Raw genomic sequence first — 243,013 nt, forward strand, 5'->3', positions numbered from 1 at the left:
ATCATACAGACTGTTGTCCCTGCAACTACTGAAAAGGCTGCTGCCCCTTTTCAGGAACTACACGTTTGTCTGGCCTCTCAACAGATACCCCTCCGTTGTGGTTGCAGCTACAGTACGGCTGTCTGTATCGCTGAGGCACGCTAGCCTCCCCACCAATGGCAAGGTCCATGGTTCGTGGGCGGACCATTTCCTTTACATAGTTTATTTGTTTGTTGCCTAGTTATTTTCAAAATTGTCTTTGCTTTGTTCTTGGACTTTAGTATGTTTTGTACATCATGCAAGATTTTTGCTTTTTTGCCGATACAGTGAAAGGTTTTACAGTGTGGCTTATAGTGATTAGAGTTAGTCCTTTGGATTGAATGAAGCTGTCTCTTCCTAGTACAAGATATTGTGATCCCTTGTATTAGCCACACTTTCTGTTAGCTTGCACTAAATTGTACCTGAAACACTGTGTAGAACAGTATTCATATTGCTGAAGAAACATGTTTATTGAATAATTAAATTTCCCATTGTAATGGGACACCCTTTTATAACATAACCTCTTTTTTATAGAAATAATAAATACAAAGTAACTTGTATAGGTGAACATTATCTCAGCTGTTCAACTAAATGAATTTCATATGATTTTTGGGCATGCCTCTGATGGAAACGCGCACAGTTTTTTTAAATTTGTTCTACAACAGTGCAATTGATAGTTTTATGAAAAAGGAGAGTGTGAAGTCTGTGTGATATAGAAGAATGGGATAAAAGAAAAGAAAATCATAGCAATGGATGGTCCTTCAACAGTTATTTAGTCCTCTGTAACCCAGTAAGTCAAAATTTCAGGCTCAAGAATGTACCCCTAGACACAAGAATTGGAGACAACAAGAGAAAATCAAGATAAGTAAAAAGTTTTTCTTTTGTGTATCTTGTTGTTGTGCTCTTCAGTCCAGAGACTGGTTTGATGCAACTCTCCATGCTACTCTATCCTGTGCAAGGTTCTTCATCTCCCAGTACCTACTGCAACCTATATCCTTCTGAATCTGTCTAGTATATTCATCTCTTGGTCTCCCTGTACGATTTTTACCCTTCACGCTGCCCTCCAATACTACATTGGTGATCCCTTGATGCCTCAGAATATGCCCTACCAACTGATCCCTTCTTCTAGTCAAGCTGTGCTACAAATTTCTCTTCTCTCCAATATATTCAATACCTCCTCATTAGTTATATGATCTACCCATCTAATCTTCAGCATTCTTCTGTAGCACCACATTTTGAAAGCTTCTATTCTCTTCTTGTCTAAACTATTTATCGTCCATGTTTCACTTCCATACATGGCTACACTCCATACAAAAACTTTCAGAAATGACTTCCTGACACTTAAATCTATACTCGATGTCAACAAATTTCTCTTCTTCAGGAACGCTTTCTTTGCCATTGCCAGTCTACATTTTATATCCTTTCTACTTCGACCATCATCAGTAATTTTGCTCCCCAAATAGCAAAACTCATTTACTACTTTAAGCATCTCATTTCCTAATCTAATTCCCACAGCATCACCTGATTTAATTTGACTACATTCGATTACCCTCATTTTGCTTTTGTTGATGTTCATTTTATAGCCTCCATTTAAGACACTGTCCATTCCGTTCAGCTGCTCTCCCACGTCCTTTGCTGTCTCTGACAGAATTACAGTGTCATCTGTGAACCTCAAAGTTTTTATTTCTTCTCCATGGATTTTGATTCCTACTCTGAATTTTTCTTTTGCTTGCTCAATATACAGATTGAATAACATCGGGGATAGGCTACAACCCTGTCTCACTCCTTCCGAAGCATTGCTTCCCTTTCATGCCGCTCGACTCTTATAACTGCCATCTGGTTTCTGTACAAATTGTAAATAGCCTTTCGATCCCTGTATTTTACCCCTGCCACCTTCAGAATTTAAAAGAGAGTATTCCTGTCAACATTGTCAAAAGCTTTCTCTAAGTCTACAAAAGCTAGAAACGTAGGTTTGCCTTTCCTTAATCTATTTTCTAAGATAAGTCGTAGGGTCAGTATTGCCTCATGTGTTCCAACATTTCTACGGAATCCAAACTGATCTTCCCCGAGGTTGGCTTCTACCAGTTTTTCCATTCATCTGTAAAGAGTTTGTGTTAGTATTTTGCAGCCATGGATTATTAAACTGATTTTGTGTATCTTGTGCCTCATGAAGCTTTCAAAAACTTGTGCACACACACAGAATTTTAATAGTGATGTGTGTGAGGGTAAGATTACACCATCTACTGCATGTCCTTGATAACTTTCTCCATTGTTCATCCTGTTAATTCTCCCTCAATAGCGTGATTGACTCAGTATTTGTGATTCTGTGAAATTGTAATTTTGTATTTTAACTAATACAGAGTGTTTTTTAAAACATTATGCCGGATGTAATACTGGAACTGTATAGTATATAATAATGTGTATACTAGAACATAAATTATAATCTTGTCATCTGTCTCACTATTGACAACAAAGCTGATGGTATTTCTTTGAAAGCAAATGAGATGTGAATTGTTAATCATTATTGCAAGCACTGGTTTCCATAACTGGATCGGTTGCTTGGGTCATTTAAGTAAATATAGTAATAAAGTTGTAACTCTTCAGGCTTTCCCGGCGATCTAATGACATCTTGGGTTGTCGGGTGTTCTGCCGGATATCAGCGTCGTACTTGCACGATATTTCGGTTACGTAGCTCATGACCTTCATCAGGTGCGACCTGAGACCGACAACCCAAGATGTCAGTAATAAAGTTAATAACAACAGAGAACTGCATCAGAGAAAAGGTATATGAGAACCTTTTGATGATTATAAATAATTTATATGTTCTGTTGATCATAATTTGACTCAAGTATGTGACTAATATGGATGGTAGATTTGTCTTGAATCAAATTAAATGCGGCACCTATGAGTTTTGACTTGAAGTTTTCCGTGATATTTACAGAAGAGAGAGTTTGGGAAACAAGCTTCTTAAATTTGTTGTTGTAAACACGATGCTCTACATTATTAAAGGTCAAAACAGATTATTTAATTTTCTTGATTCCTAAATTACAATATACAATTAACTATATTGAAGTACTAGAGAATATTGAGGAATTAAATATATACAAATTTAGAAGTAGGCTACTCTTAAACAACATATTTTAGTATGTATTTGATGTATTTAAGAGTACGTAGAGAACATTATTATGATCATTAATAGCCCTCAGTTACATATCCTATCTTCCTACTGAACAATCAATGATAATACACAGTTATTCTTACAAAACTCTAATCAGGGTCAATCCAGTTACGCTCACTTAATCTTTTGCATCTATAATTCCACCTGACATTATTGCAAAAGTAGCTTCATTCTCAGGAAGTTCAGGACTGCAAAAGAGAAGCATTATCTTATAAAACAAAACATGTAAGACTGTGAGTATCTTAATTCTGTATATGTTATACAAATATATGAATGACAGCATATTGGCAGTTGCAAGTTACATCTTTCTTGCATTTGAGAATTCACTTGTGATAAGGAGGACTTATCAAACAGAAATACGTATTAATTCACAATAAAAAACACAACCATCTTAATTATTACACTGCTTTAAAGCTGCATCATGCACTCCTTTCTGAGAAACTGATACCATGAAGACAGCCAACCGATAAGGGGGAACCACAACAAGAAAATCAAAATTACTTTTAAAATCTACCCAATTAGTCTGCATAATAATTAAGAAATATGTTAATCTGGCAGGCAAAACTTCCAGTTATATTTCCAAGGAAGTCTTGATGCTGAAAAAGAGTGGACTCATATCCTAATTTCACACAGCATTCTTCCATAACAAAACTGTTCAGAAATGCAAATAAAGTGAGAAGGAAAAGGAAAGGGGTGGTGTGATATTTTGCATTTACTTTTCAAAGTTTTGAAATGCACCAGGAACATTAGTTTGGAGATGCCATGTCATACAACAATGCCACAGAGTATTTTCACTATTTAAAACATTTGTTACTCTCATCCGGGTCTCTGAATGGTCTGGCCTTAGCCGGCCTATCCCTCTATTCTTCCTGAGAGATGAACTGTCAACTTCAAAAGCTAGAAAGGGTACCACATTAATTTTGTCTGTGTTTATTGGTGGTACTACACATATTGCCTACTGAAGTTAAAAACGGGCCAACAATCCAGCCTTATAATTTTCTTGATTGAATTTTCCTTTGCTTCTACATTCAATATTTTCTAAATTCACTATTTTTCACTTTTGAGTTCACAAGAATGGCATTTCTGGACATTATGCAAAATAAAGGAAAGACAACCACTCATCTATTGCTGACTGATGAGTGGCACATAGAAATTTGCAAAAGGAAACAGTATTTCACTAGCTTTTGAGCTCTTGCTCTTTCTCTAGTAGAAGAACACACATTCACCCAGACAGCTGCACAGACATCCAAACTCACTTGCACACAGCCATAGTGAGACTGATTGCTAATTATTTATAACAGCTGCCTGGGCAAATGGAGATGGGGAGAGGGTAGGAAAGGATGCATGAGGTGAGGAGTGGGTTGTGGGATGGTATGAGGCAGGCCTTTTGACAAATGATTCAGTAGCTGCGCAACAATATAAAGGAAATCAGAGGTTAGAGCATATAAGTGGTAGAGTGAAGGAAAGGGGGGAAGGGTGAAAGGAGAGGGAGGGAGGGGAAAGGGGAAGGGAGGAAGGGAGAGTGAGGAAGAGAGGGGGACATAGAGAGAGAGAGAGAGAGAGAGAGAGAGAGAGAGAGAGAGAGAGAGAGGGAGAATGCCCACATGCTTGGGGGGTGCAGGGGTAGGAGGTTGGACGAGTGATGGGAGAAGGCAGTAAATGATCTGATAAGGGAAAGAGTAGTGTGGTCAGAGGAGAGAAGGGAAAAGATAAGTTGAGGCAGTAGGAAACAGGTTTGCAGAGGCTTAAGCCAGGGAGATTGTGAGAGTGTAGGACATGTTGGAGAGAGAATTCCCACCTGCATAGTTCTGAGAAAATAATGCTAGAAGGAAGTATCCAAATAGCTCACGTACTGAAGCAGCAGTTGAAGTCATTTGTTACGTCATGCACAGCATGTTTTTCCACTGAATGGTCAAGTCTAGAATTTGCCACAATTTGGCAGGGGCCATTCATGTGAGTAGACAGTTGATTACATGTCACACCCACGTAGAATGCTGTATAGTAGTTTCAGCTCAGTGATGTATAACATGCCTGCTTTCACATGTGGCACTACCTTTTATAGGGGAGGAAATGCCTCTGGCTGGAGCGCAGTAGGAGGTAGGTGTCTGTGTGATTGTGTGCAAGAATATGTGTACTTCTGCTACAGAAAGTGCAAGAGCTTGATAGTTAGTAAAATAGTGTTTCTGTTGCATGTCTCTGTCTCTATGCACCACACATCAGTCATCCATATCTGAGTGATAGCTTCTTTTTTATTTTACATATTATCCATCCAAGAATTTCCATCATTATTATATATTTCTGGATTTTATTTATTATTTCTGATTAATGAGGACATGACTAGGCAGACTCAGTACTTCGTTTAAACTGAGCATGTATGCCATCAGAACAGTTACAATTACTATGGAACTCTGGAGAACAGTGAACAGAAAGGCAGTTTTTAAATTATAACTGTTAAAGAAATTTTAATTTATCAAATTAAATTACTTCTACCATAAAGCATACCTGTCATAAATCTTGGCAATTCTGGTTTCACCCCTGCCTTTCCGTAGGGCCAGCCTAGTTGTTGAAGCATGGGCTAATATGTTTCCTCCTATGGGTTTCTTTGGATCTGCCTGTTGGAAATGTGCAGAAACAGCATTTCATCAGTTTTACAACTAGTATATTTAGATATTTCAGGTCACATCCTAGTCATGATCAACTAACAAATGGTGCAAAATCAGTCTACTCTTCACCAAAGAATTGTTGAAATGTATGTTTATGGCCAATTAAAAAGATCTGCTGAAAATTCCCATCCATCACATCTACCATATTACATGCACAGATAGCAACAACATGAGAACAGATAAAAGTTAATAGCTCATTCTTCCCATGCAATCACAAATCATTTTCTGTAGATTCCATCACAAAGGAAAGCCTTCAGAGATGCACATAAAGTTAAGTTGTACATGAATGGGAAGAAAAAGTCAATGTAGACAGTTTCTGTAAAGTACATTAACAATAACTTATAACTAGTGAAAATCTACTCACAAATTAGTTTAGTTTACTTTATATTTCAGGAGAAAAACAGATACTTTAAAAACAGTCATTACACCTCTTAAACTACTCAGCTTCTGTTTTTATTTAATACTTCAAACAAAGCATTTATGTAACCTCACACAGAACACTATCAGCTATCTATATACTGACAAAGACAAGAGCTATTTAACACAAACATTGTAATGGAATTGGTAACTGTAAGTCCAAATATTCTGATAAATTGTTGGGGATGTGTCTAATAAAATATTCTCTTTCTTTATTTTTTAATATTAAAGATTTTAAATATCCTACCTCATGTTTACCAGCATCCTGTTAGTCTTTTGAATTAGAATTTGAAACTCCATTCTAAACTCTAGACAGGAATGGAGAATCTATATGGAAATTATTTTTATTTTTAGTATTGTTGTGTATTGCACATTTTATTCCAAATTCATTCTTTTTATTAACCACAAATACCAATATATATTGGTGTCCGAGTGCAAGAATTCCTAGGTCAAATTTACAGAATAGTATTCCTACATGCTTCTGTGAAATGAATACTTTTTTTATGTTAGCTGCAGTTCCACAGATTCTGCTGCCATATAATATTGAGAGAAACTATGCAAATTGTACTAGCAATCCTGGCTGCAGGTTGAAGGAATGAGATATTTCTAAATGCATAGCATGCAGAACTGTACATTTTGGCTAACTTGTCCAGGTGCTGGTGCAACCTCTATTTATCATCTATCTGGATGCCTAAGAACTTCACACATGGAGCCTCATCTAGTGTGTGCCAACTGATCTTTACTTTTAGATAATTTTAATTTGTTTGGAATTACATAAAATGAGTCTTTGTCTTCAAGAGGTCAGATTCCAGTACTGCTGATAGACACATTAAAACAAAAGAAACTTCTTCTAATTTATGTAAGTAATAGGTTCCCTTTTCCGTTCTGTGCCTAGCAGTAGTTTTTCTACATTTAATGTGCCCTTTGACACTATTGGAATTTTGTCTCCTGAATGCCAGCCATCTTATTTTCTTGTAATTTTAATTTACTCAGGTGTATCCTCTTTGTGATATAATATGAGACTTTGTAAGATTGAGAGTTAAGCTGTTTGCCATGAACCAGCAAGTCTCCATTATTCTCATTGCTATAATTGGTAAGGACATGTTTGGGTCATTTATGGTTATGCTTGTGACAGCATAGTTCTTGAAAAAGCTTCCAGTGTCACTAGTAAATAATTCATGTAGGTCAAGAAGAGCACATATCCTTGCAGGACATAATATTTTAATTTTTTCCACTTTTATTCCTGTTGTATCAACCCTCTGGGTGTGACTCCATCCATGCAAGGGGAATGCTGTTAACATCATACCATTTTAGTTTTACTAACCGAGTTGGATGAATGAAGTTCACATGAATGCCAACAGGTCGTTTTTTTGTTTTACAAGAACTGACTTCATTAAATCTTATATTGCTTTTTCAGTAGAGAAGCCTTTATAGAAGCAAAACTCAGCTGTTATTAAAAGGTTATCCTCTGTTGTAAGCAGTTTCGTTGAGAGATTTTTTTTTTTTTTTTTTTTTTTTTGAAAGTTTTGCGAGTTTTCCACTGTAACAGCTTTCATAAGACGTTTGGTACTGCCCCTTTGGTAAGACAGTGGTTGAGCCTGGGCTGGCATAGTAACAGATGTTTTGCATAACACCCATGCTTCGTCCAAGTGAACACCATCTCACAGTAGTACTGCTGACTAGGGATGCTATGTTTGAGTACCACTGCCACCAATGGAAGGATTATGGAGCAGGCAGTTCCTATTGCAAGGATCATTTTATACAATAGAATAGTTCCTGAACTACAGTGTTTAACATTTCTTGTATTAAACTGGTCGGCTGTTTATAATTTTATTACGTGGAATCGTTGCTGTTGTGCAGCTATGTTTAAAATACTGAAATTTCTTGTATTGTAAATTGCAAATGTATGCCCAAATTTGTATTTGTAATACCGAATATTTTTATTGTAAACATATATTTTGCAATATTTATTTCTCTGTAACACTTATTATTTTGTAATCTTTATCTATCTCTAAAATGTATTTTTTGTAGTGGGACCTAAGTTACTGTTTTTGTTTTGTTTTATGTAGTACCATAAATTCTGGCCAAAAGCTTGTAAAATTGACATGTTCCAAAGTGTCACAACATGGACCACTGGAACAATAGTCACACGGTGAGCACCATATAGTTTGGTGAGAATGCGTCTGTGTTTGAAATGCTCTCTTGCCTGCCACCTTGGTCTATGACTGGCTGTATCCTTCCTTTGGCAGGAACTAGTTGAACTTAACTGTGACAGTCTTCTGTTGCTGTAGTGAGTTTAAATTTAGTGTATCCCCAAGGCGTAAGCTTTTGGAGAAATAAAATCTTCACTTCTGACTGGAATCAGTCTTTTCTTTCAAAGGTTTTCTCGAGACCCCACCAGACACACCACTTTCCCCTCATTTCCCATTCTGATCTGATGTGAAAATTGGTCAGCTGAAGTGGGATGAGCTCATGTCTACGCCTGGCTCACACATTTCCCTTGCAGATTGTTGCTGCTTTAATTTGATGGATACGAGTTGGCCTTGTTGTTATCCTGTAACCTGGATATTGTTATGAAACTTTGATACTTTGTTTGCACTTGAATGCACATATTGTGCACTTCCCATGTGCCAAGGTGTGCAGAGCATACCACCAATGTATTAGACAATAGATGTCCCCTTCATTGTGTGGGGATGCTCTCACGGGCTATGTCACGCTGTTGCTGCAGTCTTCAGTGTGAGTGCACACACTGCCGACCTATCACATCTTCTCATAGTGATGCCTTCTCATCACACTGCCGAGGGTTCATGCTGCTTCGTTACCACATGCAGATGCCACTGCCACTATCCCTCATCATTTTGATGCCTGACACTGCCATATCACTGGGTCCATCAATGCTGCCATCTTAGCCATGTCCTCTGTCAGCACAGATGTTAATATGTCAATGCAATGCTTCCTTACTTCTCTTCATTGTCTGTGCTGTGAGCTTGCACTGCAGGAACTCATCGCTGCTTAATCTACTATAGGTTGCTGTTAAGACCCCTCTTTTGTAAAGTTGTCAGTCTACAGAAATCTTGGCCCTAACACTGTAAACATACCTAATATGTGTCCACATACTTTGTCAGAGCAGCCAGAAATGGCTTTTACAGCCACTACTGCTTCAAATGATTAGATGGATTGTCTCATGCTCTTACAAATGCAGGTTAATCAAATGGCACTTGACAAAAAGCCCCTCCCCCCCCCACCCCACCCCACCCTCCTGTGAAACCTGGCAGGCATCAACACATACTGCTGCAAGCTCCTCCAGGGTGCCTGCAGTGGAGCCCATCGTGTATGTGCTTAATGTTGCCAGTAGTCTCCATGCAGTTACTTTTGTACCTTCATTTTATTGTAAACCAGGTAAAAATGCCACCATGTTCCTCCAAAGTGCCCATGATGTTGGGCAGACATGTTCTTGGTCTGACAGCTTTCTTTTAAACATAAAAAAAATTAAAACTTTCTGGCAAAGCACTCATGTATGCAGAGTCAGTTGATCTGCTGCATGATGCAGTTATTTTTGATGTCCAGGCAAAGGTGTTAAAAGAGCACTAGTCCAGCAAACAGAGTTTCAGTTATTACCAAGATTGATTATCGACACTCTGACAGAAGAACGGAGAGGTTTTCGAAGCATTCACTAATAGCATCAGAACTGTATCTTGCTACACTTATGCCTTAGGGAAGAATCAAATGTGTAATGATGTGCTGGTTGAGAAGACCAAAGCCAGAGCGATTTATATGGCAACAGAAGAATAAAGGGAGAGAAATTTAAATTGCGATTTACTTCAATGAACATTAAACTTGAAATGTTAAAGTTGGAATGAATGTTACTTGAATGTTAAGTGTTAATGTGCTTCACAAAGAAGTTTCCCCCCTTAATTAAGAGTGCCTTTAAATGAATCTAAACTTTCAGAACTGTTCAGATGTGCCTGTCTTTAATAAGTTTGCTTGTACAATGTAGGTTTGTACAGTTGCCGTAATGATCAAATGTTAGCAATAAGGAGCTATAGCCCACAAACTCTGCATCACTGCTGGTGCACTCTGCTCTCTTGAGAAGCTTATTTAAGTTTGTTTCTTATGTTAGACATTTGTGGCCACCTACACTTGTAGCACACTCTGGGACATATGAATGTAGTTATCTCAATTTTTGGGGGAGAAAATATTAGTAAATTACTGTTCTACTGCAAAGATGGCCAATTGCAATGGAACTGGACTGTGTGTAGGCTGGAACTAACACTCATAAAGCCACAGAGATGAATATCTAATCGTGCATATATGTCAACTTGAAGCACAAATTTCCAGAGGTTTTAAAATGATGAAATTGCTCACCTTTGAATAAATATTTATTTATACAATAGTTCTCTTTAACAAAACTACCACTTTCATATTTCTATTTACAGGACATTATGCTTCATCATTTAAATAAACTTAATTCTCTAATTAATTCTGTAATGGCAGCCGTGCAACAGTACAATTAGATCCACTCTGACAACACATCTTTCTATTCCAGTATCTCAAGGCATAGTGAAAAGTATTATTAATCCAGTGTCAAGGATGCAATATCAGCAAAGAGTACTAGCGCCTACACAGAGTTTATTCTCACAGTCACTTTCTTTCATCACTGTAAGCACATTAATTCTCAAGCGCACATAGCATAGAGTTTGTTGAACTACAGTCTGTGCCGTAAAACTGTCAATGCAAGTGATGTAGACAATCCCTCTCAAAATTAGCACATTTCTCATCTCTTAAGTTGATTTGTGTCATTACATCAGGGATTTAACCTGCAGATTGGGAGTGAGGTAAAAGTAGCCTCTCCATCTCTTTGCATAAGGCAGTTCGATTAGCACTAATAGGCAAAGAAGCAGGGTGGTTCATTTTGTCTCCTGTGCTCAGTAATGAACTGCACTGAGCTTTGTCAGTGATACTGAAGACAACAACAATAACAACCAACTGCCAGCAGTCTGATAAGTCAAATCACATTGCAGATCACTGTTGTACTCCTTTCTGCACAAAATGCCACATGATTGGGCTACCAAGCGGCAGATGTCCACAGCACAAAAGGCAAAGTATTCCACAAGGGGTTGCTCCACAAAAGGATAGCAGAAATGGGAGCTCCCAGTGTAACAATACACAATGGGGAAATGAGTGAGGGGCAGGCCCTACCACCACCCTCACCCCCAGCCAGAACTGTGAACTAGAAGGTAAGCTCAGAGGGAAGACTGTCCATATATTAGTAGATAACAGAACTCAGTTTAGTGTATTATTTGCATCACAACATGACAATCATGTGCTCAAGCCATTATGGTACAATATAAGTGTCTTAGGTGAGGAGCTAATAATATCAGCTGAAACTTGTTTTGTTGATCTGCAAAACAACATAAAAAAGTATGGGTTTGACATGGAAATAGTAAGGATACAGATGAGATTTCGATGCCATTTTAAGGTATAATTTCCTGTACTATTTTCGGGAGGTGATAGATTACAAGACGTGAACTGTTCAGTTTATTGAAACAACCCACAGTTGTGAGAAACTTGCGATATGAGGCCTCTTTAACAGGCCCTAATAGAACCATATGCATGGGATTTAAAAACTACCATTCCTGCCAGGATCAGAGGAGTTATGGGAAAAGTCCTCTGGATTGATGTGAAAACTTAAATACCACTGAGATCAGACTTTCTGGTCGATCCACTAGGCCAGAATGATGTCCTTGACCAGTTGCAAATCCATGTTAAGAGAAGCTTAAGTCAACCAGAAGTTTTAGGAAGTTTGTGTTGACAATTTTGGTCAATGAGTTATTGAGATTCCACTTGGAATGATTTTGGCGGGTGGAGAAGCGATTATGGAAACAGAAGTTCTATGTGGATAATGGTTTAAGCAAAGTAGAAAGAAGAATTTGCCAGTGAGAAAGGTTTGTGCAAAAGAAATCAGTTGTGAGAAAAGTTGGCACATTTGCCTAAGACAGCACAGAATCTTTTGTACCAAGTTCTGGATGACTATGCACGGTTGTTTGAGGAACGGCAATATTTGCCAGCAACTGACCTCGTACAGTACAAAATTTCCATGGGAGATGCTAGACTGATTGCTCAGAAACCATATAAAGTACCATTTCATTTACAATTGGTTGTTGAAGAAACTAGTTAGTAGCAGCTGGCTGCAGGGATAATTCAACCCTGTGCAAACCATAGTTGTCACCCATTGTTGTGGTCCTGAAAAAGTCATTAAATGGAGAAAAGTCCTACCATCTATGTATCAATATGAGAGCAGTAAACAGAATCACCAACGCTGACACTTACCCTCTGGCCAAAACATTGGACCAGTTAGGGAATTGTAATTATTTTACCATCCTTGACATGTGCTCTGGGTACCACCAATTTTTGATTGCACCATAAGATCGGCCCAAAACTTCTTTTGTGGTTCCTTCTAGATTTCTCCATATACCTTTCGGTGTAAGGAATTTGCCTCCCACTTTTCAAAGGTTTGCTGACTTACTGTTGAAAGATATGAAGCCTACTACATGTCTTGTGTATCTGAATGACACAATAATTTTTTCAAGAACAATTAAGGAGAACACAGAGAGATTAAGGAATGTGTTGTCTAGGCTGCAAAGTGCACACCTAAGTTGGAAGATAGAGAAGTGTTCTTCCTACGTCACAGGTCCCATACCTGGGCATATTATTAGTGCAGGTGGAGTTAAGCCAGACCCTGGGTTGACAGAAGCTGTAGGCAATTTTTCCATACCTACAAATGTTAAAAGGGTTGCTATCATTTGTGGACACAGCAAATTATTATCACTGTTTTGTGGAGGTTTATGCTGTGATGGTCAAGCCATTGATGAAATTGGTAAAAAAGGGTGTTCAATTTGAGTGGACAGAGGAATGTGATGAGAAAAATTAAGGACATCTTAATGAGGTCACCATTGTTAATCTACACAGATTTTGAAAATCATTTGTTCTGTCTGCGTATGCATCTGATTATGGTGCCACACAATTTTCTCAAGAATACATTTTTGTGGGAAGGTCTACAGGTTACAGCTCTAGACAGATGAATTCAACTGAGATTAATTACAGCACTACCGAGAAAGATTTTTCAGCCTTATGTTTAGAGTTAATTATTTTAAATGCTACCTATATGAATGCAAGTTCACTATGGTCACTGACCAGTCTGCACTTGTTTGGATGTTAAGTTTAAAGGATCTTAGTAGCCACTTAACTCAATGATCATTGAAGCTGGCAGAGTATGATTACACAGTACATCACAAGCGGGTCCATCTCCATCAAAATGCAGATGCAAGTCAGAATATTCTGACAGATGATGTTTCAATAGAGGAGGTAAAGGAAGCACAGGAGATAGATGTAGAATGTCACCAGTATGCATCTCACCGACAATTTGTCACTATATTGCAAGACACCCTTGGGTAACAGAGTGGTAATACCTAAAGAATTACAGCAGCACATTATGGCACAATGTCATTCCAGTTTACAGGCCTGCCATAATGGAAGACATGCCACAAATGCTAGGACAGCTTCTTGTTTTTAGTGGAAAGGCAGACAAAAAGATGTATGGAAATATATTCAAAACTGTTTACCTCATGCACAGAGAGTACCTCCTCCAAGGAACAATATCCCTTTACAGATCCTCCCAGAAGCTACAAAACCATTTCAAACTGTCATATTAGATGCTGTTGGCCAGTTTCCACATAGCACCCAAAACAATAAATACATCTTGTCTATTCTTTATCACTTTTCTCAGTTCTTAATTGTAGTACTACTCACAGAGAAGATCACTGAAACAGTCACTTGCACCTTTGTCGGTTACTTGGTTCTTCCTTTTTGGACACCTCAGTGCTATATTAACTGATGAAGGTTACAACTTCATGTCTGCCCTATTTGTACAAGTATGTAAACTGTTAAGAATGAAGGAATGGCGTATGACACCGCAGCCCAATAGCAGCCTCAAATGTGTCATTAGACAATCATTCAAATTCTGTCTTATCACATGCGGAAGGCTCACATAGACTGGGATATGTAAATCGCTTTGGAAGACCTATGTTACTACTGTGAACATGGAGGATGAACTGTGCTTTTCAGCACTGTTTGTAAACCCCATAGTGAAAAACTGATTTTTATTATACTGCTAGGACTATAATATACACTATGCTTGAACATGAACTAGATATTCATAAGTCAAGCCATTTTTATTTATTCACTTAAAGGCAGGCATGACATATATATTTCATACCAAGCCAGTCCAGGGCTATTTTAAGAAGACACATTACATATTATCATTATTATTACTGAGATCCCCTTATTTGTCACACTGATGTGCAATTTCTGATCTACATGGGTAAGTTTGTCACTGAAGAACTGTTGACGCAGCTCTATGTGAGTCATCAGTCCAGTGCCCAATTGTCATGGTTGCAGGTGAGTTGAACACAAATAATTATAATTGAATATATAATAATATGAATATAATAGAGGGAAACATTCCACATGGGAAAAATATATCTAAAAACAAAGATGATGTGACTTACCAAACGAAAGTGCTGGCACGTCGATAGACACACAAACAAACACAAACATACACACAAAATTCTAGCTTTCGCAACCAATGGTTGCTTCATCAGGAAAGAGGGAAGGAGAGGGAAAGACGAAAGGATGTGGGTTTGAAGGGAGAGGGTAAGGAGTCATTCCAATCCCGGGAGCGGAAAGACTTACCTTAGGGGGAAAAAAGGACGGGTATACACTCGCACACACACACATATCCATCCACACATATACAGACACAAGCAGACATATTCAAAGATTCTCATGAGTTGTCTCCAGGTGGGTCAGATACATGCATGTGGGCTGAGTCTGTAGCTCAGTTTCCAGGAGCTGATTGCATGCTGACAGCTCTTTCTTTGCCTTTGAATATGTCTGCTTGTGTCTGTATATGTGTGGATGGATATGTGTGTGTGTGTGTGCGAGTGTATACCCGTCCTTTTTTCCCCCTAAGGTAAGTCTTTCCGCTCCCGGGATTGGAATGACTCCTTACCCTCTCCCTTAAAACCCACATCCTTTCGTCTTTCCCTCTCCTTCCCTCTTTCCTGACGAAGCAACCGTTGGTTGCAAAAGCTAGAATTTTGTGTGTGTGATTGTGTTTGTTTGTGTGTCTATCGACGTGCCAGCGCTTTCGTTTGGTAAGTCACATCATCTTTGTTTTTTGGATATATAATAATAATAATAATAATAATAATTATTATTATTATTATAATAATTATTATTATAATTGAAGTGTGGAAATAAACAAGAATTCACATTCGAAATAGAGGCACCCTGTCTCAGCAACATTGACTATGACAAGAAATGATATAAGGGAGAATATGACAGAACTCTTAACAGTTCAAACAGATGTGAGGCAATATCTTTTTTTACTAACAAGACTCAAGAAGCAATGATAACATGAAATGTAATGATGCCAAGCATTACCCTCAGATATTTTCAAAATACCTTCACAAGTTTGAGAGTTTAAGAAATAAAATACACTAAAAAGTTACATCAGAATTAATAATGGGAAGAGTTGATAAAACCCACTGCTGCTCTAGGTACTAATAATGTTTATTGTGTTTAGCATAAGGTTATTGAGCTCTATCTTGCTATTTTTGCATTTGTGTGTGTTAAATTTTATGATTTTGTTCTGTAAAGAGTGACAGATTTCTCCCTCCCTCTGAGCTGGGCCATAGACTTAAGTGAATTTTGCATTATGTATCTACTGATAATGAAAGTGTTACAGCAAGAACAAACACGATTTGCGTAACATAGTACTTCATAGAGCCAATGTAAGATACAATGAAGTACAGGTTGCGCATGCCACTGGACACATTGACTGGACAACAGTATTACAGGCTATAGAATAGGCTGAGCACTCATTTGCAACTGCTTAAACAATACTGTTTCCTTGGCAGCTCACAAGAGAGCACACCCTGGGACTGACTCATGTGGCCTCTATAAGCAGACGTGTGAACTGTACGGATGCTTGATCTCTGAAATCTCTTGTGTCATCAGTGAAGATATATCACTTCTCCCTTCTAAGGAGTGAGAAAGCCAAATACATACACATAAAAACTAGGTACAGAAAAATACATGATACAGAAAAAAGCAAGGTACTGAAAAATAAATCACTGGTACCAAGAGTAACATTGGTACCAAAAAAAAAGCAATGGTACCATGAAAATAAGCACTGGATTCACAAGGCACTGAGCTAACTAGTCACAGAAAAGACCAGTGTCAGCACTGACAGCCATTTCATCATGTGATGAAGGTGGATGCTGCAACATGTGGCATGCAGGCCCTGGTGAGCAAGTGCACAAGTGATGGCGGGACGGTGTGGCACCCTGGCCCCTCTCTTGTGAGAGGCTGCAGAGCAGAACTGGGGGCAGCATCTCCACAGAGGCATCCTTGGTGAGGTCAGCAGTCAGTGCCAGAGCTGTCAGTGGGGGTGTTGGAGACGATGGCCACACAGGACCCAGCAATGGAGGTGGTGGCAGCTGTGTCGTCAGGTGCAGTGGCGGCTGCACCAGCGACAGCAGTCGAGGAGTGGGGCAGAGGTAGGGACACCAGGAAGTGACCTGCCAGACAGTGATCCCCACTGTGGTGCAAACCAGACTGTCTGTGACACAGGAACAGGCATTGGCAGTGGCAATGGCAGGGGTGGCAGTTGGCCCTCCGGAAAAGTCACCACCGTGTGTGTGTGTGTGTGTGTGTGTGTGTGTGTGTGTGTGTGGAAACAGTTGGTCAAAGTGACAGGACATCCACTCTTCAGAAGTGCAGATGACACACAGGCACCAGCCCAGATGACTCTCAAAGATGACAGGAACCCAGTTCAGTCAGCGGCTGAAACCATGTGCCCAGACAGGTGCACCTGGCCAGAACCGTCTCGGAGCTAGTGACACCAGCGGATGCAGTGTTGGATCCAGCAAGTGGAGGAGGATCTCAAATGCAGAAGGTGAAGGTGCTGACGGATGAGTGAAAAGCTATGAATACAGCAAATGGTATAAAATAACTTTAGGAGACCTGCTGGATACATGCCTCCATCCCTGAGTTTTAAATGTCCAAACCATGTGTTCAGCCTCACCATTAGATTAAGGAAGAAATGGGGGAGCTGTGAGACAATGAACACCGCTAACCTGACAAAAAGATGCAAAGTCTCGAGAAATGAACTGGTGGCTGTTTTCGGTAACCACAATACACAGAAAAAATTGCAAAAGCAGGGCCAAAATAGTGGCCACCATGAATGTGGACAGACAGCATACTATGTAGGGAAACTTGGAATAGGCATCCACTACAATGAGCCAATACTGATTTAGGTCAGGCCCAGCAAAGCTGACATGTGGACGCTTGCATGGAAGCTGCAGCATAAGCCAGGGGGAAGACACCCATGGGACCACCTGTTGCTGAACACAGCGAGTGCAAGTTGTGATAAGCTGTGTAATGTCCCCGTCTATGCCTGGCCAATACGCATGCCGCTGAGTGAAAGCTTTGGTGCGAGGTGTCCCCCAGTAACCGACATGGCGAAGCTACAACACATTACAGCATACGGAAGTGGGGGTCACAACCTGGGGAGCAGCTTCCTCAATAGCTAACAAAAGAACCCCATCAAACACAGAAAGGTGGTGCTGGAGGGAGAAGTAATTATGCAAGAGATCCAAGATACAGCCTGCAGGTTTTTCCAGCCACCTGTGCTGCACAAAAGAGACCTGACTGAGCACAGGATCCGATGCTATCGTGGCATTAGTGATAGGAAAAACATCAGCTGCATTCTGGTTCTCATTATCTAAATAGAAGCAAAGGAACTCATCGTGATTGAATGCCAGGTTGGCCTGATTGGAAGGTGAGTTAAGGCACTGGCGTTAGCGAGTTGTGCAGTTGGCCAGTAATTGATCTAATGATGATAATGGAAGAGAGAGAGAGAGAGAGACCACCACTGCAAACAATGCACTGCTTTGTCTGGCACTGAAGCCAAAGGTGTAAAGAGGGCAACCAACAGCTTGTGATCCACGAGTAAATGGAGAAGGCATGAAATTTCTTGAGGGCAAACACAGTTGCTAAAGCCTCCATGTTAGTCTGAGAATACTGCTGCTGAGTGGGAGATAAAGTCTCAGAAGCATAAGCAATGGGTCGTTCAGACCTGTCCGCATATTTGTTCACAACATCATGCAAAGACCATGCTGAGGGGCATTTGTAGCCAACACAAGATGCTGACCCAGCTGGCCAGACAAGGAGCAGATTGAAGGTTAGATTTAAGCAAAATAAAAACTCAGTCACTAGCTGGAGAACAGAAAAAGTCACATTTTTATGCAAAAGCACGTGCCGGGGCTGAGCAACAGTGAATGCATACAGTAGAAACTTATGGTAGTATGCAACTTTACCTAGAAACACCTTTAGTTCCTTAATGGCAGTTGGTGCAGCAAAGCTGCTATCGTATCAATATGGTGACACAGGCTTGACCCCTGTGTGAGAAACCTCAAAACCTAGGTACTCAATTGAGATTTGGCAAGATTACACTTGAGACTCACAGACTGCAAAACTCGACACAGAGGCTGTCAGCTGTACTAAAAAAAGCTGACAAATTGTGAGCAGGTTAATGACGCCAAAAGGCAAGCCTCAATACTGGTATAGCCAAAAAGGTGTATTGACAATGAGAAGGCACCTAGTGGCCTCATCCAAGGGGAGGTGGTGGTATGCTTCCGACAAATCAATCTTGAAAAAGTAGTGGCCACTTGATAATTTTGTGAGCCACTCAACAGTGTGGGGCATAGGGTATGTATCTGTTATGGACTGTGCATTAATTGTGGCACTGAAGTCACCACAGAGGTGAAGCTTATCCATCGGCTTCTTAACGATGACAAGTGGTATAGCCCATTCACTGAAGAAACAGGCCGAATAACACTTGAGCAACATCAAACTGTCTAATTTAGCCTTGACAGAGTCACGAAACATGACAGGCACCTGCCATGACCCCCCCTCCCCCCCCCCCCCCCCCCCCCCCAAAAAAGAGGGCATGTGCACTCTTCGATGGTAATGTGGCGTGAAAACCAGTAGTGCAACTGAGCCCAAGGGAAAAGAGCAATGAAAACTCAGTACGGTGAAACTCCAGTTGCTGATACTGAACCTGATCTGAAACTAAATTTACCTCATCAGCAATAGAGATACCAAAAGCATTCAATGCATCTATCTTGAACAGGTCTGCAATATGGGAATGATCAACAACAAGGAAGGTGAGAGGGTGAACAACAGATCTGCAAAAGATTGGCACGGACAACTGACCTAGGATCAGAATGTGCTATAACTAACCAACTTCTGTGAAACCTGTGTGAGGGGAAGGGAGATCAAGTCCTCTTACATTTGTGAGTTTACTAATATCACTCCAACTCCACTTCCACTTGCATTTTTAGCAGTTTATTAAACACACACAAGTCAATAAACAATTTGTTCAGGCAGCGAGTCATTGTAGAGATACAGTTTATGCCCGTTGGTACTAATGTGTTCACTATGTTTCAAGAGGAGTTACACACTGATGCAATGTGACCTTTCTTTCAACAGTTGTTGCAAATAGCCCAAAGCTTAGGACGTGCAGCATGCTCATGTTGGACAAAGCAGTATGGGCAAGATGGAAGGGGGGTACATGGCCACTGACGTGACATGGCCTGTTGCTGTTGTGGCCATAACCGATGCTGCCCCATGTGATGTGGAGTCGAAGGTTGTACTGCTGCAATGGCTTCCCTGCCATTCTAAACACTTGAACCGTGCCAAACAGGGGTTGTCTGAGCAACTTCAGATACCACTCCCCATGCAGCAATCTGATCGCAGGCAGCTCATGACATGTCAAAGGAGTGTGCTATATTCTCACATTGAAGTGCTTTTCCACAGACTACCCTATCTGGGACCAGATGAATAAAACATCACACATCTTGTGATCAGCATAGGATTTGTGATTGGTACTAGTGACAAATTTACAATGATGGCTCAACCTGCGTAATTCTGCAGCCCAGGCTTTGTAAGATTAGTTTCGACATTTCTAACAATGGTAAAATTCTACACATGTTGCAATGACATGAGTTCAGTCACAGTAATTGATGGAGAGAAGCTTGCACATTCCATCAAATGATAAGCTGGACGGTACTTGCAAAGGCACAAATTGGCATAACAACTGATACATGTGCAGCAAAAGCCAGGAAGGAAAGAAAGCCCTACACAGGTTTTTGTTGCCTATACAAAAACCCAGAAATGTTGGTGTAATCATTTCTCATAGGAGTCCCAGTCTTCAATCAATTCATCATATGCCGCAAAAGGTGGCGGTTGCACTGGTGAAAGAGGAACCTGCCGTGAATACGCAGATGCCACTAGATTTGAGAGCAGTGGTGAGAGCCTGCTGTTTTCTGCGAAAGCTTGCTGCTGGGCAATGATACGTGGGGGTATTTCTTCCAGTGAGGTGATGTCAGGTGACTTAGCACTGACAATAAGACACAGAGAAAACATAACCTCACTCATCACCAAGTTTGTTTTAGCAAGAACAAACACGATTTATGGAACATGAACGTAAGATACAATGATGTATAGTTGGCTCATAACACCAAACACATTGAATGGACAACAGTGTTACAGGTTATAGAATAGGCAAACCACTCATTTGCAATTGCTTAAATAATACTGTTTCTTTGGTGGCTCTCCAGAGACCTCCAGGGGGCCAACACAGGTGGCTTCTATAAACAGACCTGTGAACTGTATGGATACCTGATCTCTGAAACTGCTTGTGCCACAACTGAAGGTACATTGGAAAGGAACTGAACATGTGTTGGTAAAAGTAGGTAGAGTGTGCAATTATAATTCATTCATTTATAAATATTATTGTTAAGGAAAAGCTTCCCTGTGTTCCACAGTTGACAGAAACTGTGTTCAATGTAAACGTCCACACAGCACAGAGATCCAGCTCACACTTGCTTTTGCTTTGTCTCTTCCAACACCATTGGTGCTGCACCATTACCGAAAGTTGGCCTAATGGTAGAAACTATGCTCCCAGGTGAATACTGGTGCACCACCATCCATGAGGTTTTGAGGTACAGCTACCACTAAGACCGCCCCTTGGAGAGCAGAGCTCTGTAGCCATGAGATGCAAATGTGAACCATCTGTGGCCAGCATATGTTTGGGCTTCACATGCTCTGTGCTGACATCAGTGTGAATGCAATGGCAGTGGGACAGCAGTGATTGGGCGGCAGAGCATGACATCACTCTTGGCAGGCTGAGCGCTTGGTGGGTGTGGCCTCGCACAGACCACTAGGGACAGCAGTGACAGGCAGTACTGTTCAGGAGATGTCTGTGGTGATGTGTGGCTGGAAATGTTCAAAGGAGAGATCTTACCTTGGAGGACACTGACACACAAACAAAGTCTGGTTAAATGCAAATAAAAAGATATGAAACAAAATGATCATGCAAATGTCCTGTTCATAATGCACTGAGCTGAGTTTTGGCACATATCCAACTCAGAAACATAGCATGGCAGTCGATGTGGCCTCGATGCATGCAGCAGCAGGAGCACAGAGACTATGGAGAGTCTAGGATTACAGAAACATGGTGTCTTCAGGATTCAAACCTGGGTCCAGGAACTGCAACAGACAAGGTGATGTGGGATTGTGTCCAGGCCTCGACAGGAACATAATGCAGAAACCAGTGCAGGAGTTCATGCAGCCTCAGTGTCCAGTGCAGTGGAGGCAGACAGATGTGACAGTGGGTCCAGGAGCTGTGACAGACAAACAACCAGTGAGACGAGAGGTGACATCCAGAGCTCAACTGGAGACAAGATCACAGCTGGTGAGGTGACCTTAAAGAGACAGTGTCTCAACAGCAGGTAGAGACAGGGTGCATGCTGGCTGCATTGTGCAGTGTGACATCATTATGATGCATCACAGGCATTTGAAGCACACATGGTGGCTGGCTCATGTGACATAGTCTGCTGGCTGCTGTGGTAGGGATGGCTGGCACACCTGTGTGGAGTGTGACCTGGGAAGCTGCCTGGGTGGGGTGGGCATGGGCTGAGGCACATGTGGCTGTGCAGTGGCTGCTGTGGCATCTGTATGTCTCTGGAGGTATACTCCTCAGTAATTGAGCACAGTCTGCCTGAATGGTTACATGGGGAGCATTGTCAATTGACAGGTCCTCTGCCAGGTTAAAGAAATGAACAGCATCCAGGATGGTCAAGACATAGGCTGGCTTGACTTGGTCAATGGAGACTTTAGCCGGCTTCTCATCACATTCGATCTGTAGAGTTTTCTCATTGCGGCTGACCATGCGGTGTGGTCCCGAGTAGGGCAACTTATGTGGTGGCTGTACCACATCTATACATAACATAACATTTGTGCAATGCTGCAAGTTGACATGAACAAATACACTGTTGGTGCTGTACCATGTCTGTGTGTGCAGTTGGAGGCTGGCCATGTGACCTGCGCAGTGGTGGGGCCAAGGAATCATTTGGTGGTGGTACCACCTCCATGAATTCACCAGGGATGGCGAGCAACTGACCGTAGATGAGGCCTGCAAATGAAACTCACAGGACAAGGAGTAAGTGTGGTGTCACCACCAGACACCACACTTGCTAGGTGGTAGCCTTTAAATCGGCTGCGGTCCATTAGTATACGTCGGACCCGCGTGTCACCACTGTCAGTGATTGCAGACCGAGCGCCGCCACAAGGCAGGTCTAGAGAGACGTACTAGCACTCGCCCCAGTTGTACAGCCGACTTTGCTAGCGATGTTACACTGACAAATACGCTTTCATTTGCCGAGATGATAGCATAGCCTTCAGCTATGTCATTTGCTACGACCTAGCAAGGCGCCATTACCAGTTTATATTGAAATGGAACTTATGTACAGTCAAGAGAGATGTTCTACAATTATGGATTAAAGTTAAGTATTACATCAACTACGTACTTTATTTGCTACTAAAAAGTCCCTTAACTGTTCCAGACCTCACGCCAGCCTGCGTGAACTTAAACGCGTGTATTTCGGCCTCCTCTAGCAACACGGTGTTGGCTCTTCTGCCAACACTTCAGTAAGAGTGGAAGTGCTTTGACCCAGATGACTTTGTGACCTGTCTGGGATGCTTTTAGCATCCAGCAGAACCGTTTGGCCATGCCATTAGGTGCTGGGTGGTAGCTGGTCATTTGATGTAGCCATTCACCACACAGTCAGGAAACATGCGTAAACAGCACACTGTTGAACTGGCATTATGTGACTGTGGTAGCTGAAGTGTGCCACACTTGTGTCGACGAAGGCAGTGGCAATGGTCTCGGTGATGATATCCACTACTAGCATTGCCTCTGGGCAGCATGTGAAATGGTCCACAATTGTCGGTAGATACCAAGGCATGCCTTGTAACAGATGAAGTGGACCCACAATATTTAGGTGGACATGTGCAAAGCAGTATGTTGCATCAGGGAAGGTGCTGATTGGTGCATGGGTATGTCTCCTGACTTTGGCACACTGGCATGGTGTGCATGTGCATGCACATATGCACATTGGTGGCAGTCTTTCCAGAGTCCTGGCCAGATAATACTTGAGGGCACACATCATTCTTCTGTTTTTGTGTTACATCCTCAAAGTTCACGGGGGAGCTGATAGCAGCATGATCACAGCACAAGCAGTCAATGACAATGTTGTCCATCCCGGGAAAGTGTTGAATGTTGGTGGTGAACTACAACATGTACCCCAGCTGTTGTAGTTGGCGAGGTGAACAGTTGATGTTGTTCCTCTGAAATGTGTGAGTTATCAGCTTGTGGTCGGTTAAAATGATAAAAGGGCAGGCTTTTGCCGATGAATGGAAGTATTTGACTGCCTGATAGACAGCAAGCAATTTGTAGTCATACACACCCCACGAGCATTGTGACACTGATAATTTGTGTGAAAAGAAACTGAGTGGCTGCCAGCTGCTGCCAATGTGTTGTAGGTGCACTGCGCCCATAGCGGTCTGGCAGGCACCTGCAACTACAGGTAACTCCGTGCTGCAAGCAGTGTCACTAAGGCATGGCTATGTTTGGACTCAGCAAAGCTTTGTTATACTGCATTCATCCAGATAATGAAGAACTTTTCTTTGGCAGTGAGGCCACGTAGCACCACAGTCAGGGGTTCCAGCACTGTGGCAACATTATGCAGATGGTGCTGGTAAAAGTTGATCATACTGAGGTATGGTGGATGCCCACGGGCATGGTATGTGCAAGATTGTCTGCACCTTGTCTGGTAGTGGTGATCAGATGCCCTAAAAATTCGATCTCCATTATTCTGAATACCCATTTCAATGGGTTTATAATGCTGCCAAGTCTGGGCAGCATTCCAAAGACCGAATGTCATGTAAATACTCTCAAAAAGCTTAAAGGGAGGGAAATTGCTGTTTTTTTATGTCTTCTGGTGCCATGGAAATCTACATGTACACCTTCGTGCAGTCAATCTTGCTGAATATAGTCAAGTCCACCAAGGCATAACTGAAATCCAATAGGTATGGCACTGGGTATCTGTCTGGCACCGTCCTTGAATTCAGTGCGTAGTAATCCCCACATGAGCACCAAGAATTTTCGTTTTTTGGCACTAAACTTGAAGCAGAAGACCATGAATTGCTTGACAGTCACATGAGGCCTTGTCACAGCATGACCTCAAACTCAGTCTTTGCCACCACGAGCCTGTCTGGTGTGAGACAATGTGGGCATGAGGTGGGAGGGGAAGGCTTAGAAATGTGGTGGAGTGTCATATGTTTGACTTCCCTCAGCACTCCAGGATTTCTGTGTATGGTCCAGAGCATGTCACGGGTTTTATGTTGAAAAACACTGCCTTATGTCGCTGCCCCACTATCTTCAAACTCATTGTTCAGTCAATCAAGTGGGCATTTGTGATGTCACCATGCAGTTTGTTGTGGTTGAGGAAATCCACAACCAGGATTGGCTCATTGAGGTTGGCTACAGGGAACCTCCTCGTGAATGTGCAGTGCAGTCTGAGGTCCACATTCCAGTGATGAGTACGGTATGTTTTTATGGCGGAATTGTTTGCCGCTGCAAGATACAAAGTTTCTGCCTTCTTAACATCATCTTAGGGAAAACGGACAAATCCAAACCAGTGTCAACAAGGTACCTAATGCCCCCACACCATTCTGCTATGAACAGATGCTTTTAAACTGCTCTCCTGCCATTCAACTCTCCAGTCAATTCTTTTACGGCACAACAGTAGCCATGTTCTATGGTGTCATAGTCTCTTGCATAACTTCGGTAGAGTAAAGATGATATTAATCCTTATGCAAGCAGACAGTTTCCAATGGCCCCTGATGACACATCAGGTACATGTACATGTATGGTCACAGCTGGTGTTTGGGTGTGATGACGGTGAACAGCACTTGGTTGCTTCATTGCCAAAACTGGCGTGGTACCAACAGTAACCACTCAGAGGTGGTTCCAACGAGAGGGGGTACCATTAGAATGGCCGTTGCTGCACTGACGATTGTGAGAGCTGAGTTTCCTGTAGCCACATCTGCTATTGCTGTGATGCCTGCTGCCCTCTGGCCATGCCAACAAATTAATCTGTATGGTGAGTGCTGCCTCCAGGATGGACAAGTTCTGCACTATATAGTGTAGGTTGGCATCCAAAGCAGTGGATGCAGGAAGTGTGTGCAACTGCAGAGATGGGGTTGCTGCATCTCAGGTTGCCGCAGCTGTGGCACTGCTCCAGTGCATCATGTACCCGACTGATCAAGTTTGCAGTTGCATCCCGCTGAATATCTGTCTGCACGGCAATTACCACTTGCACTAATGCAGGGAGGTTGCGCAGCCATATAGCGTGCAATAGAGAGTCTAGGACCTTGTCAAACTGTGTGAGGTTCCCCACAGGTGGTGCAGGAACTGAGAAGGTCTCTGGTCACCACATTCCTCTAGGTGCAGCAATTGGTCAACCATTGTTCTTCAGATGATGAAACCTCTTGGATAAATTCCCCCTTCAGCCATTTACATGAGTACTGTGTCAGTGAGGTGGTGTTTATGTCCCTCCACTTTGGCTGCATACTTTTGATTGATCTGGCTCACTACATGTCCAGATTTGTAGAGCTCACAAGTGTAATGTTGTTACTTACAAAAACCACCTCCCATGGGCTAAACCACATGAATGGGTCATGGGGCCAAAAGGGGAGCAGCCTAACGAACATGAGTCCAACATTAGTCATCGACTCAGTGGTGTCAGGTGGGTGTGATGCTGTTTTGCATGTGCAGATCCTCATGAGTTGTCTCCAGGTGGGTCAGATCCATGCATGTGGGCTGAATCTGTAGCTCAGTTTCCAGGAGCTGATTGCATGCTGACAGCTCTTCCTTTGCCTTTTGGAGTTCCTCCATAGCTGTCATACTCCAATAGCTAAGTTCTCATGTACAAGGAAAGACATACACAGAGAAAACATGCACACAAAAAGGATAAACATTCAATGTTCAAACCATATGTGCATACTGCTGTGGCCAACACAGAAACGTTTGTTGGGGAGTCCACTTGTGGTTCCATGTCAATTCCACTGTTGAAGTGTGTCACCACGTGTTTGCCCACAGATCACATCAAGGTCACCAATGAATCAGGAAATGATTATTTCCCCCGCTTTCAAGTTTGTAGTGTAATGAGCCAGCTTCTACTGCTGCACCCAGTCCAGGGTGTAGGCTCAGGCGACGGTGATTGATTAAATGTGTGATTACATAACAATACATTTAGTGAGAAGGGGGGGGGGGGGGGGTACATGAGAAAATTGCAAAGTATTGTCTCAAACTTCCAAAGTACAGTCTAAAATATTCATATGCCACAGTAACATGACTGTGGTAAATAGCTCAGCCACTAATCCTGGAGGGTGCAGACTCCTCAGTGATTGAGTGTGTAGTATGATCTCATGGTCATGGAGAGGTGAAGGATGCGTGTCCAAACAAAAGTGCAAATTACACCTTGTCTCATGGGATGCCATATAATTTGTGGATGTGACAGGATGGAGTGAATGATCAGCACCTCTTCAAACTAGTCAGAGTGTTGGTGGGGAGCACAAGTTGTAATTGACCCATGTGGTCTGTGGCTGACAGAATCTGAGACCAATGTCAACATCCACATGACGTGGGGGTTCACTCACAATGGCTTTCATTTTGTCTCTTCTGCATCCGTGAGCACTGCACTGTTGCCAAAAGTTGGCTGAAAGATAAAATCTTCACTCATGGGTGAATACTGGAGTGCTGCCATACACACTATTCTGTGGTATGGCTGCCACATAACCAAAATATTCTTTCAATTTGAGGACAGTAAAACCTACAAGTGCCATACTAAACTGAAATATAACCCATTACCCTATCAAGTGTATGTTTATCTAAAACAGAACTTAGTTCTGAAACTCTTGGACTACCTGTCAGTTAACAGAAAAAAGTTGAGAAGCAAGTTGCTGATAGTTTTTCTCCCTAAACCCTTCTTTGCATCAGACAAGTTTTTCAATAGAGGTAAATAATCAATACAGTAGCTGCACCAGCCATAGACGTGGAACACACTGTTTGAAGAGATTTTGGAAGTCCGGTCGGTCATTGTAAACTTCATTCCATGATATTTCAACTGGACTTCTGCTGGTCACCTTCAGGTGAGCCATAGAAGACTGACAAAGATGTTCTCCACTCTGCCTTGTGTAGTACGCCCATAATATTGGTGACAGAAGGACCACACCACCCGGTGGCAGTGCCTTCACTTGTGGAACTGCAAGGATCAGCTGTTTTCGGTGTTGCCACTCTCCGCAGTTATTGCAGTATGTGGGAGATACAGTGTTCCACAACTACAGACCTTCTAGGTTGCAAAAGGCAAGTGCAACATTTATATCCTGTGCAACATTCTTCCACTATGCATGTTGTTTGTGCTACATAGGCCATACAACACTGGCAAGGTATGAAACTTCCTGGCAGATTAAAACTGTGTGCCGGACCGAGACTCGAAATTGGGACCTTTGCCTTTCGCGGGCAAGTGCTTTACCGACTGAGCTACCCAAGCACGACTCACGCCCCGTCCTCACAGCTTTACTTCTGCCAGTACCTCGTCTCCTACCTTCCAAACTTAACAGAAGCTCTCCTGCGAACCATGCAGAAGCTTCTGTTATGTTTGGAAGGTAGGAGACGAGGTACTGGCAGAAGTAAAGCTGTGAGGACGAGGCGTGAGTCGTGCTTGGGTAGCTCAGTCGGTAGAGCACTTGCCCGCGAAAGGCAAAGGTCCCGAGTTCAAGTCTCGGTCCGGCACACAGTTTTAATCTGCCAGGAAGTTTCATATCAGCGCACACTCCGCTGCAGAGTGAAAATCTCATACTGGCAAGGTATTTTGAAATTCCTGTCTTCTGCCATAACAAATTGTCTTCTGCTGCTCCCAGCAGAACCGAAATCTTGGATTGTGAGCCGAAAATCGCTTTCACCTGAAAATTATTAAATATTCTTGCTATTTTGAAAGAAATACTTCCCATGAAGGGAAGAAAGGCTTGGGACTTTACTGGCATGTTCTCTTTATCCACTTCCCTGTTCTTGATTGTAGCTGAGAATGCACTCTTAATTTGCCAGGTCAAGTATCCATTGTATCTGAACACTGCCCTTAAATGTGCAAACTTTTTACGTTAACCATCTGTATCTGACACTGTATGGGCCCTCTGTACAAGGGGTTTAGGCATACTCATGGTTTGGGATGGCTGATGGCAACTTGAGGAATGCAAGTACAAATCAGTGTGAGCGGGCTTACAGTAAACAGAATGTCCAAAAGAGCTGTCATTCTTCCACCTAGTCAAAACATCCAGGAATGGGAGACAACCATCTTTCTCTAATTCCATCATAAATCGAATGTTCTCATGAATGGAGTTAAGATGATGTAGAAACTCCATTACTTATCTTCTCTATGTGGCCACATTACGAAAGTATCATCCACGTATCTTGTAGTGTGGCCCCACAGAGAACATAAGTTAATGGAGTTTATACATCATCTTAACTCCATTCATGAGAATATTAAATTTACTATGGAACTGGAGAAAGGTGGTTGTCTCCCATTCCTGGATGTTTTGGTTAGACAGGAGAGTGACAGCTCTTTGGGACATTCTGTTTACTGTAAGCCCACTCACACTGGTTTGTACTTGCACTCCTCACAGTTGCCATCAGCCATCCCAAACACATGAGTATGCCTAAAACCCTTGTACACAGGGTCCATACAGTGTCAGATGCAGATGGTTTACCTAAAAAGCTTGCACATTTAAGGGCAGTGTTCAGAGACAATGGATACTCAACCTGCCAAATTAAGAGGGCATTCTCAGCTAAAATCAAGAACAGAGAAGTGGATAAAGAGAACATGCCAGCAAAGTCCCTAGCTTTTCTTCCCTTCATTGGAAGTATTTCCTTCAAAATAGCAAGAATCCTTAATAATTTTCAGGTGAAAGTGATTTTCGACCCACCATCCAAGATTTTGGACCTGTTGGGATCAGCAAAAGATGGTTTGTTATTGCAGAAGGTGGGAATTTACAAAATACCTTGCCAGTGTGGTATAGCCTATATAGGACAAACAACACACATAGTGGAAGAATGTTGCACAGAACATAAACATTGCACTCGCCTTTTGCAACCTAGCAAGTTTGCAGTTGTGGTACATTGTATCTCCAACGGACATACAACGGAGTATGGCAAAACATTAATTTTGGCCACAGCAATATCTTTTTGGGAGTCCATTATAAAAGAATCCATAGAAATATGCATCGTGGAAAATCCAATGAATGACAACAGTGGCTACCATCTGCATAATGCATGGAATCCCATCATCTCCGAGATTTGCTTCAGATGAACACACCAGAATACTGTGATAGCTGTAGCAAGTGGCAATGCTGAAGACAGCTATCCTTGCAGTTCCACCAGCGAGGACGCTGCCATTGGGCAGTGTGGTTCTCCTGTCCCCGTGAATCTGACATATGTGCCGCAATACTATCAGCGCGCTACATAATGCGAAGTGGAGAACATCTGTGCAGTCTTTGATGACTCACCTGAAGGTGATTGGCAGGTGTCCAGTTGAAATATTGTGGAATGAAGTTTATGACGACCAGCTGCAATTCTGATATTTCTTCAAACATTTAATTTGCCGGAAAAATTTTATATTTCACGACATGGAACATACATTGTCAATAAGTATGACTGACTAACCTCCCTCCTGAGTACATGAGACAGCTTGCATGAGACATGTATTGGCACCTGGTGGCCTCCTCACACTTCAGTAACAGTCATCAAACTTCAAACAAATCCCACACTTGTCTGTGAGGAGATCCTGACACCACTGATCCAGGTTCTGTTCCAAGTGTTCCCTTGCCCACCTCTTTTGCACTCTTTGGTGATGGTGGTTATTATAATGGGTACCTAGAGTACAAATTGATTGTTTGGTGATTGTTACATATTGTCTGGGCTGACACAACCCGCCCAGTTGCCTCCAAAAAGACTGTGAACTATTTTGTTGCATTCTCCTCAGGCTAGCTATAAGCTATAATTTGCAGCTAGAGGTAATGAGCTGGTGTTGTTGACCAAGGGTGGACACAAAAGTGTAGGTGTTCAATTTTGTGTACCTCATAATAGTGCTTGAATGACTTCACTGTAGCATGTGCCAGTCTGGTGTCAATTTTCGATACTGATGACCCTTCTTGCCATAAAGTGCCAATGTACACATGGTCTAAGCTTGAAATGATCTTTCGAAGTGTCTTGGCAGACTAAGCAGTATACACAACCTGCATGCTCCTGTTCATAGTTGGAGGCATGGCACTCTACTGAACTATGCTGAGAATGCAAGTTTACTTTTACTCCCACACACATTTTTCTTGAACATTTTATTTGTCAGATTTTCAACATAACATTTATTGGGGCCTATCACAACATTCAAATGAAGGTGCTTTATCTAGATTGCCTAGGAGACCCAATCCAGAGTTCGATAGCCAAGAAACCTTACACTTATGAATAGACCAATAAAATGTCCAAACTTCAGAAGACTTCCTCGTTACATCTTGAAGTGTAGAAACAGCTACAAGGTAAGATGATGTTCTCAGTGAAGCATTTATTTTATATGTAATAAGGATAAGCAATTATACTGTTAATGTCAGAATATCCTTTTGTGTGTCAATATTTTGCAAAATATCATCAACTGCTTCAAAGTATTGTGTCTCTTAACATTTGAAAAGGAAGGGTGCAGATTTAGTTTTCCATGCTCACTATGATACCACTCTTTGAATTTAATTCATTAATCACAGTGATGAAAAATCTTGCTGAGTAACGTTTTTACTGCCCAAAATTGATGAAAATATTATACATTTTATGCAGAATTGTCAGGGAAGCAGAACACATGAGACAACATCACTCTCTATTTTTTCTTCAGGATCGGAATCCACACATCAGTGGAAATATCTCCACACTAATTGCAGTGGGACTTATTTTTGGAAAGTATATGACTCTTTGTAATAGATCCACATCCTGTATCTGGTCAAGTTACAGTTTACCAGTAAGGCAACCACTATTATGGCTTTATTGAGGATCATCTCCAATATTAATTAAGGATCCACTAATAACTAAAACTTACAGCAGCTGCCTCTAAGTTGTTCTGCACCCATAACAGCATGAAACATATAGCCACACACACACACACACACACACACACACACACACACACACACACATTTCATTCTGTGTGTTCAATGGAAATGTGGAGAGATCTATGCATACGCTTAAAATCAAATGCTTAAAGAATTCATTTTGTTGAGTTCTGAAAGAGATTTAAATGGTTTTCTAGCAAAATGTGGAGCATTGCCCATCAAAGCCAACATTCTGGCTCAGTTGCTACGAAGACCACCCACATGACCCCCCTCTTCAGTTTTCTGTTTTTGGTGCTGGGACAAGAGGAGAACAATTCCACATTGTTCCATTTTGGCACTCCCGTGTGGTCACATGTATTTGGGTTCACACTAGTAGGGATTTGGAAATTGATTATGGCTCACCACAACCATCATTTTGTAATGGTTGTGACAGTCCAGGACCAACTGTGCCAACACTGGAGTTAGCAGTGCTTGCACCCACAACCACCTGTCCTGACATCCCACTCAAAGCCAAAATCCTCACCAATGGAAGTATATCAGACAGCATCACCAATAAACAGGACACCACACAGCCAGACATGACCAACACTCTACCAACAGAGAGGCACCAGCACTGCAACATGACACACCTGGAAATGCCCCCCTCCTTCGGCCTGGACATATTTGAAACTCTGTGCTGTTTGAGTAGGGAAAGGATTTAGTAGCCCAATCGGACACTGATATGAAAAGTACATTATTGATCTGCTATAACTGCCTGAAACCTAGTGACCCACTTGACATACAGTGTGGGGCTGTGTATCACATCATTCAGCCACCTGCCTTGATAAAAGACCAGATGTAGTCTGTTGTAAGACACTTCAGTGTATGCCAATGTGAGCATTCTGTAGTGGTCTCTGTGTGCCTTATATGATGAACTATGTGATTTCCTAGACTGTGTTTGCTTTTCTGCTCAATGATTCTTATCTGTTGCCACTGGGCTCTAATGTGGACTTGGGTAGACCTAGGTTTTAACCTGTGACGAATATCAGTTTTGAGGTTTAATGCGCAACATTTATTTCATTTGCTTGTTCAGTGCTGTATGAGGGAATAAATGTTGAGTGCTGTCTTGCTTGCTGCATCCATGCACCCCCTCCCCCCCCCCCCCCCACACACACACATGAGAGAAAGCACTGGTAGATAGACACAATAAAAAACACACAAATTTCAAGCTTTCGCAACCCAGGATTGCTTCATCAGGAAAGAGGGAAGGGGAGGGAAAGACGAAAGGATGTGGGTTTTAAGGGAGAGGGTAAGGAGTCATTCCAATTCCGGGAGCAGAAAGACTTACCTTAGGGGGAAAAAAGGACAGGTATACACTCACACACACACACACACACACACACACACATATCCATCCGCTCATATTAGCTAAAAATATATTTTCATGAAAAATGGGTAATATAGTTTCTACCCAACAACAAACCTGGAATGTAAGTGCAGCTCCTGGATCAGATGTCATTTGATTTGTAATGAAGACCGCAACATTGTATTCTTCTGAAATTTTTTGTAAACGAGAAAGCATTTGAGCCAACTTTTGTTGGCGATCAGCTAGTTCACCTCGTCCACTAAAATCTACTCGGAACAGTGCCATAATAGAGTCTACTACCTGTGCATAAACACTTGATATTAACAATACACACAACAAATAAAAATGGAAGATTACATATTGTTAAAATGTTGGCTGCTTCATCATATTTCATTGCTAAACTTATTTTACCTGCTAAAGGAGACAACCTTCACTAACAAGAAAATGAAAGCTGAGCAATAAGTTAGAAAGACATGACAAATAAAGATGTGGAATGTATCCTTAACAGCATCATTGAATCTCTAACACAAATAAATTAACAAGTACAGAGATGCAGCCTAATTTCATTTATTAATGTTTCATGGAATAACATTATGGTTTAACACATCTTAGATTTGGAAGATTTTTATTGCACAATAGTACACAGTTAGGTTAAATAGTACTGCATATTATCTGACAGATGCTTCTTAATGGTCTCAGGATCTGTTCAGGGAAACACAGCATGATGACTGTTATTAAATGCACAGTTTTTGGATTTATGAGAGATTTTCCCTTTTCATTTAAGTGAATGCCATGTCTTGTATAATGTTCTCTGGCAATATCATCTGTTACAGGGCAGCATTGTTGAGAAAGGACTGGTAGATTTTTCTGTGTACATTATATGCTTTCTTTATTTCTGTGAAGATTTAGTTGAATGCCCAGTTCATTAAAAATATTTGTCAGCTGATGTGAAGGGAGTGCTACACATTCTTATTACTCACTATTGTGCAGTAAAAATTTGCAAAGTAAAAAACGAAAAGTTTACTGCAATACTGCTTTGTTTCTTTCTTCATTTACACAGAAAATATGTAGTGCAATGAAATCTGATTTAAATAACACATTTAGTTCAAAGAGAATGATAATGTCTACAGTTATGATATTACATGAAAATATGGCCTTGATTGTTCTTCATTTGAAATGGGCAAATGACACTATCACAGAATCATACAAATGCCAGGGTTTAACAATATGAAGGGATATAAAATGGGGTGATCACATAGGCTTGGTTGTGACAAGTGGGAGACCTTTGTTCCTTGACAGGAAACTGGTAAAATTCAATCAGTTTACAAAGGAGACTGCATAGTTGAAGTACAGAAGACAATAATGGAATGACTTGTCAAAGTATATTGATGTTTTCATGTTATGCCGCTACTATAAGAACAAATTTGCAACATCATTAAGAATGATGCAAACAACTGCTATTGGTCCATGAAGCAATGAAAACTGTGCTACTGCGCATCCACATCGATATGTCCACCAATGACAGCACAGGAAATATACCCATATACGAGGGTGAGTTAAATGAAAATCTTAAATATTTTTTTAAATATTATTTATTGTGGAGAAGTGGTACAAAGCTGTATCACTTTTCAACATAAACTCCCCCATGCTCAATGCAAGTCCTCCAAGGCTTACAAAGTTCATAAATTCCTTTAGAAAGAAATTCTTTTGGTAGTCCGCGCAACCACGTGGCGTACCTCTTCAACAGAATGGAACTTCTTTCCCCCCATTGTGTCTTTGAGAGGTCCAAACATATGGAAATCACTTGGGGCAAAGTCTGGTGAGTATAGTGGATGAGGAAGACACTCAAAATGCAGGTCTGTGATTGTTGCAACTGTTGTATGGGCAGTGTGGGGCCTTTTATTGTCATGTTGCAAAAGGATACCTGCTGACAGCAATCCATGTCACTTTGATTTGATTGTAGGCTGCAGACGATTTTTTAGAAGATCTGTGTATGATGCACTGGTGACAGTGGTCCCTCTAGGCATGTAATGCTCCAAAATGACACCTTTTTCGTCCCAAAAGAGAGTTAGCATACCCTTCCCTGCTGATGGTTCTGTTTGAAACTTCTTTGGTTATGGTGATGAGGAATGGCGCCATTCCTTGCTCGCTGTCTTCATTTCTGGTTGGTGGAAGTGAACCCAGGTTTCGTCCCCAGTAACGATTCTTGCAAGGAAGCCATCAACTTCTTGTTCAAAGTGCCAAAGAAGTTCTTCACAAGCATCAAAACGTCGTTCTCTCATTTCAGGAGTCAGCTGCCGTGACACCCATCTTGCAGACACATTGTGAAACTGGAGCACATCATGCACAATGTAGTGTACTGACCCATGACTAATCTGTAAACAGGCTGCAATGTCATTCAGTGTCACTCAGTGGTTTTCCTTCACTATGGCTTCAACTACTAAAATGTTCTGTGGAATTACAATTCGTTGTGCCTGACCTGGACGAGGAGCATCTTCCACTCAAGTCACACCATCTGCAAACTTCCTACTCCATTCGTAGACTTGCTGCTGTGACAAACATGCATCACCATACTGAACCTTCTTTCATCGATGAATTTCAAAAGGTTTCACACCTTCACTACACAAAAACTGAATAGCAGAATGCTGTTCTTCCCTGGTGAAAGTCGCAAGTGGGGCAGCCATCTTTATACTGATACTGCGATGGTATGTGTGCATCTGCATTATGCTGCCACCTACAGGCCATTCTGTATGCTGTTTCTAGCATGCTCACCAACTTACAGGATAACGGTGTGAAATTTCGATTTGTTATTAAAAATTTAAGGTTTTCATTTTACTCACCCTTGTAGAAAATGAATCTGAAGTTTATTGCTACATACGTAGAGACTCTTCTCTGATGGGAGTTAGTTTGGTACATGATAATCGATAACAAGTCACTTCTTGAATGCTGATAGAACAATAATAATATCTGAAGACTGAAAATGACATAGTAACTTAAAAGTTCAAAAATCCAATGTCCATACACTAAGTGTGCTACAATCAAAGTCTGGAAGGGACATGCAAAAGTTGAAATTCCTGAGAGGAAGTTCAGTTCTGAAGAGACACACAAATGTTTGAGTCTGGCATATTGCTGATTCAAAACAAAGACAAAAATTACAAAGTCTGCCAGTGGCCACATCTTTTTGAAGTAGAGACCACAAATGGTGTAAGTCCTTAGCTGGCAGCTCCTGGAGGCAAAGATCAATGTGGTTGATGGCATCATAGTGGCAGCTCCAGAGTGAAATCATGATTGTGGGAATGCTTCTGCAATCAGTGCTTGGTCCAGGAAACTAATTCAGTGTGAACCCCCTGAGCATAGCGAGGATACCAGCCTAATTACTTCCCAGGTACCAGGATACTGCAGGTACTGCTTTCAGTCATGTGGCCCATGGTGGACAAACATCTGCGAGGCCAAAGGTACAGTGCAGCAATACCTTATCTGTCATCTGAAGAGATGTTCTCTGTGAGGTCCATGCCTGCATAACCCATCTGTGTTGTTGGTAACTGGCCGAGTAGGTGAAAGGTCTCGACAAAGCACACATAAGGCCTTTTTCTGTTTAACTTTGTTGAACCACTGGCTTCTGTCTGCAATATACTTCATGCATGTGTATTTTGTTGAAAATAGGCCATATTATTGAAAATATGTAGCTTCCTATCCTAGATGAAAATATCTTACACAATTATCTTACAAAATGTAATGTTGTTCTTTCTCTTGGAGCCAGATGCCTACAAAATGTCAGAACTTGCATAATCTCAGTACACTCCCCAATAGCATGTAATCTAATACATGATGATGTTCTATTATCCTTGTTCATCTAAACATTTTATCTCAAAAACGTTTCTAAATACAAATTTAATACTGCTGGTGATGATTTTGGATGCAGGGTGGTCGACATCATGATCATCAGGTCCTGAGAAAAAGTCAGCATGCCATTCTCGAGGGGGTAGGGGAGGAAGGGACATAAAGGATGGCACCACATGCAAAGTACTTAATAATCAAAATGAAAGAAAACAGAGTTGTTAAAATGTAATCTGGAGTACAAGTTTTCTTATATTGCGTCAAGCTTAAAATCATTTTGGGCCCTGAAGACACCAAGGTGGCAATTTGTTCCATCCTAGGCTGTGTATTTGGAGGTCTGATATATCCAGATCCATGAGACAGCCAGTTGCACATATCCTCAGTCACTTGGTCACATGGGGCCAGTTCCTAAACAGTTGCTCAAAGTTGGTATGGAGTGCTGTACTAAATGCCAATGTCTGATGCAAAGCTGAGATTTCTAGGGCCTGTTGAGCCACAAGGAGGTGCCACTGAATCCAGAGTGGTGGTTCACCAGCCTCTGCACACAGATTCTGAACTGGGCTGCTCCAAAAGGCTCCACTTAATATCCAACTGCCCTCGTGGTAAACAGCACCTAAGGTCTTGCGATAGGAAATATGAGCTGATCCATAAACCATAATGCAATAATCTAGCTGTGACGTGACAGATGCCCTATAAAACTGCAGGAGGCAGGACTTGACAGCTACCCACATCTTTCCCCTGAGACATTTCCAAATGTTCAACTTTTTGAAGCCCTTTGCTTTTCAGGTGCAGGAGCCAGGTTAATACTGAGTCAAACAGTAGGGCCAAAAAACACATATTGTCGTTCCAATGTAAAATATCATCCCCCATTGTGAGCTCTGGTTGGTTAAAACTTCGACGGGGATGATTAAATTTTGCACAGATAAGTCTTCTATGGTGAGAACCTAAAGCCAGTTTCATTGTCTCAAGCTACCAGCCTCCTAATGGTCAGCTGTAGTTTCCTCACCGTCATTGTAAGATTGAAGGAAGAGTAGAAGATTGTGAAGTCATCCACAAACAAAGAGCATTTAGCAGGTCTCCTGACTGCTGAGGAGATGCCATTGATAGTGATTGCAAACACTGTGGCACTGAGTGCACTGCCTTGGGGTCCCCATTCTCCTGAAAACAACAATCAGACAAGGCATAACAAAAATAATGTGATATTGAAGGCAGGGTCCTAGAGGAAGGACCGGACAAGAAGTGCCAGACAGCCAAGTAGTCTCCAGTCATGAAATTGGCAAAGGATGTTGGACCTCCAAAATGTGGTGTCATACTGATCTTTTAGGTCAAAAAATGCATCAGCCTAATGGTTTTGGCATAAGGAATTCTGTATCACTGTCTTCGGGAGAATTAAGTTATCATGGGCAGAATGATAGAGGCTAAAACTGCACTGGATGTGGCACAGGTGACCTCAGGATTCGAGGTGCCAGACAAGGTAACAGTTGACCATGCACTAGAGAGTATTATCTAAACAACTGGTAAAGGCTGGACTCCAGTAACTGTCGGCTTATTTGGTCCTTTCCTGCTTTCCATTATGGAATTAATATTTCCTACTGCCAAGTCATCCATCAAACCAGATATGACTGAAACAAGATGGAAGCTTGTCCTTGCTCCAGCGCACAGATGACAGAGCATGGCATAATGAATCTGGTTCAGTCCTAGAGCAGTGTTTCTGGCTTGGACAGAGCTCATTCCAGTCTCAACATAGAGAATGGAAAATTCTGATCTCATTAAATGAGAAAAAGTAGAGTCTCCTCATCTCCACAGTCCTATGGAGCACCTGGAGCACAGGAGTTTGTGAGGATGGTGCAGTGATGGTAAAAAAGTGTTCAGCTAAAAGCTGAACCATGTATTTAGGCATATCCACCAAGTCAGCATTTCTCAACATGACCATAAGAGGAGGTGTACAACTTGCTTGAATTTCTCTGCATTGAGTCCCAAACTTGTGCAGTGGAGTGGATCAATTCACAGAAGCCTCAAATTTCTTCCAGGAGTTCCTCTTCATTTGTTTTATCATTTGCCTTACTTATGCTCTTGCAGACCTGAAGGCACAGAGGTTTTCTGTAGTTGGATTGTGTTTGATGTTTCTCCAAAGTTGTGCACCTGGCTCTGATTGCCGAGTGACATTCGTCATTCCATAAGGGAACAGGTCATCTTCTGCAGTGGGTGCTAGATTGACAAATGGTATCTGCTGCAGCTCACTGGATCACACAGGTGATATGATTCATCATCTCCTGGGCCACTATCCTGTTGAACACAGATGGCCTGCCAACTATATCACATCTACTTTGCCCTCTGAATCAACCATCTTGGCTTTCTCTTGTCAACCACCATCTGAGTCAGCAGACGAATCCACACTGGAAAGTGGTCACTGGAATGCAGATGTGCTGCCACTTCCCACTGAACTGAGACTGCAAGATTTGGGGAGCAAAAACAAAGGTCAATGGCTGAAGATGACCCTGTAGCCACAGAAAAGTGTGTCATCTGATGACAGTATCAGTTGCCATCTGGCCAGACGCACTTTCCAATATGTGCACCACCACTTATACTGTCATGTTTCCTACAGCCATCACCGTGGCATGATGGTGCTGCCACAAATGATTATGCTGCTGCCATTGAGATGCAAGCATCCTCTCTTTGGAGCTCCAGCAAATGGGTGTACTTAAGTTCGAACACTCATGGACTCACCACATTTTGTGTGTTTGCTAGTTGAATAACATTTACAGACTTTCATGTCATATTTAGGGGTGAGACCAATGTCAGTTTTGATTGTTCCTGTACCCAAAAGCAGATGGCAACACATATCCGTAAGTTTTTACATTTGAGGGTTAGCCCGTTTTTCCGCATGTCTTCAAATCTACTTTAGCAACTGACACTGCAGTTCAGCAACAAAGTTATATATTACTTTTCCTATTTGATGTTAGATGTAGAAAAATTAATATCTGAATTCTCCATTCATGAATGGCATCTTTTCCCCTCTTCTGTATCCATTAAAGAACCACACAGCGTGGAAAGAAAGTCATGACACTGACCAGAGTTCAAAAGGCAGATATTCTCTGAATGAACAAGATGCTCAATAATTCAATCCCTGGAGCAAGTGGTAGCTGAGCTCCAAAGCACTTTTTGTACAATGAGGTCATCTACAAGAAAGAAAGGGTGGGAGAATGCCTGGAAGAGCTCTGTCAGTTCATCTGCATCCAACGGATCGTGAGGGGAAAGACATAAAGAACACACTGTGATTTTAACTGATGTGAGAACTTCCACTGCAACTGCTTGTATGGCCATGGTAGGAAGGACAGGAGAGTAGTGGCATCTATCATTGACTTAAACAGCCACTTCATCCTTAGCTTTATCTCCTGTAGGTGTGCTACCTCCTTAATACAGGTCTGTTGGTGACTTTAAAATAAGTTTCTTGTAAGCAGATGCAGAATGATCTATCTGGGCCAGGAGCCGTAATTCTTCTACATGCAGTTATCATCTGCTTAAGTTCCACTGCAATAGAGAAATGCCTGTGGGAGCCATTGATTAGCGATGGTTGTCCTTGTCCTTTTTCCTCTGTGATGGTGTTTTACCCAAGAGGTCAGGGGAACATGAGATGGTGCCCTGCTCTAAAGTTCTTCCATGTGGATATCTGTATCCTCAACCATAAACTCACCATTGGAAAGGGGAGTGCTAGCCAATTCAATGGTTTTGCCAGTGTTTTTTTTTTTTCAATTTTGAATTATTTTATGTATAACTTTTTCCTTTCTTATGTAGGAGTTGCTTCTACGGGCAGAGAGGATGGCTTAATTGGCTCCTCCTGATGGTGAATAGTGGTATGTGGCTGAGGTTCCAAGTCCATGGTTGATGGCTTCTGAATGACTTCATGTTCAAGTGAAGCTTTCACCCACTGATACATTGACAAGTGCATGTATTTGTACTTGAATCTGTGGTGTGGGTTTATGAGGAGGCATCACACTTGGCATCTGGATTCCTAAGGGCTGGGGCATAAAAAAGTAACACATATTGGAGGTTGCATAGCTTCAAAAGCTTTGTTAGCTCATCATAGGGTATGTGTTTCGTAACTCCATACTGGGTGATTCCCAAAGCAGTTTATACAATTTGGACAAAGTGTATAATATTCACCTGATTCGTGAGCTGATCCTCCAAAATTTCGACACATCACTCTCCTGTTACATACCAAAGTGGTGTGAATAAATCTTTGATACTTGATCCATCACATTGGGATGGGAAACTGTGGTCAAAACTTATGATGGATGTGGCCTGAAAGAATATGTTCAGGTAATTCCAGAGTGTTGAATGTTACAATAAATGTTGCAGCTTTTTCTAATGTACCATCGGTTCTCCTTATGTAGTTCTGCACTTCCATAACATCCATACTTTTCCATTCTTTCTGCAAATCCCCAATGTCCATCTCCATTATATCAGAGCAGGTAACCACGTCTTTACAGAAGTTAAGGATGTTATGCAGCTCAGCCACAACAAGGTAGTCACCTAAGGCCTCACATCCCAGAAGCTTAGATGCTTGGTTTGACACAGCAGTTTCAACTAGAAATGTTTCATTATGAAGTTGTTTAATACTTTTTAAGTATTCAGCAATACCCTCTAATATCTAATATCCCATGAATATATAGAGGGGAGACCTTGTCAAAGGTTCCTTCTGCACTGTTGATTATAATGTGTGTGTTATGGAATAATTACAATAATTATGCCACTACTGAAAATGAAAAAGATTTTTTCTGTATTCTCTGTTAGTCATGTATGCATGTGATTTTTAAACATTACAGATGTAACTAATAAGATTATCATTTTTAATATTTACATCTGAGCTGCTCGGGGGAACACAATGGTCAGCGCCATTGCCGTGTATTTTGCGATAGATGGCTAATGACACCACCTGTGGGATGCACAATGCAGTAAACTTACTAGTAGCTCCAAATTCACTCAACAGACGTCAGGGCCGAGCTTAATGGTAAGCGCCACTGTCCATATGTTGCGGAAACATAATGGTAAGGGACAGAGAGAATGGCGGCAAGTGAAAACATCTCCAAGATTATGGCAACAGTGAACATGGCAGAAGACGAGAAATATACTTCCAATGATACTAATATCTTCGAGAGGGATCCAGAATACATTCCTAACAATTCAGATGACTCAGAGGTATGTTATTTTGTAAATATACTGTCTTTAGTATGTTTCACGAACATAATGGTAAGTGCATGTACATACCATTATGTTCCTGAAGTACGTTAATTTTGAGGTTATTTTAGAATGGCTACATTTTTTTGGCTAAGTTAGTGTGTGAAAGCACATTTTTCATTTATATTGTTACATGTAATAATAATAATGGTAACGGTAATAGTAGTTTTCGTTGTTATACAGGTTAATAGCGAATCAGATCATATTGCCCAAAACAACAAACAGTGTATTGCTCCTGCAGAAACCATTCAGGAACAGACAAAGACGTCGTCTCGGAAAAGGTGCTGCTGTGGCCAAAATAAGAACTCGAACATGGTACTGTTTTGGAAATATCTAATTTCAACTGGTAGATTTCGTGTGATTGAACACCACTTCCCCATGAGCGGGCACACAATTTTGCCGTCCGATAGAGATTTCGCGGCAATTGAAAATTACATTCGCCGACAAGTACAAGATGTGTACAGTCCAGATCAGTGGTGCGAGATCATCAAGAAGTCGGCTAAGAAGAATCCATTGCTTGTATATAATATGAAAAGAGAGGATTTCTATCAAATACAATACTCTAAAGAAGCGTTTGTCTTCAGAAAGAAGACAGTTGATAGTCGAGATGTCAACCTAAGGAAAGCATGTAGGTGGAAGGTGACCTCCGAATATCCATCATCTTTATTCATCAGCGAGACATTTTGTCATGACATTTGGCATGAAATAAGCTTCCGGAAATGTGGAAGACAAGGATCAGTTCCTATGCTTCGACTTAAATACAATGGGCAAAGGCTTATTGAGAAGAAGAAAGTTGCTGACGTCCTGTCGCTCCTAAATTACATACCTCCTGTCCACCATGGATTTATCCTGTCACTAAAGCCAACAGTTTTGGATGAAAAAGACTTTAGTAATGAGAGTGATGAATGATTTTGCAGTTTCAGTAAAGTGTTGAAGACTTACTGTAAAATTTAATATGTAATGTTCTATCACTATGTGTTGTTAATGGTGTATGGTAATGTAATAATTTTTGTATATTTCATTTGTTTTGGTCATTTCAGAGTTTCATTTATGTATGTACAGTAGAAGATAGGTGTTAGAATCACTACAGAATAAAAGTACTGTTCAAAAAAAATTATTCAGATTTGCAGATCAATTGAAACTTTAGATGCAATGTATCCCGAAACTGTGATTTTGGCGCTTACCATTTTGTTCCCCTGCGCAGCTCATCTATCTTGGAAACATTAAGCAAATTAAAAGCTAATTGTCGAATAATTATAATGACATAAAGAGGAGGGATGAAAGATGTTTATTGGTAAATCATGGAAGTACCAAGAGCACACTAAAAAAAAGGTCTAAAAAGAAAGACTGGAATTTAATTTTCTGTTAATGATGGGGTCTTAAGAGAAGAACACAAGCTCTAACAGGAGAGGTATAGGGAAAGAAACTGCTCCAGTCCTGTTTTGAGGGTCCATCCTAGCATTTGCCTAATAGAAGAACCATTAAAACCTTAATTCTGGAAGGCTGGATAGGGGTTTAAACCCTGTTACTGACCAAGTCTCTGAGTAAAGACAAATCTCATAAATTGGTAAAACTGTATGGTTTAACAACATAATGATCCATACACAGTGCTTTGAGATGGTGTACTCTACAAGATTATTGTGAGAACATAAAAATATACACTCCTGGAAATTGAAATAAGAACACCGTGAATTCATTGTCCCAGGAAGGGGAAACTTTATTGACACATTTCTGGGGTCAGATACATCACATGATCACACTGACAGAACCACAGGCACATAGACACAGGCAACAGAGCATGCACAATGTCGGCACTAGTACAGTGTATATCCACCTTTCGCAGCAATGCAGGCTGCTATTCTCCCATGGAGACGATCGTAGAGATGCTGGATGTAGTCCTGTGGAACGGCTTGCCATGCCATTTCCACCTGGCGCCTCAGTTCGACCAGCGTTCGTGCTGGACGTGCAGACCGCGTGAGACGACGCTTCATCCAGTCCCAAACATGCTCAATGGGGCACAGATCCGGAGATCTTGCTGGCCAGGGTAGTTGACTTACACCTTCTAGAGCACGTTGGGTGGCACGGGATACATGCGGACGTGCATTGTCCTGTTGGAACAGCAAGTTCCCTTGCCGGTCTAGGGATGGTAGAATGATGGGTTCGATGACGGTTTGGATGTACCGTGCACTATTCAGTGTCCCCTCGACGATCACCAGTGGTGTACGGCCATTGTAGGAGATCGCTCCCCACACCATGATGCCGGGTGTTGGCCCTGTGTGCCTCGGTCGTATGCAGTCCTGATTGTGGCGCTCACCTGCACGGCGACAAACACGCATACGACCATCATTGGCACCAAGGCAGAAGCGACTCTCATCGCTGAAGATGACACGTCTCCATTCGTCCCTCCATTCACGCCTGTCGCGACACCACTGGAGGCGGGCTGCACGATGTTGGGGCGTGAGCGGAAGACGGCCTAACGGTGTGCGAGACCGTAGCCCAGCTTCATGGAGACGGTTGCGAATGGTCCTCGCCGATACCCCAGGAGCAACAGTGTCCCTAATTTGCTGGGAAGTGGCGGTGCGGTCCCCTACGGCACTGCGTAGGATCCTACGGTCTTGACGTGCATCCGTGCGTCGCTGCGGTCCGGTCCCAGGTCGACGGGCACGTGCACCTTCCGCCGACCACTGGCGACAACATCGATGTACTGTGGAGACCTCACGCCCCACGTGTTGAGCAATTCGGCGGTACGTCCACACGGCCTCCCGCATGCCCACTATACGCCCTCGCTCAAAGTCCGTCAACTGCACATACGGTTCATGTCCACGCTGTCGCGGCATGCTACCAGTGTTAAAGACTGCGATGGAGCTCCGTATGCCACGGCAAACTGGCTGACACTGACGGCGGCGGTGCACAAATGCTGCGCAGCTAGCGCCATTCGACGGCCAACACCGCGGTTCCTGGTGTGTCCGCTGTGCCGTGCGTGTGATCATTGCTTGTACAGCCCTCTCACAGTGTCCGGAGCAAGTATGGTGGGTCTGACACACCGGTGTCAATGTGTTCTTTTTTCCATTTCCAGGAGTGTATGTCATGCATCTGGTGAAACAGTCATGGTGTGGTGGTGGTTGTTGGTATGTTTAAGGGGGACTAAACAGCGAAGGTCATCAGTCCCCCATTCCAAAATCAGGCGAGCCGAAAATCTACGAAGCAGATAAAAACCAAAGGGGGAGGAGACGTCCCCCCAGGCGCTAAAAGCACACAAATTCAGCAACAAACACTACAGACAAGAACAGAACAGAGGAACACCAGACAGAAAGAAACAGAAGAAAGGAAGATGGCCGGAGACTGGTTGACTGACCACGAGATCAAAAATGGGAAAGAGTCAACCATCTCACGGCACACCAGAACAGCAACAGACACAAGGACAAAAGACACAGAAAGGGAAAGGCGCAGGACCTCCCTAAATCGAACCATAAAACGGACTACCACGGATAAAATTTAAAACGGTATCAGCCATGGAGGCATCGTCGGATAAAACCAAAGCCAAAGTGCCCGGGAGATTAAAAGATTGCCGGAGTGTGCGCAGTCGAGGACACTCCAGCAAAATGTGGCCGACCGTCAGCCGGGACCCACACTGACACAAGGGGGGATCCTCCTGACGTAACAGATGGCCGTGCGTCAGGTAGGTATGGCCGATGCGCAGCCGACACAGGGCTACCGAGTCCCTGCGAGAAGCCCGCAGGGAGGAACGCCACACATCGGTTGTCCCCTTGACAGCCCGTAGTTTATTCGGGGCTGTCATGCCACGCCACTCAGCAGCCCACATCCCAAGTACCTTACGGCGCAACACCAGCTGCTGGTCGCGAGCCGTAAGGCCGATCTCCAAAGCTGGGGCGTCTATCGCCCCTTTGGCCAGCCTGTCAACACGTTCGTTCCCCAGGATGCCAACGTGACCTGGCGTCCAAACAAAAACCACCGAACGACCAGAGTGGGTAATGGTGGAATCAGACTCCCGAATAGAGGACACCAGAGGAGAAGAGGGATAGCAGCGGTCGATGGCCTGGAGGCTGCTCAGGGAGTCACTGCAGATGACGACGGACGCATCTGAGCAGGAACGCATATGCTCAAGAGCTCGCAAGATGGCCACCAGCTCTGCAGTAAAAATACTGCTGCCAGCCGGCAAGGAGCGTTGCTCAACATGGGCAGCGTGAGCAAAAGCGTAGGCTGTGCGACCATCAACCAGGGAACCATCAGTGTAGACAGGCTCACAGCCCGGAAATGAGTCGAGGAGCGCAAGAAAACGGCGACGGAGGGCCACAGGCGGAACCGAGTCCTTAGGTCCCTGTGCCAAATCCAGATGGACGGACGGCCGGGACAAACACCAGGGAGGCGTAGGTGTACGGACCCGGAAGGGAGGCAGAAGAGGGAATGACCCCAGTTCTGACAGCAGGGACTGGACACGGACAGCTACGGAAAGCCCAGACCGAGGTCGCCGGTCGGGCAGGTGGTGGACCAAGGCAGGGAAAAGCAGGCGACGATTGGGATGGCCTGGCGAGCAATGTACGTGGACAGCATAGTCGGCGAGCAGATGATGGCGGCGAATCCGCAGCGGGGGAACCCCGGCCTCCACCAGTAGACTATCCACGGGGCTGGTGCGAAAAGCGCCAGTTGCAAGCCGAACCCCACAGTGATGTATGGGGTCTAACAACTGCAACACTGAGGGTGACGCAGACCCATAGGCCAGGCTCCCATAATCAAGCCGGGACTGCACAAGGGCTCTGTACAATTGCAGTAGCGTGCAGCGATCTGCACCCCAAGACGTGTGGCTAAGGCAGCGGAGGGCGTTGAGGTGCCGCCAGCATTTTTGCTTCAGCTGAGTAACATGAGGAACCCATGTGAGCCGGGCATCAAACACGAGTCCCAAGAAGCGGCAAGTGTCCACCACTTCAAGCAGGTGGCCGTCGAGGTAAAGGTCAGGATGAGGGTGGACTGTCCAACGCCGGCAGAAGTGCATAACCCGAGTCTTGGCAGCAGAGAACTGAAAACCATGAGCCAGAGCCCATGATGCTGCCTTGCGAACGGCGACTTGCAACCTGCGTTCGGCGACTCCCGTAGTTGTGGAGCTAAATGAGATGCAGAAGTCGTCGGCATACAAAGAAGGAGACACCGACGACCCCACTGCTGCAGCCAGACCATTAATGGCCACTAGAAATAACGAGACGCTCAACACCGAGCCCTGCGGGACCCCATTTTCCTGTATATAAGAGGAACTAGAGGTGGCACCGACTTGCACCCGGAAAGAGCGGCGCAATAAAAAGCTTTGAAGAAAAGCCGGGAGCCGACCACGAAGACCCCACCCATGCAACGTGGCGAGGATGTGATGCCTCCATGTGGTGTCATACGCCTTCCGCAGATCGAAAAATACAGCAACAAGGTGCTGACGTCGGGCAAAAGCCGTACGGACAGCAGATTCCAGCCGCACCAAATTGTCCACTGCAGACCGGCCCCGACGGAAGCCACCCTGGGATGGAGCGAGGAGACCGCGCGACTCAAGGACCCAACACAAACGCCGCCCCACCATACGTTTGAGCAATTTGCACAAAACGTTGGTGAGGGTAATGGGACGATAGCTGTCCACCGCCAGTGGGTCCGCACCGGGCTTCACGATGGGGACAATAAGACCCTCTCGCCATTGCGACGGGAACACGCCCTCGCTCCAAATGCGGTTAAAGATGGTGAGGATGTGTCTCTGGCAGTCCCTGGAGAGATGCTTCAGCATCTGCGCGTGGATGCAGTCCGGTCCTGGTGCTGTATCAGGGCAATCGGCGAGGGCAGCGAGGAGTTCCCTCTCGCTGAAAGGAGCATTGTATGTTTCATAATGACGCGTGTGGAATGAGAACGGCGTCCGCTCGGCTCGCTCCTTTAGAGAGCGAAAGGCGGGGGGATAGGATGCAGTCGCAGAGCTCTGAGCAAAGTGCGCGGCGAGCCGTTCAGCAATGGCGGCAGCGTCCGTGCAGACAGCGCCGTCCAAGGAGAGCCCAGGGACACCCACAGGGGTCTGGGAGCCATAAATCCGCCGGATCCGGGACCACACATGCGAGGACGAGACACGGGAGCCGAGGGAGGAGACGTACCTCTCCCAGCACTCCTGCTTACGCCGTGCAATAAGTCGACGGGCGAAGGCACGGAGCCTCTTAAAGGCGATGAGGGTCTCCAGAGACGGGTGCCGCCTATGACGCTGGAGAGCCCGCCTACGGTCGCGAATAGCCTCAGCAATCTCCGGCGACCACCAGGGGACAGCCTTCCGCCGAGGGAGGCCAGAGGAACAGGGGATGGTAGCCTCGGCCGCTGAAATGATGGACGTGGTTAAAACACGGACCACCTCGTCAATGTCACCCTGTGGGGGAGACGCTATGGTTACAGCGGAAGTAAAAGCTGGCCAGTCAGCCCTGTGGAAAGCCCAGCGGGGCAAGCGCCCAGAAGAATGACACTGTGGCAGTGACAAATAGATGGGAAAATGGTCACTACCACATAGGTCAGGATGCACCCTCCAGTGGAGGGATGGGACAAGTCCAGGGCTGCAAATAGAGAGATCGATGGCCGAGAACGAGCCATGGGCCACACTGAAATGCGTGGGAGCACCGGTGTTTAAGAGGCTAAGGTCGAGCTGAGCCAACACATGCTCCACGGCCCGACCACGATCATCGGAGACAGTCCCACCCCATAGAGGATTGTGGGCATTGAAATCGCCCAGCAGCAAAAAAGGTGGCGGCAGTTGTGCTATCAGAGCAGCCAGGACATGCTGCGCGACAGTACCATCAGGTGGAAGGTAAATACTGCAGATGGTAATGGCCCGGGGCGTCCACACCCGAACAGCGACAGCCTCTAAAGCTGTTTGTAGAGGCACAAACTCGCTGTGAAGAGAGTTCAGGACATATATGCAGACGCCACCAGACACCCTTGCATAAGCTGCCCGGTTCTTAAAATAACCCCGATAGCCACGGAGGGCGGGGGTGCGCATTGCTGGAAACCAAGTTTCCTGCAGAGCAATGCAAAGGAAAGGATGACGGCTGACAAGGTGGCGGAGCTCAGCGAGATGGTGGAAGAAACCGCTGCAGTTCCACTGCAGGATGTTATTAGCCATGGATGGGAAAGGCGTGAACGGGTTGGGAAGGCAGATTACGCCGCTGGGTCACCTGCTGCCTCCAAGTGAGCACCTGCGCCAGTGCTTTCCATGGCGCCGGAGGGACTGGCGAGATCGAGGTCCTCAGCGGACGCCAGGATCTCCACCTCGTCCTCAGATGCAGAGTTTGAGGGTGGCAGTGGGACAGGTGCCACCGCAATGTCAGGTTGCTTGGGAGCCTTTTTCTTCAACGGCTTCGCACGCTGTGCCTTGGGAGGGTCTGGCTGGGAGGGCCCCACTGGGTCAGTCTCAGGGACGGACGACGACCGTGAAGCCCTATGACCAGCGACCGGTTGTTGTTTCAAAACTTTTCATGGGTCCGCTTTGACACTGGGCAAAGCCTGGGAAGGGAGAGCCCCAAGGGACCCCTTCCTGGCTGGAGTGGCCGAAGAAGCCCTACGCTTCTCCGGCTGGGAAGGGGGGACGAATGTCCCCGATGGTTGGGGTGGTGTTGCTCCTGGAGTAGATGGAGCAACAGTGGGCGAAGTGCCCCCAACAACCAAGGGGGCCGGTGCATTGAGACATAGCGGAGAGGCAGCAGTACGTGACGACACGGGAGAGGATCGGACTGCTTGTGCAGCAGCGGCATAGGTGGATGTCATGGGCACGGGATGTAGCCGCTCATATTTCCGCCTTGCCTCGGTGTAGGTCAGGCGGTCCAGGGTCTTATATTCCATTATCTTCCTTTCCTTCTGGAAGATCCGACAGTCCGGTGAGCAGGGGGAATGGTGTTCTCCACAGTTAACACAAATGGGAGGCGGAGCACATGGAGTATCAGGATGCGAAGGACGTCCGCAATCCCGACACGTGATGCTGGAAGTACAGCGAGATGACATGTGCCCGAACTTCCAGCATTTAAAACACCGCATCGGAGGAGGGATATATGGTTTCACATCACAACGGTAAACCATCACCTTAACCTTTTCGGGTAAGACATCACCCTCAAAGGCCAAGATGAAGGCACCGGTGGCTACCTGATTATCCCTCGGACCCCGATGGACGCGCCGGACGAAGTGAACACCTCGTCGTTCGAGGTTGGCGCGTAATTCATCGTCGGACTGCAGAAGAAGATCCCTGTGGAATATAATACCCTGGACCATGTTGAGACTCTTATGCGGCGTGATGCTAACGGAAACATCCCCCAACTTGTCACAATTGAGCAACCTCCGTGACTGGGCAGAGGATGCCGTTTTGATGAGCACAGAACCAGAGCGCATCTTGGACAGGCCCTCCACCTCCCCGAACTTGTCCTCTAAATGCTCCACAAAAAACTGGGGCTTGGTCGACATGAAAGATTCTCCATCAACCCGCGTACACACGAGGTACCGGGGTGAATATTCTCCACTGCCTTCTTTAGCAAGTCGTTCCTCCCATGGAGTAGCTAGGGAGGGAAACGATCTCTGATCCAATTTCTTCACGTTGAGGTTAGACCTCGATCGCTTAGAGACTGCTGGTGGAGGCCCACCAGCGATAGATGATGTACCACGCTTCATTGCGGGTCATCCGCCCTGATGCCACCTACTCCGACCAAGGGCCCTCCCCACGGGCGCCACCCAGCCACAGCAAAGGCCACCTGGCAGGATGGCCATTGCCGGGAGTCCTGATGCCCCAGGGAGATGGGCATCTACTCCTTGGCATACGTGGGGAGTGAACGGCGCAGGCATCAGTAGAGCGATCCCTGTGTTGTCAGGGGGCTACAACCAAGAGGGTACATGGCGACCCCACCACAATGGACTGGCTACCGTGCTGGATCTTAGGTGCAAAAATGGCCAAGGTCGTCGTCACAGTTAAAAGAAACACTGCAGAGTGCAGCGTGGTAATCGCCCAAGAGATCGAAAACGAGCGGGACACCATTGCAACGACGAGAAAGACGGCTATAGGTCTAATTGCACGAAGGAAACAGTGCACCATGTAAGGTGCCCTTCCCCAATTGGCTCGCTCTTCGGAATAATTTAGATAGATGGAGGTCAAACCCGAGAGGGGACCATCACAGAAGGCCGAAACGTTTGAGACTCCTTTTAGTCGCCTCTTACGACAGGCAGGAATACCGCGGGCCTATTCTTACCCCCGAACCCGCAGGGGGAAGTCATGGTGTGATTGGTTGTTTGGCTTAAGGGGGTTGGGGGAAAGGGGGGTGGTGTGGTGTACTAAAAATTGCTTCCCTGAAGTGTAACCATCACTACTGACATTTATTGACAGTTCGATATTTACAAGGGTGTAATATTGGTCAAAGAGAGTAAAGCTAAACAAGGAATACATGGAATAACAATTTCAAATATATTGACAGTATATGTGAAGAATCTGTTCTACAGTCTCATCTCAGATTATGTGTATGTTATCCTCTCCTCTGTTCTATCTCCCTCTCCAAATCCACACCTCCACACCTTTGCGCACTGAGTAAGCTCACTGGTGTCAGAGCCCATGCCGTAGTTCTATCGCAAGCATCTGCTGCCTCCCTCCCCTGTATCCCTATCCAATACATCTGCCACCTCTCCTTCCCAGCTATTAGTCACCCTTACTCTACCCTCCTTCCTGGACCCTGTCTTCTTCCTCCTCCCTACCCCACCCTTTCCACATGATGCAGCCCCCCATCTTAGTTGAGATGTAGTACCAGCACGACGTAGTCAGCCACAACAATGTAATCATATAGGTGTGTGTGTGTGTGTGTGTGTGTGTGTGTGTGTGTGTGTGTGTGTGTGTGTGTGATCTATAGCTTAAGAAAGGATGCAGTTCTCTATCTTGTTCATGTGCTTTCTGATGACTCAAGTCCTCAATTGTTACCTGTACTTCTTAAATCATTTTCATCCCTATAAATGAATTTTATGTTACATTTGTGAATGAAAATTCTGTTGCTTTGCTTTTTCCTTGAAATTTGTAAAAATATTTCATTCACATTTTAGTGTACACTTGATGGAGCACAGCTGATTAATATAACACTAAATCATTAAACCTGCAAGGTCAAACTTAGCCATATAAAAATGCTGCAGTTAACAGCAGCTACTCCCAGTCATAAAAATAAAGACACAACTATACATGGCACAAGTTAAAAACACAAGTATACATTACATACAAGTAATTTGAAGACTCCAGGTTCTTCATGAAACTTTGCAGCAACATAATCCATTAGTTCATACTGATGTTCACTTGTATAAGCTCGAGCATATAAAATGTTATCAAGGACTGCATTTTGGTCCAAATTAAACCGATCAGCAATTGGTCGAAGACGATCAGGTCTACTGAGAACAAGAAGTCAAGGAAAAAAATCAGAAGTAATCCTAGAATGATTTTGATAACATTAACATCATATTTTATGGACTATAAGATGCACTTTTTTCTTCAAAAAATATCCTCCAAAATTCAGGTGTATCTTATACTTGAAATTAATATAAAAATATCCAGTATTTGATATAAAGTTCCCGCCAGTCTTAAAAATGGCCATATATTCAGTGCCATGGAAAACCTATCTCTGTCTGGTAATACTGGATTCAACTGGCCACAGCAATGCACTGATGCAGTGAACATGGGTTGTGGGGATTCACAAGCTTGCTAACACTGTCACCTTCCTACCCACCATTACAAACACAGAACACTGTCTAGCCTATGATGCATCATTGCAGTCTATGGTGCCAGTGAACTTGAATTGAAAGTGATTTGTGTTATCAATAGCAGTACAATAATGTTGTTGGAATCTAGTTTCGTAATGGAAAAAATAAAAGGTGATCATATGATGCAGGCTATAAATGAAAGTAATAGCATACACAGAAGAAAATAGAAACAGAGCAGATGAATGGCATTTCTGCCCTCCACCAACAGGAAAAACCATTTGTGATTGGTGGGCTAGTAAAGAAGAACTGAAAAAAAAAATAATCCAGAAGACTAAATTTGCAAATGGAAGACTGAATATAAAATGGCCAAAACTGGAATATGACGTATTCAAATGGATTCAAGGACACTGTCAAAATGGCACTGGAAGTAACACAAAAATGATTCAAATACACACTCATAACCTAGTGCTACACTGGAACTTAACAGATTTTAAGGGTGGTGTTGGTTGGTGCTACAGGTTTATGATGTCTCATGGACTTTGCATGTGAGACAAAACCAAAATATCTCAGAAAATGCCACAAGAGTGTGAAGAGAAAATGTTACCTTTCCATCACTTTATTATTCAACATAGAAAGGAAACCAGTGTTCAACTAAGCCAAATAGTGAATATGGATGAAACTCCTCTAACATTTGATGTGCCAAGTAACAGAACTGTTCCATGAGAGGTGCTAAAGCTATAACTACAAAGACAAGTGAACATGAAAAAATGCAATACACTGTTGTCCTTTCATGTTGTTCTGACAGTACTAAACTTGATCTAATGATCATTTTTAAGTGCAAAAAAATGCCAAAATCTTCTTATTAAATACTGGCAGGTATCGTCATTCACATACATGACAAGGGTTGGATGGATGAGGCTGACATGAAATTATGGATTAACAGAGTGTGGGAGAGACAGAAAGGTGCTTTATTGAAGAAGAGCTCTCTTCTTGTGCTAGATCAGTTTAGTAGTTATTTGAAAATGTCTGTGAAAGAGAAACTGAATCAAGGAAATACAGAGCTTGCTGTTATTCTGGGAGGACTTACTTCACAACTGCAGCCTCTTGAAGGTTTGATAAATAAACTATTTAAAGTGTATATGAGAGAGGAATGGAACAAATAGATGATGGCTGAAACCCAAGATGAATTCCTACTGAAGGGAGCTTTAAACTGGCCTATAATCAAACATGTGTGTCAGTGATAAAAAGTGGTCTAGAGTGAGAGAGGAGATTAGTGATAAATTTTTCGAGAAGTGTGGCATAAGTAATGCTCTTAGTGGTAGTGAAGGCCATATTATATGTCAAGATGACCACAATTATGACGACAAAGAGGAGGAGGAGGAAGAAGAAACAGAAGAAGAAGAAAGTTCAGACAACGATTTTCAAGGATTTTAAAGGTGAGTTCAGTTTTATAAACTAAGAATATTTTAAAGTCTGGCATTGCAATCTAATAATAAAAATGGTAAAAATGTTATTTTTTAAAAAATTGTTAAAAATCAAGGTACATTTTATAGTCCGTAGCATTTTTTAGTCTGTAAAATACGGTAATCACACTTCGCAGTGTCCTACAATCATAATGGAATGAAATTTTTCTTAAGTCTTGTCACTGAGACAATTTATAGTGATAGGGGAAAAAATACATAGAAATGTGACAAACATATGCACTTGACCAGAAACATGAATATCAAAATGGCAAGGGAGTGCTACTGATAGAAGTAATGATAATAATCGCTGAACTTATGTTAGAAAATTATTTCAATACCACATAGAATACTTGAGATTATTGCACAACTTTATTCAACATAATATTTTTGTAGTGCCTTAAGATTAGAAATCTATAATTTTTAATGTCAGAATGGCAGTATGCAGAAGACAGAAGCAACAGTCCATAATTATTGGGTTGCTGCTTACGCTCAACGCATTTTCCCCTAAGTTTAATAAACACAACAGATACACATAAAAGAGACTTTAGTGGTCAATAATATATTTGCCTTCACTATTTACAACAGTCAGCCAATGCTGGAGTAACTTCTCAATTCTGTGACTGTAGAAATTGGAAACCAAGAACTCATCAAGCCCTGTTTAGCGTAAATTTTCGTCCAAAAAGGTAGTTCCTTGATGGTTGTTTGATATAGAACAGAAAAGGTGAAAATCTGAGGGAGCAATATCATGTGTATAAAGTGGAATGACTTCCCAAGCCAACTCCTATACAGTGTTTTTTGTCAGTTTAGCAGAATGTGGGCGGTCATTAGCATGGAGTAGCATCACTTTGTGCAGCCTTCCTGGTCATTGTCCTGGACTGCACCTGTAAGACATCACAGTTGTTGACAATAAATGTCAGCAGTGATGGTTACACCTTGCGGAAGAGTCCATAGTACACCACACCATTGATGTTCCACCAGATGCATAACATCTTTTGTGGATGTGTGCAGGTCTTTGTATGGGAAGTTGCTGCTTTGTTTGGACTCAGCAATTCCTTTCTTTTCCTTACATTAGCATAAGGACACAATTTCTCATCACCAGTAATGATACAGCATATGAATGGTAAGTGTTGTTCATGAGCCCCTGTTGATGAGCAAGCAGAGATGCATATATGGCCATCCAATGATTTTTGTGATTTTGGCCTAGAGCATGCCACACACACACACACACACACACACACACACACACACACACACACAACCTCCCCCACTGCATGAATATGTTGCATAATGGTGGAATGATCACAGTTCATCACATTTGTCAGTTCTTGAGTACAATGAAGTGGATCATTGTGGATTAATGTGTTTAAATGTTCTTCAAAAAACCACGAAGGTCTTCCTGAACGTGGAGCCACTAATGTCAAAACGATCCTCCTTAAAATGAGAAAACCATTTTTTGGCATACTCTGGCCAATGGCATTATCCCCAGACATGGCGCAAATGTTTCTGGCTGCCTCTGCTGCTGTCATCCCATTCCTAAACTGAAACAGAGGCAGATATCGGAAATGTTCCGATATCTGCACTTAGCACACCATTTTATGTCATACACAGCTCTATTCATTATCTCCTAATGATAAAATGACAATATGTAAACTCAAATAGCAACAATAAACTATAAATAAAAAATGACAATCAATAAATAAACCCATAGCAGTTGGAATACCAATATGCTGTACCATTTTTAGATTGAGGTCAGCTGACAGGTATTCCTGCTTAAGGGAAGTCTCTCTAACAAAGAAACCACTTTGACAAAGGTTAGGTATCCGATTAATGAGGGAATTAGTATATTTCATCAAAACATACAAGGCATTAGAGATAAAGTTAGTGAACTGCTTATAGATGTTGACTCTGAAATTATTGGTATATCTGAACACTTCTTAAATAAGGAGATAATTCAGAGGCAAATTTATTTTTCATAATATTGTTATGTTGTCTGATGATAATACTTTAGTAGTGATTGTGTGTACCAGAATGCAATAAATTTGTACTTCATGTTAGTCACTATGTTCTATGTTATATTATAGAAAAGTAATAACCAATCCCACAGTGATAGTGGTGATTGTGGGCTGATTGGTTTTTGTGACACTACATACCTTTTTCTAGTGTGTTGTGATACAAACAATGGAAGGATCAACTGAACACCCAGTGAAAACATTACAGTGAAACAAGCAGAGCTTTCACCTTCACAGCTGGTTTTGCTTATAACCAAGTCTGTTCCTCTTTCTTTTCCTGAGACAAACAATAATCAGCATTTCCTAAGTTGCTCACCCAGGAATAGCAATGTAAAGCTTACTGCATTCTGGCACACATAATCAAATCTGTGGTTCACACAAGTGGAAGCTATCATTGTGACATTTGAAGACAAATGTCAACTATTCAACCAAAGCCGAATCACAAAATTTCACGAATCTGTATCATGAGATTCTGTGTTTAGGAACTACTTTATGCTTTTTCTAGAAGACATTCAAGTAGTCCATTCATCCATCAACAGTTACATTTGCCACCACAGAAAGTGCTGAAACCTAGAACTATTTTTTTGCATCTGTGAATCATTTCTGAGTTGCACATTAATATTCTGCATACAAGATTTATTTATTTTCACAGTGCCTGTCAGCCAGTTACCTTCAGTTCCACTTGTCCACAGTTATTGTTAAGTTCCCTACAGTAGTTCCCAGCAAGTTACCTACAGTTGCTCACCAGTTCTAGTCATCACACTGTTAACACCAAGTGTCAAAGATCAGCCCAAGTGAGAGCGAAAGTGCTTATCTATTGAGAAACTGAACTTAGGAACTTTCTAACTGCAGTCCACACTGGAGTTCAGTTTGATTAGTTAGTCTTGATCTACGGAGTAAGGCAAGATCAGGCTAAGAACTTTTACATCAGTGCCACACCTTAGCAACAAAGCTAAAGTTGAGTATTTTTTGATGTACTTTATTTTAATAAATGACTGTTCTTGTTTCTCATGCCTTGCCACAGTTATTATGTTTTAGATATATTGCCCTGTGATGTGATTATGGTAAGCATGCAAGTAGGGCCCTTACCTGCAGCCACAGAACTCAGTAGCTGGCTTTTGCTACCTTGTGCCTTTACGTTGGATATCTAAGTTATTGGCGAACAAAACATAAATTGGTGATGAGGAGCAGTCCTGCAACCTGACAATTGCATAAATTGGGGACAAGGAAATGTATTGCTAAATTTATATAAATTGGCAACAAGAAAAAGTACAGCCAATAACATAAACTGGCAACAAAAACAAGCTGCCATAACTGGCAATGTATTTTCAAACAGATTTATGAAAGGACTTCCACCAGTACAGTATAACTTCCAAACCAAATCTGAGTGAGCAATTGATACCTTTTTGAGGCAACACTTTAATTCAGAATGTTACCTATACATTGATTTCTAAGTGCGTAAATCTGCATGTGGACTCCTAATCCAGTTTCCTTTCAAGCAGGATTTAAGAGAACATTGTGTAGTATTCTGAGTTACATTTTTCAGACATGTCTCAACGAATGTGTTGTGGGGCGGCTGGTGCAATTATTGGGTTATATAATGTTTGGTTTGTAATGTAGAAAAGATGCATTTCCCAGCCGATTAACCATATGTGGGGCGGCGGGTGGAATTAATTCTTATATAAATAATCCTATTATTTATGCTGTCTTTTGCCGTTCTCAACACTGGCTCTCTAACTACAATATTGGCAACCAGAAAGTGATTAGCAAAATGTGAAGCCTGTAATTAGAATTCATAGTGCCCACTTCATCTGAGAAATACACTTATAGCTACAGCTTATAGCTCTGAGGAATTAGGAGATTGTCTGGGATTCATAATCAAAAACGATTCTCTAAAAATATTCACTATATTCTGAAAGTCACAGACCAAAAAGAATCCACACAATCCAACTAACAGAGCAGTTCAGAGTCTAATGCGCTGATACAACTATAACTGTTCAAATTAAATGTTTAAGTGAATGCTCGCCATAATTTGATGATAAAGTTCAACAAACGCCACGCTAAATAATGGTAGAATGTCTGTCCCGCGGCGGCACATGAAAATACGACATACGCAAAATGAAGTTAGATCATTAAAGTCATCCCAGAATTAACACTCCTCTCGAAAACGATTTCATGGTTACGCATATCCCGAGTAACTTATTACGGCATCCGAGGCTGTTTATAGCAATGATACCGACGCGACGCGACTCCCGACACAGATGGTGCGCTAATCAGCGTCTGGAGAGAACTGGGGCCTTACTTCCTCATGCAGCGTTCTTATATATAAAGCCGTGGTGCTGATGGTTAAGGGAACGCCTGATCAAATCGGTTCTCCCTACTAGCCGCTGCGCTAGTAATGCACCACTTCAAGTTATTGAATAAATCATCGCTTCCTTTGCTGATGGCTGATGAAGCTCTCAATTTAAATGTGCATTCAGCACACAGGTAAGTAATCGTAATAAAAGTCTGACGTGGCTAAGTCAATTATTTTGGGCGAGAGAATTAATTTAATTACACTACACGCAGTAGACGAGCTCTGAACTTGCCCTTTGGAGATATGCTATCGCTATAGTTTTATAGTTATTCAGTTGAAACTTCTCACATCTTTATGATTATAGTGGATCTCCATTCTACTTAAATTTAAACATCCTAGCTTTATTTATTCGCCTACTTAATCTATCTTGCTTCCTTAATTTCTAAGACAAAAACCAGAAAATTATGAATTTCAACTAAAATTTTAATTTGTGAGATCCAGAATACTGTTTCTACTAAATTATTATGAAAAAGGAATCTAAATATAAATTTTTAAGTTTCTAGCTCTTTTCTGTTGCGCCAATGATTTTTACAGAAAAACGTCCAAATTTCGAAAATGGTTAAAGTTATTGAACAGATATTCAACACATATTGATTTAGTATTACTCCTGACATGCTAGAACCATTTCAGGTTATATACTTGATTTTTAAAGTATTGCGCAACATTTATGACGTCAGAGCTAGTTGCAGCAGACTAGGCTGGCACACAATGGAAAGACTGATGTGAATTTTATACGGCGTGAGTAGGCTGCTCCCCTACATCACCCTCTACTTAAATTTTTTTTTTAATGTTAATGAACGAAGAAAAAAAAATTTAATTACAAAAAGGGAAGCAAGAGTACAGCTTAACTCCCTATGAAAAAATTAAAATTGAAATGTAAACATATAGAAATATTAAAAGAAAACTGATTACCTACTTCAATTATTTAAATTGCTGGCTTGTTCACTGCCTCTTAAGCAACATTATCACTCAAAATTTTAGCAAAATCAATGAAACACTTTGGCATACATATTGCCTTAGACAGACAAACACATAAAATATGTAAAATTATGAAAATCTTAAATCCTTTAAATACATTTTTACATACACAAATTCAAAGAAAATAACACAGTTATTCATGATACATAAACAGATAATTATATCTTAGCAGTCTTTTCTAAACCTGAAAGAAAATTTCACAAATCATGACAATTTAATTTTTACACACGTGGTTGTAGCCGCTTTGGCTGGCGTTCTACACTTCCATCCACAAGGGTATAGGAGGGGAAGTTGCTATGGTGTGCGTCCTTCACGTTCACTCTAAATTACATGGGGAAAGGGGATGGGTCACTGTGAGTTGTGTCCAAGTCACTCCACGCTTTCACCCAGCTACCAGGCTGCCATTATCTGGTTTGTCCTCTAGAACAAACAAAAAGAGTGCCTCAGACTCTGTTCACTTAATATCTAAGGGTGGGTCACAATGAAATGGGGATATATACATTTTACCTTTCAATATGTTACTGGAACAAAGTTAACAGAACTTTTTCAATTTTACTCTCGTGGTTACTTAACTGTCATAAAATCGGTAAACAAATGGCTCAAAACGCCGTTAGTCATGTACTAGAGAAAATTTATGCTCAAGGCATACAATCATAAATCCTATTTAATTTCAATTTATTATCTGGGCCGGAACACGAACCAATGCTCGGTACATTCCTGACAAATCTGTATTTTATTTACTTAGCTGACTCATCTTCAATTACCTTATTCTTAGAGATAGTATGAGTATATTTGATTTGTAGTTGTCTTCTCAGCTTCTTTGTACATGTGAGTAACTTGTGGTAATAGTACATTTCTGAGTGTTCAAAACACACTACGTTTAGTTGACTACTAAATCCACTTATTGGTCCTCTACTGCTGTGTCAGTTCCACATCTGCAATTATGTACGTACTTCATCAAAGTGTATTTATGCTGAGCTATAAATAATGTTTCTCGTCTGCCATTATGTTACTCAATTATGTTGCTAGTGTATGTACTTATTTAACTCTCACTCTATTAACATTTAACACATAGGGTAGCACATTTATTCCATATCTATAGTGTATTGCAGCTGATCAGTTTGCTCACGTGGCAATCTATTTCCACTCGATCGGACGCTGAAACCACAGGTAGTCTCTCTCCACCTACCACTCAAATGCATTAAGTAATTATGGATGAGGATAATGCTAAATTCCTTAAACCTATAGGACACCATGAGCTGCTCTGTCTCATCTAACATAAGGGTACCCATGGTCGCATTCACACCTCCAACTCATAACCTCAATACGTGTAGGTGTGTTCTGTCACACACTACACCAAATAACGGCCAGCTCCAACCTTATAAATACTTCAGGGATGTGTCCTTCACGTTTCAACTACAGACACTACTCAATTCTATTACACTGCCATTCCTTGCTACACAAGGTGAGTTTATTCTTACAACTTATCTGCCTATTTTTCATAACACTAAGCAATCTCTTTTACTATTAATTAGTTAGCTCTAATGCATACACTAGGTTTCACTGCCACTACAGATCCTGCTTGTACACAAATTCGTATATCTTTTTAAATTACTGATGGTGGACCATTTCAAATAAAACAACATTTTGTACTTACAATATTACCAGGGTTCTATTCATAATTGTTACTCAAATACATTTGTATCTTAATTATGTCATACTCCTCTGTTGTTTATGTCACTGTTAGGTTTGTCACATTAGATTTTTTTTTCACTAATCGGTGGATAGAATGGTTACAGAACTCATGGCATGATAGCCATGATGGAAAATTTTTGTATTGCAAAGAAGGAATCGAAACTTTGGTGGATAGGAAAGATGAAGAATGAGTGAGACCTGAAAAGGAAAGAAGATCTCACACAGCTGGGACTGCACAGCTGCCACACTGTGTAGAGGTCACAGAACAACCTCCTTCCTACAGAATTCATTAGTTTATTACTGGCTTGATAACCATAACGGAAGATTTTAGTATTTGAGAATAAGAGCCGATATTTTGGTGAATAGAAAAGATGAAGAATGAGTGAGATCTGAAATGGGAAAGAAGATCTCACACAGCTGGGACTGCACAGCTGCCACACTGTGTAGAGGTTACAGAACAACCTCCTCCCTTCAGAATTCATTAGTTTATTAAAATTTTCATATTGGAAACAAGGGGTCAACATTTTTGTAGACAGGAAAGATGAGGAATGAGTGAGACCTGAAATGGAAAAGAAGATCTCACACAGCTGGGACTGCGCAGCTGCCACACTGTGTAGAGGTTACAGAACAACCTCCTCCCTTCAGAATTCATTAGTTTCAGAAATTTTTCATATTGGAAAGAAGGGGTCGAAATTTTTGTAGATAGGAAAGATGACGAATGAGTGAGACCTGAAAAGGAAAGAAGATCTCACACAGCTGGGACTGCACAGCTGCCACACTGTGTAGAAGTTACAGAACAACCTCCTCCCTACAGAATTCAATCACTACCTATGAACTTCTTTAGGTCGATCACGTTCCTGAGACCTAATAGCTTTTTACTCTTAGGGTACTCTAGCCTATATGCATTGGCATGTGGTTTTCCTATGATCCTGAAAGGTCCTTGGTATACGAACATGAATTTCTTTGTTTCTGCATTTATTTTCTTTGATTTTTCCTTGGTTTTGACAAGGACTATCTGACCTATTTCAAAACTGGTGGGTACAGCTTTTTCGTCATGACGCTTCTTCCTTTACAATGCTCTTTTTCTTATATTTGCCCTAGCCTTTAACTTCTTCTCGTCTGTGGATATTTGCATTAGAATAGGGAATTCTACCATATCTAAAATCACATTGTGCAGTTCTTGGCCAAACATCAATTCGCACAGCACAAAACCAGTTGCATCATGCCTTAAGTTGTTAATTACATTCTCAAAATACTTCATGTGCTCTGCCCAACTTGAGTGCTTCCGAGCACAATAAGTCCTGCAAAGCCTATTCAATTCTCTCATAATATGTTCACTCATATTTCCTTGGGGGAAATATGCAGATATTTTCAGGTGTTTCACTCCGGCCTTATCTAGACATTCCTTAAATCTATCAGAAGTAAATTGAGGCCCATTGTCTGACAGCAGATTCTTCGGAATGCCAATGTTCACGAAGAAATCTTTTTCCAACTTTCCTACCAACGTTTTTGCATTTGCTCTTTTAATTGGGTATAGCTTAACATATTTACTAAATCCATCCACAACAACAAAAACATGGGTGCACCCACCTCTCGAAGCAGGAAGAGGGCCAAACAAATCACAAGCCAGTAATTCTAGCATTTCAGTTGGCTCTACTGAATGCATATCCCCTTGTATTCTGGTGTTAGCAGCGCGGACTTTCTGGCACACTACACAAGATGCTAGACGCTTGGCAACATGGCGGTACATGTTGTCAAACACAACCTTCTCTTTTAATTTTGCAATGCACTTCTTTGCACGGTAGTGCCCATACCTCAGGTGTACATAGTCGATAAGTAAGTCTACATGTTGTGAGGGAAAGCATAGCTTCCACTCAGAAACACCTACCTTTTTCCTCCTAAACAGAATACCTTTATGCAGACAGTAGTATTGTGAAACCTTATGATAGTTCGCATCTCCCAAATAGCTCTTTACTAATTTCAGCTGGTCATCTGCATTTTGCTCACGTCTCAAGTTCTTAATCACCCTCTTCAATGCACTTTCTTCCTTTACTTCGTGCAACGCAAACATTCGTACTTCATTTAGGTCTGTTGCTGTAATTCCTGCGTCATCACAGAGCTCCGCACTTCTAGATAACCCATCAGCTACCAGATTGTCTTTCCCTTGAATATATCTAACCTCAAGTTCAAACTGCTGGAGATACAATGACCATCTTACCAAACAAGCATTCCTCAACTTACAGGTCTTTAAAAAGGTCAACGCCTTATGGTCACTGTAAACAATTATCTTGTGACCTAATAGATACTGCTCAAACTTCTGTACTCCAAATACAATTGCCAATGCTTCCAGTTCTGAGATGCCATAATTTCTCTCTGCTGTCTGTAAAGATCGACTTGCGAAAGCTATAGTCTTGTGCACTTCTTGTTCGTTTTCTATTTCTACTTGGAATACCTCCACAGCTATACCATAGCCACTAGCATCAACAGACATACAGAATGGTTTTTCAAAATCAGGATGATGTAAAATAGGACTATTAATTAAAGATTGTTTAAGCACCTCGAACGCCTGTTGACATTCTGCTGTCCAAACCCAAGGGGTATTCTTTTTCAGCTGGAGGTGAAGACAGGGCGCATTAAAAGCCTGATCACTATCAAAACGCCTATAGAAGCCGAAAAGACCGAACATTGATCTCAACTGCTTCTTGTTTCTGGGAGCCTCCAATTTTTCAGTGACTGCTAGCTTGCCTGGGTCAGGCAGAATACCTTTCCCACTTATCATATATCCCAAGAAACCTATTTCCTCTTTAATGCACTCTGTCTTTTCAATCTTTAGTTTCATGCCACCTCTCTCAATAGCCTCTAACACTTCCTCTAGTAAAGCTATGTGTTCTTCCCAGGTAGGAGTTGCTATTAACAGATCATCTATGTAGACTGTTATTTTATTAATTAAGGCTGGTCCTAAAACATGGCACATCACATGTACGGAGGCACAAACAGAGATATTAAGTCCAAAAGGTACCACATGGTATTGGTGACAAACTCCTTCGTACGAGAAAGCTGTGTACTTCCTTGAACTTTCTGCCAGTGGCAAATTCCAATATCCACATGTGATGTCCATAGAAGTTAAGAATTTTAGTCCCCGGAACTTTTGCAATAACTCGTCCATGTTCTGCGGTCTATCACTTTCCCTAACCACTATTTCATTCAACCAACGAGCGTCCAAGACCAATCTGACACTCCCGTCTCTTTTTGGTACATCAACAAGAGGATTATTGTACTCACTGACCGCTTTTTCAATCACACCTCACTCTAGCACTCTCTGTATCTCCTTTCGAACCACCTCCTTCCTAGCTACATGTATTTGGTATGGCTTCCTGAAAAACACTTGACGAGGTTTCACCTTTAATTGACATTCATAACCTTTGACCACACCAGGTCGATTTGAAAATACCTTATGATGCCTTTTTAAAACCTGTCTCAGTTCTTCCTTCTGATTAGCTGAAATTTTATCGATTTCCTGCAATTTAGCTTCTATCTTGTCCAAAATAATGGCTTCTTCTTCTTCTTCTTCTTCTTCTTCTTCTGTGTTTAGCTTACTTTTACTAAGATTAACACCTTCGTCCCAATAGCTCCTATTTTTCAGAACTCGTATAGGCAGCTCCCAAGTTTCATCATTAGTTACTACATGTTTATCAATAAAAGGTACTGTAATTATTCCGGTTATCGGCAAGACCATTTTTAACTGGCTTCTTTCAAGGTCAACAACACTCTGATATTTTGACAAGAAATTTATGCCAATTAAAACCTCAATACTGAGATTATTTACAATTAAGCATGGATGATCAATTAAATTACCATTAATATTAAAGGGCAGTAAAGCTTCTTGCTTTACCATTTTTGACACCTTGCCAGTAGCACCAATTATTCTTAGTCCTGATACCCTCATTACTGTAAGCTTGTCTTTACCAGGTAATGCATGAAAGAAGGACTGAGATATCGCACTCACCTCACTTCCACTGTCTAAGAGACAATGTACATTGATACCCAACATATTCACTATTATTATAGGGTGGCTTATTCAAGTTTGTACAGGTGGTTCCTCAAACTCATCCAATAGTTCCTTTTGGATTTGTCTCCAACTAAAGTGATTGACATCTGTCTTCATTACATTTAGGTCAAAGTGTGTAGGGGTTTCCTGAATTACATTTTCAGCTGCCTTTTCCAGTTGGTCTACTAATTTCAAATCGAAACACCGCACGACTTCATTACATTTAGTTTGCTGAACATGACCCAAATTACTGTAGTCTGAGCGATTCTGCGCCTCCAGACCGGGCATAACAATAGTTACAGCTAAACCACTTTCACTATTATCATCGGGTTCCTTCTCAAGTGACAACTGGTCACAGCTACTGGGTTCATCGACCCCCAACAGGCTATCCTCTACATTCTCACTTACCTCCTTTCCTAAATCTATTAGTACAGTATCAACATCCTGCACATGCACTTTAGATAAGAGCATATCATCCTCATCGTAAATATAAGCATGAATTTCTTCTGCTTCTTCACCTGACAATTCAGTATTTTGTAGCTCTTCCCTACCGTTACACTGCTGCGCCTTCTCTTTCTCTTCCCACTTAGAAAGCGTCTCTAACATGGTATCTATCAAATACTGTGAGTGATCTAATATTTCTGCTGTATTCTTAGATGCTACCGACCCCTCATCCACATGTTCAGTCTGAGTATTCTGATCTGTCTTACCAATTACTGTAATTACTGACTTAGGAAAAGTAACTGCCTGGTGAGTGCCAGTGTCCTCATAGACGGGAACTAGTTTTCCTGCCTTGGCCTACTACTGTTTACTTTATTTCCATTATAGTTAACTGGCACAGCATTGCTTTCCGCACTGTTGTTTACCTGCATAATTTTGTTCGGAACAAAATTACTATCATTTGGATGCCATTGTTGGTTCTGATAATTATTTCTCCAATTCCTACCTCTCTTAGGATGGCGAACACCTACTGTTCTGATGTTTACACTGCCATTCTGCTCGTTCTTAAAATTACTACTAGTGTTATTAGCATTTCTGTTATTATGTGCTTGCTCCTCATTGACAGCCACACGCTCTACACGTTCCAAATATTCAATGAAACGATCCAGATTGTCTCTAGGGGCAGATATAATTCTGGTTTGCCAATACCATGGCAATTTGGCTCCAAGACCTAGTATTATCATTTCAGGTTTTAGCTTTTGTGACAAATGTGAGCTCCATGACCTAGCAAATTCTTTAATAGATTCCTTGCCTGCATTGAAGCATTTTCCATTCCAAAATTCTCTCAACACTTCATTTTGCTTATTGCTAGACCAACACTCATTAATGAAAGCTGTTTTAAATTCCGCTAGTGTTTTACACTTCAACATAACATCAGCTGACCAACGCATGGTGTCACCTGTTAAATGGCTCTGAGCACTATGGGACTTAACAGCTATGGTCATCAGTCCCCTGTGTCACCTGTTAAATGGCTTCTAATAAATGAGATTTTCTCTCATTCCAACCAAGTTGGTGGAATCACATCTTCAAAATCGTTCCAGAAATCTAGTGGGTGGATATTTTTATCTGGATCGAACCGCAAGAACTGCTGACACCTGATAAAAGCGGCGTTTGCAGCTACAACTTGTTGCATACTACCATTACCAGAAGTTACAGAAGCTACTTTACTCTCAATGTTAGCAATGTTACTACTAATATTTTCTTCTCTCATTTCAACATTATCTACTCTTTGCACAATATGAGTAGTATCAGTTTTGATTGCATCTACTTCTGCTTGACATATGTTTACTTTTATATTAACATCTTTAAACCTATCTGAGCACAGTTCAGATTCCGCCTCGATCTTTTCTGTTAACTTGTGCTCCAGCTTCGCATCTTCCATTTGGAAGTCTTTGCGAACCTCAGCAACTTCGGATTTTACTGTTTTATACATCTCAGATAACTGTTGAGCAACCTTTTTCTTAATATCCTCATGGTTGTAATAAATTTTATAATTCAAACTGTCCAGATCCTCTTTCAACTTACTGCAACCAGCCTTGAAGGTATTGTCCATTTCCTCCAATCGTTTATTAAAATTGGCTTGGCTGGCCATAATCTTGTTATTTACCTCAATTATATCAGATTTTAACTCAGCTGTTGTTCTAGCATTACTGGCTGACATTTTTGCATTACTGCTTTTGACCTCAGTTATTTCAGACTTTAATTCAGCTGTCATTCTAGCATTACTGGCTGACAATTTTGCATTACTGGCAGCTATTGTTTGTAATATAACATTTAAATCAATAGCCTCAGTATCTTTGGGTTGCTCACTAGCTGGCTTTTTATCACACTCAGGTGACGAAAAACTAGCTCCAATACCAGAATCATCAAAACGAAATGAAACTTCTGATTGATCAGTCATATCTAACTTATCCTTTTTAAACTCTACCACCTCTGATGACTGTTTCGTTTTTAACTCATCAGATAAACTATCATCCAATAAATTAACAATTTCTGATTTTTGCTTTACTACAGGGGTCTCTATTATTGAATCATTGCCCCTTTTCACACTACTACTGTTTTTGTTTTGAACGGCCAGTGTCGGTTGGTCGCAGTCAGTGTGCTCCTTGCCGCCGTTGGATAAGCAGCTGAGCAGCAAGTCGTATACTCCTAGCTCACTCATTTGTTACATAGTTTAATTGTTAATTTCTTTGCGTGTTTTTGGTACTTGCATTGTTTAATTCATAAATTTCGGGCGTATTATAGTATTTGAGAGTTGTAGCATCGTGTTTTAGTACCTGAATAGTGTAATTTCGCTTAGTCTCCTTCCGCCGCCGAGCAGTGTCAGCAGTGCGCAAGTAGCAGCATTACTGCATTTACTAGGCAATCTTGTATTTTAATAACCGTTTAAATTTTGTCAATTTGTTTGCGCTCTCTGTAGATTAGTTCAGACGTTCTTTGCAAAACAGTTTTTAGCATGGATAGGGACTGCAACTGCTGTGTTCGGATGCAGGCTGAGTTGGCATCCCTTCGCTCCCAGCTTCAGGCAGTGTTGGCTTCGGTCACACAGCTTGAGGCTGTTGCCAATGGGCATCACTGTGGGGGTCCGGATGGGGGTTTGTCGGGGACGGCCAGCTCGTCCCACGCATCCCCTGATCGGACTAAGACTGTGGTTGCCCGGGATACTGCCCGCATTGAGGCTGATCCCTCACCTGTGGTAGAGTGGGAGGTCGTTTCAAGGTGTGGCAGGGGGCAAAAGACATTCCGGAGGGCTGAACGGAAAGCCTCTCCAGTTTGTCTGACGAACCGGTTTCAGGCTCTGTCTCAGGCTGATACTGATCTTCGCCCTGACATGGCTGCTTGTCCTGTTCCAGAGGTTGCCCCTCAGTCTCCAAGATCCGGGAAGTCGCAGAGGGTGGGCTTACTGGTAGTTGGGAGCTCCAACGTCAGGCGCGTAATGGGGTCCCTTAGGGAAATGGCAGCAAGAGAGGGGAAGAAAACCAATGTGCACTCCGTGTGCATACCGGGGGGAGTCATTCCAGATGTGGAAAGGGTCCTTCCGGATGCCATGGAGGGTACAGGGTGCACCCATCTACAGGTGGTCGCTCATGTCAGCACCAATGATGTGTGTCGCTATGGATCGGAGGAAATCCTCTCTGGCTTCCGGCGGCTATCTGATTTGGTGAAGACTGCCAGTCTCGCTAGCGGGATGAAAGCAGAGCTCACCATCTGCAGCATCGTCGACAGGACTGACTGCGGACCTTTGGTACAGAGCCGAGTGGAGGGTCTGAATCAGAGGCTGAGACGGTTCTGCGACCGTGTGGGCTGCAGATTCCTCGACTTGCGCCATAGGGTGGTGGGGTTTCGGGTTCCGCTGGATAGGTCAGGAGTCCACTACACGCAACAAGCGGCTACACGGGTAGCAGGGGTTGTGTGGCGTGGGCTGGGCGGTTTTTTAGGTTAGATGGCCTTGGGCAAGTACAGAAAGGGCAACAGCCTCAACGGGTGTGGGGCAAAGTCAGGACATGCGGGGACCAAGCAGCAATCGGTATTGTAATTGTCAACTGTCGAAGCTGCGTTGGTAAAGTACCGGAACTTCAAGCGCTGATAGAAAGCACCGAAGCTGAAATCGTTATAGGTACAGAAAGCTGGCTTAAGCCAGAGATAAATTCTGCCGAAATTTCTACAAAGGTACAGACGGTGTTTAGAAAGGATAGATTGCATGCAACCAGTGGTGGAGTGTTCGTCGCTGTTAGTAGTAGTTTATCCTGTAGTGAAGTAGAAGTGGATAGTTCCTGTGAATTATTATGGGTGGAGGTTACACTAAACAACCGAACTAGGTTAATAATTGGCTCCTTTTACCGACCTCCCGACTCAGCAGCATTAGTGGCAGAACAACTGAGAGAAAATTTGGAATACATTTCACATAAATTTTCTCAGCATGTTATAGTCTTAGGTGGAGATTTCAATTTACCAGATATAGACTGGGACACTCAGATGTTTAGGACGGGTGGTAGGGACAGAGCATCGAGTGACATTATACTGAGTGCACTATCCAAAAATTACCTCGAGCAATTAAACAGAGAACCGACTCGTGGAGATAACATCTTGGACCTACTGATAACAAACAGACCCAAACTTTTCGACTCTGTATGTACAGAACAGGGAATCAGTGATCATAAGGCCGTTGCAGCATCCCTGAATATGGAAGTTAATAGGAATATAAAAAAAGGGAGGAAGGTTTATCTGTTTAGCAAGAGTAATAGAAGGCAGATTTCAGACTACCTAACAGATCAAAACGAAAATTTCTGTTCCGACACTGACAATGTTGAGTGTTTATGGAAAAAGTTCAAGGCAATCGTAAAATGCGTTTTAGACAGGTACGTGCCGAGTAAAACTGTGAGGGACGGGAAAAACCCACCGTGGTACAACAACAAAGTTAGGAAACTACTGCGAAAGCAAAGAGAGCTCCACTCAAAGTTTAAACGCAGCCAAAACCTCTCAGACAAACAGAAGCTAAACGATGTCAAAGTTAGCGTAAGGAGGGCTATGCGTGAAGCGTTCATTGAATTCGAAAGTAAAATTCTATGTACCGACTTGACAGAAAATCCTAGGAAGTTCTGGTCTTACGTTAAATCAGTAAGTGGCTCGAAACAGCATATCCAGACACTACGGGATGATGATGGCATTGAAACAGAGGATGACACGCGTAAAGCTGAAATACTAAACACCTTTTTCCAAAGCTGTTTCACAGAGGAAGACCGCACTGCAGTTCCTTCTCTAAATCCTCGCACAAACGAAAAAATGGCTGACATCGAAATAAGTGTCCAAGGAATAGAAAAGCAACTGGAATCACTCAATAGAGGAAAGTCCACTGGACCTGACAGGATACCAATTCGATTCTACACAGAGTACGCGAAAGAACTTGCCCCCCTTCTAACAGCCGTGTACCGCAAGTCTCTAGAGGAACGGAGGGTTCCAAATGATTGGAAAAGAGCACAGATAGTCCCAGTCTTCAAGAAGGGTCGTCGAGCAGATGCGCAAAACTATAGACCTATATCTCTTACGTCGATCTCTTGTAGAATTTTAGAACATGTTTTTTGCTCGCGTATCATGTCATTTCTGGAAACCCAGAATCTACTATGTAGGAATCAACATGGATTCCGGAAACAGCGATCGTGTGAGACCCAACTCGCCTTATTTGTTCATGAGACCCAGAAAATATTAGATACAGGCTCCCAGGTAGATGCTATTTTTCTTGACTTCCGGAAGGCGTTCGATACAGTTCCGCACTGTCGCCTGATAAACAAAGTAAGAGCCTACGGAATATCAGACCAGCTGTGTGGCTGGATTGAAGAGTTTTTAGCAAACAGAACACAGCATGTTGTTATCAATGGAGAGACGTCTACAGACGTTAAAGTAACCTCTGGCGTGCCACAGGGGAGTGTTATGGGACCATTGCTTTTCACAATATATATAAATGACTTAGTAGATAGTGTCGGAAGTTCCATGCGGCTTTTCGCAGATGATGCTGTAGTATACAGAGAAGTTGCTGCATTAGAAAATTGTAGCGAAATACAGGAAGATCTGCAGCGGATAGGCACTTGGTGCAGGGAGTGGCAACTGACCCTTAACATAAACAAATGTATTGTATTGCGAATACATAGAAAGAAGGATCCTTTATTGTATGATTATATGATAGCGGAACAAACACTGGTAGCAGTTACTTCTGTAAAATATCTGGGAGTATGCGTACGGAACGATTTGAAGTGGAATGATCATATAAAATTAATTGTGGGTAAGGCGGGTACCAGGTTGAGATTCATTGGGAGAGTGCTTAGAAAATGTAGTCCATCAACAAAGGAGGTGGCTTACAAAACACTCGTTCGACCTATACTTGAGTATTGCTCATCAGTGTGGGATCCGTACCAGGTCGGGTTGACGGAGGAGATAGAAAAGATCCAAAGAAGAGCGGCACGTTTCGTCACCGGGTTATTTGGTAACCGTGATAGCGTTACGGAGATGTTTAATAAACTCAAGTGGCAGACTCTGCAAGAGAGGCGCTCTGCATCGCGGTGTAGCTTGCTGTCCAGGTTTCGAGAGGGTGCGTTTCTGGATGAGGTATCGAATATATTGCTTCCCCCTACTTATACCTCCCGAGGAGATCACGAATGTAAAATTAGAGAGATTAGAGCGCGCACGGAGGCTTTCGGACAGTCGTTCTTCCCGCGAACCATACGCGACTGGAACAGGAAAGGGAGGTAATGACAGTGGCACGTAAAGTGCCCTCCGCCACACACCGTTGGGTGGCTTGCGGAGTATCAATGTAGATGTAGATGTAGATGTAGATGTACTGTCAGGAGACAATACTTCATATTTCACTTTAACATTACTATTTTCATGCATATTTAGACTTGAACCGTTGTCTGGATTTACAGTTCCCTAAACAGACATAGGTTCTGATTTAAGTTTAACGTCAGTTTCTTCTGGCGGTTCCATTGCCGACAGTCTTTTAGTGCAGGTTAGTAAAAATTTTAACAGCTTTTCACTTAACTTAGTTCCTTCTGCACAATGTATGGCGTTGCCGGCACGGCGTACCAGGATTACTGATGTGACGCGGCGCGTTGAACCGGAGACGGCACTTCAACGGCTGCTGTGTGTTTGCGTGGCCCGCAACTGCAGGCACGGCTCCAGTTGCTCCGGCGGACAACTGCGGTGAGGCGAAACTGGCTTCTCGCGGAGCTGGCAGCGCCGCTAGACTCAGTGCCAGCTCCGTCAATCCAGGTGCGTTGTTAATCCAATGGCGTCGTCCACATGCACACGTAACACTGTCTATCACTGTTCCCTTGCTCAGTTGTGTGTCGCATTTCACTTCCGAATCTGAATATTTAAAAATCACTTTCACTTTTACTCAGTTTGTTTCCCGGCCGAAGCACCAATTGTGGGGCGGCTGGTGGATTAATTGTTGTTACATATATTGTTTGGTTTGTAATGTAGAAAAGATGCATTTCCCGGCCGATGCACCAACTGTGGGGTGGCTGGTGGAATTAATTGTTATATATAAAATGTTTTGTTTTTCCCGCCCGATTAGCAACATTTGTGGGGCGGCTGGTGGAAATTGTAGTTATTTATTTGTAGAATGTTTTGTAATGTAGAAAAGATGCATTTCCCAGCCGATTAACCATATGTGGGGCAGCACATGGAATTAATTGTTATATAAATGTTCCTATTATTTATGCTGTCTTTTGCCGTTCTCAACACTGGCTCTCTAACTACAATATTGGCAACCAGAAAGTGATTAGCAAAATGTGAAGCCTGTAATTAGAATTCATAGTGCCCACTTCATCTGAGAAATACACTTATAGCTACAGCTTATAGCTCTGAGGAATTAGGAGATTGTCTGGGATTCATAATCAAAAACGATTCTCTAAAAATGTTCACTATATTCTGAAAGTCACAGACCAAAATGAATCCACACAATCCAACTAACAGAGCAGCTCAGAGTCTAATGCGCTGATACAACTATAACTGTTCAAATTAAATGTTTAAGTGAATGCTCGCCATAATTTGATGATAAAGTTCAACAAACGCCACGCTAAATAATGGTAGAATGTCTGTCCCGCGGCGGCACATGAAAATACGACATACGCAAACTGAAGTTAGATCATTAAAGTCATCCCAGAATTAACACTCCTCTCGAAAACGATTTCATGGTTACGTGTATCCCGAGTAACTTATTACGGCATCCGAGGCTGTTTATAGCAATGATACCGACGCGACGCGACTCCCGACACAGATGGTGCGCTAATCAGCGTCTGGAGAGAACTGGGGCCTTACTTCCTCACGCAGCATTCTTATATATAAAGCCGTGGTGCTGATGGTTAAGGGAACGCCTGATCAAATCGGTTCTCCCTACTAGCCGCTGCGCTAGTAATGCACCACTCCAAGTTATTGAATAAATCATCGCTTCCTTTGCTGATGGCCGATGAAGCTCTCAATTTAAATGTGCATTCAGCACACAGGTAAGTAATCATAATAAAAGTCTGACGTGGCTAAGTCAATTATTTTGGGCGAGAGAATTAATTTAATTACACTACACGCAGTAGACGAGCTCTGAACTTGCCCTTTGGAGATATGCTATCGCTATAGTTTTATAGTTATTCAGTTGAAACTTCTCACATCTTTATGATTATAGTGGATCTCCATTCTACTTAAATTTAAACATCCTAGCTTTATTTATTCGCCTACTTAATCTATCTTGCTTCCTTAATCTCTAAGACAAAAACCAGAAAATTATGAATGTCAACTAAAATTTTAATTTGTGAGATCCAGAATACTGTTTCTACTAAATTATTATGAAAAAGGAATCTAAATATAAATTTTTAAGTTTCTAGCTCTTTTCTGTTGCGCCAATGATTTTTACAGAAAAACGTCCAAATTTTGAAAATGGTTAGTTATTGAACAGATATTCAACTCATATTGATTGTATTACTCCTGACATGCTAGAACCATTTCAGGTTATATACTTGATTTCAAAATATTGCGCAACATTTATGACGTCAGAGCTAGTTACAGCAGACTAGGCTGGCACACAATGGAAAGACTGATGTGAATTTTATACAGCGTGAGTAGGCTTCTTCCCTACAGTGTCTACTGCATATGCTGCAGAAAATTTCCAATACACAAGAGCTGCCTGTGGTGCACAAAATAGGAGCTAAGAAGCAACAGGGCCAGGAAAATGTTATGATACCACCACCACCATTCCCAGTATTTGACTGAAAACATGAAGTCTGGCAGAATTATATCTCCTCACAGGAACAATGTTTCATCACACATCAAGTATCAGGTGATAATAAGCACAAAGCTTTCCTTATTAATAATACTGATCACTATATGTTCATATCAGTTCAAAAAATTATGTCCAGAAGACGACCCAGTGACTCTGTCAGATTCAGAAATTGAAGATAAATTAGAATCATATTCTGAGGCTTAAATACATTTTGCATAATTTTTCACAATTATGGGGCTTAACGAGAGAGTGTAAATTTCAGTGTGGGTGGAAATGAAAAGTAAAAGAAATCATATGCAGGTTCTCTCATTCAAAATATACTGATATGCATTTGCAAATTAAAGAAAGTCTGTCTTAGCTTAACTAATACATCTTTGCAAGACTGTCTGGCATTCATTTGAGCACTTAAGCTAATGCAAGTATCTGTTGATGTGCTCCAGGACACAGATGATACTGTGTTTATGCTGCTGAGCCAACCAGTGCCACCACACAACTTGTCTGGCCATATACACAAGTCACAGGATGGAATCAACATTACATGAAAAGATTCTTTCATGCTAAATTACAGTCTTGTGCATGCTATGGAGTTAATGACAAGCAAGAAAATTGCCCAGATCAAAAGTTTGTAACACTAAACAAGTGAGTCAATGAAATAAGACACTCAGACATACAAAAGAGATTCAAAATAAAAATTCAAATGATTTTCAGAATGAATATGAATAAAACAATAAATTTTCATGTATGAAACATAACAAAAATGTGATCTTTTCAGTGAATGATAACTTCATGTTAACACAGTAGCATTTCAATTCTAAACTGACACAGGCTCATCAAATTTTTTAATTAATCTACAAGTTCAGAATTTGTCAGTTTGTTACAGAGGCCATCAGACTCCAGTTAATGGTCCATTTATTATGGACGAGCAACCCATCCCAGCTTCGCATAGGTAGCACAAAGTATCTACAGCCAGACCACTTGCCTGGCCCAGTGGTAACTTTTTTACAGAGCACTCCATGGAGCTATGATAAAAAAAATGAGAGAACAATGTTTGGTAGCTGAATATCTTCACATACACACATTCTCCGCAACCCACTGTATGGTGTATGGTGTATGGTATCATATATCACTACTAGTTATTTGCTTTTTCTGTTCCACTGAGGGAATAGCAACTCTCTATATGAACCCTAATTTTTAGTATCTTATCTTCATGGTTCTTATGCGAAATGTGTGTGGGTGGTAGTAGGATTGTAGTCAGTATGATATCACCACTTTTGTATAAATTAGATGAGCTAAGCCTGAAATGATTTAGAAAAACTTAAATCAGAATGCCCAGATAGAGCAAACGTGGACCTCCCAAATCTGAGGTCTGTGTCACTGTACACACTATAGACACCTGCAGGTGACTCCTAGACCATGACGTACTGCCATGTATTTTGCTTTCCCTAAAGGTTGTTCAGAAAACTAATTCCAGACCTGTAAGCATATTATTATGCCCCATACATGTCTTCATGTCCTCTCTTCAGTATGTCTGAAAAACTGGATCAGCATTCTTTCATAATGAGTGAGACTTTGAGCTCAAGAGATGAAGAGACATTACTATCATGCACAATGGAGCTTGGGACATGATTTTCTGGTAAGAGCAGTGCTCAGTAATCATGTTTTGTACTGTGACAGGGATTTTTCGCTGTCTGCTTCTGTTATGAACCATTACCCCAAGTCCTTTAAGTAATTATTAATGGTGGATTAAGCACTACTTATAAAGTAAGTTTTAAACGAGTGTATTGTAGTAATCTTTTCATCTCCTTGGGTGATTTATTATAACATTTTGTTCCCTGATAGAAAATATTGCTTTTTCTTTCCCTTTGGTAAATTGAAGCCCAAACTGGCTCTTGTTCCATGTTATATGTAGAACTATTAGTGAAATACTTAATAATGTTTTCCCTGATATGCACAACTGATTGAAACATGTACTCACACGGTGCAATAAGAATACTCAGTTTTTTAAATTGTTTTTTATGGTGGCTTGATTATTACTTTTAGTTATTATTCATGCAGCCCCTTTCTGCAGCTTGGAAACTGTCTGCCTGTTTTGTGCCTTTGATCCCGAGAAAAGTATCCCATAACTAAGACACACTTAGAACAGAACCCTAAGATCATAACATGCTGGTGATATCCTTTCTTCCAGTATCTTTGTATGTTCATTCCATATTGACTTACAATCAATATTTATTCCTAAAAACTCTGTGTTTGTTACATGATCTGTCAACTTATCATATGTGCTTAATATGACAGAGTTGTTTTCTTCTCCTTATGCGAAGTGCAAGCTGCTTGTTTTCTTTATGTTCAGTGTTAATTTGCTACATACTGCTCCACTGTAAACATCCTTGGCCATTTCATTTGCTTTCTTTAATAGTTCTTGCTTTTTATCAGACTATGATGTAACTGTTGCTGTCATCAGCAAAGAGAACTTTGTCTTCATGTCTTGTACTCTCTGGAATGGGGTTTGTATGCTGTCTATGCACACCATTGGAATAGGCTGGAACCAAAGCCGTGTATCCTGACATCCTGGTTTTGATTCTTTAATTTCTTCTTAACTTCAAGCTCTTTTGGGGGAAATATCATAATTGTACTCACTGTGTAATTTGTTGTGAATGCTACAAATGGTTTAAGAAGATTTTATTGCAACTTCTCTGCAGTATCAGAGAAATAGTCATTTATAAAATTTGTCAATTCCTGATGATTTTATATTACTCTAATCCCATCTTTGATTTATGTATTATGATTAATTACCATGTTAGAAATTTACACTGTAATTACCTTCACTTTTATTCAGTATAGATGGTCATATTCCATGTCCTTTCTTATGTTTGATGCATGTGATACTTCCATTTTTCACAAAATAAATGTAGATTTTCCATTTAATCAGCATGATGATAAAAATGATAACAATAAAGATAAAAATAATTTATTAAGTAATAATGTGTAGCTTCTGTGTTATAGATTAGCAATATACGAAAAAGGATACAAGGTATGCTCTGTATCAATGAAAATCACTTTGCCACCACAATACCCATTTGCTCCTGGCATTTGTGCAGACACACATAATGTGTGGCATAACTGTGTTTTACCAGTTCGAAATTCTCCAAATGCTTCTGTAATTGCCATGGATTCTACACCTCCGCCTAAAAGTTTACTGAAAAATAGAAACATATGTGCCTCTTATTCTCAGCAGCAATAAAAATGATCAACAAAATAATTTCTGTGACTTTAAGATTGGCCTCTAAGAATTAAGCGCAGTTGGTATCTTACATATTTACTCACTCTAATTCCTGGCTTCCTGTGCTTACTCGAAAAACATATTTTCGCCTATCACTAACTTCTAGTGCTGTCAGAAACCCCATCCCTGTGCCAATCTTACAACATGCTTCTTTGATTTTGTCAACTTTAGCCTCTGAGAAACCTTTAATGCCACATAATTTTTTGCGAGTGCACATTTGAATCCCCTTTATTGTGCATATTCCAGAAGATTTAAGCTTCTTTATGTCTGCTACATTCTAAAAACAGAAGAAAAGAACAGTGTTTATTGATGTAATGTAGAATGTGACTGGCTTTGCACAATTATTCAATTACTAATACACATACTGTTTCACAACTGAATCCACACATAACATAATCACTGTTAAAATACTACTAAAACTCATTCCACATTTTGAGATCATTGACTTACGTTTTCTAGTTAATGTTGACAAATCATTAGGTGCTACTACATTAGCTCCACACAGTTTGTATGACTGCCACTGAGAGTTAGAATTAACACAAGTTTTGACTTGGTGTAGGGAGGTGATCTAAATTAAAGCTGGCTGCTGCTACAGTTAAAAGCTACTTCTGTCAGGTAGATACATTAAATTATGAAGGAAATGCAGTACAGGATAGAGTGTACCCACATGCAGTACAATGAGCACCAAACAAATAAACTTCATAGGTTTCTGGCCAGGTGACTTGGCAAAAATCATGTGATAATACGATGAGTGTAGCTCCCATCATCTTCAGACTTGGAAAAGTGTATGTGCAGTCTTGTACTTGTCTTTGTATTACTTGTCCCTTGATAAGGAACTTTCAACAGGTACATGGGAGTTGTTAGATACCACTTCAGACATTGACAGGGGGCTGCATAAACAAAGACATAATACAAGACAATGAGGCAAATGTCAACTGGGGTGAAGTGGGGCACTAAAGGTGAAGTGCAACAGCTTGAATTTTCTGCCTTTTTTGTGTTGCATGGATTTGATTTCAAGTTTATTTTGATGCTCATCTGTCCCCATAAATTATTAAATGAGGTTATGTACAGACACACATGCAGCATAATCAACTATTTTGTTCGTCAAGTGGTTAAAACAACGATACTATTAAGTGCTTTGTAAAGTTCTGTTCAAACCTACTTCACTGTGTAAAAGTAAAAAGCATTATAAATATTAGTACAATTGCATATATAGTGCTGTAACTTGTAAGGTGATTTGCTACAGCATTACAATAGTCTATTGTCAATAGCTGTTCTCACATAGTAATTTTTTCAGAAATTGTAAGTTCATGGGGTGAAATGGACCTTCATGCAAATCCACAAAAAATGTCATGAAGAGAACGAAATTAACGCTGTTTCAGAATTTAAAAGAACAGACAAAAGTGTAAGGTATATTGCTGAAAAATATCAAGTATCAAAATGACTCTGCACACAGACTGTTTAAGGAAACATTACACAGAAATTCGGTCATCAGATAATATTGACTGAAGAAGATGAGCAAATGAATTTTGATGAGATTTTACTATGGGGTGATTGGGGATTCCCATTCCAAACAAATGATGTCAGCGATTCAGTGCAGGAGGATTTGAACAGGCAAGGCCATGTGGTGAAAAAATTCATACAACAGGGCTGGAATTTGTTGGATCAGAAATCTCTTCAATCAATATGAAGTGCTTAGCACATGTCTGTGTGAGAATGAAAAGAGCATCTGAGCAGAACCAGCAGCCCTGTCATAAGCAAAAGCAGGAAACCTTTGCTGTCTCCAGGAAACAGCATCACCCCCAAAAGCAGAGTGCAAATTCAGACTTATTGGATGGCTAAAGAAAGAATAGCAAGAAGCTACTATCAGTCAGCAAAATTCCTTCAGAATTGCTGCAAAAGCCTGAAATAAATGACAGTGCTGTCCATAATGAAGTCATCTCACATGAACCATTGGAAGAATGAGACAATGATTTTGTAATTGTGGTGTTCATCACACAGAAAGGCATGAGAGAGCAGTTTTATGTTGGTGATGTATTTTTGCAACATCCAATTGCAGTGAAGGTTTTCAGGAAAAAGGAAGGCAAGAAGGCAGTCTTCTTTCACTTCCTTGATGTTGTGGACCGTGTTGATGTGCAATACAGGGATATTGTGGTAAGACAAATAAAGCACGTAGAAAAGAGGTGTCCTTACAACTTTCCACCTTTAAAGGAACATACTGATTTCATATAAGTTTGGCAGAGAACAGAAATTGTCTAAACCTACAAACCAAAATAAGTGTTTCCTCCTCTAATGAATTGTTTCCTCCTCTGCTGCCTATGTATTTTGTGCCTTTTTGGTTCGTTAAACTTATTGTTTTCTTTAAACAATATTCTAGTTTATTTTCTGCTTCTGTATTAAACAAAAAATACTTAGGGACTAAACAGTAGAGCCTCTGACTTTCCTCATAAACTTAGCTAGGGAAGAAGGAATATTACCAACATGTTTAAAAAAAGAGTAAAGTAATCCCTGCTTTCAAAGGAGGCAGCAAGGAAGACCAGGGAATTAATGACCAATAACTGTTACAGGCGTCTTACTAGGAAGTCTAATGACAGACATAATACAAATTTTATAGAAAAATGCAGTACTTTGAATGATGCCCGGCATGGGTGTAGGAAGGGTAGATCCACTAATAAAAGCTGAATTTGTAGCATGTGTAACTAAGGCACCAGACCACAAAAGAAAGTTTGTGGTATGTTCCTTGACCTTTCAAAAGCTTTTCATTATGTATGCCACAACATATTATTAAAAAAGTGTAAGTGCTATGGTAACAGGGGAGAGCAGCCGATATCATAAAATAATTCATGGAAAAGAAAACATTGTGTAGAAAAAAAATAAAATGTGAATAATACTATTAAAAATGTCTACTCAAATCCTGAATTTGTTAAATATGGAGGTGCCTCAAAGATCAGTGCTTGGCCCACTACGTTTTTTTTATTTTGTATGTAAATGATATGCCCAAAACAGTAGGGCAAATGCTGCCATGTTTGCAGATGGCACTTAATTTATTGTAAGAATTTGTTTCATCAGAGGACTTACAAAAGCAAGCTTCTCTAAATATGGCAGACTGATACAATCATTTCAGAGGAAATAATCTTTTTATAAATGTGAAGAAAATCACATACATGCAGGTACATGCAAACAAAACATTTAACTTGAACAATATTACTGTCAAGCTTGGGGACTTTGATCTAAAACAGACAGAAACTTATGAATTCCTGGGTGTGACAGTGGTAGGTACTTGACATGGGAGAAGCACATAACAAACATTTGTGACAATGTGGGTTCAAGTATATTTCTAATGACAAGAATGTCAAGGACAATAAACACACAAACATTGCTAACAATGTACTATGTGCTGGTTAGTAGGATAAATTTATTGGAGTCCTCTAACTTACTGTAGTACTCTGCTCTGTCCAAGACAAAATGAAATTCAGTATGGAAGTTGAATAAGGTGGCTACCTCCTATTTCTTGACTTTTGTTCAAGATGCAAGATTGCACATTAGGTAACTTTGTACACTGGAAACTGACACCTGTGGATCTGTATTTGCATGCATCTAAATTCAGTCACCCAGCCAAATGTAACACTGTTTTGAACACTTCTTTCCAAAACACTTGGGCCATACATGATCACAAACAGTTACCTATACCTCAGAGGGATTTTCCAAAGGAATGGTTACAGTCATACACAAATTAAGAAGACAATGCAAACAATGTGTGATACATTAATAATGCAAAAAGAGACCATGCTACTTGTGTTTCTCTCATGTGTGGCCCCATCAACAGCAAACATTGCAAAGCTTCTGAAGAAACAAAATATTTTTACAACCACTGCAGAAGAATACAGATTTAGCTTATCAATAATGTAGGAAAAGATAGATCATTACTTACGGTAAAGATGACACATTGAGTTTCAGACAGTTACAAGTAAAAGATACTTACACTTAAGCTTTCAGCCACAGCCTTCATCAGAAGAAGAAAGAGATGCACATACCATTCATTCACACAAGCAAGCACACCTCACACACACGACAGGTAACTCTGTCAGCTGGGACCAGAATGCAACTGTCACATGGAAAGCAATCTGAAGATGGTGGGGAAGGGTAAAGGGGAGCAGTGTATGGGTGGGGAGAGAGAGGAGTGCTGTCTGCCAGCATGTGGAGGGACTAGCTGCCAACAGGCACAGTGTCCGGAGGTTGTGTGGCAAGGAGGTAGGGAAAATGAAGCAAGAAAGGATAGAAGTGAAGAAAGATGGCCAGGTGTATTGTTAGAAGGTGGATAATAGTTGGGAGATGGAGTTAGTACAGAGGGGTAGAAATTATTGGGTGGGTGCTTTGGGGACAGTATGTTACACCAGGCTGAAACCAGAATAATTACAGGAGTGGAGAATATGTTGTAAGGATAACGCCTATCTGCGCAGTTCAGAGAAGCTGGAAGTGGAGGGGAGGATACATATAACTTGGGTAGTGAAGTAGCCATTGAAATCAAGCATGCTATGTTCAGCTGCCTGTTGTGCCACAAGGTGGTCTACTTTGTCCTTGGCCACAGTTTGGCAGTGGCCGTTCATCCTGGTGGACAGATGCTTGGTAGTCATACCAGTATAAAAAGCTGTGCAGTGATTGCAGCAGAGCCGATATATGACATGGCTGCTTTCAGAGGTGGCCCAGCCTTTGATGGGGTAGGATGAGTCTGTGACAGGATGAGAATAGGAAATGCTGGGTGAATGGATTGGGCAAAACTTGCACCTGGGTCTTCCACAGGGATATGATCCTTGTGGCAAGTGGCTGGAATTGGGAATGGCATGGGGATGGACTAGGATGTTGTGGAGGTTGGCTAGGTGAGAGAACATCACTTCAGGAGGGGTGGGAAGTATATCGTGTAGGATGACCCTCATTTCAGGGCATGATGAGAGATGATCAAAGCCCTGGCAAAGGATGTGGTTCAGCTGTTTCAGTCTGCAGTGGTTTTGAGTGATGAAGGGGGCGCTCATTTGTGGCTCATTCTTGGGGTGGTGAGAGGATTGGTGTGTGAGGGGAAATGGCATGGGAGATCTGTTTGCGAACCAGGTCTGGTGCATAGTGCGTGTCTGAGGGATCCAGTAAGTTTGCATTCACCTGGTGTCTACAGAATTCAGTGAGTGAGTGGGCTGATTTACACTGAGTGTACACAACCCTGTTTTGCAGCACAGGTATGTTTGCCTTGGCCAGAAAGGTAAATCAGTAATTGCTGAACAGAGCATGAATAAAAGCTGTATGTTTGATTTTGAGTGGATTGGAGTGCTATGCGTGGCCATTTGAGTTTGGAACATTGTAATAGAGAAAAACATCAAAATTAGGACCTATGATGGCCTCAAAAACAGCGCTGAGACTACCAATTGTGCTCTGTTTGTAACCAGTTACTGATGGCAGTATGCTGCAAGCAATCCCAGTCAAAAAACATCAAGATGGCACGACTGACCAATCATGCTGGCTTAAGTGCAGCAACATTATTCTTTGGCACTGGGAGGGGATGATGGTGAATTGAGAATGATCTGGGAATATTGTAGGATCTCGTAAGGGCTCTAAAGAAACTAGATTATCAAGGCAAAACAGCCAAAAATCTTGAACAGCACATAGTTTAATAGAGGCGTGGCTTTGGTATAGATCTAAATTCACATATTCCAGCACATGGTAGCACTGATTCATTTATTCATTCATGCATTAACTCATCTGTCTCATGCCATGCAGCCCATCATGAATCAGTCAAGGAATAAATTTAATCATTAATCAGCTAGCAACAATAGTAATTATAAAACACTATAGTTAAACTGTTAAAAACTGTTTCTGCTGAATTTAAGCTACATTTAACAACATGAAAGTAACAAAAATAACAATAACTTGAAAAAGAAGCTACTGCTTCCTCAGCTATATTAAATACAAGGTGTTCCATGTATCTGATGACAGCACATACAGGGTCGTGTCTGCCGGCCTCTGGTGCCACACAGGCTGGTCAAATGGGATACCACGTATCCCTGTTAATGCCATACTACTTGTCTTTTGGACAGTGTCATTTGAGCAGTGGAACAAACACTGTGAGTGTAGCAGTGAAGTCTGCTAACACAACAATGCAAGACCAAAGTATTCCATTCTACAGCGAGTGTCCATTTACAATTTGTATATGCATACAAAGTCCGCTCACAGTGTCTGGAGATTGTTTGAACAGAAGTTTACAGGTATTTGAGTTGTGATGCAATCCATAAATTAGTGAATAAATATTATGAAACAGGAAATGTTCATGACACAAAGCATAAATGATAATGTATAGTGCTCACAGAAGCTTGCATCGATGACGCTGCATGCTGCCTCAAAAATTCCCCTAAAATGTCTCTTAAATGTCTTTCACAGCAAATGCAAATTTCTTGCACATCTGTTAAAAGAGCTACTAGGGCTAAGGCCCTATAAAGTAGCTGTAGTGCAAGAACTTAAACCTGCTGATCCTGCACAAAGAGTTAGGTTTTGCAAATGGGTATTTAGACAAGTGCGTGATGGTGGAACAGATCCTTACCTCCTTCTGTTTTCAGATGAGGCCTGGCTCCATTTACATGGATATGTCAATTCCTAAAACTGTTGACATTGGAGTGCTTAAAGATCATTCTGTTCCATGAGGAACCCCTTCATCATCAGAAAATATGAGTGTGGTGTGAAGTTAGTGGTGACAGAGTAATAGGCCCAATTTTTTTGACGACACAGTTAACAGCGAAAGATATGTGCAAAACATTTTGCAACCATTTTTCAATGAACTGAGTGAAAGAGAATGAAGCTTCACATTTTTGAACAGGATTTGGCATGGGCTCACACAGCCAATGTTTCTTTGCATGCAATTCACAATGTGTTCCATGGTAGAATCATTAGTAACAATATGTTGGCCACTCAAACTCCCAATTTAACCATGTGTGATTTCTATTTGTGGGAAGCAATAAAGGATAAAGTGTGCACAACAAATTGGTACACATTACAGGAACTCAAAGATAATGTCCACAAGTCAACTGATTCAATTTCTCAAAGAGAATTACATTGTGGGAGAATAATTTCTCGAGTAAATGTCAGAAATGCACAGAAAACAATGGCAGGCAGTTACAGCATTTCCTTACATGATTGGGTGAGTACAAAATTTAGTACTCCAGTAGCAGGTGGGCGACATAGCATCTGATTTACCAGACAATGGAGCACTCACTGCCCACCATCTACCGTGCTGTGGGAGCAGCCATCAGATAATTGGAACACTCTGTAGTTACTAATTATCTGCTATTGCTAGCTTAATATCTGTGTGACCACATTGACATTTAACACAGAACAACAATTATCTATGTGAAACTGTTTTTATTATTAATAATATAATAATAATGCAGTGGAAAATTAGTGTAAAAATTCAATGCTCTTTGAAGAGGCCTGTGTGCACTATGGATGCAAAGTAAGTGTTCCTACTGCTTGCTTTTGGTGAACAAATACTTTCTTTATTTTAGTTACACAGCTCAGAGGGTATGAAAGTATGAAAAATGTGACAGCTCTCTGGTATTCTATCTAACACAATGGTACAAAGTACCCTTTGCACTGCTCTGTTTACTGTCTTTCAGACTATTATGTAGATGTAGATAATGCCAGGTCTAAAACATAGCTTCTTAATTATTTTATCTGTGTATTGACCCAGTTACAGATTTTTATCCGTATAAACACCAAGGAATTTTACATACATTTTCTTTTTAGTGTATTGTTGGCTATTTCTGGCACCATCAGGTTTTTGATATTTGTTTCAAACTGTGTAATATTAGTCTTTGTGATATTAATCTTAAATCTTGATGCCTCAGTTTTTCTGTTATTATTTATGATGACGTCTGGATCTTGCTGTCCAAGGAACACAATATTTTAGCATCTGAGATGTTGTCATCATCAGGTGTGTTTATGAACTGACTGCTCATGGCCAGAGCTGCACTTCTATATCCATGAGCTCCCACCACCCTCACCTTTGCCTCCCTCTCCTTCACAACTGTCTGTAACACCATTTTAAGTTTGCAGCCAGGGATGTATTCAATGCACAATGTGCTTGATGGTACTCTGCTCTGCGTGCATCAGAAGCCAGTCTGTTGTTGTTGTTGTTGGCAGAAATCTCTTTTAACCTCTTAACCTACATGGAGGTATGGGTATAGTAACAACAGATGTGTCACAGACCTATGTTGGTAGTGATTAACATGTACATATAAAATGAAGGTGGACATAAAACCCCTCTGCTCACACATCAGCAGCTGGTTCATCAGCACACCTGATAATGGCAACATGGTTGTTTGTCAAAATAATGTGTCTTTTGGACATCAGGATCTAGTATTACACCCATGAACTATTCTCTCATCATCAACAGCATGAAAAAATCATGTACATCTACAGAGAGGGGATTTATAACTATGTAAAGAAAATAGTTCTGTGAAGTTATGTGGTGTCTGCTGTCAGTCGCTCCTTGTCATGATATTTCTTTGGAGAGTCTTCTAGCCATATACCAAGCTCCTCTATTGAAAACATTGCAGGCTCATGCATGATATTCCAGTAACATTACTTGATTCCATGAGCCACTGCTGCAAGTCTGTGCATTATTCTGAGAGCTCTCTGTGATGGAAGTTTTCTTTATTGATATTGGATCGATTGTCTTCATTCTGTAAAACCACAAGAGAATGCTGATAACACAGAGCACAGAGTTTTCCAATCATAGAGTCCATGCACTGTCCAGATGATAACCTCCATCCTGATTGGTAAAGTTCTCAGGACACTTAGTTCAACTGATCCTTCAATGATGCAGTCCCAGAATTAGCAATAGTGGTTTGCTGGTTTAGAGAAGATGAGTATCTCACTGGTGTTCCACAATGCACTCCTAAATGGCACGTGTGGTTTGCTCTATATAAAATTTTCCACTTACACAGAATTCTGTAAACACCTGTCAGATCAAGCTCCAAGTCCTCTTTGATCAATTCCAGAATCTGAAATATGACTGTCTAAGGACCTTATTAATAAGGCAGAAGTTTCCAGGACATCACAAGGAATTCTGAAACTGGGAATATTCAGTTCCACATAGCTGATGTTCTGTTGCAATTTTATAGAACAAAGATGATAGGTCTGATATCAGCCTGCACTGTGGAGAGCATTCAGAGAAATGCACACACTTGCAGCAGATGTATATGTGCTCAAATAATACATGCACACTGTCTCCTCTTAAATATAGGAGTGTGGTCTACCTTCAGAAGTCTACAGCTGAAAAATTACCCTATTATAAGATGGAGTTCTTATCCAAATTCATAATTCTAAAAATACAGGGTCATCTTATATTTGCAGTTTGCTGCCAATTTCAGCATTTTTATGTTCTGTAATGGATTAATGTAGGCATTGTCATATATTTACAGATCAAGTTTTGGTGGTTGAGGTCATGTGCAGATTTATTTTGAAGAATGGAGAAAGGGCTGGAGTGTGAACAGTGACACCACCCTGACTGAGAACTACCAGAGATCTCGAAAAGGTAACTTTGCTGCTAAGAGCACATTTCTCTAGTCTCACAACGATTCAACAACAGTACATTTCATTATTTGCTATTACATAATTCATTTAATCTAGTGCCTACATTTATTACTGCTAGATGTTTTATGTGGTCAACACTGTTCTGTATGTACTCCGAATTCTGAAATTTCTTCCGTGACAATCACAGTTAGACTCATCAGATATATTATTCTATGTGTGCGCATGCAGACACACACACACACACACACACACACACACACACACACACACACATATGTGCATGCACATTGAAAGGGACACCCTCCTCTGACATTACTTTTCATCAACAGAAGTAGTTGATACTAGAAATATCTTTGATTTAGAATAGGTAAATTTTATCTCAGCCATTTTCCTAAAAGAATTTCGTATGATTTTGTACACGATCTATTACATTTCAGGCTAAAATCTGTAAAACAAAATTAGTTTATTTTCTTTGTTACAATTGATACGTACTGGTTCTGAATGTACAGTTGAAATTATTTTCTTTTATAAACATTTGAAATTACAAAATATTTGGCACATTTAAAATTTCTGTTATTAATTATGCAATTTAGTACTGTTTACTATGCTTATGTCTGGATTCATTTATAAAAGAGAATTTGTAAACCCTTTAGAATATTGTTAGTACTGCAGAGTGAAGTAATAGTGGGCATGCCTCCAATGTGATCAGACATGTTTTTGTTTTTCGGAAGAACAATGTAAATTTCGGCTTTGTTAATGTGAAAATTCAAAAAACAATGTGAAACAGAAAAATGTGAGAGAATAAATTATCATGAAGAAAATAAAAAATTTGTACAGGATTACTTCAAAATTATTTATGTCAATTGGAACCATGAGATCCTAAAATATCAAAATTTCAGCTTCAAGAATCAGCCCCTAGATGTGAAGAATTGGAGTCAACTATGAGAAAAGAAGATTGTAAATCTTACTCCTCTCAAAGTTTATTAAAAGAGTTAACCATAAAGACAGTGACAATCAAAAAATGATGTTAGGGAGGGGCAGATTACAACACGCACATGCATGCCTCTGCATCTAGATGCTGCTGACTGGATACATGATCCTGCATTTTGGCAGGTGCTCTAGATTGTAATAGGGGTTATGTCAGGCGGTGTGGGTAGAGGGAGAGAGAAGTGGGAGGCAGGGGGAGGGATTGGAAGTGCTTGGCTAATGGCTATACGGAAGGCAGTCAGTTTACTGGCTATGAATGCGAGAGGGAGGGGTGATAGGTGCATGGGCTAGGCATGTGATGCACAGTTTTTGGAGACAGTGAGAAGTGGCAAATGTGAAGGGACATTTGGTCCTGAATATGGGAGGGAGTGACAGGGTGGAGAAAGGAGAAACTGTTGGGTGAAGGGTGTGGGGACAGTGGATTACTGGAGATTAAGGCCAGGACAATTTTGGGAGCAGAGGATATGTTGCAAGGATAACTCCCACTTCCAAAGTTCAAAGAAGCTGGTGCTGTAGGGAAGGATCAAGATGGCCTAGGTTGTGAAGCAGCCATTGAAACTGAGCTTGTTCATTCAGCTGCATCTTTATGTTCCTCGAATTTTAATGGAAAATCTCTGATGATGGTGTAGCCAAATGGTGTAATAAATAAAGACAATTTTAATATTTATCTAGATTGTTCTATTCACAATGAATGCAGACTTGTACAAGAAATTCAAGTCCTTTGTTGATAGAGGTTTTAGAAAATAGAGTGGCCACTAGTTATGCCACCTACCATAGCAAATTGGATTATATGTGGTGCAGTACTGTGTTTATGCATATCACAGGCTGCAGTCTGCACTGATCACCTTCCGATACAGCCAACTAACACAATAAACATGTTCATGTTCACAGAATGAAGAAGAACCTCAGGCATTGCACACCTGTTGGAGCACATCACCATAAATATTAATGTAAGTATATGGAAAAATTCATTCTTTTTGTTTAAGATTCTCATCAGGTTCTTTTCTTTTGGCAGTATAAGTTTCCAGTTCTTCAAGCACATCAAGATACTGTCCATTGTTTGCTCTTTGCAAAATCTCCATGTTCTTATGATTTGTTCATAAATGTGCCCCTAATGCAGTTTTACTTTGTGGAAGTGTATTTTCATTGAAGTGAGTTTCAAATGTTCAACCCATCTGCCCAATATAGTTTTGGATGTCATCATAAGTTATCGGAAGTTATCATAAGTTATCTGATAAACACTGGAATGTAAGTACTTACTCTTTCTCTTTCAGATGTTCTGCTGAATCTTGGTCCCATCCAGTTTCTTATTTTAAGTTACTTTTACTTAAGGACATTTCAATACCATCAAAAGTTGTGCCACAGTATGTTATGCTGATAAGTGTGAAAGGTCGCTACATATGTCTAACATAAAAGTAACATCAAGGATCAGAAATATGTTGGAGCTAAGGGTTTGTCATAAAATTTCACAGGGAAAGAATAGGTATTTATAGTATCAAAATCCAGGATGGAATGTAACAATACTAGAGAAGAAAATTTGCTACTCACCATATAGCAGAGATGCTGAGTCACGATAGGCACAATAAAAAGATTCACACAATTAAAGCTTTCGGCCATTAAGGCCTTTGTCAGCAGTAGACACACACACACACACACACACACTCACAGCTCTCTGAGATTGCAGATGTGTGTGCATGTATGTATGTGTGTCTACTGCTGACAAAGGCCTTAATGGCTGAAAGCTTTAATTGTGTGAATCTTTTTATTGTGCCTATCGCGACTCAGCATCTCTGCTATGTGGTGAGTAGCAACTTTCCTTCTGTGGTATTATTTATAGTATCATGCTTATAAGATAACATGTGACACGTGATGAATACCAAAAGAACTGTATAGGACAGATGAACAGAATATTTAAAACTTGCTACAATGGGCATATACTGACGAAAAGTAAAACTGCATTAGGTTCACATAAATCAACAAATAACCATCAAATCACTAGTACTGACAATAACATGGAGATTTTGCACAGAACAAACATGAGACTGTATCTTGACATGCTTGAAGAATTAGAAATTGGTACTATCAAAAGAAAAGAACCTGACAAGAATCTTAATAAACAGGATGAATTTTCCCATGATGTTTATGTGGTATCTGTTCTTTCAGGACATGTCTGAAAGAACAGACACTATTTTGATCCTGCAGCCATTGATTTCAATCAATTCCCACTTGCAGCCAAATGTCTGTAACTCCTTTGTGTCTTTCCCATAATGCTTACTTAAATATCTATGATTATGTGCTCCAGTAGGTGTGTGATGCCTGATGTTCTTCCTCATTCCAGAAACATTAATGTGTTTATCTCATGTTAGCTGGCCATGCTGGAAGGTGGCTGGAGCAAGTTGCAGCATATGACTTACATAAACACACTACTACATCTCTTGCCACTCAACAAGTTATGGTAGGTGGTGTACTCTAGAGGTCACACTGTTTTCTTAAACTATCATAACTTAACATCTTTGTTAATTTGTAGTAATTGTTTCCTAAAGGTTATAGTTATTTTTGTAACTATATTCCTTTCTTCCTTTAGCAGTAAGAATTCTCAGAGCATTTTTAATTTTATTTTTTAAAATGAAGGCAAATTCCTAAAGTTTACTTTCATGGATGGAGGATTTGAGATATGCAAATTAGGTATGTTTGTTAATTTTGCACTGTCTTTTAAAATATACAAACAAGAACAAAAATGTATGATGCAGAGTGTAATGTGAGGTTATTTACTTCATTTGTTGTTTTCTGTAATGCACTCGTTTGTGTTGAAATGTATTACATTAACATATCATTTAAACCTTAATATTTATTAATTATTTTCATATTACTTTGTAATGAGGGAATCTTTTTTAAAATGCTTCAATGTATGCACACATAATGTGACTATATGGAATTTTTTCCCATGACATCATTGTATTCCATATTAGCTTTACACAACAGTTGTGTACTACAGTTACTGCCAACAAAATGCAGTTGGCAGTAGGTACATGTGGATTCATAATATTCTGTTATTATTTGTAAAACCTTATACATCACAAACATACACACATCTGCCCAAACTCTTTGCCTTTACAAATGTCTGCTTGTGTCTGTGTATGTGCGGATGGATATGTGTGTGTGTGCGAGTGTATACCTGTCCTTTTTTCCCCCTAAGGTATGTCTTTCCGCTCCCAGGATTGGAATGACTTCTTACCCTCTCCCTTAAAACCCACATCCTTTCGTCTTTCCCTCTCCTTCCCTCTTTCTTGATGAAGCAACCATTGGTTGCGAAAGCTTGAATTTTGTGTGTATGTTTGTGTTTGTTTGTGTGTCTATCGACCTGCCAGTGCTTTAGTTTGGTAAGTCACATCATCTTATACATAGTCTTTGTAATACACTCTTTTAATTTTTATTGTTGCCTTTTTTCTTGTTCCAATGTAGATCTGAAGAGGGTCTGCAGAACAGACTGAAAACAGTAGTTGGTAGTAAAAAGTTGTGAAGCAGGCGGCGTCTGTTTATTAATTATTCCATCAAGAAAGTTGTTCACCCTCTCACAGCAGACACAGCAAGGTACAAGAACTGCACCACAGAAAAATAACGTTTTGCCTTTCAAGAGTGCAGCCCTCTGTTAGATGTGAGTATTCTAGTGCTCAAAGTATATAAAAGTAATGGTACATTGCTCATGCCACAGAAGGGCTACATAAATAAGGTTAATATCTTATAATATGACTCAGTGTATAACAGGATTGACAAGGATCTCACTAACCTTGTAATGAAGAAAATTTTTGGTACTTTTGATTACCAGTTCTCTGTCTGACGGGAGATTACCACGTGACAGAGACCACATAGATCAGTTCCACCTATGTTGAATGGGCTTCAGAGAGTCACAAATGAGGCATGCCTTTACAACAGACTGTGAGCAATATTAGAGCATCTCCTGATAGCAGGGCTGGCAGGAAATCTGCATACTTTCTGGTCACAGTGTCCACACTTAGCATATGTGTAAATAGGGAAATGGTACTGTCACTGCTCATTTAGCATATGTCTCTAAGCACAGATGTCACTGCTTCACTTTACCCAGTAGGTCAGATACACTGTACCTGGGGCACTCTCATCTCTTTTCAAAATGTGTAATGCAATCGTGGGAAGATATCATGTTATTCCACCGTGCTATCAACAAATGTCGCAGTTCTAAAACATAACGTAAAAACAAATTTGCATAAATATGCCAGATTGGTTTTGCTGCCCCCATCAGGTACCCAAATACCCTTCATGGCAAGGGTATCAAAAATGTCTCTCAATGATTAAATGATAATTTTTAAGCATGTAAGTGTACCTTGAACAACCAGTTTAATATCAAATTTTTCAAATAACAATGTTTGCGATGTTATATGGAGCAGGATGAGGCACAGTTAGTAAATAACAATTTTCCTCTCTGTGGGACACCACCTTGATGAAGCACTGTCCGTGCGGGTGGAGAGGCTTGTGTATCTGCATGAAGCTGAGGGCTATGCCGAAAGTAGAGGACCTACTGCCGGAAAGGCCTCAGCCAATGGATTAGACTAAGAGTGTCCCACAATGTCTCATCTTCCCTATCCACTCCTAGTCCTGCCCAATTTCCTTTCCCAACCCAAGGTGTGACACAATCCGTGCCAAGGGGTGCATGGCACATGGGAAGATGTCGCAAATGGAGCCTCAGGGATACTGGGCGACCTCCCTGAGTAAGTAGCCTTACACCACATGGGGTATTCATGGTGTGGACCGTGTAGATCCCCAGATCTTGTGGGACCAATATGGACATGGTTAAAGAAAATAAAGAAAAACAAACTGAGGGACAAACTGAGACATCAAAGACACCCAAACATCGGGTTCAGGGTCGATGGAAGGTATTCCCACTACTGAATCAGGGTCTAGACGTGAGCCAGAAGTGGGAACAGTAACCGAGGAGTTGGATCAGATCAAGATTAAAGCCTTGTCTGGGGCCCAGAGGAGGAAACTACTCAGGGAACAGAGGAGAAAGGAAGGGAAAGAATGGCTTCCTAAAGACAAGTGGAGAGAATTAAAGGGACTTGAACCTAAGACCCCCAAGAAAAAATTGTCTCAGGTTGAAGGGGATACGCAGACCCCACAATGTCAAAGACAGGCAGCAAGAGGATAAGGGAGGAATCTAACACTCCCTCCTCACTGAATAAGTGAGCCCAGAAAAAACCAAGGCAAGAAATAGGGAAACAGACCTATAGTACTGCAGTCTCAGTTCTTAAGATGGCAGTTATCCAGGAAGGCTATCCATTGGTGGCCATCACCTCACAGTAGGAGGAATCTGTACAGATGGCCCTCTTTGGAAAGATTGGGGGATGCGGGAGGGGGGAGGGGGGAGGGGCACGCTGGTCCAGGACCCAACTTCAGGAGAGTCTATCTAGATCATGGTGCCCTCCTTTTTGTCTGTGAGGGGGTGCACATGGTGGAATGGTTTAAGGACAAGGTGCCCATGATATCCCCGTGAGAAGATGTGAAGCTGCTAGTCAAGACAGCAGCGGAACGCCTTAAGAGTGCAAAGGTATCAATATGGGTACCAAAGATCCTTAAGGATGTCTCTACTAAGACTCTGTTTGAGGAAATAGGGGCTCAGAACCCAAAAGTCTTGACAGAAGACAGAGAGTGATCAACCAGAAGGTTGTACTGGAAGGACGAACCCTGGCAGTGGAGGTCAGAGAGAAGTCCCTGAAGGTGATGCGAGAGCAGGACCTTAAATTGTTTTTAGGGTTCTCGCAGGTCACCGTCAGGGTTCTCAAAGACAGTGATGGCAGCAAGACAGAAACTGGTGGTGCTGCAGATTAATCTGCAGCACAGTAAAGGGGCCTCTGCTGCCCTGAGCCTCTGCCTGGGGAGGCAGGAAATAGATGTGGCCCTGATACAAGAACCCTACTTATATAAAGGGGGCGTATCAGGCCTTGGTGGCACTGGAGGTAAGCTGATTTATGCCAGAAATCTAAGAAACTTCTGAACATGCATCTGTGTTAGAAATGGAATTTCTTTCATGCCAATGATGGATTTCTGCTCCAGGGATCTAGTGACCATTAAAATGCAGCAATGTGAGGAAGGTATCCTGAGGGAAATTATTTTGGCCTCAGCATATCTTCCTTATGAAGACAGCTCTCCTCCTCCTTTGGAGATGAGGGGACTGGTAGAGGCTTGCCATTGGAAAGGTAATCAACTGCTGGTGGGATGCAACACCAATGCCCACAACCTAGTGTGGGGCAGGAAGGACACCAACAGTAGAGGTGAGTACCTTCTTGAATTTCTTTTAGCTAACAACTTGGAGGTCCTGAACAGGGGCAATGAAAGTACATTCAGGAATAGCAGAAGGGAACTTTTGGTTCCATGATGATGGGCAGCTATGTCAGACAATGGCACGTGGTGTTAGAGCCAACCTCATCGGACCACATGTATATTAAATTCAAGATTGAAATGGGAATCAGACTGACCATGATCTATAGGAATCCCAGTAAAACAGACTGGGAGACATATAGAAGGGATCTTGACTTAGGCTTATTGGAAATTAAAACCTCAATAAGGAATCCAGCAGAGTCTGAGGAAGTAGCAGAGGCTGTTACCTCTGCCATAGTGGCCTCATATCAGGACAACTGCACAAATAGGAGTGTGCCTTGGTGCAATAACAACTTGGAAATTCAAAGAAAACAGGTACAAAGACTGTTTAACATTGTGAGAAGTAAAGGACAATGGGCTAAATATCGTTAGGCCCTTGTTAACTACAACATTGCAATCAGACAAGCAAAGAAAACATCCTGGAAGGCATTCTGTGAGGAAGTGGAGAAAATGGTTACTCAAGTCAGACTTCACGGAATCCTCACTAGAGTACCAATCAATCCAGGAGGTACGCTGAGGAAGGAAGATGGGGAATATACAAAGACAGCACATGGGATGCTGAAACTGCTCCTCAAAACTCACTTTCCTCAATATGCTCTGCCAGACAACACAGACCATAATGTGATCCCGGAGAGACAATGGTTCTCAGGCACTCAAAGAGAGGACTGGGAATCAGCCAAGGAGCATGTAGATTTTAATAAAATCCAGTGGGTGGTGGGAACATTCCCACTGTTCAAGTCACCTGCCCATATGGAATTTTCCCAGCTCTCCTGCAACAGGCAGGAGAGACTCTCATAAAAGTCCTATGCAGGTTATTCAGGGTTAGCCTAGCAGTAGGGATCATTCCCAATGCTTGGGGGGCAGTGAAGGTTGTCTTCATTCCAAAGCCAGGGAGAACTGATCATACCAAGGCCAAGGATATGAGACCAATCAGTCTGTCCTCCTTCATTCTGAAAACATTGGAAAAACTGGTAAATGTATATGTTGGGGAGAGGAGGCTAATTAAGGCCCCTCTACATTCAGACCAACATGCATATCAACCAAGTAAATCATGTGAGACAGCTCTCCACCAACTTGTTGGGAGGCTGGAGGAAGCACTTCACTTCCAAGAAATAGCCCTCTGCATCTTCCTGGATATTGTGGGTGTCTTCAGTAACATGACCTACAATTCCATGGTAAGGGCAGCATGACCTAGAGACCACTATATGTAGGTGGACCAGGGCTATGCTTAGTGGAAGGAAAGTAGAGGCTACCATGATGAATGAAAAGATGGTAATTAACACCACTAGAGGCTGCCCACAAGGAGGAGTTCTGTCCCCTTTATTGTGGAATCTAGTGGTGAACGAACACATCGAGGAACTAAATTCCAGACAGTGCTTCTGCCAAGGATATGCTGATGATCTTGTCATAGTAATACTTGGCAAATTTACTGATACAGTTTGAAATATGGCACAAGGAGGATTGGACATTGTGCAAAATTGGTGCATTAAACAGGATCTGAGGGTTAATCATAAGAAGACTGTCGTGGTGCCATTTACAAAGAGGCATTCCAATGCTCAAATTGGAATCTAAAGCTCTTCAATGAAACTCTACCCGTGAAGGGGATAGTGAAATATCTAGAGGTAACCTTAGATGAGAAACTAATGTGGACCCCTCACATTAAGAGTATCTGCTCTGAGGCAAAAAGTGCTCTAATGAGTACTAGAAGGGCTTGTGGTAAAAACTGGCGCCTAAGCCCCCGAGGTATGCACTGGATATACAGCACTGTGGGTAGACCTAGGATTTCCTACAGGGCCGTAGTGGGGTGGAAGAAGGCAGAACAGCGAGTTGCAGCTAAGGTGCTAGCTAAGGTTCAGAGACTGGCCTGCTTGGCCAAAACAGGTGGAATTAGCAGCACACCAACTGCTGAGATGGAAGCCATGCTGGACATGTGTCCACTAAACCTTTGAGTCAAGATGAAGGCAGCAGCTGGGGGATACAGACTTAAAACTGGCAAAAACTGGATCTCATTGGGATATCCAGAATCACATACTAAAATAGTGAGTGAGGTAAACATAGTAATAGCTGGGGAAATGCCTGCCAACTATATAATAACTCCCAACTGCTTCAACAAGCCTTACATTATAGTAATTGGAAGCAGGGAGCAGTGGGAAAAAACAGTTCGACACTGTATGGGGGATATTGTTTGGTTCACTGATGGGTTGAAATCAGACCAAGGCAATGGGGCAGGGGTATTCGGGGTTCAGCCAAGACTGGAGGGCATCATCTCTCTAGGGAAACTGGCCTCTGTATTCCAAGCTGAAATTACTGCAATCAGGGCATGTGTGAAGGAGAATATGCATAGGTGCTACAATGACTGTAGCATCTACATCTATTCAGACAGCCAGGCAGCCCTGAAATCACTGGCAGCTCCTGCAACAAGATCTAAGCTTATTGCAGAATGCCACAGGGCTCTGGTGGAGCTAGGGGGAAGCAATAGGGGAAACCTAGTGTGGGTCCCTGGCTACTCAGGTATCTGTGGAAATGAATAAGCCAACAGAGTAGCCAGGATGGGGGCAACAACTCCATTTATTGGACAGGAACCTGTCCTGACAATCACCAAGGCAATGATAAAACTAGAACTATGGAACTGGCTCAAGAAATAGCACATAGAATATTGGACCAAGGTCCATAAACAAAAACATGGTAAGGTAATGATACCCAAATCATGTTTTAGAAGAAGCTCTGTAATCCTGATATTGAACAGGAAAGAGATCAAACTCATGACTGGACTGATGACTGGCCATGGGAATTTCAAAAAACACCTACACACAATGGCATAATGGACGAAGACCCTAAATGAAGGATCCGTCATGAGGGTGAAGAAATCTTTGAATGCATGGCATTGGAGAGCAAAAGATACAGAATCTTCAGGACAACTAGACCTGAAGAAATTGTGTCTACCAAAAAATGGGTAAAGGGACTCCTTGCACTATTTAAGGGCATTGGTTGGCTTTACTAGATATAAACGGAGCAATACCGCACAATAAACTCGGTTTCATTGTGGGCAGTGGCAGGTTAGACCTAAGCTGTTTTAGCTTCCTGTCAAAATCAAATCAAATAAAATAACAATTAGAAAAAGAAAGAAATTTGAAACCTGTTTATCATTAGTGATGAGAAATAATAAAGTTAATGTTGGGCACCAAAGCATGGCACATTGATAAACACAAGTAATTGCAAAGATTTTCATCACTAATACTCGATCGAATCCTTGATTTATTCATTTTCATTATGGAGAAACATCTCTCACACACAAGTAGATCTGAACATGTACATAGCTCTCGCAGCTTCACGATGCAGGTGTGGAAATTATTGATGTGGAAGTTTTCATAGAATTCTTTTGTACTTTGTACTACAAAGAACTGGTCTTTCAGCCATGTACTGCACCGAAGGTTAATCAGTTCTATCTGTAGATGATTTGGAGCATCTTCAACTAATACTGAAATTGGCTGTGCAAAGCTATGAATGATAGGAGACACACCCGTAACATCTACAAATCATGCTTAAAATTGTTTCTTAATTTTTACAATTATTGACATGTATTCTTGAAATCTAGCACTTTTGTGGACCAAACCAATGGTAGGGAAATGTGCAGTGTTTTCAGAAAACAGTTGGCTCTCCAAAAGATCAAGCTTCCTTTCAAAAGTATTTACTTTTCCCGTCATGTCAGTAATTAAATTATTTTCACCTTGCAAAGTGACATTCATGCTCGACATAAAAGTTTTCTGGGTTTGGTACCGCGACATTCATGTTGTTCATGTGAGACATAATGTCCATGAGAAATGCTGGGTCTGATATCCAGCAAGGATTTTCTAATTTTGGTTCACTCTTGCTCTTCTTATGCAAAAAACATACTAAGGCTAAATGTAGGTCAAAAAATCTTTTCAACATTTTACCTCAACTGAGCCAGTGTACTTCAGTACAATAAGGTACGTCCCATACTCCTCTCCTAATTCCTCCAAGAACTGCTGAAACTGGTGATGCATAAGCCCATGTGTTATCAGCATGCACAATAATTTACATGACATTTTCCAACATTACTGATTTTGCACAAATCATCTCTTAATGTAGAATGCAGTGAGTTCCATATAACATCTCTTCTGTGTGTGCCAGCTTTTTGCACATCAGCTATGAGTCCTTTCTGATGGCCTTGCACTGTCAGTGCTCCAGCCATGGTCACTGAGATTAACCACTTCCAGTCTGTATTAAAACCATCAAATGCTTGCTCCACAGCTTAGAGTAAGTCTACACCTGTTGTAGTCCCCTTCAAAGGCACTAAGTCTAAAATGTAATCTGCTACAGGCTGTTACACACAGACTGTTATCGACACCTCATATGTATATCACTGCCTGAGCTGTATCTGTAAGATCTGGTGCTTCATCCAGCACAACAGAGAAAGCAACAAAGTCCTTAGACTTATTTATTAACTGCCTGTGTACATCACTGACCATAACACTTAAATGTTGTGGTACTGTTTGCTTGGAGAGGCCAATTTCTTGAAACCTGCTAATGTTCATGGGACATAAAAGTTCTGCAGCATCAATGTGCAGTCTTTTACACTCTCCTCTTTGGAAAACACTTACCCAGATCTTGCTATTCTGAAGGCAATTTTGAAACTTGCTCACAGTGCACATGTACTGTGATTTTCATTCTGGAAGACTGAAAATAGTAAATTGTACTCTAAAACAGATATAAATGTAACATGAGAAGTAGAAGCATTCAAGATGAAACAATTCTTATGACTCATTAAAAACTGTTGATGTGCCTCATCCATTTTCTTGAGTGCACTTAATTTGGCTTGCCATTCTTCACTGTTCAGTAGACTTCATTCTTCTTTATGAAATGAGTTGTAGTGTCTTTCAGTCATGAACCTGCACAGTCACCTATTATTTGGTGTCATAGCAAACACTGAGTTTCCACTTACTGCTGTAAAGAAGAATTGCCATTCTCACTCTTGTTTAAATGACTGAGAACACAGATCTCCTGGTCCTTGCGTTTTTTTGCAATACTTGCCGTTTATCAGCATGTGTCATGTAAGGAATGGTCACCAGAGGCAAGCAAGACTGGGCGTGCTTTGATACTCCTGGTACAGCAAAAATAAGGAAGTGGAACTGTCGCCGCTAACTTGATATACATGTCTAATCACAGATGTCGCTGCTCCACTTTGCCTGCTGGCTCAGATGTGAGTACCTGTGCCATACTTCCACACTTTTGCACAGTGTGCAGCGTTTGGCCAGCCCTGCCCTATGGTTTGGCTAGATACTGGGCATCTTTACTCAGCAACATTGTTGGCAAGTGTCCATGTCACTGATAAGTCTACTTATTTTATCTGTGGAATTAGGTCACTTGAACAACACAGACTTATTAGTCAGTTTTGATTGTCTCTCTCTCTCTCTCTCTCTTTTTTTTTTCAAAAGTGCCTTTGATGGACTTGATGCATTTCATCAGCAACAGGTTTGAGAATAACATAACAGCACTGTTAGAGTACACATTCTCATCAATATATATTTTTTTTTCAGAAAGAAAAAGAACTTTTAGATAATTTGGTAGTTTTGTGATGGGGATTCCCTTGTCTCTGGTACCGTGCACCACGGAATTTGAATCCCCGCCTGACATCATTGACGTCGAAGACCCCCAAAGGTCTGTGCACCATCGCGCCATAAGCTGTGGCGGTGTGCGCCTCCTGGCCCGCATTTAGAGTGAGGGTGCCACAGTGGAACACGTGGTTGCAGCAGCCAATAGCAGCATCCCCAATAGCGTACTTAAGTGCCTGCCTCTAGCTCAGCCTGCCTGTCTAACCTTGCATGCGTATCAGGACATATCGCCTCGCCTTAGACAGCGTATTTACGTTCGTGTTTTGTTTACGAGTGGACGTGGTTGTCTAGTTAGGTTTTCTTGACTCTGTTGTTTCATTCTTGTTGTTGTCGTAAGGTCCTTCGTTGGTCGTGTCCATCCTCTCCTGTTGTGTTGTTGTTCGCAGGCTGCTCCACAGGTCCTGCCGCATTTTCCGTCTCTTCAACCCTGCAACTGTTCCAGTCGCCATTACAACATTCTGGTGATGAGGTAAACGGTGGTCGTTGTTGGTATGGAGGCAAAGTTGGTCTGTCTGCTGGAGCAACAGCAGCAGCTCATGCAGCAGCATCAGCTCCAGTTAGACATCTTACAAAAGTCACTGCAGTTGCTAACGGACAAAGTCGATGCCCGGGACGCATTACCACAACAGCTTCAGAGTTCTCGGGTGGCCAATGCTTTCCCACGTCCACCATCGTTTCCACCCTTTAATGACACTAACAAGGATGGGGAAACCTACTTACATTAGCTGAAACAACATTTCACAGCTTTTCAAGTCATGGACGACTCGTTGCAGCGGTCATTGTTTTTGTCTTGGGCCTACCCGGAAACGTTCTTTCTTCTCCGCAAGTTGGCACCATTGTCCGATCCTGTGGCTCTCTCTTTCCAGAAGATCTGCCTTTTGCTGACAAACTATTATTCCCAACGCTAGCACCTGGTCGCCTCTCAGCTGGAGTTCCACCAGTACTATAAACATCCTGGTTAATCGTATTGTTCCTGGGTCACGGACGCAGGGTCTCAGCTGTCGATGCGATTTTACATGCACCAATCAGCATTGTAAGGCTTCTTATGCAGACTCCCAGATCTAGGATGTGGTGGTTCAGCTGGCTCCCGCGTTTGAGGTCTGTACTGCGACATTGAAATTCAACAACCCCTCCTTGTAGGAGATTTTCCGCATTGCCCACTCCTTTGAAATTGCTCAAGCGGCTAACAAGCATCTTATGGCGTGACCACAGGTGGCGGCAATCACGGCGTCATGGCGGGTTCCGCCCTCATGATGTCGATGTGGCCCAGCTGACAGAGGCCAGTGCCGTCAGGACCCCTCATTGTCTGACGTCTCTATGGCATAGGCGCCTTCGGTCGCCCCTCATCACCGGTCGTGCGGCCCACTTCCATCTTGCCCACAGTGCTTTACTGCACATTCACAGGCTGAGTGTCCCCACTGCTGTAAAACGTGCATGCTGTGCAACAAAGAGGGCCACATCTGATCGGTTTGTTGTAGTCGCTCGACTCACTCCAGTCCTGCCCCGCCTGGGCCTCAAGATACAGTCCATGCTCTGCAATCGGTCATCTGACAGGATGACCCATCAGTGTGGAAGCTTTTCCTCATGCTCTACATTTTCACTGAGGATGTCATTTTTCATGTCGACACTGGGGACACCGTCTCCCTGATTAATATGGCAGACATACACCCGGCTGGGCTCTCCTGAGTTTTCACCTCCCTCTCTCTGTTTGGTCACCTACGGAGACGGTTCCATTCCCCTTTGATGGCCGTTCATCATCCAGGCGGCATACAAGTGTGTTCCCCGGCTCCTTACCGTCTTTGTTGTTGACCATCCATCGGCTTCGAATATTTTTGGCTTGGATGCGTTTCAACTTTTTGGCTTTTCAGTTTCTGATGAAGTTAAGGTCGTTTCCATGGCTGTTCCCTTTCAGGACTTGAACGATCTGTGCTCCGCTTTTGGGTCATTGTTTACACCAGATCTTGGATGTGCTTCCAGCTTTCAGGCACACATCACCCTATGGCCGGATGCACAGCCTTGCTTTTTCGAGGCCTGGCCCCTCCCGGTGGCCTTATGGGCAGCGGTCAGGCAGGAACTTGATCAGCTCCAGACCGCCGGCATGCTGGAGCCTGTAACTTACAGAGCATGGGCGACACCACTGATGGTCATATGGAAACCCCAGTTGGTCCCTTCAGCTGTGTGGGGACTTTGGTACTACAGTCAATGCTCAGTCCTTCACTGAAACCTACCCCATTCCCCGACAGGAAGACCTTCTTGCCAAGCCTGCCGGGGGAGAGTATTTTTCCAAGATCGACCTGGCTGAGGCATACCACCAGTTGCCCTTGGATGCCGAAACAGAGAACATCATGGTTATCAACACGCCTTTCGGATTGCATAAATACAAGCTCCTACTCTTTGGTGTCACTTCATCACTGGCCATTTTCCAGCAATTCCTGGAGCAGCTTACACAGCCTATTCCTGCCTGCGTGAATTATCTGGATGACATTTTGGTCACAGGGCATTCCCGCCAGGAACATCTGCAAAACCTCAGCACCTTATTTCACGTTCTGCAGTCTGCTGGTTTACACTGTCAGCTGGACAAGTGTTGTTTTTTTTTCAACTGGAAGTGGAATACTTAGGCCACTGGCTTAGCAAAGATGGCATTAATGTCCGGCCAGTGAGGCCCTTCCTCGTCCCAAGGACTTATCTGAACTCCAGGTGTTTTTGGGCAGGTTACTTATTAGCTTAAAGTTCTTGCCCCAGGCTGCCTCCATTGCTCAACCCCTCAATCACTTGCGTCGCAAAGGGGTACCTTTTGATTGGACTCTGCCTGTGTTCAGGATTTTCTCCATTTAAAGGCGATGCTGAAGTCCTCCCCTTGCCTTACTCCCTTTTCTCTGGACCGCCCCTTGGTTGTGGCGGCAGAGCATCAGCATGTGGCATTGGGGCCATCCTTGCGCACTGGGATGCCGATGGCTCCGAACAGCCCATTGCTAATGCCTCTAAGACGTTGACCCCAGCACAACGGAACTACTCCCAGATTGAAAAGGGGGCTCTGGCGATCGTCTCCGTCATCCAAATATTTCACACCTATCTCTTTGGGGTAAAGTTCACCCTCCTGATGGACCATAAACCCTTGGTTACACTTTTCGGACCCCACTCTCACCTTCCAGAGTGGACAGCTCAACATCTCCAGTGCTGGGCTTTCTTTTTACATAATTACACTTACACCATCTGGTATAAGCCCAGCGCCCACCATGCTAACGTAGATACTTTGTCACATCTCCCAGCTGGACCCGATCTTGCCTTTGACCAACAGGAGGTCCTCTGCTTTCACATTGTTTCTGCCTGCCAGGATGCCCTGGATGGTCTGCCTCTTATGGCTGCTCACATTGCTGCGACTACCCGCCCCAACCCTGTCTTGCGGTAGGTTCTCAACTACATGGTTCACGGGTGGCCATCCTACATTACTCGTTGGATATAGTCCGATTTGAGCCCCTGGTGCCACCTGTCCCACAGGCTCTACATGGTCAATGATGTCCTTCTGTTGGCCACAGAGTTGGATGGCCATCGGGTGGTCATCCCTCTGGAATTGCGGCTTCGGGTGCTCGGTTTGTTACACCGCTGGCACTGGGGTATGTCCCGTATGAAAGTTTTGGCTCACCAGCATGTGTATTGGCCTGGCATCGATGGCGATATTGAGCGCCTGGTATGTGGGTGCACTGTCTGTGCGCATCACCAGGCGGGTCCCCCTCAGTCAGTTGCACCCTGGCCTGTGCCTCGCCAGCCCTGGGATCACATCCATATCAATTTTGCAGGCCTGTTTTCAGGGTCCATGTGGTTATTTATCGTTGATGCCTAAACCAAATACCCATATTTTGTCCGAATGGCATCCACCACCACGGAGGTTACACTCATGGCCCTGGCCCAGGTTCTTGTCATTGTGGGCCTGCCACACATGTTGGTCTCCGATAATCGCCCCCAATTCATGGCGTCCTCCTTCCATGATTTCTAATCACCCCCACCATGGAATGCACAACATGATGGAGCAGCCGTTGCAACTCTGGGTGCCCCAAGAGGGTGTATGTATCTCATAACTAACTGATGGTCCATTAACTGACATGGACAGTTGCCAAATGACATACCCACTGGCATAACCTATTTGTGGCCTTCACATGTGGATAGTAATGATGAACATGCAACTAATGACAATCAGGGCAGGACCACAGGCTTACCCAACAAGCAGAAGGAGCATGATGCCAAGGGCTGGAAAAGCACTGCTGGTGGAAATTACACTGATATGAGCAGTGCAGACCTGCCGAACTTGCCATGGGTTTGATGTCCAAAATGTTACATAAGCAACTTACAAAGCCCATCAAAGGTAAGTTCCTCAGGCTCAGTGTTGGGCTTCAAATTTTGTATGAACCTGCACTGCTGATCAACAACAAGGCAGCCTTATCAAGTGGATTTATGATACAACTTATGTGACAGCACATCAAGAACTGGCTGAGGTAATTCTGCCACCTTTCCATAAATTCATTAAAGCCAGCAAATGGTGTCAGGGCTGGTGGAGACAGTGCAGAAAATGAAACAATGGTCATCTACTCCTCCTCCCCTGCCCCCAACCTGCAAGGCAGTGGTGCAAAGCAAGTCTGCATTCTGTGTTATGAGCACCTGCATCTGCTCCTGTTGCTGCTCATTCTGTACATGTGACTGTTCCTGCCAGCACAGCAGGAATGTTGGATCCATGGTATCCCAAGTGAACACTAGGAACAGGGGAAAGAAAATATAGGGGTATCACATGTGTAAGAATGCCCTTCTTTGCTTCTTTGCCACTTCAGTATCTTCACAGGCATAACAATGCCACTTCACTATGCTGTCAGCACAGATTCATGGGCCAACATTGGTTTGGTAATGGCCAGGGAACAGAATCCTGCAGGAGGGAAACAAACTTGCTTTGCGAGTCAATCTACAGGAAGCAGAGAGTCCAAAACCATGAAGATACAAGCTCAGGAAGAACTAAGCAAACAACTGGTTTGGATGGGTAATGGCTAAGCACTTGGCACAACACATGACTACAATATGTTAAGTGAGGTCCATGGTGGATGAACTCCGAGTAAGCACTGGCCCACCTAGGGTACTGCCAAACACTTCTTCCGGTAGGTCTGCCCATCCTGTGTCATATGCGTGGCAGGTTTCTGCACTATCCTGCTGCACTACCCATGCCAGCTTTTCTGCCCCCAGTGTGATGAAATGTGCTATCTTTGTTTAGTCTGACATAATTTTGGCTAGATAATATCTCTGAAGTGCTGGAGGAGAACAGACATAGGATGCCAAGTCTGTGATTTATTTCCATGTTAGATAATGTGAAATTTGTCTTGTGAGCAGACTACACTCAAATACACCTTTATCAAGAATATAATATTTATTATACATTAGTATGAGAATGAATATAAAACCAGTCAATCTTATAAGCAGTGTTTAATGTGAAAGTAATTCTTTCTAACCAGTGTCATTTATAATGTAAATTAAGAGAATCATATTATTGGCAGAATTGAGTCGAAGAATATACTACAATAATGCACTGATAACAAGTCAATGTTTCCTTGTAAACTTGGTAAGACAAGGGCCTCTGAAGGAATCATACTCCAAATTTTACTGGATGATAAATTGAGCCAACAATGAAAAATCAAGGTGAGTATATTTATTGACTGTTAATTACTGCCACAATCAACTTGGGAACAGGCTGTCTACAATTCTGTTTTCCTACTTAAAACATTATTTTATAAAAATGCTAACAGAAATGTCAAAACTTCAATTATTAATATTTTATTATCTTCATAATTACTGAGCAGGGGGAATGGAGTAGATTGAAGATGGAGAAAGGTACTTAGGAAAGTTCAAGTTAAAGTGGTATGTGCTGCAAAAGATAGGTTTTTGTGGGATGAGAGAGCAGCAAATATTAAACAGGGCAAATCATTCAGAAGCATACTGTGGAGTACCAGTATATTCATCTCCTCCAAGCCTGCAAATCCCCTTTTGTCAATCGATGTATTACTACTGGTCATTTGATGGTCCATAAGTCAATAAGGGCAAAAGTTTTCAGCTGGACTTTACATGGAATCTATGGTTGGAAACTGTGCTCTGTACAGCTGTTGTTCTGCTGGGATTTTACAGAACAGAGGAAATAGCTGTGAGGTCAATGAAGCAAATTTCCACCACTGAGGGTGCTTGGAGCAACATGCAGACTTGCAGCAGAGATACATACACTAAAGGAATCTGTATGCTGTGACTTATGAATACACCACACCTATGCCTATAAGGTCCTAAATACAGGAGCTCATTATACCTTTGCCATTACACACCTGAAAATGTTCAGAAGACTCTGGGCAGGAAGTTACTGTGTGTGATAGTTCTTTCATAATTTCATGGAGCTTTCTCTATGCTGGGAAAAGTTTAAATAACGTATAAAAGAAAAACGGGAAATCAAAAAGTAGGTCAGACTGCATAAAATTTTGAAATTTAAGCATTTCTCTGAGTACCTACCATCAAATTCTCCCTTCAGGGTGTAACAGGACATGCTCCTCTAGCATTACTTTTCCTCAACAGTAGTTGTTGATGCCAGTATTTTTTTTTCAAATTTTGAACAGATCAGTATTATCTCAGTTGCTTTTCTGTAAACTTTCATATAATTTTACACACAGTAAATAATATTTCAAGCTAAGGCTTATGAAAAGGAAATACTTTATAAAATATTTTAGTTTCGATGTTATAATCGGTAAGTACTAATTCTGAATGTACTGTTAAAATTATTTTTTAGAAACATTTGAAATTATGAATTATTTGCACACTTAAAATTTCTATTATTAATTATAGACTCCTGTATTGTTTACTATGTTCATTTTTGTATTCATTTATGAAAAAATAATCAAAATTGATAATGTGATGAAATCTAGTAGAAATTTATTTGTTAATAAAAATTTGACACCGTTCGGAATATTGTTTTATAATAATAGGAATAATGGAAATAACCATGGGCATTTTAATAGAAGAAAAAATCACAGAAGTAACTACTCAGGAAATGGCAGTTCACCTCACTGAAGGTACCAAGTTTTGGGGCGAGGAAGCATAACAAGTACAGGACATCTAAGTTACACTTGCAATTAGACAGTAATGATAGTAGCCTATTAATGATATGGCACATGTATCTGAAATTGAATATAAGAAATATCAGATTTCTCATTTATGTTTTGATCAAAAGTCTTGGGAACTATGTTTAATTATCGTGATTAAGTGCAAATCATATACCATAATGTGAGAGTAGTGAGAATTTTGGTGTAATATGTACTAATGATTTCTTCTCTTGGGTGGAAAACAGTGAGGTTGATGTATATAAGTCAGGAGATGACTGTATTGAATCTGAACTACATGGTATTTTTAAGTATATGTGAATGAGAGCTGTGAAGTAACTGACATTGGTATGTCTGAGACTGGAGGCTTATTGCAAATGAATGAAGGAGAGATATGTAACTTTGATAGAGATGAGATTTGTATTGTCAGTGATGATGTTGATGAACTAATTTTGGAGAAATATGATCATGATGAGTATCAGGTATTTGCGGAGTTTAAAAATAATGAAGTTTCAGAGTTATTTGTAAATGATGTTGACAACACAGGTAAGGTAAGTGATATATGTGATGTTTTAATTGAGGGTCATGGAATACCAGTCCAGTCAAAAAAGTTTTTCATTAATGTCGTGCAGGGTATTTATTTATTTATTTATTATTTATGATCCAAACAGTGGAGGTGAGGTACCTGTGAGCCTGGAGAATAAAGGTGAAAATTTTTTGAAGTTTGTTTGGGACCAGATTGATGATAACTTAAATAAAGATGGATTCTGGAATAAGTTAGCTGTGGTCAGTCAGAATTTGTATCCCAATTGTTGGAATGAAGTGAAAGAGGTTCTAAGCAGGAAGTGTAACTTTGACAGTAATGTGTTTTGTGTTTCTTCTGTAACACGTAATGTTGATTGTGCTATGGAATCTATTCGTTGTGTTCAATCTTTACCTGACAACATGAGTAAGCAAAGTAATGTTATGATACCTGTAAAGTTAATAAAACCTTGTGAAGACAGTGTGGATGGAGCATTTGATGAAATTGAAAGTGATCTTTCGCATGAAATTTCTGACTACAGAGAAGATGATTTTGAGTGTCCTTAGATTAAAATTAAGACTGATCAGTGGAAAGGCAACTGTACGACTGATACAGGTAGCCCAATTTGTGATATATCTGAACAATTTAGAGACAAGTTCAAGTATAGTAAGAATTTTGTGGAAATGCCCATTGTAGGTTTAAAGATAAGAGGACTACAGGTACACAAAGCAAATTGATAAAATCCCACGTACTTATAACTTTTAGTATAGAAGACAAGACCTTTGAACATGGATGGTTAGTGGTCCCTAGTCTGGAGGAAAATATAATTTTCAGTATGAGTTGGATAGTGAAAGTAGCGGCTTGTTTGGATGGAGTGCTAAAGAATTGTTTATTTAGGAACCTAAAAGTAATGCTTACGTGAAAACTAATTTCTGTATTTTAAATTGTGGGAAAAGTTGCAACTATCTGAAAAACATTATGAAACAAGATGAGTACCAGATGTTTTATGATGATATAAATTTTGATGAGACTGAAGATGAGGATTTTGAAAGTGTAGTAAATTCTAAAGTGAGGTTCCGCCTGGTTAGCTGGGTGGTAACGTGCTTGCCTCCCATACAAGTGGGCCCAAGTTCGATTCCCAGCTGGGTTGGAGATTTTCTCCACTTGGGGACTGGATGTTGTGTTGTCCTCATCATCATTTCATCTTAATCACCGGTGTGCAAGTCACCCAATGTGGGGTCGAATGAAATAAGACTTGCACTTGGCGGTCAAACTTCGCCGAATAGGGGCCTCCCAGCCATCAATGCCATACGCTCATTTCATTTTTTTCTAAAGTGAGGGAAGCTAAAACTCATTATGACCAACAAATTAGGAATTTGTTATTGGAGTTCAGAAATGTGTTCAGTGAAAGACCAGGAAAAGTGAAAGGCTGTCAGTGCATGCTTTACCTTAGAGATCATCAGCATTTCTTTCTCAAGCCATATAGTATTCCATTTTTAAAAGAGAAAGATGCAGAGAAAGAAATTCAGAAAATGGAAACATGGGGAGTAATTGAGAGAAGTAGGAGTGCTTACAATAATCCTTTGGTTGTGGCAAGTAAGAGAATGGTGGTGTGGGAATTGTTTTGGACTCTAGATATCTTAATAAGTTTCTTATTTGAGAGAATGATCATCCTGAGAACATGCCCGAGCTGTTACACAAATTTGATTATGTAAAATTCATGAGTAGTTTGGATTTTACCTCTGGATTTCACCTGATCCCACTTCAAATAAATTCTAGAAAGTATACTGTGTTTTTGTATGGAGGTAAGTGTTTTCAGTACTGTGTGGTGCCGTTTGGGCTAAATATATCTGTAGCTGAATTCATAAGAGCTCTGGATTCTGTCTTGGGAAGTGAAGAGAGTTCAAAATTAATTGTGTATGTCGATGACATTTTGGTCACTGAAAAGACTTGGAAACAATATTTGGATCTGTTAAGAGATGTGTTTCTGTTGTAACCTATAGTAACCATGACCGGAACAGTCGCGGGGTGACCAGGAAAGCATGGCGGGACCAAACGGAGAGCAGCCCATGAACAAACAAATGAACAGAAAGGATGGACACAAAACAACGATGCACGATGGAGAGAGACCATACGACGACAACACACAAGAAGCAACGGAGTGACAGAGACAACGAAACGAATCCAAGACATCCACTAGAAATGAAAACAAAGAACGGAAAACACGCTGTCTGTTGTCGAGGCAATATGTCAAGACTCAAGCAACAATTAGACTCGCTGGCTGAGCAAGAGTCAGGCGCTTAAATACTCTATCGGGGATGCCACTATTGGCCGCTGGAACCACATGTTCCACTGTAGCGCCCTCACACTAAATGCAGGCCAGGAGGCGCGTGCCGCCACAGCTTATGGCACGATGGTGCAGAGACCTCTAGGGGTCTTTGAGCTCCATGACATCTCGTGATGATTCAAATTCTGTGGTTCAGGTTCCAGATCCTTCCCCCCTGAAACTTGCGCATAAGGGCAGAAACGCCCTGAATGGTGCCGAGGTGGGCGGCAGTGGGAAGAGGAGTCAGGCCTATCAACCGCTATTGGCGGGGAGGAAGGGATGACAGAGGTATCCATGACAGCCAATCCAGAGTACAGGGTGGGGGAGGGAGCCAACGATCCATCCGGGGGCAGAGACAGCTGGCAGCAGGCCCTCGGGGAGATGGCAACTGGGGGGCAAGGACAGTGACTCGAGGACCAAGTGTGGAAAGTGGAAAGGGGGCAACAGATATGTTTGATACTGTCGGCCTGACAGAAATCATGGAAGGAGGGGGCCATTATCGGAGACCAACGTGTGTGGCAGGCCCTCACTGATGAGAACCTGGGCCAGGGCCATGAGTGTAACCTCCGTGGTGGTGGATGCCATGCGGACAACATATGGGTATTTGGAGTAGGTATCAACGATGAATAACCACAGGGACCCCACAAACAGGCCCGCAAAATCAATATGGATGCAATCCCAGGGCCAGCGGGGCACAGGCCAGGGTGCAACTGACTGAGGGGGACCCGCCTGGTGATGCGCACAGACAGTGCACCCACATACAAGGCACTCAATATCGCCATCGATGCCAGGCCATTACACATGCTGGTGAGCCAAAACTTTCATACGGGACATACCCCAGAGCCAGCGGTGTAACAAACCGAGCACCCGCAGCCACAATTCCGGAGGGATGACCACCCGATGGCCATCCAACACTGTGCCCAACAGAAGGACATCATTGACCATGGAGAGCCTGTGGGACAGGTGGCACCAGGGGCACAAATCGGACTGTATCCAACGAGTAATGTAGGATGGCCACCCGTGAACCATGTAGTTGAGAACCTACCGCAAGACAGGGTTGCAGCAATGTGAGCAGCCATAAGAGGCAGACCATCCAGGGCATCTCGGCAGGCAGAAACAATGTGAAAGCAGAGGACCTCCTGTTGGTCAAAGGCAAGATCGGGTCCAGCTGGGAGATGTGACAAAGCATCTACGTTAGAATGGTGGGCGCTGGGCTTATACCAGATGGTGTAAGTGTAATTACGTAAAAACAAAGCCCAGCGCTGGAGATGTTGAGCTGTCCACTCTGGAAGGTGAGAGTGGGGTCCGAAAAGTGTAACCAAGGGTTTATGGTCCATCAGGAGGGTGAACTTTACCCCAAAGAGATAGGTGTGAAATATTTGGACGGCAGACACGATCGCCAGAGCCTCCTTTTCAATCTGCGAGTAGTTCCGTTATGCTGGGGTCAACGTCTTAGAGGCATTAGCAATGGGCTGTTTGGAGCCATTGGCATCCCAGTGCACAAGGACGGATCCAATGCCACATGCCGATGCTCTGCCGCCACAACCAAGGGGCAGTCCAGAGAAAAGGGAGTAAGTCATGGGGCGGACATCAGCATCGCCTTTAGATGGAGAAAATCCTGGACACAGGCAGGAGTCCAATGAAAAGGTACCCCTTTGCGACGCAAGTGATTGAGGGGTTGAGCAACGGAGGCAGCCTGGGGCAAGAACTTTAAGTAATAAGTAACTTTGCCCAAAAACACCTGCAGTTCAGATAAATCCTTGGGATGAGGAAGGGCCTCAATGGCCGCGACATTATGACCTGAAGGGCGAATGCCACCTTTGCTATACCAGTGGCCTAAGTATTCCACTTCTGGTTGAAGAAATCAACACTTGTCCAACTGACAGCGTAAACCAGCAGATTGAAAAGCGTGAAATAAGGCACTGAGGATTTGCAAATGTTCCTGGCGGGAACGACTGGTGACCAAGATGTCATCCAAATAATTCACACAGGTGGGGATAGGCTGTGTAAGCTGCTCCAGGAATTGCTGGAAAATGGCCGGCGACGAAGAGACACCAAAGGGTAGGCGCTTGTACTTCAACAATCCGAAAGGCGTGTTGATAACCCTGATGTTCTGAGATTTGGCATCCAAGGGCAACTAGTGGTATGCCTCAGCCAGGGTGATCTTTGAAAAATACTCTCCCCCGGCAAACTTGACGAGAAGGTCTTCCTGTCAGGGAGTGGAGTAAGGGTCAATGAGGGACTGAGCATTAACTGTAGCACTGAAGTCCCCACACTGCCGAAGGGACCCATTGAGTTTCCGTATGACCACCAATGGCATTGCTCAGGCACTGTAAGTTACAGGCTCCAGAATGCCAGGGGCCTGGAGCCAAAGTACCTGCTTGATTGCCGGCCGTAAGGCCCCGAGAAGGGGCCGGACCCAGAAAAAACGAGGCTGTGCATCCGGCCATAGGGTGATGTACACCTGAAAACAGGAAGCACATCCAGGATCCATTGAAAACAATGATGCAAAAGCGGAGCACAGATCGTCCAAATACTGAAAAGAAACAGCTGTGGAAACGACTTTAACTTCATCAGAAATTTAAAAGCCAAAAAGTTGAAATGCATGCAGGCCGAAAATATTAGAAGCCAACAGATGGTCGATGACAAAGAGGGTAAGCAGCCGGGGAACATGCTTGTACATCGCCTGGACGACTAACTGCCCACGAAGGGGAATGGAACAGTCTCAGTAGGCGACCAAACAGAGAGAGGGAGGTGAAAACTCAGGAGAGCCCAGCCGGGTATATGTCGCCATATTAATCGGGGAGACGGTATCCCCAGTGTCGACCTGAAAACTGACATCCTCAGTGAAAATGCGGAGTGTGAGGAGAAGCTTCCGCACTGACGGGTCATCGTGTGGGATGACCGATTGCAGAGCATGGACTGTATCTTGAGGCCCAGGAGGGGCAGGACCGGAGTGAGTCGAGTGACTATGACAAACCGATCAGGTGTGGCCCCCCTTGTTACACAGCAATCACGTTTGCCAGCAGTGGGGACAATCAGCTCGCAAATGTACATTAAAGCACTGTGGGCAAGATGGAATTGGGCCACGCAACTGGTGATGAGGGACAACCGAAGGTGCCGATGCCATAGAGACGTTGGCCTGGCCACATTGACGTAGCGAGGGCAGAAACTGCCGCGACACCGTGATCGCTGTCACCTGCAGTTGCCCCATTAGACGCTTGTTAGCTGCTTGAGCAATTTCAAAGGAGTGGGCAATACAGAGAATCTCTTCCAAGGAGGGGTTGTCAAGTTTCAACACCGCAGTACGGACCTGAGGATCAGGAGCCAGCTGAACCACCACATCCCGGATCAGGAGGTCCGCATACGAAGCCTTACACTACTGATTGGTGCACGTAAAATCGCATCGATGGCAGAGACCCTGCAAGTCCGTGATCCAGGAATGATACGATTGACCAGGCTTTTACTGGTGTAATTCCAGCTGAGAGGCAACCACATGGTAGCATTGGGAATAATAGTTTGTCAGTAAAAGGCATATATCCTGGAAAGAGAGAGCCACAGGATCGGACAACAGTGCCAGAAGAAAGAACGTGTCTGGGGAGGACCAAGACAAATACAATGAGTGCTGCAAGGAGTCGTCCGTGACTTGAAAAGCCGTGAAATGTTGTTTCAGCCAATGGAGGTTTCCCAGTCCTCTTTAGCGTCATTAAAGGGTGGAAACGACGGCGGACGTGGGAAAGCATCGGACACCCGAGGACTCGGAAGCTGTTGTGGTAAAACGTCCTGGGCATTGACTTTGTCCATTAGCAAATGCAGGAACTGTTGTAAGATGTCTAACTGGAGCTTCTGCTGCTACATGAGCTGCTGCTGTTGCTCCAGAAGACAGGCCAACTTTGCCTCCATGCTAGCAACTACCACAATTTACCTCATCACCAAAGATTTTGTAACCTGTTGTAATTGTGACTGTTCTGGTCACGGGCTGGCTGAGAAATCTCAGCGGGACCAAACAGATAGCGCCCCGTGAACAAACAAACGAACAGAAAGGACAGACATGAAACAATGACGGATGATGGAGAGAGAACTTATGACAACAACACACAAGAAGCAACGGAGTGACAGAGACAACCAAATCAATCCAAGACGTCCACTAGTAATGAAAACAAAGAACAGTAAACACGCTGTTTGCTGTCAAGGTGATATTTCAAAGACTCACCAACGATTAGACTCACTGGCTGAGCGAGAGGCAGGTGCTTAAATACTCTATCAGGGGTGTCTCTATTGGCCGCTGGAACCACGTGTTCCACTGTGGCGCCCTCACCACTAAATGCGGGCCAGGAGGCGTGCGCTGCCACAGCTTATGGCCCGCTGGTGCAGAGACCTCTAGGGGTCTTTGACATCCATGACGTCTGGCGGGGATTCAAATTCCACGGTGCACAGTACCCGAGATTTCAAAATTGTAATCAGGAGGTATGATTTGAAAATAGGTAAGTGTAAATTTGGCATGGAAGAAGTTAAATTTTTAGGACATGTTATATCTGAGAAAGGAATTGCATCTGACAAAGAGAAACTTGATGTTATTGCTAAGTTTCCTACTCCTTGCAACAAAAAACAGCTTAAATAATTTTTTTGGTTAACTGGATTCTATAGAAAATATTGTAGCTGCCAAGTTTTGAATGCTCCATGCCTGTGTGAACTATTGAAGAAGAATATTGTTTGGGATTGGGTTCACGAATGTCAGGATGCTTTCAATGAGATCAAAGGACAGATGTGTCAAAGTTAGATATTGTTCAGACAGGATTTGTCTCTTCCTGTTTGTATTATGACAGACAGTAGTGATGTTGGTTTGGGTGCTCATTTATTTGAGGAGATTGAAGTCGAAGGTGTTATTGAACATAGATCACTTGCATTTGCTAGTAGAGTATTGTAGAAGCATGAAAAGACATGCACTGTAACTGAGAAAGAACTTATGGCTGTACATTGGGCATTCGACAAGTTTAAAAATTATTTACTAAGTCACGAAATCATCATCTATACTGATCACAAAGCATTATGTTACCTCCAGGAGTGTAAGCTGTACCATAACAAAATTACTCATTGGGCCTTGTTTTTACAGCAGTTCAGTTATGAAATCAGATACATTTAGGGCACGGGCAATGTAGTTGCTGATGCTTTGTCTAGGCTACCTTTAGGGAGTGACTCATCCAACAACTTCGGAGAAGGAGAGAAAGAGTTTAAAATTGTGTACCTGAGAGGTATGGAAGAGGAAAATTTGCAAAGACATCTGCAGATATCAAAATCATGATCAAAACTGGAAATTGGTTAAGAGCATGTTGGGTAAGAAAGGAAGAGAAAAGACTGAACAATATTATAAGACACACAAAAGTATTTTACTCAGGAGACATAAGACTGACTCAAATGATTAGAAACTATGTTGCCAGAACAATGTGTTGATACTTTAATTACCCATACAATGGGAGTTCTGGTCATTGTGGATTAACCAATGTACACAAAAGATCCAGGAAAACATCTATTTTTATAACCTAGGAAGGAGAGTCAAGAAGAATGCCAGCTATGACAGATGTCAAAGAGGGAAGGCAAGTAACTAAACAAGTAGAGGTCAAATGCAAAACATACTGCCTTATAGTAATCTAGACCTCGGATCTGTGGACATCTATGGACCTTTGCATAAGTCTAAGATTGTATTTTGTTATTTTTTGTAGTGGTTGATGTATTTTCGAAGTTCACAAGGCTGTTTCCTCTTAGGAAAGCTATCAATAAGCAAGTCATTTCTAAGTCTGAAAACAGATGTTTTCATCAGGTGTGTATTTCTAAAATGATTTTATCTGCCAATGGTTCTCAATTGACATCACAAGCATGGAATGACTTTGTTGACCATACAAAAATAAGGCATATTCTAACCTCTGTGTACCATTCGTCAAGTAATCCTGCAAGAGGATATAAGAGAGAAATTGGATGACTGTTTAGAACACATTGCAGTAAGAATCGTACCAACTGGATAGACAATGTAAGTGATTTTGAGGATATTATGAACAGCTTACAACATTCTTCAACAGGCTTTTCACCATTTGAAATCATGTCTGATCGCTAACCAGCTAACTTTATTTCTGAGAATGTTGAGTTTCCACCACATAAAATTCTGTTACTGCAAGAGAGAGAAGAGTGTGTCAGGAAGATGGTGGAAAACCAGTGAGATAGGAGAAAGCAGAGACATGATGGTAAAGGCAGATTTCCCAAGTTTGAGATAGGAGATCTTGTGTTGGCGAAAGCCAAAAATAAGTCTAAAGTGTTGACATCTGAGATAAAGAAATTCTTTGCTATTTATATAGAACTAGTTGAAATTCTTGAAAATCCACATCCTAATGCATAGACTTGTGTATCATAAATCTAAGAAGTTGCTTGGATTACGCAGTATCACTGAATTGGAAGCTTATAGTCATGATCCATGAGTATCTAAATTTTTTCTTTCTCCTTAGTCAGGAATGTAGTAAATGATGTTATTTCTAAAGTTCTGTCTTATCTATTGATTGAGTAGGTCCATACAACTATATAATTCAGTTATGTAATAGATTTGTGCTTTAGATTTTGATACATGTTTGCCATGTGACTAAATGGATAGATCCTTTTACAATTTTGAAATGTGACAATGCCAATAAATACCTAGTGACAGATTTCTGATTTTAGAATGTTATTAGTGTTAAATATCATTATTATTAGTCTTGTGTACTCTGCAGAAAGTAGTTTAATTTAATTGTCAGGAATCCTTTTGGGTAAAGTCATGGGCGTTGTGGTAAATTGAGTGAAGACTCATTTTATTTGTGTGTACCATAAATATTAGGAATAGTATCTTGAAATTTTATATGTGCAAACCAAACACATGTTAAACACAGAATTCTTATGTCAGTACATCGTGGAATATGGTCCATACCTCATTTTGTAGGCATTTGTCAGATGCTGCATCAGTTTAGTCCAACTTGTCTTGCTTGTGTACATAATTTCTTTTAATGTGATAATTACCAAGCAAATGTTACTTTGAGACATCTTTAGCGTATATGTGTATATTACTTTACTAGTTCCTTTTTCATGCATTTAGCTCTATTTATTAATGTAGCATATGTGTGAACACTTTTAATCCAATCTGATGCAAACCCTGAATACTTATTTTTTGTCGATATAGATAGGCAAAAAATATGTCATGTGATGTGAGGGAGGTATTGAACAGCATACTTAGTACATAAAACAATGTTTCAGGATTTGATGTGAAAGCGATAGAGGAGGTTACCTGGTGGTGAGAAATCTATGGAGGAAACAGAAAGATATGGGTGGATCCTTGTTGGTCTAGTTTACTTTCAAGAGGTCATAGGTGCTGGGTAATGTACTCAAGCATCTGTCAACTACATCAGCCTTGTGACTGAAATTTGTAAATTGTTAGCCAAGTAATTATCCTACATGCAAATTTTTTGTATTTTAATAAATTTCAAGGAACTATTTGTGCAGAAAGAAGTCAGTGTGTGGACAGTGTTATTCCACATAAATCCCAGTTTTTTTTCTAGTAGGGGGATTAACTTCTCAATACATTATGTAACCTTAAATCTTGTTTGACTTGGGTATAATGCTGTGAAAGGTTGATGTTCTATGACTGATGATTTGTTATGTTCAACACAGAAATGTGAAAACTGGGATCATTGTAATTATGTTCTGTAACACATTAATTTAAACCTATATTGCACAAAAATTGTACTTGTCTCTTAAGCTGCTGATTTGAAACAGTGTTTCTGGCATAACTTCATTCTTAATTAACAGCCTGTTACTCACACTAATAGAGGTCATACAGTCTTAAGTATACTGGTTAATGAGACCTATAAACTGGTGTAATCAATATTCTTGTAGTTAATATATTTTGTATCAGATACTTCTTTACATCTGAATTCTTCTTTGTGATGGTTAAAATGCTTACACTACTGGCATTTACTATGTTTGTAGCAACAATGTTTCACTTTTGTATTATGTTCATTTACACCAGGTTATTATGGTAACATTTCTATAATATTTTATTATTCATTCTTATGTAACATTAACAGACACTTAAACCTCATTCATTGCAGTGCTGAAAGAAACTTAAAGATTACACTAAATTAGGCCATTCTGTGTGAAGCTAGATATGTTAGAGTAATTTCACGTGAGCGTTTTCCATAATTTTGGAAATTGTCGCTCTATGTTAATTTTGCCATTTCACTACTCAGGTTTCACACTTATTTGGACTATAGGCAAACTGTTTGTTGTAATCAGAAATTTGTCAGATGCTGTGTATTTTCTTTTATACCTTTTGCAGTTTTTTGTAGACTAACCTATACTTATGTTCATAGGGAAGTGATGATCATACAACCTAAAATTTTCTCGTAATTTTGGAATTTAACTTTGACAATCTGTATTCTGTCTTTTGGAATCATTTTGGCAACATTTGGCAAACCTTATACTAGATCACAAAATATTGTAAACACATTGTTTCCATATTATGTGAGGGGATGTTGTAATGGGACATACTCCTCTACCTTTACTATTCCTCAACAGTAGTTGTCGACTCCAGTATTATTTTTTGAATTTTGGATAGGTCAATATTATCTGTTGCTTTTCTGAAAACTTTCATATAATTTTATACACAGTGTGTTATATTTCAAGCTAAAATTTATGAAAACGAATTACTTTATAAAATATTGTAGTTTCGATGTGATAATTGATAAGTACTAGTTCTGAATGTACAGTTAAAATTTTATTTAGAAACATCTGAAACTGTGAATTGTTTGCAACTTTGAAAGTTCTGTTATTAATTACACAATCCACCACTGTTTATTATGTTTATTTCTGGATTCATTTATGAAATAGTAATTGAAATAAATAATGTACCGAAAAGTAGTAGGAATGTTGTTGTTTCCACAGAGTGTGAGAGTCATAAGCTTGCCTAAGATGTGATCAGATGTATTTTCGTATAATAGGTGCAAACAATGTAATTTTTGCTTTGTTAGTGTCAAAATACCGTATGATATACGAAAATGTGAGAAAATCAGTGGAAAATATATTTACGTAAAAATTTCTGCAACAACACTCTTCCAATTTATTTAGTTCAAACCAGCAGTGAGGACATGATGTTAGATTTTCAGGTTCAAGAATCAGGCCCCTAAACAAGAAGAACTGGAGCCATCTCAGCATGACAAGCTAAGTAAACTTGAAGGTTTATTGTAATATTTTCTCCTCTCAAATCTTCATAAAAGAATTTGCTTATTAATTACTTTGACTGGGCATTATTTAATGTGGACAACAGATGAAAGAAGGAAGGAAAGGGACGGGAGAGGGGGGGGGGGGGGGGGGGGAGAGATTACAATGGCAATCATGACTCTCACAACCATACAACTTCATGATGTTGCTGTGTAACTCCTGAAGAAATGGTGCAACTTTGCACCCATCCAAGACCTACACCAGTCATGGATTTAATTGGCACTGAAGAACAGTTAGCTGCACAACTTTCATCTGAAGCAACTGAAGAAGTACACTGCAACAGGCTTTCCTCACCATATTGTTATCACTATTTTTGAGCTAAGCATCTTTGGCTCTGGAGTGAAGATCTCAATAATAAAAATAATGTTATTATGATTATGATTTCACTATGGAACTAGAAGTGACATCTGAAATTACCATGGTAAAGGTATTTAAACTAATGTGAATTGATTTGATTTGGTTTGGTGTTTCATAGGTCCAATTGTGTTGGGTTCACAAGGATGTGGAATGAGTGTTTTTTACAAATACAATATGATAATCTTATAGCATATACAGACTTTTGAGTACGTAATTATATAAAAATATATCTAAAAACAAAGATGATGTGACTTACCGAACGAAAGCGCTGGTAGGTCGATAGACACACAAACAAACACAAACATACACACAAAATTCTAGCTTTTGCAACCGTTTATTGCAAAAGCTAGAATTTCCCTCAATAATTATATAAAAAATTATACAATAAATTCTTTGAGCAGCAATACAGAAAAATGATGATACATATTTTCTTAGAATCATTAAAGCACTACAGAAAAACTGATACAGAGTTCAAGTTAAATAATATTCTTAGTGGCATTATGTCAACTTGTATTATATAATATTAAAATTTTACAGTTTATTTATTTAAAAATTCATCTAGACTGTAAAAAGCTTTTTCTAGCAGAAATATTTTTAGTGCTTTCTTAAACTTACTCTTGTTATGAATCTCTGTCTTTATTTTGGGAGTTTTGTTCCAGTGTAGTGGACACCCTTTTGTGCCAAGCTCAAATTTCTATGCTCGCTGTGTATGTCATTCTTCCTCCATGTCTTATGCCCATGATAATTACTATTTGGTTGAAATATCTCTATATTTTTACAGACAAAACACATGAGAGAAAAACTATATTGGCATGTAGTTGTGTATATTTTAAGTTTTCTAAAGCTATTTCTACACGAGTCTCTTGGGCGCAATCCACATATAACTCTTAAAGCTCACTTCTGAGCAATGAACACTTTCCTTGCTAATGGCTGGTTGCCCCAAAAAATAATGCTGTATTCAACGAGTGAGTGAAAATAGCCATAGCATGCCAGTTCTGCAGTGTTAGGTTCAACACATGTAGTGACAACCCATAAAGCATACATAGCAGAGCTAAGCCTCTTACAGAGATCTATAATATGCAAAGGCCAGATAATTTTCTTGTCAATGTGCATGCCAAGAAATTTAGTTGTTTCCATTCTTTCTATTGACTGATTACCACATGACACGTTTATCTCTCTCTCTCTTTTTCTGTTTTTGTACAGAACCAAATAAAGCTGGTCTTACTGGAATTTAATGAGAGACCATTCACCTTGAACCAATTTACCACATCTGAAAGTATGTGATTAATGGATTCCTCAAGATTACTATCTGTTCTACTGCTCATAAAAATTGTGGTATCATCAGCAAATAACTTAAATTTACATGATAGGCTTGTACATGTTGGTAGATCATTTACAAAAATCAGCAATAATAATGGCCCAAGAATTGAGCTCTGAGGCACTCCACATGTAATGGAACTCCATTCAGAATGTGAAGAAACATCACATACTCCACCTGAGCTATTCGAGACAACTTTTTGTTTTCTGTCTTGGAGATACGACTGTAGCCAATTCCCTGCAACACCACTTATTTCTACTAATTTTGCTTTTTGCAAGAGAATCTGGTGATCAACACAGTCAAATGCTTTACACAAATAACAGAAGACACCAAGTGCTAGCATTTTTGCATTAAGGGTTTCTAGGACTTCATTTGCAAGTGCATAGATTGCATCTTCTGTTGAACGACCCTTTTGAAAGCCAAATTGGTTCTTGCTGAGAACTCCATTCTTCATGAGATGATCAGTAATTCTTACATGTATTAGCTGTTTTAGAATTTTAGAGAAAGCTGTCAGCAAAGAGACAGGTTGATAGTTAGTTCAGTTTTATCTCCCTTTTTGTACAGGGGCTTCACAATGACATACTTAAGCCTACTCGGAACAACACCTTTCTGAAGGGAAACGTTGAAAATATGACAGAGAATGTCCCTTCTCCACACACAAGAATATTTCAATAAATTACTAGAAATATTATCAACTGCTTCAGAGTTCTTACTTTTTAGTGACATGATGATATTTTGAATTTCATCTACAGTGACAGGATTAAGGCGCATTTCTGAAATTGTGTTTGAATATACAGTTTGATAAAGAGTTACAGCTTCATCAACATTGGGCTTGCAACCAATCTGTTGGGTTACTGATAGGAAGTGTTTATTAAAAATCTCAGCCACACTTTTTGGGGTATCTACTAGGGTACCTTCATATCTGATTTTATTTACATCTTCTTTGCTTGTCGTATCTCTTCCTGTTTCTTTTTTAACAATGCTCCAAATTGTTTTTATTTTATTATTAGAATTATCTATTTTCTTTTCATTATAAAGGGCATTTGATTTCTGTATTACATTCTTTACAGTATAATCTATAGTGTTCCCATTTTTGTACATCTTTAGATAATCTTATTGCAGCCTAAGTTTCCCTTTTGGTTTTACATGACTGTTTTATACCTTTTGCAATCCAAGGCCTACTTACAGAATTGGAAGCAATGTTTCTGACCCATTTCTTTGGAACTAGTTCTTCAAGAGAGAACAGAATTCATTTATAAAAGAGTTAAATTTAGTATAAACATTATCAAGGCTACATACTAAAGACCAATCCATTTGCTGCAACCTATGGTTGAAAGTTTCTTTTGCCTCTTTCTTCATTACTCTTATGAATTTCCATCGAGGAAATTGTTTTTTGAACAGATTAACATCATAAAGAGTGAGAATTTGTCCATCATGATCTGAAAGCCCACTTATAACCTGCCTGACAGTACAATTCTGGTGTTTTTATTTTCATCTAATAAAATGCTATCTATCATAATCTGGGACTCAGATATAATTATTGTTGGGAAGTTTATTACTGATATCAGATTACATAAGCTCATCACAATCTCAAAGTCAATTTTATTCTTATTTTCTGTCATAAAGTTTATATTGACATCACCTGAAACTACAATATCCTTTGCTTTTGCAAGCAACTCTGATAGCAGGAGTTCCATTATATGTAGAAAAGTTTTATGTCACCTGAAGGTGCCCTGTAGACAGCCAACACTATTATTGGGTAGAATTTAGTTATTATTTCTGTTGCACATGCCTCAAATTGTTGTTCCATACAATATTTCTTAATATTTATAGCTTTGTATGCTATACTATCCTTAACATAAATTGCTACTCCACCCTTGTATTTACTTTCCCTACAGTAGTATGTTACTAAACTATAGCTTACTATAGATGGCAAGGCACATTTATCAGTAACATGGTGCTCAGTTAAGCACACAATCTGAGCATTATTTATACAATCCTTTTCATTAATGTTAGTTAGAAGTTGATCTGTTTTGTTTAAGAAGCATCTTATATTTTGATGAAAGAAAGAGATGCCTTCTTCGTGCTTTTTTATTCTATTAGTGCCGTTGTTACCTGACTGAGAATCCACTGGAGTCTGTGTTGAGACAGGAGGGAGGAGACACTTGACACTACCTACCATTGTCCCTTCTCTTTCTTCGGGCCCACACATAAAAAATCGTTGAGATGTGAAGGAGGCTCAGCATTTCTTCTGTCCAACAATCTTTTATTTGGATTGCTTGATGAAGATTTCTTCCCATTTGTTGCGTGTGGAATTTCTGTTTTTCCTGTAGATGTAACATCTTTTTCTTCTTCAGATGACGTTAATCTTGTAGGTGAGATCACAACTTCAGCATAGAAGAGCATTTTGGATGGATCTTGCGTTTCGATTTGTACACCAACTGACAAGTTATTTTTCTCCTTTACATTTTCAGCACCTGGATATCCTGGCATTCCCATTTCTAGGGCAGTCTGTGACTTGTTTCCCTTAGTGATGTTACTACTATGTTCTCTAATTTGGTGACACATAAATCGCTTTCCCTTGTTGTTTAAGTGCATGCCATGTCTAGTATAATGATCCCTTTCATGGGAATGACATTCAGGAAAAGATGCATTAGGAAATGCTTTAGCAATTTTCTGTAGTTTCCTATTGGTGTTTTCGATTTCTATGTTGACACATGATGTAGGAATTAAGTCATACCTTGTTGGTATGCTCGAGAGGATCAAGTTTACATTTCGTAAATTGTTTAAGGCTTTCACTGTTTCTCTGACAGCCTGTTTAGCATTATTATGGTACACATCATTAGAATGTCCTATTAAGACAATAACATCATTTTTTGTGAATGTCTCCAATAGTTTACTGCAGTCTTTTGTTACTTCATACATAGGTGCATCTGGTTTTGCGAAAGATGTTACATTAATGTTCATTCCACTAAGTGTCTTAGAAATATTTTAAGCATGGCTATCAGCTAGAACTAACACTTTTCTGTGTTTATAACTTATGTCATGGCACTTCATGTTGCCACAGGGAAACGTGCTATCCTCGTTATTCAATTTCGTATAATTTCTGTGTACTTGCAGCACTTTCATGGGAATATTCACAGTATCTAAAGAATAACTCGGTTTTCACAATGTTTGAATTATCGTACAGGTACATTTATCATCTGAAATCACTTCAGAGCTATTTTTGGTAAACACAGCCATTGTAAACACTTGCTGGTATTGTTTCACATGTGAAGGCACTTTCGGCACAATGCAACAGTTCTTATTTTCACTACTGGTACCGTCACTAGATATTTTCACTGTGAGAGATTTTATGAATGTCTCCAAATTGTGAACAAATCTTTTTGCTGCAGTAAGTTCCTGATGATGTGCATCAGCAGTATTTTCTTCTACTCCAAGCGATCATGTTGTGTTTAATCTGTATACAAGTGCTGAGAGGACATGTAAATACAGTGCTTGGGGAATTTGCAAGTTGGAGAAATACAGTATTACAGATTTTTGTGGCTCATTCTGAGAAAGTGAATATTTCTATGGTAGATGTAATGTTAGTCCGTGAAGGATTCTTATATCACTGACCAAATAATGACTGAAATGCATAAAGTTTGAATGTCGGTTGGAGTTTTTATCAACTGTCCATCAGCATTCCTGCTTATGACGGATCAGTCCGATTTCAAAATACTGTTCATGCCAGCCACCGTGATCTGGCTTTTCGCCTTATAGGTGAAAAGTGTACACATTATTTATTTACCACAATTTACTTCCCTTTAAAAGGGTACAACAGCTAGACAGTAATACAAAGAAGATATAAAAGATATAACACACAATATAATGCTCAACTTCTTGGTTGTTGGGTATTGCACTTGCCACAACCTGATAATCTCTATATGTAAAAGGCAATCTCCTGACTGACTGACTGATCATCACCAAGTCCAAACTGCTAAGAACAGAAACTTGAAATTTGGAGATCTGGATCTTATACTGTAGGTGTCATTTAAGGATGGAGTTTTCGAAATTTCAACCCTAAGGAGGTGAAACAGGAGATGCAGGCTTTCTAGACCCCCCTCCCCCCCCCCCCCCCTCAAATTTTAGAGAGCTATGCTCAAACAAATGAGACACTGTCATATTGGAACCTGGAGTGTCACATACCTTAGGGTAGACGCATCCGATATATCTGCGAGAACATATCTCAGGCACTGGAGGAGGAGTGATATCTGCCATGAGAGGCTGAGGAGGATTGGCTAGGGGTCCACATGCCATGAGGGTTGGGGGGAGACGTGGTAACTCAGTTAACACTGGTTTCGGGTCGTCAACTGAGACTGTGCATGTTTTCCATTTTTATCAATTATGAAGGTCTTGATGCCACAGAAAATCACAGTGAATGGTCCTAAATAAATAGGAGTCAATGGGGGCCTGACTATGTCATCCCTAATCCATACCTGAGGGCAAGTGAAGAGGTGTTTTTGGAAAATAATGGTCAAGGATTACAATGCAACAGGGGAGGAGGGTGTTGAAAGTGCACTGCAACCTGCAGCTGATGCAGAAATTGACTATACTGACCTGTTCCCCAGATACTGAAAGGGGATGAAGCAAAAAATTCATCTGGCATCTTCAAAGCTTCGCCATAGACCAACTGCACTGAAGAATGCCTGATATCCTCCTTTAGCGTGGTATAAAGTCCCAACAAAACTATAGGCAAGGCAACTGTCCATGCCCCTCTGTGGCATCCCAAGGCACCCTTCAGAATGCAGTCCATACATTCTACCACCTCATTGCTACAGGGATGGTAGCTTGTAGTTTGCAGGTGTTTGCAACCTTTCTTACATAGCAATTCATTAAATAATTGGGAATCAAATTGATGGTGCCTGTCAGATGTAATTGCTGTAAGAATACTGGACTGACCAAACCATGTGGAGATGATAGCTCAGTCAATGGCACAAGCAGAAATGTCGGACACTGGGCACACCTCTGTCCACCTCGTAAACCTGTCAATCGAGGTGCAATATAACAAAACCCCTCCAAGTAAGTGTGGTGGTCTACTGCCTCAATGTGAATGTGGGCAAAACAACCTGTATGGGTGGGGATTGCATCTATGGGAGAAGAAGTGTGACAACTGATTTTGTTTTTCTGACATGGTGCCCAGTACCAGCAATCTTTCTGCATTCCCAGCAACATCCCTTTGGAGGCCACAAACATAGCAGAAGCATTGATGCTAGGATGTGACAATAGGTGCAGAACATTACAGATGGTGTGCGATCACTGTAATGGAATAAATGGGTGCAAAACATTCCAAGAAGTATCGCACCATGGATGAGACTGGGAACCCTGTACTGGAACACATTCAGGTTTCACTAATGGATGCAAGATTGAGCTGACATTGTTATAAAAATGCATAAGAATCTTGATGTTTTGCAATAGATGCGCAATCAATATATGTCAAAGTAGCACAACTGTATGATAAGGAATGCACAACAGTGTTATCAGATCCACAGATGTTGCCGATATCAGCAGGGTATTGGCCAATAAATTCCACATAACAGATCTGACGTTGGGAGTTCAGTTGAGACACCTGCTGAAAAAGTGAAGTTAAGAGTTCATTGTCTGCGTAAATTTTGAATTCCACATCTTTCAGAAACTGTCAAAAATTATTGATAGATATATAGCAAGGAGCTCTCTGTCAAAAGCACTCCAGTTTTTTTGCTGTGTAGATAGATTTTTGAAAAGAAAGCCAGTGGCTGCCACACACCTGATACCACTTACTGGAGTACTGCCCCCCACTGCCGACTGGCTCAAATCAACATTGGAAATGGGGTGGATCAATAAGACAACCTTCGCTAAAGACAATTCACAGACCTGAAAGCCTCCTAGGCCAGACCCATCCAAGGGACTTTTCTGACGCTGAAAGTGTGTTTGTCTTTTAGCAGGTCATTGATAGGTTCTTCAATTTCTGAAAACTTTGGCAGGTGTTGCCAGTAATAATTGACCCTACCTACAAACCCACATAGCTCTTTGAATGTGATGGAAAGAGGTACCTGCAAAATACCTGAGGCCTTCTGAAGAGTAGGGGAAATACCATCTCTCAATAAAAGGTAAACCAACAATTTTAGCAAATACACACTTGTCCTTGTTAATTTTGGTGGTGTATGTGTTAAAACAAATGAAAACCATGTTCAGATGAGAGCTATGGTTACTCATGTTATCAGCAAAAACCTACACATTGTCCGCATAACAAAAAATGTGGCTTAAACTATGTAGAATCTCGTCCATAAAATGCTGCCATATCTGAGCAGTATTACAAAGACTGAAAGGCACCACGTGCTGAAATAGCCTGAAAGGCATTATGATGGTGGTTTTGTGCTTGTCTGTCTCTGCCATCGCACACTGTGCAAAAGCCTTAGTGTAGTCTATTTTGCTGAACACAAAGACACCTAAACTGTTTGTGAAATTGAACATGTTTGGTATCAGTTACCGGTCTGGCACAATGTGGGACTTGAGTCCCCTATAGACACTGCAAAAACGCCAAGACTCATCCTTTCTGAGAACCATTTGTATTGGGGTGGCCGACATACGTTTAGAGTGAGACACTGTTACATCTGTTAGCATTGCTTCAAAAGTGGCTTTAGCTGCCCCTAGCTTCACCACAGGTAATCGGTGTGGGTGGAAAGTGCCAGGCTGTCCCGGCATTGTGTGAATGTGATGGATGGTGGAATGTTGCCACTCTCTCAGTGCCAATACCAGATCCGTGCCACAGGAAATTTGGCAATATCAATGGGTGTCATCATTAAACCTCGTAATTCTGCTGGAGCCTCATACAGAGCCTTTTCCATGTTGGCAGCCTGCTGCTTGAGTATACCATTGCTGTCAATTAGGCCTCTTACAGATACTTCTTCTTTGAAGAAAAGTTCATTGAGATGACTAATCTCCTGCTGTAGTGAAGTGCATTGCTGTTGAAGAGAAGCACACTCCATATGGTCATGTGGAAGATGTAACACAGTCTTCTTGCATGACACACAGTTGTGTGCTCTGCAGCAAGGCATGCACACAACGGGCAGAAATTGTCATGACGCGGAAGATGTGGAAATCTTCATGTCTTCTGATCTGGCGGGATCACATCTGTTGTCAGACATGGAAGGGAGAGTGGCTGCAACTGGAGACTGCACAAGAAGATGACTATGGAGGCCCATAAATAATGAAAAAAATTTAAGAAAATTGGCATCCAATATGGGGTAGACATGTTGGCCACTAAGAAACACCATGAAGGTGAGAAACCATCCAGGAGATCCAATGTCATATGACTCCAGCCATATGTCTGAATTGAAGATTGATTTCCAGCTGTTAGTGGAGGGATGCCAGAAAACTGAGGCTTGTCCTTTGCGTCCTGTGGAATAACACTTATCTCTTAATCTGTGGTGACCAAAAATTCAATTCCAAACATCTTATTCAAGATGAATAATCATGAAGATTCACATTTAGCAGAAACTGTGGCATTGTGCATTTCAGGCAGGTGCCTACTGGCTGTAGTACGGACACATGCAGATGTACACATCTGTTGTTGCCATTTGAGAACCCACACATTAGTGAACATTGTCTAGCATTGCACCCAAAGTGTCTATGGAACCAGCAACATTCAAATTGGCATGGAAGCCGCTCATCAGTGCACCATATGCTCCTTGGGCTGCCATCTACCAGCTTGGCATTGAGTCTTGCCAGTTCAGTGAGGGTTTGCTCCGTAGATGGCTATAGTGGTTGCACAGCCAACTGCCCAGCACGTGAAACATAACTTGGCATGCTGGATGTACACAGTTCCGGATCAGGGTCCATAATCTCATCAATTGCTGCACATGAATTAACCATTTATCACATGCAAGTGCCACAGCATCTGCCTTTAAAGCATATTCAACCGCTGTCACATCATTAAATGTGGACAAAACTCTGTGAACAGCCCACAGGAGACAACATAACCATCAACTGTTCTGAAAGGAGTCCTGGACTCACCAAAGCACAAAGTAAGTGCAGTAGCTGGGAAGGGGATTCACCAGCACCAAAATTACTGTCCACAGTCTTTTGTAAACAATATTTTGGGGACACAAGGAAATGCTGCAAAATAGTTTCTCTTAACGCTGCAAAAGAATGATGAGACAGAATATCCTCCACTTGCTCAATAATATTTGAGCCCATCTGTGAAATGACAATGGCAAATTGGTCCACATCTGAAGTAATGTTGCGCAATTGAAAAATGGTATCCACTTGTGCCAGCTATAATTGCGGGCTTGTAGGCCAACAAGCAGTAGATTTACATTATCCCTTGAAGTGTCGCTGGAAGAAGCAGTATGTAATTTAGGAACTGTAGGAGGCTGTAGGAAAGAACCAGTTGCTGGCAATCCTTGATCTTCTGTCTTGATGGTGGCAGGTGGCATCATCATAATGTTGGAGCATAATTATAGCTCAGAATGAAAAAGAAATTCCACAATGGATCACACTGGGGTCTCTACTATAGGCGACAAGTGTACGTGGTATGCACTTTACTGAATATTTCTTTATTTACCACAAATTACTTCCCATCAAAAGAGCACTACACAGCCACATTTTTGCAGCTAGACAGTAGTACAAATAAGATACAAAACATAATAAAACAAAAGGTATAACACACAATGTTTGACTTCTTGGTTGTTGGGAATTGCACTTCCCACAACCTGATAATCTCTTTATACAAAAGGCTGTGTCCTGATTGACTAGCTGACCATCACCCAGCCCAAACTGCTTAGGACAGAAACTTGAAATTTTGGGAAGATGTGGATCTTATGCTATAGGCGTCATTTAAGAAGGGATTTTTTGAAATTTCAACCCTAAGGAGGTGAAATAGGGGATGAAGTTCTTTTTTTTAATGTCACTATTAAGGCAATTTTGAAGCTAGGGTTCAAAAATTGGTATTTGGTTTATTGGTCACAAATAAAGAAATACGTGTTACAGCAGTTTTGGAAATTTAATTCTGTGAGGGTGAAACTGAGGGTGAAACCATTTTTTGAAAATGTATCAGTATCAAAGAATTATTAATGTTTTTTAGAGCTACATCTATGAACTTTAGTATTTGACTCCTTGGTTACAGATTTAAAAAAAAATATGTGTTTTAGTGTTTTTGGAAATTGAACCTCTAAGGGGGTAAAATAGGAATGAGATTGTTTGCGAAAATATTTTATTATAAAAGCAGTTTTAAAGCTATATCTATGAAAATATAAATTTAGCTTCTCATTAATGATATGAATATAATAGAAAGAAACATTCCACATGGGAAAAATATATTAAAAATGCTGTGACTTACCAAGCGAGAAAGCGCTGGTAGATAGACACAATAAAAAACACACAAATTTCAAGCTTTTGCAACCCACGGTTGCTTCATCAGGAAAGAGGGAAGGAGAGGGAAAGATGAAAGGATGTGGGTTTTAAGGGAGAGGGTAAGGAGTCATTCCAATCCCGGAAGCAGAGAGACTTACCTTAGGGAGAAAAAGGGACAGGTATACACTCGCACACACACACATATCCATCCGCACATATACAGACACATATATCTAAAAAGAAAGATGATGAAACTTACCAAACAAAAGCACTGGCAGGTCGATAGACACACAAACAAACACAAACATACACACAAAATTCTAGCTTTCGCAACAAATGGTTGCCTCGTCAGGAAAGAGGGAAGGAGAAGGAAAGACAAAAGGATATGGGTTTTAAGGGAGAGGGTAAGGAGTCATTCCAATCCCGGGAGCGGAAAGACTTACCTTAGGGGGAAAAAAGGACAGGTATACACTCGCACACACACACATATCCATCCACACATACACAGACACAAGCAGACATTTGTAAAGGCAAAGAGTTTGGGAATTTTTTGGGCAGAGATGTCAGTCGGGGCGGATGTACAGAGGCAAAGCCCCTGCTGAAAATTCTGGGAAATTCTAGGACTACTATGGTTCAAATCAGCAGAACAGTATAAAACACTCACTCACACACACACACACACACACACACACACACACACACACACACAGAGAGAGAGAGAGAGAGGGAGAGAGAGAGAGAGAGTCCATTTCTCTTTCATGTACTTACAATTCCATGCTCCTGCAGAACATCAACATCCTGAAAGAAACTCTCTTCTTCATCCACATCAGAGTATTCTGATGCTACTACTTGATCTCCCTTGTCCATTTCTGTAGATATGACATAAAATAAATATTTTGATATATGAACATTAGCAATTTAAACAATTGTAATATGAAATTAAACTTGCTGTTTGTTATATTATTTTAACCATTATAGTATGACCTCATGAAACTGGTGTTAGAATGGTAAAGTTATACGTATGCAACACTTACATTCACTGTAATAAGAATACTAAAAAATGAAATTTTAATCACAGAAGTAGGAAACATGTTATTTATCACTAGGCAGCCACAGAACAGGAGAAAAATTTTTAGAATATAGATTTTTGAGATTAACAATAACAGTGCCCTGTTTTGGTGTTTGTCTTCAATCCATATTGATTAATATTTTATATTGGAAGCAAGCATGAAGTTTTAACCCAGATCTTCAGAGGCCTGTTTTTCCCAGTTTAACAACACACCCTGCCGCCAGAATTACCTTTTCAGAATGAGGAGTAGGTTCACTAGGAATTCTCACATCATGTAAATAAAATTAATGTTATGCCACTTAAAATTTTGCTATTACATTGATTATTCTATAAAATTTCAGGAAATCTGCCAAATATGCATAACTTCTGCCTTGATAATTCATTTCAGATCTTACTGACCATTATCAGGTGTTGATGATGTTGGTTTTAGGATGCTTTACAGCATGTTTATTTAAGCTCTTAAAAATATGACTGTATGCAGTAAGTGAACTGATCAAAGAAGTCTTTCCGTAAAATGTTACTGTGATAATGTTCTATAGAAATATCTTAGCAGCTTCTTTCAGAATGTGAACACAATTGTAGAGCTTGATGGACCACCCATGTGGATCAAACATGTGAGAAGAGCTGATCTCTGCAGCTTCTTCCCACTTCCTGGAACAATGTTGCTTCACGTTTAAATTATATCGGACAGATTCACAATAATACATAAAATACTACTTTTAGTAGTTAAAATTATGATTTTAAAAATAGGTATACTAAAACAAAGAATACAAATATATATGATTTTGTGTGTGTGTGTGTGTGTGTGTGTGTGTGTGTGTGAGAGAGAGAGAGAGAGAGAGAGAGAGAGAGAGAGAGAGAGAGAGAGAGAGAGAGAGAGAGAGTGAGAGAGAGAGAGAGAGAGAGAGAGAGATCACACATGCTCAAGAAGCTCAAGAACATATCCTCACAGTTAAATAAAATTTTGGTAGTCATGACATAAAATACACTCCTGGAAATTGAAATAAGAACACCGTGAATTCATTGTCCCAGGAAGGGGAAACTTTATTGACACATTCCTGGGGTCAGATACATCACATGATCACACTGACAGAACCACAGGCACATAGACACACAACAGAGCATGCACAATGTTGGCACTAGTACAGTGTATATCCACCTTTCGCAGCAATGCAGGGTACTATTCTCCCATGGAGACGATCGTAGAGATGCTGGATGTAGTCCTGTGGAACGGCTTGCCATGCCATTTCCACCTGGCGCCTCAGTTGGACCAGCGTTCGTGCTGGACGTGCAGACCGTGTGAGACGACGCTTCATCCAGTCCCAAACATGCTCAATGGGGGACAGATCCGGAGATCTTGCTGGCCAGGGTAGTTGACTTACACCTTCTAGAGCACGTTGGGTGGCACGGGATACATGCGGACGTGCATTGTCCTGTTGGAACAGCAAGTTCCCTTGCCGGTCTAGGGATGGTAGAACGATGGGTTCGATGACGGTTTGGATGTACCGTGCACTATTCAGTGTCCCCTCGACGATCACCAGTGGTGTACGGCCAGTGTAGGAGATCGCTCCCCACACCATGATGCCGGGTGTTGGCCCTGTGTGCCTCGGTCGTATGCAGTCCTGATTGTGGCGCTCACCTGCACGGCGCCACACACGCATACGACCATCATTGGCACCAAGGCAGAAGCGACTCTCATCGCTGAAGACGACACGTCTCCATTCGTCCCTCCATTCACGCCTGTCGCGACACCACTGGAGGCGGGCTGCACGATGTTGGGGCGTGAGCGGAAGACGGCCTAACGGTGTGCGGGACCGTAGCCCAGCTTCATGGAGACGGTTGCGAATGGTCCTCGCCGATACCCCAGGAGCAACAGTGTCCCTAATTTGCTGGGAAGTGGCGGTGCGGTCCCCTACGGCACTGCGTAGGATCCTACGGTCTTGGCGTGCATCCGTGCGCCGCTGCGGTCCGGTCCCAGGTCGACGGGCACGTGCACCTTCCGCCGACCACTGGCGACAACATCGATGTACTGTGAAGACCTCACGCCCCACGTGTTGAGCAATTCGGCGGTACGTCCACACGGCCTCCCGCATGCCCACTATACGCCCTCGCTCAAAGTCCGTCAACTGCACATACGGTTCACGTCCACGCTGTCGCGGCATGCTACCAGTGTTAAAGACTGCGATGGAGCTCCGTATGCCACGGCAAACTGGCTGACACTGACGGCGGCGGTGCACAAATGCTGCGCAGCTAGCGCCATTCGACGGCCAACACCGCGGTTCCTGGTGTGTCCGCTGTGCCGTGCGTGTGATCATTGCTTGTACGGCCCTCTCGCAGTGTCCGGAGCAAGTATGGTGGGTCTGACACACTGGTGTCAATGTGTTCTTTTTTCCATTTCCAGGAGTGTACTACCTTCTGAATTGAAGACTTGCTGGATATAAGATACAAAAATGTTTACCCAGATACACATAGCTGCCTGTTCTATAATATAAAATTTAAGGTTGCATCCTAATTCCTCATAAAATTTTAAAACTCATACCAAACTTGTCCAGTTATTGCTTAAAACAGAGGGCACATCTCTAGGAGGGCATATCTCTGGTAAAACATTTAATGTACTCTTACCGGCAAACAAATACCATTCAATTCAAATACGACACATTTCTATAATGACGCTACATGCGCTGCAATCTGGAGGGTCATCATGATGAAAGAGGAAGCCTGGACTGAAGGCCAGTGCTCTACAGGAAGGTGAGCTATAATGATTTTGTCTCATCTGAGAGGCTGGATGAAAGTTGTAGGGGATACCTCTCTGGAACTTTTGGAGCCAAGTGCATCTTTTCCAGCTGGGGGATTGTCCTGCTGTTACATTCAGTAATGGCCAACCACTACCAGTCAAGTGCCAAAATGTGAAGAGGGAGATACTGTTCAGGTTCCACATGGAACTTTCATGTGTAGGTAAGTCACACCAAAATATTATTTGAACAGTTTGCTAATGTAATGAAATATGGGAGGTTTTCCTTTAATTTATAGGACAACAGTGATTAATTATTCAATTTATTCAAAGAGGATGTGGGTAATTACAAACGAAATCTGTGGTCAAAACAGTATCATCATTCTTAGTAACATCTGCTGGTAGAACATATTATTATATGAACAGACGTAAAGGCTGCTGTGGACATATGTAATACAATAGATTAAATTGAGTAAGCAATACAGCAATGGCAAACTTCACTGTGAAAGTGGAACTAAAATTTAACTGAATGAGATTTTCACTCTGCAGCAGTGTGTGCACTGATATGAAACTTTCTGGAAGATTAAAACTGTGTGCCCGACCAAGACTCGAACTTGGGACCTTTGCCTTTTGTGGCCAAGTGCTCTACCAATGATATATTTAAATGTTAAAATGAACACAGTTGGGTCTAGGCATTGTTAGGAAGTGGGTTACTTATGAATTAATAAACAAAGTAAAAATGGTATGCTTGAAAGAGCTTCATTTTCCAACTACATTTGAAGAACTTTAGCACTTGTAAAGTAAAGAAATACATTTTCACTTTAGGCAACACGATCAGTTTCGCAATGAAGTATGTTCTCTCTGTTAACCATTTCTTACTCATGTCTGATCACGGCAAACGAAACTGTTGATAAGGGAAGGGGGATTACAAAGCATGCCATGATTTGGTAGTTACTTTCACTGTCCAAGTATTATTTTCTCATTTCTATTCACTCTCTTTTCCATGTACCAATAACTGTCCTCGTCTTTTACATAATTAACTGCAGACTGACCTTGCGTAACGTCACATCAGTAGCCTGCTTGTGTGCTGTATCATTGATCTCATTACCACAAATTCAGATGCCCACCAGTACCCATCAAAACGACATCTCCTTATCCTTCTTCTGTATGGAAATGGGGTAGCTTGGATGTCCTGGACTGAATCTTCTGCTAGGTACAGGCTCTGGATAGTCTTCAAGGCAAATTGGGGGAGGCAGCAGGTAAGGGAAATCTTTGTATAGGCACAAATAATCTGTATGAAAGTCATCAGCATTATATAACTCAAGACTGGAAATGCTGAATTCTGCTGGGAGAAGAATCTTAAGGATGTTGTCTGGGAAAACAGTGTAACTACCAACTAAGTCCCCTTGCTTGGAGTCATCTGCATAAACCATTGTTTCATTTCAGTGCTTGTTTAAAATATAGAGTTATGTATTCTGATATATATAATCTGCTATATTCAACTTGTACACAAATACTTTCACATTTATCCTAGGTCTCTTTATGAACCAGGATGGACACTTACTCCAATACTCTGGGATAAACTTAATATCTATGTATCACTCTCTACTGTAAGTTGTTTTGGCAACATCCGTTATGGTTTTATCATGCATGGGCAGTTTAGGAACAGTTCGGCATAGATGCTAGTGGTGGATCTTGTTCTGAAAGCCGTTGGTGCCAGCTGGGCACACAATCCACCCAGCACAATTAGGGGCAGAAGTGTGCGCATGTGTGTATGTGTGTGTGTATTTGTTCTCCAGCTCAACAAAGGATTTATTCCAAAAGATACCAAGTTTTCTTTCTCTTCTGTGTACAGCTGTCAATGACTCAATGCTTATGCTAGTTGGTGAGTGATCTCCTTTACTCCTAAATTATTTATAAAACACATAGTGTAGTATTTTTCACACTCAAGTGAGTGTGCCTGTGTATAAATTGCACCAACCACAAATAACATTGTCTTGTGCCGTTCCACTGTTGTTTTACAGTGATGAACCCGTACCTATTCCTTCATTATTCCTTCAGCTAACTCAGAGGTAAGCTGTGTTGTCATATTCCAAGGGAGCAGCCGTAACATAATATAAACAACACACTATGTGAGAAAAAATTACAGTCCTTGCAAGAAAATGGCACAGGTTACAAACTAGCAACACACTCTCTTAATGAGGTAGTTGTCTATGAGATAATTAGTAATTGAACATGCAGTTGGGTGGGATCTGACACAGCTGCACTCTTTACAGCTTCAAGAAGGTCATTACTGTGGGGTAACACTTGTATGCAGCAACAGAGAGATATAATGAATGTTTATTTTATTATTTTTTAATTTAATAGTGATTTAGCTCATATAATGTAAATTTATTATAACATTGTTGAATCAAACTAAGATTAAACTGTGATTTTGCTCATACATGTTTACCTTGGTAACATAAAGACATATATTCTTTACATGTGTACAAAGTGTGCTGCGAGCCAACTTGTGTCACAAAAAAGGACTCAACCACTCGAGGATTAAAGGACTTTTGAGCTGCAGAATAAGAGGAGAGTAAATTTCCCTGTTATGCCTCTGGAAAGTGATGCGGATCAGTTGAGCATAGTCCATACAGATAATTTCAAAACCTGAAAACCTTTTGAAAAAATTTCCAGAGAAAATTTTGACCTGAATAAAGTCCACAGTAAACTAGAATCATGGAGTCCAATATATACAGTAAAAGCAGAGGACATCATAAGCTGTCCCAAAGAAAGGTAAATGTTTAGATTCAGCTATTAATGAAATGCACGTGACATGTATTTTTCAACTTGATACCAATGTTGATACAGGGAAAGAACATTGGTAGGGAATGGAGAAAAGCTAATGCATCCTTAGATCATTTGCAGCAGACATATCTATTACAAAATAAGAAATTTCCTGTTAGCTTATGAATGAGGAAAATTGTCACAAGCAAAATTTCTGGGAGGGAATTACAAAATAAATATAGTCACTATTGTCATGTAGATGAACCTCAATTTAAAGATTGGGCAAGGAGGGAAGACACAGGCATATATGGGATCTGTACCAACAACAGGAGTAGATGGGATGTTTCCAATATTGAAAAACAGGAAGAGTATGAGCAGTAAATTGGCATTATTACAGAAAAGTGGCAACTCCACAAAAGGTGACTGACAGTCAACTGATATCATGGACAATGAGCTCAGAGAATTATTACAGGAGGAGCATTGTTGGGAGAGGAATTATGTAAAAGGGCAGTAATTAAAGTGGTAGTAGAAATGGAGGATTTAGGATTCATTTTGGATTCAGGGAGCAAAATTGTTCAGAAGGGTATTATGGGGTAGAGGACTAGAAGAAGCAGAGAGTCCCAATTTTCTAGATCAAAGGAATAGGGCATTGTACACATGTTATTGAATACACTACACATGAACTCCCCAATAATCTTAGTGTTAGACCGACTAACAAAAAATAGTGCTGTCATTGACTTTAAAATTCATGTTCTTAATACAGGCAAGTGAAGTGAGAGGTTAGTGTACCTCTATGTAAAGCTAGTTTTGTGGCAAATAACTTTTAAAGGGAAATGGAGTTAGGGAGAAATACAGAATTAACAAAGGCATGAAATTAAAAAGAAGCTGCTGGTCAAAATTCATGTATTGCTGAAAAAACTCTTCGTTGAGGTCAATTAATTGCAAGCTGCTGTCTTGGAGTGTAACAATGGCAGAGAAATGTATGTTGCAAGTGACACCTCAGGAATTGCTTGTTTTTCTCAAGGGCTCTGCAGCTGAGGCACGATATAAGGTACCCAACATGGAGTAGCCACACTCAGTGCAGAGTGAGTGGCAGGTTGTAACAAGTTCAGTCACTCAAGCTGGAGAGTCAATGCAGGGACTGGCCATATGGCCCCAGCCATACAACCTGTGAGTGGATAGGTGACCACTCCTTCAACAGAGCATGAGCAGGCACAGGCACAGGGGAAAATGTTTGCTAGTTATCAGGAGCTACAATGGTAGGCAAGTTCTGGAGCCCCTTAGGGCAGGATAAAAGTCCAGGGTGTGTTTGGTACATGTGCCAAGCGGCCTCATCTGAAATGTGGATGAGGCCCTGCCTGTGGTTATCAAGGGTGCAGAGTGCAGTAGTCTGCAAGTTGTTGCTCAAATCGGCACCAATGACATCTGTTGCTTGGGTTCTGAGGCCAGCTTCAGTTTGTACAGGCAGCTGGTAGAAGAGGTAAAGGCTGCTGGCCTCAGTCATGGGGGTGCAAACAGAGCTCACAACTAGCAGCATTGCTTGCAGAGTTGATCACAGTCCTTTATTTTGAAGCCGAGCAGAGGATCTCAACCAAATGCTCCATTGATTCTTTGACATTCTTTGCTGCAGATTTATGGACCTGTTTGTGAGGTGGAGAACTGTAGGACTGTCCTTGATACATCAGCAGTGCACTACACAGTGAAAGTAGCTACTTGGATAGCAGAGTATTTGTGTAGTGCATATGGGGCTTTTTAGGCTAGGTGATAGTTTGTGATCCTCTGATGAATGCTCATCAGTTGGTCCACAAAGAGTGAAATCAGACTGCATGAAAAGTAAAGACACTTTGAAAGTCTAAATTTTAACAGTAAATTTCCAAAGCATATGTAATGAAGTTCCTGCACTAAATTCCTTTGAGGGGAAACTGTGTTACACTCAAATTTTACTCAGAACATAGATCTCGATGAAACCCGAACAAAAAAGCTCTGATTTAGAGAGGCATAAAAAATATATTGAAAAGGCAGATTAGATGCCACAGAAGGGGTAGTGTAAAAAAAAAAAAAGTGTCTATAGAGGTCGAAATTGATGTTGACTCCAAAGTTGTCTGAAAGCGAGTAATTGCCCTAGGTGGACTCAACTTAATCATCAGATGTATTTACCAGCCGCTCAATTCTGCTGTAAGAGTGATAGAATCATTCAAAGAAAATCTATGCTCACTGGTGTGGAAATACCCTGATCATGCAGTATTAGTTGAAGGCATCTTTAACTAGCTGTGTATAGTCTGGGACATCTATGGATTCATTGCAGGTGGTACAGACAGACAGTCTTGTAAAGTAGTTCTGAACACATTTTCCAAAAATTGCCTTGAGCAGCTAGTTTGACAGCTCACAAGCAATGGAAATATTTTAGACCTGGTAGCTACAAACAGGCCTGATCTTATCAATATTGTCAGTATAGAGACAAGGATTAGTGATCGCGATGTCATCATAGTGACAGTGGTTATGAAAGTTAATAAAACCATCCAAAAGGCTAGACAAGTTTTATGTTGTGAAGAGCAGACAAGCAGTTGTTACTTAATGAATGGATATCATTTTATTCCAATATGATGGACATTGGGGAATTATGGGCAAAGTTTAAACCAATTGTAAATCATCCTCTGGAGAAGTATGTGCTGAGTAAGTTGATTAAGGATGGAAAAGACCCACTGTTGTTTAATAACAAAATTCAGAAAATGCTGAGAAGCAAAGGTTGTTGCACTTTTAGTTAAAAAAAGAACATGGAAATGTCAACAGGCAAATGTTAGTAGAAATTCAGGTGTATATAAAAAAATTGGTGCACAAAACTTACAACAACTTCCACCATCATATCTCAGCAGAAGATTTTGCCAAGAACCCAAGAAAATTCTAATCCTACAGAAAATCAGTATGTGGGTCAAATGCTTCTATCCAGTCACTTAACCAGTCTACATTTGCAGTAGGCGAAAGCAAAAGGAAAAATGAAGTTTTAAATTTCAGATTTAAAAGAGTCATTTATGCAAAAAGATCACAAATATATACCATTACTTCACTGTCACACAGATTCCAATACAGAGAGAATAGAAATAGCCATTCCCAACATTGAGAAGCAACTGAAAGAGTTGAAAACAAAAAAGTCACCAGGTGTGGACAGAATCCCAGTTTAGTTTTACAGAGTGTTCTTTGATACCGGCCCTTATTTAGCTTGCAGTTATTGTGACTCTCTCACACAGGGCTTAGTCCCAAGTGACCAGGAAAAAGAGCAGATACACCTGTGTAAGAAGGGTAAAATAATGGACTTCCAAAATTACAGACCAGTCCCTTAACATTCCCTAATAACTGTTGACTCCATCATTATCCTCCCAGTGGACAAGGGATCTACCACTGTGCTCCTTGACCAACAGGAGCAGCTAAGTGAGAGTCTACACCAGCTGTCTGGTACCTCTACATTCGGCATCTGCCAAGTGATACAAACTGACCTTAATTGCTCCTTGAAACCTCAGACCCCTCAACGGACTAACACTTCAATTCACAGAACTTCTTACACCACTCAGACAACGTGGAGTTCACCTGCTTTATTATCTTGTTGATAGTCTTCGGTGTTGACATACTGCGTTGTGGTACTGGCTGAAAAATGGGGGGGGGGGGGGGGGGTGGAAGTACAACGCTGATTACTGTAAATAATGTAGCCAACAGGTGCACAGCTGCATTTCACAGTTCTTTACTTTCACTGTTCACAACCCCTCCTCCCCTAATAATACACAGTTATATGGCCAGTTAACTACTAGCAGATTTTGATAAGCATCATTAATAGGTTGCAGGCAAACATCAGTATATTGCTACAATAGTTTACTGTTGAATATCTATGAGCAGTAAAAACCAAACCACATAGTTCACAGTTCTTTCGGAATAATATGGTATGTATTGAACAGACACTGTCATTGTCTTAACACATGGCCTATTTGTGTTACACTTATTTCACAGTTGCATTGTTGTTGATCTAACCAAGATGGGTTCCTCATCTGACACTCCGCCATGTACTGACTGACTCAAGACCAAAATTCGGGCCTTTATATATATCCTCACAATAATCGGTACTGGAACTATACATAGTTTGATGTTTAAATTACAGAAATTACAATTAAAATATAACTCATTCAATTAACTGAGTATATAGAAAAATTTCTTCTTTTTGACAGTTTCTTCTACCACGAGGGTTAAGCCGAATTATTTGTTTAAATGATGAAATTAACAGATATGCAAACAATACTTTTGACAAACCCCATAATTACTTTAGAATTAATTAATGGCTGGCTTTGCCAACATGTTTCTGAACAGCGCCAAATAAATACTTAAAGAATGCTGTTAGTTGTTCCTTCAAATGTTTATAATTATTACAGAATTTATATTTGTTTATAGGTCAACAACAGAATTTAAGTTATCAAACAATTACTGATTTCACCCTACAACAAAAGTATTAACTAGGAATAGGCAAAATAAATTAGAAAATTGATGACATACATAAAACTAAGCACAAAATGAGATCTGGTGGTATATTCTTTAATACTGAGGGCCAACTTTTCTCTTTTATGGAATTGCAGATTATACTCACGTATGTTAACAGTAATTAGTCAAAAATGAAAAAATGAATTTTAAGGAGGCCGATGGCAAAACAAGAGAGGAAGTAAAAAGATCCCAGCTTGCTTTGTCACAAACTTCTTCCTAAATTCAACAAACCCAATCACTCTGGCCATCTCATCTCATAGTTGCTGGCTTCAAAGCACACACTGAATGTATATCTGGCTTAGTTGATCAACACCTGTGTCCTTCTGCAGAAAGACTTCCCTCCTATATTAAAGACACAAACAATTTCTTAGATCATCTAAAAGCCGTGCCTGTCCCACTCCCATCACGTACCTTGCTTGTCACCATTGATACCACCTCCGTCTATACCAACATCCCCCATTAAATGGTCTATCTGCTGATGAACATTATCTCAACCAGTGCCCACCTTTTTCCACTCACCTTAACTGACTTTATACTTACCAACAACAACTTTACCTTTGATGGGCAGACATACAAACAGATCAGGGGCACGGACATGGGATCCAGGATGGCTCCTTCCTGTGCCAATATTTTTGTAGATTTCTTGAAGGGGATTTTCCTGGGATCCATAAGCCTTCAGTTCCTGGTTTGGTTTAGATATATTGATAACACCTTTGCCCTAGAGACTCATGGTGAGGTCCTCCTGCCAAATTTTTTGGAATCTCTAAATACATTTGCCCAGTCAAATTGCACATAATCCTAATCCAAATCCCATGCCACTTTTATTGATGTTGACCTCATCCTCACCGACGGTTGGCTAAACACTTCTGTTCAGATTAAAGCTACTAATAAACAATGGTACTTACACTTTGACAGCTGCCATTGTTTCCATGTCAAACGCTCCCTCCCATACAGCCTTGGCATTTGAAGCAAACACATTTGTTCAGATGCAGAATCTTTACAGCAATACATCACCATTCTCACATCAGCATTCACTGGAGATAATTACCCCACCACCCTAGTTCAAAAGCAGGCCATCATATCCACTCCTGGTACTGCTGATCCCTCAAAAAAAAAAACAGCTTAGGAGTATACCTCTTGTCACTCAGTACTATCATGGTCTTGAATGTATTAATCAGCTAATTTGACAAGGCTATGGTTTTCTAAAATCATGTCTTGAAATGAGGTCCATTTTGTCTGACATTTTTCTCACCACACCTGGAATAGCTTCTCATTAACCCCCCACCACCACAGCAAATATCCGCAATATTCTTGTCAGATCCTCTGCTCTTTCTGCACCCATTTCCCTACCCTACCCTATTGCTCCTGCCCTGTGACCATACCCACTGTATGACTTGCCTCACGCACCCTCTCTCACCACCTATACCAGCCCTGTAACTGGCAAAACATGTGAGGTGTGATTAAAAACTACAGTGAATGAATTCTTTTAGCACTAGCTGCTGATGCTAGAACCACTTGATGTAATTTGTCCAATAGCGTAATCCATTGAAATAGGGAATGGTAAATTAGAACACATTCTGACATTAGAGTGAGGCTGTGGTTACTGTGTCTGTCACACATTATGGATGTCAAACAATGCGTGAACATTTAGTTCCATTTTAAGTTGCCAAAAAAGTATTAGAGAAACTTGTGAAATGTTGAAACTGGTATTTGACAAATAATTCTGTAGCTCTGAAGAGTGTTAACAAGTGTTGTGAGTGACCTAAAAGTGGAAATGAATTGGTAGAAGATGAGTATGCCCAGAATGTTTATGAACATCGAAAACAGAAGAAAAGATGTAAAAAATGGCAAAAATTGTTCATTCCAACAAGCATATAATTATTCAAGAGCTTACCAAAGGATTTAGCACCTTGTATGAGTCCATGCAAATAATTTTAATTGATAATTTTCAAGTGAGATGAGTGAGTGCAAAATTTGTTCCCAGACTTTTGAGTAATGAACAGAAGGAAAATTGTGTGTAGTTCACATAGAGATGAAGGATCATCTTCATTCAGATCCAGATTTCATGTGCAAAATTGTGACTGGATATGAAACTTGAGTCTCTGGATATGACCCTGAGATGAAAATTCTGAGTTCCCAATGAAAAACCAATGAATCTCCTTGCTTTAAAAAGGCATGGCAGTCAAAACAAAATGTCAAAGTCATGTTCATTGTTTTTTCCCCCTATGTTGAGGTTATAGTGTGATCGGAGTTAATTCCATGCAGAACAACTGTAAATCTCAAGTTTTACAAAGGTGTACTCCAATGTTTGTGAAACTATATACGAAGAAAGAGACCAGAAAAATGAGCCATTGGCTCCGTTCTTCATCATGACAATGCACTGTACCATACCTCACTTATGCTTCATGAGTATACCTGTCCATCCACATCCATCTTACTCACCAAATTACAAGGTGAACAACTTTGCTTCTGCCATTTGCCGATAGCTGGCGACAATGGTAAGTAGTGGTTGAAAGAAACAGATCGCAGAAGTCAGGCAGTTGGCTTGGACCTCGGTCAACATAACCTCATTCAAACATTAGTTGATTTGTGTCTGCACCATAAAGTTGTTCTTGATTGAAAATGTCAGTTTACGAGCCTAATTCTCATCATTTGCGGAAGGTGCTACTGTTTTGTTTCAGTATGAAGAAAACAGTGGCTGAGTCTCATCACATGCTCTCAGGTACGTATGGTAAGGGTGCTATTAGTGGAAGAACATGTCAGAGAATGTTTTCAAAGATGCAGAATTGGAGACATTGCTGAGTGAAGACTCACGTCAAACTCAAGAAGAATTGGCACAATTAGTGGGAGTGACACAGCAAGCCATTTCAAAACACCCCATGGCTACGGGAATGATTCAGGAAGAAGGAACTTGGGTCCTGTGTGCGCTGAAACCAAGAGATGTTCAACGGTGTTTGTGAACAGTTGCTTCAGAGGCAAAAATGGAAGGGATTTCTGCATCACATTGTGACCAAGGATGAAAAATGGGTTCATTATGATAACCCTAAATGCAAAAAATCATGGGGATATCCTGGCCATGCTTCCATGTTGATGGCCAAACCGAATATTCATGGCTCCAAGATCATGCTCTGCATTAGGTGGGACCAGCTCGGTGTCGTGTACTATGAGGTGTTAAAACCAAGTGAAATAATCACAGGTGCTCATTATCGAACACAGTTAATGTGCTAATGTGTTTGAGCAGAGCATTAAAAGACAAATGGCCACAACACAGCAAGAGGCATGATAAAGTGATTTTGCAGCACAACAACGCTTGACACCACGTTGCAAAAGAGGTCAAAACATATTTGGAAATATTAAAATGGGAAGTCCTACCTCACTCGCCATATTCTACAGACATTGCTCCCTCTATCACCTGTTTAGATCAATGGCACATGGCCTGGTTGATCAACACTTCTGATCTCATGAAGAAGTCACAAATTGGATCAATTCATGGATCACTTCAAAAGGTGAACAATTTTTTTAACGTGGGATTCATACACTGCCCGAAAGATGGGAGAAAGTAGTAGCCAGTTATGGAAGATGCTTCAAATGATACATGTGTAATCAATTTGTTTCACTAAAGCCTCAAATGTTTGGGAAAAAACAGTGGAAGCAAAGTTTGTACACCTTATCACACCATACCATTTCTCTCTATTCCCAGAAATAAAGCCTGTGCTTAAAGGAAAAGATTTTGACACCATTCTTGACTTTGAGAGGGCCATAAGATAGCGGCTGAATTCAGCATTGGGATAAGTGCATTGCTATCCAAGGACAGTACTTTGAAGAAGATTAAATCAAATTTCATGTAAGCTTATAATTTTCATTATAATAAAATTATCCACCATATTTTTTATCACACCTCATACACTATGAAAGGGAGAGCCACTCATGAAACAACCCATGTTGTGTATCAGCTGTTATGTAAACACTATTTAACCTTTTACATTGGTATGACTACTGCCAAGTTATCAGTTAGGATGAATGGCCATAGACAAAGACTGTATACTGGCAAAACACACTGTTGCAGAGCATGTTCTATAACATGACAGTCATGACCTCAGTTCATGTTTCACCCCAAGTGCCATTTGGATTCTTCCCTCAGACACCAGTTTCTTAGAACTCTGCAGTTGGAAACTGGCATTACACATGTGCTTGGGTCTGAATTTAATTTACATTAATTTCTTCAGTCTCAGCATTTCTTCTCATTAACTATTCCTTCCTTCAATCCACTTTATTTTCTATATCTTTTATCTTCTGACCTGTTTATTCTCTCCCCCCCACCCCGCCCCCCCCCCCCCCCCCCCCCCCCCCCCTACCACATACAACACGGTTGCATGATGTTTTGTCAGCAATCTCTGTCTTGCTTATATCCTATCTTCTGCCTTTAGGTTCTCACATTTTAAAATCTGATCTGGTCCAGTCTCCAATGCTCAGTCTTCCCTTCTTGTCCTGTCCAGTAGTTTCCCCTGACCACGGGGTTCTGGGCAACTGACATAATCCATTCTTGAATGTCTTCTTCATCACATTCATGGTAATTTAGTTCTTTTAGCATACTGAGCATTTTGGATATATCATTCTGTTTGTCTTTTCAAGCAGACTTCGTGAACTTTCTGTCATTCCCAAAATTTTATTCCAAGCTTGTTTCAAACTCTGTTCATTTTTGCTATCCCATGCTGCTCTGAACATGTAGGACACAACTTTCAAATCAATATGTTTGTGATTTCTTGACAGACTTTCTTGTCCCTCCTCTTGTCTTTCTAACAATAATTTATGTAATAGTTCATTACTGCAATACCATTTGAAAGTCTCAATAATGTCTTGATCCACAGGCTGTAATAAGGAGGTTACATTAGTTGGAAGAAACATCACATTTATAGATTCGTCCTTTTCATATAAAATCACTTGATGGATGAGCTGGTGCATTGTCATGGAAAAGTAACATTTACTCCCTTTTGGCATTCTTTTAACTAGTGAGCTTTTACAAAGGGTACAAAAATGTCCATAAACATTCAATCAAAATCATGCTATCCATTCAGGTACTCTTTTGTGCTGCATAAACAACAGGTATCACAGGCATATTAACATGTTGGAAACAATAGTTTCTTGCTTTTATCAGTGATCAGCATAGGCTGGCAGTGGCTACTGGTAGAATTAGCACAAGCTAAAGCAGTCATATGATCCTCACTTGCTTTAGGATGAAGTGCTGCTGATTCATGACATAAAGCAAGAGATTTATTGGTAAAGTTTTCCAATTGCACCCAGTTTCATCAGCATTGTAAATGTTTTTGAGAGCATAATTCTCTTCCTTCAATATATCCCTCAGTTTGATTTTGAATGACTCGATTGCTGAAGAATCAGCAGACAATTTTTCTTCTTGTATTTGAAGCTCACAAATGTCATATCTTGTCTTACAGCATTTTAATCAGCCCACACTAGCTTTAAAATTTGATGTCCCACCAAACTTTCCTTTACATCAAATTGCCTTTTCTTTCTATATTTTTTGAGTAAGTATATTCATGCCTTGATCAAATGGTATGTCACATCGTAGGTACTTGAAATGGGCTACTTGTTCTATCAGTTTATTATTGAGGACTATTTTTGTTCATACTGGGTGAATACCATAACAGGCCATGGTTTTAGTTTTATTTATAGACATAGTCAGATTGTAGCTTGCACTTATCTCATTTAGTTCATGCAGTACTTTTTATATTCATAATTTTTGACTTACCAATCTTATACTTATTAGATAACTTGGTTGCAGATTCACCTTTCTCTAACATTTTATTGATCTTGTATTTATTTCTCAAAGAAAGGGCAACACTTTTACGTTTAAGCATTTTATACACAAGTTTACTTTAGGTGGCAAAGTTGACACACTTGTGATTGTAACAGTGCACAAACAGTTACTATTGTCAATAACTTGGCATTTCTGTGATTTGGGGGGGGGGGGGGGGGAGGGGAGGGTGGAGGAGAAGGGGGGGGGGGGGTAAGACCCGGAGGAGGGAAGTGTGTGCATGCAAGTAACAGTTAGGTCAAGCTATCATTCTGTTGGCCAATGTCTAGATAATCAACAGTCTACTTTAGTTCCATTCTTTATGAGACTTCATATGGAAGTTATCACTCCAGTGATGTGTGATGTACATGATCACAATGCCAAGACAAATTATAGCTATTCTTGGAAAAGGACAATATTAAAATGACAGACTGAAGGCCAGAGATTAATGGTTTGAGTTGAGTTAACAAACTACCAAACTCTCTAATAACATGTAAGGTGAATGATTTTAATGTTACATTATTTCTGGTAGAAAAGTGTTTTATTTATTTTTTATTTATTTATTTATTCGGTCCTGTTGATTACATATTGTACAGCTAGTGTACAAGTAATATAGGACAAGTCGATTGATGCAATCACAGTAGTACATTAACAGTTATATATCACATTGCACAGACATTGGTTTATTTTACAAGAACAATTACTTGCATGCAGTATTAAAGCCTGCATTATGCCAAAAACAGTTTAAGTGATTGTTTAAAATAGTAGAATAAGTGACAGTGCATATTTTTATGCCACTGACATATATAAGGAAGTAAATTTTCTTCATGGTCATGGTTTGAATGAATACAAGTTTTAACTGCATTCCTTAAGAAGAGGCTTAAGTGAATGCTCAAGAGAGTGGGATACATGGGAGTTCACATTTTCTCATAATGAAACAGATAAATTTACATTTTATCACCACAATTTCAGTTAAACTACAAGTAACAGCAACTTGTACATCATAACTCTAAGTACTCATTCATTTTATAAAAAGTTTGTTCGATGAGAAATAATTTTAGTTTGCTTTTGAAAACCTGTGCATTATTTATTTCCTTTTTATATTGATGGGGAGCTTATTGAAGACCTTTATACCTGACTCAGTAACTCCCCTATGTACTTTAGTGAGAGATGCAGAGCCTTGATGAAAATTTTTCACCTGTCTTGTGTCATGGTTGTGCATGTCACAATTTTTCTGAATCAGTTCCCTGTTGGCTACAAATAACATCAGTGAGTATATATACTGACCTGTGATGGTAAGTATCCTGAGAGATTTGAAGAGACCTCTGCAAGATGTCCCATTAGGGACCCCACATATTAGCCTCACTGCTCATTTAGGTATTCTGAAGACTTTTTCAACACCTGCAGCATTTCCCCAGAAGATTATGCCGTAGGAGAGAACAGAATGGAAATATGCAAAGTATGACAACAACATTATTTCTCTGTCTACTAACTGATGGAGAGCTCTTAGTGAAAAGCACGATGAGCTAAGTTTCTTGACCAGCTGATCAATTTGTTCTTTCCATCTTAGGTGACTGTCTATCTGGATACCTAGGAATTTTGTATGTGTGGTTTCATTAATTTTGTAATTGTTAAATTGTATTTCAGGAGCTTTAATTTTTTTTATTTTTTGTCAGAAACCGTATCATATTGGTTTTTGAAATATTTAAGTTTAGGCTATTCGCAGTGAACCATTTGTGTACTTGAGTAGAGACTGTCATGGCTGTATTCTGCATTGTTGAGTTTGGTCCTTTTACGAGGACACTTGTATCATCAGCAAACATTACTATTTTTGCTCTGATGTTAATTGTGATTGGTAGATCATTAATGTAGATCAGGAAAATTAATGGCCAAGAATTGAGCCCTGTGGGACTCCATACTTTATATTTCCCCAGTCTGATGTTAACGCTGTTCCTGTCCCCCTTAAGACAACCCTTTGCTTCCTATTCTGTAAGTATGATTCTAACCAAGTCAAAGATTTGTCTTTAATGTCATAATGTGGAAGCTTTTTTAAGAGTGTGTTGTAATCTATACAATCAAATGCCTTGGCAAGGTCACAAAATATCCCCACTGGATACCTTTTGTAATTTAGTTCACCCAAAATTTCATGTGTTAGGTTAAATATAGCTCTGTCTGTGGAGGAGCCCTTACGAAAGCCAAATTGTGTAGGAGCCAGTAAGCCATTTTGTGTAGTGTGACTATAAACCCTATCATACACTATTCTCTCAAATACCTTTGAGAATACTGGCAGCAGGGAGATGGGCCGATAGTTGGATATTTCATCCCTTGCTCCACTTTTGTGGATTGGCATCACTACTGCATGTTTTAATCTGTCTGGGAACACACCAGTTTCCATAGATTGGTTACACAAATAGCACAATATATAACTGATTAAGTCTGCGCATGATTTTAGAATCCTACTTGATATGCCATTGTATCCACAGAAATCTGAGTTTTTGAGTGTTTATAATAATAATAATAATAATAATAATAATAACTTTATTCAACATCAAATGGTACACTGCACATGCACAAAGAAACAGTAACGATTAAAGTTATTTATACAATACATAAGACACATTCTTCTGAATACATCATTAATTTACAACAAAATTACAGTAAGATGTTTACTGATTTCTATTCACATAATTTCACAAAGCATTTGTTGTTCTTCATATAAGTATGGTACTCTTCTAATGTGTAGAAAGGGTGCTTTACTAAAAATTTCTTAGGCTGATGTTTCAGATTAATTGTAGGAAGAGCCATGACTGCACTAGGGAGTGCATTAGCTAATTTTGTACCTGTGTACTGAGGCCCATTTTCGTAAAGTGCTGTTCTGTGGCTGCCAATGTAAAATATTTCTTTAGATTTATTCAATGAATTTCAAGATCCCACAAGATTCCGTCTTAGGCTCCTTACTTTTTCTTGTGTGTAATAATGGCCTTTCATAAGTAATACAGTATTATCAAGTGCCAAGCTTGTGTTGTAGGCAGATGATGCAAATTTTTGCATTAAATAACCAAACATAATAACAGAAAGAGCAGTTTATGAAATTTTCAGGACAATAATAAGTTGTTACTAGCCAAGTTTCCTCATTAAACTTTAAAAAGACACACTGTATGCAATTCAGAACATGAAAGAGATATCCTCTCAATGTATATCTAAAATATGACAACTAGCAGACAGAAGAAGTAGTCAGTGTTAAATTCTTGGGATTATAATTTGGACTGATGACTGCTTTACCTAACAATATCAGTTGGGAGAAGTGTAATCATTTGGGTGGAGCAATCACAAAACTGCTGAAACACCTGAAGAAATCTTTATTTGTGATGTGTAAGATGTCAGACATAAAGTGACACAATATGTAAAAAAAAAGGTAGCATACTGTTACTTACATTTCTCCCATAATGTCAAATAGGATCATTTTCTGAAGTGACTCATCAAGCAAAGCAGTTCAAAAGTATGTGACACAATTTATTTGTGGTGTAAACTCAAGAATATCATACAGGGGCCTCTCCAAGGAACTGAGCACACTAACGCTGCTTCTTAATATACAGGGTGTTCCATTTATCTGATGACTGCCTGCCCAGAGTATAGCAGGCTCGCCACAGAAGACGCACTGCGGGTCGAATGGGTCCCTGCGCACAGGGCTAAGTTTTGCGAATGGGTTTTAAAACAAGTGCACTATGGTGAAATGGATACTTGCTTCATTTCGTTTTTACGTGAGGCTTGGTTCCATCTACACAGGTATGTTAATTTCCAAAACTGTTGACACTGGAGTGCAGACAGACCTATTGTGTTTCATGAGGAACCCCTTCACGATCAGAAAATTGGGTTGTGGTGTGCCGTTAGTGGTGACAAAATAATAGGCCCATTTTTTTTTTTAATGACACAGTCACAAGTGAAAGATATTGCAAAACATTTAGTGACTATTTTTTAATGAAATGAGTGAAAGAAAATGAAGTTTCACATTTTTTCAACAGGATTCAGAAAGGGATCACACAGCCAATATTTCTTTGCATGCAATTCACAATGTGTTCGATTAAAGAGTGATTAGTAACAACATCTTGCCTGCTAGAAGTCCTGATTTAACTCTGTGTGAATTTTTTTTGTGGAGTGTGCTGAGGAACAAAATATATACAACATATCCTCACACAATAGAGGAACTCAAGGATAATATCTGTGAATCAATTAATTCACTATGTCAGAGAGAATTACATTGTGTGATTAATAATTTCTTGAGTAGATGTCAGAAATGCATGGAAAATAATGGCAGGCAGTTCAAACATGGGCACAAAATTTATTTGCTTATGTTTTAAACGTAGTCACATCAGACCGCAGCAGTAGACGGGTGACATGGCATCTGATTGCTGGGTAACTGAGCGCTCGCTGCCTGGCACTAGTGCACCGCACAGGTGGTCATCAGATAAATTGAACACCCTGTATTTACTCCTTAATGAAATTTGTCATAGATAACACCAACACCTCAGTTAATGGAATCAGCACTAGAAAAAAGAATAACCTGTACAAATATTTAAAGTCACTTGCTTTGGTCCAGAAAGATATCCATTACGTAGAAACACATGTCTTCAAAAACTTGCCAGCAACCACAGAAAATTTAACTTTTTAAAGTTCAGCTTCAGAGGAACCTAATGAACTTGTTGTTGGTGGCCAACTCCTTCTACTCTGTTAATGAATTTCTTAGTAGATTTAATTGACTGTATATTAATAATATCGAATAATGTGAGTGCAAAACTCACTTCTGTACATCTTCAGTTCAGTAATGTGATCAATGTAAATAAGTGTTGTAAACTGCTTTCTATTTGGTCATGTGTATTCATTTACACATTTGTGACAAGGTTGGTATTACTTCTTACATGAATATATGTTTCAGGCTTTATGTTTACCCCATATCCATGGGATCATTGCACTTAAGGTCATGGGAGCAGCATATCTCTCTCTTTTTTTTATATGTATTATGCATTCTTCTTTTATAATATGTTCTACATATTTGTTGATTTCCTCACATCTACATCTACATCCATACTCCGCAAGCCACCTGATGGTGTGTGGCGGAGGGTACCCTGAGTACCTCTATCGGTTCCCCCTTCTATTCCAGTCTCGTATTGTTCGAGGAAAGAAGGATTGTCGGTATGCTTCTGTTTGGGCTCTAATATCTCTGATTTTATCCTCATGGTCTCTTTGCGAGATACACATAGGAGGGAACAATATACTGCTTGACTCTTCGGTGAAGGTATGTTCTCGAAACTTCAACAAAAGCCTGTACCAAGCTACTGAGCGTCTCTCCTGCAGAGTCTTCCTCTGGAGTTTATCTATCATCTCCGTAATGCTTTCGCGATTACTAAATGATCCTGTAACGAAGTGCGCTGCACTCCGTTGGATCTTCTCTATCTCTTCTATCAACCCTATCTGGTACGGATCCCACACTGCTGAGCAGTATTCAAGCAGTGGGCGAACAAGCATACTGTAACCTACTTCCTTTGTTTTCAGATTGCATTTCCTTAGGATTCTTCCAATGAATCTCAGTCTGGCATCTGCTTTACCGACGATCAACTTTATATGATCATTCCATTTTAAATCATTCCTAATGCCTACTCCCAGATAATTTATGGAATTAACTGCTTCCAGTTGCTGACCTGCTATTTCGTAGCTGAATGATAATGGATCTATCTTTTTATGTATTTGCAGCACATTACACTTGTCTACATTGAGATTTAATTGTCATTCCCTGCACCATGCGTCAATTCGCTGCAGATCCTCCTGCATTTCAGTACAATTTTCCATTGTTACAACCTCTCGATACACCACAGCATCATCTGCAAAAAGCCTCAGTGAACTTCCGATGCCATCCACAAGTTCATTTATGTATATTGTGAATAGCAACGGTCCTATGACACTCCCCTGCGGCACACCTGAAATCTTTCTTACTTCGGAAGACTTCTCTCCATTGAGAATGACATGCTGCATTCTGTTGTCTAGGAACTCTTCAATCCAATCACACAATTGCTCTGATAGTCCATATGCTCTTACTTTGTTCATTAAACGACTGTGGGGAACTGTATCGAATGCCTTGCGGAAGTCAAGAAACACGGCATCTACCTGTGAACCCGTGTCTATGGCCCTCTGAGTCTCGCGGACAAATAGCGCGAGCTGGGTTTCACACGACCGTCTTTTTCGAAACCCATGCTGATTCCTACAGAGTAGATTTCTAGTCTCCAGAAAAGTCATTATACTCGAACATAAAACGTGTTCCAAAATTCTACAACTGATCGACGTTAGATACTATGGATTCATGGAAGGAAAAGTATATCTTATCCAATCTAATCAGTGTTTGGCAACATTACAAATGTCCATACAAATATAGTACCAAATCTACAAGAAGGGGGTACCAGGTGCAGCATTATTGGTGGACTGTCCTTAAGACAATCTCACTGCATCAATTTAAGGAACTTAATGTGTTGACAGTAGCCTCAAATACCAACATCAAAGACTAATTCTTGTAAAAGGAAACTGTAATTCATTAAGAAATACAGATGTGCATGATCTAAATACAAAGAGAAGAAATAAGTATCTAAGTTGTTAGCAAACAGAAAATAATTTGTTTAAGGATGGCGGATCAGGACAATTGTCAGTTATTATACCAATTTCACTGTCAGGTCCAATTTCAAACTTATACAGCAGACGTGAACCCTTTGTAGAATCTTCTGTATTCTTGATTAGGTAAAATTCACAACTAGAGTAGCCAATTGCTCACAAACAGCCATTGATAATATCTTTATAGAAAAGTCCAATGAAAGAAATTTTATTACAAAACCAATAGTCAAAGGCCTCTCAGACCATGACATGCAGTTCCTTCTGTTAAGTGTTAGTAGTGAACATGATATAAAATCTGTTAAATCTGAACTCAAGAGAGTAAACAAAAACCCAAAAATTGATTATTTTAGGACTTTCCTCAGAAACATTCACTGGAGTGATGTTTACAGTGCTCATGTCATGAATGAAAAATATAACACTTTAGCTAATAAAGTGCTTACCTTATTTGTTTTCCCCCAAAATGAACCAAGGTTAGAGCAAAGTCTGCAAAGAAGCCATGGATTACTCAAGGAATAGAGGTATCTTGTAAAACAAAAAGAAAATTTATCTCTCAATCCAAAACAGTTATGATGCTGATGCAATAGCACATTACTAGAAATACTGAAAAATATTAAAGACTGTAATATGGACATCAAAGCAAATATATTACAAGGAAAAAATAGTCATATCAGATAACAAAATAAAGACAATATGGGACACAGTGAAGGAGGAGACATGTAGAACCAGATATGAAGAGGGGCAAATAGCATCAAGAGTAAATGATACATTTGTGACAGATGTCTATAGTGTCACAAAACTTTTTAACAAACATTTTATAACTTTTACTGAAAAGATGGGCTTGTCAGGTTCTGTAGATGCTGCCATGGGATACCTCAGACGAGACATTTCTGTAATTTCCATAATATGAAGTTGACTCTCACTACCCAAGCCGAAGTAATGTCCATCATAAAATCTTTAAAATCAAAAACATCTAGTGGGTATGATGAAATATCAACAAAAAAGTTAATTAAAGAATGTGATTCTGAGTTAAGTAACATAATAGGCTATCTGTGTAACCCGTCATTTATCAGTGGAATATTTCCTGAATGGCTGAAATATGCTGAAGTTAAGCCACTGTTTAAGAAGGGTGATAAAGAAATAGCATCAAATTTCTGTCCAATTTCACTTTTGCCAGCGTTCTCAAAAATTTTAGAAGAGGTAATGTACAATCGGCTTTGTAACCATCTTATCACAAATAACCTACTGTCAAAGTTGCAGTTCGGATTTCTTAAGGGTTCTGATATTGAGAAGGATATCTACACTTACAGTGAAAAATACTTAATTCATTAGACAAAGTGTTGCAGGCAACTGGTATATTTTATCATCCATCAAAGGCATTTGACTGTGTAAATCACAATATCCTTTTAAGTAAATTAGAATATTATGGCATAACAGGAAATGCTGCAGAATGGTTAAAATCTTATATCTCTGGCAGAAAACAAAGGGTGTTATTAGGAAAGAGACATGTATTAAGCTATCAGGCATCATCCAACTGGGAACTAATTACATGTGGGATTCCACAAGGTTCCATCTTAGGGCCGTTACTTTTTCTTGTGTATATCAATGACCTTTCATCAGTAACATAACCAGATGCCATGCTTATTTTGTTTTCCAATGATACAAACATTGCAATAAATAGCAAATCAAGGGTAGTCTCAGAAAGATTGGCTAGTGAAATATTTGTGTACATTAAATATGTCTGTTTATACATTAGAAGAGTTTTATGATGCAAAAAGGGAAATAGCATTTAGATAGAATTATCCATCTTGTTAACAAAGAAATGTGCTTGCAATTTTTCTCCAAATTAAAACATGAAATTTTGTATTAACACTCAAAGAAATCTGCTGTTATATGTAAAATATCTGTTTTTCCTCTAAACTTTGTATTAACTATATGCAGTTATGTAGAACATTTTTTATATATTTAATGAAGACTGTTTTGCATCTTTTTGTATGTTTGACTCGTTCCACATCTCATGTGACGTGCTCACAATACGAGATCTACGGAACATGAAATAAATAAATAAATAAATCACTGGTTCCTAGCCAATTCTTTGTCACTAAACTTTGAAAAAACACACTACATGCAGCTCAGATCTTGTAAGGGGTGTCCCACAAGTATATGCCTAACATATGATGACAAGCAGTTAGAAGAAGTGGACAGTGTTAAATTCTTGGGATTACAGCTTAATAATAAATTCAACTGGGAGGAGCACATCATTGAGCTGCTGAAGCGTCCAAACAAATCTCTAATTGCAGTGCAAATTCTGTCAGACATGGGGGATGTAAAGATGAAAAAGCTGGCATACTATGCTTACTTTCACTCCATAATATCATATAGGATTATGTTTTGGGGTAACCCATCCAGCCAAGCTAAAGTTTCTTGGGCACAAAAACGTGCTATAAGAGTTATATGTGGTGTGAACTCAAGAACATATATATTTATTCTTTAATGAAATTTGCCCTTAAAAATATATCACTTTTTCAAACCAACAGCTCAGATCATGGAATCAATACTAGAAATAAGAATAATCTTCACAAGGATTTGAAGTCACTTACTCTTTTACAAAAAGGTGTGTGTTATTCAGGAACACACATTTTCTATAACTTGCCAGCAGCCATAAAAAGCTTAACAGTCCACAAAATTCAGTTTAAGTGAAGCCTAAAGGGTTTATTGGTGGCCAACTCCTACTCCATTGAGCACCATTTCAGTGCAGTAATATGTTCATTGTAAATAAACAAAAAACATTTTTTTTTAATTTTAAATTCAGTGCATTAATGTGATCTAGTAAATGAGTGTTGTAAAATGATCCTTTCATATAGTACACATTAAGAAAAAAAAGGCGATCATTCCACTTGAGATCTGTGGAAGGCACATTAGCCTATTTGTTTTAGTTGTAAATATTTGATATGTATCATTATTTTTCTGACATGTTCTACATTCTAGAGGACCTCCTCACCACAGATCAATGGGAACAAAAGTAAATAGAATATAATTTGTTTAAATTAGTCATATAGTGTTGAAGTATCAGCAGTTTACATTCAAGAGTCCACAGCATGCTACAAATTTTCAACATCTGCTGTATAAGTTCAGAATTGGGACTGAAAATAAAATTGTATAGTAATAATACAAGAAAATTCATTAGATGATGTTTAAGTCTTGTTCAGTAAGCTCCAGCACTGAGAAGGTTCTGTAAGGAGTATATGAAAAGAATATGAAACTGAGAATACATTAAAATAATTCTCATATGTACTTAGTCCATGCAGCATTCTGGAATAATGGTACATCCAATATGAAAGCTGAATACTACCTAATAATATTACAAGGAAAGAAACACACAAAATTCTACAATGAACTGCACTGTCTGCTGTACCTCTCATATGACATTGCTTATGAACTGATACTGTTTTCTGAACGTTGTCTTTGTTTCTGGTACTACTGGAAACACAAGAATCCACAAACATAAGTGATACATAATGGGATAGTGAAACATTCATCTACAATTACACTACAAATCACTGTGAAGTGGATGACAAAGGGTAGTAGCATGGTACCAATATCAGGGTTTCTTTGCATTCCAATTGTGTACAGATTGCTGGGAATGACTGATTTAATGTCTCTTTGTGTGCTATAATTAGTCTAAGCTTGTCTTCAAGGTCCTTACAGGAGCAATGCATAGAACAGTGAAGAATATCTGTAGTTTCTTTACTTAATATTGTTTCTCAATAGTTTTTACGTAGGCTTTTGTAGGATAATTGGCATTTATCTTTAATCTTCTGCCAATTCAGAAATCTCAACATTTCCAAGAGACTGCCCCAAGAGTCAAACAAACCTGTGACCATTCATGTTGTCCTTCTTTGTATACCTTCAGTACCCATTGGTAATCCTACTTTATATGAGTCACACACTTCTTGAACAATATTCTAACATGGGATGCAGAAGCACTCTGTAGTCGATCTCTCTTGCAGGCTGACTGTATTTTCCCAGTATCCTGCCAATGAGTTAAGATCTACCACCTACATCAGCTATGGTTGGTCTTATGTGATCGTCACATTTCATATCCCTACAAATGATTGCAGACAGGTATTTGTACAATTTGAGTGACTCCAATAGTCAAGCATTGATGTTGAGGTCAAAGAATATTTATTTTCTGGATTTTTTAAGTGCACCACTTTACATTTCTGAGATTTAAAACAAGTTCTCAGATTCTGCATATGCTGAAATGTTATTGAGCTCTGATTCAGTTTCAGCATATTCTGAAATCTTATTGGGATATGATTGGATATTTGAGCAGTTTTTTTTCAAATGGAGCATTGAATGAAGACCAGAATGAGATGCAGTGTGAATGGAGATGTATAGTAATTTATTTGTCCAGGATAATACTGTATGTAGTGCTATAAGATTAATACATGAATTAGCATGGAGAATGAGAAAGAAATTATATATAGGGGTACATTCGATATTTGTGTTCTTTGCTGTACTTCATTGTATCCCAAATGTATGTTTCTGGATGAGCAAAAATATTTTATATATGCAGTGTGCTTCATTGTATCCCAAATGTATGTTTCTGGATGAGCAAAAATATTTTATATAAATTACACATTCTTATGGTTTACAAATATGCAGTGTGCATGAGCAAATATGATTTTAAAAATGCATTTATTGTACATGTATTTTAACGATGTTCATACAGTTTATGGTTCAATATTATACAACGATGTATATATTGTTTTTACATGACATTATTATTATTATTATTATTATTTTTCATTTCGTCTATTCATAACAAATCAAATAAAGAACACTATCAATAAATAAAAATACCGCAATCACATGGATGATGAACAAAAAAATTATTAATTTTGCGCTAATAGATAAGAGTTTTTATAAAATAAGAAACTGGGGCAGAAATATTCCCATTAAATATGTTTTCAAAAATTTGTAGGAAACACATCACGTAATGTGAAATATAACGTATACGCGCACACTTGCTTTGTAAACCTGACACTCTCATATTCTCTCCATCAAAGCAACAATTTTTTCAGCTGCAAAATCACCCATAGACTACGTATTATATCTATAACGAACATTATCTGAAAACTGAAATCTAATCAGAATGGAAAAGAAAAGTCGAGTGTTTAACTTGGTATAGGAAAAGTACGACAACACAGCGACATAAAAGAATTATGAATTGCTCCAATAAAAAACGAAATTTTATATACCTCAGAAATGCAAAAATTGCGTTGGAGGAAAAACTGATACACAAAATAAAAGACTTACAACGCATCCGTCTTCTGCGATGAACGATTATATTCCGGCTTATGTTTGAAATTACCGCTTTTACTACAGTCTGCGCTTTTACGTCACATCAGTCGGCGTCGCCAACGTACATGCTTCTTCTTCCAACAGTGCCGGTATCCTGTAATGCATTTTAGGGAATGTATATCTACAAATTAATGCAAACCAAAAAATTCTGCATTTATATATATTACTCTGCGTTCATTTCCATACTTATTACGTTATGGCAGTAATTTATGAAACTCTGTGCTACTTGTAAACTTCTTACCACAGTCTAACTTGGGATATTTATATTTCGAATACAAATACTCTCGATATATAGAACATAAGTTTCTGAATACTTTTTGTTCATTAATATAATCGAGTCTTTCGGTTTATTGCCCCTGAAGAAACTTGGAAGCATAAATTAAGTTTACAGTATGAACCTTGAACGAGGGGCAAAGTGTTATGACCAAGATAGAAAAGTTCAAATAGCGTCTGTCTTATGCCTCTCGTCAATAGCAAGAAGACACGAAATAGTGGATTTGATAGTTGATTCTCACTAGGAATACGTGTACACGATCGTCTCATTGTCCTATCTCATAGTTTGTGAGACGCAGAACTTCGCTAACAGGTACGCTTTGCGCATATCACCAACTTAAAAGACCCTTATAATACGCCATTCTATCATATTTACCATAAAGACTGAAAGCTGTGGTGCCGTTACAATTCATAAATTAAAACACTTGTTCAAATACCCATAATTTTAAATAGTTGTACCGGCGATTAAGCTACGTGATCAAAGGTACCGGTATCAAAAACAAATATATTTCAGTTTCTCACGTGTTTTCTTATATAGTATGGGCAATACGTTGCAATATGAAAATAAACATTGTCTGGATGGTCATTCCTAAAAGTATGTTTTTCATATTCTAGCAATGAAAATGGTTTCTCCGCGAAGTCTATTGCAGCTACGCAGCTTTTGTCGTTCCCAAAGTTCCGGCAAATTTCTGGCAGCAGCCGAAACTGTTTCAATTGGCAGAAGAGAATACTCATCGAAAGAAAGTTTAGTTTCCGTTGCTGTCAACGACAAAACGGGTGAGGGAACAATTCTAGTTATAAGTGAAAAGTTTATATATGCTGCAATATAAGCTGCCATTGCCATCTTGATGCCAAAATAGTGCTTTGCATGACAGTAAAGAACATGTTACTATGACTCAGCGCCAGATCACACTTTCTTATTCTATTGTTTCTCAAACCATCTCTCTGTATTATCCCCAAAATCTTTTTGAGTAGCTATACCTAGGCACAGAGTTTGCCGTTTATGCAATAATAAGTATCTTATTTTTGTAAGGTATCCATATTAGTTAATACTAATGTTAAGTGTAAACAACACGAGATTCTTTGGCAGTGATTAGTCATCACGGATGGATTAGTAAATTGTTGTGAGGTTGGTCACAGATAAACTGATGAAGAATAAAGGAAATAGTTCCATGCAAACTCACTTTCTCTCAACTGATAATTTGAGTAAAATTTTAGGTCACTTATGTGGTAAATGCGGTAATCCACCTATGAAAAATTCCAGATATAAGTTGTGTTATTTTGATTATTTAAAATTTAATCCACACACAGTTCATGAGTCCGTTATTTGCCTATCTTAGTAGACTTTTTCATATTTAGTTTCTTGACTGCCTATGTCTCTCCAATATTTTGCTGATTTAGAGATTGAGAACAAAAGCCTTCAAAAAATACAGAGAACATAAAGATACCTACTGAATTTACTGCATACATATATCCTAATGATAAAAATAAATGAGCATCATAGTAACTGAGTGTAGTGAAATTACTATTGATCTCATACTAATAAATATATGTTTATGCTACTCTGACACCCAGATAATAAACTCCAGACTAGATCATTTTTCAGTCATGATAGTAACAAAAGACTGAGGGAACTGTACAGAAAACATGAGAGCACAAAAGACAAGGTAAATCACAAAATTTCATTCTATTAAAAAATATATCTGTGATGGAGAAGAGGGAAGCAATGTACACAGATCAGCCAGAACTTTATGACTACCGACCTAGGCAGACCGGTGAAACAGGACAGGCAGCGAACAGTGGTAGAAATAACATCAGACTTTAATAAGTATTAAAGTCAGTACTGGGGAGAATATAAGTGTTTCTAAATACACAGTGCACCGAAGATTCCTAACGATGGGCCTCTGAAACCAACTACCCATGCATGTGCCATTGTTAACATGACGGCATCATTAACTATGACTGAAATGGGTACATGTCTATCGTCACTGGACGTTGATGCAGTGGCATAGCATTGCATGGTCTGATGAATCCTGGTACCTTCACCATGCTGATGGGAGGGTGCGAAACTGTCATCTTCCAGGGGAACAGCACCTTGACACTTGTACTGTGGGATGGGGACAAGCTGGCAGCAGCCCCGTAATGCTCTGGGGAACATTCACATGAGCATCCATGAGTCCAGTGGAGTTTGTGCGCTTGTGCAAGGCACCATTGTGGCCAAGGAGTATCATGCACTGGTTGCAGACAACGTAAACCTCTTCATGACAGTCGTGTTCCCTGACAACAGTTGCATTTGCAGCAAGATAGTGTACCATGTCACAAGGCCAGAAGTGTGTTGGAGTGGTTTGAGGAAACAGTGTTGAATTCCAGTTGATCTGCTGGTCCTCCAACTTGCCAGAACTGAACCCAATCAAACACATCCATCCCCCCTCCCACAGGGTGACGTGTGTGCACATGTGGTGTCAGCTCCCTCCGGCAACCTTCCGAGGTGTCATTGCTTCCACCCCATGCCACGGCTCCACTATTGTTCATGCCAAGAGTGGACATCCCAGCTATTAGGGAGGTGATCATAATATTCTGGCTGATCAGCATATGTGGAGAGTGGTACAAATACCAAATGTGACCAGCTTTTCGCTCTTTATTTAATTATCATCATATTGTTACATAGCCTGTAAAATAGTACCAAAAAAGTAAATCTGGATGTCTGGAGAGGTAACCCACCCAAAAAATAAATTAAAATTGTATTATGACTTGAAAGAAAGAAAAAAACTTAGGCACATAATACTCTATACAAAATCCAAAAGAAAGACTACTGCTGTTTGATCAGAGAAATAAGCCTTCTGCAGTAAGACAGCTACTGAGAAAAGGGAAAATTATTCAAAAGACATATCACCCTTCATAAATGGAGTGACAAAGTGGAGGGAGAGAGAGAGATAGCGAGAGTGAGCATTGCCCACTGCAAGACGATAAAAGTGATGTGGATTCTCTAGAAATGGCAAACACCTTCAGTAGATTTTTTGTAACTGTAGCAGATGAATTGGTGAAGCAAACCCATAAACAAATCATACCATTGCATTCATCCCTACAACTGGGACTGAAGTTTTGAACCTAATAAAGTAATTTAAAGTCAAACATTAATCTTTTAATGGATTGAAAGGAAAGTCTATTAGAACAAACTTATAACCTTCTTCCTGGTCACCATGACCAACTATAACCTAGCCCACAATCATTTTTCCTTTGAAGGCATCACCTACAAACAAATTCCACAGCACAGTCATCTGCACCCAAGTGGTACCATCCTATGCCAACCTACTCATGGTCCCTCTAAAGGAATCCTTTCTCCCCACCCACAATCCAAAACCCCTCACATGGTTCATATTTATTGATAAGATCTTCATAATCTGGACAGAGGATGAGTACCAGCCACTGACAACAACTCCACTTCTATGGCTGACACCAGTTCCACACCAAGAAGTACCTTCAGTATAGCCTTGCCGCCTATGGCCATCACATCTGTTGTGGTAACAAGTAGTCCCTCTTCAAAAAAGCCGAGGGTTTTACTGATGCCTTCTCAAACCAAAATTACCTTCCTCACTATGTTCAGAAACAGATTATCACATAACTCGTACCTCTGCAGTACATCTAGATGCAAGATCTACCCTACACATCCTCCCATATCATTTAATCTAGTCCTGTCACTGTCACTGTCCTGGAATGTCTGTGAAAGCAGCCATGTGATCTAATGACTTAGCTACAACTGGTGTGTGGCATTCTCTGAGGCCCATCCAAAAAGTAAGGAACATTTATACTTACAGTCAATGCATCTGTCTTGGGGCAGGCACTCATCGGTTTCTGGTGGTTGGTGTGACGCGGACAGTTGCTGTGTGTAGTTATAAGTCGGACCTTGTCCTGTGGCAAGTCCAGAGAGAGCTGTGACCATGGCTGAGCCAATTGTGAATCCCGCCGACTGTGAGGCGTAAGATGGTGTTTGTTTACTGCAGGTGGAAAATGTTAGACCTTGCGGCATTCACCGCAGACTTGTTACCATTTATGGTGAAGGTATAATGAATGCAGCCAGTGACTGAAAGTGGTGCTTTATGTTTAAGAATAGGAGAAAGATGTTCGTGAGGAAGAGAGATCAGGGCTGCCTCAAAAATCACAGGTGCACTGAAACAAAAGGTGGGTCACATCATTTTAGGGAATTGACAGTTCACGATTAGTGATGTGGGAACATCAGGAAGTGTTTTGTTCAATTGGCACAAAGTTGTTACTCAGCACTTAAGGTACTACAAAAATCTGAACACGGTGGGCCCCATGCACACTCATGGGTGACCAGAAAGCTATGAGAATGGGTGCTGCATTAGCATTCTTTGAGCATTATGGCCACACCTTTATTGACTAGACTGTTTGAGAGGGTGAAGCATGGGTTTCTCATAACACACATACAATGAAGTGACAGTCTGTGGAGTGGTGTCATCCTCAGTTGTAACAGAAGCCACACAAATTCAAACAAACTGCATCAACTCAAAAACTGGTGGCTTGTATTTTCTGGGACAGTGAAGGGATCCTACTTGTTGATTCCATGCCCTGCAATACAACAATCAGTAGTAATACATACTGTGCTACCCTCGAATGTCTTTGTTGGGCTATCCAGTACCAGAATTGTTGTGTTGCATGGCAGTCAACCTCCACATACTGTTTGGCAGACACAAGCATTGTTACATGAGGATTTTCGGTGGGACAGCTTAAAGCATCCTCCCTACAGTCTGGTCCTGGATTGGTCAGACTTTTCCTGCTTCCAAAACTGAAGGAGCATTTTGCTCATAAACGCTCAGATTTGTTGAAAACCTGAAGGGCGCTGTCATGATCTGGTCGAATAGGGTAAACGTGAACTAGTTCCAAGGTACAACAAGTGTGTTAATGTCAAAGCGATTCTGTGGAAGAGTAGAGAAAGTATATGCCAACACATGTATATTCAGTTTCTGTATTAGTGTTAAAGAATATCTCAGTATGATGAAACATTCCATGGCCCACGTACATGGGTGTGACCACTAACAGGCTATCTGTACACATGTACAACCACCCTGTTGCTGAGCATACTACTCAACACGATGTGCCTTACTTCAACAATTGAGTCACAGCCTGTGCCATCTGGATTCTTCCCACAAATACCCACTTCTATGAATTGCACAGGTGAGAACTATCTCTGCAACATATTCTGTGTTCCCCTAATCTGTCCTCATTTCTTCTCTCCTTCTCTCTTCTCCTTTGTCTACAACTCATCAAAGCCCCCTGAAGCTGCACCTAGGAGCACACTGTCCTGTCTTTGCTGCTTACTTCTACAGACAGCCCACTCTTTCCCTGTTATCCCTCCCCATCCCACACCTCTTCTGTATCCGCACTAACCACACCAACCAAGCTCATCTGTTTGGTGAGCAGCAACCTATCCCAGATTTTCCATTGGTCAAAGTTAATAAAGAATTGATGCATCATATGTGAGCAATAAAAATATTGTGTGAAATGCATAGCTGCACTTTCTACTGATGCTACCATAAGTTTCTTGCAGCTCTTGCACTCATTTCTCAGTGCATCTACTCCTAAAAGGAGTGCAAGAAATCACACTGTTATAATAATGAAGTGGAACAGCCACACCTTCACATCTTCACCAATCATTCTGTTGTATTGCTCATATCTGAAAGAAGATAGCAAATCTGGAATGTTTTTAAATAATGCCACTATTAGAACAGAGGTGCTTAAGTTATTGTTGTGCAGTAGAATAGCTTTAACCTTGTACTTGAAGAGTTAATAAAGAGGTACAATTCTGTAGAATTATATGTGATACTCTAAGCTTCAATAAGAGAAGTGGCATTGTGGTAATAAAGCAAGGAAGTGTTAGCAGTCTTTTGTGAAATATTGTCTGAGCTGCTCTTCACAATTTTGTTACCACTGGAGCGTTATTTCTGGAGATAACAATCAAGGCTGTTGATCTGACTTGTTTTTGAAGTGTTTTCTTATATCTCACTGAAGTCACTGCCTTGTTTGCTCATCATCAGTTACTGTAGTTATGTGGTTTTTGAAAATTTAAGATTCCTAGTTTATGAGCCGCTGGCTTCATTTCACATGGCATATCTATATACTTGATATGAGGACCCTTTTTTAAGTTTGTACCTGACAAATGTACATTACTTTAAAATTTAAGAGAGAAAAGAGATCTTGTATTTTAATTCGGTTAAGAAAAGGAGCATCATAACTGATAATGACTACTTTTCAAAGTAACTTATCATTTCAGCTTGCCATCAACAGATTAGTCAGTAATACAGTCCCTATCTTTCCTCCAAACTATAAGTGCACCAAAATCCAACTACATTTACTTTGTTTTTCTTTTTGTCCAGCATTACAAACTTTCAGTGCTGTTTTGCAGTGTGTGTGTGTGTGTGTGTGTGTGTGTGTGTGTGTGTGTGAGGTGCAAGCATAACTTGCAAGTATGGGAGATATGTTATAATGAATATGGCTATTTTTTATTTATGATGATGTAACTTTACCACAAATGTAGCAAAAATGTCAGATTGGTTCTTGCATTTTCTGTTTTGTAAGATATTAAACTCGGCCAAAACTAGCTGCAACTGAGCTAACAGCATCACTGTCAGTCCCAGGTCTCTTCTGACATGTTACTTATAAACAAGGACATTCCCGTTACACATCTCTGGGGCTAACAGTGAAGTTAATGTAATTTTTCTAAATGTTATAGACACAAAGTATGTAGTCACTTCCTACTCCATTGGGTAACACCCTCACTGCCCAAAGTAGAAAGAGTAGAAAATGACAAAAAACTTTTTTATAAATTTTAACAGATCTGATTATGGCGTTCTCCTGAAACGTGTCATCAAATGATAAAGAAACAGATTTATTTTGGTGACCAGGACAAGTGTATAACCATTATTTTGGTGACAAAGACAAGTGTACTACCCCTTATATTGCCAAGGACCGACAAAGATAAGTGTACTAACCCTTATATTGCCAAGGATAATTGCATATCTCTGGAGAGTCTTTTTGTCTAAAGTGATAACTTCCGTAGATAGTTTTCTCAACAAACTCGTTCTGTAATCTTATGTTAAATTTGTTGCTGTTAATGTCTGATTAGTAACATACATTGGGGGGGGGGGGGGGGGGGGGGGACCTGTGAATAACTCGTATACTGAAAACCTGCTGAAATACTTTACAGGTATCAGCAACTCTGATAATCTTGTACTGGTATATTATCTTGTATTGTCAAACTGTGGAATTTAATTCTGAATAGGGTTTTACAGAACTAAATGACTAATTTTAAGTCTTAAGATTCTCTGTTAGCTTCTCCAGAAATGATTTGAGGAGCAAATCCATGATTTTTTTGGTATATGATATTTTCCAAAATTGTCAAAAAGCTCATCACACGTTTTTTACCTCTATATTACAGATTTTCACACAGTAGAGAACAGCTTGTTGTGTTGCATTTTTCCTTTTTTTATTAAGTGATCTGGTTATCCCATCAAATTGGTACAGTGAACTGAATTTGTTGTGAAGTACTGTTGTGTGGAATTGCAGAGAGAGGAGATGAGCAGTGTCACATGATGTACGACCGTAGAGTTCCTGAAAATGTTATTATTTTCTGGTTTTAATCTGTTTGTCAGTTTTAATGCATATTTTCTTGAAATGACATTGTATTATAAGGACTAAAATATTTTGTGTTTTTTCCTTCCGTTGAAATTCAATACTATATTATATGAAGATTGGGGCAATCTGAAAAGGAAATGTAAGAAGATACCTGCAGAACATAGAGTTTGCAGAAGTAGATTATTATTACATAACTGTTACAGGTGTTGCCACTGTCACAATGGGGAGGCCTCCAGTGAATGGCATGAATTTAGAACTGATCCAAGAACTGACTAGCACTTTAGAGTCTCTAGAGAAAAATAAATCGAGAGGCATGATTCTCACTTCAGTAAGTTTCAGCAGTTTTCTGCTGATTGGACACAGTTATATTTTGTTTATAGTACAGATGAGCCATTTTGCATGCATGTAGAAATTTTTAATGTTGCAAGTAATATTTACCTTAATATAAACTTTCCTGAAACTTGAATGTCATTGTGATGTAGAAGAGTGTAGTTGTGTAGCATGACTAATATTTTATTAGCTTCAGGTGCACTGCCTATAAATGTTAACATTTTGAGGCCAAATGCCTCTTAAAAGGTGTTAAAAGTTTGCTTTTCACTGTGTCATTTTCATCCTCTCCATGAAGCTTCAATTACACGAGTATTATCTGGTTTTAAATGATTATGTACTGTGACTCAGCAATTCTGAAAACTATTAGTAATCCCTCCCCCCTTCCCTGTTATTTAAAGAACTGAACTTCCATTATAAAGCAAACTTCAAGTGTCATATACTAAACAACAGAGTTAATGTGTTAAATATATATGTTAAGCCCATAAAACGTTAATGACTGAAGACACAAAACCGTAATTATGTTGGTTTTGTTAGATTTGGATTATTCACACACCGATTTATGAAAATCTGAAAATCAGAAATAGTAAACTAAAAAAGTGATGATCCCTTTGGGTAATCCCTTGTCAACTCACCTAGGCCTCCCTGCTTGACCGTCTCAGATTTCTTTCAAATTGTATGTGAACATTTGCACATGTCCCCAATGAATATTGGTGAAGTTTAACATTTGTCAAAGCAATACTGGCAGAGATATAGTCATTTGTTGGACTCCATGGATGACTGTGCAAAGTGAATATGAATTTGTGATGAATATGAGCTGTTATATCTCAGGCATTAACACAAAATTTTGAAATATAAATTTTTATTTATGTACCACTTTCCAATACTAAATAAATTAAGTGCAAATTTGAAGACTTTGTAAAAAGGTGAAATATGTGGTATTTTTGACATGATTTTGCCGAGAAGTGTTCTATGATTCTCTCCAATTTGGGCTCGTCAGAAAGACCAGGGTTTGAACTGAAAAACAAAGTGTATTTGATTATCCAGTGTGGGTTAACAATGCTAGATAATTTGAATCAAAATTTGGTGCAGAAGTCATGGCAAGAGAAAAATGTGAACTTTGGATTCTTATATCTCATGGAGTACATAACGCATGCCAAAATGAAATTTAGAACACAATAGCTTAAGTAGCACAAGGATGTGCAATACAAAATTTCATTCATCTACTATTGTCCAATAACTTACAAATTCTTCGAAAATATGATTTTCGTGAAATAGTGAAAATAGAATATATGTGACATGTCTTTTACAAATAGCATTTTCTATTAAAGTATGAAAACCAGTGTCATTCAAAACATTTTAAGTGCCCCCCCCCCCCCCTCCAACCCCTCCTCCCGTCCCACAACAGTGGGTATAATTTCCAACATGAGCTAGCAGTCTACATAAATTGAGACAAAGTATCCAGAAAAATCACACTGTGAATAAGTTTTAACTTTGGCTTCTTATACCTTGTTGATTAAAGGCTTGATAAACATGAAATGTGGACACATCAACAAAGCAACATAAGGTTTCCCAATAGAGAATATCATTCACATATTGCTTTCCAAAGTCTTACAAAAGCAGTTCAAAATTGATTTCCATAAAAATCACAGAAATGAGCACATTCAATTTGCTTTTAGAGCATCTGTTTTCCATGATTGATTTCAAGCTAATCACAGTTGGAAGAGTATGTTTTCAAGCATCCGAAAAATCACATTTGATTCTCCAGTGTGCGCTAACAATACCTGTGAAACTGATGGACACATTTGAGGGAATGTACCACAGCAACAGGCTACATTGCAGCAACCTGTGGTCTGTGTTTCATTGCATGTGATTTCTATCGTTAAATTGATAGACAATATCTCATTTTATTGTGTTGGTCCATGGTTTAAGATGATGAGGCAACAACCCTATGCAATACCAGCCATGAGTGGTTTTCTTCAGCCAGGTTCCCAAATATGTAATTTGGTTTCTTAATTTACATTCCAAAGCCTTGCTGTGGTACCTGTCTGCTTATAAAGCCATTTGTTCAGTACCTTATCTCTGACACCCAAATATGTAGCAGTACCTCCCATAGGTGGCAAGCAAAAAGTAATGTCAGTTTTTATTTATAACTTCTCAACACTGCAGTTTACATTTCTCAGTATTTTTGAGCCACTTTCTGCTGTTCATTTTCTGAAACTTCATACTGTTAGCCAGGTGATGATATTGAAGGAAAAGAGTTTGGAAATGAGGTGTTGCTATGGTACCCAACAAGTATCCTCTCTTTCGGGGGCAATAAAATGAATGAGCCAGGCCTTGAGGACACACAGATTTTATCAGTGTATCATTTTGTTCTTGAAGTGCATAACAACGTTGCAGATCAACCATCCATTATCGTACATACCGATGTTGTAATTGCCAGGTAACAACTCTGTGAATGTCAGACATGAGCACGGTTGCACTAGATGCTCATGCAACATAGTACAGTGTTGTGATTCTTGAGTTTCTCCCGGCGTATTTGATAGTCAAAATATCCACGGGTGTGCTGCCGGTCTAAAGTGTCCAACGGGCACAATATTTCGGCGATCATACATGTCGCCATCATCAGGTGAACTGACGGACTGAGCTCCTGTGAACGTGCCGGCACGGAGATCCGTACGCTATGGCTGCTCAGAGGGAACTGGGTTCGGTCGCGGCGGCGGCTGATTTAAATACCCTCCGCCCGCGGCGCGCTCCCTCCGCCGTCCGCGCCCCGCGCCATGGTCGCGCGGTGGAACAGATTGCGACGGCGTCTGAGATGACGTCGGAGTGATGGCTCTGTTCGCCGTGGTCGTCACAACTATACGTTTGCTCGATTTACTCTTGATTAACCCGATCGCTGGTTCCCAAGCCTTGCTAAGATTATAGCCACAGTCACGGTTTATGAGGTCGTCATTGGTGCGAATTTCGATGGCCTCTCTAACAACGCTGTCCCAATATCTCGACGTCTGTACCAGAATCCTCGTGCGGTCATATTCCATGGCGTGATTTTCCGACAAACAATGTTCAGCGACCGCCGACTTGCTCGGATACATCAGACGAGTGTGCCTCTGGTGTTCACGGCATCGATCCTCGACGGTACGCATCGTCTGACCAATATACGACTTGCCACATTGACACGGCATCTGGTACACGCCGGCCTTCCTCAAACCGAGGTCATCTTTGGCGCTCCCCACTAGTGCACGAGTTTTATTTGGAGGACAAAACACAGTTCCGACCCAGTGTTTCTTCAGAATGCGAGCGATTTTCCCCGAGAGTGCACCTGTGTATGGAATAAATGCAGTGCCTACCTCCTCCCTCGTGACTTCATCCATCTCAAGGGGTTGTGCTGCAATGGTTGGGCGGAGAGCACGTTGAATCTGCCACTCTGAGTACCCATTTTTTCGAAATACAGTTCTCAGATGTTCCAATTCCTGGGGTAGACTCTCTGCGTCAGAGATAGTGCGCGCCCTATGTACTAGAGTTTTAAGTACCCCATTCCTCTGTGAAGGGTGGTGGCAGCTGTCTGCATGCAAATACAGATCAGTGTGCGTAGTCTTCCGATACACCCCATGACCTAGGGTGCCGTCAGCCCTTCTCTTGACCAAGACGTCAAGGAAAGGTAATTTACCCTCCGTTTCAGTCTCCATAGTGAATTTGATGTTGGGGTGTATGGAGTTTAGATGTGTAAGGAAGTCACGGAGTTTATCCATACCATGTGGCCAGATGACGAACGTGTCGTCCACGTAACGGAAAAAGCAAGTAGGTTTCCATATGGATGACGACAGGGCTTCCTCCTCGAAGTTCTCCATGTACAAATTCGCTACCACAGGTGAGAGTGGGCTACCCATGGCGACTCCCTCCGTTTGTTCGTAGTATTCTCCATTAAAAAGAAAATACGTGGAAGTCAAGACATGCCTAAAAAGTTCAGTGGTCTTTTCGTCAAACTTCTGACTAATCAATTCTAGTGACTCTCGCAGGGGTACCCTCGTAAACAAGGAAACGACGTCAAAACTCACCATGATATCTGACTCATCCAACCTGAAGCTGTCAAGGCGTTTAACAAAATCCACGGAATTACGGATGTGATGAGGGCATTTACCCACATAAGGACTTAATATTCCCGTCAGGTATTTGGCCAACAAATATGTAGGTGCCCTGATGTTGCTGACAATGGGGCGTAATGGTATCCCCTCTTTGTGAACCTTCGGTTGTCCATATAGTCTAGGCGGTACCGGACCTTGGGGTAACAATTTCTTAGCGTCACCCTCCGGTAAATCTGCGTCGTTGAGAAGCGCCCTCGTCTTGTTCTCCACCTTCTTTGTAGGGTCAACGCTGATCTTCCGGTAGGAATCGTCATTTAGCAGGCTCTGCATCTTATCAGTGTAGTCCTTATGGGAGACAACAACTGTAGCATTGCCTTTGTCAGCCGGTAAGACAACAATTTCAGAGCGCTCCCTCAGATCGCGAATGGCCACCCTCTCTTTACTGCTGATATTTGACTTCATCGGCTTGGATTTCGTCAACGCACGACAAGTTTCACGACGTATTTCCTCGGCTGATTCTGGCGGAAGTCGAGCTGCAACCTGTTCAACAGCACTAACAATTTCTGCGACCGGAGTGAACTTGGGGGTGGGAGCGAAGCTGAGACCTTTCTGCAAAACCGAGACTGCATCATCACTCAACACCATGCCACTCAAATTGATGACAGTCTTGCACGGAACCTGTAGAGATGGTTTGTCAAGGAGACGTGAGAACTTAGCTGTTTGACGTCCCGTAGTCTTCTTATGGGTGGAATCAGCTGACACCCAGGTGACACCATCAATCCAATCCCAGGAACAAGAAGTAAACTTACTAGCCAGTTGCAAATGTAGTTTGAGTAATTCCTGTGAGATAAACTCAAGGCTCCGGCGGGTGAATTGCACTCTCTCACGTACCAATGCGAGGCTGGCTCGTTTCTTGATTCTCTTAGCTGCTGCAGAATCGATGTGATGCATAACCCTTTACGGGGAGGAGATGTATCGCAGCATGAAGAAATTTGAAAAGTTGCGCCACCGTAGATGTCGTTTGCTAAGTACTCTTGCCTTTCTAAAGAGATGTCCTTCCGAGAATGTTGTTCCAAATTTTGCTAGGGTTATGCATCACATCGATTCTGCAGCAGCTAAGAGAATCAAGAAACGAGCCAGCCTCGCATTGGTACGTGAGAGAGTGCAATTCACCCGCCGGAGCCTTGAGTTTATCTCACAGGAATTACTCAAACTACATTTGCAACTGGCTAGTAAGTTTACTTCTTGTTCCTGGGATTGGATTGATGGTGTCACCTGGGTGTCAGCTGATTCCACCCATAAGAAGGCTACGGGACGTCAAACAGCTAAGTTCTCACGTCTCCTTGACAAACCATCTCTACAGGTTCCGTGCAAGACTGTCATCAATTTGAGTGGCATGGTGTTGAGTGATGATGCAGTCTCGGTTTTGCAGAAAGGTCTCAACTTCGCTCCCACCCCCAAGTTCACTCCGGTCGCAGAAATTGTTAGTGCTGTTGAACAGGTTGCAGCTCGACTTCCGCCAGAATCAGCCGAGGAAATACGTCGTGAAACTTGTCGTGCGTTGACGAAATCCAAGCCGATGAAGTCAAATATCAGCAGTAAAGAGAGGGTGGCCATTCGCGATCTGAGGGAGCGCTCTGAAATCGTTATCTTACCGGCTGACAAAGGCAATGCTACAGTTGTTGTCTCCCATAAGGACTACACTGATAAGATGCAGAGCCTGCTAAATGACGATTCCTACCGGAAGATCAGCGTTGACCCTACAAAGAAGGTGGAGAACAAGACGAGGGCACTTCTCAACGACGCAGATTTACCGGAGGGTGACGCTAAGAAATTGTTACCCCAAGGTCCGGTACCGCCTAGACTATATGGACTCCCGAAGGTTCACAAAGAGGGGATACCATTACGCCCCATTGTCAGCAACATCAGGGCACCTACATATTTGTTGGCCAAATACCTGACGGGAATATTAAGTCCTTATGTGGGTAAATGCCCTCATCACATCCGTAATTCCGTGGATTTTGTTAAACGCCTTGACAGCTTCAGGTTGGATGAGTCAGATATCATGGTGAGTTTTGACGTCGTTTCCTTGTTTACGAGGGTACCCCTGCGAGAGTCACTAGAATTGATTAGTCAGAAGTTTGACGAAAAGACCACTGAACTTTTTAGGCATGTCTTGACTTCCACGTATTTTCTTTTTAATGGAGAATACTACGAACAAACGGAGGGAGTCGCCATGGGTAGCCCACTCTCACCTGTGGTAGCGAATTTGTACATGGAGAACTTCGAGGAGGAAGCCCTGTCGTCATCCATATGGAAACCTACTTGCTTTTTCCGTTACGTGGACGACACATTCGTCATCTGGCCACATGGTATGGATAAACTCCGTGACTTCCTTACACATCTAAACTCCATACACCCCAACATCAAATTCACTATGGAGACTGAAACGGAGGGTAAATTACCTTTCCTTGACGTCTTGGTCAAGAGAAGGGCTGACGGCACCCTAGGTCATGGGGTGTATCGGAAGACTACGCACACTGATCTGTATTTGCATGCAGACAGCTGCCACCACCCTTCACAGAGGAATGGGGTACTTAAAACTCTAGTACATAGGGCGCGCACTATCTCTGACGCAGAGAGTCTACCCCAGGAATTGGAACATCTGAGAACTGTATTTCGAAAAAATGGGTACTCAGAGTGGCAGATTCAACGTGCTCTCCGCCCAACCATTGCAGCACAACCCCTTGAGATGGATGAAGTCACGAGGGAGGAGGTAGGCACTGCATTTATTCCATACACAGGCGCACTCTCGGGGAAAATTGCTCGCATTCTGAAGAAACACCGGGTCGGAACTGTGTTTTGTCCTCCAAATAAAACTCGTGCACTAGTGGGGAGTGCCAAAGATGACCTCGGTTTGAGGAAGGCCGGCGTGTACCAGATTCCGTGTCAATGTGGCAAGCCGTATATTGGTCAGACGATGCGTACCGTCGAGGATCGATGCCGTGAACACCAGAGGCACACTCGTCTGATGTATCCGAGCAAGTCGGCGGTCGCTGAACATTGTTTGTCGGAAAATCACGCCATGGAATATGACCGCACAAGGATTCTGGTACAGACGTCGAGATATTGGGACAGCGTTGTTAGAGAGGCCATCGAAATTCGCACCAATGACGACCTCATAAACCGTGACTGTGGCTATAATCTTAGCAAGGCTTGGGAACCAGCGATCGGGTTAATCAAGAGTAAATCGAGCAAACGTATAGTTGTGACGACCACGGCGAACAGAGCCATCACTCCGACGTCATCTCAGACGCCGTCGCAATCTGTTCCACCGCGCGACCATGGCGCGGGGCGCGGACGGCGGAGGGAGCGCGCCGCGGGCGGAGGGTATTTAAATCAGCCGCCGCCGCGACCGAACCCAGTTCCCTCTGAGCAGCCATAGCGTACGGATCTCCGTGCCGGCACGTTCACAGGAGCTCAGTCCGTCAGTTCACCTGATGATGGCGACATGTATGATCGCCGAAATATTGTGCCCGTTGGACACTTTAGACCGGCAGCACACCCGTGGATATTTTGAATAGTACAGTGTTGTTATACACTGTGCTGATGCGTTCCGAACTTAAGTGATTTTCTGTGGCTAGTGTCAAAAATGTTCTATTCCATATCAATTTTGAAGTCATTTTTGTGGCTACACAGATTGACAAAATTCTTATAATTTTTATATTGTGCAGCTGAGGCATCAGTGTAGTAATAGATTTTAGTGAGCTTTGTTTGAGTCAACAAAAAGTCAATGTATGTTCAAATACACATATTGCAAGTGATCTGAAATAATGCAACAACAAACAGTTTACAACATACCCCCCATTATCATAATAAGCTATGAAAGCTTGCAAATTTTCCCAGCGAAACACCTGAGCAGCATCTTGAACAACAAATTAATAATTTCATAGTTCTTTGGAACCTAAAATGGGAAACCAAATTACAGGCTTGGCAACTGGGATGAAGAAACCCACCCATGGCTGGTATTGCATGAACCCTGTGGTGTTGGGGTTCCCACTTCATGTTCTTGAATGGGTAGTGACAATCTCACCATGACCAACATAATATAGTGAGATATTACTAGTCAATTTAAAAATAGAAATTACATGCAATGAAATATGGACAACTGGTTGCAGCAATGTAGCCTGTTGCCATGGTACATTCCCTCAAATTTGTCAGTCATTTTCAAGTATTGTTAGTGCACATTACGAACTCAAACATGATTTTCTGTGCGCTTGAAAACATGTTCTTCCAACTGTGATTAGTTTTGAAATCAGTTGTTGGAAACAAATTTTCTGGCAGCAAATTGAATTCCATTTACAGAAAATATTTTTGAACTGTACTGTGGCACATCCACTATGGAATGCCAATGGCCAGATTCTGTTGGCCACAAAATTCAAACACCCTCAGCTCCACTCGAAGTTGGGCAGGGCCAAGAGGTTAGCAAGTAGACCATCAGGGGGCAACACCGGTGGCTGCACCAAAATCTAAGTCCGCAACCCAGCCAGTCACTAAGGTGTAGTACTCTAGACATCGAGGGTTTAAGCTTTCCTGGGGGCAATGACATCACCAGCCTGGAACCAATTATCTTCACCAGATCTGCCGCCGTTGTCACTGCCCAGATCACCGTCAACCGCCGCTCTTCAGCCACACCGTCATGCCCCTGCGGACTGGACTCTGCTAGCTTGGTGCATCTAAGCTTTGTCATCATTTTGGGATTGTAGCCAGGAACAACTACTTTTTCACTACTCGCGCTAGACACGGACTTGGCGTTCACAATGAATGTGTTCCATAGTCGGAACATTAACTTTTGTTGTACCAGTAATCTCATCCAGCAAGGGCTTGATTATTTGTGTTCCAATTATTGACATTTTGTAAGACTGTGTTGTCTAGTATAGTGTTCAAGAATAGCTGTTGTTGCCACAGTAAATTTTCTGAAGAAGTATTTAATATCTGTAATGTTAATTGATTCATTTTGGAAGATACTTTGAGAAGTATTTTTTGTGTTGTTGTTAATATTTAGCTGAAGACTCAAAACTGGGCACATTCAACACAGTTCTATCAAAAAAGATGTTTCCAGTTTAAATTCCGTGTATCGGTTATGATGGATATAATAAACTGATTTTGTAGGAATTTGGAAAGCAGTATGTGAATGACAATGTTTTGTGTTGGAAAACCTTATGTTGCTTGGTTGTTGTATCCAAAGTTTCATGTTTAACATGCCTTTATTTAATGAGCTGTAAGAGCCAAAGTCAAAACTTTATTCACAGTACGATTTCTCCAGCTACTTTGTCTCAATTTATGTAGCATTGATAGCACATGTAAGAAATTAAACCCACTGTTCTGAGGGGAGTCAGGGAGCTTCAAACACATTGTCTTGCACAAAACTTGTTTTGGAGCTTTAATAGAAAATGGTATTTGTAAAAGAGGAGTCACATTTTCACTGTTTGAAAAAGTCATCATCTTTTTGACAGATTTGTAAATTATTAGAAAATAGCAGGTGAATGAAATTTTATATTCCACATCCTTCTGCCATGAGCTAGTGCATATTAAGTTTCATGTTCTACATTCGTTAACTCTACAAGATGTAAGCATTTTAAGTTCACATTTTTTTGTTCTGTGATTTTTGTTTGAAACTTCGATTCAATTTATGTAGCATTGTTAGACCATATTGGATAATAAACTACACTTTGCTTTGTGGTTCAAAACTACGGCCTTCCTAATGAGCCCAGTTTGGAGAGTTTTATAGAACACTTTTTTTTTTTGCAGACTCATTTGAAAATACCACCTTTTAGACCATTTTTGCAAAATCTTCAACTTTGCACTTGATTTATTAACTGTTGGAAAGTGGTACAAAAATGAACATTTATATTTGAAAATCTTGTTTTTGTCAAATTACTACATTCCAAGTTCACCGTCATCATGTCTTTAGTCTTTGAGATATATGAAGACAAACTTTGATATTTTTTGGGTGATTTTTGCCTAAAATTTCTCATTGAACATCACTCATAAAATTCTTTTCACTTTATTCTTAAAACAATGCATAAAGTTGTACAATATGGCCAAATTTCATTTCCTTCAACAAACTATTGCCCAAGATTAAAAAGCTGTCACCGGAAAGTCACGCCTGCTCTGCACAATTTATGCGCAGAGTTAAACAAATGACTATATCTCGGCCAGTATTGCTCCTAAAAATGTTAAACTTCCCCAGTGTTCATTGCAGATGCGTGAATGTTCACATCAAATTTCACTGAAATCCATGACCATCAAGCAGGAAAAAGCTCTGAAATTAGAGAATTTGACATGGAATGACCTCTTTGTATGTTCTTGTAAGTCCTTTTTGGTAAACAGTGCATAGTGTCCAATTGTTTATTTTAGACACGATTGTAGCAAAAGTAAATTATAAAAGCAGTGTCTTAAATTACAGTTTAATGATATAATCTCTTGAAAAGAGTTTGGGTAATTTGCCCTCCTTTTTTAAGAAAAGCTAGTTTTTCACGCATCTCATTGTTTATGATATCAAATCTTCAGAACTACATGTCATATGACAATATACTTTTACAGGTACACTCAGTGGTACATGTGTATACTGTCAGCAAATTGTGTTGTGAATTAAGTCAGTAATAAAGAGGTCATAAATTAAAATTTTGTGATTGTTGCTGAAGTTTTACCGCATGAACGAAGAATATATAGGAAGCGATAAACTATTTTGTATGATTATTTTGTGTTTAATACTTTACTTATTGTGGTGAACCTTTAACACAAGATTGTACCTCTTAATGAGTAAATTATGAAAATATTTTAAATTTTTAAATTCAGTCACTGATTACATGCAACTCAGAAAATCACTTTCTTGCAGCCTGCAACTGGATTTGAAGACAGTTTTGATGGTTCAGTAATATAGATGGCAGTTTATGTACATGCATATCATTAGGACCATCTGGTAATTCAGGTTATTAGTTTCCTTCATGGACAGTTCTACTTACACCTCTCCTTTTCAAGATTTTAATGCTCATAATACATGTATTTTTAAGAGCACTTTTGGTCCCTTCACTGCTGGTATGTAGTTTTGTTCATCACTACTGTTCTGTGGAAAGCAGCCAAACATCCTCATTCCAGCAATTTCTTTCCAGAAAGTGTTTAGTTTCAAGAGCTCTTGATGAAAGGATGCTAAATTAAATCCTAAAAAAGCTCATTGGATGCTATACATAATCTTGTTAGCAATCTTCAAACTAAAGGACAGTGTCTAGGATGTGACTGATCGCAATCAAGTCTATCCATTCCATTTCTCTCGGGCAAAATTGGAAGCTAAGAGTGCCAGAATTTAAAAACCGGTGACAATCGCTTCAACATTTGATGATCACACAATGAACTTTGTAGTGAATAATGCTTTATTATTGAAGGTAGCACAAGAAAATTGAAGCTGTAGTTCAAGAATTCAGAATGACAAATAACAAGTCCCTCAAACATATTGAAGTCATTACCAGGATTTATATAAAAATGGTGATCGACCATAGCTGCTCTGCAGCAAAACATAGACAGTGCCATGTGTCTGTAGAACATTACACTGATAGTACTGCTACTTTCAGTTTTCCTCTAATGTCATATTGACATAGAGGCATTTGGAAGTTTAACTCCAAAAATAATATGTTATATAATTACCCTTTGTTGATTTGAGAATTGGAATAACTTCCACTGAAATTGATGATGCTCTGCACCAGGCCACAACCAAGTCTTGTTCATTATTTTGCATAAAAATCTACTTTTTAGTTTGCAGAAAAATTAAGGCTCAAGGAAAGTTAGTTAGGTCTCCACTAACAAAATTATAGCTACCCATTACCACAATATCACTGTACTTTATATAAAGATCAGCTTGTAGGAGGAGGTCAGAACATTACAAATAAGGAAATTCCTTTGTTGCATTCCACATGGGTTCAAGAGGGATATCAATTCACTGTCTATAACTTGACCACAATCGAGCCAACTATGCTCTTCAGAGCATTCTGGAAGCATTTTACTTTTTCCAGATTACATAATCATGTGCTTGGAGTGACAGCACTTTGACAACTCTACCAGTGCATTTGTTGATGCCTTTGAATCTTGATGCAATCCTTCCTCATGAAATAATAATGTATTTATTTCGTAAATTGTACCTTATGTTGTTTCAATTGACATGAATGCTCTATTGCTTTTAATCCAATGTGAGATACTCATTTCAATGACAGTGAATGATACACAATCACATTGTTCATCAACTGCTGTGTATAGGGGCCCCTCTTCTCACTTTGTGACACCAGCTAGCTGCCTGGTTGCTTTATAATTTAGTCATATCAGTTTGTCTTCTGAGATAATACAAAGTGAATTCAGAAAGTTTTGCACAGTCGTCTCTAATTTTTTTTTTTTTTTTTTTTCAGGAGGAGAATGAAATTTTTTGTGAATATGCTTGGAACATTTAGCTACACATTGAGCCTACTCAGTGTAGCCTCCATCAGCTGTTACGCATCTGGCCCAACATTCTTTCCATGATGTAAATGCACTTTGGTAAAATTCTGGGGATTGACTTTTATACCATTGCTTGACACAGGAAATAAGGTCTTTCTCACTATCAAATGTTTTACCACGCAGGTGGGCCTTCAGATGACCAAAGAAGTAAAAATCAGACGGAACCAAGTCTAGACTGTAGGGAGGATAAAGAACAATTTTCCAACCCATTTCCCTGATTTTCTCCTGTGTCATAACGGCTGTATGGGTTTTGGCATTGTCATGGTGTAGCCTGATGAGCTGACCCTGAAGCTGTGGTCTGTGGGTCTTAATGGCCTGTTGCAGCTTGTCCAATGACAAACAGTAATGGTCCCAGTTAATTGTGGAGCCAGGTTCCAAAATGTCAATGAAAATGACACCACACTGATCCCAGAAGAAGGAGGCTATCACCTTTCGGCCTGCTGTTCGTGGAAGTCTTGGTCCCTTCTTCTGAGGGGAACCCGTATGACGCCACTCCATGGATTGGGTTTTGCTCTTAGGTTCGGTCAAAAACAACCATATTTTCATCCAGCGTAATGACGCCGTCAAAACACTGTTTCCTTTCTTCAGTAAAGGTCTTCATGAGACTGTCGCACACATTTTTCCTCATTGTTTTCATTTCTCTTGTCAATAATCTAGGCACCCAATGTGCACAGGTTTTTCTGTACCAGTGATACCAAAATTACCCAATGACAAACAAGTCATTTCAGCAAGCTGTCATGTTGTCTCACATCTGTCAGTTTGGATGATTTGATCAATGGTCTCCTTATTCACATCACTCACTACCGTCGATAGTCTATGACATTGTGGATTGTCCAGTACAGTGAAATCCTCTTCTTTAAACCTTTGCAACCACTGCTGGATACTGCTGCGATCCACAGTGTCCTTCCTCTAAGCAGGGAGCAACTTCCTGTGAATCGATGTGGCAGAGTCATCGCCGGTCTTGAAGAGGAACTCAATCACCGACCGTTGTCACAACCTGACATCTACTTTTATATACCAACTTATAGCTAAATGTTCCAAGTGTGTTCAGAAAAACTTTCATTCTCCTCCTGCAAAAAATAAAAAAAAATTAGAGACAACTGTGCAAAACATTTTGAACTCCCTCTGTACTTTCACAAATTCTTTTGTTCTACTTGAGGACATTGTTTTACACATTACATTTTAATTTAAATGTAAATGTCCAAATTACATTTTGCAAATGAAATAAATTGTGTAAAGAAGGCTGTTGTTTACAATGATTGTTTTGTACTAGAGTGGTTAATGAATGGAGTGTTTTGTACTAGAGTGATTAATGTATGGAGTAACTAATATAACATATTAAATAAATAAAATATCATAAATGCAGAAGACCATTATTTGTCATGACATATCCATTGACCGTGAAAAATATTACAATCACATTTACAGACAAACTGATGCAGAGCTGCCATTTTCTTAGGGTAGGAAGCAACTTGAAAAGTAGATTTTCTACTAACAGGACATTCAAAACTAGCAGTTTGTTGTATTACTTGTGGTTTGGAATAGCAGGCTGATCACAAGTTCCATGGTGGCTATTAATGTTTTTGGAATGTATTACATTATTTACATCCATTGAGTGTGCTAAAAGATAATGTTTACAAATGGGAAGATATCTGTTGCACTGTATCTGAGAATTGTATAAAATTTTCTGTTAGACACTACTCTGTACTGAGAAACATTCCTTTATGCTTTTATCTTATGATTTCCCATAACTGAAACAGTTGTTTGTCCTATTACTATGCAAGTGTTAGAAGACTGTAGTCATTAATATTTATGCAAGTGTGTACTGAATTATGACATCATCTACCATGTCATAAACATCCAAATGTTGCTAGAGAACAGAGCAAAATCAGGAATTACTTATACACTCATGCATTCTGAGTAGTTCTTATCATAGCTTTAATTTTGTACCTGTAGCAACTTACTTGTCTTTGTTCATAAAGTACTTGTATATGTTATGTACAAATAAAATTTTAAGGCTTTAATCTGTGTTGGTTTTTAGGCTTTCCCCACAGTTTTCAGTGCTGGTTTGGATATTATGGAAATGTACAGGCCAAAAGCAGATAGAGTGAGAGCATTCTGGACGGCACTGCAAGACATGTGGCTGAAACTTTATAGTACTCCGTACCCAACTGTTGCTGCTATAAATGTTAGTATGATATACTACTGTTTTTCATAACCCAACACATTTTTTTCCCATTCTGTTAAAACCAAACAACTATGTAATTTTATTTTGTTCAAAATTATCATGATAATAGTACAGCCTTTTCTGTTCTAAATTTTTACTTCTTGTTGGAGCTGTGATTACAGTGTTTTTTTTTTTTTTTTAAATATAAAAACCCAGGCTTACATGTACATATTGCTATTTCTCTTATACACACAGGAAGATAGTGTGATTTGATTGATAGAAGTAACCTAAAAGAGATGAGATGTCTATCTGCAACAATTTGTAAAAGTACCTTTTCAAGTGTTTTCCTCAGTCTTGTGGAAAGTTGCTTATCAATATCCCAACTCATATATTGCAGTCACAAATTCATACAATGAAATATGAATTCAAACTAGTTAAAATGTTACTGGACAGGCTCCAGTACTACTTCACATTTGATGAAATCTCTCTCTGTTTATCCAACTAGTCTTCATCCAGACAACTGAAAAGCAATGAACAGGTAACAATAAAGAAAGAGTAACAAAGAATGATAATGAGATGTGGTATTAGTGAAAAGTGTGTGGAAGGAGGAACAAAAGTTGAATTATATTATAAAGCATAAGATATCTCTATTCATTTTTAGTGTAATCTCCATCACTCATTATGCACTTTGGCAATGTCTATAAAGCTTCTAGAAGCTGTTAGTGAAGACCTCTTTTGGACACAATTGAAATATTGTTTAGCATTGACATCTACAGGCATACTTCTCAGGGTACCATACATTGCATGATGGGATTACCTTGTGTCACTATTACCCTTTCCGGTTCCACTTCCAATAGAAAGAAGGAAAAACAACTGTTTAGATGATTCCATTCAGACCATAATTTATCTTATTTTCATGGTCCTTATGCATTATGTATATTGAGTGCAGTAGAATCATTCTGCAGTCTGTGGCAAATACCAGTTCTCTAAACTTTGTTAATAATCTTTCACAAAAAAAAAATTCTTCTTCCCTCCAGGTATTCCTAGTTGAGTTCATGGAGCATTTCTGTAATATTCGCACATTGATCTAATTCACTGACAACAAACCTAGCAGCATCTCTGAGTTTCTTCAATGTCCTCTTTTAAGCTGACCAGCTGGGGATCCAAAACACTCTAACAGTACTTAAGGATGGTCACAAAAATGCTCTTTATGTGTTCTAGATTATAAATGGAGCTATACTTTCCCACAATTCTCTCAATAACCTAAAGTCACCCATTTGCCTTCATTACAACCAACCTTGTGCACTTGTTCAATTTAATGTTGCTTTCCAACATTACGCCTATATATTTAATTGACCTAACCGTGTTAAGCAGCACAATTACAGGTTTGTTTTCCTACTCATGTGCATTAACTTAAATTTTCTCTTATTTAGAGCTAACTTCCATTCATCACAATGTACAGAAATTCTGTCCATCATCCTGTACCCTCCGACAGTCACTTGGCAATGATACTTTGCTGTACACTACAGTGTTGTTAACAGGCAGTTGCAGGGTGAAGCTCACTCTTTATGTTGTATCGTTTTTGTACTTAAGAGAACAAGACAGTTCCATCATAGTTCGGTAGGGCTTTTATGATGGTACCTTTGTCTCTGATGAACCCTTGTCATTCAGGGAGACACAGTCCAACTACTTAAAAAGTATGAGTTATATATCTGAAAGTCTATTCAGTATGTGTGCAGTGTGGCACTGTCAAACAGATTTCTAGAGATCTACATCTACATCTACATGATTACTCTGCAATTCACATTTAAGTGCTTGGCAGAGGGTTCATCGAACCACAATCATACAATCTCTGTATCATTCCACTCCCGAACAGCATGCAGGAAAAACGAACACCTAAACCTTTCTGTTCGAGCTCTGATTTCTCTTATTTTATTTTGATGATCATTCCTACGTATGTAGGTTGGGCACAAAAAAATATTTTTGCATTCGGAAGAGAAAGTTGGTGACTGAAATTTTGTAAATAGATCTCACTGCGACGAAAAATGTCTTTGCTTTAATGACTTCCATCCCAACTCGCGTATCATATCTGCCACACTTTCTCCCCTATTACGTGATAATACAAAACGAGCTGCTCTTTTTTGCACCCTTTCGATGTCCTCCGTCAACCCCACCTGGTAAGGATCCCACACCGCGCAGCAATATTCTAACAGAGGATGAAAGAGTGTAGTGTAAGCTGTCTCTTTAGTGGACTTGTTGCATCTTCTAAGTGTCCTGCCAATGAAACGCAACCTTTGGCTCGCCTTCCCCACAATATTATCTATATGGTCTTTCCAGCTGAAGTTCTTCGTAATTTCAACACCCAGGTACTTAGTTGAATTGACAGCCTTGAGAATTGTACTATTTATCGAGTAATCGAATTCCAATGGATTTCTTTTGGAACTCATATGGATCACCTCACACTTTTCGTTATTTAGCGTCAACTGCCACGTGCCACACCATACAGCAATCTTTTCTAAATCACTTTGCAACTGATATTGGTCTTCGGATGACCTTACTAGACGGTAAATTACAGTATCATCTGCGAACAACCTAATAGAACTGCTCAGATTGTCACCCAGATCATTTATATAGATCAGGAACAGCAGAGGTCCCAGGACGCTTGTCTGGGGAACACCTGATATCACTTCAGTTTTACTTGATGATTTGCCGTCTATTAACTACAAACTGCGACCTTCCTGACAGGAAATCACGAATCCAGTTGCACAACTGAGACGATACCCCATAGGCCCGCAGCTTGATTAGAAGTTGTTTGTGAGGAATGGTGTCAAAAGCTTTCTGGAAATCCAGATACACGGAATCAAGCTGAGATCCCCTGTCGATAGCGGCCATTACTTCATGCGAATAAAGAGCTAGCTACGTTGCACAAGAACGACGTTATCTGAAACCATGCTGATTACGTATCAATAGATCGTTCCCTTTGAGGTGATTCATAATGTTTGAATACAGCATATGCTCCAAAACCCTGCTGCAAACTGACATCAATGATATAGGTCTGTAGTTCGATGGATTACTCCTACTACCCTTCTTAAACACTGGTGCGACCTGTGCAATTTTCCAATCTGTAGGTACAGATCTAACGGCGAGCGAGCGGTTGTATATGATTGCTAAGTAGGGAGGTATCGTATCAGTGTAATCTGAAAGGAACCTAATCGGTATACAATCTGGACCTGAGGACTTGCCCGTATCAAGCGATTTGAGTTGCTTCGCAACCCCTAAGGTATCTACTTCTAGAAACTCATGCTAGCAGCTGTTCGTGTTTCAAATTCTGGAATATTCCATTCGGCAGTTCCATCTCTTACCAATTTATGAGGTATGAATCTCTCAATTGCTGTTGCTGCTATATCTTTGAATTTGAGCCACATCTCGTCTACATTTGCATAGTCAGTTCGGAAGGAATGGAGATTGTCTCTTAGGAAGGCTTCTAGTGACACTTTATCCGCTTTTTTAAATAAAATTATTTTGCGTTTCTTTCTGGTGGATTTGGAAGAAACGCTATTGAGCCTAGCTACAACGACCTTGTGATCACTGATCCCTGTATGAGTCATGATGCTCTCTATTAGCTCTGGATTGTTTGTGGCTAAGAGGTCAAGTGTATTTTCACAACCATTTACAATTCGCGTGGGCTCGTGGACTAACTGCTCGAAATAATTTTTGGAGAAAGCATTTAGGACAATCTCGGAAGATGTTTTCTGCCTGCCACCGGTTTTGAACAAGTATTTTTGCCAACATATTGAGGGAAGGTTGAAGTCCCCACCAACTATAACTGTATGAGTGGGGTATTTATTTGTTACGAGACTCAAATTTTCTCTGAACTGTTCAGCAACTATATCATCAGAGTATGGGGGTCGGCTGTTAGGTATAACTTCCATCCATACCAATTCGCACGGAGTATCTACTTCGACTTCACTACAAGATAAACCACTACTGACAGACACAAACACTCCACCACCAATTCCGCCTAATCTATCTTTCCTGAACACCGTCCGAGACTTCATAAAAATTTCTGCAGAACTTATTTCAGGCTTTAGCCAGCTTTCTCTACCTATAACGATTTCAGCTTCTGTGCTTTCTATTAGCGCTTGAAGCTCAGGGACTTTCCCAGCACAACTACAACAATTTACAACTACAATTCCGACTGTTCCTTGATCCAAACACGTCCTGTATTTGCCATGCATCCTTTGAGATTGCAGCCCACCCCTTACTTTCCCGAGGCCTTCTAACCTAAAAAACCGCACAGTCCACACCACACAGCCTCCGCTACCCGTGTAGCCGCCAGCTGAATGTAGTGAACTCCTGACCTATTCAGTGGAACCCGAAACCCCACCACCCTATGGTGCAAGTCAAGGAATCTGCAGCCAACACATTCGCAAAACCGTCTGAGCCTCTGATTCAGACCCTCCACCCGACTCTTCACCAAAGGTCCGCAGTCGGTTCTGTCAACGATGCTGCAGATGGTGAGCTCTGCCTTCATCTCATAAGCAAGACCAGCAGCCTTCACCAAATCAGATAGCCGCTGGAATCCAGAGAGAATTTCCTCAGATCCAAAGCGACACACGTCATTAGTACCGACATGTGCCACCACCTGCAGCTGGCTGCACCCTGTGCTCTTGAATGCATCTGGAAGGACCCTTTCCACATCAGGAATGACTCCACCCAGAGTGCACACTGGATTTCTTCCCCTCCTTAGCCGCCATATCCCTAAAGGGCTCCATTACGCGCCTAACATTGGAGCTCCCAACTACCAATAAACCCACCCTCTGTGATTGCCCGGACCTTGAAGGCAGAGAAACATCTTCTGAAACAGGGCAGGCAGCTGCATCTGGCTCAGCCAGAGACAGTACCTGAAACCTGTTTGTCAGACGCACCGGGGAGGCTTTCTGATCAGCCTCTGGGGACGTCTTTCGCTGCCTGCCACGCCTTGGAACGACCTCCCAATCAACCACAGGCGAGGTCTCAGCCCCACTGCGGGCAGCAACCGGGGCAACCACAGCGGCAGACCGATCTGGGGACAGACGGGACAAGGTTGACATCCCCGTGATACCCAAGTCCGGCTCCCCACAGTGGTGCCCATTGGCAACAGCGTCAAGCTGGGCGATCGAAGTCAGTGCCACCTGCAGCTGTGAGCAAAGGGATGCCAACTCCGCCCTCATCTGAACACAGCAATCACAGTCCCTGTCCATTCTAATCGATGTTGAACTATAGTTACTGAAACAAGAGTCCATGCCTAGATAACACAAGGGAAAAAAGAATGTATGAACTAACCTGTGCAAATGCCTAACGACTGCGCTACAATCTGCCTGAATCTACGATTACAGTAACTTAAACTCGAAATTATACCTCCTATATGGAACTTACACACAATGTAAGTAAGAATCTACTAAGTAAACACAGAAAAGAAGCTGTATACGTATCCTTCTGCACTGTCAATGTGCACCAATTGGGAGCTCAGGCCACATCTGGCAAGATGGAATCTCCAGAATGAGATTTTCACTCTGCAGCGGAGTGTGCGCTGATATGAAACTTCCTGGCAGATTAAAACTGTGTGCCAGACCGAGACTTGTACTCGGGACCTTTGCCTTTCATGGGCAAGTGCTCTAAAAGTATGGTAGACCAATTGCCTGCGAAAGGCAAAGGTCCCAAGTTCGAGTCTCAGTCCTGCACACAGTTTTAATCTGCGTGGAAGTTTCAATATGGAATCTGGCTGTCCTTCATCTGTGGTTTGCAGTATATCATGCGACCAAGGGGCAGGATGAGTTTCATGTGAAGACGCCTTCTAAATCTGTGTTGATTTGTGGAAACTAGCTTTTTCTCTCTCAAGGAAATTCATTATATTTGAACTTCGGATATGCTCAAGAACTCTGCAGCAAACTGAAATTAAGGATGTTGGTCTGTAATTTGTGTGTCTCTTTTTTTTTACGTTTAGAATATATGGGAGTCGCCTGCACTTTTATTGAGACACTAAGGACTTTGCACTGCGAGAGAGCTTTGTAATAAATGCAAGTTGAGTAAGGGACCAGTGCCAAAGAGCTACTCTCTGTAAAACCAAATTAGGTTTCCAAACCAAATTAGGATTTATTTGTCTTCAACTCTTTCAGTTGCTTTTCAACAGCAGGGGTGCCTATTTATATCTTCTCTACATGAGAGTTTGTGCAACAGTCAGACAGTGGTATATCTATATGTCCTCGTGAGTGAATGATTTTTAAACACAAAATTAAAAACTTCAGATTGGTGTAACATGCTTTTTTGATGTCATTTGAAATATATAATATAGGCATATAGGCATTTTCCATATCAATTCAGGCAGGCTAGGAAAAAATCTTACCTTCATAGTCTCGGATGTTATTGAATTTAGCATATGTTAAAATAAAGGACTTAGTACGAAACACACATTTTTTTGTTTTCTCCAAAGAAATTTCTGCTCAGACGTACAGCCTTCAAAAGATGACACTGCGAATACCATTTTGAAGATGCGAATTTTGGAAAAAATTTTAAAATGCTGTATCTCTGGAACAGTTCTAGATATTTTGGTAGTTTTTTATTTGAGTGATAATTGCTTTATGATTACAAAGAAATCCTCCATTTGGACTTGTCTGTCAAAGTTATTTTACTACAGCATTCTGAACTTTTTTTATAATTTATGGATTTTTTTTTTTTTTTCCAAATGCCAATTGATAAAATTTTGATCCTTTTTTGTTGATTAGTACCATATAGCTTTACATTCCCTGAAAAGGAGAGCTTCCACTTTTAGGTTGAACAGGTTTTATAAACAGTTGAAATTTTTACCATATGTAAAACCTGTTTTATTAACACAGAACAGGCTCATAAAAATCAAAACCTAGCTGTATTTAACATAATTTTAGTTTTGAAAGATGAGTAAGAGACTCATTTTCCAAGCATTTTAAACAGTTCCAAAATGTATGTATGTGACAGGTCCAAAGACTTAAAGGTTTCAATTTATACAACTTCTGTGCACTCTGTTTCGTGCTGAAGTTAGCCAGTCAGTGAACAAAAAATGTGTTACACTGATTCAGTATCTTTCTTTGATACAGTGATGCATTCCTGTTGAACTAGTAGGTACTGGAGCACTTAGTCTTCAAAACATTGTGAACAGGAAGTGAGCACTGATGGTGTTGTTGCTGTCCTTCAGCTGCAAGCCTATATCCAGCAGCTGGTCCATGTGGTATCATAAAGTTCACTGCATATTCTCTGCAATCCACCAGTCACACACACACACACACACACACACACACACACACACACACACACACACACACACACACCGAATGAATGAAATTTCTTCTTTCTTGCTCTTTAAAGTGCATGCAATATGAGTTCGCCCCTCACTTTGAGTCCAAAAATGTTCCTTTCATAGGAGTACTTTGTTTGGACCTTTTTTTCTGCTCACAGAATTCTTCAATTTCCTCTTTGGACAGAAGAATGAGGGCTGTGGATGTGTAAGATTTCACAACTCTCATAAAACCCTCAGCATTCTGAATTGCAGCTGTATTTGGTCTGGAAAGATTATGTTTCGTAGCATAGTGCTTCAGGCCAGTAGCACTGTATACTCAGTCAGTTAGCACAAGTGACTTACCCAATTCAAACAGCTGGTAACAATTTTTAAAATGACTAGGAGCACCATCAGAAATAATGAACTTCTCTGCTCCTGTTTGCAGTTGAAGAATAACTGCAACACTTGTGGTCGTGGTCTTGCTTTGAAACTATGTCGCTTCTGTAAAAATTGAAACCTGATCCTTACTCCAATTATACCCTTGTACTTCTTGTTAGAAAATTGCAGACCAGTTTTCAACAAAATCACAATGAAGCACTAAACATAGTTCTTCAACCTGTACACACCCTTTCACTTCTGCAATGTGTAATTTCTTCAGATGCTGGTATGTTACTGCTTTCACTTTTACAAAGTTCATCAATGAAACTGTAAAAGGAAACAGTTTTCTTAATTAGTTTATTTTCCTCCCATGTTGCATATGTAATTTCTGCAGAGTTATCTGCTACGTCTTCCAGGCCAAGTGTCTGTAAAGATAGTCCTGCCTTTCCAGGGCAGTCATCACATTCTTAAAACAAACAAGTCTCTCGCTTTATGTCACAGACTACTGATGACTGCACATGCCCAACCAAGGTGTCATATGACACGTGCTCCAGTTAAGTTCTTCAAAGTTACCACACAAAGTTCAAAATTTGCGCAGCACACACAAACAGATATCTCTAGGTGGGTGTAGGTCGTAGTGCATAAAATTTTGATCTTCCAATATGTGAAGTTGTATAGTTGCTCTTATAGGCTAAATTGCAAAAGTTTCTTTAATACTGCGAGTCGTGTACCTCTTCACTTTCACAACTTTTTTACCTTCAACTGTTATAGTTATAGTATCTTTTTTGTTGGCACTCTGGTGAGAACAGTCCTATTTATCTTCCAGAAAAATGAATGTACTATTTGAACTTGAGCTTCTTCTACAGAATGACCCTAATAGGGATCTGGACTTCCAAAGACTCCTTTTACAGACCTCACATTTCTTAACCTTGTGCTTTGATACTGATGGAAAGTGGTTCAAAATTGTTTTCTTTGAAAATGTCTCTGGGATAATAGTTAAAACTTATACCTTTTCACTGTAGAATTGCACAATATTCAACAGCTGAATTGATATTTGTGAAAAATTCCTGGCAAGAGGTGCAAGAAGGCTTTTGTTCATTTTCTTCTGAAGATGGAATTTCTACTTTGAAGAGTTTGGTCAGTTTTGCTTTAGTGTATTCCTGCATAGCTTTAGTAATTTCTCTGCACTTTCTTGATGCATAGATCTTACGACTCGACTCCACTGACCACAGTTTCTTAACAGGAGTAACACCTACCTCTATAGTTGACTGATTCAGGGTATTTAATTCTTCCTCTATAGATGCAAAATCTGCATCATCTGCACCATGGGAGGCTTCACCTTATTCAGGTGCTATCATTGTTGTTATTCTGTCAAAACATTTAGAACACAAAAAGTCGTCACTGGAAACATCTTCACTTTGAAACAGAGTATTCAAATTAGAACACTCACTTATTCCCAACCTGAACAAAGTCTTTTTTCCCCCTCATATATCACTCTTTTATGGATATGCGAATAGTCAGCATACTTCTCTCCTGTGGCTCCATTCAGAAGACATTTCAAACAGTCCTTTTCACAAAACACATTGCAACTGTGCCAACTGGCAAAATCCTCACAAAAACACAGAACTCATTGGATGGTCTCAGATTTCTTAGAAGCCTCTTCAGTAAACAAATTAGCACTGAATGACTACAATACAAAAACGTGCAATGAACAACCACGACAAAGTAACTGACAAGAAACTACAACAAAGTGTTGGAAATATCTGCAACAATGAAAGTGAAAAAGAAGCAAATGAAACAAAGAAAGTGATAAGAAATAACTGCAACAAAGAAAATAGAACTAAATATTGTAATAAAGAAATTAGTAAGAAAAAAAACTTCAGTGAAAACATACATTACCCTTGAAAGTTAAAAAAAAATTATTTTTTAAAAATAAAACCTGCCCAACTTAAAAGTGGAAGCTCTAAGCTCTCCTTTACAGAGAATATAGTACTATATAATACTACATGGTACTCATCAACAGAAAAAGATCTAACTTTTCTGGATCAGCATATCTGGGGGGGGGGGATTCTGTAAATTATTTAAAAAATTCAAAACGTGACAGTAAAATGTAAAAGAACTTTGACAGATATGTCCAAACAGAGGATACCATTGTAATCATAAAGCAATTATCTTTCAAATAAAAAACTCTAACAAAATATCTAGAACTGTTACAGAGATACAGCATTTTTTTAAAAATTCTGAAATTCACATCTTCAAAATGGTGTTTGTAGTGTCATCTTTGGAGGCCATATCTCGGGGCAGGTTGTTTGAGAAAACAAAAAAATATTTTTTTTCACTTACTCTTGAATTTTAACATATGCTAAATTCAGTAACATCAGAGATTGAGGGTAATCCCTTTGCCTGAACTGATACAGATTGTGCCTATAGCTATGATGATTGCTCACCATAATTCAGATAGAAGTAACAGGACAAAGTCTCATCACCTGCGGTAATGATTTGAAGGGAAAAAAGAATGTGGCCAATGAAATCTATAATAGTTTCTCCATTCATGAGACAATTTGGGTGGCACAAATGGAGCAGATCTCCCATTATGTGATATGGTATTAACACTGACCTTGCTGTTTCTCAGTACATCTTATATTAACCTCATAGCCATCCACAAGATTCATAATGTTGCTCTGGAAAGATACTTGCTAACTCTTATAGCGACTCTGCCCTGCACCACATAAATTGCTGCAATTACACTGATACATAATCTTTTGTTCATGACAAGGGCTGTGTTCTGTGCCTGAGTCATTCACACAGCATTACATTAGAAATCAAGATTAGAGTACTCTTGAAGCTCATTATAACAGTTAATTATCCCCTGACTGCTTATACATCTTTCATGTATCATATTATTTATTAGTTGTATGAATGTTGCTTTGCAGGAGACTATCTGAACACTTGCTTACTGCCTTCAGTGTCCTGCTATTATAAAATTTTAACCAATTGGAAATTAGCACTTGTTGATACTTGCTCGCGTATTCCCTGTGTCATTTAACAGAAGGCTACCGATCATTTGACAGCATCTTTGACTGTGCTGCTTCAGGCAGTCTTGGTTACACTGACTGACAGATCATGCGAATACTTTCCCATATTATGGAATTTTATCTTTAATGGCCATATTAAATGCAGCAGAACTTTTGGACCCTTTTAAAACTAGCAACTTGTTCATAGAAAGCAGTTTCTCAGACAAAGCGTCAGTTTTAAAATTTTAGGGAATATGCTGTGTCACAATTCTTGGAACAAGCTCATTTTTTCCTCTGGTGCAGGTACCCTGTAGTCAAAACTCTTCTTTGTCCACAATAAAGTGTCAGGCTTACTGACATTGTGTGCCTCCCTGTTCTGTTATCTGTACTGAAGTAATAATCATTTGCTCATTTTAGTTCACACTTGGCAACAACAAAATGTACTGAAATGTTGTACTAAAAATATTCAGCCTATTACCATTAAATCTCATTGTGGTAGCCTGCTGCTATCTGCTCTCTCTCTCTCTCTCTCTCTCTCTCTCTCTCTCTCTCTTCTCTCTTCTCTCTTTCTCTCTTTTTCCCCAGAACTCTGAAATAATTTGTGATTATCACTTGGTGATTTGGATCTTGTGTCACACTAAATTTATTTTATTTGTTTATGAGGTTTTTTCATTGCAAGTCCATGTTTGCCACTCTGTGAGTTCTTTGTCTGTTGGTCGTGTAACACAATTTTGCTGGTAGATGTAAGTGAAGAAAAGAATTATGTGAAAATAGAAGTAAAGAAAGAATAACTCCTATTGCCTTCCTGCTGATCTGTAATGCAAAATTGGTTATTTCAGCCTATTTAATACTTGCTGGTGCTTTGTGTATCAAATTACTAAATTTTTCCTTTAAGTATCATCAATTACAAAATAGAAAATTTCTCTTCATGTATACTGAGTATTTATTTTCTAGGGTCATAGCCCAGCTGGTGGTTGCTTGTTGTCAGTAAGTTGTGAATATCGTGTGATGGTTGGACCAAAATTCACTATTGGGTTAAATGAAACACAACTTGGAATTGTTGCACCCACATGGTAAGTTTATTTCATAATCACTATTGCACTTTTGGATGAGTGTCAGCAAGTAAATGTTAACTTTAATCATAGATTGACCATCTGCTGCACATTCACTGAAAATAGAAAAATTATGAGTATACTTGAAGCAGAGTATAATGTATTTAAGAAATTGCTATTGTGTAATTTGAGCAGTGATTTGATTTCAAATGTATTATTCACTTGTACCTAATATTTCTGAAACCAACGCGTACCACAAGGGTACCAGTGACAGAAGGGTTGATGATAGCTAGTCTCACTCATGAAGTCCCAGCACAGCTACAGATTTGCAGCATCTTTCTGATGACTGACTGGGGCCCTCTGGTCTGGAGTTGAGTGGAGAATATAAACCAAGACTTTATCACTTCTGTCACGAGATCAGTTGTAGATTCTTCAATTTACACTGCACACTAGAAACTGGAAAAGTCTGATCTGCACTGTACACCACGAATTGCCACTTTGGTGGCAATTTGTGGTGTACAGTGCAGATCAGATTTGGTGGAACGTGTGCAATGCATTTAATTCCTTTTAAATTAGAAGAACCTCTGAAACCGCCAGTAGAAAAACCAAAATCAGACAAAACACTTATTTTAGCAAACCAGATAACAAATCTGGAGATTGAGAATCTCAAAATATTAGTTGTTAATTGTTAGTGTGTTTCTAGTACAGTCCCAGGGCTCTCATCTCTTGTACAAAACAGTCATCTTCACATCATATGAGGAACTGAGAATACAACCGAACCTCGAGGCAGAGATGAAGGAAATCTTCAATGACACATGGCGTGTGTATTGGAACTCTCCAGGAAGAGGAGTGTTTATAGAGACTAACAGAAGTGATGAATAACCTAGTGTACACTTTCCAAGTTTATGCTGCATATATGTTTACATGGAAATGCAAATATGTTGGTGGAGTAAGTTTTCCTATCAAACAACTATAGGTGCAAATACAAAAGTGTGCTACATAGGTAATTCTTATCCCAACAGCACAGAAACTGAGAAATAATCTCAGCAAAACACTTCAGGACACTATACTGTAATATCTAAAATGATCACTTGAAAATAACATAATAGTCGAAATGAAACTTGTGTGTAAATAACAAGTTAATAAAGTCATTGTGCAACAGAAACTTGAAAAATATTTACTGTATCATTGACTGACTTTATGCAAGGAATGGGTGCATCACAAGAGAACTGGCATTAGCAAGAGCATTAGGTCTATTGAGGTCCAAAATGAGTCTGACCCTGAACTAAGATGGACGAGAGTAACTAGGGTTGATGGACTTTGATTAGTAATCAGATACATTTCTACTGACTACCATATTTACATACATTGGTTGTAGAGTCAGTCAAAGATAGCCTAAAACCACACAGATGGAAATGCCCCAAGCATATAGTTACAGTAGCAACAGATGACTTTAACCTCCCCAATATTGACTGGGTAAACTGTGTGTATGTTATCAGCAGTAGGGACAAACAGTCTTGTGAAGCAATGTTGTAAACATGAAAGGAGAATATTTAGTTCAAATCTGGTAAAGACAGAACAGTTACAGTTACAGCTGAAATATGTCACAAATTGTGCTCTGGATAAGAGCATTCCAAGGCTGTGTGTAAAGCTAAAATACATTATAAAATGTGATCTGCATAAAAATGTTTCAAGTGGAACTCACTCTGGTTTTATGGTGCCATTAGGAGGTAGTTGTAAAAACTGAGATTACATTCTTGCTGCAAGAGAAACTGCAGGAATACTGATAGATAAGTTAACAGCAGCTCTAGCTTCCATAACAAAGGTCATGTGGAACACTACAATAATTTTCATTCAATCCTGGTGAAAGATTTACCAGAAAATTCTACAAAGTTCTGGACATGGGTGAAGTCAATGAATAGATCTAAACTTTCTATTCAGTTTCTTGTGGGTCTGTGTGGTTTTGAAACTGAAGATAGCAGACAGAAAGTAGAAATTTCAAACTCAAACAATGGAAACTCCAGGTTAGGATATCAGCAGTATTAGGGAAAGGAGAAATAGCTACTCATCATAAAGATGACACTTTTAGTAACAGACAGACACAATGGAAAAAGAAAAGAAAACACATGCACATGCACTTGTATTCATACAATCAAGCACATCTCATGCACACATTGTGACATTTGCCTGCTTTATTTCTTCGTTGATAGTCCTCAGTATCGACGTACTGCGTTGTTATGCTGGGCTGGCTGGAAAATGGAGGGGGGGGGGGGGGGGGGTTCAACACTGTCTTCTGTAAATGATGTATCTGACAGTTGCATTTCACAGTTCTTAAATTTCGCTGGCGTTCTACAGATCGGAGCGTGGAATGTCAGATCCTGTAATCGGGCAGGTAGGTTAGAAAATTTAAAAAGGGAAATGGATAGGTTAAAGTTAGATGTAGTGGGAATTAGTGAAGTTCGGTGGCAGGAGGAACAAGACTTTTGGTCAGGTGAATACAGGGTTATAAATACAAAATCAAATAGGGGTAATGCAGGAGTAGGTTTAATAATGAATAAAAAAATAGGAGTACGGGTAAGCTACTACAAACAGCATAGTGAACGCATTATTGTGGCCAAGATAGACACAAAGCCCACACCTACTACAGTAGTACAAGTTTATATGCCAACTAGCTCTGCAGATGATGAAGAAATTGATGAAATGTACGATGAGATAAAAGAAATTATTCAGGTAGTGAAGGGAGACTAAAATTAATAGTCATGGGTGACTGGAATTCGGGAGTAGGAAAAGGGAGAGAAGGAGACATAGTAGGTGAATATGGATTGGGGCTAAGAAATGAAAGAGGAAGCCGCCTGGTAGAATTTTGCGCAGAGCATAACTTAATCATAGCTAACACTTGGTTCAAGAATCGTGAAAGAAGTTTGTATACATGGAAGAACCCTGGAGATACTAAAAGGTATCAGGTTATATAATGGTAAGACAGAGATTTAGGAACCAGGTTTTAAATTGTAAGACATTTCCAGGGCAGATGTGGACTCTGATCACAATCTATTGGTTATGAACTGTAGATTAAAACTGAAGAAACTGCAAAAAAGTGCGAATTTAAGGAGATGGGACCTGGATAAACTGAAAGAACCAGATGTTGTACAGTGTTTCAGGGAGAGCACAAGGGAACAATTGACAGGAATGGGGGAAAGAAATACAGTAGAAGAAGAATGGGTAGCTTTGAGGGATGAAATAGTGAAGGCAGCAGAGGATCAAATAGGTAAAAAGATGAGGGCTAGTAGAAACCCTTGGGTAACAGAAGAAATATTGAATTTAATTGATGAAAGGAGAAAATATAAAAATGCAGTAAATGAAGCAGGCAAAAACGAATACAAACGTCTCAAAAATGAGATTGACAGGAAGTGCAAAATGGCTAAGCAGGGATGGCTAGAGGACAGATGTAAGGATGTAGAGGCCTATCTCATTAGGGGTAAGATAGATACTGCCTACAGGAAAATTAAAGAGACCTTTGGAGAAAAGAGAACCACTTGTATGAATATCAAGAGCTTTGATGGAAACCCAGTTCTAAGCAAAGAAGGGAAAGCAGAAAGGTGGAAGGAGTATATAGAGGGTCTGTACAAGGGCGTTGTACTTGAGGACAATATTATGGAAATGGAAGAGGATGTAGATGAAGATGAAATGGGAGATAAGATACTGCGTGAAGAGTTTGACAGAGCACTGAAACACCTGAGTCGAAACCAGGCCCCGGGAGTAGGCAACATTCCATTAGAACTAGTGACAGCCTTGGGAGAGCCAGTCCTTACAAAACTCTACCATCTAATGAGCAAGATTTATGAGACAGGTGAAATACCCTCAACTTCAAGAAGAATATAATAATTCCAATCTGAAAGAAAGCAGGTGTTGACAGATGTGAAAATTACTGACTTATCAGTTTAATAAGTCACAGCTGCAAAATACTAATGCGAATTCCTTACAGATGAATGGAAAAACTAATAGAAGCCAACCTCGGGGAAGATCAGTTTGGATTCCGTACAAATATTGGAACACGTGAGGCAAAACTGACCCTATGACTTATCTTAGAAGAAAGATTAAGGAAAGGCAAAACTACGTTTCTAGCATTTGTAGACTTAGAGAAAGCTTTTGACAGTGTTGATTGGAATACTCTCTTTCAAATTGTTAAGGTGGCAGGGGTAAAATACAGGGAGCGAAAGGCTATTTACAATTTGTACAGAAAGCAGATGGCAGTTAGAGTGTCCAGGGGTATGAAAGGGAAGCAGTGGTTGGGAATCTGTGTATTGAGCAAGCAATAAAGGAAACAAAAGAAAAGTTCGGAGTAGGTATTAAAATCCATGGAGAAAAAATAAAAACTTTGAGGTTCGCCGATGACATTGTAATTCTGTCAGAGACAGCAAAGGACTTGGAAGAGCAGTTGAACGGAATGGATAGTGTCTTGAAAGGAGGATATAAGATGAACAACAACAAAAGCAAAACGAGGATAATGGAATGTGGTTGAATTAAGTCGGTTGATGCTGAGGGAATTAGATTAGGAAATGAGACACTTAAAGTAGTAAAGGAGTTTTACTATATGGGGAGCAAAATAACTGATGATGGTCGAAGTAGAGGATATAAAATGTAGACTGGCAATGGCAAGGAAAGCGTTTCTGAAGAAGAAAAATTTGTCAACATTGAGTTTAGATTTAAATGTCAGGAAGTCGTTTCTGAAAGCATTTGTATGGAGTGTAGCCATGTATGGAAGTGATGGACGATAAATAGTTTGGACAAGAAGAGAATAGAAGCTTTCGAAATGTGGTGCTACAGAAGAATGCTGAAGATTAGATGGGTAGATCACATAACTAATGAAGAGGTATTGAATAGAATTGGGGAGAAGAGGAGCTTAAGGCATAACTTTACTAGAAGAAGAGATCGGTTGGTAGGACATGTTCTGAGGCATCAAGGGATCACCAATTTAGTACTGGAGGGTAGGGTGGAAGGTAAAAATCGTAGAGGGAGACCAAGAGATGAATACACTAAGCAGATTCAGAAGGATGTAGGCTGCAGTAGGTACTGGGAGATGAAGAAGCTTGCACAGGATAGAGTAGCATGGAGAGCTGCATCAAACCATTCTCAGGACTGAAGACCACAACAACAACAATAACTTTCACTGTTCACACTGTTATACAGTTAATATGGCCAGTTCACTATTTATTAACTTTCGATAAGCTTCATTAGTATTTTCCAGGCAAACATCAGCATACTTCTACAATAGTTTAGCTTTGAACATCTATGAGCAGTAAAAACCTAACCACACAGTTCTTGCAGAATAATATGGTACATGTGGCATTATTGAACACACTATCATTATTTTAACACATGGCCTATTTGTGTTAAACTTATTTCATGATTAAGTTGATGCATTGATATTGACCTGACCAATACAGGTTTCTCGTCTGAAAATTGGCCGTGGACTGACTGACTCGGGACCAAAAATCAGGCCTTTATATATCCTCACAATAATAGGTACTGAAACTATACATTGTTCAATGTTTAATTTACAGAAATTACAATTAAAACATAACTCATTCAATTAACTGGACGGAAAGAAAAATTTCTTCCTTTTAACAGTTTCTTCTACTACAAGGGTTAGGCTGAATTATTTGTTCAAATGATGAAATTAACAGATTTATTTATAAAAACAATACTTTTAACGAACCTGGTAAATATTTTAGAAATAATTAAGGGCTGGCTTTGCTAAGATGTTTTTGAATAGAGCCAAATAAATACATTAAGAATCTTGGTAGTAGTTCCTCCAAATGTTTATAATTATTACAGAATTTATATTTGGTTATGTCAACAATAGAATCTAAGTCGCAAAACAATTACTGATTTCACCCTATAACAAAAGTATTAACCAGGAATAGTCAAAATAAATTAGGAAATTGATGACACAAAAACTAAGCCCAAAATTAGATCTGTTGCTATATTCTTTATGACTGATGGCCAACCTTTCTCTTTTGTGAAAATGCAGATTATACTCATGTATATTAACGGTAATTAGGCAAAAATGAAACTAAAATGAATTTAAGGAGGCAGATGGCAAAACAAGAGAGGAAATAAAAAGATCCCAGCTTGCTTCATCACAACGTGACTGCCATATCTGGCAGCATCGACCAAAATGCAACTGTCATGTTGAACAGAACTTGTGTGAATGTGCGTGTATTTTCTTTTGTGAAGTAGGCTTTGGCTGAAAGTTAAATGTGTAACAGTCTTTTTGTTGTGCCTGTGTGCAACTCAAGATGTCATCCTTACGGTGAGTAGCAATCTATCCTTTTCCTAATATTGTTAAACTTTTAAATTTCACGTTTGAAAATGTGTATGTGCAGGCTGAAGCAATGAATGAAAATTTGTTCTAAGGCAGGGATTCAAAGTGGATCTCCTGCCCAATAGATGTGCTGACCACTATGCCACACTGGCACAGTGGCTTTGCGCAAACCACTGTGCCAGGATGGTGTAGCAGTTAGTGCCTGTGCCTAGTGAGCGGGAGATCTGGGTCCAAATCTGGTTTTTGCACAAGCCACTGCGCCAGCATGCCATAGTGGTTGGCGCATCTGCCTAGTGAGTAGGAGACTTGAGTTCAAATCCCAGCCTCACTTCCCCCTGCGGGTTCGGGGGTACGAATAGGCCCGCGGTATTCCTGCCTGTCGTAAGAGGCAACTAAAAGGAGTCTCAACTGTTTCGGCCTTTAATGGGATGGTCCCCATTGGGGTTTGACCTCCATTTTTCTAAATTCAACAGAAGTACGAGCCTTTTGGAGAAGGACACCTTACGTGGTGCACCGTGAGTCCTCTGTGCCCTAAGACCTTGGCACTCGTTATCGTCTTGGCGTCCTAACTACACCCTCCATCCCTCATTTTGAGTATACACACCTGATGGATTGTGTAAGTTACGCCCTTAGTGCGTCACCATCTGCGCCCGCGATCACTATGGACTACCCATGGCACCCAAAATCCAGCACGGTAGCCAGCCCGTTGTGGTGGGGTCGTCATGTACCCTCTAAGTTGTAGCCGCCTGACAACACAGGGATCGTACTGCCGATGCCTGAGCTGACACCTCCCCACGTAAGTCAAGGAGTAGATGCCAGTCTCTCTGGGGCATCAGGACTCCCGGCAACGGCCATCCTGCCAGGTGGCCTTTGCTGTGGCTGGGTGGCGCCCGTGGGGAGAGCCCCTGGTCGGAGTGGGTGGCATCGGGGTGGATACCCCGCAATGAAGCGGGTAAAGTCTCAATCCGGTGGTCGCACGACCACCAACGTCTCTAAGCACGGTAAAGTCGACTTTAACGCTGTGGCATATGACCCCAAATCGTTCCCTTCCATAGCCACGCCCTGGGAGGGACGCAGGGCTGCGGACAGACAGGAGCCATATTCACTGCGATACCTTGTGTGCAGCAGAACTGGTGGGGATTCATTTTTGGGGACGAAGCCTCTGTTCTTTGTGACCCATCTTGAAGATAAGTTCGGGGAAGTGGCATCTCTTTCCAAAATGCGGAGCGGGGCCATTTTGATACAAGCAGCTTCCTCTGCACAGTCAAGGGCGTTACTCGCCTGTGAGAAGCTTGGTGACATACCCGTTACCGTCACTCCCCATAAGTCACTAAATTTGGTCCAGGGGATTATCTTTCATAAAGATCTTCTGCTACAGTCTGATGACGAGCTACGGGAGAACTTGGCACGACGAGGTGTACACTTCGTTCGTCGTGTCTTTAGGGGACCCAAGGATAATAGGATCGCTACCGGTGCTTTCATCCTGGCCTTTGAGGGCGACTGCTTGCCTGAGAAGGTCAAGGTCATGATCTGCCGGTGCGATGTCAAGCCCTATGTCCCGCCCCCTATGCGATGCTTCCAGTGCTGGAACTTTGGACACATGTCCTCCAGCTGCACTGCCAGCCCCACGTGTCGAGATTGTGGACGACCTTCTCACCCCAATGCTCCGTGTGCTCCGCCTCCCACCTGCATTAACTGTGGGGAGCATCATTCTCCCTGCTCGCCAGACTGTGCAGTCTACCAACGAGAGCGGAAGATACAAGAAATTAAGACCCTGGACCGTTTAACTTACCAAGAGGCGAGGAAGAAATTAGAACGGCTCAACCCCACACCTACGTTGAGGAGTTATGCTGCTGTAACACTGCCGCCACCAGTTCCTGCAAAGGTTCCTCTCACAGTTGGCCCACTGAACAGTCACGTTACGCCTGCCCCACCACAGGTGGGGGCCACTCTCTCTTCCACTGCTCCCAAAACACCCAGTTTGGGAGCAGTGCGCCCCGAACAACTGGGGACGTCAGTCCACACCTCTCAGCCGGAGGGGCGACAGCCCTCTCCGGCTGCTCAGCCGGAGGGGCGACAGCCCTCTCCGGCTGCTCAGCCGGGGATGCACGGGCCTCTTCCGGCCTCACTTGTTCGGAAGGGATCCCTTGGGGGAGTCCCTTCCAATGGCTTCCCCAGTGTCTCACAAGACACTAGCCAGTGGCTGAAGAAGCCACCAGCTGCTGGTCGAAGGGCTTCACGCTCTTCGTCTGTTCCTGATAATGCGTCAGGAAAGCCCTCCCAGCATGTCAACCCTCCTCCAAAAGACAAGAGAGAGAAGAGGAAGCTCTCTAAGAAGCCTAAAGACCCAGTGGTTCCCGCGCCACCGCTTCCTGTCGGCTCAGCCTCTGAGGATGAGGTCGAGCTCTTTGTGTCCCCTGATGGCCTAGATCTCGCCGTCTCCTCAGAAACAATGGACGTAGCGACGTCTGTCTCTCAATCGATGGCAGCATGTGACTCTGCGAAGTAATTTGATTTTTCAGTGCCTGCATGCCCCTACAGGACACGCTTTGTACAATCCTCCAGTGGAATTGTGGCGGTTATTTTAGCCATCTACCAGAGCTATGTCAGCTTCTAAGCATGACACCTGCTTTATGCATTGCCCTCCAGGAAACCTGGTTCCCGGCAATGCGGACCCCTGTCCTCCGTGGATACAGGGGTTATTACTGCAACCGTAGCACATACAATAGTGTGTCAGGTGGAGCCTGCGTGTATGTCCTTACCTCTGTATATAGTGCTCCTGTTCCCCTTCAAACATCATTGGAAGCTGTGGCTGTCCGCGTAAGGACTACCCAGGACATAACCGTCTGCAGTGTCTATCTCCCTCCAGGTGGTACACTCTCCCTGACCGAATTGGCTGCACTTGTCGCCCAACTTCCCAAGCCTTTTCTTTTCCTTGGGGATTTTAACGCCCACAATCCCCTGTGGGGTGGATCGAAGATTACTGGCCGAGGCAGAGATGTCAAGAATCTCATCTCCCAACTCGACCTCTGCCTTTTAAACACTGGCGCTGCCACGCATTTCAGTGTGGCGCATGGCACGTTCTCGGCCATAGATCTGTCGTTGTGTAGCCCAGGGCTTGTACCATCGGTCCACTGGAGAGTCCATGACGACTTGTGTGGTAGTGACCATTTTCCCATCTTCCTTTCACTACCCCAGCGTCGATCCCATGAACGCCTGCCTAGATGGGCATTTAGCAAGGCAAACTGGGAAACGTTCTCCTCTGCTGCCACTTTTGAATCTCTCCCCCACGGTACCATCGATGTGGTGGTTGAGACACTGACTGCAGCGATTGTTTCCGCTGCGGAACGTACCATTCCTCGTTCGTTAGGGTGCCCCCAGCGAAAGTCAGTGCCTTGGCGGTCTCTGGAGGTCGCTGAAGCCATTAAAGAACGTCGGCGGGCTCTTCAGTGACATAAGCAGCACCCGTCTTTGGAGAACCTCATTTTCTTCAAACGTCTCCGTGCTCAGGCATGGCGGCTCATCAAGAGGCGGAAACAGGAGTGCTGGGAGAGGTACGTTTCCACCATTGGTTCCCGTACTTCACCCTCCCAGGTGTGGATGAAGATTCGGCGCATCTTTGGATTGCAACACTCTACAGGTGTCACAGGGCTTACCATCAATGGGGCGCTATCCACCGATGCTGATGCATTTCGCACAGCACTATGTTCGGGCCTCTGCGTCGTGGAATTACCCGCCCGCGTTTCGCGCGCTAAAACGCCAGGAGGAATGCAATTGGCTTTCTTTTGCTTCTCGCCCCATTTAGTTTGTGGGAACTCCAAAGTGCCCTGGCACAGTGCCCTGATACAGCCTCTGGGCCAGATGGCATCCACAATCAGGTGCTCAAACACCTGTCCCCGGACTGTCAGCGGTGTGTTCTTGCCATCTTCAACCGCATATGGGGCGATGGTGTCTTTCTATCGCAGTGGCGAGTGAGTACCATCGTCCCGGTGCTGAAGCCTGGTAAGGACCCACTTAATGTGGATAGCTATCGGCCCATTGGCTTGACAAACACTCTGTGCAAGCTACTGGAACGCATGGTGAGTCGACGGCTGTGTTGGCTGCTCGAGTCTCGGGGTCTTCTGGCTCCGTGACAGAGCGGCTTCCGTCAGGGCCGTTCCACCGCCGATACTTTGGTCTTCCTTGAGTCTGCAATCCGCACTGCTTTTTCCAGGCACCAACACCTCGTCTCCGTCTTTTTCGATCTCTCCAGAGCATATGACACGACGTGGCGGCACCATATTCTCGCCACGTTGCATGGGTGGGGTCTCCGGGGCTTTCTCTCCATCTTTATTCAGAATTTTTTATCTGTTCGGACATTCTGCATTTTAATTGGCACATCCCATAGTTCACTTCATATCCAGGAGAACGGCGTTCCACAGGCCTCTGTATTGAGCGTGCCCCTTTTCCTTGTGGCCATTAATGGCCTTGCAGCAGCAGTAGGGTCGTCTGTCTCACCCACGTTATATGCTGACGATTTCTGCATCTTTTTCAGCTCCTCCACCATTGGTGTTGCAGAACGTCGGTTGCAGGGAGCCATACGCAAGGCACAGGCGTGGGCCCTAGACCATGGCTTTCAATTTTCTCCTGCGAAGACTTGTGTTATGCACTTTTGTCGGCGTCGAACTGCCCATCACCGCCCTGAGCTCTATCTTCAGGATGCCATGCTCAGGGTTGTTGACACTTATCGTTTTCTGGGATTGCTGTTCAATGCCCGGCTTACTTGGCTTCCATATATTCGTCAGCTCAAGCGTCAGTGGTGGCAGCATCTGAATGCCCTCCGCTGCCTGAGCAACACAACTTGGGGTGCAGATCGTCACACGCTGCTGCAGCTCTACCAAGCCCTTGTGCTGTCCTGACTGGATTATGGGAGTGTGGCGTATGGCTCAGCGTCGCCCTCAGCGTTGCAACTGCTGGATCCCCTTCACCACTGTGGGGTTCGACAGGCGACAGGAGCATTCTGCACCAGTCCTATTCATAGCCTCCTTGCTGAGGCTGGGGTTCCTCCACTTCGTATTCGGCGTCAACAACTGTTAGCCAACTATGCTGCCCACGTCCGTTGTTCGCCCCGTCACCCTAACTATCGTCTCCTTTTCGAAAATGCGGCAGTCCATATCCCACACCGGCGGCCGCGATCAGGCCCTACAATTGGGATCAGTGTTTGGTCGCTCCTTAATGAACTCGAGTGTTTGCCTCTTCCATCTGCTTTCCAGGTCCGCCCACATACACCACCTTGGTGTATTGGTCGGCCGCAGCTTCGGCTGGAACTTTCCCGATGGCCAAAAGATTCAGTTCCTCCTGCAGTCTTGCGCCGCCAATTCCTTGCTCTCCTAAGCGCATACCATGCCTCGGAGGTTATCTATACCAATGGCTCGATGGTTGATGGCCGTGTGGGGTATGCTTATGCTCATGCGGACTATGTCGACCAGTGCTCCTTGCCGGAAGGCTGCAGTGTTTACACCGCAGAACTGACAGCCATTTTTCGTGCCCTTGAGCATATTCGTACCAGCACTGGAGAGTCCTTCATCATTTGCAGTGACTCGCTCAGTAGTCTGCAGGCTCTTGACCAGTGCTACCCACGCCATCCCATTGTTGGTGCCATCCAGGGGTCCATTCACGCTCTTGAACAGCGTGATCGTTCGGTGGTGTTCATATGGACCCCGGGACACGTTGGGATAGCGGGAAACGAACTCGCCGACAAGTTAGCCAAAGAAGCTACCCGCAAACTGCCGTTGGAGATCGGCCTCCCGGCAACTGACCTCCGAACGGTTTTGCACCGTCGGGTCTTTGGGATGTGGGGAGACGAATGGCGCACTCTTTCTGCACCCAACAAGCTGCGGCAGGTGAAGGCGACCACGTCTGTGTGGGGTTCCTCCATGCGGGCCTCTCGCAGGGATTCTGTTGTTCTGTGTAGGCTCCGCATTGGTCACTCTTGGCTGACGCATGGTCATCTGCTGCGTCGAGAGGACCCCCCTCATTGTCGCTGTGGTGTGAACATGACGGTGGCCCATATATTGTTGGAATGTCCTCTTTGAACCCCTCTCAGGCGTGATTTTAATCTCCTGGGTGATTTATCCTCTCTTTTAGGTGACAATGTCTCTATGGCAGATGGGGTTTTAAGTTTTATTCACGCAAGCGGCTTTTATAGGTCCATTTAAATTTTTTTAACATCACTCTCTTTTGAGCTGTATCTTTTAATTAGTTTTGTGTTGTAATTCAACTCCACCCTCAACTTTTAGGCTGGAAGTTTTAATGTGATGCAGAGTGGCTGGCTCATCCTATTATTTTCGTGATCAGCCAGCCACAGTCCTCTGCTGTGCAGTTTTAATTCCTTCTGCCTTTGTTCTCTATGTTGTTTTTGTTGCTGTGCTCTGTTTTCCGTGTTGTCTTACAATGGACCATGGGGCTTTTCTTCCCCCGGAATTTTTCTTTTAGTGCTTCGCCTGACTGGTGGATAGTTTCACTGTGCTCTGTGTTTTTATGAAACAAGGGACCGATGACCTTTGTAGTTTGGTCCCTTTAATCTTTAACCCAACCAACCAGCCTCACTACAGATTTTCATTTGTTGCTTGTCTGCATATACACACCATAGATGTGTGAGACTTGTAAGGGTGTCTGGAACCATACAATCTTATTTTATTTAAAAATGTGTTCATGAAAGAGGATACTACCATAGCAATGTCTGACCGCTGCTAAGTCTAAAAAATGAGAGTAATAGATATTAGCACCCCAGATATTGAAAATCAGTTAAGATCCCTTAAAGCAAGCAAAAGACAGGCTCTGACTGAAGTCCAGTTAGATTTTACACCAAACATATTGTGGAATTAGTCCCTTTCCTAGGTCCTATTTGTCAGATATCTTGTGTAGTGAATAGTTCATGTAACTGAAAAGAGTGCAAGTAGGCCCTGTTTACAACAAGGGTGAAAAGTCAGAATTACAGACCAATACAGGTGACTTCTAACTATTTCAGGATCCTAGAACATGTTCTAAGCTCAAAGATTGATGTTGCTGGAGGAAAACAAGTTTCTCTTTAAGAGTGAATTTAGAATTTATTGATTCATCCTATAAATCCTTCTAGATAGTGGGGCACAGAAAAACACACACACACACACACACACACACACACACACACACACACACACAAAAACAAGTGACTTCTAATTAAACAACTTGCTATGGAGTATCATCTCATTTGTGTGTTTGGATTCATGATTTCCTGTCAGAAAGATCATATTTCACAGTAATTGACGGAAAGTCATGGCGTAAAACTGATTTAATACGTGGAGTTCCCCAAAGAAGTGTTATAGGCCCTCAGCTTTTCCTGATCTACATCAACAATTTATGAGGCAATCTGAGCAGCTTCCTTAGATTTTTTGCAGATGATGCTGTCATTTACCATCTTATTAAGTCATCAGATGATCGAAACAAATTGCAAAACAAGATATCTGTATGGTGCAAAAAGTGGCAGTTGACAAAATAATGAGGAGAGTGAAGTCAATTTCAGTTACACGATAAAAAACACAAATCTAAAGGCTGTAAATTCAATTTAAGGAACTTGAATTGGAACAATCACATAAATAATATTGTAGAGAAAACAAACCAAAGATCACAATTTATCAGCAAAAACATAGAAAGTGCAACAGGTCTACTAAAGAGACTGCTTACACCACACTTTTCCTCTCTCTTCCAGAGTGCTGCTGTGTGGTGTGGGATCTGCATCAGATAAGATTGATGGAGGACATAGAAAAAGTGCGAAAAGGGTGGCTTGCTTTGTATTATCATGAAATAAGGTAGTGCGTGGAACAGATATGATAAACGAATTTGGGTTGTGATCATTAAAACAGACATTTTTCAGTGAGGAAGGAACATCTCATTATGTCAATCACCAACTCTGTTGTAGCCTACGTATATCATCATAATAAAATAAGAGCAATCAGAGTCAATGAACCCTCTGCCAATTGTGAATTGGAGATTAATCATGTAGATGTAGAAGTCTTGTGTGCTGCGAAGATGCTCAGGCCATGGCCCAAAGAAAATATGTACCATTTCCAGTGTTCCTAGTGAATTCCTGTTAAGTGGCATGTTGCATGTGTCAGTGACCACCAAAATGAAATTATGGACTGCACAGTGGGAACATGCAGCTAAAGGGTAGTTCTATTGTATAAATGCATGAGCTCCACGGCTTTTTCCCGACATGGATGCAGCACCATCATAGGCCTGTCCTTATGAAAAAAACCACATAAAGACAATGTTTTACCAATTTTTCAATTATAGATCCAGCTAATCCTTTGCCAGTCACATTAAATACTGGAACAAAGTGTAGGGTATCTTCACGAATCTTGAGATCCAGGGAAATATAATGGCCACAAAGAGAGAATTGCTCTATTTCATTAGTGTCAGCAGTGTAATCTGAAAGAACCATGAAACCTTTGGCATCATTAACACACTGAACAATCCTTTCCAGGAGTTGGTTATTGATGCAAGTGACAATCTGATTTTGGATTGTGGCACTTGTCGCATTTACCAGTTTCTTTTCAAACTAGGCTGGCAGTAAGGCCTTTTGGAGTTTTAGCAGAGAATCGTCTTGCAAATGTTGATTTGACAGCTGTGAAGATTTTAACACTAGATTGGAATAATTATCCACCTAGGCTGCTACAGAACCCCAGGTTGATTTTGAATTTGAGTGTAGCAGTACATTTAATAAGCATGTTGTCTTAGTTTTATACGGGCATCAAAGCCTTACAAATATTTACACTGACGGGTGAAATCAAGAGTACATTATCAGCAGCTCAGCTATTTTTCCTGATAGTAACTTTGGGATTTACGTTCGGAATGGAGAGCTGTGTGCAATCACTAAAGCACTACAGCATACAAGGTACTGTTTATAAAAAAGCTTAAAGTCCATCTAATTGACAAAGTCACATAGTATATCCAGGATTTTGTTTATGTTTTGCAATGTCAAGGGAATGAGGCTTATTTTTGCTGGAAGCTGTTTTACATTTTAACTCAAGAAAGCTATTGCAAAACCTATTGTTGCTTACAGGAACATGCTTAGTGCATTGTCCCATCACCTTTCTTGCATTTACCTGATAGCGGATGAGAATGTCTTGTACTGTTGAGTGTGTATTTCTGGAGTTGCAAAGCAGCAAGTTATTGTATGAGTAATTAATTTCAGAGTGAACTTTTTAGTGAGAGTGCACTGTTTTTAAACTTCCTGGCAGATTAAAACCGTGCATTGGATTAGGACTTGGATCCAGCACCAGTGGAGGTGGATCATGAATAGTATATGGGTAGCTCAAGTTTAAGAACATTGGCCATGAATAGCTAGAGTCCTAGTCCAGCACACAGTTTAACCTTCCAGGAAATTTCACAACAGCATTTAATATGGGAAACAGTACCTCTAGGTTGTGGCTAAGCTATTTCTCCATGTTATCTTTTATTCCTGTAAGGTGTGCTGGGCCACTTTCTAGCAATAAGACTCTGTCTCAGAGTGTGGCAGTGATATTATCTGGGTTGCAGGCAGTTCTACATTCAGATGCCGTGACTCTAGGGGCTGTGGGACAGCATATCACATAGGGATGGCTGTTGGCCTGTTACAGGAAATAAATACCTGGCTTGGTGGGTGGATCAGCAGTTCGTATCTTGTTGTTGAAGCCTAGGTAAGCTGATCCTCAAATACAACATTTACCTCACTTGCTGGACATGGATTTTGAATTGGAACTCTAATTGTGAGTGTTGTTCTCTACTACTTTATCAGACATAGGCTTAGGACTGATTTTAGAAAGTAGTTGTGCTTGGATTAGTACAGAAAATGAAACTGGACCAAGCTGAACTACAGGTTGTGGCTAAGCTATTTCTCCATGTTATCTTTTATTCCTGTAAGATGTGCAGGTTTGCTTTTGCGAAGTCTGTAAAGTAGAAAAGAGGCCCACTTTCTATCAATAAGACTCTGTCTCAGAGTGTGGCAGTGATATTATCTGGGTTGCAGGCAGTATATGAAAGTTACTCAAATTATATAGCTATGACTAGTGCCATCTTTGATTGATGAAATTTCACAGATCAGGTTAAGTTCAGCTGCAATGAGCAGTTCACAACCTAATGATGCTAAAAAACAATGTCTTTCTTTTGCACAGATCCAGGCTGAAAAGTTATTAACACAAAAGGGTTAAGTAAATGTTTGAATATGCTACTCCTACACAGCTGAAATTAAAAATTATCTGTAATGTTAGATGATACCATTCACACAATTTTCGGACTGAAGACCACAACCCAATGTTAAATTAAGCAAAGTATCATCTATATGAGTGCAGATAATAACTGACCACATAACAATTCTTGGAGAAGACTTTAATTAATATGATTAATTTAAAGGCAGTTTGCAGAGAGACAGCAGCAAAGTAGAAAAGGGAAATTTGAAATATTTTCAGTTAACAGTGAAGTATACAGAATTTAATAACTGCCTGTAATGGTTGAACACTTAGTACAAAAATCCTTTGTAGGCTCAATTAGCAGTAACTACATAATTCGTATTCAATTTTTAACTATGGATCACGTGCTTGAGCTGACATGGTACCTTCATGCCCATTGATGAACAGAAATAGTTGCATGCATATGTAAGTCAGTCAGCAAAGTGATATTTAACAAATAGCATTCAGTCGACAATTGTTTCAGTGACACAGTTTTTGCGTTCTAAGAGTACTGTCAGAGGGTCTTCGGTACTCTTTCCCCTCCCCTGCACTTACTGCTTTTCCCATTTGGAAGTGTTTGTTAATATCCAAAATCCTAAGTTGTTTACATTTAGGAGCCTGAAATAGACGACACTCTTTGTTAGGGGAACAGACTACAAAGAAATCCCAGTACCTACAAAAAATGAAACTAATAGGAGTTACAATGCAATTAAGGTGGCATTTATAACAATTTATTTTCAGAAAAAACAGTTAAAAATTGGGAGAAATTTACATGGTTTCAGTTTGGAAATCTTATTTTTCTTTTTATATTAAAATGGGCAAAAGCATCCACTCACCTGTGACAGATGGACAACAGAAAGAAGTATTCACACTAGCTTTCAAGCTCTTGCTCTTTTTCTTGCTAAAGTACATACATTCACAAACCAGCAGCTGTGAGAGTGTAGCTGTGGGTTGTATGGTTGTGTGTGTCAATGTGTGTACTTATGCTGGGAAAAGAGTAAAAGCCCGCAAGCTAGTGTGAGTACTGTTTTCCATTACAGATGCCTGTGTTCCTCTCATCAGTCCATTATAGGTGAGTGATTGTTCTTTTCCTGTTTTTAGTTGCAGTTCTTTAATTTCTGTATTTACTTTCAATGTTACCATTTTTATTTCATGTTCTGCAAGCATGTAGTGTACTTTTGTTTTACATTCATACTGGAGGCACTGCAGTCTTTTGTAAAACTGATGGTTCACATCAAGAACATTTTCTTTCCTTGGACACAAATCTGATACTGCAGGTTTTATAGTGCTCCTGGCTCACATGTTACACATCTGTAATTAGATGTTATTTTCAGTTCAAAGCACACAATGCATTGCTGTCACACTTAGCTTACTGCAGGTTGTCGTTTTTTTTTTTTTTTTTTTTTTTTTTTTTTTTTTTTTTTTTTTTTACTGATCCACTAAGATTTTCAGCAATAAATATTTTTTGACGGTGCAGGTGTTTGAAAGGGACACCCTTTTCTGCTTATTTTCCTCAATCTTTACAATAACATCTTCAGTGATATATGCTGTGCATCTGCGAGGCACAGTTAATATCTGTGGTTGAAGTGTGATAATATTCTCAATAGCTGATTTTAGCAGTGTTACCAAGCATGTTTTTAGCTAATTTAGATCAACACTGAACCTCATTCTACTAATCTAAGATTACTGTTCCACAACAGAATGGACTGTTGAACTGAATTCAGTTGCGGAACTAAGGTCAAAATGACATTTATACAGTCAACTCTTTGTGCCGATCTTAGTTTTCACACATTACGAGATTCATAGCAGTGACTTAATGATTCATCTATTGTAAGCATGCAAAATTCTTATGACTAGAAAGATTATGGGGTTCTATAAGGCTCAATCTTAGGTTCACGTTTAGACTCCACGTGGGAAAAATATATCTAAAAACAAAGATCATGAGACTTACCAAACAAAAGCGCTGGCAGGTCGATAGACACACAAACATACGCACAAAATTCTAGCTTTCGCAACCAACGGTTGCTTCGTCAGGAACACGTGTTTGTTGGTAATGAGGATCACCCTGTGGCTGAACATGCCTTGGTGCATGGCCAGCACATCTTGGCACAGTGTTAGCACCGTCCGGGTTATCTGGATACTTCCCACTAACACCAACCTGTCAGAACTCCGGAGATGGGAACTTGCCCTTCAGTATATCCTCTCTTCTCATTATCCGCCAGGCCTCAACCTCCGCTAATTTCAAGTTACCGCCGCTTATACCTCACCTGTCTTTCAACAACATCTTTGCCTCTTTACTTCCGCCTCGACTGACATCTCTGCCCAAACTCTTGGCCTTTACAAATGTCTGCTTGTGTCTGTGTAGGTTCGTATGAGCAGTTGCCAGTGGGCTCGTGCGCATGCGCAGAGCTGAATTCGCGTATGAGCAGTGCCTTTCTCCCGCTTCTGGCTACTTGGAGCGTGGCTGTTTGGTGTACGAGCAGTAGCAGCAAGTAGCCAGAAGCTACCCGGAAAAATTTTCCTGGCGCGCCCAAGCTGCCAGATTCGCGCATGCGCAGAGCAAGCTGAGTTATAGTGGGGGGTCCTTCCTCACGTGACCCGTGGCCGAAGCTAAGTAGGCAAATTTGGTCAGTAGTTTTGAACTAAATATTTTGTTTCAAATATAATGACAGCTGTAGCAGAATTTTATAGATCTGCCTTCTGTAAAAGTGTTTTTAGATCACAAGGCACTTGTCTCGTACTTCCTCTGGGCCTGAAGTTATTTCTTAATTTGTGTTTACGTCTTAAATTTATATAATGCCATTCTATGCTAAATTTTAGACTGGCAGCATAACATATTTTATCGTTTTGACTCCCCACATGGCTTCATATTTATTCCTAGAGTAGAATATAAACTGTCAGTTGTACAGTTTCTTTGCCTCATAGACAACCATGTTAATTTTTTCACATTTTGAAATAGTCATGAAATTTATTGTCCTTTCTTCCGGTGTAAGCTACACAAGAAACTCTCTCTTTTTTTGTTGCAAGTAATTTGTATTCCATCCTAGTAGCTTTTTGCAGTGATGTGTAGATGTAAACGTGTTGGAAATGCTACATAACAACATTGCAGAGCACGAATTAAAAAAAAAAAAATCTGTCAAAAATTTTATGGTACTTCGAGCTGTGGAGTCTAATTTTGAAATGACTCAAAAGCCAAGAACTGATTCCTTATTTGCATTATTTATCTGTGTGGGCTATGATAAAACAATTGCTGTAAGTACAATTCAGTATGTCCTCTCAACAACATGCCGCACGGGCAGCGAGGCTACACATGGTCACGTGATGCCCCACCAGAAATACGACGAAAAGCGTATGAGCAGAGCAAGCACCAAGTACGGGCTGTGTACGTCATCGTAGCTGCGCATGCGCAGTACAGCCTGTTGTCTGGCGCATTCTGGTAACTGCACAAACGAACCTTGTATGTGCGGATGGATATGTGTGTGTGTGCGAGTGTATACCCGTCCTTTTTTCCTCCTAAGGTAAGTCTTCCCACTCCCGGGATTGGGATGACTCCTTACCCTCTCCCTTAAAACCCACATCCTTTCGTCTTTCCCTCTCCTTCCTTCTTTCCTGACGAAGCAACCGTTGGTTGCGAAAGCTAGAATTTTGTGTGTATGTTTGTGTTTGTTTGTGTGTCTATCGACCTGCCAGCGCTTTTGTTTGGTAAGTCTCATCATCTTTGTTTTTAGATATATTTTTCCCACGTGGAATGTTTCCCTCTATTATATTCATATCATTAATTTGAACCCAACAATTACGTTTGTTATTGTCATTGTTGCACTTCGAAATCTTTTCTGTCGTCTTATTTTCTCTTTCTGTTTTGGCCAGTAGTTTCACTTTGTATTCACCTTCTCCTTTTTACCGTAATCTACTATACAATTTTATCCCACCGATGTATACTCAATAATACGTAATACGTAATAATACGTAACCCACTTCCAAACCATAACCAAAAAAATTTGTTTCCGCTTTCAACAGTACCACTGCTATAAAATCCACCGTTTCTAGTTCACAAACAGTTCCTTTCACCTATTAAACGACCATTTCGGCTAGTTCTAATAACTTTTGCTTTATTTCCATTTCCGTTTCTCTCACATCACTTATCATTTTTAGCCGCTTCCCACAGAATTTAACGTCATTATTTCTTTGTCAGACAATTGTTAACCTCATTTTCATAATCTGCCACCACAAAACCACTCCTTTTAATACATTTACACGTAGTCTTTTCGAAATTTTCCCGAATTTCTCCACCCTTTAACGTGTTTTGGCAGCAACACAACCACCTAACCTTTATGCACGTCGTCGTCTACCAACCCAAGTTCACCACAGGATCAACATAGCCCAGCTTTAACCAACACTTTTTCACCTTTTTTCACACCAGGTCTCCAGTTGCTTTCTAGTTCACCTTATCTCTCCCCATATATTTTTATTTTCATATTCATTTCAGCCTCATGTTACACTTTCCACCTTCTAATACCATGTCGCCCTCACAACACCCCCACAATGGCCTCATTAAGTTTTATTTACATTCCCTCCGCAAACATGCCTTCACCCTAGCCAGATTACACTCCCATATTTTATTTTCTCAGGCTTGTCTGACATTTGGCATTACCCCCAAAGGCCTCATACTTAAAGTTCCGATCTCTGGCTGCAACCCTTCTTTCCATCAGTCCCTATACCAGTTCCAAACTGAACAATCCATTGCCCTCACCCACCTAATCCTTCACCTACACATCAACTTAGTCAATGAACACACCCGTCAACTCCTATCCTTAATAAAAGTCCTTAATCTTTCCTCTCCCACATCCACACCGGCTGTTCAGAGCATCCTCCTACAGGCCAACCACAAATAAGAACAGCATGCCACCCTCCACCTCAAAAAACTATCCAATCTCCTGGTTTCCCACCTCCGGAAAGGCAACTCACTCACCCTTCACAACCTTTCCAGCAAACCTCAACCTCCTCTCATTGCACACAAACCCAGTCTCTCCCATCTACTCAATCTCCCACTTCCAGCTCCACTCCCTCCAAAACCTCAAAATTCCAATCAACACAATCTGGAACCACAACACCCTAATTCAGTAGTTAACCTTTCCTCCAAACCTCTCTCCCAATCCGAAACCTCTGTCCTATCCAAAGGCCTCACCTTCAGCCCCACTCCCAGATTCAACCAAACAGCCCTCGTCAAAGATTTACTGTCCTACTCTCTGCTGGAAATAACACTTTGCCACGAAGAAAAATGATCCTAATCCTACTCCCAATGATCCAACTCCCCAGGACACTATCCAAATTGAACCCTGCCTGGAACAGTTCCGTCCTCCGTCGCAGCGGGACCCACCTCCTCTTCCTCAAAATCACCCTCTCCAAACCTTCCAGGAATTTCTCACTTCCAGCCTTGCATCTCAATCCTTCTTAAAAAACCTTAATCCTTCTCCCAACATCACCACTGCTGAAGCCCAGGCTATCCGTGATCTGAAGGCTGACCGATCCATCATCGTTCTTCCGGCGGACAAGGGTTCGACGACCGTGGTACTTGATCGTCGGGAGTATGTGGCTGAGGGACTGTGTCAGCTTTCACACAACACCACATACAAAGTCTGCCAAGGTAATCCCATTCCCGATATCCAGGCGGAGCTTCAATGAATCCTCAGAACCTTAGGCCCCCTGCAAAACCTTTCACCTGACTCAATCAACCTCCTGACCCCACCGACACCCCGCACCCCTACCTTCTACCTTCTTCCTAAAATTCACAAACCCAGTCATCCCGGCCACCCCATTGTAGCTGGTTACCAAGCCCACACAGAACGTATCTCTGCCTATGTAGGTCAACACATTCAACCCATTACATGCAGTCTCCCATCCTTCATCAAAGACACCAACCACTTTCTCGAACGCCTGGAATCCTTACCCAATCTGTTACCCCCGGAAACCATCCTTGTAACCATTGATGCCACTTCCTTACACACAAATATTCCGCACGTCAATGGCCTCGCTGCGATGGAGCATTTCCTTTCACGCCGATCACCTGCCACCCTACCTAAAACCTCTTTCCTCATTACCTTAGCCAGCTTCATCCTGACCCACAACTTCTTCACTTTTGAAGGCCAGACATACCAACAATTAAAGGGAACAGCCATGGGTACCAGGATGGCCCCCTCGTACGCCAACCTATTCATGGGTCGCCTAGAGGAAGCCTTCTTGGTTACCCAGGCCTGCCAACCCAAAGTTTGGTACAGATTTATTGATGACATCTTCATGATCTGGACTCACAGTGAAGAAGAACTCCAGAATTTCCTCTCCAACCTCAACTCCTTTGGTTCCATCAGATTCCCTGCTACTACTCCAAATCCCACGCCACTTTCCTTCACGTTGACCTCCATCTGTCCAATGGCCAGCTTCACACGTCCGTCCACATCATACCCACCAACAAGCAACAGTACCTGCATTATGACAGCTGCCACCCATTCCACATCAAACGGTCCCTTCCCTACAGCCTAGGTCTTCGTGGCAAACGAATCTTCTCCAGTCCGGAATCCCTGAACCATTACACCAACAACCTGACAACAGCTTTCGCATCCCGCAACTACCCTCCCGACCTGGTACAGAAGCAAATAACCAGAGCCACTTCCTCATCCCCTCAAACCCAGAACCTCCCACAGAAGAACCACAAAAGTGCCCCACTTGTGACAGGATACTTTCCGGGACTGGACCAGACTCTGAATGTGGCTCTCCAGCAGGGAAACGACTTCCTCAAATCCTGCCCTGAAATGAGATCCATCCTTCATGAAATCCTTCCCACTCCACCAAGAGTGTCTTTCCGCCGTCCACCTAACCTTCGGAACCTGTTAGTTCATCCCTATGAAATCCCCAAACCACCTTCCCTACCCTCTGGCTCCTATCCTTGTAACCGCCCCCGGTGTAAAACCTGTCCCATGCACCCTCCCACCACCACCTACTCCAGTCCTGTAACCCGGAAGGTGTACACGATCAAAGGCAGAGCCACGTGTGATAGCACCCACGTGATTTACCAACTGACCTGCCTACACTGTGATGCATTCTATGTGAGAATGACTAGCAACAAACTGTCCATTCGCATGAATGGACACAAGCAGACAGTGTTTGTTGGTAATGAGGATCACCCTGTGGCTAAACATGCCTTGGTGCATGGCCAGCACATCTTGGCACAGTGTTACACCGTCCGGGTTATCTGGATACTTCCCACCAACACCAACCTATCCGAACTCCGGAGATGGGAACTTGCTCTTCAATATATCCTCTCTTCCCATTACCCACCAGGCCTCAATCTCCGCTAATTTCAAGTTGCCGCCACTCATACCTCACCTGTCATTCAACAACATCTTTGCCTCTGCACTTCCGCCTCGACTGACATCTCTGCCCAAACTCTTTGCCTTTAAATATGTCTGCTTGTGTCTGTATATGTGTGGATGGATATGTGTGTGTGTGTGCGTGAGTGTATACCCGCCCTTTTTTCTCCCTAAGGTAAGTCTTTCCGCTCCGGGGATTGGAATGACTCCTTACCCTCTCCCTAAAACCCACATCCCTTCGTCTTTCCCTCTCCTTCCCTCTTTCCTGACGATGCAACCGTTTGTTGCGAAAGCTTGAATTTTGTGTGTATGTTAGTGTTCGTTTGTGTGTCTTATCGACCTGCCAGCGCTTTTGTTTGGTAAGTCTCATCATCTTTGTTTTTAGATATATTTTTCCCACGTGGAATGTTTCCCTCTATATATATATATATATATATATATATATATATATATATATATATATATATATATATATATATATATATATATATATATATATATGAGCTTTCTACCTAAAGCAGAACTTGTTGTTCTCACAGATGGTGCTAGTTTTGTAATCGATCAAACCATACATATAGCAACAGAAGAAATGGCAAATCATGTTTTTAAAAGTATTATTGAGTGGTTTTCAGCAAATGCTCTTTCTTTAAATTTCAAAAACATGCAACATATTAAGCTTTTCAGTGCAGGGGTACAGTATTACACCAATGATAGGTGTAACACGTGGTGAGGGGGTATTAAACAGGGTGGTAACTTCAAAAATTTTAGGTTCCATATTGATGAGAATTTAAACTAGCAAAAATGCCTTTTTGAGACTCCCGAAGCAACTTGGTTCAGCTACATTTTCACTTCCAGTAATTGCAAATCTTGTGTAGAGAGAAAGCAATAAATTGACATATTTGTGTATTTTAATTGAATGATGTTCTAAAGAAAGTGCTCTTTACTGCAAAACAAGCTGTAAGAATAAATGTGGTGCTTACCACTGATCATTTTGTAGACATCTGTCTAGGTAGGCCTTTTGACTTATGCCTCAAAGTATATTTATTTCCCAATGAATTTGGTTGTAAATAATCCACTGTATTTCAAAAAGAACTATGCTGTAGATAATTACAATAGCAGAAGGAAAAATGACATTAGTTATTCCACATTAAAATTGTCTTTGCCACAAAAGGGATGCACAGTGCTGCCACCTATTGTGTTGGAATTACTAATTCACATCTGTATTTAAAAAACAGAAATAAAAAAAAACACACACTTGTAAATGCTCAGCATATAGCCATATTCCCATATGAATATGTAAGAAGAGCTGTCAGTAAAAGCACTGCCCTGAAAGGCAAAGTTTTGGGTTCTTGTACCAGCCTAACAAAGTAGGTTTCAGTAAATTGTTTATTTGATGGCAGAAGGAATGAAGTTATCAGGGAAAAAAATCACCTGGGCTGTAACTAGGCCATTTCTTTGTTGTATCCTGTTTTACAGGAAGGTGACACACGAGTTACTGAAATGGTACACCAGTGGATAGACTTAAATCACCCTGTAATGCCACATGAAATTATTATTATTTCCAGTAATGCTAATATTACAACGTATGCAGGAGAACTTTGGTGAATCTTGGAAAGTAGGAAAAAGTACTGGCTGAATTGGAATTTAGAGGACGTCTTGTGCATAAATGGCTGTTTGTGAAAGACAAGGATCTGGGTTTGAGTGCCAGTCCATACTCACAGTTTTTGATATTGCAATTACCTCTACTACCGCTGCTGTTGACATCTGCCAAGTTACACAGACTGAGAGAAGTTGGGTAAATGTGCGTGGATATTTTTTTTTTTTTTTTTTTTTTTTTTTTAGGGAATTGGTCTATGATAAATTAGCTTTGGCTCACATGATGACACACAACCTGATGAATTAATTAAATAAAGATAGTGACAATATTAGAAAAGGATAGATTGCTTCTTGCTGTATAGAGGAGACATCGAGTCAGGCAGCCACAACAAAAGACTGCTACACACTTGGGCTCTTGGCCAAAAGGCCTTCTCCTAAAGTAGAAAACAAACACACACACACACACACACACACACAAGCACAACTCGCACACATGAATGGTCACTATCTCTGGCCACTGAGGCCGGACTGCATACAACATCTGGGCCCAATGGGAGGAGCAATCTGTGGTTGGGGTGCGGGGGAGGGGGGGGGGGGGTGTAAGGTAAAGACGGGATTGGAGAGTGGGGGGAATAGCAGGGTAGGGATGGGGGAAGGTGTAGTGCTGCTTGTGGGAGTATACAGGGGACATAATGGGTATGTTCGCAGTTAGGAGGCTTGAGGGAAGGAGAGAAGTAGAGAAGGGGAAGAAGACTAGTGGGTGCATTGGTGGAGCAGAAGTCTGTGTAGCACTTGAGTATTTTCTTTAGGTACAGTCACTGGCAATAATCAGCGTCTATGATGACGAACAGAGTTCACATACTGCTTCCTTTTCACATTAGACAGTCACCATCTCAGCAGTATTCATTACTCAAAGACATGTAGCAACATAAAAGATTTACAAAATCTTTTGCCACACTTTTATAGCTGAGAACAAAGTACAGTCTATCATAAGTAATTTATCAAACATACTGCAGCTGACATACTTAACAATTGTGCTTCTCGTGCATACAGTAGGTAGTTTTACACATAAATTTAATTGTGTTTTCCTTAAAACTCAAACAGTGGAAAGTCCAGGAAAGAATACAGTAACTTGAACACACTGAGTTGCAGACAGGCATAATGAAAAGAATGCTAGAAACGATAAGTTTTCAGACCACATCCTTCATAATAATGAGAACACTCCTACACACTCACACAAGTCACATACACATACACATGGCCACTGTCATCTCCGGGAGCTAAGACCTTATACTCACAGATGACAGTGTGTGAAAGTATAAGTTTGTTTGCATGGCCATCCTCCACAGCAAGCACAGAAATATTTGTTTTGTAAATAAAACCACCTTTCTTTTTTTGCCGCAACTGTAATATATTTTTCCCAGGCACATTTCGCCATTTTCTTACTCTAAGGCGTCCTCACAGTTAACATCACATTTTTTATGTAAATATGTGGCAACAAACTTTAAGTAATTAATTATTTACATGAAAAATGTGATGTGAACTATTTGATAATGTAAAAATAACAAAACTATATCTACCTTAGAGTAAGAAAAAGGCAAAACGCATCTGGGAAAAATATATTACAGTCACAGCAAAAAAAGACAGTTTTATTTGCGAAACAATTATGAAAGTGTAAGTGTTTTTTAATTCCGATGGAGGACATAGTTATAAAGCTGGACATATACTGTATTCTTTTCATTGTGCCTATCTACAGCTCAAGTCCTCCAGTGCTACGTATTGAGTAGCTCAAATGGCTCTGAGCACTATGCGACTTAACTTCTGAGGCCATCAGTCGCCAGTTGAGTAATAATCTATCCTTTGCAGGTGGTTGTGGATTCCTTAATCCATTTCAGGCTCATGCCAGGATGATTCCTTGAACAAAGATATGAATGCGCTTTACATATAACATGTCTCTAATGACTGTTGTTGATGCAGTGTTTGACTTTAACATTCCTTGTGTCTTTCTTTCCATAAACTTGTACCCAAATTGATTTTACTGTGATCCATCAGTTGCCTAATAAATGTCTGAAAGTAGAAAAACCACTTTTAAATGTAACTTAAAATCATTTTTCCTTGCCAACTACTATTCCATGGATGAATTTCTGCTTAAAAATTGGTGGCCTGTAAGAATTTTTTAAGTGTAGTAAGACTTAAGTGTAGTAAGACTTAAAAATTTGTTCATTAATGTTAATACTAATTATGTTCACACATACTGTAAACTGACTCTTTCCACATTTCAATAAAAGAATCATTCAAGTGATCTATGGAGCATGTAAGTAACTAACCACAGTGGATGGGTCATCTACTTATTTGTTAACAATTAGATACGCAAAACTGACCCTTACTTTATTCTTTCACTATTTCTTGTAATATATATTAAAGAGATTGAAATACTTTTGTTACCTATACATTAAAAAAACAAATTTGTGTATGCTGTGTGTACTGGATGCCATTTACTATGCTATTGCTACTACCTTTCCACCTGTTATAACCAAAACTGCTGAGAATTAAAAATTTTGAGCACTATTAACTCAGCTGTTGGCTGTTGTAAATCCAGCTCATCACATTCGTTGCTCCTGTTTGCTTCTTCCTCCTGCTCTCATTCCTTGCTTCTGCTTATTTACTTCTCCCTCCTCCCCTGGCACAATCTGTTTACCCTTCTTCCCCTTCTAAAGAAATTAAGAAAGAAAATTTCAATCGTAAATTGGAAAATTAAATGGTTAATTGTTTTTTTTAACTTCTAAATGAGAATTTGCTTATAGTTAAGACCACTGTTATAATTTCTACCAATTTTTATGACATAGTGGCTCACACTGCACATCAATTTTAAAGGTTTCAGTTATCATTTAGAAATGTTGTTAAACATCGTGATGCAGAAATGGCTTTGACTCTGGGAAAAATGTTCACCACAGAAGAGGCATTAAAGATTGGTCTTATAGATGAAGTCGCCTCAGATGCTAAAGATGCCATTGGAAAAGCAGAAAAATTTATAGGACAATTTGCCAAAATTTCACGTAAGTAGTTCATTGAAAATGCGATAGTGATACATCAAAAAGTTTACTGAAATAAAAATTTTGCATTTGGGACTCATTAGCACTTTTTACTTGTCTTACATTTATTGTTTGTTGTGTAGCATATCTTGGAGTGCTGCAAGATGCCAGTACTTCTCTAATACAACATTTTGTTCATATTGTTTAATATGAGGACTATCCAGAAAAGAAAAGACTTACAAAAAACAGAAATTGGCTGCAGCACTGATCTTCCTTGAAGATTACAAGAAAAATGGTAACAAAGTTATCGATAGTATCGTGAGTAGGGGTCTGACTTGGAAAAGCATGTCAAGTGTGAAACAAAAACACAGTCAATGGAATGAGGACATACAAATTCTCCCAAGAAACCAAGAAAGTGTTTGCAAATGCTGTCTGAAGAAAGATTGTGGCAGCTGTGTTTTGGGACTCAAAAGGAGTTATTCTCATTTATTTCCTTGAACGTGACTCAACAGTTAGCTTGGAGAGGTATTGTCAAACACTGAAAAAGTTAAGATGGCCAATGCTAAACAAATACCAGGGAAAACATAGTGCAAAAGTTTTATTTTTTCACGACAATGCACTTCCACACAGAGCCAATCATATCTGAGAGCTCCTACAGGGTATTGGATGGGAGATATTTGATCATCCACCATCAGTCCAGATTTGGCACTGAGTGACTATCACCTCTTCCCAGCACTGAAGACATGTGTCACTCAACAATGCTTTGATACTTACATCACACTGTGTATCATTATAAACCAGTGATTGCAATCACTGCTGGCAGATTTCTACAGAGATGGTATTGAAAAATTTGTGCAATTATGTATTAATTGCCTCAGTTTGAAAAGGAGTTATTTGGAAAAATAGATTGAAAGTGTACGTTTAAAATGCATATAATAATTTTTTTCCATAGTATTAATTATTTTTATTTAAAAACATTTGTTACTTTCTGGGTAGCCCTCGTACTATCTATTACTACTTTATATTTGTTATGTGTAATGAAACACGTCAAACAGAATTATGTCTTCTGTGCCAACCTGCATGAATTCTGAAAACATTAGTAATTTGAAATGAAGCTTGCACTTTTTTTCACTTCTCATCCTGGAAGCCACAGACCAAGTTATTTGTTGAATTCCAAAAAGCATTTAACTCAGTACCACAAACGCATTTATTAATGAAACTACAGTAATGTGAGGTATCGAATAAAATTTATGATTGGATTGAGAATTTCGTGAAGGGGAAGATCCAGCATGTCATCTTGAATAGAGTGTCATCAACAGATGTAGAAGTAGTATGAGGCATGTCCCAGAGAAGTGTGTTGGGCCCCTCACTATTCATGTAGTATATTAACAATCTGCTAGACAATATTAACAGTATCCTCAGACGTTTCACAGATGATGCAATCATGTATAATATGCTCTGAGAGATAAAAAAGCTGTCCAAATATTTAGTTGTAACTTCGTAATATTTCAAAGTGGTGCAAAGTTTGGCAATCCAGTTTAAATATTTAGAAATGTAAAATTTTGCACTTCGAAGAAGAAGAAGAAGAAGAAGAAGAAGAAGAAGGAGAAGAAGGGGGTGGGGGACATAGTGTCTTATGACTAAAGTATCAAGGAGCACAGTTGGAATCGGTCAACTTGCAAAAATACACAGGTGTCGGACATGAAATAGAATGATCAAATAAATTGAGTCATAGGTAAAGCAAAGGGACAGACTTTGATTCATGTGCAAGATACTGGGAAAATTCAATCCATCTGCATTGTGGATTACATTCAAAACACTTGTGTAACACATCCCAGAATATTGCTCAAGTATGTGGGACCAGGGCTATTGAAAGTTTACAAAGAAGAGCAGAGGTATAGTCACAGGTTTGTTTGACCCGTTGGAGAGCATCAGAGAGACGTTGAAAAAGCTGAATTGGCAGGTGCAACTATCCCACGAAAGCCTACTGTAAAAATTTCAAGAAACAGTGTAAAAGTAAGGAATCTAGGAATATACTACACCACCGTATGTATTGTCCAATAGGGACCGTAAAGAAAAGACAAGACGAGACAGTTAACACTCGAGCCAACACTCCGATTTTCATATGCATGCGGCATACTTTGTACATGTGTAAAGAATAGGTGTCTGTTACGAAGGTAAACATGTATGAGCAAATTCACAGTTTGACCTTAGTTTAGTTAAACAATGATAAAATAAACTAATATCAGCTAAATCACTGTTTAATTAAATGATAATAAAATAAACTTTTATTACATCATACTGTTGCTGCGTACAAATGTTACCCGACAATAATGATGACATTAAACAATGCATTTCCAACAGATTCCAGCTAAATGCTTATTCGATTACTATTTACCTGGTGAACAAGTGCCTCCTTGTGGGATTGAGCTATTAGCTTGGAATCTGGGGCATTTTCTTTGAAGGACAATAAATTTTTTCTCGTCTAGTTCACTGTCTACTTTATGTTATTGCTGCTCACTTGGGCATAGGACAACACAGCTTATCACTGTTTAGCTGAAGCAATAATGAAGGAATAGGTACGGGCCCACAATTGTAAATCAACAATGGAACAGTGAAAAACAATGTTTTTTGTGGTTGGTACAGTTTATACATAGGCATGCCCACTCGAGGGTTAAGCGGTCATTCTTCCTGCACTCCATACACAAATGGCATGAGCAGAAACCCTGATAGGTGGTAGAATACGAAGTGTATATGTATAAGGGGCAGTAAAATGAGAATCAGACATATGGACAAAAGTAAGTACACTGTTTATTATTTCCAAAGTAATTGCCATAACTGATACATTTATCCCACTGTGAGGCAAGCTGGTCAGTGCCTTCATGTTTGCAGTTGCCTATGGAAAACGTGATTGTACCCAATCATGCACATCTTCATCTGAACAAAATCGATGGCCCCCAATGTCTTTCTTCAGGGCTCCAAAAGCATGAAAATTGCATGGGTAGATATTCGGACTGTATCAAGAATGTGTAGGGGCATCCTAGCATCTGCAGCATACTTGAAACAACCTTGGCAACATATTGTACCATGTTGTGCTCTAAGCACATCGTAACCCCTTGACATTTATAGTTGCCATCCAAGAACAAGTAATTAACTCCCTGCAGCATACTGTGTCATCCCACAGCATTGGCTGGAAACTAGCAGCAGTCACACTAGAGAACACAACCATGCATAGGATGGTGTTAACACAACACCACAGACAGCTGTATTTGGAGTGGTGCCATAACTGGGAAAAATCAACTGCTGTGGAATGGCACTCCATTGTGTTCAGCAGTCTGCAGTATCCTGGATGACCACCATTGGCGAGTATGTTGGCAACTTGAGAAGAGGTCCCATCCTTCCAATGTTTTGGAGAGGCATAGCAGTGTTATTCCTGGCCTCATTGGTGTAGGGAGCCATCGGGAATGACTACAGATAATGGCTGGCAGTGACTGGGGGAACTCTGACGGCATGACAGTCATCATGGACAGCCTATGTCCTTTTGTGTTACCTCTCATGTGACCATATCATGGTGCCATTTTTCAACAGGACAATTTTCATCTACACATTGTACGTGTACCTGTAATCTGTCTGCGTGATGTTGTCTTACTCCTGTAGATATTGCTTGCAATGGATATCTTCCCATAGAACATGTGTAGGACCAGCTCAGATGTCAGCTCCATCTCAGTACCAGTATCTAAGACATCAAGGACCAGTTAAAACAGTTGTGGGCCAGGTTGCCTCAGGAGAGTGTACGGCAGCTTTATAACACCCTTCCCAACGAAACTAGGACAGGCTTCCATGCCAAGTGGGCTGCAACATCATCTGATAACTAGGCTCATACTGCCAAATTTTTTGTAAATTTGACTCCATTCTCTGAAATAACATCATGTACACAGGTTTGGTGCCAGATGACATGTGCAAATTCCACAATGTTTCCTCGGAGCAACTGTCAGACATCATCAGGTAATTGAACGTTGCTGGTGGTAGGATACAACTGACGGTACCCACATGTCAACGCCCCTGTACATACAACACTCGCATAAGAATGCGCAGGCACATAAATAATGCATACAAAATAATTTGCAGATAGACGGCACCATACTCAAATACCCTCTGCTGAAAAACACAGAGTGGCCCCCCTGCACGTTCACTGTATGCTATTTTTACTAACAGTGGGGCCAGTCGTTAGTAAAAAACGTACTACACCAACGTTATGATGGGTCTGTTACTGAAAAGTCTTGTTGTGATTGATAGCAGCCAATGCAGGGTTTCAGCAGGCTATGCTTAGTTGAAATCCCACATCTCTGTTGATGAGATTATCAGCTGTATGGGTATATATTGCTTCCTTAATGCTGAAATCCCAGAAATATGACGACAGAGATAAAACTTCCATCTTTTCATAATCATGCGAAGTCCTGTATTCAGACAGTGTTCTGCAATCGCTGACTTCTCTGATTGGCGTAGCCATGTATGACGTTGATGTTTATCACAGCATTCTTGTACTGTGCAACATGTTTGGTGTATATATGCTGCCCCACGTTGACAAGGATTCTTCTACACACCACATTTACTCAGGCCAAGATCATCACTGCTTATCCTAGATAGTTCTCCTGCAACCATGCACATCATGTAGTGTAAGTGTATTTCCCACTACTTCATCAGATATATTCGGACCCCGTTTCTGTATTCCCTCTTGCCACTGGTGCTATCAATTAGTGCCAACTATAATGCTTGCCACTTTCATGTTAATTACATTTCTTTACAACATTACTTCACCAGTAAATCTAGCAACCCGTTTAGAGAAAGACATACTGTCACTGCTATTGTATTTAAAATATTACAACCACTTGCTCTTACTGAATGCAGTAAGTTATAGATAACATATAAACATTGATAAGTTGTGTAACTAAATGTTCTACAACAGGTAATTTATTTTTAACTGATTATTACTCTCTATGAATGTTCCTGATATATCTGACTGACATTTCTTGTAGCATATGCATTCTTTAATAAACAATGTGTCCTATTGCATTATTGGACAGTTTTTGTTCTTTCTTTTTTTTTCTTTGGGGGGTGGGGGGAGGGGGCGTTGATGAATCCTTACCATATTTCAATTGATGATCGTGGGTAGTTTTAACATTTATTTGCACTGGCAAATCTCAGGAAGGAAATCGTTTTGAACATTGTTATTTTTTGCCCTAATTGTGTCCTGAAGGCTATTTGTAATGCTAACTTTAAAAATCTATCTAAAAAACAAAGATGATGTGACTTACCAAACGAAAGTGCTGGCATGTTGATAGACACACACACAAACACACACACAAAATTGAAGCTTTCGCAACCAACGGTTGCTTCATCAGGAATGAGGGAAGGAGAGGGAAAGATGAAAGGATGTGGGTTTTAAGGGAGAGGATAAGGAGTCATTCCAATCCCGCGAGCGGAAAGACTTACCTTAGGGGGGGAAAAAGGTCAGGTATATGTGCGCGCGCGCGCATATATCCATCCGCACATACACAGACACAAGCAGACATTTCTAAAGGCAAAGAGTTTGGGCAGAGATGTCAGTCGAAGTACAGAGGCAAAGATGTTGTTGAATGACAGGTGAGGTATGAGCGGCGGCAACTTGAAATTGGCGGAGGTTGAGCCCTGGTGGGTAACGAGAAGAGAGGATGTACTGAAGGGCAAGTTCCCATCTCCGGAGTTCTGACAGGTTGGTGTTAGTGGGAAGTATCCAGATAACCCGGACGGTGTAACACTGTGCCAAGATGTGCTGGCCGTGCACCAAGGCATGTTTAGCCACAGGGTGATCCTCATTACCAACAAACACTGTCTGCCTGTGCCCATTCATGCGAATGGACAGTTTGTTGCTGGTCATTCCCACATAGAAAGTTTCACAGTGCAGGCAGGTCAGTTGGTAAATCACGTGGCTGCTTTCACACGTGGCTCTGCCTTTGATAGTGTACACCTGCCGGGTTACAGGACTGGAGTTGGTGGTGGTGGTGGTGGTGCATGGGACAGGTTTTACACCAGGGGCGGTTACAAGGGTAGGGGCCAGAGGGTAGGGAAGGTGGTTTGGGGATTTTGTAGGGGTGAACCAAGAGGTTACGATGGTTAGGTGGATGGCGGAAAAACACTCTTGGTGGGGTGGGGAGGATTTCATGAAGGATGGATCTCATTTCAGGGCAGGATTTGAGGAAGTCGTATCCCTGCTGGAGAGCCACATTCAGAGTCTGATCCAGTCCCGGAAAGTATCCTGTCACAAGTGGGGCACTTTTGTGGTTATTCTGTGGGAGGTTCTGGGTTTGAGGGGGTGAGGAAGTGGCTCTGGTTATTTGCTTCTGTTCCAGGTCGGGAGGGTAGTTGCGGGATGCGAAAGCTGTTTTCAGGTTGTTGGTGTAATGGTTCAGGAATTCCGGACTGGAGCAGATTCGTTTGCCACGAAGACCTAGGCTGTAGGGAAGGGACCATTTGATGTGGAATGGGTGGCAGCTGTCATAATGGAGGTACTGTTGCTTGATGGTGGGTTTGATGTGGACAGATATGTGAAGCTGGCCATTGGACAGATGGAGGTCAACGTCAAGGAAAGTGGCATGGGATTTGGAGTAGGACCAGGTGAATCTGATGGAACCAAAGGAGTTGAGCTTGGAGAGGAAATTCTGGAGTTGTTCTTCACTGTAAGTCCAGATCATGAAGATGTCATCAATAAATCTGTACCAAACTTTGGGTTGGCAGGCCTGGGTAACCAAGAAGGCTTCCTCTAAGCGACCCATAAATAGGTTGGCGTATGAAGGGGCCATCCTGGTACCCATGGCTGTTCCCTTTAATTGTTGGTATGTCTGGCCTTCGAAAGTGAAGAAGTTATGGGTCAGGATGAAGCTGGTTAAGGTAATGAGGAAAAAGGTTTTAGGTAGGGTGGCAGGTGATCGGCGTGAAAGAAGGAAGTGCTCCATCGCAGCAAGGCCCTGGACGTGCGGAATATTTGTGTATAAGGAAGTGGCATCAGTGGTTACAAGGATGGTTGCCGAAGGTAACAGATTGGGTAAGGATGCCAGGTTTTTTAAGAAGGATTGAGATGCAAGGCTGGAAGTGAGAAATTCCTGGAAGGTTTGGAGAGGGTGATTTTGAGGAAGAGGAGGTGGGTCCCGCTGCGACAGAGGACGGAACTGTTCCAGGCAGGGTTCAATTTGGATAGTGTCTTGGGGAATTGGATCATTAGGAATAGGATTAGGATCATTTTTCTTCATGGCAAAGTGATATTTCCAGCAGAGAGTACGAGTGTAAGACAGTAAATCTTTGACAAGGGCTGTTTGGTTGAATCTGGGAGTAGGGCTGAAGGTGAGGCCTTTGGATAGGACAGAGGTTTCGGATTGGGAGAGAGGTTTGGAGGAAAGGTTAACTACTGAATTAGGGTGTTGTGGTTCCAGATTGTATTGATTAGAATTTTGAGGTTTTGGAGGGAGTGGAGCTGGAAGTGGGAGATTGAGTAGATGGGAGAGACTGGGTCTGTGTGCAATGAGAGGAGGTTGAGGTTTGCTGGAAAGGTTGTGAAGGGTGAGTGAGTTGCCTTTCCGGAGGTGGGAAACCAGGAGATTGGATAGTTTTTTGAGGTGGAGGGTGGCATGCTGTTCTAATTTGCAGTTGGCCTGTAGGAGGATGCTCTGAACAGCCGGTGTGGATGTGGAATAGAAAAGATTGAGGACTTTTATTAAGGATAGGAGTTGACGGGTGTGTTCATTGGCTGAGTTGATGTGTAGGTGAAGGATTAGGTGGGTGAGGGCAATGCATTGTTCAGTTTGGAACTGGTATAGGGACTGATGGAAAGAAGGGTTACAGCCAGAGATGGGAACATTAAGTGTGAGGCCTTTAGTGGTGATGCCAAATGTCAGACAAGCCTGAGTAAATAAAATATGGGAGCTCCCACATCAAACCCACCAACAAGCAACAGTACCTCCATTATGACAGCTGCCACCCATTCCACATCAAACGGTTCCTTCCCTACAGCCTAGGTCTTCGTGGCAAACGAATCTACTCCAGTCCAGAATCCCTGAACCATTACACCAACAATCTGACAACAGCTTTCGCATTCCACAACTACCCTCCCGACCTGGTACAGAAGCAAATTACCAGAGCCACTTCCTCATCCCCTCAAACCCAGAACCTCCCACAGAAGAACCCCAAAAGTGCCCCACTTGTGACAGGACACTTTCCGGGACTGGATCAGACTCTGAATGTGGCTCTCCAGCAGGGATACGACTTCCTCAAATCCTGCCCTGAAATAAGATCCATCCTTCATGAAATCCTCCCCACTCCACCAAGAGTGTCTTTCCACCGTCCACCTAACCTTCGTAACCTCTTGGTTCACCCCTATAAAATCCCCAAACCACCTTCACTACCCTCTGGCCCCTACCCTTGTAACCGCCCCTGGTGTAAAACCTGTCCCATGCACCGTCCCACCACCACCTACTCCAGTCCTGTAACCCGGAAGGTGTGCACGATCAAAGGCAGAGCCACGTGTGAAAGCAGCCACGTGATTTACCAACTGACCTGCCTGCACTGCGAAACTTTCTATGTGGGAATGACCAGCAACAAACTGTCCATTCGCATGAATGGACACAGGCAGACAGTGTTTGTTGGTAATGAGGATCACCCTGTGGCTAAACATGCCTTGGTGCACGGCCAGCACATCTTGGCACAGTGTTACACCGTCCGGGTTATCTGGATACTTCCCACTAACACCAACCTGTCAGAACTCCGGAGATGGGAACTTGCCCTTCAGTACATCCTCTCTTCTCATTACCCACCAGGCCTCAACCTCCACTAATTTCAAGTTGCCGCCGCTCATACCTCACCTGTCATTCAACAACATCTTTGCCTCTGTACTTCGACTGACATCTCTGCCCAAACTCTTTGCCTTTAAATATGTCTGCTTGTGTCTGTATATGTGTGGATGGATATGTGTGTGTGTGTGCGTGAGTGTATACCCGCCCTTTTTTCTCCCTAAGGTAAGTCTTTCCGCTCCGGGGATTGGAATGACTCCTTACCCTCTCCCTAAAACCCACATCCTTTCATCTTTCCCTCTCCTTCCCTCTTTCCTGACGAAGCAACCGTTTGTTGCGAAAGCTTGAATTTTGTGTGTATGTTAGTGTTTGTTTGTGTGTCTATTGACCTGCCAGCGCTTTTGTTTGGTAAGTCTCATCATCTTTGTTTTTAGATATATTTTTCCCACGTGGAATGTTTCCCTCTATTATATTCATAACTTTAAAAATATGCTGACTTGATATTTTAAGTATGTTCTCCTTTCTGTGTAAAGCATAGCAGAACAGTTTCCTTCTATAATTACATGGGACATGAACAGGCAAGCAAGCTGACAAAAGGAGTCGGTAGGGGTAGAGCAGGAACACAGTGTTCTCCAGTATCACCCAAATTTCTGGTATCAGATGAGGAGTGCAAATAAGAGAGAGAACAAGTGGTAAGAAAGTAAGAGTTGCTATGGATTCAACAATTTTAAAATTGTAATTTCATTACTTTTTAAATGATTTCAAACTTAAAATAGCCAGACTGAATTGAACTGTCAGCAGAAGTAAGTGCTAACCCACACGAGAAGTTTTTTGCATTCTGCTTGTTTTGTGTTTCATTAAATTCAAAGATAAGGTAACAATACATAAGACAAAGCAATTTATATAGTATATATAGAACTGCTTGTTACCAGCATGTGATGCCTTTGTTAACACAACAGATACAGTGATCAGATTAACCATTGGTAAATTGAGTGTTAGCTCTTTCTTCTACTAATCGCTTCAACTAATACATTCTTGTATTCATTTTAATTATGTTTGCAATTTCAACACACAAGGGTGCAAATAATCATAATTTTGAGTGTCCAATTGAAAATACATAATTATTTTTTATGACAGTGGGGATTCATGTTGAGGAGACACATGCATAAGGCATGAAAATAGAATAACATAATTTACCAGCATTTCGCTTCACAATTCAAGTAAGGGAATGAGTTTCTCCTGTAGACATGAAGTTGAACTGAAAAATTAAAAGAAAAATATTTTTACAAAGAAATGTAGTGTAAACCACATTTAATAGAGGATTATGATCATTCCATTACCTTATACTGTATGATTTATAGCTATAATCCTATTTTTTTTTAAGAAATATGTTGCATAACTGACTGAAGATTTTTCAGTTTTATTTTGCTATTAATAGTAGTCTGATGCTTCTCACACTTAACGAAGTTATTAAATATTATTTTAATGAAGATGTATTCTGAATATTCACTGTACTATTAGTAATTTGATTTTTGCATTTTTCAGCTGTGGCACGAAGTATGACCAAGGTTCAGTACAGAGCAGAAACAATTAATTGGCTAGTGAAGAACAAAGAATCAGACTTAAAGCAGTTCTTGACATTTGTAAATGATCCTAAAGTGCAAAAGGGACTCGAGCTTTATCTTGAGTCACTGAAGAAGAAGTAAACTTCCTTTGCAATTTGCACTTTTCCTACAAATAATGACTTTGATAACTGCAAAGGTATCACTGTCAAAAAGAAACAGGGTAGCAGAAGACCTGCAGATTATTACACCATGAAGCTTATAAGCTGTGGTCTCCTGTACATATTTGCCTTTTTGCGAGTACACAAAAGCTTGCACCTGTATTTTTTTTAGAAATAATTTTGAAGATACCATTGTATAAACCTGCTGGAAAGTGTTATTTTATTTTTAGAACATTTGTTGCATTTGTAATTTTATACTGTATATACATGTTGTCAATAAAATATTGATATTGCTGTAACAAAGATGCACAATCAGAAAATACACACAGACCCTTTATTGCATAGAACCTAAAGGAAAAAAATAGTTAAATGTTGAAGAACCTAATGTGTGTATTCAAAGTTATGTTTAGTTGCATTCAACATCAGTTTTAGAAAAGTGTAACAATGATAGAACTACAGCAAACCTAGACAAAAGGACATTAATACTGCAAAGATTTTTTCAGTTACATTAAATACTAAGTACATTTCTTCAGTGACAAGAAAATTATTTAGCCTTTTGCATAGTGCAGATGTAGTTGTATCAGGTAATCAGTGAAATAACATATTTTTGAAAATGTTCAGTGACATTTTTAGAACTTTAACTTGAAACGAATTCTTTGGTAACAGTTCCGGTCTTGTCTCTAGTTTTGCAGTAGTTGGTGTAAAAATAAAGGATTATGACTATTAATCACTGGAAAATGAAATCCGCATTTTCAAGTTTTTTCCATTATCTGTATCATATGTATACCCTGACTAGTACTCGCAGACTGTAGAACACAATCTTTGTGCCACGTTCATTGTAATCAACTAACTGCAAGTATGTTGAATTGTTTAAAGGGTGGTGGTACAGTTTTGTGGGCTCGTAATACGTCAATTTTATGTCATAATTTTACGTATATTTGTAATAAGCATGAAATTTTCTTTGAAAACAGGTAGTCAAACTCCTACTATTTGACGTGCTATAATGTAAGGCTCTTAAAGTTAGTAAAGGTGAACATAGTCATGTATTTACATGTTATTGGAACATGCTTGAAGTGCTACATAAGTAGGATACAAAATATTTGTTCTTCTGAAGGAAGCTAATGCATGATGCAATGATATATCCTATTTACTGAGTTTCGTGTGTGCATAATTTATATACAGAATCAAACAGTGGAAACACCATATAGGAATATCAAACAATGCAGAAAAGATATATTGCTACTAACCATAAAGGAGACACATTAAGTTGCAATCAGCCACAATTAAGACACTTGCATAAAGCTTTTGGCCGCAGCCTTCATCAGCAAAAGAGAAACACACACCAGTCATACCCACAAGCGAGAATACCTCATGCACACATGACTGCCCAGCATCTCGGGCAGCCCAAGATGCTGGTGTTGGCAGTTGTATGCATGAGGTGTGCTTGCTTGTGTGTATGAATGGTGTGTGTTTCTCTTTTGCTGATGAAGGCTGTGGCTAAAAGTTTGTCTTTTAATTGTCCCTGTCTGCAACTTAAACGTTTTTCCTTTGCAGTAAATAGCACTGTACCTTTTTGTACGTTGTTAATTTACACTGAAGAGCCAAAGAAACTGGTACACCTGCCTAATATCACGTAGGGCTCCGCGAGCATGCAGCAAAATGACGTGGCATGAACTCAGCTAATGTCTGAAGTAGTGTTGGAGGGAATTGACACCATGGATCCTGCAAGGCTGTCCACAAATCCGTAAGAGTACAAGAGGGTGGAGAGCTCTTCTGAACAGCATGTTGTAAGGCATCCCAGATATGCTCAATAATGCTCTATGGAGTTTGGTGGCCGGTGGAACTGTTTAAAATAGGAAGAATGTTCCTGAAGCCACTCTGTAGCAATTCGGGACGTGTGAGGTGTCAAATTGTCCTTCTGGAATTGCTCAAGTCCATCGGAATGCATAATAGACATGAATGGATGCAGGTGATCAGACAGGATACTTAAGTATGTGTCATCTGTCAGTCATATCTTGACGAATCAGGAGTCCCTTATCAGTCCAACAGCACACACCCGACACCATTACAGAGCCCCACAAGGGGCTCATGGTTCTTTTGCGAGTTTGTGCATGGTGCACATGGGGCCCTGAGCTATTGCACACAATTCTTCTTCCCTGGCTGCATTTCCTTCACCCTGTCCTCCCTCTCTATCCTTGTTCTTTCCCTTTTGCAACCTCCTTCCCCTCTCTGTGTTCTGAATTATGTCGCTGTTGCTATCCACCTAGTTTCCTGAACTGGAAGCAATTTAGTTCCTTTTGCCTGTTCTTTCACCCTTTCTGGCATTTAGGTCCCCACTTGAGGTTTGACCTCCACTTCAAAATTTCCTGTTTCTAGTGTGAGCCATTTGGGAAGAACTCCCTCCCTAGCATCTACGGTGTGGATTCCTCTCCCCCCTTCCTTCCCCACTGTAGCCCTCTTACACCCTGCTAGGTCACCAGCATGTGTAGCCAGTCCATGTACCCATATGCGTGAGCACCCTGACAGGGATCACACTACTGCCCAATGTATGTCAAGGAATGTTTGCTTATCTTCTTGGAGCATGGGAACTCCCAACAACGGCTGTCGTACCAGATGGCCCTTGCTGTGGCTGGGTGGTGCCCGTGGAGTGAGCCCCTGTTCGGAGTGGGTGGTATCATGGTGGATGCTTGACGCATGAAACATATCAAGCTGCAAAAATCTGGCCGTTCTCAAATGGTCGTCTCTGCAAATAGTGAAGGATCATTGAATACTGCTTCATATGACCCGGCAATCTCCCCCTTCCCTGGCTACACCATGGGAGGAGGGCAAGGCTCACAATCTTGGGATGAAACCCTTTCCCTGTTACCCCCTCGGTACTAGGACAGATGGCAACACATTCACTACCACAAAGCCATTGTTTTTCATGGAAAATGTCGAGGATAAGTTTGGTGAAGTAGAGTCTCTCAGTAATATGTGGTCGGGCTCCTTGTTGATCAGAACTTCTGCCATCCAATCTGCAGCTATTTGTGCCTGTGATCATCTTGGCAATGTCCCAGTGTATTACTCCTCATCAGTCTCTGAATATGGACCAGGGAGTAATTTTTCACAGGGACCTCATCCTGCAAGCTAATGAGGAACTTTGGGCTAATCTGAAGCGGTGTGGCATTCATATTGTTCAACATGTGCAGAAGGGTCACAAAGACAACCACACTGACACTGGCACCTTCATTCTGGCTTTTGAGGGGGATACCATCCCAGAGGAGGTCAAGGTTATGTGCTACAGATGTGATGTGAAGCCGTACATCCCTCCGCCTGTGCTGTGCTTTCGGTGCTTGCATTTTGGGCATATGTCTTCCTGCTGTACGGTGTACCCTTTGTGTGGTGACTGTGGCCACCCACTCCATGAGGGAAGCCCCTGTGTTCTGCCACCTATAAGTGTCAATTGTGCAGACTGCCATTCCCCATGCTCGCCGAATTGCCTGGGTTACAAGAGAGAAGATCCAAGAATAAAAATCCCTGGATCTCCAGTCTTATGCTGAAGCTCGCCAAAAATATGAAACACTCCATCCAGTGTCACTATCCTCATCTTTTGCCTCTGTTACTTCATTTCCTCCTCCTCCCTCGTCCTTACCCCAGCCCTATCCCTCTGACCCCTCCCCCTCCCCTGCAGTTCCCACGACGACGAGTGTAGGACAGTATCTCGTACTCTGCTGGAAATATCACTTTGCCACAAAGAAAAATGATCCTAATCCCACCCCTAATGATCCAACTCCCCAAGACACTATCCAAATTGAACCCTGCCCAAAACAGTTCAGTCCTCCGTCACAGCGGGACCCACCTCCTCTTCCTCAAAATCACCCTCTCCAAACCTTCCAGGAATTTCTCATTTCCAGCCTTGCCTCTCGATCCTTCTTAAAAAAACCTTAATCCTACTCCCAACATCACCACTGCTGAAGCCCAGGCTATCCGTGATCTGAAGGCTGACCGTTCCATCGTCATACTTCCGGCGGACAAGGGTTCCACGACCGTGGTACTTGATCGTCGGGAGTATGTGGCTGAGGGACTGCGTCAGCTTTCACACAACACCACATACAAAGTTTGACAAAGTAATCCCATTCCTGATGTCCAGGCGGAGCTTCAAGGAATCCTCAGAACCTTAGGCCCCCTACAAAACATTTCACCTGACTCCATCAACCTCCTGACCCCACCGACACCCCGCACCCCTACCTTCTTCCTAAAATTCACAAACCCAAACATCCCGGCCGCCCCATTATAGCTGGTTACCAAGCCCCCACAGAACGTATCTCTGCCTATGTAGATCAACACCTTCAACCCATTACATGCAGTCTCCCATCCTTCATCAAAGACACCAACCACTTTCTCTAACGCCTGGAATCCTTACCCAATCTGTTACCCCCAGAAACCATCCTTGTAACCATTGATGCCACTTCCTTATACACAAATATTCCGCACGTCCAGGGCCTCGCTGTGATGGAGCACTTCCTTTCACGCCGATCACCTGCCACCCTACCTAAAACCTCTTTCCTCATTACCTTAGCTTCATCCTGACCCACAACTTCTTCACTTTTGAAGGCCAGACATACCAACAATTAAAGGGAACAGCCATGGGTACCAGGATGGCCCCCTCGTACACCAACCTATTCATGGGTCGCTTAGAGGAAGCCTTCTTGGTTACCCAGGCCTGCCAACCCAAAGTTTGGTACAGATTTATTGATGACATCTTCATGATCTGGACTCACAATGAAGAAGAATTCCAGAATTTCCTCTCCAACCTCAACTCATTTGGTTCCATCAGATTCACCTGGTTCTACTCCAAATCCCATGCCACTTTCCTTGACGTTGACCTCCATCTGTCCAATGGCCAGCTTCACACGTCCGTCCGCATCAAACCCACCAATAAGCAACAGTACCTCCATTATGACAGCTGCCACCCATTCCACATCAGACGGTCCCTTCCCTACAGCCTAGGTCTTCGTGGCAAATGAATCTGCTCCAGTCCGGAATCCCTGAACCATTACACCAACAACCTGAAAACAGCTTTCACATCCCACAACTACCCTCCCGACCTGGTACAGAGCCACTTCCTCGTCCCCTCAAACCAAGAACCTCCCACAGAAAAACCACAAGAGTGCCCCACTTGTGACAGGATACTTTCCGGGACTGGATCAGACTCTGAATGTGGCTCTCCAGCAGGGATACTACTTCCTCAAATCCTGCCCTGAAATGAGATCCATCCTTCATGAAATCCTCCCCACTCCACCAAGAGTGTCTTTCCGCTGTCCACCTAACCTTCGTAACCTCTTAGTTCATCTCTATGAAATCCCCAAACCACCTCCCCTACCCTCTGGCTCCTACCCTTGTAACCACCCCCGGTGTAAAACCTGTCCCATGCACCCTCCCACCACCACCTACTCCAGTCCTGTAACCCGGAAGGTGTACACGATCAAAGGCAGAGCCACGTGTGAAAGCACCCACGTGATTTACCAACTGACCTGCCTACACTGTGAAGCTTTCTATGTGGGAATGACCAGCAATAAACCGTCCATGCACATGAATGGACACAGGCAGACAGTGTTTGTTGGTAATGAGGATCACCCTGTGGCTAAACATGCCTTGGTGCATGGCCAGCACATCTTGGCACAGTGTTACACCGTCCGGGTTATCTGGATACTTCCCACTAACACCAACCTGTCAGAACTCCGGAGATGGGAACTTGCCCTTCAGTACATCCTCTCTTCTCGTTATCCGCCAGACCTCAACCTCCGCTAATTTCAAGTTGCCGCCACTCATACCTCACCTGTCTTTCAACAACATCTTTGCCTCTGTACTTCCGCCTCAACTGACATCTCTGCCCAAACTCTTTGCTTTTACAAATGTCTGCTTGTGTGTGTGTGTGTGTGTGTGTGTGTGTGTGTGTGTGTGTGTGTGTGTGTGTACCCGTCCTTTTTTTCCCCCTAAGGTAAGTCTTTCCGCTCCCGGGATTGGAATGACTCCTTACCCTCTCCCTTAAAACCCACATCCTTTCGTCTTTCCCTCTCCTTCCCTCTTTCCTGATGAAGCAACCGTTGGTTGCGAAAGCTTGAATTTTGTGTGCATGTTTGTGTGTCTATCGACCTGCCCGTGCTTTCGTTTGGTAAGTCACATCATCTTTGTTTTTAGATATATTTTTCTCACGTGGAATGTTTCCCTGTTTTCTGTTGATGGTTCTACAGAAAGATGGTTTGCCTGAAGGGAATGTGAAGAGTAGAGCGAGCGAGCCTAGTGAGGTTTTGTGAGGGAAAATGTTTACTTCTTTCTAAGTCATAGCTGGCAACATACGGATGTGGATGCCTCATACCGATCAGCAGCTATGGCATAAATAAGAAAGCTTCTGGAAAGAAGTGCTTGTAGGGTACACATATACGTGCAAATTTCTTAAGTTTTATTTTAATTATATTTGTGCATTACAAATTGTGAAAACAATAGTTTTGTTTAGATTAGATTCATTTTTCATTCCGTACACCCAAACTGAGGAGATCCTCATAGGCGTGGAACATATCCAAAAACATAGTAGGGCTATAACAAACACATTTAGGACACTTGAGTGTAATACTCACTCCACTGACCTATAGTGTAGTGTGTCCATTTCATTTTTATTAAAAAAGGGGACATTTTAAAAAAATTAGAGAAAAAACTGGGACAAATAAGGAAAAAATGACAATTGTATTACCAAAATTTAATGGGCTTATTTTACCTTTACATCATGCACTTAGATCCAAATAGCTTTTTACAGTTATTCTGCCACACTGTTACTGTACGTGTCGCTTATGTATTTTATCAAGAAGTGCATTTCATTTTGATACTGTGTCATAAGTGTCGACTAATGATACACCATTAAAGTGTGTGTTGATGATGAGCAAAGCCTTCACTGTTTCAACTCTCAAACTGTTTATTTATTTAAATCTGATCACAAAGAGTTCATTAAGGAAAACATATTCCACTGCAGCATTTGACCCACGAATGCACTAACACTGCCATTGTCTCATCTTTCACTTTTTACTGAATTCTGTACAGGTAAAAATTCCTCAAGAGTTAGTCTTCGCCAACAGAAAAATTTGGTACGATACTTCTAACAAAGGCACAACAGTCCTGAACATCTTACACTGTAACTATCCCTATGTAATAAATCTTTCAGACTTGCTATATTTTAAGTTGCCTGATAATTTGTTTATTTCTTGATACACATCCACTTCTTTTTCTCAGCAATCTGAGCATTTATATTTCTTCAAAGAGCGTTGATTAGATATGACAACACATCACATATTTCATTCACGCTTCATCATACAGCTTGAACAGCCATAATACTGATCTTTTGCTTCTGCCAAATGGATGGTCCATGCTCAGATGCTTCAGAGAATTCATTTGACAGAGCTATGTTTCAGTCTTAATCCACATTGTGCATGCATTCCAACTCTAATACACTACAGTGGATAGTGGAAGTTCAAATATTGCCTCTTATGAAATAGTATTAAAAATTTCTTCACATTTGTGGGTCTTGTTTTAAGTTGTTGTGGTCTCATTTCTAAACTAAGTTACATCTTAAGTATTGCGTCAATCAATGATGATTTAGGAAACTGAATTCACATATTTTTTGTCTATTAGGAACTAAAAGAATAAGTATGGCAGCAAAAACACAATGACAACCTCGTGAACTGTCCTCTTTTCAAAACCTCCTGCCCCCCTTTTTGTTTTACATCTCCATCGAGAAGTGAAAATGCACCCCAGACTGACATAACTCTCAAGTTAAGAACAAGTGATGTAGAGCGACTATGGCCAAAATTTAGTTGCATCAGCACTGAATAGATAGGTATCAAATAGAGCAGTTCATGGTAGAAGGGAGCCTCCATGGTATACAGTTTCTGTAAAAAGCTTCTACACCAATTACTGCACAACAGTAATTCATAGTACTATAGAGAAATGCTAAATGAAATGTCTTTGAAATGTGTTTGGAACACTGTTGTTGAGCCAAGTTCTCCACACCTCTACAGATGGGCCTCCTCCACATCAACAGTTCTTATGGTCATTAAGGAACGATCTCAAGATCTCTTAGAAGATCAAAGCTGGTCACTTAAAAATAAACAACTTATTTGTGATCACGACTGGGTGTATTGAAATAAGTTATGAAATGTCTTTGGCTGTCAGAGGGGCAATACTTAAAGTTTCTAACAAATACCTGAACAATTTTATCGAAAATCTCTCATAAAACATAACAAATTTTGGTCATGTGTAAAATCTGTCAGTGGCACAATAGTACCCAAACACTTGTGGATGACACAAGATCTGTAATAGAGGCTAACAAAGAAAAATCGGAAATATTACACTCCATTTTCTAAAATGTATGTTTGCAAAGGAAGATACTGAGATGTGGAGCCATGCATTAAAAATAAATAAAAATAATAATTAAAAAACCCTATGATGTAGATTTTAATGTCAGTGGTGTTGAGAAACAGCTGAAATCACTACAATTGAATGAAAGGCTTGATGAAATCCCCATCCAAATCTAAACAGAATTTGCAGTTATCAACCACAGGTACCTGAAACAAAAAAAACTGCGTTCCATAATGCGAAGAAAGCACATCACAGAAGTCTATAAAAAGGGTAGCAGACATGATCCATGAAACTAATATCTAGTGCACTGACATCCATCTGTTGTAGTATATCAGAACACATTTTGGACTGATGTCCTTGCCCATGTCGACCAGCAAGGAGCCAAAACCATCAATCGTGCAAAACCGAACATGTGCTTTTCCCACGACATCCTGAAAGATACGGATCAAGGTAATCTGAAAGATACGGATCAAGGTAATCAGGTGGACACAGTATTTCTTGAGTTCCTAAAACCATTTGACTTACGTCAGTATCACAGCAAAGCTCATAAATGAGAATATGATCATATGAAGTGTCAAACAATTTGTGGCTGTAGTGAGGATTTCTCGGCAGGGAGAATGCAAAGTTACCTTTGACAGGAGGTCACTCATAAATATAAAAGTAACTTCACTCATGCTCCAAGTAGCAGTAGGCTAATTTTGGGATTTTTGCAAACAATGCAGTTATCTACAGTATAATGAAGTACCACCTGAA

At 41.0% G+C, this 243,013-nt stretch overlaps 2 protein-coding genes and 1 long non-coding RNA gene across 3 annotated transcripts; 2 read left to right on the top strand and 1 right to left on the bottom strand.

Annotated features, from left to right (window-relative positions):
* Positions 1-3,196: 3,196 nt before the first annotated feature.
* On the bottom strand, positions 3,197-160,016 carry LOC126473261 (meiotic recombination protein DMC1/LIM15 homolog). The gene is made up of 9 exons (XM_050100209.1): positions 159,962-160,016; positions 155,083-155,125; positions 131,858-131,958; positions 78,237-78,469; positions 77,941-78,108; positions 52,624-52,786; positions 33,416-33,598; positions 5,699-5,808; positions 3,197-3,384 (listed from the first exon to the last, which is right to left on the bottom strand). Exons 3-9 carry the CDS (start codon positions 131,954-131,956, stop codon positions 3,315-3,317), a joined length of 1,026 nt encoding a protein of 341 aa, XP_049956166.1. The 5' UTR covers positions 131,957-131,958; positions 155,083-155,125; positions 159,962-160,016; the 3' UTR covers positions 3,197-3,314.
* LOC126473262 (uncharacterized) lies at positions 87,650-118,320 on the top strand. The gene is made up of 3 exons (XR_007586428.1): positions 87,650-87,766; positions 92,215-92,407; positions 118,021-118,320. It is a non-coding gene; the product is annotated as an uncharacterized LOC126473262 (long non-coding RNA).
* A 330-nt stretch (positions 160,017-160,346) lies between the features above and the next one.
* LOC126473265 (enoyl-CoA delta isomerase 1, mitochondrial-like) lies at positions 160,347-234,175 on the top strand. The gene is made up of 7 exons (XM_050100217.1): positions 160,347-160,592; positions 160,895-161,056; positions 168,133-168,257; positions 182,927-183,073; positions 194,690-194,808; positions 223,173-223,354; positions 233,695-234,175. Exons 2-7 carry the CDS (start codon positions 160,897-160,899, stop codon positions 233,853-233,855), a joined length of 894 nt encoding a protein of 297 aa, XP_049956174.1. The 5' UTR covers positions 160,347-160,592; positions 160,895-160,896; the 3' UTR covers positions 233,856-234,175.
* The last annotated feature ends 8,838 nt before the right edge of the window (positions 234,176-243,013 follow it).

The sequence above is a fragment of the Schistocerca serialis genome, chromosome 4, assembly GCF_023864345.2.
Source record: "Schistocerca serialis cubense isolate TAMUIC-IGC-003099 chromosome 4, iqSchSeri2.2, whole genome shotgun sequence".
Taxonomy (NCBI): Eukaryota; Metazoa; Arthropoda; class Insecta; order Orthoptera; family Acrididae; genus Schistocerca; species Schistocerca serialis.

Excerpts from the sequence above, each read along its gene's own strand:
- LOC126473261 (XM_050100209.1), bottom strand. The coding sequence starts at position 131,956 with ATGGACAAGGGAGATCAAGTAGTAGCATCAGAATACTCTGATGTGGAT. Across the intron at positions 52,787-77,940 it reads ATTGATACAGAGCATACCTT|ACCTGATCGTCTTCGACCAA; the intron begins GTATCCTTTTTC and ends TGTTCTCAGTAG. Across the intron at positions 5,809-33,415 it reads GAGCTGCACTTACATTCCAG|GCAGATCCAAAGAAACCCAT; the intron begins GTTTGTTGTTGG and ends CATTTCCAACAG.
- LOC126473265 (XM_050100217.1), top strand. The coding sequence starts at position 160,897 with ATGAAAATGGTTTCTCCGCGAAGTCTATTGCAGCTACGCAGCTTTTGT. Across the intron at positions 161,057-168,132 it reads TGCTGTCAACGACAAAACGG|GTGTTGCCACTGTCACAATG; the intron begins GTGAGGGAACAA and ends TAACTGTTACAG. Across the intron at positions 194,809-223,172 it reads GGAATTGTTGCACCCACATG|GTTTCAGTTATCATTTAGAA; the intron begins GTAAGTTTATTT and ends TCAATTTTAAAG.